The 288358-nt window shown below is 41.1% G+C and overlaps 5 protein-coding genes across 10 annotated transcripts; 3 read left to right on the top strand and 2 right to left on the bottom strand.

Annotated features, from left to right (window-relative positions):
- Nucleotides 1-20922: 20922 nt before the first annotated feature.
- On the bottom strand, nt 20923-26517 carry LOC116877342 (vegetative cell wall protein gp1). Its single transcript, XM_032874016.1, has 3 exons — nt 26410-26517; nt 22443-22578; nt 20923-21637 (listed from the first exon to the last, which is right to left on the bottom strand). Exons 2-3 carry the CDS (start codon nt 22536-22538, stop codon nt 21134-21136), a joined length of 600 nt encoding a protein of 199 aa, XP_032729907.1. The 5' UTR covers nt 22539-22578; nt 26410-26517; the 3' UTR covers nt 20923-21133.
- A 7722-nt stretch (nt 26518-34239) lies between these two features.
- On the top strand, nt 34240-59712 carry RUBCNL (rubicon like autophagy enhancer). 2 transcript variants are annotated; one of them, XM_032874014.1, is made up of 13 exons: nt 34240-34826; nt 37679-37761; nt 38247-38457; nt 41790-41891; nt 42379-42439; nt 43044-43176; nt 44301-44446; nt 46405-46469; nt 52648-52886; nt 53831-53892; nt 56561-56714; nt 57373-57463; nt 58741-59712. In XM_032874014.1, exons 1-13 carry the CDS (start codon nt 34322-34324, stop codon nt 58851-58853), a joined length of 1965 nt encoding a protein of 654 aa, XP_032729905.1. In that variant the 5' UTR covers nt 34240-34321; the 3' UTR covers nt 58854-59712. The 2 variants fall into 2 exon arrangements, with proteins under 2 accessions (XP_032729905.1, XP_032729906.1); XM_032874015.1 differs by lacking the exon at nt 58741-59712 and adding an exon at nt 57638-57902 and having other exon boundaries at nt 57373-57494.
- A 29794-nt stretch (nt 59713-89506) lies between these two features.
- Nucleotides 89507-130246, bottom strand: LRRC63 (leucine rich repeat containing 63). 2 transcript variants are annotated; one of them, XM_032874011.1, is made up of 10 exons: nt 130042-130246; nt 129086-129331; nt 119723-120391; nt 119179-119247; nt 115818-115978; nt 98849-98947; nt 98472-98608; nt 95610-95693; nt 92560-92799; nt 89507-90379 (listed from the first exon to the last, which is right to left on the bottom strand). In XM_032874011.1, the coding sequence occupies exons 2-10, from the start codon at nt 129168-129170 to the stop codon at nt 90160-90162; spliced, it is 1764 nt and encodes a 587-aa protein (XP_032729902.1). In that variant the 5' UTR covers nt 129171-129331; nt 130042-130246; the 3' UTR covers nt 89507-90159. The 2 variants fall into 2 exon arrangements, with proteins under 2 accessions (XP_032729902.1, XP_032729904.1); XM_032874013.1 differs by lacking the exon at nt 130042-130246 and adding an exon at nt 129996-130010.
- A 194-nt stretch (nt 130247-130440) lies between these two features.
- LCP1 (lymphocyte cytosolic protein 1) lies at nt 130441-212195 on the top strand. Of its 3 annotated transcripts, XR_004384613.1 has the most exons (17): nt 158320-158467; nt 179227-179313; nt 179888-180051; nt 180220-180349; nt 181829-181961; nt 184626-184707; nt 187870-188035; nt 189329-189471; nt 192334-192429; nt 194173-194368; nt 196465-196543; nt 197111-197225; nt 198125-198258; nt 204405-204528; nt 207511-207635; nt 207787-207866; nt 210440-210544. XR_004384613.1 is itself a non-coding variant. In XM_032874010.1 (16 exons), the coding sequence occupies exons 2-16, from the start codon at nt 179250-179252 to the stop codon at nt 210570-210572; spliced, it is 1884 nt and encodes a 627-aa protein (XP_032729901.1). In that variant the 5' UTR covers nt 130441-130461; nt 179227-179249; the 3' UTR covers nt 210573-212195. The 3 variants fall into 3 exon arrangements, 2 of the variants coding, with proteins under 2 accessions (XP_032729901.1, XP_032729900.1); XM_032874010.1 differs by lacking the exons at nt 158320-158467; nt 207787-207866 and adding an exon at nt 130441-130461 and having other exon boundaries at nt 210440-212195; XM_032874009.1 differs by lacking the exon at nt 207787-207866 and having other exon boundaries at nt 158321-158467; nt 210440-212195.
- A 16721-nt stretch (nt 212196-228916) lies between these two features.
- Nucleotides 228917-287965, top strand: CPB2 (carboxypeptidase B2). 2 transcript variants are annotated; one of them, XM_032874007.1, is made up of 11 exons: nt 228919-229119; nt 253311-253386; nt 255689-255813; nt 257312-257420; nt 261466-261567; nt 264037-264141; nt 271630-271740; nt 274442-274535; nt 279478-279680; nt 283468-283555; nt 287616-287965. In XM_032874007.1, exons 1-11 carry the CDS (start codon nt 229046-229048, stop codon nt 287798-287800), a joined length of 1272 nt encoding a protein of 423 aa, XP_032729898.1. In that variant the 5' UTR covers nt 228919-229045; the 3' UTR covers nt 287801-287965. The 2 variants fall into 2 exon arrangements, with proteins under 2 accessions (XP_032729899.1, XP_032729898.1); XM_032874008.1 differs by lacking the exons at nt 253311-253386; nt 255689-255813 and having other exon boundaries at nt 228917-229119.
- Nucleotides 287966-288358: the final 393 nt, after the last annotated feature.

Genomic DNA, 288358 nt, shown 5'->3' with positions numbered 1-288358 from the left:
TTCTGGCCCTGGCTCTGACTTGCACACACAGTGTGGGTTTAGACAAGGAACTGCACAGACCTGATCAGCCTAGGCTTGACTTCAGCTCAACCCAGACCCACGCAAAAGAATGACCAGCACTGGAAATGGGGACTACATGGGGAAATATGTGGCACTATATGGGCAAATAGGAAGACTTTCTTTCTTATGACTTAGATATCTTTAAAGATTTTATTTATTTATTTGTCAGAGACAGAGGGAGAGAGAGTGAGCAAGCACAGGCAGACAGAGAGGCAGGCAGAGGCAGAGGGAGAAGCAGGCTCCCTGCAGAACAAGGAGCCCAATGTGGGACTCGATCCCAGGATGCTGGGATCATGACCTGAGCCGAAGGCAGCTACTTAACCAACTGAGCCACCCAGGCGTCCCTGACTTAGATATCTTTAAAAGATAATCAATTTGGGGGCGCCTGGGGAGCTCATTTGGTTAAGCTGCTGACTCTTGATTTTGGCTCAGGTTATGATCTCAGGGTTGTGGGATGGAACCGTGCAGGGAGCCCTGGTTCTATGCTCAGCTGGGAATCCAATTCTGGATTCTCTCTCTCCTTCTCCCTCTGCCCTGTCCCCACCAAAATAAATAAATAAATCTTAAAGATAAATAAATAAACAATCAGTTGTTTAAAGCAAAGCCAGGACTTCACTAAATATTCATATTGTCTATTTAATTTTCATAATCACTGTATTTGAAGTATAGTCTTATCATGTACACTTTAAAGATGAGCAGACTAAGGCTTAGTGACCAGAGGTATTTTGCCCAAGGTCAAATAAACACATCCCTTATACTCTCTTGCTTTATGTCAATGACATAGTGCACAGTTTCATTGCAAAAAGTAGGCAGAAGAGGGGGAAATGTATTGAGTAATTGCTATATTTAGCTGCTTGAACAAATGCCTCTTTGTTTAAAAAAAAAAGACAGTTATTGGGACACATTACCATGTTACTCATAAATCTAAATATGAAAGTCTATAAAAAAGAATCATGTCTGATTCACAGAGAAGGAAATGCCCTGAGAGCCAATGGATCACGATAAGGACCAGTTGGCTTTATGAGAATTTACATGGCTAGCAACTGTCTTTTGATGGCAATAATGAGGGGAGAGAACAACACTATAAAGGAATCTTTGTGTTTTAAACAGATTAGGTTGTTTATAATTTCCATTTGGATTAGAAAAAAAATGGATACAGGATAAGTAACATCTGTCCCTCTCCCCCCACCAAGTAGAATGTTATTCAAGGAAAAGGATACATTAAAAAGAACACTCATTTTAAATCTATCCAGTAAGTTTGACCATTCAAATCTGTAGGATGGGACCTGAACATTTTAAGCAGTGCACATGTTCATGAAACAATGTATAGATTTTCTCCTGCTTCAATAGTATCAATGAGAACCAGGGAAAATTGCGTGTGTGTGTGTGTGTGTGTGTGTGTGTGTGTGTGTGTGTGTGTTGTGTAGCCCTGGTGCAGCAACCAACTAACCGAAGTTTGTTTGAAAAAACTAACATTTGTTAGGTTCCTATAATGTATCTAGAAATGTACTACAAATATTCTTAAATATTTACATATTATCTATAATTCAGTGGTTTCTGAGAAATACCAATTTTGGTCATTCAGATGGCTAAATCGATTTCTTAGATATATTTGGTCTTCATCTATAATCCCTGAAAATGCTTCTGAGCCATAAACGTGAAATGGGAGCGTTGTTATTAATGAAGGTGACTATTGGACCCACCCAAGGGTGGGGGGCCTGGTTGCCAGGAAGACCAACCATGGGATTAAAGGTTTGGAACTTTTAGTCCCACCCCTGGACCTCAGAGTCAGAGAGGGGAGAGGGGCAGGAGGTTAAATGAGCCAGTGGCCAATGACTTAGTCAATCATGATTATGTAATGAAGCCTCCATTAAAAACTCAAATTGGGCAGTTTTCTGGTCTTTTTCAGATATTTCCTACACTTGGGAAACCAGAATGTTTCTTCGGGCTACCAAACCAGCCCCCAGACTCCATGAGGACTGAGTTCCTTTGTGCAGGACAATCACTGTGTGCATCTGTTCCTCTGTTCATCTGTAGCCTTATCCTATCCTTTCACAAACCGGTAAACATAAGTAAGCGTTTCCCTGAGTTCTGTGAGCTGCTCTAGCACGTTAATCCAACCTAAGGAAGATGTCTTTGGATCCTCCAGCCTGTAAGCAGCTGATCAGAAACACAGGGAGCAGCCTCGGGCTTGAGATTGGCATGTGAAGTTGGGGAGAGAGGGGCTGGGCCGTCTTGTGGGACTGAGCCCTTAACCTGTGGAATGTGATGCTATCTCCGGGTGGATAGTATCAGAATTGAGTGAAATTCTTGGATCCCCTGATGGTGTCCCAGAATTTCTTGGTGTTGCATGTGGGGAAACCTGCCCCCAGGTTGAAATCAGCCTTAGGAACTCTAAAAGATTATCTCATTTAATCTTCATAAAAACCTATGTAATAGGTGTTACTATCCTTTTTTACAGATATGGAAAAAAGTTATAATGAGATTATAAGCACTAGTAATAAATAATAATCTAAGTATTTATTATATAAATTGTACTAAACATCAGATTGCCTATTTTAATCTTCATAATCACTCTATTGAAGTAGATACTCTTATCATGCAGCACACTTTACAGTTAAGCACACTGAAGCTTAGAGAGCTTAAATGTCTTGCCTGATGTCATATAAACACTCAACATTGACACTATCTATTGTTTTGTTTCCTTGACAGAGTACAAACGTTAGTCCCCATTAATTCCTAGCCTATCTCTAAGAGATACATACCAATACCAAAGATACATTTCAGCAAGGTACTTTTTCATTTATGATAACCAGTAAAAGGCTGGCATAAAGAAGATCCCATGTCTTCACTCCCGAATCTCAGTCTACTAGGGGGGTGCCTCCTTCTCCTTAGTTTCCATGATGGGACATAAGCTAGTTTGGAACCCTCAGAAATTAGATGCTGGGCGCCAGGAAGAATCTGATTGAACGTGAAGTGCTTGGGGGATGGTCCCTAAAGAACAGGAGTGTAAGGCAAAATCAGAACTTAGTTCCACTGCCCAAGAGAGCTATGATCATCACACCAGTAGGTACCTTCTCCATGCCAGACCCCGTGCTGAGATCTGGATGTCTATCCTGTGTGCTGCGTGTCGTAAGCCCTGTGTGTTACTCACAAAGAAGGGAACTAAGGCTCAAGAGGCATCTGGCTCAAGGCATGCAGCTGGTAAGTGGCGAAGAGACAGGAGCCTGGAGATGTCACTAAACATAGCTCTGCGGTGTTTCAGGAAACTAAGCGGAAGGAAGGCTGCGGGCTGAGGAAGAGAAACTGGCTTTATCTACCAGCCCTGTTTCAGCTTGTTTTACTGTTAACTGGAAAAGATTTAGGAGGGAACCAAAAACAATGAAAAGAAGACCTGGGAAAGAAAGCAAAATGGATTAGATGTTAGGAAGAAGAAAAGTCGATGAATCAAATGTGTTACATAAATTGGTAGCTTGGAAAAAAACAGTTCAAGTAATATGTAAACTAAGAATCCTGGTGTCTGGGGCTTTCAGAAATTCTCTACCTTATCATCCTCTTTTCTAACAGTTTAATCCCATGGGCAACTGCACAAATGATGTTCTCACATTTTATTCAAAGACTTTCCTAGCACTACAAACCTTTGATGTCAGTAAGCTTGTTACCAACTTTGACTATGAATTGCTTGCTTAAAAAAGTTTGAGGGGCACCTGGGTGGCTCAGTCCCTTAAGCGTTTGCCTTTGTTCAGATCATGACCCCCAGGGGCCTGGGATCAAGACCTGTGATGGGCTCCCTGCTCAGCGGGGAGTCTGCTTCTCCCTCTCCCTCTGCCCACCACCCCCGCCCCTGTGGGTGCGTGTGCATGCGTGTGCGCCTGCTCTCTCTCTCTCTCTCTCTCTCGCACAGTCCTCTCTCAAATAAATACATAAATAATCTTAAAAACAAAAAAACAAAAGGTTTGAGAAAGAGATGATCACTCCTGTGGGTGTGAGGGTCACATGACCCAAAATGATGCCCACGGATTCATCAGGAGCTCTCTGTACCAATACTCCGTTTTCTTTCTGGGCTGCTTTTTAGTGGGATTCTAAAAGCGCGACTGAGGCCTCTCTTTTTGTTCTCTCTTAGAAATCATTAGTTGGGAAAGGACTGGTATTTTGCAATTGCAAATGTCTCCGCAAAATGAATGGGAAATTTAAGACTTTGTGAGTATTTGGATGGCGCTGAGTCGTCATTCACGACACATTATAAATCTCAACTAAATAGAAACTGTAGCTACTATAAGAGACATGGCTAAATTGTAGGTATTATTGAGTATATTACTTCAAATACCAGTTTTATCTTTTATGGTTAGTGCTTCCTATGTCGTGATTAAGTAATCTTAATTAACCTCTAAGTCACAAAGGTATGCTCTTATGTGTGTCTTAAAGTGGATTTCTACTGTTCCACCTTAAGGTCTGTTCACCTTAAAGTCTGTGATCCTTCTCAAGTTAATTTTTGTGTATTGTGTGAAGTAAAGGTTCAGGTTTAGTTATATCCCACACGGTATCAAACTGCCCACGCACCAGTTACACGAAAGGGTCATCTTTCCCCCACTGAACTTCAGTGGCCGCTTTGTTGCCAATCAAGGGGCCAAGTGGCCATGTGCATCTGAGTCTGTTCAAACTCTCTTCTGTTCTATTGATCTATCAGTCAATGAAAGTCTTGAGCATTAGTTAGTGCATTATACTGTCTTTCTGAGGTTGGAAGGAAGAGAAGTAAGTTTAATGCAGCTTAATAGAGTAAATTATAAAACCATACATTGGATGCTTCCTCTGTACTGCACTTTATGCTCAGGACTTTATACTTATCATGTCACTTATACTATGCAGTGGCATGCGGCTATGCTATATTGATGAAACAAAGGCTTGACAACTCCTGTGTTTCTCTCTGCAATATCAATTTAAATGGACCTAATTTATTTCTCTGCAACTTTCCTTCACCTCTCTAAATCATCCAAACCAAGGCACGATGGTCCTTTTTGAAGAATCAAATGTTCTTGGCTTGATGTTGACCTCGAGAAATGGAGAGGTCAGTCCTGCTCAAGACATTGGGAAAAAGGAACTTCAAAGCTTCTTTGTAAATAAGTGCACATGGAGAGCAGGACGAGACAGGGAGTTCTGAGCTGAAAGTGCAGTGAGTCTGAGTAATGGGAGTAATGGTCCAGAACAAGCAAAGGGCTCAGAAAGAATGACGAAGAATGTTGTCACAATGTTCTCTGCTCAGGCTATTAGGTCGCCCCAGGAAAACACAGAGCTATTTGAAGATGGAAAAGAGCTTGGTGTGCGCCTTCCAGCCACTCCCTTGCCTTTTTCCAGGCTCTGAAAAAAACTCCATGGTGAATGCTTACAAGTAATTCTGTTCAGATTTGCTACTCAAAGTGTTGTCCGCAGCTCAGCAGTCCTCGTAGCACCTCAGAGCTTGTTGTAGCATCTGGGGCTCAGCCTGAGAACTACTGGGTTAGACTCTGCCATTTTTCAACACTCAAGGGGATTCCATGCACATGAAAGTTGGACAAGTTAAGACATTAATATCAGCAAGGAAGGAAAATGCAAACATCCCCAAGGTTCCCAACCTGATCATGTCCCATTGTTCAGAACCCTGTTCTGAAAGCCCTCAGGCTAAGGCTCTAACACCTTAATGTGGCTTTAGACTCTCACCTCCAGCCTCTTCCCCTCCCTCTTCCCTCTTGTGTTCCCTGCCAAGATCAACCTAGAGCAGTGACAGGAAACTCCTAGGCTTTCTTTTTCTTCTTTGGGTTGCACCTATTTCTGCTCACTGAAACAGGACTGTCTTAAAGCCAAAGAAACACAGCATGGGTTGGGAACAATGACCATAAGAAAAGAGGCCCCATGGCCCAGAGGAGCCCAGTGAACGTGCATATGGCTAGGTCAGTGCATCAGCTCTGTTCGCGGCTGAATTCAAGAAGCAGAGGCCTCCCCGGGAGGACTCTTAAGTCAGCAACTTTCAACTAATGACATTGTTCAAGGGACCTTTTTGTTTACACTGGGTTTGATTCTCTGACAGAAGCTCCAACTCCAACAGGACTCTTGGGAGCCCTTTTTAATAGGCCAACTGTTGTAATGATTCATTGAAACACTCTACTTGTCTCTCCTGCAAACAGGCCTAGTGTTGCATGTTGTACGAGATATGGGTGTCAGCTGTGTTGACAAGAATGTCACAGGCTCTCTCACCAGCCAGCCTGAAGAGCTTCCTCACACCGCAGAGTAGAAATGAAGCTTCCTTTTGTGAGGGAAGTCACTACTGTCTGCTAAGACTGATGTTGATTTTTAAATTGAATCTACATTTTCTCTGGAAGCAGAAGAGAGAACCAGGTATTATTTTCACAAATTTCTCTGTTACTTCAAGTTGGTATAATTTAACTACCAATTTCTTGATAGCAGGGGCATTCATTCACAACTAGCTAGAAAAAGAGAGAAAGATGGTTACCCTTGAAATTCCAGGCAATCCAAGATACACCAATCATGGCTCACAGATTCTATATTTTGTCAAAATTTATTTATTCAGCAGATATTTTTAAGAGCTTCTATTATGTTCAAAGCACTTTAATGATTAGAGAGAAAAAATTAAGATATTTCCAATGGAATCCAGGAAACCACTTGGTTTACTGCCTTGCTGCGCCAAAAACTGCATTTCATCAGTGCAACCAAAATCACTCAGTCTCTTGGGGTCTGTAACTTAAAACAACACAAATTTATTATCATGCAGTTCTGGAGGTCAAAAGCCTAAAATGGGTCTCACGGAGTAAAAATCAAGGTGTCAGGAAAGCTGTGTTCCTTCTGGAGGCTGGCTCTATGGAAGAATCTATTTCCTTGCCTGTTCCAGCTTCTAGAGACTGCCTTCATTCTTTGGCTCCTGGCCTGTTTTCATCTTCAAAGCCAAAAATGGCTGGCTGGATCTCTGTCCCGTTGCATCACTCGGACTCTCCTGCCTCTCTTGTTTCCTTACAAGCACCCTTGTGATTACACTGGGCCATGTGATTGGTTCGGGATAATCTCATCTCGAAGTCAGTTGATCAGCGACCTTAATTCTCTCTGCAACCTACATTCCCCTGATGCCATGTAACATGACATAAAAGGTTCTGGGGATAAGGATGTGGATGTCTTTGAGGGACAATTATTCTCCTTTTTACAACTTGCTGGAGTTGATTTAATATTAAAATTAGTGATCAAATTCACTGGAGATTACTACGTAAGGAGGAATGATCATTTATTACTATTTACTATGACAAATTTAACTTTGGGGGAATCGAGTAGGTGGGAATGCCCATGATGTCTCGTCAGCATCTTCCTTGCCTGTAGACAAATTGATACAGAAAATCTACTTTTAAATAGAAGCCAGCATGAAGGGCATGAAATTAGAGCATCAAATCAAGTTGAATGGCTTAATGGCTGCTGGTTGGTATTCACTTTACTGGCACATTAAAAGACTGTAACTTAATGTGGCAAAATAATTGATTAAGGACTTTATTTGTATTTTGTTGTTTGTGATAATTTCTTGGAAAATGCACTTGTTTTATTCTTTATGCTTTGCAGAAAAATCCAAATGATCAAGACCACAGTTCTCCCATCTCCCTGAAGGAGGTCAGTAGGCCTTTAAGTACCTCAGGGTATAATTAGGAGATTTTGTTTTTAACTTAATTGTGATTGTGTGTTATGGCAAGCAGAGAGGCAGAGGGTATCTGAGTTGGAAGTGGCTTCTTCAAAGAGAAGAGTGTATTAGTTTTAAATGGGAAAGGCAAAGAGGGTCTGTGAGAGAGGGACAGACTCTCTGAAGGGGCAGCATTTGAATGCTGAGTGACTGAATCCCTAAGAGCCTGGCAAAGGATCTTCATACCCATACTTGACATACAGGGATGGGACTGTTCAAATCAGTAGTTTTCAAAAATGAGAATCTCTGCAGTGACCCTGATGGAAGAAACCAGAAATGTTTCCTCAGATGTTACCTAGGTACCTGAGCTCTTGAAAAATTCTAAGGTGGGGTTGAGGATCTCCAGCACACGGCAGATTTTTCTTGCTACTTTTTCAAGTAGGGATACAGAGCCAACTTAATTTGATTTGGAAAAAATTTTAGTTAAACAAGGTAACTTGTTTTGGTATCCAAGTTATAGAGAAATATTTCTACCAGCCACATGGGATTTAATCTAGGTGTTTCAGCCTTTCCTTATCAAACATTCCATGTGGAAGTGATCTTAGGAATTGTCTAAACATGGCTAGAAGGCTACCAGAAAGGCTAATGAAATGTCACGCAAGAAACACAGAAGTATCAGGTCAGTGCTGAGAGGTCAATGTGAAAAATATAAGCCATATAAATATGGCTTGGGGTATAAAAGTAGGAAAATATGAAGGATGTTCCCAGAGCAATTGGTGACCATTGAGGGTCTTAGGGTAATTGAGGCACGAGTAAGAGAAGAGACTGTAAATTGGGTTCAGATCACCGTAGAGAACACTTTAAATGTCGACTAAGAAACCGAATGTCGGAAGCTTCAAGTGTTCCCAAACATGAGATAATCTTAGCCTGATGTCTTTCTCTTCTGTGGGGTGGCATTCAAATCACACCCCACAAGCTACACGAGCAGTTAACAAATACATGGAACACCAGAAACATGTGAAGCACAGGACCAGGCCCGTGGAAGGGGGTTGTGGGGGAGGAAGTTCAGAATGGACAAAGGTCCTCCTGGGTCCACAATCTAGAGTGCAAGGCAGATTATAAACAACTTAATATTTTTGTTCTAGAGGGGGAAGAGCAAGATGGCGGAAGAGTAGGAGACCGAAATATCATCAGGTCCCAGGAGCTAGATAGTTATCAAAACATTCTGAACACCTACAAACTCAACAGGAGATCAAAGAGAAGAAATGCAGCAATTCTAGGAACAGAAAATTGACCACTTTCCAGAAGGTAGAATGTGTGGAGAAGTGAATCCAAGGCAATGTATGTAAAGAGAGACCACAGGAGTAAGGGCTGGCTCCTGACAAGTGAGAAAGCAGCGGAGCACAAAATTGGAACTTTTAGAAGTCTGCTCCACTGACAGACATTGCTCCAGAGGCTAAGTGGGAGGGTGGAGTCCCCGAAGGGACAGTGTGGTCTCAGGATCGCTGGGGTCACAGAAGGACCAGGGGTGTCTGAGTGTGTCAGAGCCCCCTGGTATTGGAGTGGGGAAGCTGACCACAGAGACAGAGCTGAGCAGTGGGCTCTCAGCTTGGAGTTACCTTAAACCACTGTGACCTGAGGCACAGTCGGCCACTACTCTTCCATCAGGGACCCCACAAGTAGCAGATCCAGGGAGACTCACCTTTCTCCTCTGGGAGGAGCGGCACAGGAGCAGACTGCAGGAATCGGCTGGGTTTGGAGACTCCAAAGGGGGCTGTGTGCCAGGGATAGAAATGCTCGGTCACAGGCCAGGTGAGCATGGAGCGTGGCTGGAAACCAGGGAGAGGGGAGGGATTGACTGCTTTTCTCTGAGGGCACACTGAGGAGTGGGGCCCTGGGCTCTCAGCTCCTACAGGGCCGGAGATTAGGAGGCTGCCATTTTCATTTCCGTCTTCCAGAGCTCTATGGAAAGTGTTCAGGGAACAAAAGCTCCTGAGAACGAACCCAAGCAGATTACTTAGCCAGGCCCCGAGCAAGGGCAGTGTAATTCCGCCTCCCACAAAAACATTTGAGAATCACTGCAACAGGCCCCTCCCCCAGAAGATCAGGAAGAACATCCAGCCAAGACCAAGATCACTAATTAATGAGAACTGCGGAACTCCAGAGCTAGGGGAAAGCAACACATAGAATTCATGGCTTTTTCCCCATGATTCTTTAGTCTTTCAAAGGTAAATTTTTTAAATATTATTTTTTAATTCTATTTTTAAACTTTCCCTCTTTCCTATTTTAACCTTTTTAAACTATTTTATCATACCTTTTTAAAAATATTTTTTAAATTGTCATTGCTATAGTCATATTCTATCCCTTCATTGTATTTAACCTTATTTTTTGTATACATATAGGGGTTTTTTTTCCTTTAAAATTTTGGGATACAATTTCTTCTAATAGATCAAAATACGCCTGAAATCTAGCACATGGCTTTTTTCTAGTCTCCAGCCTGATCACATTCTTTCCTCTTTTTTTTTTTCTTTTTCCAACCAACTTCTTATCTTATTAATTCCTTTTTTAGAATCTTTTAAAATTTTCATCTTTACAGTCATATTCCATCAATGTATTGTGTTTGCCCTTATTTTTGTGTATATATACAAGTTTTTCTTTCTTTAAAATTTTGGGAAGTAGCTTCTTTTAACAGACCAAAATACACCCCAAATCAAGTGTGTGGCTCTGTTCTATTCACCAGTTAAAAATATATATATATATTCTTTTTTTCACCCTTTTTCTCCCCCTGGTTTTGGCTCATTTCTGATTTGGTTAGTGAATATTTTTCTGGGGTCATTGCTACCCTTTTAGTATTTTGTTCTCTCATTCATCTGTTCCTATCTGGATAAAATGACAGGGTGGAAAAACTCACCTCAAAAAAAAAAAAAAAAAGAACAAGAGGCAGTACTGACAGCTAGGGACCTAACTAATACAGACATTAGTAATATGTCAGAACTAAAGTTCAGAATGATGATTATCAAGGTGCTAGCTGGGCTCAAAAAAAAGCATGGAAGATACTAGAGAATCCCTTTCTGGAGAAATAAAAGAACGAAATCTAACAAAGTTGAAATCAAAAAGGCTATTAATGAGATGCAATAAAAAATGGAGGCTATGACTGCTACGATAATGAGGTAGAAGAGAGAATTAGTGATATAGAAGAACAAATGATGGAGAATAAAGCTGAGCAACAGAGAGACAAACAACTACTGGACCACAAGGGGAGAATTCGAGAGATAAGTAATACCATAAGATGAAACAGTATTAGACTAATTGGGATCTCAGAAGAAGAAGAAAGAGAGAGAGGGGCAGAAGGTATATTGGAGCAAATTATAGCAGAGAATTCACTAATTTGGCGAAGGGAACAAGCATCAAAATCCAGGAGGCAAGGAGAAAACTCTTAATCAATAAAAATAGGTCCATGCTCCGTCATCTAAGAGTAAAACTTACAAGTCTCAGAGACAAAGAGAAAATCCTGAAAGCAGCTCAGGACAAGAAGTCTGTAACATACAATGGTAGAAATATTAGATTGGCAACAGACCTATCCACAGAGAGCTGGCAGGCCAGAAAGGACTGGCATGATATATTCAGAGCACTAAATGAGAAAAATATGCAGCCAAGAATACTATATTCAGCTAGGCTGTCATTGAAAATAGAAGGAGAGATAAAAAGTTTCCAGGACAAATAAAAACTTAAAGAATTTGTAAACACCAAACCAGACTAATAGGAAATATTGAAAGGGGTCCTCTAAGCAAAGAGAGACCCTAAATAAACAGACCAGAAAGGAACAGATACAATGTACAGTAACAATCACTTTACAGGCAATACAATGGCACTAAAGTCATATCTTCCAATAGTTACCCTGAATGTAAATGGGCTAAATGCCCCAGTCAAAGGACACAGGATATCAGATGGATGAGAAAAGAAGATCCATTGATATGCTGTCGGCAAGAAACTAATTTTAGACCCAAAGACACCTCCATATTTAAAGTGAGGGGGTGGAAAACAATTTACCATGCTAAATGGACATCAAATGGAAGCTGCAGTGGCAATCCTTATATCAGATAAACTAGATTTTAAGCCAAAGCCTTTAATAAGAGATGACTATACCATACTTAAAGGGTCTGTCCAACAAGAAGATCTGGCAATTTTAAATATCTATGCCCTAACATGGGAGCAGTCAATTATATAAACCAGCTAATACAAAATCAAAGAAACACATCTATAATAATAAATAACAGTAGGGGTCTTTAACACCCCCCACCGACTGAAATGGACAGATTATCTGAGCAAAAGATCGGAAAGGAAATAAAGGCTTTAAATGACACACTGGACCAGATAGACACAGATATATTCAGAACATCCCATCCCAAAGCAATAGAATACACATTCTTCTCTAGTGTACATGGAACATTCTGCAGAATAGATCACATCCTGGGTCACAAATCAGGTCTTAACCAGTACCAAAATATTGGGATCATTCCTGGTATTTTTTTCAGACCACAATGCGTTGAAACTAGAACTCAGTCACAAGAGGAGAGTTGGAGAGAACTAAAATACATGGAGGCTAAAGAGCATCCTACTAAAGGATGAATGGATCAACCAGGAAATTAAAGAAGAATTGAAAAAATTCACGGAAACAAATGAAAATGAAAACACAACTGTTCAAAGTCTTTGGGACAACAGCAAAGGGAGTCCTCAGAGGAAAGTATATAGCAATCAAGACTTTCTCAAGAAACAAAAAAGGTCTCAAGTACACAACCTAACCCTACACCTGAAGGAGCTAGAGAAAGAAGAGCAAAGAAAACCTAAACCCAGCAGGAGAAGAGAAATAATAAAGATCAGAGCAGAAATCAATGAAATAGAAACAAACAAACAAAAAAAAGTAGAACAAATCAATGAAAGTAGGAGCTGGTTCTTTGAAAGAATTAATAAGATTGATAAACCCCTGGCCAGACTTATCTAAAAGAAAAGAGAAAGAACCCAAATAAATAAAATCATGAATGAAAGAGGGGGGATCACAACCAACACCAAAGAAATACAAACAATTATAAGAACATATTAGGAGCAACTATGCACCAGCAAATTTGACAATCTGGAAGAAATGGATGCATTCCTAGAGACATATAAACTACCAACACTGAACCAGAAAGAAATAAAAAACCTGAACAGACCCATAACCAGTAAGGAGATTGAAGCAGTCATCAAAAAGTTCACAGAAAACAGGAGCCCAGGGCCAGACGGCTTCCCAGGGGAATTCTACCAAACATTTAAAGAAGAATGAATACCTACTCTCCTGAAACTGTTCCAAAAAAACAGAAAGGGAAGGAGAACTTCCAAACTCATTTTATGAGGCCAGCATTACCTTGATCCCCAAACTAGATAAAGACCCCATCAAAAAGGAAAATTTCAGACCAATATCCTTCATGAACATGGATGCAAAAATTCTCACCAAAATACTAGTGAATAGGACCCAACAGTACATTAAAAGATTATTCACCACGACCAAGTGGGATTTATTCCTGGGCTGCAAGGTTGGTTCAACATCTGCAAATCAATCAATGTGATACAATACATTAATAAAAGAAAGAACAAGAACCATAGGATACTCTCAATAGATGCTGAAAAAGTATTTGACAAAGTACAGCATACTTTCTTCATCAAAACTCTTCACAGTATAGGGATATAGGTACATTCTTCATTATCATAAAACCATTTATGAAAAACCCACAACTAATATCACTCTCAATTGGGAAAAACTGAGAGCTTTTCCCCTAAGGTCAGCAACATGGCAGGGATGTCCACTATCACCACTGCTATTCAACATAGTACTAGAAGTCCTATCTTCAGCAATCAGACAACAAAAAGAAATAAAAAGCATCTGAATCAGCAAAGAAGTCAAACTCTCACTATTTGCAGATGATATGATACTTCATGTGGAAAACCCAAAAGACTCCATGCCAAAACTGCTAGAACTCATACGGGAATTCAATGAAGTGTCAGGATATAAAATCAATGTACAGAAATCAGTTGCATTTCTATACACCAACAGCAAGACAGAAGAAAGAAATTAAGAAGTCGATCCCATTTACAACTGCATCCAAAACCATAAGATACCTAGCAATAAACCTAACCAAAGAGGCAAAGAATCTGTGCTCAGAAAACTATAAAGTATTCATGAAAGAAATGGAGGAAGATGCAAAGAAATGGAAAAACGTTCCATGCTCATGGATTGGAAGAACAAATATTGTGAAAATGTCTATGCCACCGAAAGCAATCCACATATTTAATGCAATCCCTATCAAAATACCACCAATTTTTTTCAAAGAAATGGAACAAATAATCGTAAACTTTATATGGAACCAGAAAAGACACCGAATAGTCAGAGAAATGTTGAGAAAGAAAACTAAAGTTGGAGGCATCACATTCCAGACTTTGAGCTATATTACAAAGCTGTCCTCATCAAGACAGTATGGTACTGGCATAAAAACAGACACATAGATCAATGAAACAGAATAGAGAGCCCAGAAATGGACCCTCAACTCTATGGTTAACTAACCTTCGACAAAGCAGGAAAGAATGTCCGATGGAAAAAAGACAGTCTCTTCAAGAAATGGTGCTGGGAAAATTGGACAGCCACATCCAGAAGAATGAAACTGGATCATTTCCTCATACCACACACAAATATAGACTCAAAATGGATGAAAAACCTCTATGTGAGACAGAAATCCATCAAAATCCTTGAGGAGAACACAGGCAGCAACTTCTTCGACCTTAGCTGCAGCAACTTCTTCCTAGATACATTGCCAAAGGCAAGGGACGCAAGGGTAAAAATGAACTATTGGGACTTATAAAGATCAAAAGCTTTTGCACAGCAAACAGTCAACAAAACCAAAAGACCACTGACAGGATGGGAGAAGATATTTGCAAATGACATATCAGATAAAGGGCTAGTATCCAAAATCTATAAAGAACTTATCAAACTCAACACCCAAAGAACAAATAATCCAATCAAGAAATGGGCAGAAGACATGAACAGACATTTCTGTAAAGAAGACATCCAGATGGCTAACAGACATATGAGTAAGTGCTCAGCACCACTCAGCAGAAGGGAAATACACAACAAAACCACAGTGAGATACCACCTCACATCAGTCAGAATGGCTGAAATTTATGTCAGGAAATGACAGATGTTGGCAAGGATGCAGAGAAAGGGGAACCCTCCTACACTGTTGGTGGGAATGCAAGCTGGTGCAGCCAGTCTGGAAACAGTATGGAGGTTCCTCAGAGTTGAAAATAGATCTACCCTATGACCCAGCAATCACACTACTGGGTATTTACCCTAAAGATACAAATGTAGCAATCCAAAGAGGCACATGCACCCGAATGTTTATAGCGGCAATGTCCACAAGAGCCAAACTATGGAAAGAACCTAGATGTCCATCAACAGAAGAATGGATAAAGAACATGTGGTATATATATATATATATGTGTGTGTGTATACACACACACACACACACACACACACACACACACTGTAATACTATGCAGCCATCAAAACCCCAAAATCTTGCCATATACGATGACGTGGATGGAACTAGAGGGTATTATGTTAAGTGAAATAAGTCAGTCAGAGAAAGACAGTTATCATATGATCTGTCTGATACAAGCAATTTGAGAGGCAGGGTGGGGATGATGGGGAGTAGGGATGGAAAAAGTGAAACAAGATGGGATCAGAAGGGAGACAAACTATAAGAGACTCTTAATCCCAGGAAACAAACTGAGGGTTGCTGGGGGGTTGGAGGGAGGGATAGGGTGGCTGAGTTATGGACATTGGAGAGGTATGTGCTATGGTGAGTGCTGTAAATTATGTAAGCCTGATGATTCACAGACCTGTACTCCTGAAGCAAATAATACATTATATGTTAATAAAAAATATTTTTTAGCTCTAACAGCAGATTGTTGTGTACCATTGCACTCATGCAAGACCCCAAGTTTTTTTGCATACCATGTTTCTTGTGAAAATAGACCACAGGACAGGTGAACCTTCTGGTTCTACTGGCCCAGCTAAGGCCATCTTCAAAGAAGAAAAGTGAGAATTGTGTACTGGGGAGAGGAGGAGGAGGAGGACAAGGGACAAGGTTTACTGATTATCTGTCCAGCCAAGAGCACATGCATTTCATCTTGTCATTTCCACTAGAACAGGCTGACCTTGGGGGTCAGGGTGTGCCTGAGGCAGTGAGGTTGTGTGTGTCTGGTATTCCTGGTTGGCTGGAAGCAACAACATTGTCCCCCAAGTCCACAGTCCTTTTACTTGTTACAAAAGGAAGAACAGGACTGAAATGGAATCGCTTGCCCCCACAAGAGGAAGAAAATGAACCAAGACTTCATTATGGTTTCGGCTCTGCCTGGGAAGGTGTCCTTCAACTGGTCAATCTGGAAGGAACTGAGCAGGGCTAGTGAGAGTAGTCTACATGAGAAGTCCCTGCCTTCTTCCCAGAGGAAAGTGATCTTGCTGCAAATAAGCCTTTCTTTGCCTTTGACTTCCTTGTCCCATGCTGTTCTGCCTTTAAAAACCTAATTTCATCCAGGCTCAGAGCTCCCTTCTGTTTGCAGGAGAGGCTGCTGCCCGATTCGCGAATCATTGAATCAACTAAATTAGATCTTAAAATGTACTCGGTTAAATTTAGTTTGTTGTTGTTGTTTTTTTTTAAACCCGTGTCAGCTTCCTTTCTCTCTGAAAGGTAAGGAGCCTCTTGCAGGAGGTGGCATTTCTGAATATGCCCTCCGCAGACCCCAAGGTACCTTCCACCAGCAGAAGCAAGTAGTAAAATGGCAGGATTACTCTTCCTTCTCAAGGAGGAGTGCAAACAACTCCAAAGCTAGGCCCTGCCACCCCTAAGGGAAAGCAAAAATGAGGCGAGACAAAACAGGCAGAAGACATGAATCGATGTTTCTGCAAGAAGACATCCAAATGGCCAACAGAGATACATGAAAAAGTGCTCAACATCACCAAGCATCAGGGAAATACGCATCAAAACCACAGTGAGAAACCACCTTACCCCAGTCAGAATGGCTAAAATTAACAAGTCAGGAAACGACAGGTGTTGGCGAGGATGCGGAGAAAGGGGAACCCTCCTCCACAGCTGGTGGGAATGCAAGCTGGTGCAGCCACTCTGGAAAACAGCATGGAAGTTCCTCAAAAAGATGAAAATAGAGCTACCCTATGGCCAGCAATTGCACTACTGGGTATTTACCCTAAAGGTACAAATGTAGTGATCTGAAGAGGCTCGTGCACCCGAATGTTTATAGCAGCAATGTCCACAATAGCCAAACTACGGAAAGAACCTAGATGTCCATCAACAGATGAATGGATAAAGAAGATGTGGTATGTAATACAACGGAATATTATGCAGTCATCAAAAAAACCCCGAAATCTTGCCATTTGCAACAATATGAATGGAACTAGAGGGTATTATGCTAAGTGAAATAAGTCAATCAGAGAAAGACAGTTAACATATGATCTCACTGATATGAGGAATTGGAGAAACAAGACACAGGATCATAGGGAAAGAGAGGGGAAAATGAAATAAGATGAAACCAGAGAGGGAGACAAACTATAAGAGACTCAATCTCAGGAAACAAACTCAGGGTTGCTGGGGAGTGGGAGGGAGGGATAGGGTGGTTGGGTTATGGACATTGGGGAGGGTGCTATGGTGAGTGCTGTGAATTGTGTAAGACTAATGAATCACAGACCTGTACCCCTGAAGCAAATAATACATTATACGTCAATTTAAAAAAATAATGAGTTTCCATGGGCAGAACCCATCTCTTAGCACATTGCTTTCACTTGGGCTTTTACTCCAAAGAAGTATTACATCATGATAATAGATCTTAAATACATATATATAATATATATATACTTATATATAATATGTATTTTTACTATAACACATATTATACTTAGAATACACATTACATATATATAACATTATAATACATATATTTTCAATATATATTTACATGCATGCACACATACATATATAGTTTATTATGGTAAAATATACAGAGCATAAAGTTTACTGTTTCAACTACTTGTAGGTATACACTTCAGTGCCATTAAGTCCATTTACAAATATGTGCAACCGTCACCACTATCCATCTCCAGAACTTTCTTCTCATCCCAAACAGAAAGTGCACCCATAAAACACTAATTCCTCATTTCTCCTCCTCCAGTCCCTAGTACCCTCTATTTTATTTTCGGCCTCAAAGAATTTGCCTGTTTAGGTTCCTCATGTACGTGTCATCACACGAATTTGTCCTCTTGTGGATAGCAGATGTTTCCGACAGACAGAAAGGAGGAAAAGAAAGTGAGATAAGCCAAATGCAGCTTACCTTGGGTCTTTTACTCCCTGTTGCATGTGTTGACTTCCCTGTCACTGCGGGATCATCCTTCCTTCCCTGAATGTCCATCGTTGTGGTATCACTAGGCTCCTCTCCAGAGCTGATTATGCCACTCATCTTGTTTCCCTCCTGTTTTGCCCAGAGACTGGTTTCTCCTTTGCTGACTTCATTAGCTGAGCTGAAAAACAGGGATGCATCCCCACTCATGGCACAAATCATGGATAGTGGTGATGGTTGCACATTATTGCAAACAGACTTAATGGCACTGAATTGTATACCTACAAGTAGTTGAAACAGATAGTATGCTCTTGTGAGGTCTGGCTGGGTTGGGGCAGGCAACTGCCAGGCTTCTAGTCTCCTATGAGGCTGTCTTGGCCACAGTGGAGCCTTGTGTGTGACCAATGGGTACTGGGAACAATCCTGACCAGCTGAAGTGGTGAGTTGTTCCTAAGGCTTTCACTGCCCTTGGGCCCTGGGGAGTGGAGCATCCTGTGACCTGGAAGATGAAGTTCCCCATGAAAATGAAAACCAGCCTCTGCTTTTCCAGAATGGTTTTTGGCTAGTACTTATCAGTAACTTTCTCAGAATCGAACAATTGGCTAGGCAGTCTTGGAAAGCCCATCCTCAGCATTTAATACTTGGGAAATTCTACTTCCAGAATTCTAATCCTAGAGGTTTCCAGTAGGTTTTTAGTGTTTCTTATTTGAAAAGAAATCTGTCCTTGAGCTTTCTTTCTAATTGTAGAGACACTCTTCCAGGAGATGCGCCTCCTTATCTGTGACTGGTGAATGTGTATGTCCAAATTTATAGGATGTCCGCATAACAGGCCGTAGGCCAGCCTACTCACCTATTGGTGAAGATGATGTTAAAGTGACTTCAAAAGGAACTGACCAAATATTACCATCTTGGTCTAAATTCCTCTAGTGCCATTACAAGAACGCTTTTCTTGTCTTGGACTTGTCCAGGCTACCACTTAGTACAGTTTGCTTTTTGTATTTTGACTTTTTCTTGACCAGTAGACTGACTGATTTACTTTGCATAACATTCTTTCTCTCCTCTTCCTCTTGATCCCTCTCCTTTTTTATATATTCCTGGGAAAGCTTTTGCTTTGCCCCTTGATTTCATTATTTTTCTGTGTCTTGCTAGTAACATAGTGGAAAATGGACACAGGGTTTGGTGTTAGAGACACTGGTCTTTATTTACTTTTTTTCAAAGATTTTATTTATTTATTTGACAGAGATCACAAGAAGGCAGAGAAGCAGGCAAAGAGAGAGGAGGAAGCAGGCTCCCCGCTGAGCAGAGAGCCCGGTGTGGGGCTCTATCCCAGCACCCTGAGATGAAGACCTGAGCCGAAGGCAGAGGCTTTAACCCACTGAGCCACCCAGGCGCCCTGAGACACTGATCTTTAAAGTCTGACTGTGCTTTACTGGCTGTGTGACCTTGGGGAAGTAACTTAACCTCTTTACGACATAGATTTCTCCTTTGTGAAATAGAAGAAGATGATTTGTTATTTGCAGGAATGTTGATAGGATAACTCAAAATAATTTGTAAAAGTATCTGGTACATAGGAGAGCTGCACTCATTGACAACCCTCCATCCTTTCACCTCTTTCCTTCCTCCTCTTCCTTCCTCCCTTCCTCTCTTCCTTCCTCCCTTCCTCTCTTCCTTCCTCTCTTCCTTCCTCCCTTCCTCTCTTCCTTTCTCCCTTCCTCTCTTGCTTCCTCCCTCCCTTCCTTCCTTCCAGTTTAATGTAAGCCCTTCCCAGTCTGCCTTCAGCCTATCTGAATTCCTGAGACAGAACCCCCCAAATCCACAGTCCTTTCAGGTCCAAACAACTCTGGTCTCCAAACAGCCAGTGGTCAGCAAAGGTGGGGTGGTTGACAGCTAGTTTATCAACTGGCTTTGATACTGGATCCCAATGTCTTCTGAGAGAGCAGAGACTGCCTGGAGCTGTCCCTTAGCCACTCCATCTAGGCTGTGCCAGGGAGGGGGTGTTCCAGAGAACCTTCCAGCACATAAAGGACAACACACCTGTGACTTGGTTCCACAACCTAGAAGTGACACAGGACAAAGCCAAGCAACTAAGGCGGGTACGATGCGGTTGGTTTTACCCCCGCAGAAGGTATTCTTTTAAGTAATCCCAGACAAACTCACCTACCTGTTGTTATGGGGATAGGCAACTCTGAGATTCCTTCCCCAAGAGAGACTGGGGCGCTGCTGGAGTGCGTCCAAGCTCCCTAGGGGCGAAGGGACGTCGTGCACTCTGCCCTAGGAAACTAAGTCAAGGCTTCGGTTTCTAATGGTGGAAACTTTGTTTTGGTTGGCAGCTTCTCCCCAGCATCCACCTGGATCTGGATTCGACCCCCGCAGCATAGCTGTGATGGGACAGCAAACCCTCGCCTCAAGAATACAAGGTGATGATGGGGTGGGACGAATTCCAGTAAAGTCCTCGGAGTGGGACTCCCCGTGGAGCAGCCAGCTGAGGTCACGCTCGGGTTAAGTTTTAGGCCCCCGCGGGGGCGCGCAGAGTTCTATGCAGACAAATCCCAGTGACTCAGGAGGACCGTTCCCCATTTCAGGCAGTTGCACGGATGCTAAAACCGCCGCTTGGGGCGTCTGGGGCCCGGAATTCGTCGTCCTCCAGGTCTGCGTTTTCCTCCCGTGTTTCAGCCCCCGACAGCACGACTGCGTCTGGGTCCCCAGCGAAGGCAGGGCCTGATTTCGGGGAAGACCCCGGGGAGAGGGGAGCCCGGCTGCTCCCGGCTGTCCCAGCCCGCGGTCACCGAGGGCTCGGAGGTGGGCGCCGGGGACACGGGCGCGGGGGCTGGAGCAGTGCGGGGGCCCCAGCTCGTGCCGGCTCGCGTCCTCCGCGTCTCCCAGCAAGCGGCAGGCTCGGGAGCGGCGCTTCGCTTACCCCAGGGGCCTTCTCAGATTGCGGCGGCAGCCCGGGATTTTGGCGGGGGGTGGGGTGGTGGTGGCGTGGCAGCGTCAGGGCGCCGCTTCCCCCTCCGCGCGCCCTCTTTCCGCCGCGGCGGCGCGCGCTGACCTGGCACGCCGATCCGCGCGAGCTGGAGCCCACGCGCCGCGCTCACCTGGCGAGCTGGGGTGAGGCAGCGGCCCCGGCCCGGGGCGCAACGGGAGCCCGGGGTGGGGGCACGCCGGCGAGGGGAGGCTGTCGGAGCGGGGCGGGGTACGAGGGGAGCCCGAGGCAGGGGCACGCCGGCGGGGCGAGGCTGCTGGAGAAGTGAGGTGGCGCGAGGGGCTCGGGAGAGGCTTTGCGCGAGTCGGGGGGGGCCCTGCCTGGGCAGGGTAGTGCAGAGGCCCCTGGGGGAAACGTAGGAAGGGGCTCCTCTGCGCGGGGTGGCGGGTTTTTATGGAACTCACTTGCAAAAGGGAGGGACCGTGAGCTCGGCTTGGATCCGGAAGGCTCGGGAGCGGGACCTTCAGGCACTTTATCGCTTGGCGACTTTCAGAGAGCACAGAGCCTGCACCCTGCGTGGACCCAGGCTCTGTGTTCCCAGCGCGTTGGCTTTTCTCGGTTACCCAAAAGCGCGCACACAGATGGCGAAGGCCCGCGGAGGAGCTCCTCCCCAACACACCCAAACCTAGGGTTAGCTGGTGGCAAAAGCCAAACTTTTTGCTACTTCTCCGAGCTGGGTGAGAGCGGGAGAACGCGGCATATTGGGTGGTCGAGCGCCCATGTCAAGTCCACCTGCTGAGATTGCAGCGGGAAAAGCGGAATTGCTGCATTTCACCCCCGCCCCCTCCAGCCTAGCTGTCGCTGCGCGGTGAGGTTTGCTACCCCCACCTCCTGCGACTACTGATGCTGTCAGCTTGGAGAACGTGGAGAACCTTCGGAAGAAGGGTTGTTCGGCCCTAAATGGAAATTAAGACTAGCAGGAAGGGGCATATTCCAGAACTGTGCTTACTACGTGATTGCCGTGGAACTTGGAAGGATGTTTGAATTGCAGATGGGGTGGGAAAGTTCAGAGGGCTGAGGGTCAGCAAATTCAAGTTTCCTATACTCTGTCCTCAGGCCGAATAGCAGTGAGGTTTTGGCAAGTCAAGAAACCTCCTGGAATCTGTTTGCCTGTGTGAGAAGAGCGATAATCCCTGCCCTACCACATTGGATGATTTGTAAAGAGGGAGGGGAATGTTTTGAGAAGTATGTAGAGTGGTTTCTGTAAATGACGGTTATCACCGCATTGCTCCCCACACTTCCCTCCTGGCCGCCGGCAGAACCTCATTTGGAGGGGACTTAAGGCCGCGGGAAGTGCAGGCAAATTTTCCTGCTTACCTGTCCAAAATGTCGGGATGCGTCTGTTTCTCCGTGTGTTGTAGTAGTTCTTCTTCCCAGCACGACTACCTGACACTGCGCATCACAGTGTGACATCAGGAGACAGGAACTTTGCTTTCCTCCTCTTCTTTAGGGCCTGAGGGAGAGGCTAAGAAAGTTGAGGAAAATTGGTAGTGACCAGTGGGAGGTGGGGGGAGGGTTAGATTTGATTTGCCATGCTCTTCCTGAGAACATTTAACTCTGAAAACCTTCGCTTTCTGAAGTTGGAGTTCTTGTTTTCTGATACGGGAAGACTCTGTCAGGGCAGAGGATAAATATGCAAAAATCAGCATTTCAATTCAAATGATCTTTAGAGGAAGATTAGTAAAGAGCTAGAGAAAAGAGTACAGTTGCTTGCTCGCAGGTTTTCTCCACCCCTCTGCGGCACACAAATAATAGCATTGCCAAATTTAAATAGTTTCCCTTGTTACTAAATTTAGATCCATATTTCTGATATGGAAAGGAAAAGATTCACAGGGTTGGTTGTGTTACCGTTAGAATTTAAGCAGTTCCTTTTAAATAAGCATGTCCAATCTTCTAGCCATTATAAACGTGAGCAATACTAATGCCTCTGTGTTTTATTGTATGTATCTTTTCTAAAAAGATAAATAAGGTAAGCTTGTCAAGGTCACCAAGCTCTCTGATTGGTTTTTCGTTTTAATTAAAAGTAGTTGAGAGGTGACTCATTTACGAAGTGGGGTAATAAAACTAGGTCTCCTTAGTTGTGCTGTGGTGAACTGAACTGGAAGTTTTTCTAAAATAACACTAATGGTGTTGAATATTGTGTGCCGGATTGAGAATTCATTTAGTTCTCACAACAGTCCTTAAAGAAACTGAAGCACAGAGAGGTTAAATGCCTTATCCAAGGTCACACAGCTAGTAAGGAGTTTCTCAGGTTGGCATAAAAATTACATTTGATTGGGACCCTGGTGTTTTTTCCTTAACTTCTGCACTGTGTTTTATCCCACACATACAGCAGCATGAGGGGGAGATTGGGGGCTCTGGAGCCGGGTTCCACGTCCTAGGGCTGAGCTTGCTGTTGAATTGCTGTGTGGGCTTCACATTACTTCCTTTCTCTGGGCCCCAGTTTTCTCATCCACAAAATAATCTCAATCCTATTGAATATTGAACGGAGGCTGTAGTTCTCACTGGAACATGAAGTGTGAACTGTGAAAGAGAAACATTTCCAGTATGTAACAAACTGCAGAAATGATTCCTAAAAGTCTAGTCTTCACTTCCAGTATGTAAAAGGAAGTTTCAGAGACAAGTGTTTTTGCTGTTTTCAACATAGGCTGGAACATGACAAAGGGGAAAAAGCCAAAATAATCTACACACTTCAATGTGATCTGCCCAACAATTAATATGTGGAAATTATTTAAAAAAAATACTTTAGTTCTGTTCTTGGATCCTTAGTTTTACACTTAAAGAGGTAAGTGTAAATTAGACCTCAAAGTTTTTTTGGGCAGGTCACCCATGACCAGCAGATGCTTTCGTCTTGTTGATTTCAGGAGCTAAAGACCAGAGGTTGGGGTGGCCTTAAACTCTTCCACATTCTTTTATTTCAGCAACTTGTAGTGGGTCAGAAAACAACTGTGCAGGAAATACATGTAATGTACTTCCTTATTCTCTCTTTATTTGGCGATTATTCTTAGAAACTAGCTTGAGGATGGCCATTTTAAATATGATGGGTCAGGAGAGTTGAACTTCCGTTTATGCACATTTTGAGGGTATTTTAAGCAATATGGCTCAATTGTCTAATCATTTCAACTGTCCTACGACATATATAAAATGGTTTTTTTTTGTTGTTGTTGGTTTTGGTTTTGGTCTCATTCTTAGTTTAAACTCTTGGTCCCTGTGGGGATTGGGGCCCAGGGAGGTATAAGCATGCCCATGTCACTGACATTGCCAGCAGCCCCTTCGTGCTTGATAAATTTTGATATTCTGGAGAGATGTTTGGATCCATGAGATTTAAAGGTCTTTCCCTCATCCCTGCACTGTTGCAGGTAAGAATGTGAACTTGGAAGCAAGACTGCCTGGGTGTGAAATGCTCCAGTTTCAAGCTATGCCTCGGGTCCTAGTGTTGTTATAGCTACCTCATAGATTGTTAGAAGGATCAAGTATGTGTGTGTGTAGAAAAGTCTAGAACAGGGCCAGTCCCATAGTAAATGCCGTGTAAGTGTTAGTTAGGAACTGATGATGATGGCTAAGATAATAGAAGACGAGTGCTCTGGGGCAAAAAAAATAAATAAATAAAAATAAAAAATAGGGCAGTAAACCAGGATAGTGTATATTTTAGGGATGAAGTTTTAAAAAGGGTGATGAGGAAAGTCGCATTCCAAAGGCAAATTTGAATAAAGAAGTGAGTGCAAGTAGAAGCGTATAGGGGGATGCAGGGGTGCAGAAGTGTATAGAGGTGTAGGAATGTAGAGGTAATAGAGAAGTAGGTCAGAGAGGTAACTCAAGGTTACATGGACAGATACAGCAATGTTGAAGTTTTTTCTTTTTTTTTAATTTAAAACTTTTTTGTTTTTAATTTTTTAAATTAAAATTCAGTTAATTAACATATAATGTATTATTGGTTTCACAGGTAGAGGTCAGTGATTCATTAGTCTTATGTAATACCCAGTGCTCATTACTTCATGTGCCCTCCTTAATATCCGTCACCCAAGCCCCTCCCCTCCAGCAACTCTCAGTTTGTTCCAGTTTGTTCCCCATGACTAAGAGTCTCTTAGGGCTCATCTCCCTCTCTGGTTTCATCTTGTTTTATTTTTTCCTCTCTTCCCCTATGATCCTTTGTTTTGTTTCTTAAATTTCACATATGAGTGAGGTCATATCATTGTCTTTCTCTGATTGACTTATTTCACTTAGCATAATACCTTCTAGTTCCACCCACATCATTGCAAATGACAACATGTCATTTTTGATGGCTGCTTAATATTCCATTATATATCTATACAACTTCTTTATCGATTCATCTGTTGATGGAATTTTTCTTTTTTTTTAAAGATTTTATTTATTTATTTGACACACAAAGAGATAGAGAGAGAGAGAGAGCACAAGCAGGGGGAGCAGCAGGCAGGCAGAGGGGGAAGCAGGTGCCCTGTTGAGGAAGGAGTCAGATGTGGGGTTCAATCCCAGGACCCTGGGATCATGACCTGAGATGAAGGCAGCTGCTTAACCAACTGAGAAACCCAGGCGCCCCTTTAATTTGTTTTTTTTTAACTTTTTTTTTTTTTTTTTTGAGAGAGAGGGCATACACATGTGCAAGACGGGGTGGGGGATGGGCAGAAGGAGAGAGAGAAGCTCAAGCAGACTCCAGGCCCAGTGTGGAACCCTACCAGGGTCTTGATCTCACAACCCTGGGCTCCATCTCACAAAGCTGGGATCAAGATCTGAACCAAAATCAAGAGTTAGATGCTTAACTGACTAAGCCACCCCGACACCCCTGTTTTTGTTCTTGTTTTTTAGCTTTTACCTAGGGAGTTTGCTTATGGAAAATTTCAAACTAGAAGTAAAGGGATCAGTACATGTACACTTCTCCCATTTTCAACAATTCTTGACATGGCCAATTGGGTTTCACCCATAACTTCTGCTGGCACTTCCCACTGGATTATTTCAAAGCAGATGTCAGAAATTCTATCAATGATTTTTACATACGTCTGTATATACTTCTCAAGGATAGGCACTTAATCACACAGAAGCACAATACTTGGGGCGCCTGGGTGGCTCAGTGGGTTAAGCCTCTGCCTTCGGCTCATGTTATGATCTCAGGGTCCTGGAATCGAGTCCCACATCAGGCTCTCCTGCTCAGTGGGGACCCTGCCCACCCCCACCCCCCCCCGCTGGCCTCTCTGCCTATTTGTGATCTCTGTCAAATAAATAAATAAAATCTTTTGAAAAAATTAAAAACAGAAGCACAATACTTAACTGTGTTGATTTTGTTTCCCATCTGTAAGTTGGGACCAGCAGAACCTCCCTCTCAGTGCTAGTTTCAAGATGGGGATGTCGATGTCTGGACCATTGTGTAGGGTCCAGCGACCGGTGCCCCATTGCTGGTTGCCGTCACGTTCATGATATCATCTTTACCAGCCATTGGTTTTTGTTTTTTTCTCTTTTCTTTTTCCAGATAGGTCAGTGGAGGCAATTTCACTTCTACTTCCCCTTTCCTCTCTGTACCTAGTTTAGGCACCCATATTCTGTATTCCCTTTATCTATGCTCTATTTTTCCCTTCACTTGCAGTGCCTGTGTTTGCAGCCTGACTTACAGTCAGTTGCCCTCTGAGCCCCCGAGCCCATGCCATACCAGTGCTCTCTAGGCTTCCTAGATCTTTTTAGAAGGGAGATGGGAACTTCTTCCCACTTCATTTTTTTGGACAGCATTATTGAGATGGAGCTAGAGTTCACATAACATACAATTCACCCATTTTTAAAGTGTACAGTTCAGGGGCGCTGGGCTGGCTCGGTTGGTTAAGCATCCAACTCTTGGTTTCAGCTCAGGTTGTGACCTCAGGGTCATGGAATCGAGCCCCGCCTCGGGTTCCATGCTCAGCTTGGCATCTGCTTGGTATTTGCTCCCTCTTCCTCTGCCTTCCCCCTCTCAAACAAATAAATATATCTCTAAAAAATGCCACTTATAAAGTGTACAGTTCAGTGGTTTTAGTATATTCACAGATATGTGTCATCATTGCCACAGTAAATTTTAGAACATTTAGAGCCTCAAAAATGTACCCTGTACCCTTTAGTTATCACTCTTTATGTTCTCATTCCCTCCTTCCTCCACTAATCTATGTTCTGTCTCTATGGATTTACTTATACTTGACATTTCATTAAAAAGAAGTATCTATCAATATGAAATATCTTTCGTGACTGGCTGTTTCACTTTGTATAACGTTTTCAGGGCTCACCCATGCTGCGGCACGTCTCAGTGTATCACTTCTTACTGTGGCCGGATAGTACTGCATTGTCTGGTGGTCACACACTTTGCTTACCCCTCTGTCAGTTGATGGACATTGGGGTAGTTTCCACTTTTTGGCTATTGTGAATTATGCTCCCATTCACATTTGTGCACAAGTGCCTGTGTGAACATCTGCTTTCATTTTCTTGGTCATGTACCCAGGAGAGGAATTGCTAGGTCAAATAGTAACTGTATGTTGAACCATTTGGGGAACTGCCAGACTGTTTTCTGACATGGCTCCCTATTTTATTTTGCCCAAACTTGGGAGACTTGCCATCATTTAAGGGTAGGTGCCTACACTTACTGTGTGTGAATGTTTGTATTAATATTTTTATAAGTCTTATTCAGTTGTCTAATATTCATGGATAGATAATTTTTTTTGTTTATCATTGTTTTTTATATAGAAGGTTTTAACTAAACCATTATTTGTATGGTGGTAGGTACCTTTAGGATACAAGATGATTTATTGGAAGAAAGAACAAAATTCTATTTTCATGAATTTTTAAGTTACATGATATATTAGAATAGCTGTGCACATATAAGGTTTATAAATAAATAGTTCCATACTGGAGATGTAGGTACAATAATTTTGTTTGTTTGTTTTTTATAAATAGATATAATCATAAAACTCCAGGCATGGTGTTCTAAAAACATGGAAGCAAGTATAGTGGCGTGGTTCTTAATCCTTCATTTTGTGACAGATCTCATGGGAAAATTCTTAAAATTACTTTGCCAGTGAAATTGCAAACATCCTAATTTGAGCCCATATGGCACATGTAAATATCACTGGAAGGAGCTTTGGATCTGGTCAGACTTTTGGTTTTTTGTTCTATGTCTGGTAGTTATTCATGGTAAGGCTTTGGGCAAGTCCCCTAACGTTCTTTATTTCAGTTCCCAAATCAGCATAGTAAAACCTGAGATAATTCGTGTTATCGTCACGTAGAATGAGAGTGGTTAAGTGTGACATACACAGACACAGGAAGTTAGTCATTTGTGTATCTTGGGCAACCTTGCAGTTTTCTTAGGCAAAATATCTATGTTCCTTGGTCTTTGCCTTTGTTGGGTCTTCCCCTTCTCACCCCACCCATTTGTCATAATTGCTTTCTGTCCTTCCCTGGTGTTCTTTTGACAGCAGACTTTCAAAATTAAGGGTCATTGTTGAAGGTCAGTTTGGTCAGGTTGGAGTCCCTGGGATGCCACTGCCACTGTTGCAATATAGCTCTGTCACCTTCCGGGCGCTCTTCATGTTAGAACACAGAGTTCGTCATGTGTCATTCAGTGGCGGTAACCTTGTAGCTGTCGGAAAATGGCGGTTTGCTCTGATTCCTGGCCGCTTTGTGGAAGCCGTGGAGTCGCTTGACTGGGCATCTTAATGGTTTCTGTTTGGTAAATGATAGTGTGAGTCTGTTTAAAGTCTAAGCTTGCAGGGAAGTAGGTCAGGAAAGAGGAAGAGGACCAGGGAACTGTGTTAACCTCAAACAGCTTACACGCTGACTGTTCACTTGCATTTGTTTATTATTGAGCCTGCTCGGTAAGCCACCATAAAATCGGCATAAATGAATCTTACCTTTCACCTCCACTCTTATTTGTGATTTCTAGTCTCTAACTTCCTTTATTCCAAGGGTTGACAGGAATTTTAGGTCATGATCTCCAATTTCTTCTAATGATGGACATATATTCTTGACTTTCTTTCTTGGGCAACAGAAACAACCAACAGAACCATACTTAGGTAGTGTTTGTTCATTCATTCATTCTTTTTTTTTTTTTTTTTTTGAATTTATTTATTTATTTATTTGACAGACAGAGTTCACAAGTACTCAGAGAGGCAGGTGGAGGGGGGAGGGGGGAAGCAGGTTCCCGGCTGAGCAGAGAGCCCTATGTGGGGCTCAATCCCAGGACCCTGCGATCATGACCCAAGCCGAAGGCAGAGGCTTTAACCCACTGAGCCACCCAGGCGCCCCTCATTCATTCCTTCATTCATTTTATTCACACTCAAAGAATATATTTGCTGAGCACCTATGATGTGCCCCTGTTCTAGCTTCTGGGAACAAAATAGTGTCCCAAGTACAATTTTTTTAAACAGTTACCCTCAGAGATTTTACATTCTAGCAGGTGTCAGTCTTTGAGATTGAATGAAACGGGGAGTCATGCTAAGGAGTAAGAAGAAAACTAGAGGTGGGTAGGGGGAGAGGAATTACTGGCTGGGACAGTGGCCATGACTTACATGGGGGGCCATGGAGGCGTTGCTGAGAAGGCAGCATTTAAGATGAGTCTTTAATGCTCCCAGTAAGTATTCAGTCCGTAGTTAGTGCTCAGGCAGAGAAAATCTAAAATCCTAAATCTGACATGCTCATGTATATTCATCCGATTGTTAGGGGTCCTAGCAGCTAAGAGCTGCTCTTCTGCCATCAAAGTGCTGGCCGGTTAGGGTCTGAAAGACTTTTGTGAGGTCACTATAGAGGTCATGGTGGTTTCTGCCCAACTGAGTCATCCATCCCTTTTGCAAAAGTGGCATCTTTGCAGTCAACCCTGGGGCTCTGAGTTTGCCCTCATGATACAGTCATTCTCAGCAGAACCACTGATCTTGAGGGGCAGAGAATCACCCAGAATGACTGGACAGGGAAGTCTCTCTCTTGTCTAGGACCTCTGCTGCTGCACGTATGTTAACTAGTAATCTGGCCCGTGCTCTACCTCAACAGGAAAATCTCAATAGAAATGGCGGTAAGCTTCGCGCTCTGAATTCTCCTCCTTTAAAATCTTTTTGAAAATTGATTTTATCTTTGTACCTAAGCCTCTCTGATTCAAAAACCCCATTTGTGACAGTCGGAAGCATTTCGGGAAGACGCCAACCATTGTTTGGGCCCATATTACCTACTGCCTGTCAGCACTGAAATGTGTGAATGTTTGGGTTTAGTCACCGTCTCCCCTCTAACCAGAACATAAATGACTGGAGGAATCATGGAGCTTATTTTACTCCAGTGCTTCCAGAACAAAAACAATGCCAGCCATGTAGTAGGTGCTCAGTAATTATTTGTTTAATCGAATAATTGACAAACCACAAGCAAGGTGACAACGAGCAGCACAATGATATAATGGTATCTCACCAAAGATCAAGCAGTGGAGATGTTGACCTCTGGGACTAGGGCCTGGACTTTGTTTCTAATCATTGCCCTCTCCTGTGGCCATCTTCCTCCCAGAGAAACTCGTGCTCCTTAATGAGTGTCCAACCCGGCTTGTCATCCTCTCGAGAAGCCAACATCTGCTGGGTGTTTGTGTGAAACAAAAGCATCTTTCTAGAAGGAAGTGGAGCAAGTACCTGCTTCTGAAATTATTTTTGAAAAGAAAGTCTGTTGTGCTCCATTTTGTGCCGTTAAGTCAATTCCACATCTGGGAGGCTCAGAATTAGCATCACCTTTTTTGAACTATTACCTTTAGTCTATTTATAAAAAAACAACAACAACCCAGGGATCACTGCTACTTATCATTAGTTGGAGGCTATGCATTCACTTCTGTAATTGTCTCCCACACACAAGGACAGCTATGACGTGGAGAGAACGGGGCGTAAAACACAACTTCTAGCTTCATTCTCTTGGAAATACATTATCAGGAGCTATGGACTCAGAACTAAAATCGGAACTTGTAAAGAGAAGAGAACTAGTGAGAGAAAATCAACAAAAAGCAACACAGACAAATATGTTCATTGCTATATGTTTTATAATAGTGAAAAACCAAAAATAAATTTCTGTCAGTAGGAGTCTGGCTCAGTAAATCTGGATACATTTATACTATAGAAAGTGGTAAGATAGTTAAGATAAGCACTCTCAAGACCTTGTTGAGAGAAAAAGAAGGTTGTAGATTCTGTACAGGATGAGCCCTTGTGTATGGGTCCCATCTTCTGACCTGTCCTATGTATGTTAATTCATAGGAAGAGGTTGGAAGTGGTTACCAGTGTCCTTTCTGGGAATGAGGTGGAATTGGTGGGTTTGGGCCCATGGGCGTGCTTCACTCATTCTAGGCTTCTGTGTGGGGGGCATTCCATGAAAACACAGTCATGATTCTCATTTGTAATGTTGAAGCCCAAAATTATTGGAGAGGAAAAGACGGGTGATGAAGAGAAATTGGGGCAGTGGGTGAGATTTGAGGTTTGGGGAAGGAAGACAAAGCGCTCGAGATGAATTCCGACAGTCGCCACCAGAGCCCATGATACTTGGTGAGGGGTGATTTGGAGCTTATGTAGTATTGTGCCGTATTATGTGTATCCTGTCTATGTGTATGTGTCACTTTGAAAGGTTTGACCTAGAACAGAAGTCAAGAAAACCCAAGGAATTGTGGTACAGCTTTCCCATGTACCTTCTTTTGGTCTATTTGTAAGTGTTGGGTGAGAAAAATGTCCTATCATTAGAAACACGGATTCACTTCTATCCTTGTACTGATAATTCTGCCACGGTAACAGAACAGGTGTGTCTACCACAGAAGTCCTCTCTCCAGCTCATGATATTATTTCCAGTTTGTTGGATTTTCTTCTTCAGTCCGGAAGTGTGTTGAGTGCCCATAGAGAGCTCTGTGCCTGGTGCAGAACAGACAAGGTCCCTGCTCTCATGGAGCTTATAGGGAGGGGGCAGAGGGGAATGACAGTGAGGAGCTAAAAATATGTCAGGAAGTGAGACGACTATGATGGAAATTAAGCAAGGTGATGTGATAGGGAGTAACTGGGGAACTACTTTAAGAGAGGTAGTTAGGAAAGACTTTTTTGAGGAAGTAATTTATAAACCAATACGTGCAACAAGACTGAAAGGAGTCAGATGTGTGATCAGTTGTGGAAGAGCGGTCCAGGTAGAGGGACTAGAACAGCACCATTAGGATGGGCAAGAGCCCGTGGGACATGAGTTTGCTGCGTGGTTGGGACTTATCGTGGATAGACAGAAATAAGTGAGAGTGGTCTGCAGGACAGGATCATGTCATGCCTTAAGGACAAGGTAAGAATTTTGGATTTTATTACAGATTCTATAGGATCTATCAAGGGCCAGATGGATGACTAGGGGACTGACATCTTATGTAGGCTTTAAAAGATCTCTACATACCTCTTGATTGTAAGTTGAAAAAAAATAGAAACAGGGAGACCCACTGGTCAGATGGAAGGAGACCCAAGTGGGAGAAGATGGTGACTTAGATGAGGGCGGTAGCTATGGATATGAACTTGCTAATGGATGAAAGAGGAAGAGTTAGGGAAAGATAGGATCAGGGATCACTTCCAGATTTTGGGCCTCAGCAATTGGGAGGTATGTTTCCTGAGATGGGAAGACCAGGGAGGAGCAGATTTGGAGGAAACTAGCATCTTTTTGAATGTGTTAGTTTGCCATGTCCCCTGGATGGATGTTGGATAGGCATAAGATATGCTAGCCCGTGGTCCCAGGGGAGGTCAGGAGCAGGGATCCAGGTGGGAGCCATCTGCATACATAACGCTAGTTTTTAAAGCCCTGAAACTGACTCCAAAGTTTCAGTCACCACCTTGCACCCCTGTTCTCCACCCTTCCTTTAAGCTAAGCTCACTTAAGCCAACTGCTTCCATCTCTAGGCCTTCCCCTTGCTGACTTCGATTTTGCTGTTACGATTACTTGAGCCTCATAGAGTGAAGGACAGTGGGAGCGGTAGAAGGACACATGCTGGGCCTGTGATTACGGTGACCAGAGTGCTTCTCTTTGGAGTAGCTCTCGACATTTTAATCATGGCTGTATTTACTGGAGCCAAACAGCGAGCTTAAGAGTGAGCCAACTGGGATGCCTGGGGGGCTCAGTAGGTTAGGCTGCCAACTCTTGATTTCGGCTCTGGTCATGATCTCAGGTTGTGAGATCAAGCCCTGCATCAGGCTCCACACTGGGAATGGAGCCTGTTTAAGATTCTCTCTCCCTCACCCTGTGTTCCCCTTCCTTCTCTCTCTCTCCTCCACCCACTAAAAAAAAGAAAAGAAAAAAGATAGATTCTAGATTCACAGTGTGTTCTTTAGATATTATAAGCGAATCACAAATTTCTACTGAGATTATAATTCAGTATTATAATCCAAGTTACATAAAACAAAGTTTTTAGTGCTAGGGGTTCTCTTCAATTTAACATACCACTTGTCTACTTTGTTGTAATATAATCACAGACTAAATAAAAACAAGAAACTAAGAAACTATGAAAATGTGTCTTTACTTCCCCATGGTATTCCCATTTGGGGTTTGACATTTAATTTTATTGGAATAATGCACAGCTGTCTTACACTTTTATCTGTTTTATCACCAGTATGTATATATGCCTTTATCCTTATGTAAAACAATCTTTGATTATCTTTATGCCTTGAAAACCCTTTCTTGTCCTAACATCATGCTTCTTTTTTTTTAAAAAAAGATTTATTTATTAATTTATTTGACAGAGAGAGAGAGAGCGCAAGTAGGCAGAGAGAGAAGGGGAAGCAGGCTCCCTGCTGAGCGGAGAGCCCGATGCGGGGCTTGATCCTAGGACCCTGAGATCATGACCTGAGCCCAAGGCAGAGGCTTAACCCACTGAGTCACCCAGGTGCCCCCCGACATTGTGCTTCTTGTGTCTGCTACTAGTTGTATTGCTAATTTACTTATTTCTTTATTTATGTGTTTGTTTAGTTATTTCTAATAAATCCAAGGGGAATTGACTGTATTATACAGGGTGAAGTACAAACTTACTAATGTTTTGTTTCTTCTCCAAAGATTTTGGAGTTTAAAATACGACTGTGCTCTTACTTATCTTGAATGATTTTTGCTTGTTGCAGATAGGCTGTCTGCCCCCCACCCCCCAACAACTGGCATTCGGGTGAGTTCAAGGCCCTAATCCAGTAGTAAAGTGGAACTCACACCACCCTGAGCTTGGAAAGATGGTGTCACAGTCTACAGGCCGACACAATTCTCCAGTGGACTCATGGGACAGGGACAACAATGACCCTGGCGACATTGATGTTTCCCCCAGCCTCCTGGACACTGACCAGCCTCCTTGCCACTCAGACGTCAGATTCATGAGGCACAAAGCTGCCTGGATTAACTCCCAGTGTGAGCAGCAACAGTCTCAGGATTCGTCCCCTCGGGTGCCAACAGTGAGGAAGAGTGGGAACCACTTTGGAGGGGACACAGCCTTGCCCCTCAACCCCTCACCATTGTTTCTCGGGGACTCCATGGTGGAGACATCACTGTCAAAGGATACCGCAGACTCTGCCCAGGGCTCAGGGGACAAGAGCAGCGACCTTTCTTTTACCTCAACAGAAGAGCAGGCGGTGTTCCTAGGACACTCTCCTCAGATGTCTTTGTTCACAAGCTCCTCTCCTTGTCCTGAAGTGGACCGTGCTTTTCTGCAGCCTTCCCAACTGACAGCTTCTGTGGATGAAGGTAACCCCCTTCAGGAATTTACCTCATTCCTGTCTGTTGCCATGCCGGCCTTGCTTGGTCTAAAGCTCGTCTGATAGTCTTTGTCATGAGAAAAAAGTCATGGTTTTCCACTTTGCTCAGAGGCTGGCTCATTAGCTCATTTAATATTGTCTCCAGCCCAGCTGTCCGGATGGTCACAATGGGTAAAATCAGGTATTTCCGTTCTCCTTCGATAGCAAGGGGGTGCCATCTTTGCTCGGCTTAGTTGATAATAATCAGTGCTAGCTGCCATCTTTGAGCTGATGTGTGCTTCCAGGAGCTTCTGGCCCATGCAGTTGTCTGAAAAAGAATATTGGAGGCGCTCTCAATTCAGCGTGGTGGGGTGGGGTGGGGGGGGTGGGGAGTGTTTCCAGACAGAGTGGGTTCCGTTTCACATGGGTACTTTCCTAGGAGATGCACTTGCTGCCTCACCTCTATTTACCTTAATGGAGTGTGACTAGAAAATAGTAAGATTTAAAAATGGTAATAACAAGTCCCCCAAAGACTTTACAAAAGGTTTTTGTTTTTGTTTTTTAATTAAAGCCAGGGTTCTCATTGCTCTGAAGTAACTCACACATTCTTAAAAAACTGGAATTCCTAAAATAAGATAATGCCTGCAAAATGCCACTCAAGAGTCAATAAGTTATCTATTACTGTGCTCATTTGTGGCATTCTGATTTTTAAGAAAATATTCATTACATTATATTCACACTGCGTCGATCTGCATTTCTCTCAGAATCCTAGTTCAAATAGTTGATGAAGTTTTTTTCTTTCAAAACAGTTTGAAAGCTGCCCGCCTGCCTGTGTGTGTGTGTCCGTATGTGTGTACATATGTGGGTAATTTATTTATTTCTTACCAGCAAGAACCAGCCCTCCCCCTTCCCGAAAATATGCGGTTTATTTGTTCTATTGGAAAAACTTTTGGAAAAGTCAAAGATGATGATATTCTTTAACATATTATTCATAGCTTAAGCATAGCAGATTTTGGACAATCTTAAAATGGGCTAGTTTTGAAATAAGAACCAAATTTGGGCAAAATGACACACTCTACAGCAAGTGGTTCTGCAATTTAAAATTATCCTGTAGCGTTGTCTTTCTCCCAGAAAGAAAACAGTTGCCCCAGCCCCTTTTGTCCCAAGACAATAATCTCCAGCAATTTTTGTAAGTACTTTTAAAAGCCACTGCATCTTAAACTTGGTAGGAGGATGCTGCTTATGGAATTAAAAAAAAAAAAAAAAAAAGAAGTCCCCAGCCATCTGGTCTCTTTGCTGTGGGACTGCAATGCAAAGACAAGGCATTTGCAACTAAGACACAGAATTTTCCCTGTGACTGCTTCGTCACAACTGACAGCAGCACACTCTTCCTTTTCTAGATAATATGGTAGAGGAAGACCCACCCGCCCACTCCCCCAGCCTAGCATTTCCTGAGGCTCCAAGAAACCAATCCTCAGTTCCTTTTGTTTGCAGGGCGCATTCACATTCCTGGCCTCCTTCAATCTCCTAATAGCTACCTCTCCTAGTGCAAGAAATGAGTGTATTTTAACACAGAGGCCAGCTGGTGTAGAGAGAGCTAGAACTGGAATCCGCAGCTTGATTTTCTTCTGTCCCGTTTCTTCCTCAGGGTCCAAAAACTATGACCTATGGGCCAGCTCCTTCTGGCCTCCTGATTTTACAAATCAAGTGCACCGTGTGTTGCTGATAACGCCCTCCTCTCCCCAGTGGCGGAACTGCGTAGTTGCAACAGACAGTCCTTAGAGCCTATAATACCTACTCCCTAGTCCTTTTCAGAAAAAGCTGGCCCACCCCAAATGGATTCTGGAGCTAACCGATTCAGAGTTCTCCGTGGAACAGTCGCTTTCTTGAAGCAGAGGCAGGGGAGCGGGCAATTCTGCTAGCGTCTCTCTTTGTCACCCTGAGAGCTATCTAGTCTTGAAGCCATCTGTGGCATTTTGGCTCATTTAGCAGGTTGGAACAACTCAGCTCTTGGGGCCCTTGTAGAAAAGTTTTGCCTTAAATGTTGCAAGAAGGAATCACATGACAGGAATCATTCCATTTTGATGGTGTTTGCTGCCAATAATGGAGCGGCTCCGGGGGGCAGAATGGATAAGTCAGCTGCATCTGTCCTCCGCAGTTTCTTCTGGTTTTTGGCTGCGGGAAGACCATTTCAGAGAAGCAATGCTGGCCTTTTTCAGATAGATTTGTCTCTGTAAACAAGAAGTTTTGGGTCAGTCACAGTGCATGGGAGAAGAGACCCCATAATTCCTAGGGCCCTGCTTCTAGACTGTTCCTTCTCACCCTTCTCCATCTCCCTTAGGTAGTTTCCACGATCTTCTCTTTCTAACCTCTTCGCCTCATTGGTCTCCTCCATCCAGGGGTTCTCCCATTCCTTCTCTGAGGAGTCCTCCCAAGTTGCTCCAATAGGCTCTTGTAGAAATGATCCCCATTAACGCAATCTCTGCAAAGCCTCCCACCAGAAGTTCCTGTCTTCTTCCGGCATCCTAATTTATTCTGGGATTGTGCTAAATAATAAAAAAATATATTTTAAGGCCACTGCCTAGCATCATTTTGTTTTCTTTTTTTTTTAATATTTTATTTATTTATTTGACAGAGATCACAAGTAGGCAGAGAGGCAGGTAGGCATGGGTGGGGGGGGAAGCAGGCTCCCTGCTGAGCAGAGAGCCCGATCTGGGGCTCGATCCCAGAACCCTGAGATTGTGACCTGAGCCCAGGGCAGAGGCTTAACCAACTGAGCCACCCAGGTGCCCCTCATTTTGTTTTCTTAGGGAATCTTTGAACTTCTTTTTCTCCATTTTTAATAACTTGCTGCATTGGCAGGTGCTGTTCAAGTCAGCAGAAGAACCACTTCTTTGAATTCCTTCTCTCCGGAGGCATTCCTGCTCCCTGTCGATGTCGAAAAGGTGAATACAGCTTCTTTTTTTTCCCTTTTCTAAAACCACAGAGAGTGTTCATTCCTTAGATGGTGCTGTTGTGATTTAAATCTGGAAACTTCCCTTGGTGAAGCTTGGCAGATTGGTTTCATTTCAGCCTCTGGCAGGCGCGCTGAGCTAAGAAGGGCTCTGAGTCAGTGCCTGTGCTCAGCTGGGAAATTTTCCATGACAGATGCCTGAGGTCTACCCTTGGGCCACCACCAACCCAGGGTCTTAGATCACAAGAAATTCAGCTTGGGGTATCTGTTGGTCTCAGTGGGCTAAATTTTATGTGTCTGGAAGATAGGGGCTCTACTTCATAGAATGACCTGTGTTCCCTGAGTTAAGTGAACATTTATATTTCTGTGCATTAACTCCACTTAAATACAGCTTCTTGATTTTTCAATCCAGTATACCCTCAATGAAAAACAGTCAATTATGCTTATATTTTACCTGATACTTTTTCCCCCCTGCAGGAAAATGCCCACTTCTATGTTGCAGATATGATTATAGCAGCAATGGAGAAAATTAAGTGTACGATCCTAAGCCAACAGCACACAGAGCCCTGGGGTGTGGAAGAAGCCAGTGGGGTGCTCGGGAATGACCAAGCTGACTCCGAAGTCACGTTTTATACCAACACAAAGCAAGAATCTGGGTCTTCCAATTCTTCTGACAGCGGCTATGAAGGCAAGTAGGGCACATCAGAGAGACTTTATGCTGTGTTCTCCATTCATGTCTCTTTTCCTGTCACATCCTAAAGTAGATCTTCAGATTCTTTGCCACAACTTTCTAAAACTTCCTGAATAAAACCAGCTGCATAGCTCACCCCAGTCTTACAGGACCCCAGATCCACATTCCCAGGAGGAGCCCCCAAGGGGGCCTGCTTTGATTGGGTGTCCCCAACTGGTCAGCCACCCTTGGCCAGGGAAGTGAAGGAACGTGATCAGACCATCATCCCCTCTGAGGCCACCAGTGGGGAGAAAAGAAATGATTCCTATATCAGTCCTATTTCTGTGCTTTATCTTTGACTCTTTCTTTTTTGTGTCTGTGTCTTGGCCCCATTTCTAGTGAGCAAATCAGCCCTGACTTCTCAGTAACGGTGGCATCCCCTCCATCTGTTCCCTGTCCACCTTTGACCTGGCCCATCACAGCAACCTCTGGTCAGTCATTCTGTAAGCCGTGCACTTAGGTCCTCAAGACACATTTACTGCCGTTAGTTTTCTCTTTACTTCCAGCCTTTTCCCACTCATCCATCCCACATGCATCTGTCTGCCTAGAACAACTTCTACTCCTCTAAAATGGCCCACTGGGTTTGTGCCAGATTTGATCCTGGGACTTTGAGCCTTGTGGGATGCAGCTTGCCAGCGGGCATCTCCTGATTTCCCTGTGTTGTACTGTGAGCTTTAGTTTTACGAGCCTGGTCAACTTGCCCGCAGACATTTCTCCCAAACCTCTGCCTCCCTCCCTTTGCTTTGGCTGGGCTCCCTGCAATGCTGGGTCCCCAGGAACATCACATTAGTTCCTTCACTCTTCCACTCTTCAAAAGCAGTCTCCACCACCACTGTGACAAGCTCCCAGATTTCATCCCAAGGCAAGAGCACCATTCATGTGGATGGAAGCATAAGTTGTGCTCCCGATTGCTCTGTGATTGTCCGAGTGCGTGCCTCCCTCCCTCCTGGAGTTGTGCAGCATGGAGCCCTCCCTTCTCAAGGCTGGGGTACACGCAGTTGTGTTTTCTCACAGCTATGCGTGTCAGTTTCTCAGTTCCCTTATGAGATTTTAAACTCTTTGATGCATTAGGATGTGTCTCATTTGAATTTGCTTCAGCCTAGTGCCTGGCTTAAAATAGTACTTTATAAATATTTGTTGAATGGCTGAGCATGAGCAGGGGGAGGGCCATAGGGAGAAGCAGGCTCCCTGCTGAGCAGGGAGCCCGACACTTGCTCAATCCTGGGACCCCAGGATCATGACCTGAGCCAAAAGCGGATGCTTAACCAATTGAGTCACCCAGGTGTCCCTGAATTTTTTTTAACATGAATATAAATATGTTAAATAAGATTTTAAAATATTTCTACCACCCCAATAAAAATATGTGTCTTTTATCACATATGTCTCTTGTGACCTTTCTGGTAGTAGATATTACTCCTTTGGGGTAGGTCGGCATACTTTAAGTTGCAGGTTGGTCTTGAGAACATTTGAAAACAAACAAAAAGAATAGAAAGTGTCAGCATTTGACTCACCTCGAGGGAGCAATGCTTCCTGGAACTTTTTTCTTTTTTTTTTTTTTTTATAATCAGTGAAATATATTTTTGTGTCTGTAACTGAGTTGCAGTGGGATTGTATGTTACTGTGGATTGTGGTCAAAAGAGGGTGGGGGAAACAGAAGTGGGTGAGGTTGCCCTGCCTTACCCAGGAGGAAACCAAAGCTGAGAAGCTGATTGTGCATGGTCACCTGGCTAGGGTGGGGCAGTGTTATTGGTTTTTAAAACAATTTTTTTTAAGATTTATTTATCTTAGAGAGAGAGTGCACACAAATGAGCAGGAGGGGCAGAGAGAGAGGGAGAGAGAATCCCAGGCAAACCCTGCACTGAGCACACGGAGCTGGGCAGGAGGCTTGATCCCAAGATCCTGAGGTCATGACCTGAGCTGAAACCAAGGGTCAAGTCAGACCTTAAGTGACTTGCAGCACCCAGGCAGCGTGGTTTTAAAAACTGGCCAGTTCCCTGTGAAACCCAGTCATGTAACTAACCTCTGCCTAACCTGCGGGCTAGAATATTTCCCTCAAGAACTGTGTCCATTTCTCTGTGCTTTTCTCTTATGTTTATTCAAGTGAGTACAGTTTCATAGTGATTATATACTTGTATTAATGCAATTCCATTAATAATATGATTATATTAACAGTATTTCCTATCCAGTTTTCCATGTTGCTAGAGTTTTCACATTTTTCCATGATGGTATTTCTTGATTTAGTAACATGATTTGCAAAATCAGTTTATTATTATTTGGCATTTTGATAGCTTTTAGTATTTTAATATTTTAAAGGCACTGCAGATAGCTCCTTCTGATCAAAGCCTGCCTTTTTAATCTTTTTTTTTTTCTTTTTAATGACATTCTTAGGATAATTCCACAGACTAGCATTCAGGGTCGAAAAACATGGACATATTTGTAGTAGTTTCCTTGGGTTGCATTAACAAAATACCACAAACTGGGTGGCTGAAACAACAGAAAATGTATTCTCTCTCCGTTATGGAGGACAGAAGTCAACAGTGAACTTGTTGGAATGATTGGCTCCTTCTGGAGGCTCTGAGGGAGAACCCGTTCCATGCCTCTCCCAGCTTCTAGTAGTTACTGCCAGTCCTTGATGTTCCTTGGCTTGTAGACACATGACCCCTGTCTCTGCCTCTGTCTGTACATGACCTTCTCTGGCTATCAGTGTCTGTGCCCAGATTTCCCTCTTTATAATATAACCAGTCATATTGGATTTTGAGCTCACTCCAATCCAGTATGGCCTCAGCTTGACTTGATCACATCGAATTCCTAAAGACCCTAATTCCAAATAAGGTCACATTCACAGGTCATTATCTTGGGGTCCCAGGATCGAGCAAGTGTTGGGTTCAAGTTCTAGGTGGATATATATTTTGGCGGGGGATGCTCCTCAACCCAGTACAATATTTAGGTCGCTTCTACTCTTTGCCTCACTGTGAAGTTGATTTTTGTCCTCTTTCATTTTTTTAAAACTTTGTATTTTAGAAATTTTCAAACACACATTAAAGTAGGCAGCTGACTCTTATGAACCCCTCATCGTCACAGATTCTCCTCCCTCTGTTTCACTCAGTCACAGTGAATGGACCAACAGTACAAAAATAGCTCCCTGCGATTTTTAGTTCTTAAAGCTGGATTTTTAAACTCTTTTAATGTAAACTCTTGGCCCATTTTTATTCCCTGGTTTCTAGTTAGTTGGCTGTGACAGTTTTTCTTGTTTTTCTTTTTGGTGAAAGCCCCTTCATTTCTTTTTCTAGGTTATGCTGTGTTACAGGGCAGCCCAGTGGCCGGGACACCTACTCACTCTGATGTGCTGAAAGAAGCCTGTAAATGTGACTTTGACGACTTTGTTATTATAGGTAAGATTTGGAAACTCACCAGCGATGACTCGTAATTTCCTTCCCCTCAACACATACTGACATGCATCCCATGTGATACCACGTTATAATGGCTTTCAAAGAAACTTCTCCCAAGATCAGATTATGTCAGATTAAAAAAATAATAATAGTAATAATAATTAGATGTTCTTATTTCACATGTCTTGATAATCAATCTCTCATCTCACTTGTAGAATTGAATGTAAAAGCAGATACTCATTATAGTCAGATCTGTTTGGCCTCTCAATTAAATTCTGGTGGAATTTCAGGAGACTGGATTTTGAAATCCCATCTTTGGTCATTAGCTGTAGTCTCATAATAGAAACCCAGAGAACATGAAGAATGGAGATGCTGAATAACGAGACCTTTCTGAGAGGCAGGGATTTATTTTTGTGTTCTTATAAAATTAAGTATGAGTAAGTAAAACAGACCGAAAGACTTTAATACCCTTTCTTTTATTTACTTGCAGAACTTGGTGAGTTTAGCAATATCACAGAAACCTGTGGGTGTTCCTGCAGCTCCTCGAAGAGGTAGGTCTCGTCCGTGTCCACCTGCACCTAGATCCCTGGGCCATTACCACTGAGGCATTGTGAAGGCCAAGCCTCTGATATCTCCAACCAAGTTCTGCCAGTTCCAGGGACAGAGATTACTACTTGACAATGAAACAATCACCACTAAGTTTTCTATAGAGCTTTCTATAGTCTTTTATTTTTTTTAATAGAGTGTTTAAAGGCCTTTGTATACATTCTCATTTAATCAGCCTGGGTAGGATTTTTTTTTACCCCATTTTCATAAATAGGGAAACTGAGACTCAGGCTAAATGTGCCTCAGGACACAATGCTGTTTGATGAGCTGTGAGACAGGACTTGAACTCAGGTCTTCGAACTCCAAATCCAGTGCTTTTTTTTTTTTTACCACATTTCCCAGTCTTGGTCCCCTCCATAAATAAAAGCTGCTGTTTTGAGCGTGGAGGAACTGTGTTGCGTAAGACAATCAGTGGGTGGCTGGGGCATGTTCCCTCCTGTGACACCTCTTCTGAGTTTTTGGAGGGGGAAGGATGGTTGAAAACATGAAGATCTACAGCATACTCCTCATCAATATCGTTTTCCACTTTTTGCATCTCTTACCTTTCAGTGTCATTTACGAGCCAGACTTCAATTCTGCTGAGCTAATAGCCAAGGAGCTGTACCGAGCATTCCAGAAGAGCTGGCTGTTGTCGGACGTTAATCAGCAGCCTGCAGGTCCTCCAAATGCAGCTGGCTCGGTAGTAAGTATCCAAATAAACTGGCCTTGCATTGAGAGTTCCTCAATTCTCATCTTGCTTGCTGTTCACTTCAGGCATTTATGCCTTCCTTGCGTGGTCCCTGGAGTGTTTCCCGAGTGTTGATTATGGGCCAGAGAATTCAGCATTTCACATTTTCATCCTTATCTGTATCCTCTTAAGTCGATGCCGTTGTTATGTTTAAAGTGTTAGTTCCCGCCCCTTGGCCGGCCTGGTCAGCGGAAGAGCAGGAGTCACGTCCAGTCTGGTCCCGTGTGGACACACCGGCCTCTGACTGCCCTCAGCCCATTGCGGGGAGAGAACTTTGCGGCAGAGCTAACACAGGGGTGGGAATAAAGCAGTCTGCGTATGCAGAGGAGGGGAGCTTCATTTTATCAGGGGACTCGGGAAGGCCAACTGGACATCTCCGAACTTGAGAGTGGTAGCAGGTAGAAACACGTGGCACAGGGCAGCTGGAGCAAAAGTGACAGGGGCGGGTGCGCATGGTATGTTTACTGAGCAGGGTGGCCTGGTGTGGTTGGATAACACGTGTTTGTGTGTGTGTGTGTGTGTGTGCTCGTGTGTGTGTTGGGGAGGGCGGAGTTGGTCTTCCTTGGAAATTAGGTTTGAAGGATAGGGCCAAATTGTGGAGGACACAGAATGCTACTTTGAATGTTAATTGCAAACAGGAAAGTGGAATGGCTCAGAGGGGAGCCACTGGACATTTTTAAGCTGGGGAATGGCCGTTAAAGAGCTGTTTTGGGGGAAGTCTGACAACAGCTGGGGGTTCTGTTGGGCAGCACGTGGTAGCCTATGGACTAAGAGCAGTAAGGCTTCTGCTGCGAATAAAAGCATTCTGGGTCACAGCGACCTACTTACAGAAACTTGAAGTCTGAAAACAAATGAACTCCCCAAAATACTAAGAAAAGTGATCTCAGCTGGCTGGCGTTTCAAGCAAGACTTCTACAGATGGTGTTAGATACTGGGAGGGCTTCTTTCGTTCAGTTGAAAGCAGTTCTAATTTTTCATGGCATATTTTAATCTGGAAACACATTTGAATATTCTTTTTCTTTCTGTTCCAGAAATATGCTTGTTTGGGTTGCTCTGAAATCCTCTTCTGTGTTATGCAGGTAGTGAATGAAGAGCGCATCCGGAAAGACTTTGAATCCAGTGTGGACGTCGTTCAGGAAATCACCCTTAAGTCGAGGATCCGAGGGGCTGAAGACTGGGAGCCCCCCAGATTTCAAATCGTAGTTAATGTTCACCCACCACTCAAGTAAGTCTGGGTTGCTGTGAGGGCTTCCAGTCCAGGTAACAAGGTGTGATAGGTCCTCTCTTTGTGGAAGCAGGGGAAGGGAAGAAAATTACACACCGAGGGATGAAGGAAAATTTGTTGTAGGAAAAGGAAAGTTGGGCATATTTTTCTGAATTAGCGTCCAAGCAACTTGTTTATCATGGGTTTTGTGGCGGGGGGGTGCTAAGTAAGTTTGACAAATTTAACCATGTCCTTTATTATGTATGTTACACAGCAATTAAAAATTACATAGGTTTAAAGGGGATTTTTTAAAAGATTTTATTTATTTATCAGTTAGAGATCACAGGTAGGCAGAGAGACAGGCAGAGAGAGGGGGAAGCAGGCTCCCTGCTGAGCAGAGAGCCCAATGCGGGGCTCTATCCCAGGATCCTGGGATCATGACCTGAGCTGAAGTTAGAGGCTTAACCCACTAAGCCACCCAGGCGCCCCTAAAGGGGATTTTTTTAAAGTGGCTAATATTGAACCTTAAAAATCATACACAATATCTTTAAAAGATTGCTCTATTTCTCAGGCCAACGTGAAATAAAAATAAATGGATAATTTTCTTTTAAAGGGAAAATCTTACCTTGAGGAGGGCTGTAGTTAAGAAATGCAACAGAGTGGGGCACCTGGGTGGCTCAGTGGGTTAAAGCCTCCTCCTTTGGCTCAGGTCATGATCTCAGGGTCCTGGGATAGAGCCCTGCATCAGGCTCTCTGCTCAGTGGGAAGCCTGCCTCCTCCTCCTCTCTCTCTCTGCCTACTTGTGATCTCTGTCAAATAAATAAATAAAATCTTAAAAAAAAAAAAAGAAATGCAACAGGATGCGTATAAAAATGTCTTTGTTCTCTAAGAAGTAGTAAAATCCTAAAAGACAAAATGACAAAAGAGGGTACAAAAGAAAAAAAGAAATAAACTCATTTTTACAAGTGTCTATGTATAAATAAAATACATAATAATTGAGGGTAATAGTTTTATTTGTTTCTGAGAGGATATGACATTGTAAGGGGACATTTTAACCACCTACAGTTTCTCTATTCCTCTTGGCTTGTATTTAACGTGTTCCCAAACTGCAGCTTAAGGAAGGGACTGGGGGAGGGTCTTGCCAGTGGCCCATGGAAGTGCCCTAATAGGCTCTGTCTTGTATTTTTTCTGTTTGAGAGAATGCCAAGAAGGTGTCTGGAGTGCTTGGGCAGAAGAGCTCCTTCTCCTGGCTTGGGGAGGGGTCACTCTCCTCAGCAAGGGTTGTCTTTTCTCTAAAATGTCCCTACGTCCTCTCTAAGGCACATGGTTAGGGTTCTGCACATTTTTACCTTGGCCCATTTTTGCTGACCCTAAACTGTAATAAAATTTTACAACTTCCTTCGTATTTCCAAATCACATATGGAGTTGTAGCGTCAAGAGTTCAGTAGAAGACACTGCAGTAGAAGGTCGCTCTCCAGAAATGTCTGATACTTAGGTCTTATGTGACCTCTTATTCATCCACGTTTTTTTTGGTCCCTGTGTGAACTTCCCAGGTGCATCACCTCTTGGTGTTTCATCTCCCTGAACTTTCTCCCTTGAGTTACATGTCTCCAGTTCTCACCGGTGGAGGTCCTGTGCATGCACAGTGAGCCGTCTCCAAAGATGCCACGGTGAATAGTCATGATACTGACCTGTAGTCTGGTGATAGTAGGGGCTTTTAAAAGACCTAGAGATCTCAATAAATAAATAAATAAATAAATAAATAAATCTAACTAACTAAATAATGATAAAATAAACGACCCAGAAATCTCAACTAGAAAACTCGACTGAAGAATGCTATTTTTTTCCCAAATGAAAAAATGACAAAATTAAGGCCTCGAGCCCAGAAAAGCACCCTGATGTCAGTTTCTTGTCCAGTCAGTGAAAAATGCTCCATTGGCTATTTCTGAATTGTAACTGTGCTCCTTTTCTGTGTGCAGGAAGGAACTCGTGGTAGCAACCCAGAATTTTTTGTGTGCTGGCTGTGGAACTCCAATAGAACCTAGTAAGTGTGGGCATTGGGTTACCCGTTGAGGACGCAATGACAGGGCCAAGAATGGCAAAGTTGGAGAGTGCGCTGTTTTTGTGAGAAATGCCTTGGGTGGAGTTGTTACAGGAACTTCAGCTGCTGCCTTCTCTTTCCTGAAGAGGCCATCGTGACCTATAAGGCTATGTGGCTGGCCTGTTACCTTATCTCCTGGTTCTCTCGCCCATGAGCCCTCAGTTCCAGCCACATGGCCTCCCTGCTGGTCCTTGAAGGAGGCAGGCTCATGCCTGACTTAGGGACTTGCATTTCTGGTTTTCTCTCCCGAGGATGACATCCCTATGGCTGGTTCCCTCACTTCCTGCACACCTTCACTCGACGTGAGGAGATGTTCTCTGGCCACCCTGTTGAAGATGCCAACATTGCCACACTCCTGGCCACAAAGATGTGTACACTTTACTCTCCCTACTTATTTTTTATTCTAGTACTTACCTTCCTAAAATGCTCTTTGAGATTTTACGGATTTTGATAATCGTTGGTCTGCGTCCCCGTCTCGATTCTAAGTTCCATCAGGACAGACGTGTTTTCTGTTTTGTTCATTGCTTTGATCCCCTGCTCCTACAAGAGCACCTGGCACACAGTTGTTCCTCAAAACGTATTTGTTGAGTGCCTGAATGGCTTGTATCAAAGAGCTGGCCAAAGCCCTCTGAGAGGGTTTGGGGAGGTGGCTTGAGGGATCATTCCTGGGCCAGCTGGGGGCCTAGAAAGTCAGACTTCTTCTAGTCAGAAATTCAAATTGCCCACTGAAGACTGCCAGTCACGTATTCTGCTTGTGAGGGTATCCACAGGTCTGGTGTGTAAAAGGCTGGGGATAGGAGCTTTGCTGGAAAGGGTTCCTTTGGCCTTTGATAGGAAGTCTTGGAAGGAAAAAGACTTTGAGGACCTCCACCTCAGGAAACAAAAATAGAACACAGAAATCTGTCTGGGATTCCTTCTACAATATTGAATGACAGTGCCCGCCCTTCATCACAGTTGTAACTGGTTTCCTTGAAAGGGAGGACTCATCCTCCCAACTAGTCTAGTAGAAATCATGTCTGTTTGGTTAACCCCTATATCCTGGTGCCTCATTATGGAGTGCATGATTGAGTGTATGAGTCAGAAACTATGAACACATGGTGGTGATTCTGCCAACTTTTAAACAATCTCTCTAAGTTCGTTCAACTACGGAGATGTAGGCCTGCACTGGTCACGTGAACGTGGTCCTTCCCTCATGAAGCTCACTTCCAAGAAGGCAGAGGCATCAGCCAAGTGAACAGCAAGAACGATGCTTGCAATGAAAGAGAAAGTCAAGAGTGCTGTGGGACTTACTTCATGGGAACTGAATCTGGGCTTGAGGGGCTGGCAGGGAGAAGTTCTGTAGGAAAGTGATTGTCCCAGGAAGTGTGTGTGTGTGTGTGTGTGTTGCAGGCATAAGGGTCACCCTGAGCAAAGGACCTTTAGCAACTGCCGGGAAGTCCTGCGTGAGTGGAGAGTAGTATGGAGAGAAGAAAGCTGCTCACAGGTGCCCAGGGCATAGACGGCGGATGTGCTTTCAGGCACGGAGACGATTTGAACTTTTCCTGTGAACTTCCTATATAGTTCTTAGGATATATTTTGACTTCTTAAAACTTTTTAAAAAGATTTTGTTTATTTGTTTGAGAGAGAGAGAGCAAGTACAAGCAGGGGGGAGAGGCAGAGAGAGAGAGAAGCAGATTCCCTGCCTAGCAGGGAACCTGAAGCAGAGCTCCATCCCAGGATCCTAAGATCCATGACCTGAGCCAAAGGGAGATGCTTAACCGACTGAGCCCCCCAGATGCCCCTTGAGTTTTTACTTTAAGATATTTTTGAACTTCCGGAAGAGTTGCAAAAATGGTATTCTATATTCCTTTCATCCAGCTTCCCCTCACATTAGCATCTTAAAATAATCAGGTATGATTACCAACTGAGGGCTTCGCGTTGGTACGTCCCATTCGCTCAGGCACAGACTGATTCAGATCTCACCCATGACCTTGATCTGCCCCCAGGTCCAGTCCAGAGCTGCACATGGCATGTAGTTGTCTGGTCTCCTTGGACTCCTCCAATCTCACACATGTTGAACCATTTGAAAAGTATGCAGACAACATGACATCTTACCCTTTAATATTCTAGCACGTTCTAAAAATAAGGATGATGAACAGTTAGCACACCAAAGGAAATTAGTAACAATTCTCTAATACTCTCTCGTACTAGTCCATATTTGTTTGTTGTTCTCACGATGTCATTTTGTAGCCAATTTTTCCATCCAGCTTCTAACCAAGTTTCAGACACTGCATTTAGTCATTATTTCTCTTTAGCCACCTCTATTCTAGAACTCCACTGTCCAGCATGGTAGCCACTCCCTCGTGTGGCTATTTAAGATTTAATTTAAGTTAATTGAAGTTAAAAATCCAGTTCCTCAGGGCACCTGGGTGGCTCAGTCAGTTAACCGTCGGCCTTCGGCTCAGGTCATGATCCCAGGATTCTGGGATCGAGTCCCACGTTGGGCTCTCTGATCAGCAGGGAGCCTGCTTCTCCCTCTGCCTGCCACTCCACCTGCTTGTGCTTTCTCCCTCTCTGTGTCAAGTAAACAAAGTCTTTAACAAAAAGATCCAGTTCCTCAGACACACTAGCTACATTTCAAGTGCTCAGTAGCCACATGTGGCTTGTAGCTACTACATTGGACGGCACAGGCTTAGAAGAGTTCCCTCCGCCCAGAAAGTTCTCTTGGACAACACTGGTCTAGAATTTGTCCTTCCTGTCTTTTTTTTTTTTTTCTCCTGTGGCATTGACTTTTCCTCCAATGAGAACAGTTGTGGTTTAGAGCAGGGCTTCTTGACTTCAGTACCACTGACTCTGTTGAAGGGCTGTCCTATACATTCTAGGACGTTCAAAAGCATCACTAGATGCTACTGGTGGCTCCCCAGTTATGACAACTGGAAATATCTCCAGATATTTCCACATATTCTTAGGGAATCACCCCTGGTCGAGAACACCTGGTTTTGGATGCGTTGTTTAGCTCTGCTTTAATTAAAGGACTGAAGAAACTGAAAGAGAGAGACATCACTTATTCTGTATCGATAGTATAGTACTTAGTAGAGAGTCGATGAAATTTGATGAATGAATGACCGGACATTGAAATTTTAGGATTGTAGATTTTAGGAAAAGAAGAATTACATCAGGAAAATTTATTGGTCCCATCTGTCCCCCTTTCTCCTCCCATCCTGCTAAGTTTGATCAGAAATGTAGAGTGGAAGCATACCTTCCTTTCTGCCCATTTTATATAAAATGTATCAAGGCCCTGTCACAAGCCAAAAAATATTCATCATCGGACAAATCAGAAATCGTAATCCAGGGTAGGAAATAGACATATACAACTGATTGCTCAAGATTTGAAATTGAAGAACTCAGCCATAAACATCAAGCATTTAAAGAGTTCTTAACAAGAATTTGTCAACCCTAGTTGTGTGTCTTTATAATTGAACCTGGTTGTTTATGATTCTGTATTTGCAGATTTACCTACTGGATAAAATTTATTGGTGGTCACAGAATTACTCATGGTGTTTTCACAGTCATACCCAGATATGCACAAAGCACCAAAAATTTGAGTTGCCTGAAATTTGAGTTGCCCGATGCACATGTTTCCAGCTGAAGGCAGTGCTCTGCCTTCTGGTTTTCTCTCTCATACTGTGAACAAGGCCTTCTCATGGTTTATTGAGTGCCTTTTTTTATTTGTATAGCTTTGCATTTTTTGTTGATGAGTTAGCTATTTAAAATATCCCCCACGTATGGTACTGAAGTGCTTCTAAGCACGAGAAGGATATGATTTGCTTTATGGAAAATATACACGCATTAGATAAGCTTCATTCAGGCATGAGTTACAGATAGTGCTGTTGGCCCTGAGCAAGGATATAACAAAAATATAACAAAATAATATATTTTTCGCAATGTATATATAAGGTTGTTACTGTTGGTTTAGCGTTGATAATATATATAATGCTGTTAAAAATAAATTATAACAAAATACATTAGACATGGTGTTTTTAAACAGAAAACACACATAAAGCAGGGTTATATATTGACCGGTTGGTGAAAATGGTACCAGAGGGTCACAGAAGCCTAAACCTGTTTTTCCCTCAGGAGCATACATACCTGTTTTGACAAATTCGGTGTTCATGGCACCTTTACAGAACATAAACTATTGTAAATAGTAAGAATCAATGGGTGTGACTGGGGTCTGAGGGATAATCTGGGCAAGCGCAAAGGTGTTAGCTCCTTGCCCTTTCTTTCCGTTTCATGCGGCAGAGGGTGAGGGGGCTGTGATGGCCAAAAGCTGGAGCTTCAGGCCAGACGTGGGTGGGAACCCCACTAGCCTGCTCCCCGAGTGTCTCTTCATTCCCTGTCTGGGCTCTCATCAGTGAAATGGGATGTAATAGCCCCTGCCTCTTACAGGTTCGAGCAGAGAATGACACAGTGTAGGTGAGAATTTTAACCAGAGCGTAACACAGTCGGTGCTCAGTAAGGGATAGTTCCCGCAGTCACTCGGGCCTTGTTTATTGATTGATTGATTAGTTTTATATTTTATTTTATTTTATTTTTGTAAACATATGTACAGAAGCATATATGAAAGCTCTCGTCATTCAAGTAATGTCTCCTTTCATTAAAATACAAGCGACCTTGTTTATTCTGGAAGCCGGGGCAAAGAAACTAGATTTAGAATCTTCAGTGTACCAGGTGCTGTGGTAGCTGCTTTGCCACCCATCCTTTCATTTAATCTGATGATGATGATATCATCCTCGCCCATCTTAGACTCCAAGGTTGAGGGCGGGACACTGGGGAGACTTAACTGAATTGCTGTCTTCTTCTTAAACTGGGTGGCAGGTACACAGGGACTTGATGCATTTGTCCCTACACCTTTTGCTTGCCAATATATTTTGTTAGATATATTTCAGAAAGCAATGAGTGCTCATTTGAGCAAATTAAAAAATGCAAAAGAATGAAAAATCCTTTCTCCTGCCCTCTGGAAGTGTTCACTTTTGGCTTTTTGGTGGGGATCCTCTTGGACTGTGTATGTGTGTTTTTAGAAGCCAAATCACGATCGCAGTATGAGTATCTGGAACTGGATGTCCACTGCCCACACTCATCCACGCATTTGTGGGCTCTCTGTCATTTCATTGTTGAGAGTGCCTGTCTAGCCGGGTGCTTCTTAATGTACGTTCAGATTGCTGTAACGTACTGTAATGAGCACCTGTGTCTCCACATGTGCATGTTAGCATTTCTGTCTGGTGTCACCAAAGCAGGAGTCCCGGTACACATCAGAGTTAAAGTATATCATGGAAATGTCCTCCTAGAAAGTCCCCTCAGGTCAGCCCTGAGAGTGAGTGTCCACCCCTCTGCCCCTTGCTGGCCCTGGGTTCCTCTACCTCTGTGACGGTCTCTTGCAAAACCAAGCGTTCACTCTTTCAACATGCACGTCCTTGTTGCTGAGATCATTTCTCGGGTCATTCCCGGTCAGCTGCACTCCCTGTTTCCATGTATCGTCTATTCCTGTCCTTGGTGCATCTCTGTAATGTTGTTTGCCCTGGGTTTATCCAGGACGTCTTTGGGGTGCTGCTCCCTAAGGTGTCCAAAGCATGCCTGACGATTTACCAAGCACTTTCCATAGGTGTGATAGCCCATAACCTGGTCCTGAGCTGCTTTTTATAGCTTCAGGATAGCTAGCCTAAAAGGGTTCAACCAGCCCTCAGGCTCCCGGCGGGCTGGAGGCAGAGGGTAGACTCCCACCGATTTCTGGACTCTAAACCTCGTGTGTTCTTTTGCCTACACTGCCGTTTACAATGCCTGTCTTCCAAATTCAGGAGTATTTGGGGCGGCTTTCTCTTTTTCTGACACCTGTTTTTGGAAAGCAGCGCTCCTGAATGGCCATATAATACACAGCCTCCTGCCCCTGCCGGAGCTTTCTCAGAGGCTGTGAGGGCGAGTACGGTGTTAGCAGCACAAACCCCGCCATCTGGGTCTTGAACCTCACAGGAATGGGAAGTGGTGGAGGGAGAGGATGGGGGGTGGGGTGGCAGCGCCGAGGGCAGTGGGTTTGCCATTCGCCAGCCGAGGTGAGGCCTGCTCACCCTCCCGTGGGCTCTTGCAGAGTTTGTGAAGCGGCTCCGGTACTGCGACTACCTGGGCAAGTACTTCTGTGACTGCTGCCACGTCTACGCAGAGAGCTGCATCCCTGCACGGATCCTGACCACGTGGGACTTCAGGAAGTACTACGTCAGCAATTTCTCCAAACGGCTGCTGGACGGTCTGGGGCCCCAGCCCGTTTTCAATTTGCTGAGCATTGGCCACGGCCTGTACGCCAAGGTCAAGGAACTGGACAGAGCGAGGGTGAGCACCGGCTTCGGTGGTGGGGGGGGGGGAGGCGGGGCCGCTGGCGCCAAGGGACCTGCGGCCGCCAGTGCACCTTGCAACCTTGCACCGTCTCAGAGGACACAGCTGGACCCTCCAAAGGGCGGGTTTACTGCCAGCCGCTGGAGCTTTAGCTTCCAAGGTCTGGTACCAAATTCCCTATGTAGGCATCGTTTTGCATTTATCACATAGATTTTGACATTTATTATTAGTTTTTAAAATAAAATTATGTTTAAGGTGTAGAGCATGATAATTTGATGTTCAACAAGTGAAATAATTACTGGTCAAGCTAATTAGCATCTCCATCTCCACAGTTAGGGTGTGTGTGTGTCTATGTGTGTGTCTGTGTGTGTTGGGAGCACCTGAAATGTACTCTCTTAGCAAGTTTCCAGTGTTCAATACAGTATTATTAACTATAGTCTTCATACCATCTATTAGACCTGTAGACTTATTCATCCTACGTAACTGCACCTTTGTTCCCTTTGGCCAGCTTCTCCCCATTTGCCCCACCTCCCTGTCTCCCTGTTCAACTCTCTGCTTCCGTGTTTTTGACTTTTTTAAGATTTCACGTGTAAGTGAGACCATGCAGTTTGTTTTTTTTCCTGTGTCTGTCTGATTTCACTTAGCACGATGCCCTCCAGTTTTATCCATGTAGCCACAAAAGGCAGGATCTCCATCTTTCACACACAGTTTTGTGTTTTCCTCAAAGAAGGTCCCCAACGGTTGTGTAAGCCTCAGGCTTCACACAACTTGGGTTTCTACTGGACTCTGTCATGAACCGCTGCTCTATAGACTGTTTGCTCCAAAGGCTTGTCTTAGAGTTGTAGCATTTCGAAGTTAGAACTAACATTTAAATTTGATTTGTACATTTTCTGCGTCATTGATCACATTAACTTCTCCCCCCGTTTGGCTTCTCACATTAGGAAACCCGGGAACAACTTTTTCATATCAAGAAGCTGTTGAAGACCTGCAGGTTTGCTGAAAGGTACTGATGTTGGCTGGGCCAGGCCACGCCTGAGGTTGGGAGGGCTGGGAGCCTCTGCATACCTACACACACTCAGTCCCTTGGGTGCCACCTGCTCCCAGCTCCTCCAATCCACAGGGCCCCTTAGCACAGCAACTCCCTCGGGCCTCTTCTTGATGATCCAGATCCTATCGTTGAAGTTGCTGAATCTTCTGGCTCACTAGTAATGAACTTAACATGTTAGAGGAATCGCCAAAACAAGGATGAAATAACTCCAGCTGGGGGCCTTACTATGATTACTGTTGTTATTTTAAGTTGTGACCAAACACGCATAACAAAATGTACCATCTTAACCATTTTAAGTGTACAATTCAGTGGCATTAAGTACATTCACATTCTTTTCCAACTGTCACCACCATCCATCCACAGAATTTTTTTCTCTTGCAAAACTGAAACTCTGTATCCATTTAGCAATAACTCTCTCCTCCCTCGCTCCTCCTGCCCCTGGCAACCACCATTCTCCTTACCATCTCTATGGACTCACTCCTCAGGGTGACTCCTGGAAGTGTAGCCACAGAGTATTTGTGCTTTTGTGACTGGCTTATGGCACTCAACATAATTTCCTGGAGGTACGCCCATGTTGTAGCATGGGTCAGAAGTTCCTTCCTTTTTTAGGGCTGAAAAATATTCCATTATATGTACCTACCGCATTTTGTTTACCCGTTCAGCCTCTTTGGGTTGCTTTCACCTTTTAGCTGTTGTGACTAGAGGTGCTCTGAGCAGGGGTGTATCGATGGCTTTTTTAAAAAATCCCTGATGGAGGGCGTGTCAAACCGTCATTGCTGTTTAGTACTTTATAGTATCATGTGGTGTTAATTTCGGTATGGTTCTCTTACTGGTAGATTTTTAATCTAATAGATTTTAATATCTTTATATTAAAATAGATTTTAATATCTCTATAGATACTATACTATCTCTATACTCTATAGAGTATAGTATACTATACTCTATAGATAGTAAACTAGATAGATTTTAATACCTCATAGATACTTGGATTTTTAATACCATTTGTTATTTAAAAGTCTGGGCTTTAGGTGAATCTCTGTGCACATCCATAATATGTCCTTAGAATAAACTTCTAGCGGTGGAATTTTGGGGAGCCATGGCATAAAGGTATAGGCATGAATTCAATGACAGAGATATAATTTTTTAAGTGAGAAAAGAGGTTACTTAAGGGGTTAAAATTATTTGTTATAATAGACAGGATCATAGTTTTTAAAAAATTGTTTCATTTTATTATTTAAGATTTTATTTATTTATTTATTTGCCAGAGAGAGAGAGAGCACACAAGTAGGGGGAACAGCAGGCAGAGGGAGAAACAGGCTCCCCACATCAAACCCGATGTGGGACTCGACCCCAGGACCCTGGGGTCATGACCTGAGCAGAAGAAGGTAGATGCTTACCCGACTGAGACACCGAGGCGTCCCCAAAAAATCGTTTTTTTTTCAAGCTGCTTTCAGTTTCTGATCTTTAATGATAATGTAATATATCTTTAATGATAATGTATTGCCTTTAAATTAAATTTCTTGGGGAGGAGCACGTCTCCTGTAGTTATTTGGCCTTAAGCTCTACCTCATGGCAGTGGTGTGACAGGTTAACTATGTCTCAGGCTGTCCGTTTTCTTGCCTGTAACATATAACAATACCCATAATTATTACTGTCTACCAAAATTTCTTGAGTATCCATTCTGTGCTTCAGATAAAAAGTCCATGGGACTCATGTTACATCCAGGGAGAAAGCACAAACCTCTTATTGCCAGACCATGTGTTAGACACACAGAAGAGGCAATAGTTAGGTCCTACGGGGCGGGGCAGGGAGGAGGGCCACAGAGCTTCCCGGAGAAAAAGCAGAGTTTAAAGAGCAAATCAGACTGAAGAAGAAGTGTCAGGGGTCCCCCTCCGAAGAAGCAGTGTGAGCAAGCATCTCAGGCTGGATGGAGAATTTAGCACGGATTGGCCTGTTGGAATGCCAAGTCCAGCATAGGCAGTGGCTGGCTCGGGAATGAGTGCATAGCGCCACTAACAGATTTAGGGAATTCAGGAGGAGATAAGTAGGGGTTGGAGAAAGATGCAATCCATATGTGACTGCCCTTCGGACACACAGGTGGCTACGATGAGCTCACAGTTGGATGCTTGGGTCTTGGGCTCCTTGCTGGACTCCTAGCTGGGGAAGTCACATACCTGCCTATGAGCAGTGATCCTCCTGCTGGCGGGACAACAGTCAACAGGCAGATGGACTTGAAATTGAGCTGGAATGAATGAGGTCGTCTTTTTTTTTTTTTTCTTAAATCTCAGAACATGTTTTTAAGACTTGAAAAATAAATGTGTAAGCTGTCTTTTGCTGAGTCTCTCCATGGGCAGGCTGCAAGAGATGTTTTTCTGCTGGCTCAGCTTTTTGAAATCCACTTTTAGGAAATTTTAGGTTTCTGGCTTCCAAACAAACTTGCAGAATGTCAGACGGTGAGCCAGGTTCACTTGCTCTTGGGCTTTCTTTTTTTTTTTTTTTTGAACTGAGTTAAAAAAATAATCAGGTGTGAGTGCCAGAGAAAACCCCCACCTGCTCGGCCTCCTTGTGTCACAGCCTCTGTGTGGGTGGCTGTCCGAACTCCTCTTTGTTTCCTCCCCGGCAGTGCGCTGAAGGAGTTTGAGCAGGTGCCGAGGCATCTGACTGATGAGCTCCACCTGTTCTCCCTGGAGGACCTGGTCAGGGTCAAGAAACGGCTGCTGGTGCCCTTGCTCAAGGACATTCTAAAAGCTTCCCTCGCGCATGTGGCCGGCTGTGAGGTAAGGCTCCCCTGGGACAGGTGTGTCCCTGAGCTGTCCCTTACCCTTCAGGGCCTGGGATGGGTGTTCTGCACCTTACCTCATTTAACCACCACCGACTGTGAGGGAAGTGCGGGGAACACTATTTCCAGATGAGAGAAATGAGGTTCGGAGCTATTTGGTAACAGCCAAGATCATTGTGCTGGCCCCCCGCAGGGCTGGGAATGCAAGCGTGGGCCAGTCGACTTCTTCGACTTCTTCGTGTCAGGGCCAAGCCCTGCTGGGGGCCTTGCCTAACTCCCATCTGCCCGGAAGCGCCAAGGACAGCCATGTGGACTCAGGATCCCGGGGACTAGGAGCTGTGTATCTGCATGAACTCAAAAATTGTAGAACAGCCCTCAGAAATAAGAGTAGATCATCTGAAGGCCCATGTATAAAGTCATGATCTTTCCCTGGCATCTCAAACTAAATCTCTCCATGCAAAACAGAGGTACACGTACCATTCGCATCCGTTTACTCTACTCTAGCGAGATCTAGCATCCCGGTCCTTCTAGAGGCTGGGATGCCAGACACTTAACGACAGAGGTTTATAAAGTTCTGTGAAAGTAGTCACTTGGCTTCTCCATCAAAAGAATCGTTGCCAAGGAGGATTTTAACTTTTTGGCCCCTTCTCTTACAGCTGTGTCAAGGAAAGGGCTTCATTTGTGAATTTTGCCAGAGTACAGCCGTCATCTTCCCCTTTCAGACTGAGACGTGTAGAAGATGTGCAGGTATCTTAATAACTTCAGAATGCATGCTTAATAACGGTTAATTAATAATAAATAATTAATAATAAATTAATTATTATTTATAAATTATATAATTATTTTATTTTCTTTATTTATTATTAATTAATAATTTATATAATTATTTTATTATATTATATAAATTAATAAATAATTAATTAATAGCTTAATAACGGAAACGCACAATGAGCTTAATAGCAGCTTAATCACTTAAGCACATTGTTGTTGGAAGTATAATGGTGCTAGTGCATGCGTGTATGTAGGGTGGGACCTCATGGAGTTTTGGGTGTGTGGGGAAGAGAATTTGGGTGAGGCGGGGATGACGGGGGACATCTCCCCATACAGGAGGGAAGAGTGGTCCCCCTTTTGCCTATGGCCCAGTTCCCTCCCACCAGGGCAAGCCGTAGCCACTGCCCCAGTTTTAGAATTGTCCCTGGCCCCTCTTGCTCTCCAAGGGCAGTTTGAGTCGTCATCACGGAGACCATGTAGCCCAAAAAACCTAACACGTTTACTACCTGGCTCTTCACAGCAGAGATGCTCAGACCTTGTTAGATTGTCTGTATGGATGCTTGAGGAAATCCCGTGACCTCTCAGCTGTTTCTTGGGTGAGATCTGACCGTGCATTCTGCCTTTACCCTTGATAAGAGCCATTCCTCCCCTTTACCACTCCAGCACCAACTCCCCGAACCCCTTAGGCAGGATCGCAGGAGAGGCTCCCCAGCAGAGAAACTCCAAAGCATGGATCTGTGTGCAGAGAGCTAACTGGGGTGTGATGTCAGGCTCAACACCCATCAGGATGTGAAGTCAGCAGGACTCGGCAGAGGAGGAGGCGAGCTGTGGTGTGGTAGCAGTGGAGGGTCAGCATGTCTCACAGGGCGCTCTGAAGCAGGATGGCTTGCATGTTGTCACATACTGGGGACAGGGGCCAGGGGCCAGGCAAAAACCTTTAAACAGTGTGTTGACCAATCACCCGATGTAGGCCAGTGCCAGGCAAGGGAGATGACCTCGAGGGAGGGAGGCAGGTCTCTCCAGTTCCGGCATTTGCAGTTAGGGCTGCCTCCTGAGCTGTCAGTCACCAACACTCACCATGTTCATGGCACACTGGGGACTTTAGAACCTGTCCGTTCCAACCCGCCTCATTTCTTGTTGGACGACTGGTTTCTGGACCCAGACCATGTCTCTCCCCAGGGTGGGGATGAGCATTTGTACGTATGTGAGAAGACAAGATAGGCTGCTCGCTGATGGCTGTCCTCCTGCTCTAGGGTGCAGAGCGTGCTTTCACAAGCAGTGTTTCCGGTCCTCCGAGTGCCCCCGGTGTGCGCGGATCACAGCTCGGAGGAGACTTTGGCAAAGTTTACCTTCTGCAGCAACGTGATGCTCGAGTATTGTGGAAAAGACTGTTCAACATGCCTTAGAACACCGATTCCTGTCTATCATTGATCAGACTGTTGCAGATGTTGAGTACTGTATATTAAGGGAAAAAAGTAGCCAATATTATTTTTTATTATATATATTTAATGTTTTAAAAAGAATGCACTTTTTTTGGTTATTAAGCATAGGTTTGTTACTGGTGGTTTTGTTTACAAATGTTCAGTGTTCTTGCTGCTGCTGGTTTTTTTTTATGAGTTTTTTTGATACTTCTTCAATTGTATTTGAGTGGTTGTATGTAGCTGATATTGGAGCCTATTTTTGTATGAATTGTAACTGACAAGACAAATGACTCCGTTTGTCTTTCTCTCAAGCCTGTTTTGTGAAACGGATTGGTACTCTCAGTGAACAAAAATGCAGTCAACCATCTGTCTACTCCCCGGTTTTTTCTGACTTAAGTGCCGTTTCGTAATTATATCCGTTTTGTAATCATGTTATAGATTTTCCTTGCTCCAGGGTGGGTAGAGAGAGTACACATTACTTCTGCAGGTGCACCCATTTCAAGACGAGCTGCAGTTGCTCAGCGGTGCCCGGAGCTGCTGTCAGAAGCAGGTGCATCTACGCCACGCCCTTAGAGACACACAGACCTGCGCGGCGCTTGTCATCTCTCTTCCGAACACTGAGTCAGGGATGCGAGGCTGGGTAGAACTTCGTCCCTGCCCTTTAGGATTTTGTCTCATCCGTATAAAACTGAACATAAGGTATTTACAGACTTAAATCGTGGGAAACTACTGTTAATGAACAATGTGATTTTAGTAATAATAAAATCATAGACATCAATTAAAAAGGCGAGGCAAATCGCTAAACTGTTACGAATTTATTTTTCCTATATTCTTTTATTTATATGCTTTCTTGAGACACGCGAGTCTGTTTTTGTTTGTTTGTTTGTTTCCCTTCTACCTCCTGTATACTCTCACCTACTTGAGAGGGGTCCTGGGTCCGGGTCCCTTTCCGGCACATCTTTGCCCAAACCCCATCCAGTCGTGTGTGTGTGTGTGTGTGTGTGTGTGTGTGTGTATTGTATTCAGTAGGATAATATCGAGCAAATGAAAGAAATGAGTGTGTCTACCAATCCCACCAATCTCATCCTGTCACTTGTTTTCATATCCTAGATGCACCTGGGACTGTGCTCTCATTTAGTGTTTAAGCCAGGCCTCTCTCTCTCTCTTTTTAAGATTTTATTTATTTATTTGAAAGAGAGAGCACAAGCAGGGGGAGTGGCAGAGAGAGAGAGAGAGAGAGAGAGAGGGAGAAGCAGGCTCCCCACTGAGCAGGGAGCCTGATGCAAGGCTCGATCCTAGGACCCTGAGATCATGACCTGAGCCGAAGGCAGACGCTTAACCACCTGAGCCACTCAGTCAACCCAAGCCAGGTCTCTTTCAAATAGAAATTTAGGTACATGGGATAAGATAAATAAGATCAAACTTAAAGCAGTGTTTTATTCCTACCTGTAGCTTATATTCATTCCTTCTTAGGAATCAAGAGTCAGAGTGCTCTGTTAATAATCCTTATACCATCTCTATGAGTTTGTGGCAGCGTCTTCATTTCACAAGCAAGACAACAGGCTGAGAGAAGAGAAATGACCTAAGTCCCCAGAGGTGGTGTACGGGAGAGCTAGCTTTGGCATTTGAGTCCGCCTGCCTCCAAAGCCCACATTCCTAGCCCCTACCCACGTGGTACCGTTTTGAGATAATAGAAGCAAAACCAATCCGAGCTTGTAAGTGCTGGTCAAACCTTAGCGAGCGCCATGGGGCTGAGGGCTTTCTCACTCGTGCTCTTGTGTTGATTTGAGGAACATTCTGCAGTTTCCTCACTACCCGAAGGGCTGTGTGTCCAGGCTGCTGTGTTCGCCAGGCACCGGAATGTGGACATGTGGGAGACACATCTCTGATGTTGAGGAAGGAGGAGTGCCCAGCAGCTGCCAGGAAGTGATGCCTTTGATTTTTTATTTTGAGGAAGAATGAGGCAGTATGAATAGCCACTCTGTGGGTTTGGCTGAGACTCAGTCCCTCTCTACTGTGGTCACAGATGTTTCTTCCCAGTGAGGTGCCCGTTAGAACCCAGAAGTGGCCTCAGGGCATGTGCAGCAGCCTGTGGGGAAGTGATCAGTTGTGACATACATTGTCCTTTAATGGGCCTGACTCACTGCCCTGGTTTTTCCGTGCAACTCCTCCCTGGCTGCCAGAGGAAGATGAAGACTTGGTCTTTCTCATCAGACTCGTACCTGCTGTGAGGTAGCAAGTTGCTGTGCTGTGATCCCAATGATCGGTTTTAACTTTACACTGATCTCTTGGAAAATTCCAGTAACATATCCTTTATAGTCATGATTCTCAGCTGCAGGAGGGAGTTATACTGAGGGATATGGAGCGAGGAGGAGTGAGAAGGAGGAGTGAGACATCTCAGAGATATTCTAGTGGGTTGACTTGGTGAGAATTAAGGGATGGATTCCCAGATCTGCCGCTTTGTATTCGTGGGACTCTGCAAGCTCCTTAAACGCTCCGTGCGCTCCCGCCTCTGTAAAATGGGGGGTAATGAGCATATGCAGTTGCTGTGAGGATTGGATGTGGAAATGAAGCACGCAGCAGAGGGCCTCTTACAAGCAATTATTAAGTGGTAATAATCAGGTCAAGACAAATTAAAAACGGAGTTATACCAACTATTTTCTGTGTCTCTCTGAGTAAATTACTCTGTGTCTCCGTTTAATATCCGGATTAGAACGATATCTATTATTGTGGGTTGAATTGTGTCCCCCTGTCCCCCCCCCCCCCCCAAAAAAAGTTGAAGTTTCACTTCAGGTACGTTTGAATGTGGCCTTATTTGGAAATAGGTCGTTGATGATGTGATTAAGATGAGGTCATGCTGGATTGGGGCGAATCTTGATCTAATGACTGGTGTTCTTATAAGAAAAGGGAAATCTGGACGGAGATACCGACACGGAAGCCCCAGGGTTAGAATGCCTGCCATGGGGCCATGCGTCTAGAAGCCAAGGAACATGGAGGCCTGCAGGCAAGCAGCAGACCCTAGAAGGGAGGCATGGAACAGATTCTCCCTCAAAGCCTCAAGAAGGAACCCCACCCTGCAGACATCTTGACTTCGGACTTCTAACTTCCAGAATGGTGAAAGAATAAATGCCTGTTGTCTTAACCACTCGATTTGTGGTCATTTGTTGCCACAGCCCTGGGAGACAAATGCACCAACATTTGGGGGCATCAGGAGGGCTAGATGACGAGTGAGCGTCACAGTTTCTGATGTCCTCCAGGTCTCCATCTCTTCCCTTCAGACGTCAAGACTCAGAGAATGGAGTCTGAACGGTAACAATGGCATGGAAACTATAGCATCTCTCGACCTGTGGGTGTCTGTACGGATAGAGATACCCACGCACATGGCAATGGGGACCAAGCACCGCCATCACCTCTCCTACTCCGATCCTTGAGAACTGGAGAGAACCACTGACCTCAGGTGCCCGGGGATAGCCATGAGCTTCGAAGGTGCTGGTTTGAATCGTCGTGGGGTTGGCTGGGGGAAGTGGCTCTTACCTCACATTAGCAAATGAATCTGTCTTGATTTTTGGATTTCACAGAAATCAGAATATACCTTCAGACCCATCTCGAGGGGGCATTGATGGCAAGTGTTCAAAAGGCCCTCCTTTCCCTCGTTGCCTACACAGGCTGGAGGGGCACTGGCGCTCGCAGCTGGCCACACTCATGGGGTCTGCATGTAATGGGGACGGGGTCTAGCAGCCCTGCCCTATCCCAGGTCTCTGTGGAGGACCTCAGAGGGGGAAAGAGACTGTCAAATAGAAGACGTTGTGGTGTCCTGTGGAGTAACTGGTTGGGGACAAAGGGGGTCACTTCCATAGCTCTTTGCTGTAGCTGCTTAGAAAGTCAGCCTAAGGCTCCAACTTCAGATCAAGTCTGAGGCATCACTGGGACACCCGTGAGGCAGGGGAGAAGATCTATGTTGCTGTGGAGAAAGATCCATTACAAAGACCATGAAGGAGATAAGCAGAACGTGTGTCAAATTATTAACTGGAGTAGCCCAGAGGCAGTGTGATAGACAAGCACCGAACTGAGGGATTTGGCTGGGGAGGAAGCCAGAAAGGTTAGCAGGACCCAGAACGTGAAGCCTAGAGAACATGGAGCCTAGTGAATATGGCAGGCTTTGGATTCTGAAGGAGGCAGGGAAGCTTTGAAGGATTTTGAGAGAGGCTCACAACTCACCCTATACTCAGGAATGTAATGCTGGGTCAGGGTTGAGGATGGATGGGAGCCGGGAATTAGAGGCTGACCAGCAGAGAAGGTGAGGCTTGGAACCCGGGCTGCCATGGAAGAAACGGGAAAGGAAAGAGGCTCGAAAAGGCAGAGGGAGAACTGGCAGGAAGGTAATGAGGCCCTCCTTCTCAGGCATAGAATTCGGAGGACCCTGAAAACTCAAGATTCAAGAGAAATCATGTTTTGTGCAATATTTTTAGAAATTAATGTCAAAAAATTAATGTTGAATAAAATATCAACATTTCAAATAAAGACAGGATCTTACCGTGCCCGGGCTCACCTCGGCCCCACGCATCTGCCCGAACCCCAGCCCGGGGTGGGGGGGTGGTGGAGGGACACAGGAGACCCTGTGGCCACCGGCAATATGTTGAGAACTGAGGCGGCTGGGCAGGAGGTAGGAGGGGAAAGGCCCCACTAACCTTTGCAGAGCCCATGCCAGAAAGCAAATGCAGGCCCTCATACCAGATACTTAAATATGTAAAAATTATACTAGATTTATTTTATCCTCCTACCGCGATGCATAGCTCTTCATCAGGACCCAGGAAGACAGGTTTGAATTGAGAACCTCCGACTCTTTGGTGCCCTGCTCTGGAACTCGAGGACTTAGGCTAGCTGAGGCCTGGCATCCTTCCCTTCCTGCCTCTGGCTCCATCCCACTGGCTGCTGCTCCCTGGTCTTGGTGGGGGCAGCACAGTCCACCTTCAAGAGACTGGACCAAGGGCAAGGTCCAGACTGTCTACTGTAAGTGGTCTGGGGCAACAGGACAGGCAATCCCGGGGTGCACAGAACACCCGATCTAAGCACAGTGACCCCAGGTGGGGGGAAGGTGGGGCAAGATGAGGGGGAGGGGCAGCCCTGGGACCTAGAAGCCTGGAGGCACAAGCAGAGGCCTGGAAAGTGTGGAGGAAAGTGCAGAATTCCTCTAAGCTCTGTGCCTAATTTCTTGGATTCTTAGTCCTCTTGACTAAGAGCTGCCCCTAAGTGCGGAAGCAGAAGAGACGGCTTTTCTCAGTTTTACGCTGAGGTTTCCCATTTGTGTTTACAACCTACCTGCTGTGACACCCATCACGAAAGCCCTAGATTAGTTTCTGGTGAAGTGAAAAGGGCCGTTTCTCCTTTCACACCAGCTGGGAAACTTGCTTATCTAAAGACAGAGATCCTTCAATGTTCATTTTAAGGAAGCGAGCTTATGAAGGATGTTGACAAAGGAGACACTGTAATTCTTGATTTCATCCTCTTTTGGAGATGACCGGAGAAGGCTCATGACCTAGGCGTTCTCTGTGCCGTGTTGGGCTGATGTCTAACCAACAGAGACCTGTGGCAGGCCTGAGATCCCAGTTCCTCCCAGTCATGTCTGCAAGGTTCTTCCACCCGGGGTGTGGGTGGGGTGGGAGGGGGCAATTCGTGGAGACATTAGATCACCAGCCCCGGGGTCCAGAGTACCCCTGTGCTCTAGCTTGCCACTCACAGACTTTGCCACCACCCCAGGCAGGGATAGAGAAGCTTCTAGTTGCTCATTTGAGGAGAGTCCCCTTCTGCCACCTCCCCACCCATATTACATTGATCCTATCCTCAGTCCCATTCACTTGAGCGAACTGCAATGTTAAAGACAAAATAACGAAGCCAGGCAGTAGGTCATTTCCTGAGGATGTACTATTGCCATAAAGATGCCTTTGGCAAAAGGCTTGACTATGGATCTGAAGTCTTTCTGCTGTACTCTGCTTCTTACGGATTCCACAAGTGTCAAACAAGAGCACGTTGCCTTACCACTGAAGGTGGAAGGCTCTGGGGGACAGCTTCTCTATCAGTAGCCAACAAGAAATGGCTTATTCGCGTGGTGGTGTGTTTGTGGGGGTGGGGGGTGGACACAAGCCAATCTCGGCCACTTCTAATGATTCCCCTGGGCTTCCCAGCTAAGTGAACTTAAGCTAACTGGTGATGCCTTTTCTCAGCCTTGTACCAGCTTCAGAGCTGGGGGGCAGGTGAAGACTGCAAACAGAAATTCTTTACGCTCATGGCTCTATTTGTGTCAACGGTCCCAAAGCCTGTGCTGTCCGGTAAAAAGAAGGAAATTAACATTTATCACATATCGCTTATGTAGTAGAGACTGAGGTTTTTTGTGTGTGTTTTTGTTTTTGTTTTTTAAAGATTTCATTTATTTATTTGAGATAGCAAGAGCAGGAACATAAGCAGGGGGAGTGGGAGAGAGAGAAGCAGGGTTCCCGCCAACGCGGGGCTTGATCTCAGGACCCTGGGATCATGACCTGAGCCGAAGGCATACTGAGTAGGCACCAACTCAGCCCAGGGGGAGATGGGCTGAGACTGAAATCTCCTCTCTCTCTCCTCTTTATTTCCCCAACTGTTAAATTGTTTAGGAAGGACGGGGGAAATCATCCATTTGTCCAGCAGGTGGCAGCATTGCCTTCAGTTCCACCCATCCGGCTCCTCAAGCAAAGAAGCACGCCCATCAGCGCCACAAAACCCCGCTGTTCCCAGCTCACGCTGCTGTCGGCGGGGCGCGAGAAGCAGCTCATCAGTCTTTATCACGGTCTAAAACACCACCCTTTAGGAAGACGGTTGATCAGATTCTGCTTTAACTATGTCATTCTCCCATAAGGCCTTTTTAAAAGGAAGAGTTGGTTTTTCCTGTCTTTCCAGTCACTAAAATCACACACTGTGCCCTAGGCAGTTCCCTGACAAGCCCATAGGGTCTGTATCCCTTTCACTGCGGGGCTCTCAGGGCTGTGTTGTCAGGCATGGGGGGCAGAGGGGCTTGGTAGCCCCGAATTTGAGAGCCTCCCGATCCAGACCACTTGGATTTCAAAGCTGGTTGTTACCCTCACCTGGTCTGTGACCTTGTGCAACTCTTGCATTTTAGTTTTCTCATCTGTAAATGGCACAATAACCGTGCCTCCATGGGAGGTTGTGGAGATGAAAGGGTAAAGCCTGCAGGGCAGTGCCAGCCCTGTGGCAAGCGCAGGAGGGGTGATGGCTAACATTGTCAACACTGTGTGTGCACTTGGTGGGTGAGAACAGCTTTGCAGAGCACAGAGTGCTTATCGCCCCAGGCCAGAAGCAACTGGCCCCAGACTATCTCCTTAGTCTTCCAAGTTTAGTGTCGAGGTGGTTGAAACCCAAAGCTGCAATGGACTGAGAAAGGCATAAGGTGTGTCCCTGCTTCTACAATGATCATAGGCAAGCCTAAGCAGAGGCAGGGTGGGTACTAAATTTGTACCTAGCCCAACTTCCCCCCTCCTGTGGGTCCTTCTGACCTTAAGATTTGGCCTCTGCTTGAACACTCTAGAAAGCACAGCATTTGGTCTCTAAGACTCTATCTGACCCCTATCATTTACACCCCTGATCCTAATTCCACCTCACATCCACCTAATTAATGGAAATCTGTCCCCATTCCAAGGGTTCTTCAGGGAAAAGAGACACAAGAGGTCAACTTTGGTCCCCACTACTACCATTTTCGGGAAATCCTTAAGCAAAGGGGACTTTGGGGAAATTCATTAAGAAAAAGGGATTCTCTCTGAACTTAGCCTCCTGGTGCTTTTGTTGGAAAACAGAAATTCATTACAGTATGACCTTGACCGCAGGATCAGCCATGAGCTGGTCTTTCTTTTGACGAGTGTCTAAGTGCCTGGGTCCATGAACTGCCTCAATAGGAGGAAAAAACATGGTTAGAGAATTTGAGTATCTGTGGAACAGCAGCAGGGACCAAGACAGGGCTTTGAGGGGCTGAGTGAGGCCTGCCCCCATATCCTACCCTCAGCCCCCATTGTCAGAGTCACCCAAGGGTGACTAGGATAGGGTTGAAACCCATATGGAAATGCATCACTCAAGTTATATAACTGATGTGAGCAAGTCACCTCACCTCCCTGGGTCTTCATGTCCTCTCCTACAGGTGAGCCTAGTGAATGGAAGCGGTGTTTCCAGAAGTGAGTTTCCTGCAACATTAGTCCTTTGAGTTGCTCTGTGAAGAAAAGAATTCTGTGGCCTAAATTGGGGGATTCACCAGGTGCGTTTTTGCTGCTCACGTGACATTTGGCAATGTTTGGAGCCATTTGGGGTGGTCACGATGTGGGGGTAGGGGAGATGTTACAGGTGTAGAGACCAGAGATGCTGCTAAACATCATAGGAAAGTTACCACAGCAATGAACTACCTTCCCAAAGTGTTCTGAGGTGGAGGAACAAAGGAGAAACTAATGAGTGGGGGATATATGTGGGAATATATGTGCCATATTCTATCACTTTCCTTCTCATTCTATCTCATTCTTTCTTCCACATTAGCATAATAAATGCAGGGAGATGTGTCACCATAAATTTCCTTTAAGTGGGTATTTGTCGAACTGGTTTGATCTTGGAACACTCTGTCTCTCCACCCCCACCAACATACACTCACAGCCTTAGTATCCTTCAGTGAAACTGCCTCTAGACAGTGGGCCATTTGGGGAAATGCTGGCTACGTGATCCCTAAAGTTGTTTTCTGTTGTAAAAACCATTTAAAGACATTGTCCAGGATGCCTGGGTGGCTCAGTAGTTTAAGCATCTGCCTTCAGCTGGAGTCATGACGTCAGGGTCCGGGCTCCTTGCTCAGCAGTGAGTCTGCTTCTTCCTCTCCCTCTGTGATCTCTCTTGCCTTTCACTCTCTTTCTCTCTCTCAGAAAAATAAATAAAATCTTAAAAAAAAAAAATGAAGACATTTTCCTCTGATGAGGCAGCATAATGCTGGGTTCTGAAGAAAGCTTGGAATCCCGCTGCCTGGGTTGGTGCTGGGGGTCTGGGAGGACTTTGGACAAAGTGACTTCGAAAAAGACGGAAGTAGCACCGCTCACTGCATAGGGCGGCCGGAAGGGTGGTGGGAGGCCATACGTGCAGTTTGCTGGTCAGCATCCAAGCCCTCCAACCAATGTCAATCATTATTATTTAAGCGTTTTGGTGTTATTTTGATTTTGTCATTTCCTGATAATGCAATTTCCCAGCTATGTTAGGTAGGGGTCAGATCTGCCCACAAGAGGGCACCAGCAACACAGCCTTGACCAGAGAGTTTGTCAAATATCCTTGGAAGGCCAGGCCGCTCTGGGGTCTCCTAGGTCTGACTTCTCAAGAGCCACAGAACCACAGAGTGCAGAGCTGGAAGAGACCCTGTGGAGGATATAATCCAATTATCAGATTTTGCAACTTTAAGCCACAAGGGTGGTTAAAGGAGGAGCCCATGAGTGTGACTTAGGAAACCAACGTAGTCACAGGAAAATCAACTTCAGGTACATTCTCTGTGGACTTGGATGGCAGGACAGAAACTCTGTTTTTCTGGAAGCCAGGAAGACATCAGCTGGGTTCACAGCAATGCCAGGCTGAAAGGAAGAGAAGCCATTGCTATAGTCCAGGGGCCGGAGAGGAGACCCTATGCCTTTGGAGCACCTGAGGGAAGAGCGGGGCTGCTGGTACAAAACTCCTCCACCTTTTTTTTTTTTTTTTGGAAGCAGTTTGGGTTTCTATAGTTTTCTGCAACTAAATTGCTTAATGAAGACAACAAGGAAGTTCTGAAGGCCCTATCAGATGACGAAGGCAACACTGAAGGCGTGTGTTTAAGGAGTGAAATTCATTGCAAGCGAGCCTGCAGGGATGCGTGAGTGTTGAGAGGAGCAGGAGATGCTCCTCCTTCTCTTCCTTCCCCTCCTCCCCCTTCTCCTCCTCCTCTCCCTCTTCTCCCACCCCTCCCCCCTCCTTTTCATCTTTCTCTTTCTTCGCTTGCTTTCTCTTCCTTCTTAGCTCTAACAGTAAAACCCTATTTATTTTGCAATAGTTTCAAGAATTACAGAAGTTGCAAAGACAGTACAAAGAATTCCCATTCTCCCTTGCCTAGCTTCCCCAAATGTTGGCATTCTACCAACACTTCTTGGAGACGCTGGTGAATAATTGCAGAAATGATGCCCTTTTACCTCCAAGCTTTGCCATGGATAGTTTCAAAAAAAAAAAAAAGAAAATTAAAAAATAAGGACATTCTCTTACATAATGAGAGGTCAGTGATGAAAAATCAGAAAAAGAATATTGATATATGGTGCTCTCCTCTCAAAAACCTACAAACCGTATTCAAAATTTGCCACTGGTATTCTAGCATTTATTTGTCACATCCCTTCATCTCCTTCAGTTTGGGTCAGTTCTCCCTTGACCTTGACAGTCTGCTTCTTCTGTAGAATGTTCCTGCGTCTGAGTTTGTTTTCTCTCAGGCGCCATCACGTTCTGCGTTGGGGCAGGAATGAGGATATGAGCGTCTCAGTTGGGGGCAGGAAGTGAGGATGTGAGCGTCTCAGTCAGGGAGACCCTAGCCCTCCTTTCTCTCCTGCCGGGAAGACTCAGCCTAGCACTTTGCTGGAGCATAAGCTGGGCTTCCTGGAAGAATCAGCCCTTGAAATAAGTTGTGAAGAATAAGAAAAAGCTTTGAGATAAAGACTGAGGGGAAGTAATTCTGGAGGGAGGAAACAGCTTGCCCACTTGGGGGTGAGAAAGTGTATTGCGTTCAGGAGCTGCTGGTCATCTCCTGTGGGCTCTGCAGAAGTCTGCCCACGGCACCATCGCTCACCTCTGGGCTCTATCCCCCCACCCCCACCTCGAGGTCACCACCCCTGCTGCACAGGGGTTCCCAGCCATCCTTCCCATGCTTGGAAGAGTCGCTGCCATATCCAGAGGGCGGTTGGCCAACCCCACAGCCACTGGGCTCCAGGAGCAGTGCTCTCCCTCAGCTGCTGCCTCCAGAGCTCCCTCAGGGTAGCCCAGTGACTCAACATTTTTGTCCTTCCTCTCTCCTCTGTGGTTGCCCGGCTTGACACCTCTCTCAGCAGTGGGGGATGGAGGGAGGCAGAGCACCCCTGACTTAGGACAGGTATCCCCCGCCCCCAACCCCGGGGGGATTCTGACACAACCCTCCCCCCACGCGGTGAAGGAGCACCCCCGCCCCAGCCCGGGGCCCACTGCAGGTCTTTCCAACTGCGTTCCCACTCCTTTGCCCCCCAGAGGTGCTCCCCGACCAGCCCGGCCCCCCTCACACAGACCTCTGAGAGCTTCCAAGTCCCTCCCTCCTCTATAGGGTCTGGCCACCAGGCTCCCCGCTCCCCTCCCTGGGCCCCTGCTCCAGCTCGCTGCCTGGCCTGGCTGGACCCCTGCACCCGAGGCCCTGTGCCCTGTAGGCACTCAGCACGCTGTGTCAGGGAGCAGACCCAGGAGGGCATGGCTGCATGGACTCAACAGGGAGACATCAGCCTCCTTCCCAGAAAGGGCAGGACTGGGATTCAGGCCGCCTCTCCTCCCCTCCTGGGACCTCTTTGCCCCAAACCAGGAAGCATGTGTGGCCTTTTGCCCCTCCCACTGCCCCATCCCACCACCCCGAGGCTTTCCCGTGGGCCTTTGCCAGGAGCTAAGGCCATGAGGGCAGGGACTGTGTTGATCCCAGGATCTGGAAGATACGGCTGCTCAAGAAATACTTGTTGAAAGATTTTATAAAAGAGAGAGAAAGAGAGAGAGAGACCTCACCACCTCAGCACCTCACACTTCCAGGCTCTGCTCACCCGTGCTCTCCTCTGCCTGCTGCCACTTCCACCTCTTCCCTTCTCCTCTTTCCTGGAAAATTCCCACTCAGCCTTCAGAACCCAGTAGAAGAACGTTCCTTCTCTGGCTGCTAGAGAATGGTAAAGAGCTGCTAGAGAATGGATTTGGAGACACGTGGGCCTGGGTTCAAATCCTGCCTCTCTTAATTTATCAAGTGAATAATCTTGGGCCAATATTTAACCTCTCTGACGCCTCATCTCTCTCTACCTTGCCCCCAAGGGCTGTGCTGCAGCCACACGGGCCTCCTCTCATACCATGGAAAACACCTAGCTTTTCCCACTTTAAAGCCTTTGTGTTTGCCTCTGTCTACAATATCTTCCCGCTTTTTGTATTTAACTAAAAGCAATTTTTGATGGATACATGCAATATTGTAAAATATATAGGATGTTTACAGGAAAACAACATCCCTTATATTCATGTACCCACCAGTCATCCATCATTTACTGTCAGCTCTGGGAGATCGTCCTTGATCCCAGCCCTTGTCCTCCCCACTCTGAGATAAATGCTTGCTTGAATTTTGTATGGAGTATGCTCTTGCTTTTCTTTTTTTTAAGATTTTTTAAAAAATTTATTTATTTGACAAACAGAGATGACAAGGAGGCAGAGTTAGGCAGAGAGAGAGGGGGAAGCAGGCTCCCTGCTGAGCAGAAAGCCTGATGCAGGGTTGATGCAGGGCTCCATCCCAGCACCCTGGGATCATGACCTGAGCCAAAGGCAGAGGCTATAACCCACTGAGCCACCCAGGCATCCCTGCTCTTGCTTTTCTTTACGGTTTGTTTGCTTGTATGTCTAAGCAATACAGGGTTTAGATTGCATGTTAACGAAATCATATTACTTTGGCCATTTGTTTTTTTTCACTCTGTTCTATGTTGCTGAAGTTTATCATGATGTTGAACGAGGCTGTAATGCATTCCTTCTTGCTGCTATATAGCATTTTATTTCATTAAAATATCAAGATCTCATTAAAATATCAATTTTATATCCTACCATTGGTGGACCTTTGGGCCTATCCCACTTTTTGCTATTACAACAAAACTCCAAAGTTTCTCGGACATACCTCCTAATACACAGGTAAAAACTTCTCTGCAGTATATACTTAGGTGTGGACTAGTAGTTTCTGGGAAATAATTATGTTTTTTTTTAAGATTTTATTTATTTATTTGACAGAGATTACAAGTAGGCAAGAGAGGCAGGCACGGAGAGAGAGGAGGAAGCAGGGTCTCTGCGGAGCAGAGAGCCCGATGTGGGGCTCGATCCCAGGACCCTGGGATCATGACCCGAGCCGAAAGCAGAGACTTTAACCCACTGAGCCACCCAGGCACCCCTAGGATATAATTATGTTAACATTTTCTAGGTAACACATCATTGTTTTCAGAGTGGTTGTACCAATGTTCACCCTCTCCAACAGCAAATAAAAATTCCTGTTCCTCTATATCATTGCCAATATCTGGCAGCACTAACTTCTAACCTAACTTATTGCCATTCTGACAGGTGTAAAACGATAGCTCATTACATTTTTAATTTGCACTTTGCAGGTTACTTGCCCTGATCTCTGCAGACTGGTTCCCTCTTGTCACTCAAATTTGAGCTTAAAGGACCACCACCTAGCAACACCTTTGTCACTCAACTACACCTTATTTTAATTCTTACTATCTGATATTTTCTTTTCCTTCTTTTTAAAAAATATGTTTCTTGGTGTTTTTTATTCCTTCCGACCCAGGGCTTGTATACTGTAGCCGCCTAATAAATTTACTGAATATTTGTTAAATGAATGAATGGGCTAACTTCAATTCTGTTCAGATCAGTACTTGCTGGTTAATGGTGCGACCTCTCTTTGTGTTGGCTTCATGTCTCTCTTTCGTATCGCTTTCAGTCTCCTCTCATACCTTCTCCACTGTCTTTCTCCCCATTACTGTCCACTTTTCTCTTTGTTCTCCTTCTCGGCTAAATTCTTTCTTCTTGACAAGTTCTCTCTCTTGCTTCCACACTTGTTGCAGGTTTTCAACCTTCAGGAGACCTTACTCACATCTTTCAAAACCAACTTCTCCTGTACCCAGCTCCTTCCCACCCTGTTTGACATCTACTCAGGCAATAGTCAGTCAGAAGCAGTCTGGATTCTGGAAGGCAAAGAAGGTAAGAGCAGACAAAGCCATCATTCATTCAAGTCATCTGCAGAGAACCCAGAGAAAGAGCTCTGTGGGTCCGTGTCCTTTGTTAGAGGTGATTTACTCTAGAAGCAAAAGTTACATACTGTCTGGAGCTCATTTCCACTTTAGCCTTCTCTCATATATGCTGTCAAATTTCACAACACTGGTATTGCAATAGCAGGAAATGAGGGTAAATGTACCTGAAAGATACAGCCATCTATCACCCAACAAACTTTTAAAGACAAATGAGAAGGGAAAATTACCTCCGAGTAGTAGAAGTGATCTCAACTTTTTGTGTGTGATAATTTTCTGAAATATACTACCAAGTAACTTCTGTATTTAAAATTCACTAGGACACAAATTCAGCTTTCACCATATACTTCAAGTGTTGTTCTAAAAAGCAACTACTGAATGCTGTCTACGCATGACAGTTCAACAGCATACTCCTATCCCCTTCTCTCCCAGAATCCTATTAAAATGACTGTAAAGGAAGTAAGAAAATACAAAAAATATCCTAAGAGGAGTGAGTGAATTGGATAAGAAACAGCATCAGAGGAAAGACACTTCAACAGAATTTTGGTTGCTAGAGGATTTGTGACTAAGGTTGGTGGCTGGTGAGAGGAACACTGATGGGAAGTCAGGGGTTCCTTTTTAGACCCACAGAAAGGCGCTGCAAAAATGTGAAGTGCCATGAGGCAAAGGACTGAGAACAAAGAATTTCGGGGAAATCTGTCAGGAGCCATTAGACACCCTCCCCTATCCTCGTGAGGTTGGGCAACTTATCTTCTTACTGGACTGAGAGACTGGAGGCTTGCTCTCATTGACTGGAGGCTTATTTTTTTTCAGAAATTAAACTTAAGAAACTTGGGAGATCACAGTGAAGGGGTGTAAGGAGAGATGGGAGGCAAGCTGAAGACAAGGGGATTAAGGGAAAGTCTGCCCATGGAATTGTATGCTCTCCACTCCCTCCTCACACTCTGCTTTCCAGAAGTTGGCAGCCAGGCTTACAGTCCTCCCTGTCCCTGAGGAGAAGATCGGAGGATTCTTCACTGGAGTCTCCCAGTGAACCTATAGGAAAGATCCCAGGTGCTGCCATTGGAGGGTCCTCCAATGAAAAAGCAAACTTGCCGATGATCTCACTGGGGTGAGACCCCCAAATACCACAGCTGAGCTTCCTGCTCAACCATGAATGAATGGGCAACGCTGTCAGCCATTTCTGAGTAGCTTCCAGAATGAAAGAGATGAGAGAGAAAGAGAGAGGGGACATTGAGGAAAGAGATTATGCTGAAAATAGGAAAATACAACTTAAAAAAAATCAATATTCTGCAGTGAAGGAGGAAGGATGAGGTTATAAAGGGGGTTCCGAGAGGCAATGCATTTTATGTCATAAAATGACAGAGTTATAACACACCTTGCACCCATATCAGTTCCTTGGTTTTGAAACTCTTTATAAGTATGAAAGATGTGACCATAGGGGGAAACTAGGCAAAGGGGTAAGGGGTGCTTGGGACCTCCCTGTATTGTCTTTGGAACTTCCTGCCAATTCTAGAATTATTTCAGAACAAAAAGTTAAAAAACTAGTATAGGCAATGAGTTAAGAGAGAATATTGCATCCAAAACAAGAATGAGATACTATAAAAGAAAGCAAAGGAAGAAACATTTCTTTGAGGTTAAAAATGGTACTTTTCCAACAAAATTAAAAGACTGCAAGATAATATTGACAAGATCTCATGTAAAATAGAAATGAAATTACAGCAGTGGAAAACACAGGAGAAAAATAAGGGCAATAGATCTGTCTAGAATGTCTAATATGACTTTCATACAGGAGAAGACAGAAAACAGGAGGAGGAATTAGTGAAACGAGATAAAGCAATGCAATGAGATAAGCTCTTGGAACCGAAGGACTGGGTTCCGGGTGACAGGGTTCTCTGACTGCCCCATACAACAACTGAAGAAAGAGTCACACCAAAACTCGTGATTATGTAGTTGCACAACGCAAGAGATAAAGATTCTAAAGGCTTCTGGTGAGGGAGGAGGAGAGAGAGAGAGAGAGAGAGAAAAGGCAACAACAAACAGCCTGCAAAGGCTCATGAGTCAGACCAGCATCATACTACCGACCAGCCACACCAGAGGCAGTAGACAAGGCAAGGAGCCATGCTGAGGGACTGTACTCTTCTACCCTGAATTCTATAAGCTACAAACATTGAGGTTAGAACAAAAGCATTCTTAAAGCCCTCAAAAGAACTGTCTTATTTTTATACTTTCCAAGGAAACTACCAGAGTCCATGGTCCATCAAAACAAAGGAATAAAGCATGAAAGAGGAAGATGCAGGTCCAGAAAAGAGAAGATTGAACACAGGAGAATGGCAAACAGGAAGTCCCGACATGGTGGTCAACAAAAATGGCGGGTTGAGACACAGCAAGCACGGGCGGGAGACAGGCCCACTTGGAGCAGGAGAACAGGGCTCCAGGGAGAAACACTAAAAGTAGTTGATTGGTCTGGTGCCTAGAAAATGTTACTGAAGAGCCCATCAAAATAAAATGGGACATTTGGAACACTTAGCCATCCATCAAGTAGACCTGTTTCTGCAACATAGTTTCACCAGTACCGTTAGTCAGTTTTGGAATTTTAGAGCTAGAAGGTGTCTTGGACATCAAACAGTTCAAATCTTTGGTTTAACAGTCGAGGATCCAGAGTACCCGTGTGTTTTAGCACACTGCCCAGCTCTGCAGTGGCTGTAATGCAGACATTACATGAAGTAGAGGCCGATTGTCCTGACTCTTTGTCATGGCTAGTATTCCTTGAAATGCCTGAACGAAGATGAATTTTCTCTGAGAATCCTGCTGAAGAATCTTTAGGCTCCTTGTGGTGTAGAGATTCAGTAGAGGGCCCAGGCTGCCTGCTGGGGAGGAACACAGCGTGGATGAGCACAGGCTTCCAGAACAGATCTGGGTCACGTTCCAGCTCTATCTCTTACTAGCATAATATCTTTGGAAAAAGTACAAAGTACTTAAATTCTCAAAGTCTCTTGGTAAACATTCCATTTCCAAGGTTGCTAGGAGGATTAGAGATACATAACTGGACTCTCTGGTGTTCCCATTTTTTTCTGGCAGAATAATGGTCCCCCAGAAATGTCTCCCTTTGATTTCCTGGAACCAGCGACTATGTGATGTCACCTGGCAATGGGGCAGTTAAGATTTCAGAGGAAATTAAGGTTGCTAATCAGTTGATCTCAGGGAGATAATCCTGCATTATCTGGATGGCCCAGTATAAACACAAGGGACATTATGTTCTTATGTCCTTATCTTCCTTAGAAGAAGGACATAGAAGAGGAAGAATCAGAGAGACGGCAATGTGAACATCACTGAGCCTGCCACTGCTGGTTTTGAAAACGGAAGAGTAGGGCCACGAACAAGGAATGTAGGCAGCCTCTGGAAGCCGGGAAAGACAAGAAAATGGACTCATCCCTAGAGCCAAAAGAAGGAAAACACCTTTTCTGACACCTTGACATCAACCCAGTAAAAACCATTTTAGACTTCAGAACTCCAGAACACGAAGATAATACAATTACATTGTTTTAAGCCACTGACCCATGGTAATCTGTTACAGCAGTTATTACAGCAGCTATAGGAAATGAACAGACCTTTCATCTGAACATTGTTCCTGCTCACCAGAGTGATCTCTGTCTACGTCATCGTCATCGGCTTTTGGATGATGTAGATTTTTGGAGGACACTCCTCGTCATGGTATTCTTTAGCAGAATCTGCTCTTGACACAAGCCAACCCAAGCAGAAAGGCTGCTTCTTTGGAGGGTGTAGCTTCTATCTTGCTGCTTCTCATTCCTTTTAGCTACTTGGATTAGCACTGAATCAAAGCAATGGTTTACATTTGGGACCCATCATACTCGAGAATGAAAATGTACTCTGAAATAGCTGGCAATCTGATATTTTTTTTCTCGTGCCTGATCAGACATTCTGGTTAGAGCTGCCATCTTTCCAGAAAGTGCTGCCCTCTTGCAAGGTGTCAGATGTTATTTGCCCGGAAAGGGTTGAGAGAGAGACAACAATGAGCTTCCGTGGTGACTGGTGGTGGTGGCAGACGGTTTGTGGTCTCTGCCCCTTGCAACACCCATCATCCTGTTTGACACAACCTTTGATGCAGTGTGAAAGCCACTGTAGCAGGAGCGAGTGCCTCCGTTTGACCCACTTCCCTTGTACCCAAGTATAGCTGTTGGGATTTGCAGGTTTGCCAAGCATGTGTTCATTAAGTTACATATGATTCTCAGTACGTGGAGAAACCATGACATGACCATTGCCAGTGATGAGTTTATTGAAGGAGAGAAAGCAGAGCAAGGCTCTGCCTAGTTTCTGGGAGGCTCTCAGTGCCTGCAGGTTTCCAGTCACGTGGGTCAGCGCTCTCAACTTCCCCTCCGGGGCTGCTGGTGCTGATGTGGGCCCTGACCTGGGCTCTCCAGATGGGGGACACAGAGCAAACTTCCTCCCCGTTCCTCAGAGTAAACAAGCTGTTCCTACTTCTGGAACGAGCTGTGGAAGCGTGGGTTACTTTTAGCTTCTCCTTTTTCTAAATTGTTCCTTTCCTTTTAAAAACGAAAATAGCTAAGGCTGGCTCCGGCTGGCTCCTGGTAGAAGAGTGAAGCATTTCATCATTTTCGTTGAGGATTTCTGTCACGTTGGCTCTCAGCAAAATTCAGAAGGATCACAAAGTCAAACTACTCGAGAATAGGGAATTTCAAATAAAGACCATTGAAATAACCACAAGAGGGGACTGTTTCCCTCTACTGACTGATTAAATATTTCAAGAGACATTCCTCACTGTGTTGGTGAGTGTGTGGTGTGTACACAGGTGGGAGGTACAGATTTTCCAGAAAGCAAATAGGCTTTCTGTATCAGGAGCCTTGAGCATGTCCACGTTTGGAAGCCTGAAAGTATACTGTTCAGGAACCAACCCTTTAAAACTCAGGCTTTTTGTTTCCTCACCTGTAAAAGCAAGCTATTAAGAGAATCTGTGGAGTGATGTGAGAAACAAAATCATGGAGAACTGTTGCACAATGTGTACATGGCAATCATGAGGCATCATAAGCGATGAAAAAAAGACTGTTTCCAGATAAAAATTACTGCAACATGGCAGCAGAGAAATTTCAGGCACCGATCGTGCCCTGTGCTTGAGCAAGGCTAAAAAACACCTTAGAAAGAGAGCTTTGGCTCACCCACTTCCCATTCAGCTCTTGAAATAGATCTCTTAAGATGTCTCAAAGTTATGTAAATTGGAGATCTTGATTTAATTCAGACATAGTGTCATAAAGAAGGGGTAAGGACTTAGTTGACATAAGAAAACTGCACATATGATTTTTATGGGATACTTCCGTGCCAACTTAGTGTTCTCTTAAGGGAACATTCTGGTGAGCACTCTGTTCCTGGAATTGCGTGTTTAGCGTGGGCTTACCAACCTTTCTCAGCAGACACTGCTTTAGAGCTAGGTCTATTTGAAGATTTTCGAAGAGCTTTGAAGACGGAACTTTCTGGGCCCCTGGGGGAAAGGGGATCCAGATTGGCTTTGGCTGCGAACTGTGGGTTGTGGTTTAGATAAGGAAATCATGTTCTCTAATGAAAAGGAAAGAGAATGTAGCTGTTTGGGAGGGTGTTAAAGATGGTGTGTCCCAGGAACTCACAGAGAATAGAGAAAAGAGAGCTCTCACGGTTATGGGATGAAGAGAGTGGTCAGAATGGGGAGGAGAGACTGTCGGGGGCAGGGGTGAGAGGAAGGTCGGGAGGAGTAGACTGGTAGGTCTGTGCCGGGTCCCTCATGGGTACCCAGAAGCCACCTTGAACGGTGTCTTCATCACTGACCACCCAGCCTTCGCTCATGTGGAGGCCACAATCCCCTCCATCTCTGGGCCGCACTTGCCCGGTGCCATACCAGCTGCCAGACTAACAGGAGTGACGCCTAGCAATGACACAGGCCTGGTTCTGTCCCACCGCCCTGTGCAGACACCTCCCCATAACATCCCAGGCTACCTGTAAACCCAAAAGAAGCGTCAGAGAAGCTCCGTGTCCTGTGCTCAGGCAGGGGTCCTGCCAAACAGAGCAAGATCTAGACCCCCAGGCTGAGAGAGTGCCTAATGGCATGCCTGTTACCTTTACAATATAATAATATTTTCCTACTTCTTTTAAGTTTGTTTGTCTTTACACAGGAAATACTATCTGCTGTGTCCCCTGAGAACTGGGAAGGGCTGTAATTCTACTTGCTCAGTCAAAGGGGGGAGGGGCGAGCAAGGAGCTGGATCCAATAGTCTTGATAACAGACACCCTCTATTATTCTAATGGAATGAACGGAGTTGGAATCCAAATCCAGGGACAGTGGAGGGCTCCTTGAGCTTTGCCAAAAAGGAATACAGTAGATCATTTTGGGTCTCTTTTTTGGCGTATTGCCAAATAGAAGGGGAAATGAAATTAGAAAGTTTCAGTTAAGGCAATGCTTTCTATGATGGATGATGTTACAAAGAAATGCCCTTGTCTGGATGCTGTTTTAAGGACTGTCTGTTATCATGCTTTCTGGGCCAAGAGAAGCCTCAGTTAAGGTCAATTAGAAATCTGGTGTCCGAGCAAATATTTCCCAATTACATAATGACTTTTTGTGACTGTCTCTGTAGTTGTCCTAGGTATTATGGAGACTATTGATCTGGTTGCTGAGCCAAATTTTGCATTACTATAAATGACTTGGGTAATTCTTACTTTTTAGTGCCTCACTTTTCCAATTAAAAGTGCATGGCAGAAGCAAGAGTGACTCAGGGACCAAAAAATGCAATTAATGTGCATCTCTTTTTAGTACAAAAATGTATACTACCCCTAAGCTATGGGAAACCCAGCTAGAGAAAAGTAAAGGAAACACATCAAGTTATTATTTCTATAGTTCTGAGTAAGCCCATTATTCTCATCAAACTTTAAAAAAAATTATAAGTACCTTGGCTGAGTTCCTGAGGAATAGGCCCATTTGCCCCCAAAAAGATCACCTTAAGAGAAATCTAGTTATAGTCCTATTCTGGGCATATCCCTGGATTCTGCAGAATTTCTAAACATCAGCTTTGTGTATTTGAAACATACTGAAAATGTAACTGGTTCAGATTTTCCTAGTGATGAAACATATCCAGGGAGTTGATGTGGAAATGTTGAGGAGGGTCAGACATTTCAAACTTGATGTGACACTTTGAGGACAATGACCCCTCTTCTCACGTTCCAGGTTGTCAGGAAACATCCTTTCCAATTTTCAGAAGAAGCTGGGACAGGGACGCCTGGGTGGCTCAGTTGGTTGAGCCGCTGCCTTCGGCTCAGGTCATGATCCCAGGGTCCTGGAATCGAGTCCCGCGTCGGGCTCCTTGCTCAGTGGAGAGCCTGCTTCTCTCTCTGCTTCTGCCTGCTGCTTTGCCTGCTTGTGTTCTCCCTCTCTCTCTCTCTCTCTCTCTATGACAAATAAAAAAATAAAAAAAATCTTAAAAAAAAAAAAAAAAGCTGGGACAGAAATGGTCTCCACAGGGGCAGGTAGTTCCAGTGCCCTGGACTCAAGCACTGCCTGTGGGCCATGAGGGGCCGGAGGGTGAAGCTGGTGTGGCTGCTTCTCTGAGCAAGTGAGACCCGATGAAGAGGAGATGGAAGCAGCTGGTGGCAGCACGGAGTCACTTGGCCCGCTCTTTCTTTCTTTCTTTCTTTCTTTCTTTCTTTCTTTCTTTCTTTCTTTCTTTCTTCTTTCTTTCTTTCAAAAATACATTTCTTTCTTTTTAAAAAAATTTTTCTTTCTTTTTTTAAAAAAGATTTTATTTATTTATTTGAGAGAGAATAAGAGAGAGAGCGAGCACGGGTGAGGGGGGGAGGGTCAGAGGGACGAGCAGACTCCCTGCTGAGCAGGAAGCCTGATGTGGGGCTGGATCCCAGGACTCCAGGATCACGACCTGAGCCAAAGGTAGACGCTTAACTGACTGAACCACCCAGGCACCCCCATAACTTGACTCTTTCTTTCCCCAGCCCTTTATGACCTCTTCCAAGGAAGGTTCTTTCTTGCCTCTGCATGAAATCTCTGGTAGATGCCACAAGTCCCTCCTGCCCTTTTGGGTCAGAAAAACAGCATCGTGGTAGCAGCAAAGCATCTAGTCCAGTGTGACAATCACACGGGAAGCTCTTAAGCAAGTGAGAAGAGCATTGGCTCAGGCCTGAAACCCACAGTGGGGGAAGGGCCCCACTGACAGTGCTGGTCACCCCCTACCCCCTGGCTGCCTTCCCCCAGCGAGCTCTCCCATCACTCAGTGGCAATTTCTGACCCTTTCCGCAAGGGGTAGAAAGAAGAGGACACAGTCTTTGTCACTGGCCCTGTCCTGATCAGGCATTGTGCCTTCTGGCCTTGGTGGATGCTCAAAGTAAACACTGTCTGGGGCAGTTTTGTGGCTTTCTTGGAGAATCCCCCAGTCAGTAGGACTCTGCCACTGCAGCTGGAACTAGCTGTCACAAAACCGGTTTTGTTTGGTTTTTAAAAATTTTACTTCTTTGACAGGGAGAGACGGAGAGAGTGCACAAGCAGGGGGTGGGGAGGGCAGCAAAGGGAGAGGGAGATGCAGGCTCCCCACTGAGCAGGGAGCCTGATGTGATGGATGTGATGCAGGACTCGATCCCAGGACCTTGGGATCACCAACTGAGCCCAAGGCAGATGCTCAACCACTGAGCCACCCAGGCGCCCCAAAATTAGTTTTGTCCACCTCCTTTCCTAGCACTTTGATTTGGAATATTCCGTATGATACCTCAATTTGGAAACTTAACATTTGAGCATTTAAAAATGGAAACAGCAAGAGTCTAGTTTTAGCCTCCTGTGACAGTGGCTAACCAGCACCAAACAATAACACAGCAATGGAAGAAGAAGTGATAGCAAATACATGTATGAAATGCTACCATGTCGACAAAGAGAAGCCCCGTCTGGTGAATTATTTGAATAAGGATTCAGAGGAGGAAAAGGGTCAGAGCCTAAGGGTGGCTTAGCTGTGTCTACGCCAAGCAGGGACTATGGTGAGGTGGGGCCAGGCATTTCTATCCCAGTAGATGTTGGGCACTCAATAACAGAGCAGATCTGACATGCTTGCATGCTGTTCCTAGGTTTTCTTGGTTTGCTGGTTTTAGAAGACTTTGTTTTTACTTTTTAGAGGTACACACGGGTACAAAAAAGAAAATAATTTGACCTGAAGTGGTTGATTTCTTCCTTGCCCATAGGTCATATAGACCCGTGTCTGACGAGGTTGGGCATCCAACTCTTGGTTTTGGCTCAGGTCATGATCTTGGGGTCTTAAGATGGAGCCCCACATCGGCTTCCATGCTCTGTCAGCAGTCTGCTTAAGACTCTCCCTTGCTGGGGTGCCTGGGTGGCTCAGTGGGTTAAGCCTTTGCCTTCGGCTCAGGTCATGATCTCAGGGTCCTGGGATCGAGCCCCGCATCGGGCTCTCTGCTCAGCAGGGAGCCTGCTTCCTCCTCTCTCTCTGCCTGCCTCTCTGCCTACTTGTGATCTCTCTCTCTCTGTCAAATAGATAAATAAAATCTTTAAAAAAAAAAAAAAAGACTCTCCCTTGCTATCCCTCTGCCCCTCCCCCCTCTAAAATTAAAATAAACAAATCTTAAAAAAAAAAAAAAGTTAATAGCAGCTTGAAAGGAAAAAGAAAGGAGTTAAAAACACATTACTCCAGTAGAGGGAGTATATGACTCCTTCCTGATGCAGTGGATTGGAGTGTATTACAAGCTAGATTTGTTAAGATTAAGTTTGGCTAGAGAGAACAGAAAAGCCTGAAGTATTGGTGGTTGGTAGCTAAAACAAGGTAGAAATTGGGTTCTTTTCACGTATAAGGTGGGCACACGAGTCTGGGTTATGGTGTCACGAAGGACCGAGGCTCCTACTTTCTATTTTCAAGGTCTCCTCGTGGCCCAAAATGGCTACTGGAACTCCAGCCATCCTGTCTGCATTCTAGGCTGGAGGAAAGGGGAAAGATCAAAGGGCAAAAAGGATCTTCTCTCAAATCCACCTGTTCCCTTTAACCGGCCTTCCTGGTATCCTGCTATTGCTTTCACTGGCATTTCATCACCATAAGTTAGTGGCTGCATCTAGCTTCAAGAGAGCCTGGGAAACATAGTATTTTTATATTGTGAGGCAGTCATGCCTAATTAAAAGTCAGGATTTTATTAAGGAGGAAAAAGAAAAAGGAAATGTGCTGGGTAATCCATCTTCCATGGCACACAGGTAATACTAAAAGCACGATGGCTTTAAATCCCTCCTTTCCTTCAGTATGTGAAAGTGCTTAGCAAAATATAAAATATTTAGGCAATGTAATCTGCTTTACAATGAATTGTATGTAAGAGTCTGAAGTGATGGCAAGACAGTCCACTATTTGCTGAGAGATTAAGTAAGCAAATTAGGAGTATTCAAATCTTAGTGTCTTTTTCTCCTAAAGTCATCTGAGAAAATACTGACCTGCCACTTACTCTAAAACAAACAAACCAAACAACAAAAAAACTGTCTTAGAAAAAAAAAATCCACGAATCAACTCAAAAGTATGTATATGTCTGTTTTTATAAAATAGGTATATTTCTGAGGAGCGGAATATTAAATCACATTTAGAGCTATTTATTTTTAAAGATTTTCTTTATTTATCTGAGAGAGAGAGAGAGAGGAGAGCACAAGTGGTGGCAGGGCAGCATGGGGAGAGAGGAGGGAGAGGAGGAAGAGAGGCAGAGGGAAAAGCAGACTCCCTACTGAGTAGGGAGCCAATGTGGGACTTGACCCCAGGACTCTGAGATCATGACCTGAACTGAAGGCAGATGCTTAACCAACAGAGCCACTCAGGAGCCCCTAAAGCTGACAATTTAAAAGTGTCATGTAAAGATTTATTTTATGAAACGAAGAATCCTTTTATAGAGAGAATAATCACCCTTGTTTTTTTGGACAGATCTAGATTTTTAAAAAGTGACATTGACATAAAATAACCTCAACTTCACTTTAGTGTCTGGAAGAGAACAGAATATGAATTAAAACCAATATGCAGTTTAAAAATATCATATCAGTTCTATAAAACTGGTTTTTTTTCTATGACACAGTTATAGCCTTGGTGAATTAAATGAAGTTGAGATTTTTTTCAAAACTTCTTCCTCCCCTGAAATGGAAATCAAGGGAATCATTCCAGAGGCTCCCCTTCTCCTTCATGCCCAACATCCTTTCTGCCAATTTTACCTTCTAAATATTTCTGGAAAATTTTCCTCCCTACTACTACTGTCCTGCCTGGTTGGAAACCCCAGCATCTTCTCTGAATTTTCCAATCTATTTAAAATACACATTTGATCATGTTATTCTTCCGTTAAAATCTTCAATGACTCTTCAGCAGTTAATAACACTTCTTAGCGCGTCATGTGAGAGCCTCATGACCCATCCAGTTTATTTCTCTAGCCTTAAGCCTCATCTCCCAAAATTCGCTGCTGTAAACTTGACAACATGAACCCTGCTCACTTGGCTTGACAAATATGCCCTCACGAAAGCTTCCTTGATCTCTGTAAGTGGCTCTGTGATGCTTCACTGCATTCCCACCACGCTCACATCTCTATCATAGAACATTCCACATGATACTAGATCCAAAGAACCTATATTTCATCGTTCCTGGCATCTAGTAGGTGCTCAATAAATCACTGGTGAATTGAACTCAACTAAAAAAAAAAAAAAAAAAAGATCTCCAGGGAGCACTAGTTTCTAAGTTTTACTCAAATAGTGCTGATGTGATTATTATTTTTCTTTCTTCCACCGCAAAACAAAGCATCTTCAGGTCTCCCCAGAGGTATGCAGCAGAAGGGCCCTTGGGCCTCTCACATGTATGTCCTCCAACTACCATTTTCTGATCAAACATACAGCATTTCTTATTGGTGAAAAACAGGAATTCCTGATGTGTTGGAAAAGAGTGGCTAGATCGTCAAAATGGGTTGGCATTGTTGATTTGTGCAGTTATGGATTTCTGAGATTAATTGCATTTGGAACAGTGGCATTGTTTGCTAGCCAAAGGAATCCTATTTAAAGATTAGAAGTGCTTACCTAAGCACAACTTGGGAAAAATAGAAAAAAAGAATCAATTTTGCCATTAATCTCTACATCCTCCCCCCCTCCGCTTAATTGCGATGCAAACAAAACAAAAATCAGAGATCTTGAACTGATATTCAATCCATTGGAAATGTCCTTGTGCTGATAATTTAAAAAGAGGAGAAATTGGAGAAATAGTTGTTTAAAATCTATATAAAAAGACAAACCATAATGCCTTTGAAGGCAGCCATCATGGTATAGAACAAGGGAGAATTGGGTTGAGGCTGGGAAAATACACATTCTGACACTAAAGATATGAGCTACCCTTTTCAGAGCCCTGGCTCGGGGCCAAGTCCTGCACTAGGTACCTTGTCAGTCAGTCCCATAATGCACCGAGGAGCTTCAGGCACATGATTCCATCTCTGCTTTCCTTGACCTTACTGGAAGTAAGGACCCTGAGTCTGGGAGTTTGGTAGGAACAGCGCATTCCCAGAGAGTGGTGGGCCCATAAAAGAATCCAGTCACCACTTCGAAACAGGACATTCCTTTGCCTTCCTGAGCAATCAACTCTGAGATCTCAGGCCCTGACCCCAGAATCTGAAGGTGGGGGACCCCCTCAGGACTCCCCCCAGCAGGACCACCTGGAAAGCTCACTGTAGCTGCACCAGCCTAGGCTGGGGAATGCTCTGGGCTGCCTTGGCTGAGGTTAGCGCATTTCCACCCCTGGCATCTCTGGCAGACAGTGACACCATCGAGTGTCTTCAAATTGTCACTTATGGTGTGTTGTTGGAGGGGCAGTTCCTGGGAAAGAGATTGTCAAGGGTACAGGCTCAGGAGGTGTGACGTCGGGTGTGTGAAAATAAAGCATTTCCTCTGTGGATTAAGGTGCTGCTTAAACAAGGACACCAATATGTGACCTCTGAGCACCCGGGGCCCAGAACATGGCACGTACTTCCGCCTCCTTAGGTTCCAAGCAGAAAAAGACAATCCCCAGCACAGGGGCCTGTAGAGACCCTGCTGGCCCACCCCCAACCCCTGCCTTCTGCCCCAGCCAACTAAGCATGTGGATTCCACAGAGAGAACTGAGGACAAAGCAGAGAGCAACCAGAGCTGGCATCCAATTTTCCTGAGCAAGGTAGAGTCCTCCTCAGAGCTACACGGATCAAACCTTTGAGCTTAAAAATTCTACTTTTTAAATAAGTACATAAACAACAATATTCATGATCATTGCTCCCAAAAAGAGGCCAGCGTTTTGTCATAAACAATGTAGAATATATATATAATATAGAAAATATATATATTACATATATAATATAGAAAAAAATCTCCCAATAGCTGAATTAATATCATTACCATTATTAGTCCATAAATTAAGTCATACAGTGTGTGTTCTATATCATGTGGTTTTCAGTTTCCTTCAGTTGCTAACAAAAATCCAAAGTACTTTATTTGGTGAAAGGGAGGAAGATAATACAAAGTAATTTTAAAGATTTTAATAAGTATTATATAAAAATAAAGGTATAAGAATAGCGAAAATGTATTGAACAGGGGAGCCTGGGTGTCTCAGCTGGTTGAGCGTTTGACTCTCCATTTGGTTCAGGTTGTGATCTGAGGGTCGTGGGATCGAGCCTCACTTTGGGCTCCACACTCAGCTCGGAATCAGCTTGGGATTCTCTCTCTCCCTCTCCCTCTGCTCCTCCCCTGACTCACTCTTGCTCTCTTTCTCTCAAGTAGATAAATATATCTTTGGGGGGGAAAAAGTACTGAACAAAAATAGCAATGAGTGGGAACTTGAATAAGATATATTAAGATGTAGTTTCAGTTAAAATAATTAAAACAATATGGTGTTGGCATCACATAGACAAGTTAATGGAATAGAGTAGAAAGTAAAAAAGAAACAGAAATAGACCTAATTATCTCAGAATTCAGTGCGTCATAAAGGTGGCATTTCGAGTTGGTAGGGTAAAGCTTCAGTAGGAAATGAACAGGAAGGGGCACAATGTCCCAGCATTCTAGAAAGACTTAAATTTGGATCCACACCTCATGTTCCATACTAAAGTAATTTTGAGGTGCACCAGTATTAAAATGTAAAATAAGTAAACTACAGATAGATATTTCTGTAATTTGGGGAGAAAGACAGACAGACTTGCTAAGCTTAGCAATAAAAGATAACAACGTAAGGGAATAGATTGATTTTGACCAACATCCATCTGCCCATTTTAGGGAAAACTCCAGGCCCCGGTAACCACTGTTCTAGTCCCTACTTCTGTGACCTTGACCTTTTCAGACCCTGCATATATGAGAGATCAGGCAGTATTTTTCATTCTGTGTCTGGCTTATTTCACTTAGCATAACGTCCTCCAGGCTTATCCATGATTTTTATAAACTAAAATTTAACATCTTCATGTCAAAAAACTCCCCACTTTGAATAAAAATAATCCCGAAGTGGTCCTATAACAGCAAGTGCGTGTGTGAGTGTGCATCACATAGAAGAGGGCTGGAGAAACTTCCCTCAATTTTCAGTCCCAGAACTCTTTCTTGGAGAGAATCTGACTCATGTGTTTTGGGAAGAGGGAATTCCTCCTTTCCCAGTTCCAGAGATGGGCATGTGACTCAGTCCTGGCCAATCAGAGCATTCCATCCATGAAGCTACAACGTTGTGTTCATATATGAACATGTGAACCAAGTCGAGCCAAAGAAAATCATCCCTAATGTGTTTCAGTGTAATGATTGGGCTTAGATAGTGCACTTTTCTCTAAGGTTCCTGACATTCCAGAACATGAACCTGGAATCATCCGTGGCCATCCTTGCTATCTGGAAATGAGGCAAGCTTAAAAGTGTTGCTCAGAGATAGATGATAGCTAGATAGATAGGCAGAAAAACAGATACTGCCTTCACAACCGTCTGAGTTCCTGAATTGGCTGTGCCTGAAGACACACACACAAACAAATACGGTTACATTTCCTTAGAGTGGGTTTTTGTCATTTACAATCACGACTTTCCTGTTGGTCAGTTATATGTATTACAGGTATTTTCCCATGAGCTGCTTGTCTTTTGACCTTATGTATGAGGATCTTGGCTGTCCAGGAATTTTAAAAATTTTTACATATTGAATCTGTTCATCCTTTCTTTCCGGCTGCATTTCCTGATTAAAAAAGTCCTTCTCATTCTAATTATTTAAGACCCTATTTATCTATTTATATTTTCAATTTAAACCTTGAGGAATCTAGAAATTGTTGTGTATGGTGTGAGGCAGATAATTCCCTCTTTAATAAAAGAGTAATATCGGGCATCTGGGTGGATAGGCGGTTAAGGGACAGCCTCTTGATTTGGACTTGGGTCATGATCTCAGGGTCCTGAGGTCAAGCCCTGGGTCAGGCTCTGCACTCAGGTGAGAGTCTGCGTGAGATTCTCCTCCTCTGCCCCTTCGCCTGCTCATGCTCTTGCTCTCTCTCTAAAATAAATACATATTTTTAAAAAGGCAATATATAAATGTGCACATAGACAATATACATGTCGAGATGGTTATCTCTGGTTTTCATTGAGTGACATTCCAAGGAGAACTTTGTTTTCTTCTTAGGTTTAGTTCTGTTTTCAAATGTTTGTGTAATTAATATGTTTTAGATCACTTAGATTCAAGGTTTACACCAACCATGAGGAAATAACGAGATTTTTTTTTTCGTATTTGTTCAAATGTCTAGGTATATTCATTTTTCTGCAGCATCTCTAAGATACTGTAATTTCCTTTGAAAACTGTTCTTTCTTCCCTATCTTAATTTGTTTTATTTCCTATCTCAATATCACATCACCTTGTTATTCAAAGCAAAAATCAACATTTTTAAAATTAAAAAATAATTCTTCCTCCAACAACCATTTCAGAGACAAAGGTGAGTATGAATAGGCTACATGCCAGTAGGATGTAATCTTATTTTTTATCTTGTTTTAGAAGTATGGATATACTGCATTTTAATATATGTATTTGTTATTATGCTATAAATATCTCGTCTGGATTACTTGCATGATATGGTAGTTACTTCTATATAAAGAATTTTATTCTTTTGCTGGTGAATATGGTACATACTTCTCAAACAACATTTTCTTATTTCTGTTTAAAATCAAACTGAGTCTCAAGGAGGAGAGTATGAGTACCCCAATTTATTGAAATCAACAGTCAGAAAAAAATTTGTCTGGTTTATTTTGTCTTTGATTTAAATAGTACTAAATGAAACACACACACAAACACACCTGACATAATGTGTATTTTCTGACATTCTCTAAAGATAAGATATATATACAAATTTCAATCATTTGATTTTATCAAGTTTTGTCATTAGCAATGACATTTTGGATTTAAGTGTATTTAAAAAAATATACCAAATATGAAACAATTCTGTGCTACTCTAAAATGTCTTTGTTTGCATATCAAAAGACTTTTACTTTTCTCTTACCAAACACTAATTCTTAAAGCCTCAAGTTCTACTGTATTTGTATGTTGCTCTGCAATGTAATTTTGTAAGTTTTACTTTATTTTTTTGCCAGGCTCTCATTGAAGGCCTGTTGAATGCTGGCAGCGGTCTATGGAGTCAGGCTTTGTGAGATGAGGGTCAGGATAACTGAGAGATTGTACCAGTTTTCTAAGAGCCTGGGTAATGAATTCAAACAACTAAATATAGGACTGGAATGAATCTTTTATTCCCTAAAACAATCCACAATTGAGATGGTTGGCACTGGATGGATTTCCACAGAAATTCACAAAGAGAACTTGGGTACATGACTTTGAACTCATCTGAGACAGGAGCCCCACTGATGACTTTGAAATGCCATCTTATCACTTGGAATGGATGCATGAAAGTGCCAGTTGTAATGTAAATCCTTTTTTTGCAAAGTTTTCCATCATTTCTCATTCGACAGCAAATGTGCTCTAAAAGAAATTTTCTAGATTTCCGCTGAAATCCAAAGACCTTTTACTTATCCTTCTTAAGTAATCATTCTGCAACCATTCCCCAACAGTCGCAAACTTCCTAAGGAGCTGAGATTACAAAGAGGAGCCACAGAAGAAAGAAGCTGTACTCTCAAAGAAGTTAATTACTATAGACATAAACTCTAATGGCTTTTAAAGTGGGATTCCTAAATCATTGCCTGACTTATCAACTCAGAATTTAGAGTTATTTTTCCACTAGGAATACTACTTGAAATAAAACTGCGTTCCTTTACTTCTCTATAGCAGGAAGAAGAACACACAAGAAACAAAATAGGAAGGTGTGTTGTTCCAAAACCGTCATAGGATCGGATGACTCGAAAACCTTCACCGAACATGGGACCTTGACACCATTCACACCTAGATGTGCTGCAAGGGAAGACACATCAAGTCAATATTTAGTAAATCTCTATGGAAGAAAAGATTATTGTGCTTGATGTTATGTGAGACTCACAGTAGTGTAAAATAGGGCCTTTGTCATTATTGATCTTACCTTCTAATTGAGGAGCTAAGACATACATAAGTAAAAAGTAAATGATAAAAAATAAAGTGGATAAATGTATATAAAACAATCTTGGTTTTCTAAAACAAAAAGTATAGATGCATAGCAGAAAACACTCTTAAGAATAGATTCCAAGTAGAAAACAGTAATTATTCTTGGTCAGTGTGATCACAGGAAATTTTATGTGCCTTTGTAATCTTTTTCTGTATTTTCCAAACTTTCCATAATAATTATGCCTTATTTTATAGTTCAAAATAATGATACTATTTAAAAAAAAATAAAGGGACTATATCATAGCTTTGTACAGGATTAGTGTCTGTATATATTTTTAAAGGCTCCTGAATCAGTTAAAAAAAAAAAAAAAGACATCAACACCATTAGTCCACTGACATTAGCACATGAACAGACTATTCACAGAAGAAGAAACTTGAATGTCTAGAGAACATTGAGAAGGGGAGCTTCTCAATCTCAGTAATCAGAGAGGACAGGTACCATTTCATAATCATCAGATGGGCAAAATGGAAAAGTCTGACAGTACGACATTTGGTGAGGATGGGAATCATCAGGAACACTCAGACTTTCTTGGTGGTGTAGAAATTGGTATAATTTGCCAATTTTAGATTTAAACAATAAAACTTAATATAAAAATGTATACATATTAAAGTCTATGTATAAAATCTCAAAAGTGATTTAACGAAATGTCTTGGACAACTTTTTATTGCAATGCATTTTGTTTTGCTTCATAGTAATAGCATCATAATATTCCATAATGTCGATACACCATAATTTATTTTACCACTTTTTAATTGATGCACACTGACGCTGCAGTTATCATCCCTAGTCCTAACTTTGTGTTCACGTGTAACTATTTCTATGAGATGGATTCTGACGATTTACATTTCTGTTTCAAGGGGTAAGTAGGATACTGTCCAGTTGCCTTCCACAAAGCTTTTGCCAATTTACAGCACTACTACTGGTATATAGTGATCCAGATTTGGGGCATCCAACGACAAAGTTTAAGGTCAATCTTTTTCTTTTTTTTTTTTTTTTAAGTTTTTGTTCACTTATTTGACAGACAGAGACCACAAGTAGGCAGAGACAGATGAGGGGAAAGCAGGCTCCCTGCTGAGGAGAGAGCCCAATGTGGGGCTTCATCCCAGGACCCTGAGATCGTGACCTGAGCCGAAGGCAGCAGCTTAACCAACTGAGCCACCCAGGCGCCCCTAAGGTCAATCTTTTTAATCTTAATAAAACAAGTAAAATATCTGTTGTTGCCATTGATGTTGCAGTTCCTTGATTACTAGTAAGATTTAACATGCTTCAGGTCCTGGGCCCTTTTCTATTGGTAGATTATTAATCACATTTTCAATTTCTTTGATGATTACTATCTGTTTAGGCTTCCTGCCTTTTATGGAGTCAATACTGGTAATTTATACACTGCTGGGAAATTTACTTAGGCAGACAACAAAGATTTGTTAAATCAATAATATAAGGACTGGTGAGTGTAAGAATAGTTTTATACCATCGGAAGAAAATACGAGAGAAGCTGAGTGGACTCCTAGTGCACGGGCTTTAGAAACCCTGGTCCTGAGATTAGGCAATGATTCTCACACTGGCCATTAATCCCTGAGGAGGAGAAAATGCTCTAGATAAGGTGGCTCTCTTCCTGGTCTCTTACAAAGTGTTTCCCTGCATAGTCTGCCGGGGACCAAAGAACCCTTTTTTGGAAGAAACCACTTCTGTGTCCTTAGTAATTCACAGGAAAGATTAAAATCACACCGTATAGATGTGGCCGGCCACGCCTCAGCAATTTGTAACTCACACTGGAATTAATTCTCAGTTAAACTTGAGAATATTAGGAAACGGGCTGAATTCAGACTTCATTATTACTCTGAAGAGACAGAAGGAGAAATTTAAAGAATTCTATGTATGTTCGAGGCTGCGATATGGATGTATTAATAGTAGAACTGTCATCTGGCCTCTAAGGAACAACATTTTAAATGCTTAAAGGTGTATTTTCATTAAAAGGGTGTCAGAATCTGCTCACCATTTGAGTAGCTTTAGAATTTCCGCTGGGATCACATTATAATATTCACGTAGATTATTTTTTAAAAAGAAAAAAGAAGCAATTTGAGTAAGGGATGGTGGGCTATTCAAAGAATTCTCCTTCCAAAACATAGGATGAGTGAAAGTATTCTCAAAGAGGATTTTTTTCAGGTTAAGCTTCAAAATTGCAGATGGAAAAGTTGTCAGTTCATTCCCATCGACATTCAGTTTTTCAAGTGATCTGCAAATAAAGGAAACCAAATTTAAAAGGTATTTATGCAATTTATAATACCAAAGTAAAATTTTTTGTCCCTGTGTTCCTGCAAATTGGCATTAAAGGTAGTAGCAATAACGTCCAAGTGCTTAAGTATTTTCTTAGAACCGGAGAATTACAAAGCAAATGACACGGTTTGTTATTATGCCGATCAGTGCATTTGTGTGAATAGCAGAGTTAAAGCATGTACTTTGGGTCTCTGCAACATACCATTATGGAAAAAGAAAAATACTAGTATAGTATAATGATAGAATATATTTTCATAGACAAACTGAACACCAGTACACATTTTTTCCTTCAAGTCTAATCAAAACAGTGGAATTACCATTAGCAAAAAATATCATGTGTTATATTGCAGCTTTGATTTTTCATCACCTGAATCCCCTTGGTTTTTACTGTGCCATTTGTTTCTGATAACAGTGATTCCTTTGTTCGAAGAGAACATTACTGATTTTCTCATTTTATACTACCTGCCTTGATGGTGGTTTTTTTTGTGTTGTTTTTGTTTTGTGTGTGGGTGTGTGGGTGTTTTTTTGTGCTTTTTTTTTTTCAGTTACACATCTTTCTACTTAGTGCTGGAGACAGACAGAAAAGTATCTGTTTATGAGGGACACATAAAAACAAATCAAAGGCTAGTCCAACTTGCTGGGAGTGAAAAAGGATGACATGCGGACTGTAGGTCAAAATTTGCTGGGAACTCTAGGTTCTCATGTGCAGTGTAGTTTCCTCCTCACACAATTTAAATTCTTTGGTGGGATTTGAAACAATGGGGCTAGGAACATGGCCCCTCACCCGTCTTCATCCACAGCCACAGTCTGACTACTGCACTTGTCATAGTCTGGAAAAGGGAAGCAAAACCCCAGGCTTTACTGTGGTCCCAAAGGAGAGAGCTGGCATGGTCACTCTGCTCCCTCTAGGGAGCCTTAGGGCCAGCAGCAGAGAGCCCAAAGGACAGCCAAAATAAGTGTGGTGGACTCTAGGGAGATGTCAGTGGGGTTCCCCAAATACCCTTGGCGGAGGCTGCCCCTTCCTGAGTTGCTTTATCTCAGAGGCTTCAGCAGTCTGGGCTCATCCTTCCTCTGGATGAGGTCTGAGGAGTTTGCTAGGCTCAGCAGTCTCTAAAGCTGGAAGAGCTCCACCAGCGACAGCCTTAGCAGCTGAGCATCTGAGCATCGCCGGGAGCAGAGAAACTTCCTCCCGTTAGGTCACTGACGCTCTCTGAATGGTGCTCTTGTGACTGCCTTTGGTCCTGAGCAGACGGCAGAGCAGCCAAAAGAGAAAAACTGACAAACACACAGAGCGGTGCTCTTGAGGCAGTCGTGCTCTGGGAGGCAGAGAAATTGGGGTGGAAGCAGGAGAAACACTTAATAAAATTCACACACACACACACACACACACACTCACACCCAAGGCAAATAGGAAAAGAAAAAAGTGAATAAACAGTAAATGCAAAGTAAAATGGAAGAAAAAAACTGAATATATCGGCCATAACAAAGGTGAAGAGGTTGAATTCCCCTATTAAAATATAAAGATTGTCACATGGGAAATTAAATAATTGGTACAAATATTAGAAAACAAAGACAAAATCATCTCACTTTACTGTAGATAAGACTATGCTCCTGGAAACCCAAACGAAATCTAGTCAAACTGAGCCAGAATGAAGATAATTTGGGTTATATCGCTTAATTTTAAATTCATGTAAGGAAGGACATAGCTTTTCTCTATTCTGTATGGGCAACAGTTGGCTAGAAATGAAAATTATAGAAAATGTTGCATTCATAATAACAACACAATTATAGAATACTTAGAGAAGGTTAGTAATAAAGATAAAGGACTTAATGTGAAGGGAGTCATAAATCTTTTAAAAGATTTTATTTATTTATTTTAGAGAGAGTGGGGGGCGGGGGTGGAAGGGGCAGAGAAGGAGGGAGAGGGAGAGGGAAAGAATCTCAAGCAGACTCTGTGCAGAGCCTGATTTGGGTCAGGATGTGGGGCTCAATCTCACAACTCTGAAACCATGACTTGAGCTGAAAACAAGAGTCAACCTCTAGGCACCCCAAGTCATAAATTCCTATGAAGGACATAAAATAAGATCTGAACAAATGAAAAAATATGCTCTGTTTTAGGATGAAAATATTTATTAACATCAGAAATGTAAATTCTTCGAAACCTGTATGTAAACTCAAGACAATTCCAATTGAAATCTCAATTTTGTGTTTATTTTTTGGGGGGGTAGAGGGGCTTGGAAGTATATTAAATGCTCTTAAAACTCATGATCTAAAGAGCTAGTTAAAAGGCTATTATTGAAAAACAATCTCCCTCCTAATTATTAAAAATTATTCTAAAGTCATAATCAAAAGAGTATAATCAAAGGAGTACTGATCTGTAAGGACAGAGATGAACTTCAGATGTGAGATTTTAAAAATCAATGTGAGAAAGAATCAGGGCTTCGTATTAGGCTTACACTGTTATATGTATTTCCTTATCCTGAAGAAATAAAACTGATAAGAACTATAGGCGTACATCCAGAAAAATGGACAAAATGAAGTATGTCATTCTATTAAGAAGCCATCAGTACAACTTTTAAATAATTACTGAAAATGTTATGTCTTAAAAATGCCAGTCATTCAAGTTACGTTTTCATAAATGTGATGTTTCATATATTATGTTTTGTGGCTATTAAATGTATGAACGAACTCCGTTTTCTCCAACACAGTCATCACCAAATATGTCCTGACAGGACATATGGCTTTGTGTACTTACAACTTTCAGAATACCTGAGTTTCTGGATTTCATTAGGAATGGAAGCAATACCATTGTAGGAAATATCAAGTTCCTCAAGATGGGACAAAAGAAATAACCTTAGAAAGAGAAAATGGAATTAAAAATGATTACCTGCTTGTCATTACTAGGCATGAATAAAGAATTAAATACTTGAGCAAAGAGGTAGAAATATGGAGAAACTACATTTTCCTACAATCTTGAAATTTATGGACTTGTTTTCATTATAGGTGGCTTAATGACAATCGAAGTTCCTAAAATGATTCTTCTACCCTTTAAGACGGCTTTGAAATGTTTGGAGCAGATAAAGCCCCATTCAGAAAAAGCCTGAGAAATTTCTAAAACATTTAGAGAGAGTCTTTTCTTGGTTGCTATATTTGTTTCCTAGGGCTGATGTAACCAATGACCACAAGCCAGGTGGCTTAGAGCCACGGACACTTATTCCCTCACAGTTCTGGAGGCCGGAAGTCCAAAATCAAGGTTTTAGTGGTGTTAGTGGAGTCGGTTCTTTCTGGAGTCTGTCCGGGCCCTCCAGTGAGGCTCTGGGATAAAAAAGACAAGAAACAGAAAAAAAAGGGGGGAAAAACCCCCAAAAACAAACAAACAAAAAAAAAAACAAGGCAAGGAGAGAGACACATTCTGGTGATGTCTTTATCTCTTAAATGAACAAAAAAATCCCGTGTTTTTCATGAACAAATGCTATCCTAAAGCTTTGGGAAAAAGAAGAAACCTTTTGGATTTTTTAAGTGATCTATTGTCTTTATTTTACAAGAAAACTAAATAGACCTTTTCGTGGTCACAAAACTTCAAACATTTCATCTGAGAGCATTGAGTATACCTTTCCATAGTATAATCAAGGGCATAACTGTAACTGTAGAGGGCCTATCTGTAAGGGGCATAGCTAAGATGAGGACCCAGTTCTTTGTGCCTCCAGAACCTGGGCTTTGGTATCTGCATTTGCATAGCTTATGCCCCAAGCAGCTCAGGGCAAAAATAGTAGCAACAAAAACTTAGGCCTCAGTTGACTTTGTGCTGTCGATCTCCCCTTAATATGCATACATAAACCATGTTATTTGATTAAAAAATATATATACTGCTTCAGAGGGGCCTGGGTGACTCAGCTGGTTGAGTGTCTGCCTCTGGCTCAGGGCGTGATCCTAGTGTTCTGGGATCGAGCCCTGTCTCAGGCTCCCTGCTCTACAGGGAACCTGCTTCTCCCCTCCTGCTCCCCCTGCCTGAGCTCTCTCTTTCTGTCAAGTAAATAAATAAAATCTTGAAAAAAAAATATATATACTGCTTTATTTTAGGAACTCTAATATTTTTTAGAAATAGCTCCTTAAACCTTTTTGAGTGTAACCAATAGTTAACCAATAGTTCAAACTAATTTGCTTAATCTCTAAATAGTGAGCAATGTTGACTCTGTAGCTATGAACAAGTTGTAGTTGCTTTAGGAATTTTTACATTTTGTTTAAATGACATAGAGTTATTAGAGGTCATAATTACAATTTTACAGATTATTAAATATAAATTTTATTTAGATGTACATATTCATATATGCATATATACATATATATGGGTCTCTATATGCATACATATATGTAGCTGTGTGTGTATATGTGTATATATACACAGGGTTATGTGCGGTGTATATTTACAAATATATATATATATATATATACACACATATACACACACACACACATACACACACAGAAAAATATAGATACATGTGTACACACAGATTAGTAGACACACATGTATTACTTAGCTCTGTTCCCAGGGTGTCTAGAAACAATGTTATCCCAGTAGCACTGGGACTTCTAGCACCCAGATCTCGGTTTTAAATACCATCTGCCAATAAAAAGGAAGCTGAGTTTGCTTAGAGAAACAGCTGCTTCTAGAATCAAGGCAGGGAAAATACAATTTATATTACTGTTGAAAAAATAGATGATTTAAATAGAAATAAAATACACACAATGCAATATTCTTACTTTTAGTGTTGATTTGTTATACATGTATTATGTGTAACGTGAAATGCGTTTATATACAGGAATGGTATAAGTTTTACATGCTTTTTCATTCTTTTAAATGACTGAATAGTTTTACAGTTTATTAATGCAGAATTTTTTGGATTGATAAATATAAACAATGCCAGGTGAACAACTTAATAAATGAATTTTGATGCATTTCCTTAATTTTGGTGAGAATCTTCTTTACAAAATGTTCAACTGTATAAGAGTCCTTGTCCCTTTGCCCTTAACCCACATCCAATTTGTTTAACTGAAAGATATATGTCATTTTGCATTTGGCTAAGGTTTTGGTTTAAGAATTAAATAATCACCAGTCCAGAAGTCTGGAAAAATTCCATCTCTTTTATACCCAAATATCAACATTCTTATTAAAGGATGATACATATCATATTGGCTAATTTCTTGATTTATAGATTAGGAAATTGAGACCAAGAAGGTTAAGTGATTCCCCAGCTAAAACAGATCATTATCCATTTTGAAGTTAAAAGTCTAGATTTCCTAATTCCATATGCAGTGTCCTTTCCAAATGCACAAAGGCTATCAAGAGATCAGTGCAAGTTTCTCACTCGAGCCTTTTTCTGTAATTGGTGTTCACTTAATCCATACTCAAATAATGGATCTCTAGATGAGCATTCACTAGCCCCTCACTAGCTGCCATCTGTGTAGCTGCTAGGATTGCTTTTAACACAATGATAAGATGCAAGTCAGCTAACTGGAAGAGAACGGGAATCATTCAGTTGCTAGCTGCTTTCAAAAGGGAAATTGATCTCTTTCTAAATTATAAGCTCTTTATTTTCTGTGCTCATACTCTCAAGCCATTGACCTTACCCAGGTGGAAGAGTAGTAATCAAATTAAAGGCAATGCTGAAAACTCTAAGGAGCTTAAGTTGCTGAATTTCAGAAGAGATTTCTTTGATAGGATTATTTCTTAGTAATAGTATTTGTAAATTTTTAAGACAAAGTATCTGAGGAACAGAAAAGAGAAACAAACATGAGTAGAATGATCAAGTATCACAGATCTCTACTTGGTACATTTTATAAACCCTTTGAACTAATGTAGTAGAATCAACAAATGAACATTGATTGGCTGTATCACCTGTCTATTTTTTTGCTCTTTTCCAGGGTATCATAAATGTCTATTTTTTATTATAATTATTATTAATAAGAAATTAGTGCAATATACACAATGATAAAAATGGACTCACTTCTGTGGGGAAGTAACTGATGTCATTGAAGGATAAGTTAAGATATACCAATTGGGAGGCCAAAATCGTTAAGTCTGGACAATTTGTGATAAAAAAGCCCTAAAAGAAAGTGACAAGTGATAAGAGGTTAATTAACAATGCACAAAATATTTTATACCAAAGAAAAATAAATGAGCACATAACTGAGTGACAGTGCTTGACACAGTACACTAACAAGGCTATACTCATCTTCCATTCATTTGTTAGTCTGCCATAATAATAATTCCCTAAATATGGAAAGGATAGAAATCAAATAGAAGCTCTGTTAAGTATTCATGTTTATAAGAAGTTTGGTGTTAGATGTGTGACAGGAATTATTTCGATTAACGGCAAACAAACATTTAGAGTATCCATTGTGTGCTGAAATGTAAGTAAGTACATTTTATATTTAATTATCTCTTTTATCTTATTTTTTCTTGTTTCTACCTCTTTTTCTGTTATCATTCCATTAATCCAATGTCTATCTAAAACTTCTTGTTTAAATATGTCAATTCTGATTGAGGAAAACTGTGTGCTGCTGTGAACTAAATGTTTGCGCTACCCACAAACCTTTATGTTAAAGTCCCAAACCCCAATGTGATGGCATTTAGAGGTGAGGCCTTTGTGAGGTAATTAGGGTTAGATGGGGTCTTAAGGGTGGAGCCCTTATAATGGGATTAGTGCCCATATAAGAAGAAGAAGGGGCCAGAGCTCTCTTTTTCCACCAGGTAAGGATATAGGAAGAAAGTAGGTGTGAGCAAGAGATCTCTAACCAGGAGACAAATCAGCTGACCCCCCTCAATGTTGGACTCCAGGGCTGCCAGAACTGTGAGAAATTAATGATATTTTGTCATACAAGTCAGAACTGATTAAGACATGTTTGGTGTCCTCAGTATCTTTAACACTCCAGGATAATTGAAACATTTGTTTCTTAAGGGTCATAGGATCAGTAGTGGTCAACGGAATGGACCAAGGGATACCATTGTTGGATGATCAGACCTCAGCTTATAGAAAAGGGGGATCGTTGCAGGGGCATTAGACTATGCCACATATCATGTGAGAATGAAAGGCTCATGGCTAAAGAACCTTAAAGTTGAGTACTGGTATCAAGACTGACCTTTTACTGAAGTATTACTATTTGTAAATGTGTATATAGACAAAAGTAGGTGGTCTTTTTTTCCTGTCATAAACACTTTTCTCTGCAGAACTGGTGCTGTACTTACAGAGCAGATATGTGTTTATCATAGCCTCTAATCATTTCACTTAGTGTGCTCAGACAACTAGAAGCCTTTACATTTCCTTCTGCCTGGAAATTTCTTCCCTCATGTCATCCCATGAACTATATAGTCTCACCTCATCAGTGGCCAGCACAGAGTCCGCTGTCTACTCATATGTCATCTGGCCAGAGAGGCCTTCCTAACCAACCTATGACAGATAGCAACCTCTCAAACCAGTGCTCCAGCGATGATTCCCTGTCTCTGTCACTTGCCTTATTTTTCTTCATAGTTCTTATAATCATAGGATAGACTATGTACAAATATATGTCTGATCTCACCCCACTAAACTTTAATAAGCTCTATGAAACAGGGATTCTCTTCTGTTTTGCACACTGATATATAGTTAAAATACATAGTTTACCACTGGCACATGGGGGTTCTTAATAAATATTGACTGAATGAGTGAATATCCGGAACCTTCATGTTGCCTCATGTAATCCCCAGGACCATCACTAGGAGGCTGGTCCACCACAGGTACCCTGGATCTCTCTTTTACCATCCCATCATAAAACCCGTTTGCTGTGGTTATAATGCAAAGGCTGTGTGGAACTAAGCCTTAGAGGAGTGTGGTCCAAGATGGCGGAGGAGTAGGAGACCTCGATTTCATCTGGTGCCAGGAGTTCAGCTAGATAGCTATCAAACCACTCTGAACACCCATGAACTCAACAGGAGATCAAAGAAAAGAATAACAACAACCTTAGGAACAGAAAAGCGACCACTTTCTGCAAGGTAGGACACGTGGAGAAGTGAATGGAGGCGATATATGGGAAGAGAGACCTTGGGGGGAGGGGCCGGCTCCAGGCAAGCCGTGCAGCAACGGAGCACAAAATCGGAACTTTTAGAAGTCTGCTTCCCTGAGGGACGTTGCTCCAGAGGCTAAGCGGGGAGTGGAGCCCTCATGGGGACAGTGTGGTCTCAGGACCCTTGAGGTTGCAGAAAGAGCAGGGCCGTCTGAGGGTGGCAGAGCTCCCAGATATGGGGTGGAGAAGCTGGCCACAGAGACAGAGCCAAGGAGTGGGCTTTCAGCTCAGAGTTACCTTAAACCATGATCCGAGGCACAGTTGGGCCACTGCTTTTAGAGGAGGGGTTCAACAAGTGAAAGAACTGGGGAAACTCCCTTTCTTACCCCCAGGAGGAGTGGCTTCGGAGCGCACTGCAGGAATTGGCTAGGTTTGGAACCTCCAAACAGGGCCATGCGCCTGAGATGGAAACACTCGGTCGCAGGCCGGGTGAGCACGGAGCATAGCTGGGGACCAGGGGATGGGAGTGACTGACTGCTTTTCTCCGAGGGTGCACTGAGGAGTGGGGCCCCAAGCTCTTGGCTCCTCCTGGCCGGAGACTAGGAGGCTGCCATTTTCATTCCCGTACTCCAAAGCTCTATGGAAAGTGTTCAGGGAACAAAAGCTCCCAAGACCAAAACCTTTGAGCAGATTGCTTACCCTGGCCTCTGGCAAGGGCGGTGCAATTCTGCCTTGGGCAAAGACATTTGAGAATCACTGCAACAGGCCCCTTCCCCAGCGTTCAGCAAGAACATCCAGCCAAGACCAAGTTTACTGATCAATGAACTTGATCAGTGCTAGGGGAATACAGCACATAGAATTCATAGCTTTTTCCCCATGATGCTTTAGTCTTTCAACTTTAATTTTAAATTTTTCCTTATTTTTCTGTTTCTTTTTTTGAAATTTTCTTCTTTCCTTTTTCAACCAACTTCTTATCTCATCAATTCTTTTTTTAGAATCTCTTTTAATTTTCATCTTTACTATCTTTACTATTATCTCATTTTTACTATCTTTACTATTCTATCCCTTCATTGTATTTAACTTTATTTATTTATTTAACCTTATTGTATTTAACCTTATTTTTTTGTATATATATACGTTTTTCTTTCTTTAAAATTTTGGGTTGCTGTTTCTTCTAACAGACCAAAATACACCCCAAATCTAGTGTATGGCTCTGTTCTATTCACCAGCCTGATCATATTCTTTTTTTTTTTTTTTTTCTTTTCCCCCCAGTTTTGGGTCTCCTTTGATTGTTTAGTGTATATTTCTATGGGGTCATTGTTACCCTTTTAGCATTTTGTTCTCTCATTCATCTATTCTTCTCTGGACAAAATGGGAAAACTCACCTCAAAAAAAAAAAAGAGCAAGAGGCAGTACTGATTGCCAGGGGCCTAGTCAATATGGACACTAGTAAGATGTTAGATCTAGAGTTCAGAATGACAATTATAAAGATATGAGCTGGTCTTGAAAAAAGCATAGAAGACACTAGAGAATTCCTTTCTGGAGAAGTAAAATCTAACCAAGTCGAAATCAGAAAGGCTATTAATGAGGGGCAATCAAAAAGGAGGCTCTAACTGCTAGGATAAATGAGGCAGAAGAGAGAATAACTGATATAGAAGACTAAATGATGGAGAATAAAGAAGCTGAGCAAAGATAAACAGCTACTGGATGACGAGGGGAGAATTCGAGAGATAAGTGAGACCATAAGATGAAACAATATTAGAATAATTACAATCCTGGAAGAAGAAGAAAGAGAAAGAGGGGCAGAAGGTATATTGGAGCAAATTACGGTGTAGAACTTCCACAATGTGGGGGAAGAAACAGGAATCAAAATTTAGGAGGCACAGAGAACCCCCCTCAAAATCAATAAAAATAGGTCCCCCCCATCATCTAATAGTAAATCAAGTCTTAGAGACAAAGAGAAAATCCTGAAAGCAGCTCAGCACAAGAGGTCTGTAGCCTACAAAGGTAGAAACGTTAGATTGGCAGCAGACCTATCCACAGAGACCTGGAAGGCCAGAAAGGATTGGCATGATATATTCAGAGCACCAAATGAGAAAAGTATGCAGCCAAGAATATTATATTCAGCTAGGCTGTCACTAAAAATAAGAGGAGGATAAAAAGCTTCTAGGACAGACAAAAACTAAAAGAATTTCCAAACACCAAACCAGCCTTACAGGAAATATTGAAAGGGTTAGCTAAGCAAAGAGAGAGCCTAAAAGTAACAGACCAGAAAGGAACAGAGACAATATACAGAAACAGTCACCTTATAGGTAATACAATGGCACTGAAGTCATATCTCTCAATAGTTACCCTGAATATAAATGGGATATATGCCCCAATCAAAAGACACAGGTTATCAGAATGGATAAAAAAACAAGACCCATTGATATGCTGTCTGCAAAAAAACTCATTTTAGACCCTGGGGCGCCTGGGTGGCTGGGTGGGTTAAAGCCTCTGCCTTCAGCTCAGGTCATGGTCTCAGGGTCCTGGGATCGAGCCCCGCATTGGTCTCTCTGCTCAGCAGGGAGCCTGCTTTTCTGTCTCTCTCAGTCTGCCTCTCTGCCTACTTGTGATCTCTCTCTCCATCAAATAAATAAATAAAAATCTTTTAAAAACTCATTTTAGACCCAAAGAAACCACCAGATTTAAAGTGAGAGGGTGGAAAACCACTTACCATGCTAAGGGAGATCAAAAGAAAGCTAGGGTGACAAACTTTATATCAAATTAGGTTTTAAACCAAAGATTATAAAAAGAGATGAGGAAGGACACTATATCATACTTAAAGAGTCTATCCAACAAGAAGATCTAACAATTTAAAATATCTATGCCCCTAACATGGGAGCAGCCAAGTATACAAGCCAATTAATTAAAAAAAGAAAAAATCAAAGAAACACATGAACAATACAATAGTAATAGGGAACTTTAACATCTCCTTCACTGAAATGGACAGATCATCTAAGCAAAAGATCAACACACTGGACTCACTGGACCAGATGAATATCACAGATATATTCAGAACATTCGATCCCAAAACAACAGAATACACATTCTTCTCTAGTGTATATGGAACATTATCCAGAATAGATCACATCCTGCGTCATAAATCAGGTCTCAACTGGTACCAAAAATTGGGATCATTCCCTGCATATTTTCAGACCACAATGCTTTGGAACTCAAACTCAATAACAACAGGAAAGGTGGAAAGAACACAAATACATTGAGTCTAAAGAGCATCCTAGTAAAGAATAAATGTGTCAACCAGGAAATTAAAGGAGAATTTTAAAAATTCATGGAAACAAATGAAAACAAAAACACAACTATTCAAAATACATGGGATGCAGCAAAAGCAGTCCTAAGAGGAAAATATATAGCAATACAAGATTTTCTCAAGAAACAAGGAAGGTCTCAAATATACAACCTAAACCTACACCTAAAGGACCTGGAGAAAGAAGAGCAAATAAAGCTTAAACCCAGCAGGAGAAGAGAAATAATAAAGATCAGAGCAGCCATCAAAAATATGAAATCTTGCCATTTGCAACAATGTGGATGGAACTAAAGGGTATTATGCTAAGTGAAATGAGACAATCAGAGAAAGACAATTATATGATCTTGCTGATATGTGGAATTTGAGAAATAAGGCAAAGGATCATTGGGGAAGAGAGGAAAAAATGAAACAAGACAAAACCAGAGTGTGAGATAAACTAAGAGACTCTTAATCTCAGAAAACAAACTGAGGGTGCTGGAGTGGAAGTGGGTGGAAAGGATGGGGCATCTAGATGATGGATATTGGGGAGGGTTTGTGTTATGGTGAGCGGTGTGTATTGTGTAAGACCAATGAATCACAGACCTATACCCCTGAAACAAGTAATACATTATATGTTAATAATAAAAAACAAAGTTAAATTAAATTACTTCAAAAAAAGGGGAAAAAAGGTACTAAGCACTAAGAATGTGGAGGCCTTCCCAATCTCTTGAACTGCTCTAGCAAGCATTAAGTTCTTATATCTTGGGTCTGTATTAGATTAATCAGTACACTTGTTTTGTATAAGTTTTTGCTCATAGAAAGTCTACTTCTTTTAATAAGGCCCTGAACTAGATCAGGAATTATGACCTTTAATTCATTTAGATCACCCACAGAGCTCAAGATTCTACTCTGGAGTCTAATATTTTTTTAAAATAATATTAATGGCTGTGGAAATAAAGTTTTTCTTCACTAGTTCCACCCAACTCTTTAAAAGCTACATTCGTTCTCCATCTAAAGCAAGGATTAGCAAACTACACTCAGCCACCTGTTTTTCTAAGTTAAGGTTTTACTGGAACATAGCCATGCTCATAAGTTTAAGTATTGTATATAGCTGCTTTTGCATTATATAACAGAGTTGAGTGACAGAGACCATGCAAATCTCAAAGCCTATGATTTTTAATCCAGCCCTTTGCAGAAAAACTCACCAACCTCTGATTTAAAGTAATTCATTCCTGGGGTATCTGGGTGACTCAGTTAAGCATCCTACTTTTGATCTCAGCTCAGGTGTTGATATCAGGGTTGTGAATTCAAGCCCCATGTAATGAATGAATGAATGAATGAATGAATGAAGAAATAAATGAATAAATGAATAAATAAAGTAATTAACTTCAAAGGGCACTCTATTGACTGGCTCAGTCAGTAGAGTATGTGACTCTTGATCTCAGGATTGTTAAGTTCAAGACCCATGTTAGCTGTGCAGATTACTTAAAAACAAAATCTTAAAAAAATAAAAGCAGTTCACTATAAAACCAGATAATCTGTTCACTTATCCTAATGGTTAGTGACCTTATTTCAAACCAACCTTCTCACTAAAACCAAGAAGGTAAACAAACACAACACAATAAATGTTTGGAGAATTACCAAGGTAGCTAGGTCTTAATAAGCCAAACTTCTAGAAAGAAGAGAATCTCCGGATAGTAGACAGAACACTCAACACTACTTTTCTCCCTACATCATTTGCCTAATCAAAAGCTGTGGACAAGCTAAGTTGAGCAGAATTATAGCCAGTCTAATGGGGCCAGAGAGATGAAAATTGGAATTCACGGCTTACCGAGGACAAGGGGGTCTCAGACTTGGTATGAAAGGGCGGAAAGGCTACAGCCCTAGGAGTAAAAGCTAACCGGAAATCTATATAAAGATTGAAGCTTAGATCAAAATAAAGCATTTTGAGGCTTCTGGTCCAAGATGGTGACATAGAGAGACCCTGAACTCACCTTCTCCATGCATTTGCCCCTCCTACATCTATTTACAGAGCAATTCCTCCTGAAGAAGAACTGAGAGCTGGCTGAATGGCTTCTGCACAACAAAAGATAGAGAAACCCTGCAGAGAACATCAGAAGAGATGGAAACACGGTAAGGCAGGGAGCCCCCACCCCCACCCCAAACGCTTCCTCTGGAACTGCAGCAAGGAGGGACAGTACTGAGGGACCAGTACCAGATTCATCTACCCTGAGGCACAGAGAAAAAGCCATGGTTTCAAAGAGCAACTAGAATATAAGAGATGCAGCCCTAGAACCCTGCCAAATGGTAGGGGAGCTGCTGGAACTCTATGGACCGGAGGGGCTGGTGAACACCACGTTTAACATTTCCTCACCACGGACAGAGCAGACAGGAGCAGGCTCTGGGCACCAGAGTGAGTCTGCTTGTCTCAGTGAGCCTTGGTCCCCTAGCCCACGCCAGCTCTAACCACCCCACTAAGGCAGCCGCAAGATGGTGCAAACTGGGACGCTCCTAGTCAATACTCACTACAGCTCCAGCCATCAAGGCAAGGTGGTGGTGCGGGTGCGAACCACCCCAGAACACTCCAGGCCTGACCCCCTTTGTCTCCAGATGGCTTGTTAGGGCGCCCCTAGTGGAGTGCTCTAGGACTTCCTGGCTCATGCCTGTTTGGCCCCAGCAGCCCCACCAGGGTATTCCCTATGCAAAATATCCCAAGGAACCCCCAGCGTGCCCCCTGCCTCAGCTCCAGCCACCCCCTTAGCACCCCCTGCACAGAGCACCCCAGTACACCCTGGTCTGTGCCCCGTCTCAGTTCCAGCCACCCTATCAGAGTGACCCTGAGCTGAGCATGCTAGGACCACTTGGCTTGCACCCACTTCAGCTCCAGCTGTCCCATCAGAGAACCCTCTGCACAAAGAGTCCTAGGACCACCCCAGCCCATACCCACTTCCGCTCCAGCCATCCCACCAGGGTAGCCCCAGCTCAGAGGGCTCTGGGATCCCCAGCCCATACCAGCCACAGCGAAAGACTGGTAAATGTCAAAAGGACACAGAAACCAACTTGAATGGCTTTTACTAATGAAATCTAGAACAACTTAAGAATAAAAATCAGTAACAGTATAACAGATTATACTCACCACATGAAACAAATTGAACATTTGATGAGAAATAGGATTATTTGCATAGTTTTTACATATTAAGTGCAAAGGGGAAGAAAGAGTAACAGTGGAGAAGCTCTGAAGATACCACTTTAAACAAGTAATCTAAGTAAACCCTGTTAGTAATAGGATAAATTGAAATCATGTACCATATGATAAGATAAAATTAAAGAAAAAATTTTGAGATATTAATGCCAACATTGAATGACCTATATCTAATCACTGGAAAATATAAGAAAAACCCACAGTAATGCACATTTTGCAAAATAACTTGCCTGTAATTTTTAAGTTTCAAAGTCATGAAAGTCAAAGAAAGCTGGAAACATATCAGCTTGAAAGAAACTGAAACAACTGTATTCAGCTTGTGACCCTGGATTAGATCCCTTTGTGATAAAGAACATTATGGGGTAAATTAGCAAACTTCAACTGGGATCTCTTGGTTGAATAGAGTAATGAATCAATATTAATTTCCTGATTTTGAAGGCTGCCCCATGGTTACGTAGGAGAATGCCCTTGCTTATAGGGAATATGTACTTAAGTATTCCGGGGTAATGAAGTACTTCTGCGGGCTTCCTTTGTACTTTTCTTGCAACACCTCTGTAATTTTTAAATCATTTCAAAATTAAAATATTCAAAAATACGACATTTTGAACATTGGGAGATATAGTTAAAGTTATGATTACAGAAAAATTTGGAGTCTTAAATACAAAAACAAGAAAAGGAAAGGCTGAAAATCAGCCTTTTCATAGGAAGCCCACATTCATATAAAGAAGTTAGAAAAAGGACGGCAAATAAATCCTTCCAAAAGAAGAAAGATATTAATAATAAAGATAAGAGCAAAAATTAATAAAATAAAAACCAGAATGGTAAGAATCAGCAAATCAAAAAGCTCACCACATGAAAAACAAATAAGGGAATACTACCAGAGTTTGTTTTTGTTTTTTTTTAACTGACCCCCTCCTGAGTTTTTAATTTTAGTCATTCTATAGAATATGCTGTGCAATCTGACTGTGGTTTCAATTTGTCATCCTTGATGAGCAATGACGAGAACATTTTCATGTTATGGTTGGCCCTTAGTATATCATCCTTTGTAAAGATCTGTCAAAGTCTTTTGTCCTTTCTCTTTTTCTTTTGTGTGTGTATGTGTGTGTGTGTGTGTGTGTGTGGCAGAATTCTAGACGACCTCTGTGACTTTGACCCTGGTGATAGTCCTATGTCAGTTTTTAAACTTTTGACTTTGTTTCCAGCAACCACGCTAAATTTACTTATTAGTAGGATTGTTTTGAGATTCCTTAAGATTCACTATATAAACGGTTGTGTTGTATGCCAATGAAGATAGTTTTACTTCTTCCTAATCTTTCTTATCTTATGTAAGTGGCTAAAATCATCATTACAATGTAGGATAAAAGTGAAGGAAAAAATTTTCTTGCCTTGCACCTATCTTAGGGAGAAAGTATTCAATCCTTACTGATTATATATGGTGTTGGTGGCAGAGTTTTCATAGATACTGTTTATTTAATTATGAAAGGTTTCCTTTAACCCTAGTTTACTTAGAGGTATATTTGTTTTCTTTCATCTTTTTAAAAAAAGATTTTATTTATTTGAGAGAGAAAGAGAGAAAGAACACAAGCCGGGGAGGCACAGAAGGAGAGGCAGAAGCAGGCTCCTTTGTGAGCTGGGAGCCCCAACAAGAGGCTCCTACCCAAGACCCCAGGATCATGACCTAAGCCGAAGTCAGATGCTTAACCAACTGAGCTACCCAGGAGCCCCTTTCTTTCATCTTAAATGGATGTTGAATGTTATCAAGTTTTTGCATTTATTGAGATGATATTGTTGAAAATCTTTTCTTGCAAAAGCTTCATTTAGTCATGATACATTATCCTTCACTTTTAATTTTTGATATTGCTGAATTTGATTTGCTAATATTTTCTTGAGAAGTTTTGCACTTAATTTATGAAAAATAGTGGTCTATAATTTTCCTTTCTTATAATATCCTTGTCTGGCCTTGGTGTGGAAGTTATATAGGCATCATAAAATGAGTTCATATAAACTAGTGTTATTTCATCCTTAAATATTTGATAGACTCACCGGGGAAGTCCTATGTGCCTAGAACTTTCTTTGTGTAAAGGCTCTTACCTAAAATCTTAATTAGATTTTGTTACAGGCACAAAACTATACTGGTGTTCTATTTCTTGTTGTACCTGTTTTATCAGGTTGTGTTTTCCAAGGAATTTTTCCATTTCATCACAGCTGTGCCACTTACTGGGAAAAGGTTGTTCTTAGTGTTTTGTGATCTTCTATTTTGATGTCTATGAGACATGTGGTGATGTCCCCTTTTTTAAAATTTTGATTTGATATTTAGAGTTTTCTTTTGTTTTTCCTTAATCAATCATATTATGGATTTAGAAATTTTATTAATCCTTTCAAAAAACTAAGTCTTATCAAATGCCTTTTCTGCATCAATTAAGATGATTATGTTTTTTCCCTTTATGAATATTGTATTTTTATGTATAATAATATATATATATACATATTATGTTTAATGTGTATTGATTTTCTTTTTGAATCATCCTTTTATTTCAAGAATAAATGTCCCTTTGTTATTACATATAATCCTTTTAATTTTTTGGATTCAGTTTGCTAGTATTTTGCTGAGGATTTTTATCCATATTCATAAGGGGTGTTGATTGTGGTTTTCTTTGGTGTCTTTTGTTCCTTTGGCATCTAGGTTATACTGACAACACAGAATGTGTTAGAGATTGTGATGTTCTTTTTTTTTTTAAGATTTTATTTATTTATTTGTCAGAGAGAGAGAGAGAGTACAAGCAGGCAGAGTGGCAGGCAGAGGCAGAGGGAGAAGCAGGCTCCCTGCTGAGCAAGGAGCCTGATACAGGACTCGATCCCAGGACCCTGGGATCATGACACAAGCCGAAGGCAGTCGCTTAACTGACTGAGCCACCCAGACATTCCGAGATTGTGACATTCTAATTCAAAAGAATATGTATTTGGTCACTCAGATGACCAAAATATATCTCTCATGTATATTTGGTTTTCATTCGAAGTTCCTGACTCACAGGTCTCCAAATTCTTGAAATTTTTGGAATCATAAGAGCAGTGGGAACATCTTTTGTTATATTTGATCCTTTTTCCTCAGTTCCTGAAATCACTTCAGAGCCATAAAGGTGAAATGCATAACAAGTCCCTTTCCACAACTGGATTTATGTTAATAAGGTGACTTTTGGAAAGCACTGAAGGATAGAGGCTGGTTTCTAGGGAACCAACTATGTGATTAGAGAATTGGCACTTTCTGCCTCACTAGCTCCCTTCCTCCAGAGAGGGGAAAGGCTTGGATATTGAGTTCAATCACCGAAGGCCAATGGTTTAATCAATTATGCCTATGTAATAAAGCCTTCATAAAACCCAAGAGGACAGGGTTTGGAGAGTGTCCAGGTTGGTAAATATGTGGAGATTTGGGGAGAGTTGTGCCTGGAGAGGGCATGGAATCTCTATATCTGTTAGGGTCTGTTATGAAAGGAACAAAACTGAGATAAGGTGAAAGTTATTTAAAGCTTTATTTTATGACAAGTATTAGAAGTCAGGCTGATCAGCCAGGGGAACGAGACTGAGACAAGGTGAAAGTTATACAAAGCTCTATTTTATGCCAAGCATTAGAAGTCAGGCTGACCGGCCAGGGCTGCCTCCGAAGAGAGCAACCGCTCCCAGCCTCACAGACTAACTTTTATAGAGCAAAATCCTGGCCACACATAGGTGGCCAAGGAGATTGTAACATTGTATAGTCATGTTAGGCCACATGCAGGTAGCCAATTGAATTACAATTGAACTAACCTATTACTCTGGTCAGAATTGGCGCTCAAGTTTGGTGCCCAAAAGGCGGGGTTTACATTCTTTGGTGGTTAGGGAGATAGTATGTGCGCTTTACTGATTGGATGTTTTCACCTGGCCTGACTGGTCCTTGTATTCTGGGCTCTGTTATCAGGAACTGGCTGACCTGGTCTTGTATTCTGGGCTCTGTTATTAGGAACTGGCCGACCATATTTTACTGGTTTCCCAGACTTGCATCTAAGTAAGTTTCTCTGGGTGGCGGGGGGGCGCAGGGTCAGTTTAAGTTTTACTGCACAAACAACAAAATGGCTTTGAACCAAGATGGAGTCGCTCTGGCTAAATAGGCCCTTACACTATCCTTTTTCCATATTCTGTCCTCTGTATCTCTACATCTGACTGTTGACTCTTATCCTTTAATTCCTTTAATATCCTTTATAATAAACCAGTTATCTAGTAAGTAAATGGGATTCCTGAGTTTTGTGAGCCACTCCAGCCAATTAATTGAACCGAAGCAATGGTTCTTGGGAACCTCTAATTTATAGCCAGTTGGTCAGCGTTTAGGTACCAACCTGGGCTTGTGATTGTCATTGTGAGTTGGAAGGCAGTCTTGAGGGACTGAGCATTTTACCTATGGAATCTGGTGTTAGCTCTAAGTAGCGTCAAAATTGAGTTGAATTGTAGGCACCCAAATGGTGTCTAAGAATTGCTTGGTGGTGTCGGGGAACTACTCCCGCCACCATGGTGGAACTGGGTTCAGAATACCATTAGAGGTATTCCCTCCGCTTTTATTATTTTTTTTAAGACGATTTTGAGAGGTATAGGTATTCATTTTTCTTTAACTGTTTTGCAGAATGCATCCATGTAGCCTTGTGGTCCTGGGCTTTTCTTCGTGGGAGGCTTTTGATATTTATTCAATCTCTTTATTCATTATAAGTCTACTCAGATTTCTTTTTGTTGTTGAGTCAGTTTTGGTAATTTGTGCTTTTCTAAAACATTTTGCCATTTCATCTAAGATATTTAATTTGTTGGCACACAATTGTTCATAGTATTCTGTTATAACCCCTTTTATTTCTATAAGGCCAGTAGTAATGTCTTCATTTTCATTTCTGGTTTTAGTTATTTGCTTTCTCTCTCTCTTTTTTTTTTTTCTTAGTTTAGCTAAAGATTTGTCAATTTCATTGATCCTTTTAAAGAACTAACTTTTGATTTTGTTAATTCTACTGCTTTTCTTTTCTTTCTTTTTTTTTTTTTTTTAAAGATTTTATTTATTTATTTGACAGACAGAGATCACAAGTAAGCAGAGAGGCAGGCAGAAAGAGAGGGAGGAAGCAGGCTCCCTGCGGAGCAGAGACCCTGATGCAGGGCTTGATCCCAGGACCCTAAGACCAGGTCCTGAGCTGAAGGCAGAGGCTTTAACCCACTGAGCCACCCAGGTGCCCCAATTCTACTGCTTTTCTGTCTCTATTTCATTAATCTCTGTTGTAATCTTTCTTATTTCCTTCTTGCTGCTAGTTTAAGGTTTATTTTGCTCTTTTGTTCAAGTTCTTCAGTTCTATTTTGCTCTTCAAGTTCAAGGTTATTGATTTGAGATTTTTCTTCTCCACATTCCCCTTTACCCACATTCCCCTGGTCCCCAACGTCAACATTCCATACACCAGTATGATGTATTTGTTATAATCAATAAACTAACATTAACACACACCATTATCAACCCAAGTCCATGATTCACATCAGAGTTCAAACTTTGTGTTGAATGTTCAATGGGTTTTGACAAATGTATAATGAAATATATCCACTAGCACAGTGCCACACAAAAAAATTTCACAGTCCCCAAAATCCCCTATACCCCTCCTGCTCATTCTTCCCTCCCTCCTCCACCATCCCTGGCAACCACTGTTTATTTTTACTGTCTTTATAATTTTGCCTTTCCCAAAATGTTTTTCATTGTTGTTCTTTAATTATTGCCTTTTTGGAGCTTAATTATTTTGTGATCTGCCATATTGATTTTCTTCTCATTCTCTTTTGTATATATTTTAAAGATAGTTCCTTAGTAGTTGTTACCATGGGAATTACAGTTGGCATCTTTAATTTTTAACAATCTAGTTTGGATTGATATCAAGTTAATTTCAATAGCATGTAAAATCTTTGTTCCTATACAACTCCATCCCTGCCCTACTTTATGACATATTGTCAAAAGTGACATCTTTATACATTGTATGTCCATTAACAGAGATTTATAATTATTATTTTATGTATTTATCTTTAAATCACATAAGGAATAAAAAGAAGTGCTGCAAACCAAAAATAGAATAATACTGAGTTTTACATTTACCTGTGTAGTTACCTTTACCAGATTCCTTTATTTCTTTTTAAGGTTTTGAGTTGCTGTCTAATGTCTTTTCATTGCACCCTGAAGAACTCCCTGAGCTTTTGGTTACCTTAGAACATCTTAATTTCTCATTTGTTTTTCAAAAGACAGTTTTGCTGGATATAGGATTCTTGGCTGAGAAATTGCTTTTCTTTCATCACTTTAAAAATGTCATCCCATTCCTTTCTGTCTTCTATGGTTTCTGAAGACAAACTGGCTATTAATTTTTAGGATGCCTTATGCATGACAAATCATTCCTCTCTTGCTGTTCTCAAGATTTTTCTCTAGTTTTTGACAATTTGATTATAATGTGTCTCATTGTGAATCTCTTTGTGTTTACCCTTCTTGGAATTTGTTAAGCTTCTTGGATCTGTAGATTTGTAGCTTTAATCAAATTTGGGAAGGTTTTGGCCATTATTTCTTCAAATGTTCTTTCTGCTCTCTTCTTTCTCCTCTTCTTCTAGGACTTTCATTACCTCTATTTGGTTCACTTGATGGTATCTGGTCTCTTAGCCTCTATTCATTTTTTTTTCTTCTTCTTTTCCTTCTTTCCCTTCCCTTTGTTCTTCCCCTCCCCCCCTCCTTTTTCTCCTTCTTATCCTTCTTCCCCTTCTCCTCCTTCTTCATCCTCTTCTTCTGTTCCTCATACTGGATGATTTCAATTGACTTATCTTCCAGTTCTGTGATTCTTTCTTTTGCCTGCTCAATTCTACTATTGAAAACTTCCAATGTTTTGGTTATTATATTTTTCAGCTCTTTTTGTTTCTTCTTTATAATTTTGTTTTCTTTTTTCTTAAAAAGATTTTATTTATTTATTTGCTGGGGCCAGGGTGGGGTGGTGAGGGGAGAGAGCATGAGCCGGGGGAGCAGCAGAGGAAGAGAAAGAAACAGGTTCCCTGCTAAGCAGGGAGCCCGGTGTGGGGCTTGATCTCAGGACCCTAGGATCATGACCTGAGCCGAAGGCAGACGCTTAATGACTGAGCCACCCAGGCACGCCTCCCCATTATAATTTCTATCTCTTTTTTGATAAATCTCTGCTCACACATCGTTCTTCCTCTTCTTCATTTTTTAGCTACTTCAGCATATTTAAGACAGTTGAATTGAAGGTTTTTTCTAGCAAGTCCAATGTCTGTGCTTCCTCAGAGACAGAGTCTATTAATTTCTACAATGACTAGGCCATATCGTTTCTTCACATGTTACACATATTTTGTTGAAAACTAAATACTTTCAATATTATAATGTGGTAACTCCAAAAACTATATTATCCCCCTTCTCAGTGTTTATTTTTGTTGCTTGCTGTGGGCTGTTGCTGTTGGTTTAGTGATTTTTCTAAATCGTTTTTGTTGTCTTTACATTCTCACATGTTGTCTTTGAAATCTGTGCTCCTTTAGCTTGTGTTCAGTCAGTGTTTTGAAAGAGTCCTGTAAAACAGGACTGGGAGGAGAGAGAATAATATTTCTTCTGGTCTTTTCAGATTGGCTCTATTGAGGGGCACCCTTTCAATGGTTAGCTAGACCATTAAAAGGTGGTGAAAGCTTGGAGTCTTCTTGGGCCTTTTCTGAGAATGCATCCTGTGCTGGCCATGCACCTAGCTTTTTAAATCCCCCAGTATGCAGAGGCATTTTTGAATCCCTAATTTCCCCCAAGAAACTCTTATAGCTTTTCCTATTTTTGCAATTTTTCTGTGAGTTTGAATTTATTTCAAAACAAAATTTAAAATAAAAAAGCATAGATTTTGAGGTCAAAGAGGCCTGCCTTCAAACCCAAGCTCTACTACTTGTTTGCTGTGTAGTCTTTCACGAGCTATTTTCATTGGGCTTCAGTGCTTCTATCTGCACAATGAAGATTATAATACCTATTTTAAGAGTAACATTTTCTTTGCACATAGTGGGTGCTTAATAAGTGGTAAGTAACTATTATTATTGCTATTCATCATACCAGGTTCACGTTCAGCAAAAAGTCAGCCTATTTCTAGATTTGGCACAGGGGCCAAAGATTTCTGATAGCTTTAAAATATAATAATTCTGAATCCTACTTTTCTTATCATGCTAGATAATGAAAAAACACTATAATTGCTTTGGATCTTAACATTTTAAGAAACTGGAAGGAAGGCAAACTAAGACATAGGTTTAGAGATAAATCTGAATGTGTTCCTGGAGAATCTCTATTGCAACAGGAAAGATCCCTTCAATAACATGGAAATTAACCTAAATTAAGAAACCTAAAGTAAAAATAATAGGTAATACAAAAAGAAGTTGCCATTAAAACAATCTAGCATACCTTAAGATTAAGTGCATTTCTTCCATATATTTGACAGTTTACTACGGCAAGGTTGGTCATGGCTATTATTGTTTCATATCGTGTTGCACTGATAGTCTTAAGACCTCCACCACGTATGAGATGTACCTGTGGTTCCTCTTGTTTTCTAGATTTAACAATACCTAAGTAAATAGAAGAAAACATGAGACTCAACTGTGTTAGCACTTAGAATGAAAGTTAAAAAGTATTGATGATATGATAACAGTGAATCATCATAAATAGGTTAGCTGTGTAAATCCTCTGGAAAAGATTCCTCATAATGTCCCCCCACCCTATCTCACCTTGTTGCTAAACTAGGTGTTGTTGTTGCTGTTGTTGTTGTGTGTGTGTTTTCCACATATTAGATAGTACAATTGCCTTTCAAAAAGACAACCATATGCTTATAAATTTCTATCTAGATAAGTTAAATTCCACCAATCTCAGTCTTTTTGTGTTGTATGTAAAAATATATTTTTTAAATTTTATTAATTTACATAAGGAGCTTCTTGCTTCATAAAACTAATAAAGGACATCATATAATCTAAGTCAGATAGAGATCACCTCCTAAGGAACAACCTTGCTTTTTCTCCTAATACCATCTTGATGCGTTTTTCAAGTGCATATATAATTCAGCTTCCTTCTCTCAGTTTGAAGACCCCATACAAGAAGAAAAATCCAAACAACTCAGAAGTTAGCCAAACAGAGATCATCTAAATTTACTTTATCATGACCCTTGTGGGCTTCACTTTCTATCAAAAATGTCCTATCCAAGTATGCACCTAAGTGCAGCAGGAAAATGTTGTGAAATTTTGTAATATAAATTTTATATTCATAGCCATTCTTGCTGCATTATTTGCAGCAACATATTTTACAACCTCAGTAATTCTTATGCCATTGCTTCAACAAAAGGAAATAATGCATCTTAGACTAGAGAAAACAGTGTTCAGTTTCTATTTATAAAATGGGCCCTGTGTGCCCATTTCAGATCAATATGTGTAAAAGTTAACTGCAGCAGAAAGATGTGTGATATGATAGAGTCCTTGTCTTGGGAGAAAGTGGAGCAAGAAGGAAAGGAAAGTGAGTTAAGACCTAAGTCTGTGGCCTGCTCCCAGTTCACCTATCCTCATGGACTAAGTCCAAGCCATTGGTTTTTGAGTGGAAATGAAGGAAATGGAGATGGAGAGATTAAGTATAAATTCCCTGATGGATCTCTGAAGGATCTGAAGACCATTAAACTCACACCTGAAACTTTTCAAAGAAGGAACCACCAGAGTGGGACAATCTCAACAAATCAGAAGTAGCAGCATGACTTGTTTCAGCTTGTGATGTGGAGGAGACTGAGAAGTTAACTGATGTCACAGATAATGGTACAGAATTATTGGGAGGGATAACATGCTCAGAGAGTCCTATGGTTGCTATAATTAACAATACTGTCCTGTATATTTGAAATCTTAAAAATTCTCATAACAAGAAAAATGTAGGGTGATAGATATTACTTTCTTGTGGTAATCATTTCACAATAAGTAAATTAAACTAGGAAAAAAGAGAAAGTTCTATAGTTGGAATGTTCTATGTTTAATCATTAATTGAATCATTAATTTGTTATATTATTTTTTCTGTTCCAGAATTTTGACTCTTGGTTTTAAAAACAAAAATTCTAGTTCTCTAGTAAAATTCTCCAACTATTCTTTTTTTTTTTTTTTAAGATTTTATTTATTTATTTGACAGAGAGAGACACAGTGAGAGAAGGAACACAAGCAGGGGGAGTGGGAGAGGGAGAAGCAGAAGCAGGCTTCCTGCTGAGCAGAGACTCATGTGGGGCTCGATCCCAGGACCCTGGGATCATGACCAGAGCTGAAGGCAGATGCTTAACAACTGAACCACCACCCAAGTGCCCCTATTCTTTATTTTCTTAAACATAGTAGTCACAATTATTTTAAAATCCCCATTTGAAAACTTCAGTATCTGATTCTATGGGTCTGTTTCTATTATCTGTTTCTTTCTACTGATTCACTTTATCCTGTTTTTAGGATGTCTTGTGATTCTTTTAAGTTTAATGCTAGACATTGTGGATGAAAATTTTAAAGGATCAGGTTAATGCAACATCTCTCCAACAAGTGTTAAATTTTCTTTGATTAGGCAAAAAGTATCACTTTGATTCATTAAGGCTTGGTTTTGAGCTTTGTTAGGGATAATCTACTTTAGTTTTGTGCCTTTTTCTAAAACATCATCCTTATACCTAAACACATGGGTCCTCTGGGTCTTCAACTAAAAGCTCAGTGTATTTACAAGACCCCTACATTTTGGCAGAGCTTTAATTCCAATAATTGCCTTCCATGCTACTATGAAAATATATGTTCACTTCCTTTGCATCTCACTGATATTTCCTGCTGTATTTCTTAGAGTTTTATCCTGCACATGCACAGATTAGAAATGAGCAGATATGTATGCAGATATTTGGATTCACTTCTCTCCTCTCTGAGATTTTGCATCAAGCCCCAGCTATACTGACAGCTCTGAAGTCTGATGGCTATCTCCTCAACTCGGTTATACTCCCCCTTTCTACTTGTGCTCTATTCTCTAACACCACAAACGGCCTCAGGCAAAAGGCAAGGTAAATGGAGAGCTGATTTACAAGCTTCCCTTATTTCAAAGATTGTAGCCACTCACATCAGGCCTACAATGGTTACTTTCCAATACCTTCAATAGCGTTTTTCTATATTTTGGGCAGCTTTAATAGTTGATTTTGGTGGATTTGTCCAATACAAGCTACTCAACTGTAGACAGACCAAAAGTCTTCAAGTTATTTTAAAATCTGTATCTGATAATTCTAACACCTGGCTCTCCTGTGGGTATGTTTTCACTATTTACTTTTTTGCTAGTTCACATTAATTTTGTCTCTCTGTGTGCCTCACAATTATGAATTGCTTACTACACACGGTATTTGTGAAATTATTTGTAAAAATAATGTGAGTCTAGGATGATATAATTTTCTTTAAAGATTATTTTTCATTTGTTTTTGCTGGACAACTAAAGCCAAAGCACTTAGAACAGTGACTGGCATGTGGAAAGTAGTTAATTTTCATTATTTCATGTTTACCTGCCCCACCCAGATTAAGGATCTTTTCTATGTTCCCAACACCAGTCCAGTTTGGTTTAAAGTCAATATAAAAAAAAAAAAATAGTTGCTAAGTAAATGGCCTGAAGAGCTGAGTTGAGCTCTAAAAATGTGGTGAGACATATATATGAATCACACACACATACACTGACACACAAAGTCATGAATATTTTTATAGAGAGATAAACTTATATGCAGTTTTTTAAAGAATGATATAGCATTTACCTTCAGGTAGGTTTGGTGTGCTTTGTCTCGGAGTACTTTCTACCTTTTCAGATTCTGCTACCTGAGTTTCTAGAAAAAAGAAAAAAATGAACCAACTTTTGGATTCCTGTGAAAATTTGTGTTAAGGGTATTGTGATTTCATTATAATTATTCATCTTTTAATGAATTTGTATTATACATGGAAATGTGTCCATGAAGGCATCCATCAGCATGGGCATTCTGCTTCTGGAGTTCATCTAGATTACCATCTGAATGATTGTTTATTCCCACTGCTCTTTTATATTGACTTTTCTGATCCTTTGAATGTCCTCATCTGGTTCCCACTACCACCATCGAGGTAAAGCACGTGGTTTGACCTTGGGAGACCTCCAAAGTCAGTATTTCTGCTACTGCATTCTGGCTCATATATTGAATGTATGAGCCAAAAGTGATCCCATCATCCAAACTGCAAACACAAGGGATAACCACACTGTGCTTTCATGCCATCTCTCTCCCTTGCTCTACTTGACCTCATTATCACAAACCATGTTCAGAATGCATTTACCTAACAAAGACTGTCTTCGAGGTTTTCTTGGCAAAACTGGTGTTGGTATGGAGATGGGACCTGGAAAATGAGTAATACTTAGTACCACAGCAGTATCTTGTTTTAAATGTTTAGCCCACCATCTTCTTCCTTTAACACAACTAGGTCTTGCTATAGGGCTTGGCACAGTTGCTCTTGCACCTATCAGAGGTTGCCTAAAAGTGTAGGTAGATGCAGATAGAACTTCCTTGGGTTTGGGAGAAATAGCTGGGGAAGTAGTACTTGGAAGTCTGGAGAACTCTGAGGAGAAAATCACAATGTCTTTGAACACGTCACCAAAATAAATATTTTTTATTTTTGATGCTTTTTCTTTTGATTTTCTTGACCTTTTCATTTGTCTTATTTCTTTCCCAAAAACACGACTTGAGGCCGAATGACAGGTTGGAAAAAATAAGGAACCAGTAGCAGTCTCTGGAATGTGCCAATACACATTCTTAGAAGTTTTTCTGGGTATTGAAATAGTAGTCACTCTTTCTTGTATATAATGATCAAGAAAGAGATTTTGGATATTGACAAGGGTTTGTGGTTGACTTCTTGAAACATCAGGAAAACTAGTTTTCTTTCTTTCAGTTGAAGTGGTTTCATCTTGAATGAACGTTACATGTTTTGGCTCAGTTTTACCAGTCTTGGCTAAACCAGAAAGAAAAGAAAACACAATTAGTTTATATTTATCAAGGTATCAGGGACAAAACTATTAATGTGTTAGCATTCATAGCTTTTCTTTATTTACTCACCCCTCTTTCGCCTTCTAAAATTTTCCGTATATGTTTGCTCAGCTATCAGGACTTTTGTTTAGCTGACTGGGGTAAAGCTTGAGTTATCAACTGGGAAGTGGAAATACTAAATTGTATTAGGTTTAGAAAGGGTAGGGAGAAACTCTTGGAAGAACAGAATTGATAGAATAATAGGACATAAAGGGAGGTGGGTTTGTTTGTTTGTTTGTTTTGTTTTGTTTTGTTTTTGAGCAGTTACTACTAAAACTGAAGTATGGGTGGGCAAAAATGATTTGGATGAAGTTTTGCTATTTATCTATCTCTTCCTCATTTGAAACTTCTTCAAGCAAAGACATTTCTTTTCAATGCCAAATGGCAGACCAATGTCCAAACACTATAACATCCTGATATTGGCTACAACGTACTACAAGTTCAGTTAGGTTACAATGGTAAATGTTCTTTTCTCTCTTAGGTCCAGAAAATGCACTGTGCCTGCATTCTTCAGTACCTCACTACACAAATATGCTTTCTCTCTCCTTTGTGACTGAATGTGAAATGACTTTTCTTCCATTGTCTCAGTTGAGTACAATAAATGATGAGGACCTCTACATTAAGGCAAGACTTGGAAAGAGATGGCCAAAACAAGTCCAACTCTCACCCTTTTAAGAGATGGCTGGAGACTGGCCTGAATTCAGAGAGAGGAATTCTTCTGAATAGCACTATTGGGGTGGTATGTGTTTTCCTGAACTTCCCCTCCCTGAGGAGGATGGATTAGGATGATTTTTTCCCCCACCTCAAGCCATGTGAGGGGAATTCTCAGAGAAGCATTTATAGAAAAAGAGGAGTGTATGCCACAAGGAGAATAAAACATCTTACCACTCCCCTACTGGCACCCCCCACTAATACAGAGTAGCAAAAAAAATATTAGTCCTTCCAGGGCTGTGTTCCAGTTGGAGCAAGGCAAGAGCGTCCTTGAAACTACTTGATCTGTATCTCGTGGCATTTCAGGGGGTGCTGAGACTGATGTGTGATTCTTACCTTCATTCCTTAACTCTTCCCCACCCCTAACCCCACCTATGCAGGAGCAGAAACTATCAGTTGTGGAAAAGAAGTAAAGAACAAGATGGAAGAACTTATTATGACCCTGTTTCCTTTGACTTGTCTACAAATTAGCAGACCTAGTCTGAGCTGGGAGAAGGGGCAAGGTTTGAGTACATGCTTGTTAAAAGTAATGATTTAGGTTGAACTATTTGTTTAATATCTGAAAATGAAACCAGGCTCATAGAGGACAGTGATGAGAAAATCCTGGGAAGAGAGATCGGTGCCATGTGAGTGTGAAGGGCAGTAGGAGGAGGAGAAGAATGTTTCCTTCCTCCTTATATAAAACTAATAAAAACTAGCTCATTCAATAAAATGGTTATACCACTATCTTCACCTTTTTTTCCCTCTCTCCCATATTAAAACAAACATGGTAACACAAGCAAAATCCTCAACCAACTCCAGACCTCTACCATCATCTCACCATAGTTATCCTTCCCTTCAATGGCAAACTGAAGTAATTTACACTCCGTTTCATGTCTTTTCTTCTCCTCTCTGTTGTTTCACTTTATTTAATCTAACTTTTAATTAAATTAAAGGACTTTATTTTTAGAACAGTTTTAGATTAAAAAAGAAAAACTTGAGCAAGAAGACAATACCCATACATTCCCCTCCCTTGCACACAGTTTTATCTGTTATTAACATCTTGCATTAATGTAGTACATTTATTATAATTGATGAACGAATGTTGACATACAATTAATTAGAGTCCATAGTTTACATTAGGGTTCATTCTCTGTGTTGTTCAGTTCCATGAATTTTGACAAATGCGTCATGTCATGCATTCACTATTACAATACCCTAAAAAATAATTGCACGACTTTAAAATTCCCTGTGCTTCACCTGTTCAACACTTCTCCTCTCCCTGAACAAACTTCTGGCAACCACTTATATATTTTTTTATTGTGTTATTATTTTGCCTTTTGGATACTTCTGAAAATTCATGTTGAGGGTGGTATGATAGTTATTAGTCTTTTAATGAATTCGTATCATTCACGGAAATGCGCCCGTGAAGGCATCCATCAGCATTGGCATTCTGCTTCTAGAGTTCATCTAGATTCTCCTCTGAATGATTGACTAGGGTACCTAGTCTTCTCCTTTTCTAGTTTCCCAAGGTAAAAGCTTAGAGTATTTGTTTTAGATTAATCTTCTTCTCCTAATATATGCATTCAAGGCTCTACATACTCTCTAAGCCCTACTTTTGCTATGTGCCACACATTTTGATAGGTTGTATTTTTATTTTCATTTAGTTCAAACAATTTTAAAATATCTCTGTGACTTCTTTGACCCATGTCCTAGCTAAGTGTGTTGTATAATCTCCAAATATTTTGGGACTTCTACATATCTTTCGGTTATTGATTTTTAGTTTAACTCTATTGTGTTCTGAGAGCAAATAGTGTACAATATCTGTTCTTTGGAAGTGTGTTTTATGGCCCAGAATGTGGTCTAGCTTGATGAGTGTCTTATAGGAGTTTGGGAAGATGTTTTCTGCTGTTGTTAGATGAAGACAATTGGATCCTATTGATTGTTGGTACTATTCGGTTCAACTATATCCTTACTAGTTTTCCACCTGCAATCTATTAATTACTGATAAGGAATGTGGAACTCTTATACTATAATAGTGGAGTTATCTATTTCTCCTAACAATTCTAGCAGTTTTTGCCTCAGATATTTTAACTCTCTCTTTTGGGTACATGTCAAAGATTATTATGTCTTCTTAAAGAATTGACCCTTTTATAATTAAGTATTGCCTCTATTTATCCCAAATAATTTTTATTGTTCTGAATGTGCTCTGTCTGAAATTAATATAGCTTTTTCAGCTTTTTTTAAAATTAGCATTAGTACAGTATGTCTTTCTTTGCACCTTTACTTTTAACCTAAAGGAAGTTATACTTAAAGTAAGTTTCTTAGAGACAACATAGAGTTGGGTCTTGTTTATCTGCTGTAACAGTTTGTCTTTTAATTGGTATACTTAGACCATTAATTTGTAATGAATTATGGATATTATTGGCTTAATGTCTGCCACATTTATAAAGTTTTCCATTCTTTACTATTGTTTTGCTGCTGCTGCTGCATTTTTTTAATCTTCCCATCCTTTTCTTCTTTTTCTGGTTTCAACTGAGCATTTTATGATTCAGTTTCTCAGTTTCTCTCTTAGCATATCAATTGGACTTCTTTTAAAAAAAACTAAGTGGTTTCCCTGAAGTTTGTGATATACACTGATAATTCATCTGATTCTACTTTCTTTTATTTTTAGTTGATATATACTTTATTGATTGGTATTCGTACTTTAAATTTCAGCTATCTTGATACGCAAAAAACCCAAGACAACCTAAGTTTGATGTGCTGCATTTAGAAAGGATATTTAATTTATAATAAAAGTTTCTTTTATTGTCCTTTCAGAGTGTCCTCCCATTTACTTTTCAAACCATTATGACTTGGAACTTTTCCCACCTCTACTACCAAAGCTGTTATCACAAAGTTATTAATGTCTGGTTGCTAAACCTAATGGATACACATTATTACTATTTGACCTCTTTTTAGCATTTGATACTTTAATCTACTCTCTACTCCATGAAATTCGCTCTTTCCTTGGCTCTCATGAGGACACCATCATTTCTCCATTAATGCCACCTGGCTATTCATCTTTCTCTAGACAAATTTTTCTTTCTCAGATTACCATTTAGTATTCCCAAAAGTTCTATCATTATCCCTCTGACTTTATCTGACTTTAACTAATTTTCCATATACAGTAATTCTAAGTCTGGGTCTGGAAGCCCTAAGCACCTCAAACGTCTCATGTCTATTCATCAACAGTTTCTGATCTTCTTTATCTCATCGAGGTACATCTGTTATCTCGTTACACACATGTGCATACACACACACCACACACACACACTGGAATCCTGGATTCTTGAATTCCTCTTGTAATTAGCTTCCTCTAGCTGCTGTAACAAATTACCACAAACTTGGTGGCTTAAAGCAACAGAAATCTACTCTCTCACACTTCTGGAGGCCAGAAGCCAAAATTATACCACTGAGCCAAAAATCCAGGTGTCAGCATGGCCGTGTTCTCTCTGGATTCTCTTATGGAGAATCCATTCCTTGCCTCTTCCAGCTTCTGGTGGCTGCTAGCACTCTGTGGCTTGTGGTCACACCATGCTTATCCTCAAGGCCAGCATCTTCAAATCTCTCTTTGCTCCATCTTCATATCATCTTCTCCTGTGTATGCGTAATCTATCTCTGCCTCTCTCTTATATGGATACACGTGATTGCATTTTGGGCCCACCTGGATAATCTAAAATAATCTTTCATCACAAGATCCTTAACTTGATTCTATCTGTAACCCCATATAACTTTTTTTTTTTCCAAATAAGATAACTGTAGAGATTAGGATATTGTTATCTTCTTATGGGGTTACTTTTCAGTCCACATACTTCCAATTCCTCAGTCCTCACATATAACACACCCAGTGAATCACCTCCGGGCTATACTCAAATTATATATGTCAGCTCCAAAGCTTCTAATTCTCTACTTCTTTTCCTCCCCCACTCCACTCCCCTCTCCTTTTCTATCAGGAGAATCAAAGAGGAAGTGAGCTATTGTTCTGAAGGATTCATGTCCCATGTCCTCTGTTTTACAGTGGAGAAAAGGATTGAAAAATCATTGACCTAATTAAGTTCTGCTGTTTCAGAATAGAAAGATAAGACCCACCCACTGAATGACTTCCCAAAGCCATGCATCATATCAGTGTTGGAACTAAGACCAGCACTCAGATCCCTGGACTCCCACTCTAGGGCCTTTTGCACTTTCCAAGTTGCTGTAAGTCAGTAAACAATTGCAGGCCGAGTAAGAAGTATTACAAGTAGTGTAATGTCTCACAACTACACAATGATTTTAAAGTTTATGAAGTGCCTTCACACAGGGTCTTGCATTTTAAACTTCTTCTCTTGCAGTTAAGTGATATTTTTTTAAAAACCCAGATTTTCCCTTCTAATTTTCACTTCCATCATCCTACTTGACATCAATTTAACTTCAACCTTGATTTTCTGACATAGCCTGATAACATTTCCATCAAATTATCTGAGTCTTATCAGTGATAACTCAGATTCCTTAGTTTGGTGAATAAAACCTATGTGAATTGGATCCACTTCACCTAACCTTGCTGGGTAATGACTCATTAACTTCCAGTGGAAACCTCTGGATACTCTAATTATTACTGACAACCACAAAGCCCACCCTACTCATGTGTAATTTCATTTCTTAGGTTGATCACACCGTGTGGAATACCTTCTCTTATGAACCAACTGAAATCATTTTCTTCTTTCAAAGTCTACATTAAGCCTTATTCAATCCATTTTTCCTGATTAATATAGCCCACACTTAACCGTTTTCATTCATTATATAAACATTTAGCACATGCCATGTGCCCAGCTGCACACAGTGCTGAGGGTACAACCACCTAGCACAGACCTTACTACCAGCAAACACCTCACAAATTAGTATAGAAATTAGTCAGGTAAACAGTTACACTAGAGGGGGCACCTGAACGGCTCAGCAGGTTAAGCATCTGCCTTTGGCTCAGGTCATGATCCCAGAGTCCTTGGATTAAGTCCCACATCTGGTTCCCTGCTCAGTGGGCAGTCTGCTTCTTCCTCTTCCTCTGCCCCTCCCCCTGCTTGTGTGCTCTCTCTCTCAAATAAATAAATAAAATCTAAACAACAACAACAACAACAAATCAAACCGAACCAACCAACCAACCAAACAAACAAAACCAAAAGAGTTACACCAGAGAATAAGTCCTTGGTGGGGTAATGGTAGAAAACTACGTGAGCATAAAGGAAGGTACTCTGACTCGAGGAGGGAAGAGATGCTTAGGGAAATCCTCCCAGTGAAGATGCTATCTGTCTTTTCAATTCTGTACTTCCCAAGTTTTTGATACATTTCCCCATGATTTCTTTTTTTTTTTCCTAACATATTAAATTTCTACTTTTCTAAAAGACTCCTCTGCCATCAGAAACTATACAGATCTCCTCTATAAAACATATTTCATTCCACTTCTACTAATTCCTCAAGTCTTAGTTCAAGCCCCATTCCTGCCCCTGTACTCTCTCCTATCTATGAACTACTATCTGTACCATTAATTGGGCATAAATTCTATGCTGCCTTATACTGTTATTTAAGGTTCTGATTTTATGTGTAACTCATCTTTAAAACTTGATTAAAGGTCTTGAAATGTCCTAAAAGACTTGTACCAGATCATTCAGGTTATTAATTCCCTACAGTATCTAGAATCATATGCAAATTATAGATATTTATTTCAGGGTTTTATTTCAAATGTGTTGAATATTCATTTTTATAAACTGTACTTGAGTCATTTTAAGTATTAATGAACAAATATTTTAAACACCTATTACATGCAAAGTCCTCCACCAAAAGCCTTCAGAAACATGGGATTAGTAACAGCCAAGGTCATAGAACCTCTGAGTTGACAAAAAACAGTAGAGGCCCCCCCCACCCCCCAAAAAGAATTAGTCAGTCCTGTACTCAGCAGATAAACTTCAACTAAAAGATGAATGAAAAAACTACAACAAAAGAATTGGTGGTGAGCAGTAAATCCACATAACTGTGTGGGTATTATTTTTATAGAACAGATTGTAAATGTAGAAATGTAGAACACCTAAAGAAATGTAGAAAGAACATAACAAAAGTTGAAAGGGACAGTGGGATAGGAGATTGGAGGTAGTATAAGCATGTTGATTTATACATCTTTAATAGCCTCATTCAAAGGTAGTAATTTAACATTGTAAATCAAGTTACGGACTAGACATATTTTAACAGTATAAATGTTGACACTAAAATAAGGAAATATGTTATAAAATAATGAACACAATCAATGAAAATCAGGTGGTTGAGGAGACTGAAAAGGGGAAAGAAGTGGAAATATGCTACTTTTATCATTGCTGTAAGTAAGGAGTCAATATACCTCACACGGAAGTACAGGATTATGGGTATATTATGTAAAGTGATAGTTATTCAAGTGGCTTGTCTTCACCTCATAGCACTTATCACAGGGTAATTTTACATTTACTTACATGATTATTTGATGCAACCAGAGGGTAATCAATGAAGAGGATGGACAGTGTCTCTTTTGCTCACTATTACACCCTCAATTCCTAGCACTGTGCTCAAAAGTATGGTCAATTCTTGTTATTTACGACTGTTCTGTTCTATAAAAATTTCAGTGAACACTGAATTATCCAACACTGAGCCGTTGCTTCTAGGAAAAATCCAGTGTCAGGTTCTTCTAGGTCTCTGCTCTCAACAGTATCAGCAACCAATCACTACACAATCTTCTTTTATACGTGTTTCTATTTAAAGACACTTTAAAGATTTTATTTATTTATTTTTGACAGAGAGAGAGAGAGAGAGAGAGAGAGCAAGAGAGGGAATACAAGCAGGGGAGTGGGAGAGGAAGAAGCAGGCCTCCCGCTGAGCAAGGAGCCTGATGCGGGGCTTGATCCCAGGAACCCGGGATCATGACCTGAACCGAAGGCAGATGCTTAACCACTGAGCCACCCAGGCGCCCCTAAAGACACTTTAATATATATTGTTGATTCATTAATATTGAACAGACAGCCAACAACACTGCAACTCATGCCTGAAAGCAGCTTAGCCAACATATATGTTTTTTGTCTGTAAGGCACAGGCCTTCTTCGTGCTTAGGAACACAAGACAGCACTATGCCCCAAGGGGCTCTTTTAGACAGCAAAATCACCAACAAAAAGCACAAAAATTTTAAAAACAGGCACTGAGAAAAGACTGAAAACAGACTGAGCAAGGGGCTGTTGTTTACAGTATGAGAGCTGAAATAAGAAGGCAGAGCGTATCCCTTGTTGGATGTCCACTGGGAGCGTGTGTTTTCACCATCCTGGTCATAAGGACCAAGAGTCGCCCTATATACTGCTCTCCTGCATACAGTTCACCTATTATAAAAGGAGAAAGAGCTCTCTCTACAGCTCTGAAGTATTCTGCATATCATTGAGTTAAAAAGACAAACTATAGGAGCACCTGGGTGGCTCAGTTGTTTGGGTACCTGCCTTTGGCTCAGGTCGTGATCTCAAGGTTGTAGGATCTAGTCCCCTGTCAAGGCTCCTTGCTCAGCAGGGAGCCTGCTTCTCCCTCCATCTCTCCTTGCTTGTGCTCTCTCTCCCTCTTTCTCTCTCTGACAAATAAATAAAATTACAAAATGGTGAAGTATAGCACAGGGTACTGCTTTGGGGGTCAGAAATAATTTTAGCAGTTAGGTAAATTTGCACCTATGGAATCCACGAACAATGAGGATCAACTGTAATTGTAGAATTGAACTGGATGTTATCATCTCACAACAAACATTTGTAAGTTACTGGTTATTAGTGGGTGTCTCTTATTATTGTGATTCTGAACTGTGCAGGTTAAGGAATTTCTATGAAAACTAAATAAACTTAATAACATGTCTGACTAATACACATACCTGTATGGACTTTCTTCTTACTTAAAGGCAGCTTAGGGAATTTTGGAGGTAAAGGTCTTCGAAGTAGTTGTGGGTGCTCTTGCATTTTAATGAACAATAAGCACTGTTTTTCACAGCTATTAATTGAGAGTTGCAAACGTTTTGATTATGCTTGAACTGTTGCTGAAAAATCATTCATTACAGTCTAGATTACATCTTAGTGAAAATCATTCTGTGCTAATATTGTACTGAGTCCAAGCAGAATTCCTATAGAAGAGAGGATAAGAAAGAAAATTCTTTAAAACTTCTAGAAAGAATCTAGATAAAATTTAGGTTTACAATTCACACAGAATCTTAACATACATATACTATTACCAATCAGGATCATTCTAAAATTTCCCATGTTAGCAAAAATATTCAGTCTGCCAGTATTATATCATCTAGTAAATACTGATTTTCCAGAGCAGTAGAAACAACACTCATTTTTTTCCTCTACCTTCAAAATGTTATCACTTCACATATTTGGAAAAAGATTTGGTCAAAAAGATAAGGAAGTCCCTCCATGACAGCCTCTTAAAACCCACAATACCTAACCATTCACAAATAAGTTGTTTTCTTTCTGTAATAATGACTTGTTATAAACTGCAACCACTACTAGTTGGGTTATACTATTTAATCAAAAAATAAGATGATCTTCAATCTAATTAGATTTTCCAGGATCTCTATTCCAATTAGTACTATTTAGAAATGATGCCAGAAGATGGACCCCCAAAACATGACCTTAGATTTCAGGGCAGCATCAAAGTGCCTGACCCATCACTCTTCCGTTGACAGTCCAGAAGGGAATGCTTTGGAGCTGCATAAATGGGCCGTTTTATCCCTAATAGATAACTTTGCACACAAGGGCTCAAGGTATTATCCCTGTTAGTACGTCCACTCGATGCTGGTAATTTTCCTTCCATATTATCGGAGAATACCGGTCCATCCTTTAAGGCAATCAGCTGCTTCTCAAAATAACTGGCTTTTCCTCTTTCCTCTTTGCCTCGGAATTTAGGCAGCAAGGTAATGGTCAATGGAGGTGGCGGGTCTTCCCGCGGGAAGCACCTAGGTTACCCTCGTCCCCTGGCAAAGCGGACAGAGGCCAAGGCGACTGGCCCTATCAACCGGAAGCGATAATACCGCCCTGGCCGCGGGACTCTCAGGCGCTAGAGAGGAGGGCGGGGCCGGGCGGGGCCGGGCGGGGCGCGTGCCCGAGGAGCCTCGGGGAGCGGGTCCCGCCCCTCGGCTCGGCTCCGCGCGCGCGGAGCCCACTGGCCTTTCTCGGCCACGGCGTCCGGCTGCCGGGAGGCTGCGCGCGGTGGGGGCTGGAGGAGAAGTCCGCTCCGTGTGCACCTGCTGTACGGAACCCCGTGGTGACAATCGTTATTACTATTTTCATTCTTAATGACAATGACCACTCTTACTTATTTACTCTTCTGGATTACACGATTTATCTAGGGGCTGGGCTGGCCGTCTTTAATGCTGCCCTTGGGAGCAGCCGGGTCCCGTTGCTGATTTTGTAGTACCCCCCCCCCCCCCCCCCGAAAAGCGAACGCTCTTGTTTTCTTTCTGTTCATTTCATGCAAATTGTTTTCTCTTTCTGATCCTTTCAAGTTCCTGGATGAAGAGAAACTGAGTAGCAATAGGGACAAGAAGGGTCCAAACGGGTTTTAAAAGAACCCCGTTTCTCACTGTTAACCGTGATGTGATTATCATAGTATGGCTTGTCTCCTCTGTCATGTGTTGATAAACCTGGACATACAGTGGTCGGTACATCGTCTGTGTTTGCATGTGTGTGCGTGTGTCTCTGAAGATTTGAGGGAGAACGAGTGTGAGAGAGAACTCATCAGGTAGGTGTGTAAATCCCAGCCCAGAAAGTAAAGCAGATGGAGCTTCCTCCCAGTCTCATTTTTCCCCCTTAAGTGCAAGTGTAGGAACTTGAGGAACAGGTGTTGGAAGATGAGAGACTTCTGCATAAATCTGCCCAGCTTTGGGGATCTTTTAAGATTTAGTCCCTAACCAAGTCTTCCTTTTTTTCTCCTTAGGAGCAAGCTTATATTTTAAAGCAGTGAATGAAAAAAAGTGGAAAAGTAAAAAAAGTAATTCATCAGACTATGGGAAATAGCAGCTTGTTTTTCTTTAGAGTATTATTAGCACGTGGTTTCTTTTTCCTTGTGGGATTACTGAGTCCCAATGAGACTGTGGCGGCTGGCGTGGATTTATACCACTTTTGCCCATGTCTACTCCGTAGTTTGATTAGCCTCTCAGAAAAACAAAGTTGACAGTAATAGGCAGATATGATTGCTAGGTTTTGTCTCAAATAATATTTGTTGTGCTTATTTTGTAAGCATGAAAAGTGTTTATGTTTTTAGGCATAAAAATGTATATTTTGCATACTTAATCTGTGTTTCAATATTTAAATTGAGTCAGGTTCTTGTGTTCTCAAAATTTGTTGGAACCATGAGAACTACTGAGATGTACTTTTACTGAACAATGCTTGGCCTTTAAAATTTTTGCTTAGTGACTCATAGTCACAATCAAGGCAATGTCCTTATCAATAATTTAAGGAAAAAAATGCTTTGTCATATATGAAATCAGGTACCAGACTTCATTTCCTGCAGATATCTTCTAGCAAGTATCTACAGACAGAACCTTGGGCTGTTTAATATGGAAACAATGTACAAATGTAGACTGGATTTAGAAAACACAAATCACATTCAATTTGGATTATTTTAGTATTTTTATTTCACTTATTAATTTTTTTTTTTTTTACTATTTTTGAAAATGTTACTACCTAATTTTTTTTTTTCCTTTAAAAAAAAAAAGCACACATGTCTCTTTAAGGACTAAAGCTCCATCTTTGACTTTAAGGGTCTGTTTTACCTGTTGTACAGTATGGTCAGCCTATTTATTTGTCCCATTAGCTTTGCAGTTTTGGCAGAACCGTGTGATGAAGCTTGTGAAACTAAACCACAACACTTTGGCTCTTTTAGCATATTGTATTAAGGAAGCCAGAGCAATGGTGAGCCAAGGTTATACACATCCTGTGTTTTTGTGCTTTTTTTTTAATGTTGCTAAAAATGAGATAAAAGCTAAAGCAACCTTAGGCACCCCGAAGTTAATGCTATTGATTTTTCTAATGCTTGGGGAATACTTGGGGAATCTCAGATTTGCCTGTTAGGTGAGAGGACACAGCTCTGCTAGAAAGGTGTAGAAATTGTTGCTAGAAATCTTTACTATTTTCGATATACCTCTCTCCTCTTTCCTTTTAAACATAACAGGTTTACTGAATTGTTTCATTAGTGTAGATTTAATCTAACATTTTACCATGTGGAAATAACTGCAGTAATTTGTATTTTTATGCTCATATTAGTTTTTTTGGAGGTTCTTTTTAAAAATGAAGAGTTATTTTTGTGTGCATGTTGGTTAAACTGTTGAGTCCCTACAGTAACCCAGGGCACCACAGCACTTTTGAGAAAGAGGTATTTACTTGGTCTGAATTCATTCAATTCTATATACAGTACCAGGAAACGTCTTACTCTTCACCAGTCACAGTGGCTTAAATTTATAGATTTTTTTTGTGTGTTTTCATGCTACATAAAGAACAGTTTTATATTTTTCTTAAATGTTAATAAAGATATTTTGAAGCTGCTTTTCTTTTTATCTCTCATATCTGAAAGCTTCATTTCTGTTCTTAATTATTTTAATTATTTCTGGCCCGTTATTTAGTTACTTCTTTTTGTCTTTCAGGATGGTAGTTATTTCCTTTCCTTTGTTTGAAGTAGAGATTCATCCCGAGATTCATTTAAAAAAAAATTTACTAAGGAAATGATTTAAAAATTGTTAATAAGAAAATATCATGCAACCTGCATCATAGAATTAAAAAAAAATCTCAAAAAAAAACTTAAAAAAAAATCCTAAACATAATGAAAGGACAGTGTCTGTTTTTAAAAGCATATTCATGGATTTACTCATTCATTCCAAAGAGATTTATTGGAAACCTACTATGCATAAGATACTTTGCAGGTGCTAAACTGTAAGCTTTATTAAACAACTTATAATGATTCATTTGAGAATATATAATTTTAGACAGTGAAATGAAATTTTAAATCATTTTGAAAGGCTTTACTTATCTATTAAGTACTTGAGGTTTTTAAAATTTTTTTAACTTTTTTTCGTTTTGTTGTTTGGGTAGAATAGTGTTATTTATTTACACTACCCCGAATACTTGAAAATAGTTGGGTATTTCCTTTGCTTCAGTGATGGTTTTAGACTGCTTATCTGCACCCGGGAGATATTAGATATCTATGTATATTGTGTGACTGTATCCTTCACCAAAAAAAGGTAAAAAAAAAATATTTGTTTCCTTTATGTTAGGTTGACTAAGCAACCTTGCCTTTGGTGCTGTGAATGATGAAATGTCAATGTTGGTTACTTACTCTGTGGGAAGGCACTGTTCTTAGCTTTGATTTTGTTTTATCTTACTCCAGAATTATCATGCTAATTGCACATTCTCATATCCGCATCAAATTTCAATCAAAGGCCAGGTAACATAGCTCAGCTCCTCAGGGTTCAAATCCCTGGCTGCCCTTTCTTAGTTCTCTGCCCTTGGGCCAGCTGCTGAGCCTAAGCCCCTTTGGTTTCCTCACCTGTGAACCTGGGGTAAAATGGGACCTAAGTCAGGGTATTGTGAAGATCTAAAGCAATAATCTGTGTCTAGGACTTAGTTTTGTGCTACATACAATGAGTCCTCATTAGATGCTAATTGTTAGGAAACAAATGGCCCAGGTGTCCTGTCTGCATTGTCCCTGCTTTATGTGATAATAGTTGATGATTGGTGAATCCTGGGCATTTAGTCATAAAATATAGCACCTAGTTGGCTACCATTTCAGGCATGGCAGAGAACCACCTGCTGCTCTCACATTGTAAAACAGATGTGTGCTGTAGGCTGGTTCCTCCGTTCTGTCACATAGATCTTATGCCCCTCTGGGCTACAGAAGACCTGTGGGACAGCTTGTACCTGAAAGTGTCCAAGTCAGTGATGTAAGAAGACCTCGATTCGTCCTCCACGTGAGTCGAGTCTAGGAGCTGCTGTCCCCATTGATTGCATTGGACCATATCCATGGGGAATCTCAACCAGTGACCCAAGGATGAAAGCCGACCTGTTGTCAGCATCCTCTGGGCCCGCTAGCTGGTGAGCCTAACAGTGGTGGAAAAGGCAAAAGGGCTACAATGTGACCCTCCTTTGAATGGCTAGAGGGAAAGGTGTTCCAAAAGCACAGAATCCTTCCCAGGTGTTTTCTCAGGTGCATGTTCATCTACTGAGACTTTGGAACTAGCAGAGATCTGATCCTAAATCTTTAAGAAATATGTGCCGTGCCCATAAAGTATATGAGTCCCATGCCCCCCGTTCAGTCCTCAAAAAAGTCATGTAGTATTTAGAACCAAAGGTGAGTCGAAATGCTTTGCAATGACACTGTTCCCTCTAAGGCGCAAAGCAATTTATGACGTTAAACATTGTGATGACACTCTTCATTCTAAGATGCATAGCAGTTTATGACCTTAAACAGTAACCATGGTGCCTTTGCTCCTCAAACCTATCTTTCTGGTTTCTGCCCACAACCCTGACTAAGCGCATGCTTTACCTTCCGTGTAACAAGGCTAAAATGGTGCGGGGGGACCAGGATAGGGAAGAGCACAGATTGCCTGGACATGTGATGTGTGCATCATACTCTCTGTGTTGGTGAGGAACTTGCATTTCTTCCACCTTAGCTGGACATGTAGAACGCTGGCACACTGTCTCAGCATCACTCCGTGGGTCTAGCACATTCTTGACAGCCCTTCAGGATTTACAACAATCTCAATCCCTCACCCTTATGTTTCGATGTCAGAGATTTTATCAGGGTTGAGATAAGGAAGTTCCAGACGTTGCCTCTCTCCTCACCCTGTCCCAGGCAGTGACCCGCCTTGATGAAAATGGAGAAAATGGCTTCATTTCCTCCGCCAGGTATGCCAGGTGAAGTAATACGGTCCAAAAGAAGGAGATGTGGTGTCCAGCTCTAGTCAGGGGCCATGGGGAAGACAGATTGTGGTTCTTTACTCTTCCCTCCCCTGCAGTTCCAAGCAGAACACCCACACTTTTATCTGTTTGATCTATTAATATGGTTCTGCTTAAGACTTGCTTTAACGAAAAAGTTCTGTAACTACCAGAGATTTGCATGCAAACCAGCAATCAACATGAGACTTAGTCTGTGCTCCTACTTCTCTTTGGATGGTACCTTGCTCTGGGCCATGGGACCTTTGCATGCCATTGCTAGTGTGGGTCCCTTCCTTGTACTCAGGAACCCCAACACCCCTTCACTTAGCAACCTACCCAGAATCAGACCCATAAGGAGATACCTGGAGTCATCACTTCTTTCAGCTAGAGCTAAAGAAACCAGAACATTCCCTCCTTCCTGCTCCTTTCCCCAATCCCAGACTCTTGGCATTAAAAAGGATTGCTTTCAGTGGATCTGTAACTTGGTATATCACTTTACCCAAGTGATCCTACTTGGGAGGAAAAAAAAAAAGCATCTCATCCTGCATACTCTCTCTGGTTATTCTCAGTACATAGTTGCAAAACACTTGGTGTCCCCAGTGCAGGTAAAAGGGAGATGGCACCAATGGGCTCAGTGAGCAGCTTGAAGTGATTGATGACAGGGATTGAAAGTTGATCCATTAATGTAACAATTCTGGCTTGTCACCATTTGTTTAGTAGAGATTATTTAGTTAGGAACCAGAAGGGCCGGTTTTGCTAATCCACTGTAAAATGAGCTGTGATGAATTATAGCAGTGTGCTTTGTAGATCCACACCTGAGGACTAGACTTGGCCCGGTGTTTCTTGATATGTATATCTCACTTATTGATCCTTATTTTCAAGGAGAAAAAGACATTTCGAAAATGAAGCATTTTCCATAAGGTGTAGAAATTTCGAGCTTCAAATGCTGCAAGGACATCCTATAGTAGTGGAGGTGTGGATTTTAAGAGCCCAGAATTTTCCATGAGTTTTTGACATGAGCTGGCTGGAGGATAAAAGAATCACACACGGGAAGGGCTCAGGCTAAAATGGAGGGAAGGACTTTACTGCCTGCTTGACCTCTAGACCTCTCTCAAATGACCTCTGTCCTTCTGAAACATCCACACAAAGGCAAACGGGCACCATTCTAGTAAGAAGAATAAGTGAGGGAACAATAGCACGTACATACCGGCCAAATAGTAGCCCTCAGATGGCAATGCACCATGTGGCTGGCACAGCCCTCCACCATCACTCAGTCCCTGGCTTGCAGCCTGGGAAAGGTAACACCTGGCCCTGCCCAGTCGTTCCACCTGGCACGGTGGGACAAGGAGACGCCCAACCCTAAGGGTAAGGGATGTGCTTCCCTTTCCAGCAAGACCACCAGCAGCGGTGACCCCAGGGGGCTGACTGGGACTGGAAATGGAGAGAGACCTGGAGTGTTCCAGGGGCGCCAGGAGGTCCAGGTGCAACCTGCTCAGGACCCAAGGCTGGAGAAGCCTAGCCTCTCCATGGGGAGAGGCACTGGGGACACAAAGCCAAGAGGCCAGGGAGCATCCGCTGTGTCAGAGGACCAGGCCCAGCAACGCTGCTGAGGGGCAGAGGGCAGGAGGGTGAGGAGGTGATGGGGGTGGGAGTCCCAGGGGCAGGGAGGAGAAGGACATTGCCATTCCCCAGGAATGTCTGTCTCTTGGGAGCCTGGGCTGACATTGCCATTCCCCAGGAAGGTCTGTCTCTTGGGAGCCTGGGCTGAGCCCAGGAGAACATGGGGTCACCATATCAAGCTGACAGGCACCTTTCTTCCAGGTACCACATAGCACCTGTCTGAAATACAAGGGACAGACTTTGGATGGGGTTGGGGTACAGCACAGGAGGTTGGTACCAGAGAGTTCATGCAGCCTTAATGAGAGAGAAGATCAAGACCCTGTCTCTTGACACCGTACATGCCCTTTATAGCAGGTTTATACTGTTTTTTTTTAAAGATTTTATTTATTTATTTGAGAGAAAGAGAGCCTGAGAAGGGGGAGGGGCAGAGGGAGAAGCAGGCCCCCCTCAGAGCAGGGAGCCTGAGGCCAGACTCTGATTCTGGGACTCCAGGATCACGACCGGGGCTGATGACAGTCGCTTAACCAACTGAGCCACCCAGGCAATGGGTATGTTTCCTGAGTGTGTGATCATGAAGTTTATGTAAGAAGTATCATTACTGAGTCACTCCAGGACAGCTCTAGCTTGAATCGCCGAAGGAAGATCCAAGAGAGTTGTTGGGGTTGTCTGTGTTTTCCAATTTGTTTCTCAGGCTGAACTGGGACTCAGAGTACTGTGTCACCTCAGGTGGCTAACTTTTGTGAAGCTCAGTTTCCTCACCTTGAAGACTCTTTCCATATTCCTGCTCTATGGTTCTATTACTGATTTCTATTCATGAGCTATTATTGATCACTAACCGTAAGTGTAGCCCACTAATTATTGAATAGCTTGACATTTCCCACATAAACCAGTCTTGGAGTAAGAATGTCTATAAATCTACTTGACTTTCTAGTACTAGACTGGGTGATTTTATTTGCTATAAAATAATATCTGTTAAGCTTGGTGGATGTTAACACTGAGTTTGGTATTTCCTCAATTTAATGAACAAAAATGTATGTGTTTTATGAGTTTTGATCAGCTCCTCCTTCAACTTTCATATTTTTAATTGAGTGTTTCAATATCAAAGTCATTAATGCTTCTTGGGAAAAAAATAATAGAAAAGTATAGGATGTAAATGTCTTCTACCCTAAACCATTATATTTATTATATAATATAATTAATATATATTAATATAGAACATATAGTTAATGTATACAATTTCATATATATTAAATAATTTATAATATATAACTATATATAATTTTTAATTAAGGAGATTACATTGCCTATATTTTTTGGTGACTCAATTTTTTTTTAAGGATTTTATTTATTTATTTGACAGACAGAGATCACAAGTAGGCAGAGAGGCAGGCAGAGAGAGAGAGAGAGAGGAGGAAGCAGGCTCCCTGCAGAGCAGAGAGCCCGATGTGGGGCTCCATCCCAGGACCCTGGGATCATGACCTGAGCTGAAGGCAGAGGCTTTAACCCACTGAGCCACCCAGGCGCCTCAGGTGACTTGATTTTTTTCATTTGTTTTATCTTAGACATTCTGTGGGACCATATTTATAGACCCACTTTATTGTTTCCAATCCAGCCTTTGCTTGTACAGGTTCCAGAACCTTGCTTTTTCAATCTGCCCAGGTGTTGTTAAGAAATACTGAACTAGGGGTCATGAAACTAGTACATGTTTATTGTAGGAAAATCAATTATACAAATAAACAAAAGAAGAAAGAAAAACTTCCTGTAATCCTTTTAGTATAGAGATAACTATTATTAATATTTTGATATAATATATATAACTAAAACATTTTATATATATACACATATACATATGTACACATATGTGTTTTAATTTAAAAATATTGTATCATTGCTATTTTATAGCTTTGTTGTTTCTTTCAAAAATATAAGAATTTTTTTCCATGTGGCATAAGCATTCTATTTATTTATTTTTTAAAGATTTTATTTATTTATTTGAGATGAGAGATCATGAGTGGGGGCTTGGGGGTGAAGACAGAGGGAAAGGGGGAGAAATAAGTAGATTCCTCTGCTGAGTGTACAGCCCGACATTGAGCTGGATCCCAGGACCCTGAGATCATGATCTGAGCTGAAGTCAGATACTTAACTGTCTGAGCCACTAAAGTACCCTTGGCATAAACATTTTAAAGCTTTTTGATAAAATGCCCCCTATTTGTCTTCTAGAAATCCTGATTTAAGTTCCCACCAGCTGTGTGTGTTTATTTCCCTTCAGGGAGCTAACTCATCCTGGGAATTAATCATTTTTTAATCTTATTCTGATAGGTAGAAAATAACATGTTATTTTAATTTGTGTTTGATTATTAATGAGCTTAAACATCTTATTCCTCTGTTTATTACCAAATATGATCTATTATAAATGATTTATCCTAGTCTCTTGCCTATTTTTACATTGTAGTATTTATTGTTCCCTCCTAATGATTTTTGAGGGATATTTGTATATTTTGGATACGTAATATACCCAGTTTGCCTACTTTGGCTATTTAAGATAAGAGGTAAAATGGTTACATATTTGGGTCCTTAAGCCAAACATACATGGTTTGAGTCCTGGCCTTACCATTTACTAGTTATATGATTTTGGTCAAATTGCTCAACCCTTTAAGCCTTAATATCTACATCTGCAAAATTGGGATAGTAATGGCACCTACCCCATAAAGAGCTGTGAAAATTCAACGAGAATGTCCCTAAAGAGCTTTACCATGGTGCCTGGAGTATTGAGCATGCTCAGTCAACTTTTTATTTTTCTCAGTGAAAATTCAGAACCTAATAGTAGAAAGGAAATGTCACACCATGACCATTATTATTATAATTGTATGGGAGAGTGACTTTGTCACTAAATTATACTAAAATGGAACTTGTGCTCTTAAAAAATAATCCATATATAGGTATTTATTTATACATATATCATATGAACAGTCATAAAGGTATTTTACATATATACATACATATGTATTTATAGATGTATATATGTGTATGTCTATATATGTATGTTATATGAACAGTCATAAGGTTACTTTATACTTGAGCATGTGTAGTTTGTTTAATTGGTTAGAAATCAGTGCTAGGAATTACAGTTGTTACATAGCTGCCAGTGCTGAGGTGGACAGCCTCCTACCCATCCCAAATGCATAGAAATATCAGATAAAATATGTAGCTGAGGGGTGCCTGGACGGCTCAGTCAGTTGGGCATCTGCCTTTGGCTCAGGTCATGATCCCAGGATCCTGGGATTGAGTCTCCTATTGGGTTCCCTGCTCTCTCTCTCCCCAACTTCTGCTCACTTGCTCACTCTCTCAAATAAATAATATCTTTTAAAAAAAAAATAGCAGAGATGAGCAGAAAGGGAAATAAATCCTCTTGTTGGAAAGAAAAAGAACTCAGTGGCAGTGAAGTCAGGTCAGGATGAAGCCACGGCAGTCCACAGACTTGTCTAATTTGGACATGGGCTTTTAGAGCCAGGCACTGGGTTTGTACCACATACATGGGGAGTGGGGAAGACTCTCTAGTCTGTAGCGGGAAGAGAACTGAAACAAAATACCCTGCATAGTGTTGAGAGCCTCAACTGTGGTCCTGTCCCTGAAAATAGAAAATCTGCACCCTGGCCAGGAAAGTAGAGGAGCAAGGGAGTTTTCTGGGACCTCTAATAAGAGCACTGATCTCTCTCCTGGAGGCTCCACCCTCATGACCTAATCCCCTCCCATAGGCCCCATCTCCCAGTATCATCACTCTGGGAATTAGATTTGTACATACAAAATCTGAGGGCACATAGACATTCAGGCTATGGCAGCAGGTGTCCTAGTTTGACTATAGAAGAAGCTGGTTAGAGAAGGCTGCCAACGTACGTCTGAGAAGGGACTCAGATTGTCAGGATCTGGAACAGTAGAGAGCCCCTGAAGGATCTGGAGCGGGGCGTCTCCAGGATCTGCATTAAGAGATAAGTCTGAAACTGACACCAAGTTACTCTCTTAATTTCCAAGGGCTAGTGAGAAGAGAACCAGCTCCAAATAAATCATGAGTTCGGGCAACATGAAAGCCAAATGATGTCTGGGCTGCTGTAGTTCAAAAGCAAGGGCAGAAGTGAAGCATTGATCTCCTGAAGAACACAGTGGGTAGCACGGGCAGGGAACAGAATAACCTGTGCTGGTGGGGACAGACATCCTGCTCTCCAGGCAGCAGGTGATTTAATTCCGGAAAATCGCCGCTCTCCTCATTCAAAGACATACCTCGATTTTGTGGTTTTTGTTTTGAATTTAATTTTTAGGCTAACTTTTGATTTATAGGTAGGATCTAAATGCATTGGCAGTTTATCTAAGTGCACTAGCAGTTTTATGCTTGCTTATTGTAATAGAAATAGTTAACGACAACTCTGGAAGTCTGTGATCATTTTCCCAGATATTTATTCATGTTAGAGAAATTCTGGTCCAGTTGATGTCCCTCATTTCACAGTTACAGTTAAGATATAAAATGGGGCGCGGGGGTGGCTCAGTGGGTTAAAGCCTCTGCCTTCGGCTCAGGTCATGATCTCAGGATCCTGGGATCAAGCCCCGCATCAGGCTCTCTGCTCAGCAGGGAGCCTGCTTCCTCCTCTCTCTCTGCCTGCCTCTCTGCCTACTTGTGATCTCTGTCTCTGTCAAATAAATAAATAAAATTTAAAAAAATAGCTTAAAAAAAAAGATATAAACTGAAGCCTAGGAAGGTGACTTGTAATAACAGTAGCTATAATAAAAATCCTTTCGGTATGAATGTTGGCACTTTTTGGGCATATGCTGTGTATTGGTCATTATGCTAAGTGCTCCCCATGCTGCTTCTCAGTGTATGCCTTGGAATGATTCTAGGATGTGGATGCTGTTTACTTTTCTTATGTTGATGAAGAAACAGGCTTCCAGGAATTAAGAAGCTCATGCAAACTTACAAAGATCATCAACCCAGGAACCAGGTTTGGGATCTAAGCCTTGGTAACTCCAGAGCACATGCTCTTAACTGTTTTGCTCTAGTGGCTTGACCTGGCCAAACAGGTGGAAACTCGGGTATATTTAAATGTAGGATTTCCTGATTTGTGTTGGATATTTTCTACCTCACCTCAGGCCTCCATTTCTTTGAAAGCAGGTAGCTGAAATCACCAAGTAGTTCAAGATCTCACTGCAAGAAAAATGTTCCATTAGGCACATCTACTATATCAGAAGTTCAGAATGTTTAGTCACTTTTTAAATTTCACTTGAGAAAACCTTTGACTTTTCGTGGAGTCCCTAGGATATTTTAATTAGGTATTTGGTACATCTTTTATTTTCTCTATTTGTTTATTATTTCCCTTATATTTTCCCCAGGTGTTCAGGTTTGGGGACCAGATATTGGTCCCATAAATAGTTGTTGGTACTTGTACACTTGTATATACTCTAGAGGGACAAAAAATTGAAGAGGTCTTTTCCAGAAGTACGCACAAGTACTTCCACAAAACCTGGGTATAAATTAATCAGTGCTGTAAAACTTTAAAATTAGGGCTACTTTTCTCCTTTGAAATCAAACATCCTCTTCTATAATTGATTGCTTGGTCTAGATTGAAAATCTATTGAAGCAGTTAACCTTTCTGTTTGATAATATTGTTAGCTGTTTTAGGTTATACCTTAGCTAAGGTACTCACTTGATAGACCACAATATTAATGTTAAATCCGTTCTCTACCTACTCAGTACCTGCACCAGTGGAGATGAATAGGGAGGGAGAAAAACCATGCAGAATGCTTTACATTCACGATCACTTAATTATTCATTACAAAGGGGAAAAAACACTAGCTTTACAGTGGAGGACCATGGCAGACCTCAGGTGCCCCATGATATAATGCACTAAAAAGGACACATCACTTATGTGACATTCCTGCCCAAAGTGTAGGCCTGATTTAATTGTGAGGAGACAGATAAGCCCAATGAGAGACATTCTATGACTAGCTTTTTCCAAAATGTCCAGGTGTTGAAAGACAAACTGAGGAAGTACCTCAGGTTATAGGGGACTAAGGAGACATCACAACTAAATGGACTATGGGATCGTGGATTGGGTCCTACTCCAGAAAAAGAACACTAATAAGACAATGTGCTAAATTTTAAAAAGGTCTGTAGTTTAGTTAATAGTGGTGGATCGAAGCTAATTTCCTGAAGTTGCCAGTTGTACCATGGTTATATAAGATGTTAACATTTTAGGAGGTGGGGGAAAGGGCATACAGGAATTCCTAGAACACTTTTTGCTCCTTTTTTGTAATTCTGAAATGATTTCAAAATGAAACATTAACTAATAAAAGGAAAAATATTTTTTTTAAGTGTAATCACTAGCTATTAATGTTGCTTAGGCCCCACACCAAATTCCCCTCAAGCAGCCTCTCTTCCAAACCCCTAGCCCACTGTTTTACACTCTCCTTTCTTTATAGCCCTTCCATAGCTCCTTCTGCAAACTCATTCATTGTGGAAATAGAGATAGTCAGAAAATTTTGCACAGGTCCGCCTCCCAGCACCTGTGACCATCTACTCTGCTTTCTCTCCTGTCTTCACGGATGAGCTGTCTCTGCTCCTTGACCAGGCCAAGCCCCCCACTTGTTTACTAAAGCTCATCCCTTCTTATCTTTTCAAGACATTTGCTCCATCAAATCTTCCCTCTATCTCTTGCATGATTTTTTTCCTCTTTCTCTGATGGGTAATTAATTCCCAGAATCATAGAAACTTACTGTTATTTTTTTCCCACCTTAAAAAAGACACTTGAGGGACACCTGGGTAGCTCAGCTGGTTGTGTCTGATTCGTGGTTTCAGCTCAGGTCATGAGCTCAGGGTCCTGAGATCGAGCCCCATACCAGGGACTCCATACTCATCATGGAGTCTGCTTGTCCCTCTTCCTCTGTGCACTCTCTCTTTCTCTCTGATAAATAAAATCTTAAAAAAAAAAAAAAAAGACACTTGAGCCCATACCCCCTTGAACCAGCTTCCACATTTCTTTTCTTCCCTTTACAACAGATCTTTTAAAATGTGTTTATAGTTTCTGTTTCCAATGTCTTCCCTCCCATTCTTTTGGGAAAAGAGTCCAATGGGACTTTGGCCCCACATCTCCACCAAACTGTCCTTACATGATTACTGATGGCCTCCATGTTTCAGTGGGCAGTTCTCTAGCCTTACCTTACATGACCAGCAGCAGCTTTTCAGAGATTGGTCCCTCTTCCCAACTTGAAATCTATCTTTAGTAGACCTCTAAGTCATCACAGGCACCTGTTCTATTTCCTATCTCTCTGAGCATTCCTTCTTAGTATACTCCGCTGGTCCCTCTTCATTTTCCTAACCTTTTATGTTGGAGTGCCTCAAAGCTCAGAGCTTGGACCTCTTCTCTTCCTTATCTATATTTGTTCTCTAGGTGATCTCATCCAATCACACAGCTTTAAATACAATCGATGACTTCAAATTTAACCCCACAGTGTGGGTCTCCAGATACAATAGGCCGCTGCCTGCTCAATTCTCCTAAGTGGGTCCCAGATAGGCACAACAAGTCTAAAACAGCTTGTGCTGGTCTCCACCTTCAAGCCTATTCTCATCTAGTCTTTCCACATGGGCTAAAGCAGACATCATTCTCTACCACTGGCTCAGGCCTAAGGCCTTGAATTCATCCTTGACTCTTCACTTTCTTAAATGCTGCAAAGAATCTGTCAGTAAATTCTTCCAGCCCTACTGTCAAAATATACACAGAATCAGGTGACTTCTTACTGTCTTCACTGCTGAGACCTTTGTCCAAGCCATGCCTGTCTCACAGATACTTGCAACAGCCTCCCACTGATTTTACTGCACCCAGCTTTCTCTCCTTTGGTTCAATCAGGAGACTTCCTTCCCTGCAATTACTTCTTACATCCCTTATGATAATAGTCAACACCCTGTGCGAGCAGGTCACTCTGACCTCATCTGCTCCTCCTCCTCTCCATCTTTGCTCATCACATTGGCCTTGCATACAGGAGGTGCACCTTTCCCTTAGGACCTTTGCACTTTTTCCTTCTGCCTGGAATCTTCTTATTCCAGAATCTGCAGGGCTTACTTCCACTCCTCACCTTCAGCATCCATGTCTCTCCTATTTCAGCTCAAATGTCACTTTCTCAGTAAGACCTTGCCTGGTAACCTTATTTAGAATTTCAAATCCATATCACCCTTCTCTGCCTAAAGGAAACACACACACACACACACACACACACACACACACAATTCTATTCCCCCTCCCTTATTTCATTTTTTCTTCCTAAGATTTATCACTGTCTAGTATATTATATACTTTGTTATCTTGTCTATTGTCTGCGTCTCCCAGCAAGTATGTAAACTACAACAGGTCAGGAACTTTTGTCTGATTCATGCATGACTGTATCTCCAGTGCCTCTGATAGTACCCAGCACATAGAAAGTGCTCAATAAATATTTGTTTAAAAAAATGAGTGAATGGATACATAAGTCTGCACTAGAACCTCAAATTTTGGTACAATGGGCTTTGAACCAATGGACTGTTCCATGCCTTGCAAAAGCCTTCAGCAGCAATTTACAATGGCACGTTAATTCCTCACATTCCCAATCTTCTTTGGATTAATGCTAGGCATCCAGTATTAACCACACCAAGGATTTTCCCCTCGTCTCCAGCTGGTGATGATGCCAACAATGATAATAACATAGGTCAAGCTCATTTCAATACCTTGCATAATTTGTTACCAAACTCTCAGTATCATTTTTACTGTCAAACCATTTGTCCCATATGTACAGTAATAGTCACCATTTTCTCACCATTCTTAAGTCTTTCAGTTGTCTCTCTCTTCACTTCCATTATAACTGGATACCTCCTCTGTCAGGTTGTTTCAACATTCTTGAGTCCTTGCACCAGTTACACATGAGAAGGTTAATCATGTTGATGACTCTCCCATAGCTTCCTTGTTTCTGTATAAACATAGCAAACCCACCATAGCCCAGAGGCTGTAAGTTAGGGACGTAAAATTTAATTTTTAAAAGTTCATTAATGATATTTTATTATTTTTTAAGATTTTATTTATTTATTTGACAGAGAGAGAGAACAAAAGCAAGGGAAGTGGGAGAGGGAGCAGCAGGCTTCCCACTGAGCAGGGAGACTGCGATGTGGGGCTCGATCCCAGGACCCTGGGATCATGACCAGAGCTGTAGGCAGACGTCTAAGATACCTGAAGGCAGGCATCTCCATTGACAATATTTTAAAAATCAGATAATTTCACATAAAAATTCAGACTTCTGGTTTCTCTTGAGCAATCAAGTTGGTATTCTTTCTGCTACTACCTATGGACAACGCTTCTATTTTTCCAGCGGGTGTCAGTTTCTGTCACTTATACCCAGCCCACGTCACTCCAGTTAAGCACCTGCCTGGTCCCTGTAGGTGTTTGAGATTGACTCAAACCACAGGCAGGAAAATGACTTAGATGAAAACAACCCTGTGTTCCCATGAATGCCACCTACTAGGGTGGGCAGAGTTGGCACACTTATTCTGAAGCCTTGTTTTCCTGAACACTTAGAAAATTAAAGTTTTTAAATTCAGTAGTTTCAGTAAATCTACTACCAACAGCGATTTTGGAGAGTTTCTGCTTCATTCATTCTAGGGCCATTTTTTTAAAAATTATTATTCTTCATTTAAAAATATATTTTTTGTTTATCTTTCATTTATCCTTCATTTCTTTTGATTCAAACAAGGAAGGACAGGGATGCCTGGGTGGCTCAGTTCGTTGAGTGTCTGCCTTCAGCTCAGGTCATGATCTTGGGGTCCTGGGACTGAGCCCCACATCAGGCTCCCTGCTCAGCCGGAAGCCTGCTTCTCCCTCTTCCTCTGCCTCTCCCCCTGCTTGTGCTGTCTCTCTCTCTCTCTGTCAAATAAATAAATAAATAAATAAATATTATCTTTTAAAAGAATAAATAAACAGGAAAGGACAATGAGAAAGGAGATGAGATGACAAAGGATCCTTCCCCTTCCCATTTCTCATTCCTCTGACTGGAGTTTGTCAAATACTAGGAAGCCTTTGAAGGCTAAACCCTCACGGTGTAGACAGCTGACACCGCCCACTGGAGAGGTGGCAGGAACCACTCAACTACTCAGGTTAGAATGTGTGACAACTTGGGCATATTTTGTTGCATTTTCTGGCTACTATCTAATTCATCTAAAAGAAGACCTCTGTTTGCTGGTTAGTAAGCAGTCAGCCTTCATCTGTAAAAAGTTTGTACCCAAAGGACAATGAGAAAAGCAAGTGAATTAAATGTCACTGAGGTTTAATCCTGTTTACTTTGGATTGGAAGCAAAAAGGCAGGATGCAAAATGTCAGGAGGTAGGCTATGAACTCTGTAGGAATAGAGGATGTGACTGTTTTATCCACCACTGTAGTCTCAGTGTCTTGTAAAAAGTAGCATGAATGAGGAAAATAGTGAATGAATTTGGATGTTGTGATGATGCAGGTAGAAACAAGTTTTGAGATTTTCTGGGCACTTCCAGGGTCTTGATGATGGAAGGAGATCTTACACATTATTGTAAATGGAAAGAGATTATTGATATTCTTGTTGGGTCCAAGAGACTTCATTTTGAACCATTTCCTTTCCCTGAATAGGATTTTTCTCAAAATGGACAGAATTTAAAGTGTACATACCTTCTCCTTTATTGACACTTAACATTTACTAGGACAGAAAAATAAGAATAAAATATAGTCATCTATTATCTAATACAATCTAAAAAAATCTGAAATCTAATTAATATTATCTAAGCATATTCCATTACATGCCAAAAAATTAATCAAATTGGCCTTTCTTCTTTCTCCCCTCTTGATGTTGGAGGTGAGTCCTTGAACGTCCGCTCCTTTGCTTCTCAGTGCTTCTTCCTGGAGAGCTGACCCTGACTCGAAGCTTTAATTCTCTCCATGCTGATGAGGCTCAGATCTGTGTCTTCTGCCTTGACTTAGCCCCAGAGCTCCATTACATAGCTTGCGTTTTGCACCGGTGAGCAATCCTGAGCATTTTCAATGTTGCCTTAATGCCACTGTGATCCAATGGATTCCCCCCACGCCTTCCTAAAATGTCACACTTCGACCCAGGACATCCCTCTTCCCTGAATTCCCTAGCTGTTTGACCTCGAAGTCATTCTTGCCTCATTTTCTCATTCGTCCTCTGCACATACCCTCAGAAACAGTCTTGTGTATGTCTCTTGCTTCTGCTGTCCATTGCTGCCACTCCGGCTGGCAGCTGCTGCCCCCTCCCTCCGTGGTTGCCATTGCCTCGTAACCCTTCTCCTTTTTCCCTGTCACCGTCCACCCCATTCCATCTGTCTGCCCCCAGACTGATCTAATGCAGCCCATCTCATTGTCTTACTCTTTAGCACTTATGTTTCCTGTGATTCTCTTTACCTTTGTTTGTTTTGTGTCTTAGACACAGTACAGTCTTCATTAAACACAGTAAATACTTACTTCATAAAGGAGTGACTGAAATATGGAAACTGTGTCATATGAGTTCACTGAAGCTACTCTGTTTGGCTGACTCTGCAGAGAATTAGCAGCTGATTCATATTTCTATTTAAGGAATGGAGAACTTGACCAGAAATATTTTCATATTGCAGCTGCAGATACACAGTAGAAACAACAACTTTTCTTCTGGGCCTCAGTTTGCTTACCTTAAAATGGAATAAATGCCACTCACATTATGGGGTTGCTGAAAGTATTGCATGTGATGTGCCTCAGTGCTGGGCACTGGTGGATGCGAAAGAAATTCCAGTTGAACTGTAATAAAAAAAAAGATTGTTGGAATGAATGAACTTGACTTGACATAATGACGTATTTCAGTATTTTCTGTAGATCACAACTTGCACACTTGGATTCAAGGGAAATTTGGCACTAGCTAGGACCACTGTGTTAGCTGGTTAGCATGCCTTCTCTCATTTATTCTTCAAGGTAGTTCTGTGACATAGCTAGTATTGTCTCCAGTTGACATGCAAGTTCAGCCAAGTACAGGCGAAGCGCCTGGCGCAAGATCTGACATTTGCAGGGATCAGAATTTGTTGCTAAGATTGCAGATTTCAGGTCTTTTGCTTTTCCTGTGCACCGTGCTCCTCAAATATTCTTCTTACTAGTTTTTTCGGTTTTTATTTATTTTAGTTTTGCGTGGCTCATAACTTTCCATTGTAGTGCTTGATTCACACATTCTTTTTCTTCTATTCTTTTTTTTTTTTTAAAGATCTAATTTCTTTATTTGAGAGAGAGGGAGAGAAAAAACAAGAGAGAGGGAGCATGAGAGAGGAGAAGTCAGAAGGAGAAGCAGATTCCCCACTGAGCAGAGAGCCCCAAGCGGGACTCAATCCTGGGACTCAATCCCGGGACTCCAGGAACGTGACCTGAGCCGAAGGCAGTCGCCATCCAACTGAGCCACCCAGGCTCCCCTCTTCTATTATTTTCTATACGCTTATTTAAAAAGCTTTGTCCTTGTGTTTGTGTTCTTGGTGGCTAGAAATGCCTCAAACCCTCAGCAGCCGAAGCCTATCTGTTTACAAAAGTGAGGAAATATTGTCTTTCCAGCCTAGGAAGCTGAAGGTAAGTGGCCTACCTTCCTTTCAGCCTGCATCTGTTTTAATGACTCTGCTAGTGCAAATGGGTTGTAAAAGGCCAGTGAATAGCTACAGTGTTGTTATAAACTAAAGTTATGCAAAGTCTCTACTTTTGAAATGGTCATCGCCTGCACTGTTGGCTAGTTTCAACTTTTTAAATTTTTTAATACTTAAAAATAGTGCAGGGACAACATTTTTATGTACTTGATGTTTTATGAAAATCAAATTCGCAGCAAGGAACAGCCCACTTCCTTTTATACTCTACCTGGCAATAGTAGCCATAATTAGCTTTCATTGCACTGTGATCAGAAAGGGGTAATAAAATTAGCGTTAAATATATGTAAAAATCAGTCTTTATAGGGCAGCTGCATATATAAATTCTCTGGAAGACCCCTCATGCTTAGTGAATTTTAGATACATATTTAAAAATTCTAATTACTTTTGTTCTTTGGTTTAACTTTTAAATCCCACATTGTTTATGGAATCCATTTACCTCCTCAACTAATTAAATATTTATTGGATTTGTACTACGAGCAATGAATTGTATGAGGTTCTCGGAGAGGGTGCATTTCCTATACTCCAAAAGCTGACATTTCAGTTGGGTGAGGCACGGAATGTTCCTGCACAGTTTGTATGTGCTGGTCTCTCCACCTGAAACATCCTTCATCGCTCTCTTTCCCCTGCTTGACCTGGCCAGCTTCCACACACTTTTGGAGTCCCAGCTACACGTCTTCTAAGACACCTTCCTGCCTGCAGCCCCTCCCCATGTCACCGGCACCCTGGGCATCTCTCCCCACAGCGGTTACCACACGGCATTATAATTGTTAGGATGTTTAGTAACCTTCCAGATTGTGAAATCCTTGAGTGTATGAGAGGAGTCTTTTGGTTTAGTTTTCTAAGGGCCGGACACATAGTATGGTCCTCATAAGAGCTTGATGAATGAATAGAGATGCTACCAGCACGTGCAGACATACGGACATAGAAATTAATGGACAAAGGAAGATAGCATGCAACAAATGTCAAGAACGGCTTTGTAGACTGTACTATAGGTGGTAGCAGGAGAATGAAAAATAAACTGGTGGTCAAGGAAGGATTCTTGAGCAAGGCCTGCTTTGTGGACATGTGACCCATGCCACACAGGGGGTTCTGCTCAGAAGGGCTCCACGCTTGGCTTAATGTTCTGTTGTTAGCATCTAAAAATTCTTAATCACTTTTGAACACAGAGCCCCATGTTTTCATTTTGCACTGGGGCCCACAAGTTATGTAGCCAGTCTTGTTCTTGGTTCTCAGAGACTGATTCAGATTTACAGAAATGCAGACTGGGCGAGTGGGCAGGGAGAGAGAGCGCAGGAATCTGAGAGGCATAAGAGAAATGTGCTGGGCAAGTCCCACAGTTAACAGACCAGCTCGAGAGCACCAGGGGCTTATGCAAGTAGTAGGAGGCTTGAAAGATAGATGAGGCAGCATTTGAACATTACCGTAGAAGTGATAGGTAATCTCAGATGATTAATGAGCAGGAGAGTGAGGGGAGGGACGTGCAGCTTGATGAAGAAGAGTGTGATGGGGAGGTGTGGGATGTATTAAGGAGAAGTGAGGGGGCGCCTGGGTGGCTCAGTGGGTTAAGCATCCGACTCTTGGTTTCAGCTCAGGTCTTGATCTCAGGGTTGTGAGATGGAGCCCTGTGTTGGGCTCTTCACTCAGCCTGGAGTCTGTTTAAGATTCTCTCTCCCTCTGCCTCTGCCCCTTCCCCCCACTCTTGCATGCTCTCTCTCTGTAAAAAACAAAAAGTAGCATGAGGTAGGAAGTGGTGAATCAGGAAGCTGACCCAAAGTGCTGGGGTATGGTGGTAAGGGCTTAAATAAGGTAGAAGAGGCACGGAAAGCACAAAATTGGGAACGACTATCAGGTAAAAAGAGATGAAACTTTGGCCACATGTAAGAAGGAGGAAAAAGTAGGAGTAAATAGGATTCTGGACTGTCCTGCGTCAGTGATGCACTCCTGGCTGAGCTAAGGAAGTAAGGGATGAGGTGCCCAGTGGCTTATTTGTCAGAGGAAGAATGAATTCAGTTTTAGATCATTGGATGCTAGTGGGATTTCAATATAGAATTGCTCATTTTACAATTATGTGTAAATCATTGTTCAGGGAAAAGAGAGTTTGAAAATGGAAAGGAGGATGACCAGTGTCCAAGTCAAATGTTGCCTAAGGCAATACATGAACACTAAATACAGTCCAGTAGGGCACGGTTTTAGAACCAGCATGAGATGAGCAGCCCAGTAAAGACCATGTGGGAGTTAGGAAATGAGGTCATCCTTGACTGCTTTTTCTCCTCTATTCAGTCTCTTTCTTCCTCTGCATTTAGTCGGCTCCTTCTGGTCCTTTCTGCTCACCAGGTTACCAAGCATCCCTGGAATCTGCCCACCTCTCTCTGTCCCACCACCACTTGTCCTCACCCTTCACGGAGCTGGAGGCAAAGGCCTCTGGAGTGGTGAGCTCTTTACCTTCTCCATCCCTGCTCCTTCTCCTTGGAGGTGGGGAGGTTTTCCTAAAACATGGGTCTGATTATGTCATTTTCTTGTTAGGACGCTGCTAAGAATTGTGTCCTCCCCAAAAGATATGGAAGTCCTAAACCCCAGTGCTTATGAGTGGGGCCTTATTTAGATACTGGGTATTTGTAGATGATGACATTAAGATGAGGTCAGAAGGGTGGGCCTTAACCCCATGTGACTGTCTCCTTATAGAAAGGGGAAGTTTGGCATAATGAAGACCTGGGTGATGCCTTTGTAAGAAAGGATTACCAGCAAACCACCAGAAAGTTGGAGAGACATGGGACAGATGTCCCTCACAGCCCTCAGAAGGAACCAACCCCACTGGCACCTTGATTTCAGACTTTTAGTCCCCAGAACCATGAGACAAATATCTATTATTGTAAACCACCCAGTGTGTGGTTAGTACTTTGTTACAGCTGCCCTAGGAGACTAGGAGAGGCTTTTAAATAACTCCCCATTCCTTTCCGGGTAAAGATCAAACTCCCTAACACAGCTTCGAAGACCCACCATGATCTGGTCTCTGCTGGTTTCCCCAGCCGTGTCTCTTTCTTTGCACCCTGCCCCATCCCTACCCCCTTGCATTCTTCCCAGCAGGAAGAATGCCCTTGTGGCCAAAGTCCATTTCTGCCTTTTCCTTCCATCTCCTCCCTCCAGTCAGCTGAGTCCTCTTCATTTTATTCAACAAACATTTTCAAAATGTCAGATAGAGTGTTTAGAAGCTAATAAAGTAGGCACAGCCGTTGGCCTCATGGGCTTCCTAGTCTAGTAGGAGAGCCCAGTATCAAATGAGGTAAGAGTCGACAGGAGACGTGAGTAGAATGTTGGAAGCCATAAAATAGAAGGACTGTGAAAAGTACTTAAGCTCGCACAACAGAGCTGGACCGTAGCCTGTAATGAGAGCTGCCAACAAGAAGCATCTCAGACCACACCACGGACCCAGCAAAGCTCCAAACCCTGAGGCATCACATACCTTTGAAGGTCTCTGTGCGAGAAGGAGCTGGAAAACAGGAGGATTGGTAGACTGTTTATACCAGGAGCAGTGCGACCGTCCTCATCATCCTCCCGGCCCCACCTTGCTATAAAAGAAAAAGGATGATTCAGAGAAAAAGAAAGAGCCCTTGGCTATTAAGAAGAAGAAGAAATAAAATGTTCAGTGGAAATTTTGAAGAAAAAGTTGAAATACTTCCCTGACAGTAAAATAGAAAGGCCGAGAGACAGAAAATAGAAGGAAGAAAGATAAAATGAAAGGATTAAGGCAGGTAGCCCAACATCCAAATAAATCTAATCCCGAAGAAAGAGAACACACACACACACACACACACACACACACACACAAAAACAGAGAAAAGGGAGAGAGAGAGAGAGAGAGAGAGAAAACTTCCCAAAACTGAAATATTTGAATTTCCACAGTAAGCAATCACAGAGTGCCTAGCACACAGTGGCTGAAAAATACACACTCTAAAGCATATCATAAAATTTCAGAATGTCAGGCATAAAATAAAAATCCCAAATATTTCCAGAAAGAAAAAAAATAACATGCAAGGGACCTTAAATCAGGATAATATCAGATACTGGAACAATTCCATCAGAATTCTGAGAGAGAATGATTTCCAGTGTGGCCTTCCAAGAATGAGACTAGACTATACAGGTTTTCAGCTATAAAGCGTCTCAAGAAATTTATGTCCCATGTAATCTTAGGAATCTGCTAGAGGATGTACTTAGTAAAACAAGGAAGTAGATCAAGAAGATGGAAGGTGTGTGGTATAGACACAGGAGATTCAGCCCAGAGGGAGAGAAGGGGATTCCCAGGGTGATGACAGAGGGAAGCTTCTGGATGGCACCTGGGCAGCAGGAGTAGACAGGAAGACAGACAACACTATAAAACACCTCTCCAAAAGGAAAAAAAGAGAAACAGATTCATCTCCTGATTTTTTAAATTGTATTTGAGCTCCGTCAGAGAGTTTGGTAAAGAATTAGTAATATTAATATCATACTCCCGAACATCACCTTTTTTACAAAAACAAACCTAGGTTTATAGGTCAGCTGGGATGGCTCTGCTTCAGAATGTGAGTCAGCTGGATTCGCCCTGGGCTGTGGGTTGGGTTTGGGTTCACCTCAAGCACCTCCTCATTCCACATAAACAAAGGTGTTTTTTCTTCACAGTAAATGTCCTATGCGCAGGAGACCAGGTCAGATCACGAAAGTGTATTCAAGACCTTGGTTTGTGTCTTGTCTGATAGCATTCGAATGCTCTGTTCCCAGCAAGTTACGTGAAATAAGCCTGGGTGGGTTTACCCTACTTACTTTACCGACCCTAGTGGGAGGTCCTGAAAAGTTTCACAGCAAAGATGTCAGGGTAGAATTCCACAGCAAAGAGGTAGTAAAGAATTGGAAACTATACTGAAAAAAAAAAAAAAAAAAAAAAGAAAGAGAAAGGAAGGAAACACAAAAATGATACCAAATTGAAAGGGCCATTGTGAGGAATGAATGAAATAATATAGGTGCAGAGTCTAGTCCAGAGACAGGTATAAATATTAAAAGATGAGTCAACACTTCTGTACCCCTTAATTATGTGCCAGGCACTCTACTGTGTTCTCTACATCTCTCCATTTAACTGAACCTTCACAACAATTGTATAAAGTAGATGCTATTCTTATCCCCATTTTCTAGAAAAGGAAACTGAGGCCAATGAAATGAGTGATTTGCCCAAGGCCACATGACAAATACAGCTGTAGAGCTGGGGTCCCGTGCCAGACAAGCAGCTCACCGTCTTATCTCTTAACCACACATACAGGGGGCACTTGGGCGGCTCAGGTCATGATCCCAGAGTCCTGGGATCAAGCCCCGAATTGGGCTTTCTGCTCGGCGGGGAGCCTGCTTCCTCCTCTTTCTCTGCCTACCTCTCTGCCTGCTTGTGATCTCTCTTTATCAAATAAATAAATAAAATCTTTAAAAAAAACCAAAACACGCATACCACTGCTCTCCATGCGCCTTCCAGACCCCAAATCTGGATTAGTGCTGTGTGTTCCCAGGGGCACTTCGCTTTTCAACTCATCGTTCTGAGTACCACTTGGCTTTTCCTGTGTCCTTGACTACAGGGGACATTCTAGAGAGGAGGAATTGTGCCCATCTTATTTCCTTTGCTTTCCTACCCATCAGAGATGGGGGGGGTTGGGTTACAACAGAATGAAGCAGAGGTGTTCTTCCTTTTGTACAGATCCCACACTGCACGAAGGGGAAGTGAAGGGAGTGTAAGAGATCAAAGACACCAGAAAAATAGCAGTCGTTGATGGAGAAATGTATTTAAGAAAACAGAAGATACAAGATTAGGATTAAAATGAACTTTGATATAAGATTAGGATTAAAATGACTTTGAGAAGACACAAGAACACCTCCTCCTTTAAAGATTCAAAGAGGAAGAAAAGGTGGATCTTGTGAGAGCCCAGAGGAGGCTGGATGAGGATGCTTGGGCCGGATGACGTGGATCATCTCAGCAAATAAGGGGTGGGAGAGGATGCAGGAGGATGGAGTGAGAGATTGAGGCAACAGGAGAGGTGCGGAACAAACGTCTAGCTTTGGGGGTCTGTGATCTCTTTAATATTACGATAAGTAATATGAGGAACCCAGGAAGAACACACACACCCAAGATTAGGCATCTAATTTTAGAGGTCGAGAGACACCCCAGTTGGTAATGCTTGCTCTCAGGAACTAATGAAATTGAATAAAAGTACTTCTGAGCAGTAATTTGATGGCACGCAGCCTGAATTCTAAGTCTGTATTTCTGTGACTTGTGCTGATGCGGAATTAGGCGCAGAATTAGGGACTGAGGCCCTAGGCTTCTGAGCAGCCCAGGGGTGGGGGGAGTAGGGGAGGGCAGTAGGGGTAGAAGGAAGGCAGTGAAGAGGTGGCGGAGGTGGCAGTAGAGGCTTGTGGAGGGTGGAGGGTGGGAGAGGTCCTCTCTGGGTGTCAGCCGTCAGAGGTACGTGGTCTGTAGAGTACAGAAAAATAATTGTAAAACCAAAAGTCAGTTTTCTGCCTACTAACATGATGCACAAGCAGTTCTCAACCCCGACGGTGATAAAATCTGGCCCTCTGAACAAGCCTTGATCTGAGACCTAAACAACGGCCAGTATCTGGGGAGACAGATGCTGCTGGGAGGCAGATAAAAAGATTCTGACAGAGGGAGTAGTCCAGGATGTGGGTGAGGTGCCGGTGGGTGGCCTAGCTGGAGCCGAAGCGGAGTTGGTGCTCAAGGAGAAGAAACCTCCTTCAGCCAGGTGATAAAGTGACACGGTTCCATGGCTTTCATCTTCTAGAAGCTAGATGTTTTCTGGAATCCTGAATCCTTCTGACGGCTCGTCATCACCCCACGTGTTTCACCTTCTTCCTGTGTCAGCTCTGCTCACATCTGCACCTGCTTCAGTGTTCCACGGCCCTTTCTACCTCTTTCCCTACTAGGTGGCACTCATTTATTACATGGTTTTCTTCCCTATTAGACTGTGTGCTCCTGAGAGCAGTGACTGTACCGTATTCATCTCTGAATCACCAGAGCCTACAAACAGGCCCCTTATGCTCATTGAACGAAGACACAAATAGATCTTGTGCTTCCTCACAAATTCCTCACATCTCCGATGACCAGACACCAATAGATACGGGATGGGGCTGCTCCTTCTCCCAGGTAAATGCAATCAGTCTCTTGGCCACTTTGTAGTGTGACCGGGTACCGTCATAATGATGTATGGGTGTTTTTTTGGTGTCCCAAAAGAATTCAGGTGCTTCTGGAAACACAGCTGCATTCTCTTAGTTGGGAGTAATTGTGCAATGGAGAAAACAGGGTCTGATGCACCCTCTCAGTCTTCCTTGGGAGTCACCAGAGGGCTGATAGTTCTCTGGAGGTGAACCACTTCCAGAATGGACCAAATCTCCACTGTCTCTTCCATTATACTGTCCACCTCTTTTTTTTTTTTTTTTTAAAGATTTTTTTTTTTTTTTTTTAATTTGACAGATCACAAGTAGGCAGAGGCAGGCAGAGAGAGACAGGAGGAGGAGGCAGGCTCCCTGCTGAGCAGAGAGCCTGATGCGGGACTCGATCCCAGGACCCTGAGATCATGACCTGAGCCGAAGGCAGAGGCTTTAACCACTGAGCCACCCAGGCGCCCCTACTGTCCACCTCTTCATCAAGATGGCCTCCGTGTGGTTCTGACCAAGAAGCTGACATACCATGAGCTAATGATGTAGATAAATCAGAAATATCTTGGTTTAACATTTGAGGTCAGGAGCAGGAACTTTCTAGAGGAGAAATCAAAGAAGCAAAAGAAGTGTAAGGGCAGCTCCCCAACCAGAGTACCCATTGGTGGGGGTTCCAGGACCCCCGTAGCTACAGAAGCCTATAGAATGATCAAGAACAATCAAGTTATCATCAGATTAAAACACAGCCATAATCCTCATTCCTCAGTAGCTGACCACTGGAGCCACACAGTGTTTGGGGGCGATCTGGAGATTACGCTTAATGTATAGTTAATGTGATTTGGGCACTAACACAACCTTCACAGCCTCCGTAAGGCCACGGGCACTTGAGCACTTGACTTTTGAAAATGGGAATTCACCCTCAAGACCAGCATCCAGGGTTTAGACATAGAGTAGAGGTGGTTTTTTTTTTTTTTTTAATTCTCTTGCTCATTTTATAAAATGTGCATTCAAAAAATAAATCTGGTCTGTATGAAGGAAGCTAGCTAACTACCCATTTAACTCTAGCAGCTGCCTGTATGACCCGCCGGTGCTCTTTATAGGAAACGTCTGAATAATTGAAATCTTTAATTGGGTTAAAGAGATCCCTACCACATAGATGTTCTATAAATAAAAGAATGAGTAAATAATATCGTGGCCTTTCTTCCCTTCCCCTTAAAGAGACCATTTTGGTTTTTTTGCTCCAATAAGATCATTGTCCAGGGACACTGAAGTGAGGTTAGGTTTCGGCTGGGGCGGGGCTTTCCCAAGGAAATCCCTTGTAGTTTGCTTCAGGTGTACCTGCCGCCTTTCCCTCTGGCTACCTCACGAAAAACCAACCATTTGTTTGTCTTTGCTGTTAGTAGCCAGGCACCTGGGCTTTGTGTTTGCAGCCCAGGTCAGAGCAAGAAGTAAAGGCAGCAGGCTGACCTTGCCTCGTTATCTGAAATCAGACAGGTTTAAGTAGCCCAGGGAGCCTAAGCGACAGCTAGAGAAGAAAGGGAAGGAGAGAGAAATGCTTTATAAAGAGGAAGTGGTAAGAAAGTTCTGAATTTCAGCGTGACCTGTTCTGTCAGGTGATTCCTGTGGGGGAGGAGACATGAAAGGAAAAAAAAAAAGTTAGGTAAAATGTCCTTATAAAGACAAAATCTATTTCTTTCCCGGCTGATGATTTGTCCTTCTAGTCACTTCCTGCCTTGTGACTGCACACCCGGGTTTGACAAAGTTGTTCTGCAGATCAGAAAGAAAGGGGTTTCTGGTCACACGCCAGTACCACTGAGGACAGTTTTTCTACAAGGTAAATTTTCTTCATGTCTTTTTCTCGTTTCTAAGTGCTTACGATGTTCTGCTCATTGGGTGGCTCTGTTTCTGTGGATTGTGGGTTCTGCCTTCAGGGGACAGAGGTCCGGGCACCTGTCACTCAAGCCCTCTGTGAGCCTTGCCATGGTTTAACTGTCCCACCAAACTACAGTTCAGAGAGGGGCTCCTCAGTTCTCTGGGGTGGCTTCTTCTCCACTTACCCAATGACTCCTTTTTCCCCCCCTTTTTAAACCGAACCATGTTCTGATTTATTTCTCTCGGTCCCTTTCAGGGAGGCAATTTACTGTGATTTTATCTGCCTTAAAATGTTTTCAGGAAAGTGCATATTGATCATTTAGATTGTGCTGCTCATTGGCCTAGTGGGAATAATTTAATTTTAGCTCCTGTGGTTCTGTTTTTCTAAAAAGTTGCTTTGCAGTACTTGAGTGGATATATTCACATCTTGAGTCACACGTTACCGAGTGTGTTACTGGGTATTTGAGTGATTTTTGGCGCCAACGGTTTTTCATGGGTGTGTTTAATAACCACAAGGCATCTCAGGGGCCTCTCCTTCATTTATTTTGTAAAAATAAAAGCAATTTGCTTGCTTAATTGTACTGTTTTTTACAGAATTGGCTGAACTATTGGGTAGGCTTATGACCAAACAAATGACTGATAAAAAACAGAAATCCTGATAGAGTTGATAGGGGATAGTCACTCCAGAAGCTCTGTTAAAATTATAGGCCTTGGGTCTTGTAACATCAACCTTCATTTAATTATCCTTATCCAATAGGTATTAAGAACCGTAGACAGAGGATAAACATAAAAAGCCATTTGGGCTGGAAATGGATTAATTTAGCAGGAGGCTTATCAAAACCCATTTTTTTTTTCAGTAGAGCAACTTGTGTTCTAAAGTTATTTCCTGAGGACAACTTAAAAAAGAAAAACCATCTCAGTTGACAATGGTGGTTTAATCGCCATGTCTTCATTTTAAACTTACATAAATTGATCATAAACTGGTTCTTATTAAATAAACATTTTCAAAGAACATCTGCACAGGCAGATTTGAATGGAATTAGTTGTGTGCCCATAAATGTGAATTTCTGAAAGTTGCAAAATGTGGCTATCCATATTGTTTTACACATCTTTCCTGAATGGTTTCACACTAGTAAGCATGTGGAAATGGGGGAGGAGGATCTGCATCCCAGAAAACAACAAATTAAAAAAAAAAAAGCTCTGTCTTATTTCCAGTAAAACTATTAGTGAGAACAAAATAAATTAGAATGTAAAGGTGTATCAGTATTTTCCTTACTTTGTGAGGAAGTAAAACAGAATGTGATAAGTTAATTCAAAATAGAAAAAAGTCTCTTGATTTAAATCAAGTTTAGAGTGTTAAAAGTGTCAACCAGATATGTTATAAAATCCCCATTTCTCTTCATTCCAGCTAACCCCTAGTAACTTAGGGAAAAATCTTCTGGGTCTTGTCCTTTGAACAAACACTGCTATGGTGGGACCTTTCATTCGCTATCTCAGGGATGATTTCATTGTCACATTTAAAATTTTGTCTCCTTTAGTTTATAATGGGGAGTATGCCTGAAACAATCAGTAATTTGGCAAACAATTTCAGTATTTAAATCTCATTTCTAATTCTTTTGCCTATCCCTTTGAAGAAGGGGAGGAGGCCAGCAAGTGAAATCTCATTCAAATATTACCTACTTAGAGAAGACAAGTAATAATAATATTATTATAATATTTATATGTCCTTACAATGTGAAGCCACTCTTTATGCATCATCTCATGTAATTCTCTCTACTGCTCTTAGACCTGAGGAGTGGACTCAGCGTGGAAGAAACTGGCCAAAGGTCACTGGGCATTTGGAGGGTTGAGAGATGGTAGATAGCCAGGATTGTCGGCTCCATATTGCTTCTCTATAAGCAGCTGTCTATTCTAGATCCCCTCTTCCACACCAGCATATTTTTCCCACATGTAGATCATTATAGACTTTTATTTCAGAAGCTGACTGGAGAGATCTTGGTGCTCACAATTTTAAGGGAGGGAGGAGGAGAGACGAGAGAGAGAGCGAAAGAAAAGAGGAAAAAAATTTGCAATAAATCCAGAAGCGTTTTTATTTTTATAAGTAGGAGTTATCGTTGTGGGTTTCATGTAATAATAGAATAAAGAAGCATTCTCTTTTAATTTATAATTTTACTAAAGAATTGTGTGCCTTCACCAACTTGCCTCAACCACTTCCCCAACCTTATTTCTTGTCACTTCCTTCTGCTCTGGCTCTCCCCCATCCTCTCTTGGCGATGTTCTGGGTACACAAGACCACAAGCCGCCAGAAAGTTCCAAGCTCTTTCACTTTTTTTGCTCCAACTGTTGCTCCAATTGCTTTATTTGTAAAACTTACGGTCAGTTTTCCAGCCTCACTTCAAGAAGCGTGTCCTTTTTGAAGTTTTCCCTACTGGACCCTTCCCCCGTCTCCCTTGCCCCCACTAACAGTTTCTCCTGTGTGTGCCTGCTTAGGGCTTTGATCTTAGAGTAAGTATAGCAGTAATCATACTGTTGTTTGCTGACAGCCTGAGCTCCTTCTCTTGCTCTCCTAGCTCATGGGAGGTGCCTAATGACACTGACTGAATTGAAAAGTTGTCACAAGTATTTTCTGTCAGCTCCTTAGATATGCACGGAAGTCTTTTCTCTGACTTCACCTCTTAATATTTACTGAGATCCCCCAGTGACTGCTGTGAAAAAAGCTACAATAATCATACAATATTTTGTATTCTACCATGCTTCCTCTTTGCCAAAACACTATTCTTTATTTTAGCCTCAAAGCACTAACTATCGAGTTCAGGATATTTAAGAAATTGTCTAATGACCACAACAAACAGACAAAATTATGATTTTCATTCTTTGAGCTAAAACTTAACTACTCTTAGCAAAACTATTGCACTGACAGTGGGCTTCTTTGATGACCGGAAACCCATTAACTTTTGCTTAATTACTTTGGATTATTCTAGAAAGTTCTCAAGTCAACTTCTTGTTATTTACAAAATAAAGACCTTTTATGTATACAGGAGAAAAGGCAAACAAATTTTTATATTAAGGTGAAATAAAATTAAGAAACTTGCTCATGAGATTATATTAATGAAGGGTCACAATTTATAAAGTAAGATTGTAAAAGTACTGGATTTTATGACTAATAGCAGATTTTATAACAGAGTGACATTATTTATATTAGTCTCATGGTCTCTTTAGGGTTTTTTTTCAGCTGGTTTCCCAACCTCAGAAATCAACTGAAATAAGGCTATGCATCTTCCCATTGAACCCCACAGGCATAAAAATTAGAATTAGAGCCCCACCAAAATATAAAACTAACCATCGTCAACCGATTCTAAGAGTTTCAAGTTTCCCTGTTTTGCCATGTGGCAATTCACTTAAATCAAAAAAGTGTTCATGTTTCGGGCCACCTGGGTGACTCAGTGCATTAAGCGTACAACTCTTGATTTCAGCTGAGGTTGTGATCGCAAGGTCATGGGTTTGAGCCCCATCAGGCTCCCTGCTCACTGGAAAGTCGACTTGGGATTCTCTCTCTCCCTCTCCCCGCCGCACTCACTCTCTCTTTAAAATAAATAACTAAATGTTTAAAAAAAAAAAAGTTTAAAGCTTTAAGTTAAAAAAAACAAAAAAAAATTTCACACTGTTTCCATTCTGAAGTTCTGAGAAGTTGCCACCACATTCTAGGGGCGTCTCCCTCAAGCTGCCCAGATGGCATCTCCTTTGGCTTTCCTCGGTTCCCTCCTGAATCAACTTCCTTAAACTATCAGACTGTCCCCATTGTTTTGGTTTGCCAGGTTTGGTGATTACAGCAGTCTTCCCTGTAATTTCATCATCTCTCTATTTTGTAAGACACAGCGAGTAGCAGAGGGGGGGAATGGAAGAATTTCAATTTCTCACCCTAATAATAATAATAGCTGACACTTACCTATTACTCACTTCGGACTGAGTATTTTCCTAAGTGTTTTTAACCATATTGATGCATTTAGTCATCACTACAATCTTATGAGGTGGTTAGGGTGTTATCTTCATATCTGAAGACAAGTTAATGCATTCAAATATTTTATTACTTTAATTTTCCACAGCTGAATCCGTTCTGTATAACTGCTAGGTTCCAAGAGAAGTAATATTCTCCTGGAATAAACAGACAGTGACCATGGGGCTTATTTGTACCTAAGCTCTTGAGTTGAGCTCAAATAATCATAATCTATCCCAAATAAGTGCATTTATATTATAATTACATTTATCAAACAGACTTCTTCTTTGTCCGTCATCATCATCAGTATTTACCCCGCACCTCTGTGCACTTGACTAAGTATTTAGTTTTTACCAATTTACAGATCTATGCATGGGTCACAAAACATGACTTCTACCTCAAAATCTTTGAAAAGTTCCCCATCTTTGAAGGTTGGAATAATACTTTCAGTCAAATGGTCTTCACATTTTCTGATTGTTGTGACCGATAGACACAAATAAATAATTTAATATTTATGCTGATGCCCATATACCCATATTTATACAGTATTGGCCAAATACAGGTGTCCTACAAACTGTGAAAGAATGAAAGAGTGTTTTAATTGTGGGTTGAAAATAGAGGGGGAAATGTGACTCACTTTTAAAGTTAAAATAAGTTTTGGTGAACTTCAGAGCCACACTTATGCGTCAGGCCCATTTGTAAGTTAAAAGGAGGCTTGTTTCTCAAATATGGTCATTCGTTTTTGTCTGGGGGGGAAATGTTAAACTGAGCAACTAGCAAAGCCACAGTCCTGTGGTTGCAGTCTTGATTCTTGTTTTAGTCCAGCACCAATTGTATGACAGATGGACATTCTCTGTCTTCTCTCTCTCTCTCTCTCTGTCACACACTTATACACACACCTTCCTGAGTGGCTGAGCTGAAGTGGAAAAGAGATTATGTTCTCCACAGGCAGAAAAGCTAAGACACCAAATTCTACAAGCAAATGAATTATGCATGTGAATTGCAATCTCCTGGATAATTTGTTTTCCTTTTTTTCTCTGGTTGTACTTTCAAGAGGGAAGTGAATTAATGGAATAATTACTTTGCGTTTAAACAACAGCCTGCGTTTTGATCCCCCTGTTGGGTCATCAGCACCCAGATTTATGCAAGCTATGTATCCAAATATATGAATTTAAGAGGTGCACAGATGTATTTGTATAAAATTTACATATTCCTTTTGCCATTTCTCAGGCAAAATTTAGAATTCAGCTTGCGTCTTTGTTAACCTCTGGTGTAACATTTTAAAACGTGGGTCCTCTACACCTCCTTGACATCATCAGCTCAGGTTATTTTCACCACAAGGGTCCCTAAGGAGAAATCCAGGTGACATGTGCAAAGTGAAACTACAAACACAACGAGCGACATCTATGGTGCTGGCTTTACTGCGCACCTCCTTCTTCATATTAGTAATGGGAAACAAACTTTCTCTGTTGTATCCAGTGCTTTATAAACATTAAAAAAATTTACCCTTTGGAAAGATAGAATACTATGGTCACCTTGCAGACATTTTTCAGATTTTCCCCTTCCCTCATTGTCTTTCAGATTAAGATTTTTTTTTTTTTCATCAAAATATCCTTGACTCTTTGTTTCTTGCCAGTGACCACAGAGAAAGGCAATTACAATACTTCATCTGTTTGGTGATCCTATAGACTATATATAGTATATATTGTGTTTAACATTGTATCTAATGTTAGCTTTTTAAACTTTGGGAGTAGGACTGTCCTTTCTCTGCATAAAACATGGTATTGGTATACAGAGGGAGAGCAAATTTGGATTCACTTTCTAGCCTTGTACTAAGTGTGGAGCCTGAGCAAGTCTCCATTTCTTCATCTGTAAAATGGGGGAAAGTACCATTTCCTTGGTCTGTTCTTGGGTTCATTTTCCTCTTCCTCTTCCCCCACCAACAGCCACTGTGCACACTTCACTCTACTATACACCTCACTACGGATTGACCAGGCCCTTGCTATTTTGGTAGGCGCCGTGCTAAACCCTTGACATATATTTACTCTTCCATTTTCACACCAAAGCCAGATAAGGTCAACGTGGTCCTATTCTTATAACAGATGATCGAACTGAGGTTTGGGGAAGGGTACATCTGAGGTCCCAGAGCCAGTGTGTGCCAGAGCCAAGATTTACACCCTGCCTCTTTCCCATTTTATAGTCACAGTTTCTTGAAGGTATTTTAAAATTTTGACAAATGAAATGTTATCACAAATCCCGTTGTCAGTTGGTATTGGTAAGTATTTGCCAACCAAACTGTGGCTTCCAACAGAGTGAAGATAAGTATAGCCCATTAAATTAATACAAATTTCCTGCCTTTGTGTATCTGTTAGTCCTCATTTTGTTTTTTATGAGAATGAGCTTGTTGTTAGAGGTTCTAGAACAACTACCCCATGGAGTCTATAGAAAATGAGGTCATATTATTAAGAACTATTAAGTCACTGCTAATATACAAATGTGGGCTGCACATTGTCTTGGTAGTTTTCCAGCTCCAACAGTAATAGAGGAAATGCCTGGAGAACCAGGGAGCAGGGAGAAGTAGGGTCCAGGATGACGGAATCAGTCGCCAGGCACTGGTGCAGCCCTGAGACCGAGGAGATAGGCCGATGGTCCATAGTCTCATTTCTTTTTGTGACTCATGGTGGATGTGGTCAGGCTTTTAAAGTTGCTGTACATTTTCCTCCTTTGGCCACACTTCCTCAACTGTTAGTAGGTACTTTCCATCATTAGTATTTCAGGCGAGGCTAAGCCCAGAGCCTCTTGACAAGTCAACCTGAGATCAGCCAGTATCAGTGCCACCAGCTTCTCGTCTGTGGCATCCATCACTCCTGCAATGCCTTTTGAAACTGTCTTCAAAGACTCTGGATGAGAAATGTCGTAAAAGAGCCCAAAGAAGCCAAGCTAAGGACAGTTGAAGATAGAACATAGATGTGAAATCTAGATTTATACACACACACACACACACACACACAGAGCATACATACAGTTAAATGTGGATTTTAGGTGGTGACTATATAATATTTTATACAATTTATAGTGGAAGTTGAGTTTGTTCCCCACGATAATTCTATGAAAGTTCTTTTTTTTAATTTTCCCCTTCATTTCTTGACTCCTTCCTTCCTTCCTTCACCAAGCACTGTTGTATACAATTTAAACCCTTTGTCTCATTGAATTCTAACACAGCCCTATGGAGTGAGCCCTGTAAATTGCATTACTAATGTCCCTTTTTTACATATGAACTTATGAAGAAACTGAGGCTCAGAAAACTTAAGGAACATGTACAGAAACACATAGCAAGAAGCAGTTGCATAGAAACTCATCATTTTTTCACCATACCACGCTGCTTCCTATTTATTATAGATATACAAATATACATATAATTTCCCAAAGGAAGGCAAGATCACTAGCACTTGTTCTTTCTTTTTTCTTCCTTCCTTCCTTCCTTTCTTCCTTTCCTTCTTTCTTTCTTTCTAATTACACTATGTTAGTCACCATACAGTGCATCATTAGTTTTTGATGTAGTGTTCCATGATTCATTGTTTGCGTATAACACCCAGTGCTCCATGCAATATGTGCCCTCCTTAATACCCATCCATGGGCTAATCCATTCCCCCATCTGATCATTAGCATTTGGATGAGGTTTAGGGGATGCCTGACATGTCTTTTTGCTGGCTTGGACGGGGTAGCAATGGGAGAAGCTGTAAACTATGGAGCCCAGGCCATTCTTGAAAGGAGTGGAAGAAGAACCTCTTCCCACTTTCCTCTCCATCTACCTCCCTAAGCTATAAAGCACATTTCATGGACTTTGCATCTCAACAGGTTTGTTTTTATTTGTTTGTTTTTACTCTGTTAGGTAGTTTAAATGTGAATGGACTTCTGTTTTTCCCATATCATGGCTAGACCAAACAAACTAGCCTTCTCCAGGCTCTACTTCTCCTTTCAGACCAATCACTGACTCACTGTGAGACTCTGGGGAGCAACTTCACTTTTCTGGGCCCCCATTTCCCATTTTGTAACATGTCCAGTTCCTTCCTCACTCTGTAGGGCTGTATTTTTTAGATGGGAGATGGTGATATGAGGAGAAAGCTATGTCCATACAAAAGGCAGAAATGGCTTCTAGGTGCAATCATTTTATTGCCTGAGGAGGTTGGGGAGTGTCTTACCTAGAGGACGTGCTGTAAGCATTGTGACTGAAGATAGCAAGGAGAGCCCAGACCACCAAGGTTTTTCTTCTAGAAATAAGAGGAAGGCAGCAATGCTAGCACTTCCCCAAATTCTTCTGGGAGCTGCCCTCAGGGCCAGTCATGCCAAACCCCCAACAGCTTCCTTGGCAATCTTCTCAGGCTTGTCTCCTCACTTTGCGGGACTGTTTTCTCTTATACGGTAGTCCCCCCTTTCCCATGGTTTCGCGTCCACAGTTTCAGTTACCAAAACGTCGTCCTTCGGACGTGTTTTCAGTAGGTCAAAGGTCAACAGTGGCCTACTAGTTGTCTATCACTGTGCCTCCGTCATTCACCTCACTTCATCTCACCACACAGGCATTTTATCATCACACATCTTCACAAGAAGGGTGAGTACAGTGCAATAAGAAATCCTGAGAGAGAGACCACACTCACATCTGTTTTATTGCAGAGTATTAGAATTGTTCTCTTAGCTACTATTGCCAGTCTCTTACTGTGCCTGCGTTGTAAATTAAACTTTATCATAGTTGTGTATATATAAAGGAAAACATAGTGGAATACATACAAATACATAGTATTTGTAGGGTTTGGTACTATCTGTGGTCTCAGGCATCCACTCAGGATCTGGGAACGTCTACCCCACAGATAGGGGGGTACCACTGTATGAAGAAACAGAGGGCCCTTTTCCATTCTGTCTTTTTGGAAAATTCCAACTAGTTCTTTAAGATGTAACTCAATGAAGGTCAGTATCACCGCCTTTGGATAGCTTTCCCTTCTCTTCTGGGACAGAGTTAAGTGCTTCCCTCTCCCGGCTCCCATAGCACCATGATCATAACCCCTTGGAGTGTGGAGGTCAGGCTGGCCTCTGAGATGCACTGGCTTCTTCTTTCACAGGACAGGTTGTCATGTAAGAGCAGGGATTTCCCCCTCTTCATCTTTGCATCTCCAGCACCTAGAAGGAGGCCAGCGCTTTACGAAATGTGATTGGGTGACAGGTGTGGAGCCTCTAACAAAGATCAGCCCTCGTGCACCAGAGGCAGGAGGCACGGGCAGGGAAAGGCAAGATCCCCCTCGAGATGTTTTCTCGCTCTTAACTCTTCCCTCAAGATGGTGAGGAATTGCAGAGAAGAAACATTTAGAACATCTCAAAAGAGCCCAGGAAGAGCCCCAGCCATAGGTAAAATCTTGCAAAGGGTGTGTGTCCTTCATTTACACAAGGTCAGAGCTGCATAACCCCAAAGGAGAGCAGAGAACCTTAAGGTGCAGAAATCCAGTGGTCACGGGCACAAGGAAAGGTGCCTCCAGTAAGACCTACACAGTGTTGGCCTGCAGTGTGGGGCAGTGTCTGTGCTGTCCCCTGCCCCCCGGGTTCTGGAGTAAGCGTAAGGCTTCCCTAGTCATAGCAAGCTAACCCTGAGCCCATTATTAAAATCTCAGTTCCCTCATCTACAAAGAGGAAATCACAATAATGCTCCATAGGATTGTGGCTAATGTTAAATGTGATAATGCGTATAAAACACTTAGCATTGACTAACCATTCACTGAACATTGGCTGGCCTTCCCATTTGTCCTTTAGCTCTTGTTGTCTCTGACTCCAACATAGATGGAGAGAACATTCTATGAAGAGAATAAGGATTAATCATCCTGTATGAATATGAAAAAAGGCTCCTCATCTGTGGAAATCCAGGTCAATGTCACTTTTTGCGGGGGCCGTGCTTGGCTCTCCAGGGGAGAGCTCTTCTCCCCCTTCCTGTGGATCTAAATTTCCCTTCATATTCTAGTGACTGGAATCCATCCTCCATACTAAATAGGCTGGGGCCACATCTAATCCTTGTGTTGCCAACATCTAACCCAGGACTTGCACAGAGCAGGTATTTGGCAAATATTTATTGAAAGAGGAAATGTAGAGACATATTTTCATAGTCCAGATTATTCCATGCAAGTTACATCCAGGGGACCTCTAGCACCCGTTCCTCACTGTTTCCTGGGTGCTCCTGGCTCCTGGACTTGGAGCCGCCCGGCTGCTCTGCCCCTCCTTTAGCTCACAGCTGTGTCTCCGTAGGACTCCTGTCAAAGTCGGACACTGTACTTAGAGACCCACTGCCAAACATCACAGGCAGCCAGCAGGGTTTCCAGAGACAGCTTGAAGGATCCCCAGGCCCAGGCTTTGCTACCACACAAGCAGAAACCTGCTGGCAACTGGCCGGGCTGGGCCAGGGAGACTTCCGGAGCCGGTTAGAAGACTGCCTAGGGACACTAGCCTCTCTTCACCCCTATAGCAACTCAGCAAGGTCATTCTTCCAGCAAAATGGTTTCACAAAATTTGAAACGTTCGCTCGCTTGCTCTAGGCCTTTGTCCCTTTCCACGGGAGGGATATTTTTAGCATGTGCCCAAGAATATTATCGCTAAACTCTTCAAAGGAGGTAAGAGTAGACTTCTCAAGCCCTGTATGATGTCAGTTAATGGGTTTGTTCGTTCACCTGGTTACCTGCCAGGTGACAGCTCCATGAGGTGACTTCTGGTCTAGATGTCCAGCAGTGATCTCACAGTCTGCTGAAAGAGTGGATGTGGACCCAGAAGCCACATGCTCAGGTCAGGACCAGAGCTGAGGGTAGGAAAAGCTCACTGATCCCCACCTGATAGCCAGAAGAACAGAGTTTCTGAAACCATGCAGATGTTTCTAGAAGTCTGAGGGTGTCATTTTAGTTTTTATCTGTGAATTTGGCATTTTATCTTTTGAACATTGTGCCTCAGGGTGAGTTGTTTTAATGGGGTTTGCTTTTTTTGGTTACAAAGGAAAATCAGAGGACCTCAATGCAAAGTCAAGAAAAAAAAAAACACCCAGGAGAAGTCATTTACCTAGGCTTGGTCATTTTAACCTAGAAGATGCCAATAGTACGTGTAATAGGATTTAGCACCTGTTGTTTGTAGCCTAGGACCCTAGGACCTTTGTGACCTGACAGTATCTTCTCAATACCTAGAGAAGTTTGTTTTTTTTTTTTCCATTAAGTTCTTCATTAAGTTCTTCTTCATGTACAGGAAACACATGAAATTATATTTATTAAATATTTGAAATCATGGGGGAATTACACTTACTGTATATTGAGCAGGTCTTACTTCAAGAACAGCATGACCTCTTGAGTTTGAAAACTTATGACGGAAAGAGGAAAAGGAAGGAGGCCCAGACTCCAATCCGAGTGCCCTCTGTGGCAGGAAGAGGGTGGCCAGATAGATTATCTCTATGGTCCCTTCTCCTCTACATTCTATGACTCTGTTCTTCTTCTTTTTTTTTTTAAAGATATTATTTATTTATTTGACAGAGAGAGAGATAGCGGGAGAGGGAACACAAGCAGGGGGACTGGGAGAGGAAGAGGCAGGTTTCCTGCTGAGCAGGGAGCCCGATGCAGGACCCTGGAATCATGACCTGAGCCGAAGGCAGAGACACTTTAGAACTGAGCCACCCAGGCGCTCCTGACTCTGTTATTCTTATGTCGTCATTTAAGGAAGTTGCCATAGACCCAGAATATAGCAAAGAAAACTATTAAAGGTTTGGAAGAGAAGTCCCCAAAAACAGGTTAAAATAATTTAAAAAAAAAAAAAAGGCTTGGTGGCGATCACTTAAGGCATGTGACAGAATTTTTATGAATTGAGCCGCTTCTGTAATTCCCTCTGAGAATAGCCCAAGAGAGAGCAAGTTTTCATCGTATCAGAAAAGATTTAGGTTACAGGTAGGGATATGAGACACCAGAGAGGTGATAGGGTTTCCTTATTTGGATATTTTTAAGAAAATAGTAGGTGGCTGTCTTTCTGGGACAGTTTGCATACAGCCTTGCCTAGAAACTGGGAGTGAACTGGATCAGCATGTCTTAAGCTGTTCACAGATTTGACATCTCAGAAAGCAGGTCCCACGTGCTGCTTTGGTAACTTCCCTGCTCTGTGTTGAGCCACCAAGCAGGGGGTGTCTGCCTTGGTCAGTGAGGAGAATGCATGAGGACAGAAATTTACCTGCTGCTGAGGTAAGGTCAGGAGCCGGGAGGGGCTGGGAGATGCTGGATCCTTTTCAGAGGCTGTGCCTCCCTGAGAAGGCCCATCGGGGTGACTGCCACGGCTCCTGATGGCCCCTGTCCCTATTTCTAGGCCCATTTGAAATACACCTTCTCTGGGCTCTAACTTGTGCACACACTTACCAGCTAGTGAGTAGACTTGGAACTTTTTAACACGGAAGGGATTTCATCTCCCAATTTATAGTTGAGGAAACAGAGGTCCAAGGAGGCAAATTGGAGCCCAACAGTCCTCAGACAGTATGCTAGGTCTCCCAGGCCCCAACGTGGGGCTCTGTGTCCCAATTCTGCTCGGTTATTTCGGTTAAGGTTTCCTTGGAGATGTACATGTGTATAAATTATCTGGCTACCTTTTTGCATGGCTGATTTAGATGTTTGCTCTTTTTACTTTTTGGTAAGTTTCTTTGCTAATTTCTTACTCTTGGTAATCTTTTTTCCTCTCACAGCCCTGTTTCATTTGTCTGTTTTTGATCTTCAAAACTTTTTGCATTGTGTTAACCATCTTGCATTAAGTGAACTAAAATCTGTGCATCGCATTTGAAACCTGACATTTAACTGTGGGCTTCTTGAAGCCCGAGGCTTTGCAACCCCTGTGCTTGTAGTCCAGCTATTAGAGTGGTGCTTTGCACCTAGTCTTGTAGAGGATGAGAAAGAATGAATGACTGAACAATGAATGAATGGTGTCTGATATTGAGGTAATTGAATAGTAGGTAATCTGCTAGTCCGTAATAATGTTTAGCATTTTGAAACGATCCAAGGATACCCTGATGTTTCTGTAGGGAAGAGTCTGGATCTCAAAGTCTTCTGCAAAGAATGCAGAATGAAGGGTAGCTGCAGATTTTCAAGATGTTAACCCCAGAGGCGTCATTGTCTATAGCCTAGGGAAGGAGAGAGATGACAAAGCATTGAGGGCTTCCATACCTACAAGCCTGGGTATCCCCTCTGCTTGCAAGACGTTTGCTCTGTGTCACATCCATAATGGCTCTGAGCAACTCGGTAGAAAACAGGTGGCATTAGGGGTATGCTGGCGCGGGGGAGGGGGTGGGGGGGGGGAGATGGGAACTCCATGGTTGGTGACTGAGCCGAGTTCTGTGTGCTATGCTTTGTACAGCTTCCAAAGCCCCTCAACCGTGATCAGACCACAGAGGCTCCCAGAACGGCATGTTCACTCGGTTTGGAGTAACCTTGCCTTCTGGCTTCCCGGGAGAGTTTACAGGCCCGAGATAGCCAGAGAAGAGAGCAGCCAAGTCTGTGGCCCTGCCTCACTCCTTCCTGGTCTGTGCCGCCCACCCCCCACCCGCACACACTCCTTCCTGGACCTTTACCTCCAGTGCTACAGAGACTTGAGTTCTGGGCTCTGGAGCAGCCCTTGGGGAAATCAGTGTATCTGCAGGGAGAAAAAAGACCATCCAAAGAAGATTTTTGACTCGACAGAAGAATTCATAAGAGCTCCTTTAAATGGTCACCTATATTTGAGGCTCTTCATCATGATTTGGCTCTTAAAAACAAAGTCATTTTTAAAAAATATTTTCAGACTCCTCCTTTATGTAAAACTTTGGAATATCTGTATCCATAGAGGAATAGTATCCCAAGAAGATACAGTAAATTACTGGTGGGTAGGTCCCCTGCAGTGGGCAACTTTGTAACACGAAGGGGACCAAATGACCTGAAGCAAAGCTTCTCCCTTGTCTCACAGTTTATCATGATGGCTTCTTAAAAACTTAGGGGCATTTTATTTTGCTTCGGATTCCTGTGTATTTTATGTTCCTCTTCTTCAGGCAGCGTGGTCTAGCACTAAGATTGCAGTATTAATGATGTTCTCGATTACATGTTTTGGATTATTGACCGAACGTTCGCAAGTTGTATAGTTTTCTCCTCTCTGCGTATTGAAATTATTGAGGTAGAGCTAGGAATCTGGGTCCTGAGTTTCCAGTTTTACTTTACCCAGTGTGTCAAGTTGCAGGAAAAGTAGGACACATTCAAAAGAGTCCCAGGCAGTGTGATGCCAGGTTACAGATGCCTTCCTGATCCTCACAGTTATATAACTGGGCATCAGTATATCGAACCAAAATACTGACCAGCTCACCACTACCCCCTCTAGGAAAGGAATCTAGCCCGTGAGCATCTCACTCTGGGCAAGTCACCTTTTCCGTCCGTTCTGCTGTTTTTCGTTATCACTTAGGAAACCCCTCAGAGAAAATTTAGCTTACATTTTTGCATTTATTTTTAGAGAATGTATTTCCTTCTGTAAATTCCATAGCACTGTGTTCTCTAGTAACCTCCTGCAAATAGTTTCTGTATCCCAACTTTAGGGAAGTTGAGTCAGGTGCTTTTATTCTAAGTGGCCATTATCAGAAATTCTCTTTCACTATTGATCTGGAAACTACCAGCCTCCTCTAAGCTAAGACTCAAAACTCACCAACCTAAGGAAGTGAGCAGGTTTTGTGGCTTTGGCAATTTGGAGGATTATTTTGTTTTCTTAAGACTTTAGAAATAATTTCATAAAAATGAACAACCAGTACTTTCTTTGGCCAAATGTTGAGATTTTATAGGTATTGATTTAATTTAAGTGAATTGAATAAATTTAAGTGCTTACAGGAAAACTAGCAGCCAAATGTGACTTAGATGAATGGTTTGAGTCCGTCCCCTTAGATTCATGATTTGGCAGTGATTCAAAAACAGGGTTCCAAAATTCACCACTGATTTGCAAGAGACATTAATAAGGAATAAAGAATATGCAATGGAATATTAGTCAGCCACCAAAAGGAGGAAGTCCTACCATTTATGAGAACATGGATCGACCTCAAAGGCTTTACGCTAAATGAAATAAGTCAGACAGACAAAGACGAATACTGTCTGATCTCACTTACATGTGGAATCTAAAAAATAAAAAAGAAACAAAATAGCTGAAACTAAATTTATGGAAGAAGAAATCAGACTTGTGGTTACTAGAAGTAGGTGGTAGGGGAGGGGAAATTGGAGAAAGGCGGTCAAAACGTATGAACTTCCAGTCACAAGAGAAACAGTTCCTAGGGTTGCGAAGTACACAGCTAGCACTGTTGTGTGGTAGCCAGGACAACTGCGGAGAGTAGATCCCAAGAAGAAAAATTTTTCCCTTTATTCTTTTCTTCTTTCTTTTCCTTTTATTGTATCTGTATGAGAAAATGGATGTTAGGGGAACTTCTTCTGATCATATGTAAATCAAACTATCATGCAATATGCCGTACACTGACACAGTGAGGCATGTCAATAATTTCTCTGTAAAACTGGAAAAAACAAAATGGAGCCTCAGTTAACGCAGGAGCGGCAGCGTGGAACCAGGAAGGAACATGCCTTCCTTGGCCACTTCCTTCAGGCTTCAAAGGGCTCAGCTCATCACATCAGGGCAGCGAGCTTGCTAGAGGCTGCCTCCCACGTGCCAGTAATTTGCAAACCGAAACCCTAACTTAGTATCCTTATGAATCTGACTACCCTGATTATAACCCTAACCTTCAAATGTGCCTGAAGTGGGCTTTTTTTTTTTTTTCCAGGCAAATACGTTAGTAGACTGTGTAAAGTACCTAATCTTTGATTCTAACCCCAGGGATATTCTTCTTAGAAACATTCTGATGTGCATGTTTTTAATTCCCTCCTCTTCCTGCTTCTCTGTTTTGTGAACGTGCTGTGATTTGCACGTTCAGTTCAATTAGTTCAAGGGTCTCTTCTCAGTCACGGACCTTGATGGCCCTCTTAAGGGTATCTCCATCCTCTTCCTGTTCTGCTCACCAGCAACTACATTTAAAACTCCAGCCTTGCTTTGAGAACACGTGCATAGACAAAGCATTTCATCTCATCAAAACTTTGGTTTTCTTATCTATAAAATGAAGGAGTCATAATAAATTATTTCATAGGTTCCTTCTGCCTGTAGAAGTTAACATGTGTTTCCAGGACTTTCTGTTTGTTCTGATAGTAAATGAGACCCTCTTATAGCATAGCTATTCATGCTTGTGCCCAAAACAACATAGTAGCACATTAACTTGGGCTGTTGACTAGTCCTTCTCCAGCTCATCTTTTTAAAGTTTGTATGTATGTGTGTATTTATTTACTGATTTAAGAGTGCCAGGGAAAGGGGGAAGGAGAGAAGGTCAAGCAGACTCCCCACTAAGCATGGAGCCCCGATGCATGGGGCTCGACACAGGGCTCCATCTCACACGAGCTCTGAGATCACGACCTGAGCCGAAACCAAGAGTCAGATGCTTAACTAACTGAGCCACTCAGGCCCCCCATCCAATTCACCTTTTCAAATAAATTTTCCTTTAGCTTTTTAATTACTGAAGGATTTTGGATTTTTGAAATGTGATGGCCGTCTCTCTATATGGCTTTTCCAAGTTGATCTTCCCCATTTATAAATCTCTCAGAAAGATACAGTTCTCCAGATGCTTGGGTTTTTCGTCTTGACCTACTTGCTGTGGTTTAAAAATCACGTGGCTTTAAAGTAATGCTTTTTTACCTCCCTTTCTAGGTCTTTAATTTGAATGGGCCATGCATTTTCTATGCTAAAACATTTCTTCTACTTTTTCATTGCAGCATGATCTTCAGATTTTCCTTCTCGCTTAATAATATAACTCTTTCATTTCTTCTTTGGCCCTGCTCTTGATCCTTAAAATGCCATCTTCTTTTTACCTTTACTTGTGTTTTTCACCAGTCTCTTACCATGCTTTACAACCTCAAACTCTATGTCGAATGATAGGGCTAAGTTTAGGCTCAGAGATCCCATTCAGTCTCCTTACCTTTAACATTGCTTCATGTTTCCAGGGTAACTAGGTCAGTGTAGATGTCCCATGCCTGAAATGAGGAGTAGCACCTGGCTTGTAGTAGACATTCAGAAAGTATTTGTAAATGAGTGAGTGTCTCTCATGAACATCCATGAACCAAGAAGTGATAAGACACTTAATAACCAAGAAAGGCCAGCCGACTTAGGGCTTTAGACCAGATTTTGTCAAAGATCTTGCTAAAATAGGATGGAGGAGAGCCTTCTCTTCATGACTACAGGGAATATTTGTAAAGGCATAAGGGAGAACCTGGCCAAATTAGTCACAAGGATTTAGTAAAGGGTAAAAAGTTAACGTGCTATGTTCTTAACCCAGAAGCCTTGTTTTCCTAACATGTGAAAGCATGATCTTCCTAAGCTAGAAGGTTCTCTGTTATAGATTTTTAAAATCTCCCAGGAAATATACATATTAGACAGCTAATGAATAATTGCTGGGTGAACAAATGAGTGGACGAAATGAATGTCTAACACAAGTGTGAAGGCATTGAACCTGAACAGATAGCACAAGTGAAGAGAAAACACTTGAGAATTGGAATCCTGGCTACCCACCTCCCTGGCGTGTGATCTGAGATACGTGTCCTAACTTCTCTGAGCATCTGTTTCCTGTTCTACAAAATGGGACTATGTATATTTATGCCATCAGATTTCATTGAGGGACATTGTAACAAACACAAAGCTGTCTTTACTGCATCCCACAGGTGTCCTCTCCTTGAGGCCTGGGTGAAGGGATTGCCATCAGACCTCAGTTCTGTGGCCCTAAAAAAATTGGTTTGTTTGGCTTATAGTGATAGAGTAAATTCTGTAACTAATGACATTTTCCTTTTTGCATTAGCTTCTGGAGAACTTGGAGCTAGATTTTCAGCTTCTTTCTAGCAAAATGTTCAGCCTTAACTCTGAATTTGGAGGAGTAAAGCTCCTCCCTGCCATTATCTTATTTTTGCCCATACTTATTTCTTCTTAACAATTGAACGATTTTGGGGTGCCTGGATGTCTCAGTCAGTTAAGCATCTGCCTTCAGCTCAGATCATGATCCCAGGGTCCTGGAATGGAGCCTGGCATCAGGGGATCCCTGCTCAGTGGGGAGTCTGTTTCTCCCTCTCCCTCTACCCCTCCCTCCTACTCATGCTCTCTCTCTTACTCTCTTTCTCTCTCAAATAAAATATTTTTTAAAAAGTTATATCAAAAAACAAAAAATATTGTATTATTTTATTCATTTAATTCTTAGGTTTGGATGTAATTTTGTAACCTGACTCAAATTGTTTTAGGGATAGGGCTTGGTGGGGGGGGGAGGTGGAGGATGGATGGGAGGAGAGATTGAAAAAAGAAAAAAAGGAGGAGGGAGACAGAGAAAGGCAGACAAAAAAAGGAAAGGGAGTGAAGATGGCAAGAAGTCAGCTAGCATTGCCTGTCCCCGAGGGACCCCGTGCTGTGTAACTGATGTTTGCTTGTGCCCTTAAGTTCTACACAGGTTTACCTTCAGAAAACCCAGGGAAACTTTTTATTTTTTTTTAATATTTTTATTATTTATTTTTTTTAAAAGATTTTATTTATTTGACACAGAGAGATCACAAGTAGGCAGAGAGGCAGGCAAAGAGGGAGAGAGGAGGAAGCAGGCTCTCTGCTGAGCAGAGAGCCCAATGTGGACCCCAATCCCAGGACCCTGAGATCATGACCTGAGCTGAAGGCAGAGGCTTAACCCACTGAGCCACCCAGGTGCCCCCCAGGGAAACTTTTTAGATACATAAGGTAAATAATAAAATTTTTATGGATAATAAAACATATTTGTAGAGGAGTTGAAATAGCAACAGTATCTAATTCTCTGACTTTCAAATCCTGTTTCCTTGGGTTCCCACAAGTACATACGGTGACAAGAAGAGGGCTAAGTGGCAGCAAGGGGACATTTGGGATTTTTCAACCAAAGCCTCTCAGAGTTGTTCTTTTTCACTTGTTCACTTTTATCTACATTTAAAGCTTCTGTTAAAAAAGGATTTGGGGGAAATAAAAGTTTGAAGCCTCTGATAAAGGTACATGACAGAATAGTTTGTGGATAATAGATGTGGATTTGCAAAATTGAGCATAAGGCATTCTTGGCCTCTAGGTTTAAGTGTTAAAACTGTTGTTTTCTGTGGTTGTTGGTTGCCACTGAGAACAAGCACAACACTAGAAAATGCTGTGACTGTACAGAAAAGGAAATTCGTTTAAAACAATATCCTGCAACAAACGTAAGATGGTTTTAAAAATCAGTAACTTCACTAAAATGTTCAAATTATAATTCCATGTAAAAAATACCCCATCATCCACACTCCCACCCCACTCACTCATCCTCTCCCCACCAGGAAATCCTGTAAACTTTAGCAGAACTCCGATTTGAAATATCTGGTGGGAATTAGCCAGGGGCATGGGGAATATAATCCATGCTCTGTTTCATTCTTTTTCTACCCACTAGGGGGCAGCAATAAAGCGCAGGGAAAGCAGAGTAACTCTAGCACTAGCATTAACTTTTCTCAGCAAGACTAGCCTTTCTGAAAAAAGAACACCTAAAAAGTCCCTCAGATTCCCATATATGAATTATTAGAGGGTCAGGTTCCCTTCCTCCTTTTCTAAATATTTAGAGAACTTGGAAAACTCCCTTCGAAGTTATAAAAGTTAGCTGTTGGCTTGGCTCAACATACTTATTTTCAATGTGAACATGACGCCGCCTCTAAAAAAGACATTTATGTAAAAGTTAAGTGTTACAGTTGTGTATTACCATGTAACACACTATTCTAAGATTTGGTGACTTAAAGCAGCAATCATTTATTCTGTTGACTGGGCACTCCTAGATAATTTTTCTGCCCCATGTCATTTGACTGGGACTGTGGACATCCAGGGTCTCAAATCAGGTGGAACATCTAAAATGACCCACTCCAGGGATGCCTGGGTGGCTCAGTTGGTTAAGCATCCGCCTTCGGCTCAGGTCATGATCCCAGGGTCCTGGGGTCGAGTCCCATATCGGGCTCCTTGCTCAGTGGGAAGCCTGTTTCTTCCTCTGCCTCTGCCTGCCACTCCCCTACTTGTGCTCACTCGCTCTCTCTCTCCCTCTCTCTTACAAATAAATAAAATCTTCAAAAGATAAAATAAAATAAACTGACCTACTCTGGGGCATGGCACTTGATGCTGGCTGTCAGCCGGGAGCCCAGCAGGGACCAAATCACCGAGCCATTGGCTTCTTCATGTGGCTTGCACATCTCATAGCTTGGCACTTGGTTTCCAAGAGAGAACATCCTAAGAATGGACATTCCAAAAGGAAGGAGCCAGAAGTTTCCAGTCCCAGACATGGCTTCTGCTGCCTTCTCAGTGGTCAAAGCAGACACAGGATCAGCCCAGATTCAAGGGGAGAGAAATCAGTTTCAGCTCCTGACGTGAGGAGCAGTCTGTATACACAGGGAGAGGAGAAAGTGGTGAGAGGCAATTGGAGACCACCACATGGAGGGTTGAAAATAAGGCGATTTCTTACTTATTGGAAAGATAGTTATAAATCATGAGGGATGCAGAGGGGTATTTCTTCATTTAATAAGTGGAGATTGCTGCTTAACGTGGTACTTTAAGAATTAAGATGCACAGAAGTCATTCCTTTTGTTCTTTTCCTTCTGCAGATCTGTTCCCTCAAGCAATAAAAATGGCCAGAGGATCAGTGTCCGACGAAGAAATGTTGGAGCTCAGAGAGGCTTTTGCCAAAGTTGGTGAGTAGACCAGGCAGCTCACATCCCATAATTCTCCTCTTTACTGAGTGGCTTCAGGAGAGAGTCGATGAAATGGTAACATAAGCAAAATGGTACACGTGGAAAGAATACAGTGGTATTGGCCAGAGGAGCTGGGGGAACTTAATTTTGAAAGGTCTACTTTAAGAAAATTACTTTCTTTATCAAAACATGGAATGGACCCCTTGACACCTACAGCTTTTCTCCTGTTTTTATCTTGTCTGCTTTCTTTGGTTTCCTCTGTTTTTCTACTATTCCATAGTTTTTCTTTGTATCTCTAAGCTTGTGATTTATTTTCCCGTCTGTTCCTATGAAAGTCTCTTTGGATTCTGCTTCCAGAACCTCTGTTGTGACATGATGACTCATGGAAGTTGAAAGTAACATGAATGCCCCTCTCTCATAGAAACTCATGAGACTTAGCTCTTGCCTGGGGTCAGGCTGTGGCCGCTGAATGATTGCCTCTCCAGCACACTCCCCTCCCATCTCACCTTTCCCTCACCTCTTCATCCTGGTACCCGAATTGCCCTGAAACTTCAGGTGGTCGCTTGCCTTGCAGATACCGACGGCAACGGGTACATCAGCTTCAATGAGCTGAATGACTTGTTCAAGGCTGCTTGCTTGCCCCTGCCTGGGTACAGAGTGAGAGAAATCACAGAAAACCTGATGGCGACAGGTGACCTAGACCAGGATGGGAGGATCAGCTTTGATGAGTTCATCAAGGTGAGTACAATGCAGAATACCAGGAGATACATTTGACACCTGGGACTTCCACTGGAAAAATATCCAGAAATACATTCCCACCCTCCTTGCTTCAACGTTACGTGTTCTTTGCTTTATGGCTTTCTTGACCACAGATTGGGTTTCTAAAGGTACATTACATTTTGGCAGGTTTTTCATGGCCTAAAAAGCACAGAGGTTGCCAAGACCTTTAGAAAGGCGATCAACAAGAAGGAAGGGATCTGTGCAATCGGTGGCACGTCGGAGCAGTCTAGTGTCGGCACCCAGCACTCCTATTCAGGTAGGCCGTCCCCGTGGGTGCAGAAGTGGGGTGGGTGCTGGCATGAGGGGAGACTGGCAGGGTAGTAGGAAGGGGAGCCATATGGAAAGGATCTTTGCCTTCCGGGGTTACAGAGTCTGAACCTGGTTTTCATACCTAAGGGGTACAAAGAAGCCAACGCAAGTTTATTGACTACTGCCTGTTGTCCTGTGGTTGGTGGGTCAGTTCCAGGGACATAATGGAGGAAGAGCAATCCTAACTCTAGGCAGAGTCCAATACCAAATAATCTCAATAAAATTAAAAAAAAAATACATGAAGGCTGCCAGAATTCCTTTGTCAATGTCAGGCATAAAATGAACTGCTTAGGTTTCTATGTCCTCCAAACCTTGTCATTCTTCTCAGTGCCTGCTGTCTGGTCCCCAAAAATTGTGTTTTCACTGATCTGGAAGGAAGTTGTATATTTCTGCTTAAGGCTGCCATCCAACAGCCTTAATGGAAACTCAAAGTTCAAACGGGATGGTCATCCAACAAATCCCAAGCTGAGTTCTTCAAAACATTAGCTGATCTTAAAGATAAGTTCATGGTTAAGGACGGTCTGTAATTGCGGAGACAGCGTTTAACCTTTGACTTTCGAAGACAGAAATTATATGAATATACATGATGAATCTTCAAGACAGTGATGCGCTGTGCAGTGCTTCCCAAACTTTTGTGACTCAGGATTCTTCTGAGGGATGCTGCTGTTTTCAGTGACACACAATTTGGGAGACATGGTGCTGGGCTGTAAGGCATAACTTGAGGTTTTAGTTAAACTTCCAAAATCAACTTCTGGCGGCTTTACTGAGAGGAAAGAAAGTTTATAGGACAAAAGATTGTATTTCATAGCAATTTCACTCTAATTGTATAAAGAAACTCAGAGATATTATAGGAATTATCTGTGATTATCCCTCATTTAAATTGGCTGGGCGATCGGCAGCCTGAGTTTTATCCTATAAGCATGAGATCACATTCATATTTAAATTGTATCTACAGGGGTGCCTGTGTCGTTCTGAGGGTTAAGCCTCTGCCTTCAGCTCAGGTCATGATCTCAGGAGCCCCGGGCATCCAGCTCTCTGCTCAGCAGGGAGCCTGCTTTCCCCTCTCTGCCTGCCTCTCTGCCTACTTGTGATCTCTCTCCTGTGTCAAATAAATAAATAAAATCTTTTTTAAAAATTGTATCTGCATATAAATAAAATATATCTTTATTACTTATATATGTAGTTTTATATGATAGTTATGTATGATATATATAATTTCTCAATCTGCCTGCCATATATTTTATGACTTGGAATGAGCAGAGATTCTGTGCCTATTCCCCAAGTCCTCTGAGATTTTTTAATGTCAAAAAATAGAAGATGATAGGATAAGGGACCAGGTAATATCTCAATGTCTCTCCATGTGTGTAATTGTGTTTGTGTCAGATTTTCACTTTGCAGGTAAGTCATTTTTATCATTTACTTGCAGAGGAAGAGAAGTACGCCTTCGTCAACTGGATCAACAAAGCCCTGGAGAACGACCCCGACTGTCGGCATGTTATTCCGATGAATCCGAACACAAATGATCTCTTCAGTGCCGTTGGGGATGGCATTGTCCTTTGGTAAATAATGCTTCCTTCTTGGTTTTCTAAAGATGTTCCTGGAATTTTCGGGAATACCAATGATTCGTTGGGTTTATCCTAGACCAGCTTCCTTTGGTGCTCAGGGGGACCCAAAATGCTTTCTGGACTTTTACTTGGCAGGTCCTTGGAAAGCAAACTAATTTCAAAAGCAGCTTATAATGAGAAACATAAAACTGTTATTACTTGGTTGGAGGAGAGGGATGGGCAGCATAGAGACAAATATGTACAGATAATGAGTCAATGATATAAGGCCCAAAGCAATTATTTTTGAAATTATATGCCACTTGGCTTCATCTGAACATGACCTACCTCAGAAAATAGATAGATTGATGACAGCACCATGATCACTGAAGAAATCCAATGCAAGTCCTTAAGCAAAGGGACTTTTGAGGGGTTCATAAAAACATGCAATGCAAATGCTGGGACCCCTGGAAAAAGAGGAATGTTTTCAGTTTGTGGAAGACCTCAACACACACACGGTCATGACAGTGTCTTTGAAATGCTTCTGTAGCTCTGGCTTTAGCAGCTTCTGATACCACTGTCACACATGCTGTTAGTGAAAAGGCTTGAAATGCCTGGTCTCGGATGGGCACAGGAATTGAAGGGAAGGATGGATGGACAAGACTTAGAACCCCATCTTCCCTGCTCTGAGTAGAACAGCTCTGCTTTTGGTATTTTACTTATTAGAGTGCACCCTGAGATTTCATTTTAAAAACTTTCAACTGCCAAAAAGGAAAAAAAAAAAAAAGACATAAAGGAATGTAGCCTCAGGATCAAGTTCTAATTCCTTAGGTTGGCATCCAATGCACTCCATCATCTTCCCTCAATACCCTTCTAGTTTTATCTCCAAGGACCAGCCATGACTCAGGTACCCAGCCCAGGCTACTGAGTGAATTGCTCTGTGAATAATGAAGACATCTGCAACCATACTTACTCTCCCCCATACCCATCCTGCTCATAACTGCAACTATAGCTTTGCCTTTTATTTTTTTTTTTAAAGATTTTATTTATTTATTTGACAGACAGAGATCACAAGTAGACAGAGAGGCAGGCAGGGGTCGGGGAGGGGGAAGCAGGCTCCCTGCTGAGCAGAGAGCCCAATGCGGGGCTCGATCCCAGGTCCCTGGGATCACGACCTGAGCCGAAGGCAGAGGCTTAACCCACTGAGCCACCCAGGTGCCCCTGCCTTTTATTTTTAAGAATACCCTTCTGCATCTTCTTCTCCTATGGAAATCCTTTGACCCTAATAGTTTCTGGTCTATTCCAGTCCCCCAGGGGTCTTTCCCATCACTGGATTCTCAAAGCACATATCCGTAGTACTCTGGAAGCCATTATAATGCTCTTCTGTTGGATCCTTAGGTAACTTTTCATGTCCATACATTTTGTCTCTATAATTGCACTGTCAGCTTTTCAAGAGCAAGGTTACCTTCGACTTGCTAAAGTCACCCCTCCCTCCTGCCATCTCCCATGGCTTCTATTTCACCAACAGTTTCAGATTTTTTAAATAATGACTTAAGAGTTTGTTTTGCCTGAATTGCAATAAAGTGTCTTTTATTTAAATATATGTATATATACACACACACACTACAAAGTTATAGAAATGCATCTTTAAAGAACACCAAAGAAAAGGTAGTTGCTTAAAAAATTGTGAGGAAAAAATGTTAATGCTGATTTCTTATTAAAAACAAGTAGCCAGGGTACCTGTGTGGTTCTGTTGGATAACCGACTGCCTTCTGTTCAGGTCACGATCCTGGGGTCACAGGATCGAGCCCCACACTGGGCTCCCTGCTCAGCGGGGAGTCTGCTTTTCCCTGTGACCCTCCTTCCTCTCATGTCTCTTTCTGTCTTTCAAATAAATAAATAAAATCTTTAAACAAAAAACAAACAACCACAGTCAAGTTTACTATTCTTTGAATTTGTTGTGGGTTCTTTGGATTTGCTTTTTCAACTTCCTTTCTTTAAATAAGATGGAGATGACCTAAGGAAATTTATTTTTGATGTCCCAGGAGGTTACACCAATGCTAAATGAGTGAAAGTAGTTTTTTATAAATAAAAATTTCTTACTTTAGACATTTGATCAATGTATTAGACACTTACGTGGGTGGTACTTCCCAAGTACGGATACAACAGTGACTACAGCAGGATATAAAATATTTTATCATCCACTTGGTTAACAGTATAGAGTTCCACCAGGTGTCAGAGAGAAATTTAGACATTATATCAGCTCAGAAGTATGCAGGTAGTCATTTATATTAGAATATATATAGTCATTTATATACAATTTTCACAGCTGAGAAAGTAAAATACTTATGGAGGATTTGCCTTGGTTTTCTACCCAGAGTTTCCTAATATGCTACGGACACCAGGATGATTTTGCAGCCTCTTACATGCATGAATAAAGCGGGGTCTTTATTTCCTGCCTCAATATATTAGTGTGATTTCAGTAACATTGACATTTCCCATAGAGAGTATGAATCTCATCAAAATTGCATAACTGATGTTTTATCTAAACACTGGATCACACAGATTATATTGCAGCCTTATTCGTTGATGGTATTGCTAGAATTTAAATTCAGTGTCACTGGACTCTGTTATTCCAAGGCCAGCTTTCTTTAATTTAATTGTTTCTCCCCCCCCCCCTAGTAAAATGATCAACCTGTCAGTGCCGGACACAATTGATGAAAGGACAATCAACAAAAAGAAACTCACCCCCTTCACCATTCAGGTATGCCTTCTCTCTGTTACTAAGCTATAAGAGTGTGCTTGGAATGAATGAGCCCCAGAAAGGGGGAGCCAGTCTTCCCCAGGTGCTCGGACATTAATCCCAAACTCGGCTCTGCGGCCAGTGATTCGTCCGTCATGACTCATGGGAACAGAGGGAGACAGTTGTATCTTTAATTAATAGAACAGGGGACCTGGGCTGGGGAATGTTGGTGGGATGTTAGTAGTTGGGGGGCATTCTTTGTTTGTTTTGGCCACTTATGAATAAAATTCATGTTGGCTAAAGTTTTAATTCCACCTTCCCTAGCGATTTATCTTCGAGCTGATGCCAAATCTACAGCGTGTTAGCTGAAAAGATAAGCCTCTCTAAGAAGTGAGGGGGTGACAAACAGGGAGACCTCTAGGAGCCCACGGTGGTACTGGCCACAGCCACCAGTGTGATAAATATAACTGGGTTTTATGCCTTCAGTTTGTTGACTAACTGGAACAGTAACCAGTAGTAAGTAAGCTGTATTTCTGTGCAATGTTCTAGTGTTTCAACACTATTGTAATTCCCTTGTTCAGAAAGCATGTCTCACTCCTTAAATCACGAACAATATATTATGCTGTTTGGTTGTAAGCAGTGCTGTGTACTTTTAAAATGGAAGTGGTAACCAAAGTGAGAACAATGATTAAACCTATATGAATGCACTTCATGTTAAATTTCATCTTGATGTCAAGTTTTAGTATTGGCCATAAATAGGAATGAGATTTTTCATTCATCATTTGAGCTCTACATGGGCAAAACCCACTTTTCTTTTCTTTTCTATTTTTTTTAAGATTTTATTTATTTATTTGGCAGAGAGATCACAAGTAGGCAGAGAGGCAGGCAGAGAAAGAGGGGGAAGCAGGCTCCCTGCTGAGCAGAGAACCCTATGAGGGGCTCGATCCCAGGACCCTGAGATCATGACCTGAGCTGAAGACAGAGACTTAACCCACTGAGCCACTCAGCCACCCCAATGCCACTTTTCTTTTATTTATCTATTTATTTATTTATTTATATTTTAAAAATTTCTTTTCAGTGTTCCAGAATTCATTGTTTATGTACCACACCCAGTGCTCCATGTAATTCGTGCCCTCCATAATATCCACCACCAGGCTCCCCCAACCTCCCACCCCCCGGCCCTCCAAAACCCTCAGATTGTTTTTCAGAGTCCATAGTCTCTCATGGTTTGTCTCCCCATCCAATTTCCCCCAACTCCCCAACTCCCTTCTTCTCTCCATCTCCCCATGTCCTCTGTGTATTTCTTATGCTCCACAAATAAGCAAAACCATATGACTCTCTCTGCTTGACTTATTTCACTCAGCATAATCTCTTCCAGTCCTGTCCATGTTGATACAAAAGTTGGGTATTCATCCTTTCTGATGTAGGCATAATACTCCATAGTATATATGGACAACATCTTCCTTATCCATTCGTCCATTGAAGGACATCTTGGTTCTTTCCACAGTTTGGCGACTGTGGCCATTGCTGCTATGAACACTGGGGTACAGATGGCCCTTCTTTTCTCTACATCTGTATCTTTGGGGTAAATACCCAGAAGTGCAATTGTAGGGTCATAGGGTAGCTCTATTTTTAATTTCTTAAGGAATCTCCACACTGTTTTCCAAAGTGGTTGTACCAACTTGCATTCTCACCAACAGTGTAAGAGGGTTCCCCTTTCTCCACATCCTCTCCAACACACGTTGTTTACTGTCTTGTTAATTTTGGCCATTCTAACTGGTGTAAGGTGGTATCTCGATGTGGTTTTGATTTGAATCTCCCTGATGGCTAGTGATGATGAACATTTTTTCATGTGTCTGTTAGCCATTTATATGTTCTTTGGAGAAGTGTCTGTTCATGTCTTCTGCCCATTTTTTGACATGATTATCTGTTTTGTGTGTGTTGAGTTTGAGGAATTCTTTATAGATCTCAGATATCAGCCCTTTGTCTGTTTTGTCGTTTATGAATATCTTCTCCCATTCCATGAGTTGCCTCTTTGTTTTGTTGACTGTTTCCTTTGCTATGCAGAAGATTTTGATCTTGATGAAGTCCCAAAAATTCATTTTCGCTTTTGTTTCCTTTGCCTTTGGAGATATATCTTGAAAGAAGTTGCTGTGGCTGTTATCGAAGAGGTTACTGCCTATATTCTCCTCTATGATTCTGATGGATCCCTGCCTCATGTTGAGGTCTTTTATCCATTTTGAGTTTATCTTTGTGTATGGTGCAAGAGAATTGTTGAGTTTCATTCTTCTACACATAGATATCCAATTTTCCCAGCACCACTTATTAAAGAGACTGTCTTTTTTCCACTGTATATTTTTTTCCTGCCAAGACCACTTTTCTGATAGTTCCCTTTCCAATTCACTAGTGGCCTGGTTTTATTTTTAATTTGTCATAAAAGCAACTTCTATACATCACTGCCTCTAATATCTTCTCCTGTCTGGACCCAAGAACAGTGTACAGATTCTAGACTAAAAATGTCATTGATTCTATTCCAATTGTGTATGAGTTATATACACATTATATACACTGTTGTTAGTTATAAGAACATGTAGTCTACATGTGTGTGTGCCTGTTTGTGTGTGTGTATGAATAGGTGTGTTTATTCTTCAGGTCCCTAGATATCATGGATACTCAATAAATTGTCTCAGTAAAAAGCACTCTTATCTTTTCTAGGAATTTGATTTGTATCTTTTTCACTCTCTTAATACCCAATCTGAAAGTCAAAAAGCTGTTTTGTTATTCTTTTTTGTGACTGTGATTTGCATTGACAGTTGCGCTGTTAATGATAGCCAATGACAAGACAGTGACTACTCTCAAAGGTGCCCCTTTATGTCTGGCCCATGGGGACATTGAGGGCATAGGCTCCATCACAGGGCAAAATGGAAAACTGTAACCCTCATTAGTTTCATCTGGGCCACGCTGGGCTTTCGACTCAGGGTGCCGGTTTGATCGAAGAGGCATATACCCAGATTTTTTTCTTTCAGTTGTTACTTACCGCTTTTTCTCAGTGTGAAAATTTAGTCAAGACCATGCCTCTAGACCTGTGAACTTTCCAGAAGCAAGGCATTGTTGTCATCCAGGAATCCTTAATTTGACATCTGCAAAGTCAAAATCAACATTTGTACACTTTTTCTCCCTCAGGAGAATTTGAACCTGGCTCTGAATTCCGCCTCAGCCATTGGATGCCATGTGGTTAACATCGGGGCTGAGGACTTAAAGGAGGGGAAGCCTTACCTGGTCCTGGGACTTTTGTGGCAAGTCATCAAGATTGGATTGTTTGCTGACATCGAACTCAGTAGAAATGAAGGTATGCACAAAGTCGCAGATGTTAAGAGTAGCCTGGCTTTTTATTAATGCATGGGCTGGGGGCTGTAGGGGGAAGATGTCAGGAAACGTTGAGCTCAGAATCTTCAACTTTTGAAAACTACAGTTGCATCACATCCCTTGCATTAATGTAACAGTTTCTATCCACACTGACCAGACTTTTTAAAATGACAGAGCAAAAGCTTTTTAAGACCACAGACTAATGTTTGTTTAGAACCTATCTATCTAGGCTCTATCAGCAAGAGCTTTTCTGGGTTCACTTGACCTCTAGATACTTTGTAAAAAATAGACTCATTCTAACTCATATTTGATGAAGCAGTTCACAGTGCTAGCTCCAGGTTAGGAGAGAGTTGTTCTATTTCCTACTGAGACTATGGAAGATTATATGTACGGTTTCAGAGTTCGCAACTAATTATTGTAGCTGCCAATCTTATTCTGTCTGCTCTCTGCATCCCATCTGCATTTGAACAGTTGCAGCCCATTGTTTAGGCAAAAGGAGTAGATCATGATAAGAATCATATAAAAAACAGAGTTACCTTTTAGCTTTCCAGGACAGAGCCCACCAATATGCAATTTGTAGCCAAATTCTGATCTTTAGTTATACACACTTTTTAATTTATATCTCCAAATCATAATAACAGGTGAAGAACCCTGGGTTGCCATTTTTAAACCAATATATATTAAACATAATATAGAGGAGAAAAAGCAAATAGGAAACTTAGAACCCACGAGAAAGAAAATTGATTTACAAATTATAGCCTCGACTCAATTTAAACCTTCTAGCTGAGCAAAACGTATTTATTTAGCTGGGGAAAATAGAGGAAAGAGTTGATTATACTTTTTGAAATGTTGTAATTATGCAAGTAAGCATTTGAAATATAAAACACCTATGGGAACAGACAAGAAGACAATTGTCATTATTACAAAATTGATCTCTTAAAAGCAGAACTGTTGTCATATGGTGAAAAGTGGTCTGACAGACCCAGCGGAATGTTCTGACCCTGACGGTCTTGGTTATTTCTGTGGCTCTGGCGAGGTCTGCTTGGGCATAGCACTGAGATTTACTAGTGACTTGTCTTCCCCACCTGAAAAATGAGGATAATAGATAAGGGAATGATAATAAAGTGTTTGTTCCATGGGAAGGGCTATAAGTACCCTCACCCCAGAGAAATAACATCTGCTGTGTCAGCTTTCCAACGGAGCCCAATTGAAGTTCTAACTAATCCCTTCAAATATCCCCTGTATTTATTTTTCTTCGGCTTTTGTCCTTCTTCAGCCCTGATTGCTCTTTTGAGAGAAGGGGAGAGTCTGGAGGATTTGATGAAGCTGTCCCCCGAGGAGCTCCTACTGAGGTGGGCTAATTACCACCTGGAGAACGCAGGCTGCGGCAAAATCAGCAACTTCAGCACCGACATCAAGGTAGGAGGAGTGTGCTTGGAGCAGGAGATGGGGAATTGGGGCATTCCTGGAGAAAACCCAGAGACTCAGCTCCGTCACTTCAGAAGCTCTAGAGTTCGTTAGAGGGTGGCTGGGGCTGTGGGAGCAGCTTGGGCCTCCCAGGACTTCCCATGCAGCTCCGCCTGGGGGCCCCATGGCGACCTGACCTCGGCACCAAAGGGAGGTGGGCCTCCCTGGACTCACAGCTTTGGCAAGTAGAGGGAGGAAGGGCGAGAGTCAGACTGCTTCTCAAGGAAGAGAGTATGCGTAGGACGGGGATGTCCTGATTTTATCAAAAATCAGGGAGCGTCTGCTGGGAGCATCAGATGGGAATCCTTTAAAAAAAAATTAAATGAGGGGGCGCCTGAGTGGCTCAGTGGGTTAAGCTGCTGCCTTCGGCTCAGGTCATGATCTCAGGGTCCTGGGATCGAGCCCCGCATCGGGATCTCTGCTCAGCAGGGAGCCTGCTTCCTCCTCTCTCTCTGCTTGCCTCTCTGCCTGCTTGTGATCTCTCTCTGTCAAATAAATGAAATAAAATCTTAAAAAAAAAAATTAAATGAGGATTCCTCTTCTAATGACCCTAAGAATATCAAACATGGTGTCTAGTGCCTACCAGGCCCTGTTCTACCTACTTTCCACGTGTATGGGCTCATTTAATCCTAACACAAAACCTTTGAGATAAAGATGGTTGTTTTCTCATTTTGCAGATAAGGAAACTGAGGTAGAAGAGAACTTAAGTAATTTGTTCAGGTTCGCACAGCTGGGGAGCGGGGTCAGAATTCAAGCCCAGCCATTAGCCGCCAAGGTCCCCTGTACTTGGGCACCATACATAGTGCTTCTGTGAAACAGCTGGCGAATTTCTTGAAAGGTTTTCCTCTGTAGAAAGCAGAGTTGTCTTTGAAAGTTAATGACTCTGGAAACTCTCTGCAGTGAGAATGTCCCCCAGGGCAAGCAGAAGGGCAGGCAGTCCTACAGCAGAGACCCAAGGTGTGGAAAGGCTGAGGGAAGCATGCCCTGTGGTTTTCCAGTTGGTGAAATTCCCATGTCAAGGTGAAAGACAGCTGTTGGCACTAAGGACAGATGGGCCAAGACAGAAGGAGCTTAAGGAATGGTATGAGATGCTGGGAGGCAGCAGGAGAAAAACATTTCAGGCTCCACTTTCTTGAAAGTTAAAGAAATCTTCTCCAAAGAGAAAGAGTCCAGGAAAGGTCACATGACTCACCAAGAGTCTCCCATGTTTCTGTTCCTTTGACAGCTTTCCCTTGCTGTGGACTCAGTGGCCGCTGGGCATGGTGCTAGTTAGACAGAAGCTTCCAGATGGAACGTCCCCCATTCCTTAGCACCTAAGCTAATAAGGCCAAATGCATTTTTCTAACTACGCCACTTTCACTGGTTATTGAGGGCGTAGCACCACCCACCAAACAGGGATTAACAGGAGCCAGACAGCAGCGTTATCTTCCTTGGTGTCCAGCCCTTAAGCTCTGCACCTGTTTCAGCCAAAATTTTCAAACTTTTCAGCCAAAATTAGGCTGCTTCATCTGAGCCATACGTTTGCCCGATTTCTCTTCACTAAAAAGCTGTGTTCCTTAGAATAATAACCATGGGCACTGACAAGCTGAGCGGAGACTGGGGTGGTGGCTGTCACCAGGGGGCAGGTGCATGTGCCCAAGGTCAGCACTGTGATGTGTGTCTGAACATCTGGCAGCTTTGGGAGGCGCAATGAAATCAACCAAGTCAGCAAACTTGGGGAGAACACCCACCCTGCAGCAAGTGAGAAGGGTCTATTAGGGTCAGAGAAAATGACAGGAGACTTAGCAAAAAGCTAACCAGATGTAACATGTGGCAGGCAGATTTGATTTGTGCCCAACACCTGCACAGAACTTTCACTGACTTCAAAATAGCTACGGCGAAAAGTAAGAGAAGGGGAGGGTGAAAGGGAGGGATAAAAATCAGTTTCCCCAGGTGCAACAACATGGCAGGCTTTCTCTTGTTCTAATGTCTCTAATGTCGCAAGTGGGGAGCCTACCTCTGCTGTCCCCGGGCCCCACCCAGTTTTAAAAACAAAAAGAACAAGAGCTGATTTTTCAGTCTTTAAGAGAAATTAAGATGATTTTAAATTTTTTAAATAAATTGCCTGATGATCTGTATTGAATGAGCATGAACTTATAATTCTAAGACTAGGATTCTACGAAATCTTTTCGTCAATAACCATATTTGTAAATCTAGGAAAATGTGAGAATTCAATAACTGTATCCAATCTGCTGTCATCAAATTTAACCATTTTTTCCCAACTTCTTGATAAACATTAAATGTGCTTGTCATCTTAATATCTCCTATTACATAAAGATTGCTTGTTACTGCTTCAACCTTCTGTCTTTGAAATCCTTATTTTTCTTTTGCTGATTGTCCATATAAATGTATTTTTAAACTCTGCTTTAAACTTCTGCTTCCTTTTTCTGTCACTTTTTTTTTAATTAAACCTTAGCTGACTGACTTCTACAGCAATATAAAGGTATACATATTTTCCTATATATAATTTAATACCTACAAATAAATTATTTTTCTCCCCTAAGAACAACAGAATAGCATTTGCTTCTTTGGGTTGCTTTTTGTGTATCTCCTATATTTGTTATGTTACTTCGAAAAAGAAAGTCCAGGATGATATGTCAACAGAGAAATAGAAAATTCAAATTAGCGAATGCTTCCAGCTTTGTTAATTAAGTTGCATTCTTGAATGACAGTCAAATAAGAAATATAATATGTTTGCTTTTGGGAAATTATAGTTGTGCTAAGTGTGTGATTAGCTGTGCTATTCTGAAATTGTAATTTCTTAATTTCTCATAGGACTCAAAAGCTTATTACCACCTGCTTGAGCAGGTGGCTCCAAAAGGAGATGAAGAAGGTATCCCTGCGGTTGTTATTGACATGTCAGGACTAAGGGTAAGGCCGTGTCCCAAGTTGTGTTTAGAGAATGTGATGCTATCCTTGTGTTGGCAGTTCCGTGGCCCTGCATGACCCTGACTGGGATTTCCAGGAGTGCCTGTGTCTGCTTAAAGCCCTGTTAAAACTGTTAACAACTGTTCATGGTTTGGGATTTTAACTGTGGGAAAGTACATCTGAAAATAGTCAGGAAAGAAAGAAACTAATACTGTTCAAGTGCCACACACCATGGTAGGCACATCTGTATGTCTCATCATTTAAGAGACACAAGGACACCAAGAGGTATTATTATGTTTATTTTTAGGTGCCTGAATATTATTTCTGGAAATCAGTGGGATATTTTTACAAATAAATTCTCATTTTATCAAGAAAAAGCTGAGTCTCAGACGGATTACTTAGTATGATATATTATTGGAAGGTATTTTGAACCAAGGCTGGAGTCCTTCTCCTCTGGTAATGACAAGGAGACAACACCCCCACCTGCTGGTACCGTGTGCCAGGCACTACGCTAGGCACTTTGCATACACGGCCTCTAACTGTCGCAAATATCACTAAGCTAAGTGTTAATACCAGTTTGATAGTTGAGAAGGCTGAAGGTTAGAGAAGGTAGTAGTCATCTCGTGACCACAGAGCCAAGGCGTAGAAAGGATTTAAACCCAGGATGGCTCCAACTTTCACCCAGCCACAACCTACATCACCACATCATTGTGGGGGGCGGGTAATAGGAGGAAAGCACTAGGTAGGATTGTGTGAGTTCTTAGAAGTGTCTGGTTTGAGAGTTCTTAAAGACCGCACAACACGGTTCTGAATGTTCAAACTGGTTTTGCCACCACTCATACTCACCTCGAGAGTATTATCCAGTCTTAAGCCTCGTTTAGAGTTAAATCCAATGTTAACATTAAAGTCAACTCATTCCCAAATGACAAGCTCATGAAATGTGTAATGTGCAGTGGTATCTAGTAAAGCATTATATTAATAAACAATTAAAAATTCTGTTTCCCGAAACTTGGTGGGCTCACAGACTCCTAAACGTTTTAAGAACGGTGGACCACCTTTCAACAAAACTTTATGTTCGGGTAGGAGTCTACTTACCCGATGACTGGAGATTCCCTAGAACTATTTGAATAGACTGTTAACGTATCAAGCCCCCGGTCTGAAGTCTGCAAAAGCCAAATGCTGCTATAGATTCATCACTGACCATGTGTAGCTCGACTAACTGATCACATTCATTGTTTGAGTCGCACGCACAACAGCTCCGTGTGGGAAAGGTGGCTCTATGAATCAGAAGTTCGTACTGAGAGGTGGGAATATCTCTGATGAACTGACAATAGGAGTGTTATTTATGACAATAAGCAGATACTTTTGGTAGCTGAAATCACACAGAATCTGTGAGCAAATAATAAAAGGGAAGTTTCATCGTTGAAAATAATTAAGATCTGCTTAAATGAGAAACTTCTATATAGAATCTACTGAATCTCTTTAAGAACAGGACAACCAAGCCTTCATCTGACCTGGTTCTGTATAGGGAGAGACAAGAGACTCGATGTCTCAATTTCTGAGATACCTTTTACTTGCTGATTTCAGTTCAGGCAAATAGGAGTAATCATATGCCATGATCAAGTGTCGATCTGAGGTTAAACACCAAGAGTGCCTGTAAGATTCCCATTTCTTGTTCATGTTCTCCTACCTCCTTTCTGCATGGACAGCCTTGACCCAACCTTGAACTGGCCTTTTCCCTTGCAGGAGAAGGATGACATCCAGAGGGCAGAATGCATGCTGCAGCAGGCAGAGAGGCTGGGCTGCCGGCAGTTTGTCACAGCCACAGATGTCGTCCGAGGGAACCCCAAGTTGAACTTGGCTTTCATTGCCAACCTCTTTAACAGATACCCTGCCCTGCACAAACCCGAAAACCAGGACATCGACTGGGGGGCTCTTGAAGGTAACTGGAAACCTGTTGCTTAGAAGTTCGGGAAAACATTCACCATTCCAATTCAAGGGCGGTTTGAAATTACCTGCTAAGCAAATATAAGCCCCTTACACGTTGGGGAAGATGTGCAAACAGGTCATCAATTCTCTGATATATAACCAAGAGAATAAATAGATTAATCAAGTCAATTACAGCCAAGCAGGAGTAATCAAATACTGTTATATCGCATCCATTAGGCATAAGCTTCATCCATTATCAGAATTAAAAGTTTTAGGGAAGACGATGCATTTAATTATCGGGTGGAAATAAATCCCGAGTTCCAAAAACCTAATTTATGTACTTAATGGACTAAGTGTTAATTCCTCATGCAAGAGACTGCAGCCACTTGTCACCTAAAAATATTTAACTTAATGCTAAGAGGTGCTTAGTGAGGTTTTTGTTCTGTTTCTTTGATTTGGATTTGGGAGGTGGGGTGGGACGGAGTTCAGTTTTGAGGCAAGATCCCTCACTGCTGTGTTTTGGGGGTTAGAGCCCTAACATCAGATTAAAAGGGTGTAGCTATCGTCAGGTTCTTCTTTTATTCTACGAAATTTTTTTATAATGTAGAGAAAAAAAAAAAAAAAAAAAAAAGACAAAATTAATACAAAATGAATATCACTAAAGAAAGGAAATCCAGATTTGAAGTTTTGATTGTTCTCTTTTTTTTTCTGCAATGCTTTACCCGAGCTGGAAGTGTAAAAGTCAATCCATATTCCAACAGTGCTGCATTTGTATCATTTGATAAATTGTGGTCAGGGGTCCAGGCATTTTGTTGACTACCAAGTATATACATCAAGCCCTCTAATCACCCACTTCCAGCTGCCTCTAGAGCATCCCCATTTGGTTCCTTTGCTATCGCTGGAAATTCAGCATCTACAAAACAGAATTGATCATTTCTCCTCCCTGCGGTGCCTTTCTGCCCTCCCTGCCTCCCACCCATGTCCTTTAGAAACTCTCCATCTTCATTAATCATACCACTTTGTTTTTCTTCAGTCACCAAAACCCTGGGTCCCACTTTGATATTTTCTTCTTCTCCATCCCAGAGTCTACTGATTAGTAAATACTAGTAGTTCTTCCTGCAGAATGGCTTTTAGATCTTTATTTTTTTTTCTTACTGCTTTCTGGACTCTTATTAAATCAGACACCAACCATTTCAATAGGTCTTGGGGGCCTGTTCCTCCATTTATCAACCATTTGAGTGTGCCGATGTGTGGGTAGCACACACCATCCCCTCTGTGTGTTTAATTTAAATGCGCATTGCCTGTCAGCAATGTTACACGCTGCTTCCAGGCACATCTCACTACCGCCTTCATTGTATCTCTGCCTTGCTCAAGAATTTATTGTCATTATTAAAAAAAGAACCTGTAATGACTGGCATTGTCTAAAATATCAACCCAAGTCTGGTGGTTGGCATTCAGAGAACCCCAATTCTGGTTGTAGCTACCAGGCAGCCTTATCTCCACATATCACACAGATCCTTGAAAAATGAGTTCCTAATGGTTTTAATACAGACCTTGCCTGTGGCTCCCTTTATGCTCCCTGTGTTTGCTGTCTTCTCTTCCCGCCGCTTCCTATTCCCTCAAATCCTCTCCTCTTTCCTCCTCCTGGCCCAGGTTTTCTCAGCCCTATATATAAGGTAGGGCTCAAACTCCACTCACTCCCAAACTGTTCTCTCTCCTATTTCAACTCAAATAGCAAATAAGTTTACCTCATATTTACCTCATACCACCTCAAACCCCGGGGCTTGCGTGATCTCGCTTCGATGCCTAAAAGTCTGGTTTTCCTGGAAAGAATGTAACGTTTTGGGGGCCAGCTCTGAACTGCTTCCCCACACAGGAGCCTGTGTCCTACTAATAGATGCTATAGAAACATTCACTGAATTGAACTAGAGAAGAAAAAAGGAACACAGAATAACAATCTTCATCCAAATCCATTAAGGTTTATTGAATTAAGGCTTTTTTTTTTCATTCTAGGTTCAATTTTTACTATAGCCTCATTAGTTAAACGTTGATCATAAAAAAGGCATATTTTCTAAGGGTCTGAAAGATAATGGGTCTTCATTAATTTAGGTGAGACGAGAGAAGAGCGGACATTTAGGAACTGGATGAACTCCTTGGGCGTTAACCCTCGAGTCAATCACTTGTACAGGTAAGAGGGCGTGGGGACTCACATTTAACAGAGACACCGAGACTTTGGAAGATTCCCCAGGATTTCAAGTATCTCTGTTGTGGGCAATTCTCTTCACAAATGTGTGCACCTTGATGAGATGGGGGCTACTGCCAAATTGAGCTGAGAGACTCGCTTCCACACACCACCCTTGCTCTGTGGTCAGTACACAATCCTAACCCAGCAAAAGGACAGATTTCCTACACCTCGTAACCCTGCAGCCTGCTCCTTAGCAGGCAAAACAAAAAATGTTGAGTTTACGGTGACGTGTCTCCTATGCCATTCGTTGGAGCCATGTTTCTTTTCCTGGAGGCAGCGAGCTCAGGCCCCCAGGGCACAGGTAGTCATCCTGGGAGAGACCTTGCATAAGTTTCTTCGGTTTCTCCGAGTCAGAGTTTCTTCACCTCTAAAGATGCAGCTACTAATACCAGTTCTGTCGGGTTGTTACAAACATTCCTTGTGCCAATATAGAAGGAAGGGCCTGCCCATGGTAGGCCTTTAATCAGTGGTGGCTGTCTGAGAATTCTTTTTGTGTTTGTTTTTGTCCAGTGACTTATCGGATGCCCTGGTCATCTTCCAGCTCTATGAAAAGATTAAAGTCCCTGTTGATTGGAATAGAGTAAATAAACCACCATACCCCAAACTGGGAGGCAACATGAAGAAGGTAAACAGTGACTCTCCAGATGTTCCCACAGGCAGGGGAAGTCACAGGCGTGCGAGCGCACCCCGTGAATACTTTATTAGGAGGCCAGACCTAGATAAGTAATGTTTATCCAGGGATTAAATTATAGCACAGCAATCAGAAGCCTGAACGGTTTCGTTAAAGTGAGTCCATTATTTCAGTTGATTACTTATTTATAATTCCATGTTGGATATCTTTAAACATTATGATGTAAAAATTCTAATTAAGATAATTAGAGCAAGCGGAGCTACAGGGTCGCTCTTCCACCAGCAGGATGCTTATTCTAATTTCCTTAAGAATTAGAGCTTGGGACTGACAGTTTGACTTGTACCAATAGTTTGTCTAATGTCAACACAGTGGGAACACATTGTTTTGTAAAACAGCGATGGGGTGGGTACATGTATTTCTCACCATTCCTTGTCTCTTTGGCTCTGAATGATCCAAGCGTTGCCGCGGGAATACTTCCCTGTCCCACATGTCAGCCCATTATGTGCAGGTAGGATGGAGAATCCAGATTTTCCATGACAATCTCCATGCCTTCAGCTGTTTTAGGAATGTCATGGATGGGTCACCAAGCATGGCCCTCTATTTCTGGAGTGTGATATAGCAATGACAGTGTTCATAATAATGAATTCATTTTGGTTTTGCACTTAGAGTACACTATGAATATGTTTTGGTGGAAGTAAGGGGTTCTATTAAAAAAAAAAGGTGGGAAATTCTTTGACTAGTTTAGAAATGTAGCATTGCAAAATCAGGCAAGACTTGAGAGATGATTCAGTCTGACAATATTTATTTCATTTCGTGTCTTTATTTTTATTATCTTATATTTCTCATCGTAGAGGTGATGATATTAGAATGTTTTCCTTCTTGCTCATTAACAGCTTGAAAATTGTAACTATGCGGTGGAACTGGGGAAGAATCAAGCTAAGTTCTCCCTGGTTGGCATCGGGGGACAAGATCTCAACGAAGGAAACCGCACTCTAACATTAGCCTTGATTTGGCAGTTAATGAGAAGGTAACGTAGCCCAGGGAAATGACTTTTTATTGAGTGTATTATTGATGACCTGGAAAGATACTAGCAAATATTCAGGAATGCGATTTAAACCAGTGGAACGATATTTTAAGCTAAACTTAAAAACAAAGGAGTGGTTTCTTTTTTTTTTTTAGTTTTCCTGGGGTTTTTTGTTTTGTTTTATTTTTTTATTTTTTTTTCCTTTCAGGTCCTTAAGTTTTCTTTCAGTTATTTTGAAACTTTTCTATTAGATTTCTAAACATTTTAGATGGTTTTGTCCTCTTAATGTATCACTTCTGTTTTCATTGTGTTGTGACCCTTTTTATTCCTGATAATATTTTCTCTGAAATCTACTTCTTTGATGTTAATATAGCCACTCCAGCTTTATCTTGATGAATTCTAACATGACATATCTTTTTCCAACATTCCATTTTTAGATATGTGTAAGTAACAGTCAATTATCTTTTAAAGAATCTTTCCAAATAAGGAGAAAATGTGCTGTATGTGCTATACTTATCCATTTGCCATATTTGGTGCTTACCTTTCCATGTCATAGATCCAGATTCCCATCTGATACCATTTGCCTTCTATCTGAAATATTTCTAACAGTGTAGATCTGCTGGGGAGGAAGCATTTCAGCTTTGAGTTGTCTGAAAAAGTCATTGTTTCCAGTAATAAATCTGCTGTTATTCTTAACTTCATTCCTTGGTATATAATGTCTTTTTTCTCTGGCTTATTTTCAGATTTTCTGTTTATCACTGTTTTTAAGCAAGTGGATTATAATGAACTTTGGTCTTTCTCATGCTTGAGATTTGTTGAACATCTTGAATCTGCGGGTTTGTAGTGTTCATCAAATGTGGAAAAGGTGTGGTCCTTTTTTCCTCAAATATATTCCCTATACCACCCACCCCAGTTTGTTTTGGAGGGACTCCAGGTATGCACTACACACCTATTTGGCCATTTTGAAGTTGTCCTAGGTTCACTGACACTATTCAGTTTTCCCCTCTCTCATTTTTCCTCTCTGTGTTTCATTTGGGATAATTTCTATTGCTTTGTCTTCAAGGTCACTAATCTCTTCTTCTGGATTGTCTAATCTTACATTCACCCCATCCAATGTATCTATATTTTTTATCTCAGAGATTATAGTTTTCATGCATAAAAATTTGAGTTGGGTCTTTTTCAGCGTCTCTAGTATCTCTTTCCTCCACCTGCTTGAACACACTGAACATAATTATAGTCGCTGTTATTTCTTGGTCTGTTTCTTATTGACTTTTATCCTCACTATGGGTTATATTTTGCCACTTCTTTGTACCACTTCTTTTGTATTGTATGTGAGGCATTGTGAATTTCACCTTGCTGCATGCTGATATTTCTCTATTCCTTTAAATATTCTCAAATTTTTTCCTGGGATGCAGTTAAGATACTTAAACACAGTCTGCTCCTTTTGGGGCTTTTTTAAAAGTTTAATTAGGCTTGAGCTAGTTTTGTCTCTCTGTACTGAGATAATCTCTGCTGAGTACTGAACTTGATGCTCTAGGTATCATGAGGTTTTTCCGCTCTGACTGGTGGGAACCAAATTATTCCCAGTGCTGTGTGCTTTCTTAGAATCATTCTGTCCATTCTTTTCTGACTGTTCTTGTTCTAGTCTCTAGTACTTTGCTCACACACGTGCACTGAGTAATACTCAGCTAAAGACTTATGGCAAACCCTCTGAAGATGTCTGGAGCATTCTTTCTAGATGACTCTTTCCTCTCCAGGCAGCTCTTTCCTCTCTGGTATTCTGCCCCACGAATTTCAGGCTCCTTGGTTTCCTTGAGTTCTCAGTCCTGTCCTCTCAACTCAGGGGGACTGCTCTGCTCTGTTTGGGTTCTCCTTCTCTCTGCACTGCAGCCTGGAAACTCTTCACACAATAAGCTGGGATAATCTTAGGGCTCAGCAGGCTTGCCTTCCTTCTTTCAGGGACCACTGTTTTATGCTTACTTTGTCCAGTGTCTCTGAGCACCACTGCTTCATATGTTCTTCATTGTGTTTGGGTGCTTAAGGCAGAAGAGGAAGGCTGGTCCCTATTACTGCACCATGGCTAGAAACAGAATTTCCTGCTAGTTCTTCACGAGATAATTTTAGTTACCTTGTAGAGTTGAATACGGACTTGACTAATGTGAGAACCATGTGGCAATGTTATTTGAACAAGGTAGAATGTAATATATAAATAGAAAATATAAGAAAAGTAAATGATTTTTGGTGCAAAAGCATGAGCTTGGGAAGAATTTAAGATAACAAACCTTTAAGTGTAAAATAGTTTATTTTTAAATGCTTCACTCTTTCCCCCATCCTGGTGGCCTTGACCAGGCAGAAATCTTACAACCCTTTATTAGAACCTATGTTACTATGACTTAATTCACTTACTACCTGGAAGGAAGTTCCAGAAACCACATGTCACATTACATGATATCTCATAAGTGAGTGGCAAAGACAAGGTGTGTAGTGTCTCTAGGCACTAGCTTTAATCCTAACCCACTGTCTCTAGGCCCTGATATTCACAATGGCCTTCAAAGTAAGTATGTCAGTGTTTCCAGGTGATGGGATGCAATCAGAAGTGATCATAATGGAGTTCGCTACCTGATTCACACTGGCTTTACCAAGTATAGCACTCTACTACCCACCTCTAAACCGGGGTCTCCTTTAAGTTTAAAGGCAGATTCACAAGGCTCTTCTGGCACAGAAAACTCCAACGCTAAAGAAACCTCAGCTCAATCTAGAATCATCTAGAATGTCCCTGAACGTCCCTAAGAGCAGCTGTACCAGGGTATTTCCAGAAACATGTGTGACCTCTTCTCTATTGTCTTTCATGTGTGTGTTTAATTCTTAATAGGCTGACTTGGCTACTGATTTCTTTAAAAAACAAACAAATCTTTTCAGTTGCAATGGTTAAGTTGACTTTTGGGTTTGAATATGATGTAAGCTTTGATGTTTTCTCTTTTAATGATTAAAAAAAAAAAAAAAAACCTCCAGCCAACTCTATGCCGCTTTGAATTTACTAATACCTGAAAATCACCTTGTAATATCATCTTTGTTCCATTTATCTTATAGAAACAGGGCCTGATGTTGTACTCGATGGCTGGTGTATATACCATAAAGTCTAGACTGCAGCTGCTGTCCCCAGCTGGCTAATAAGTCACATTTCTCATGAGTGCTTACTCAAGAATGGTACATATAAGAAATGGACAGAGAAATATATTACTCTTGAAGGTGATGGAATGACTGATAATTATGGAAATGCCACCAGAGGGGACCTTTTTTTTCTCTGTGTTCCACACATTAACAAATCTATTAAATTTAGAGCTAGTTCTAGCTGGAATTTATTTCATTGGATTGCACAGATGTGCTAATTTGGTCATTTATCTGGACAATAAATGGCATGTCATTTTCCCCTCTAAGAACAAATGAGAGACGCGTGCCTAAACCTCCCTTTCCCCTTCACGAGCCTGGAAATTGTTTTCAGATTAGAAAGCTGGCAAATAGCATCTGTATAAATTTGGAGACAAAAGCTGGAAGCAAGGAAGCTGCCAGCAGCCAGCCATGTCAGACTCCAGCGAATGAACAAAGATGCAGGAGGATGAGGAATTCACCACAGATCTAACAGGCTGTGGACGGTGAATTTGGGATAGGTCCTTGTAAAACAAAACAGCACAGTTTGTCCCTCTGGGTCAAATGTTAAATAAATCAAACAAGCCCTGGAAGGCAGGAAGGCAAGCAAGTTAACAATCGCAGCCCCTCCTGCGGCAGCACGCGTGCATTCCCCATCCATCCTCTTTTGTTGAATCAGGCACCAGCTAAAGCTGGGCTCGAGACACCCTTTCCCTGTGACAGACGGCTTCTCAGCACAACGCAGTGTGCAAGCACCAGGGATGCTATGCTGGGATCCTCTCTGGAGGTTAATAAAAGCACTGTAGCTCCAAAACACGTTTGATGGTATGGAGCAATTATCTCACAAGGAAAATCCTAGGTAGACATGGGCCAAATTGATTTGTGTTTAAAATTTTGAATCTACGGCGAGTGCTCCCTGGACTGTCCGGAGTTGAGATTCCAGTGTCATTCTATCCTTTCTTCCTTTTGTTTTTACCATTGTGCTTAGAGGTGGGGATAGGATTCCGTTTAAACTGTCGCACCTCCCTTGAGGTGGGGGAAGGGCAATTGTGTACTCCCCAGAACTCTGTTGCCACCATGAGGGGCCGTTCTCAGACCCCCAAATGCAGCCAGCTGCCTCCATGATTTTCTGTATGTCTCTCAGTTTGCCTGTTGCTCGGTGCCTTTTTGTTGGCACCGAAAGACTTTTGTATCGAGGTGAGCCTGTCTGTACCGGTTTCTTCCCTAGCTTCTGTCCACTTGGGAGTATTGTCAGGGAGGAAGAATTTCCTCTGCCTTTCAGGGTCCTTCTTTCCAGAATAAGAATCAAATTGGCCTGAGACAATTTAATAGGAGAAAATCAAATTTAATTTTGTATGAATGGGAATCCACACAGACTTAGAAATTCCAAAGATGGGCAGGCCAAATGAAGTTGTATAGCATTCTGAACTAAGGAGAAGGCGTAGGGATCTGGGACTTCAAAAGAAAGGAATGCAATTCAGGAAGATGAAAAGACTAAATGTTTGGTAAACGGATGTTTGGTGGGCTACTCGGAAACACGGAGATATAGAGGACTTCGATCAAACGGGCCTTGCTAGGTTCCTCCCTATCTGCCACACCTTGTTCATAGTATCATGCAATTTTCTATGTTGATAGCTCTCTTCCTGGACCAGGTCTTTCTTCCAAATTCTTTTCAGCAGATCTGGAGGGAGGCAAAGAGCTTTTCCTAAATCTGCTGTGTTTTGATTGCTTTTAACTCAAAATAATCTTTATGCCCTTGGACCCTACCTGTCAACAAAGCAGTATGGGCGTCCTGACAAAGGGAAGTGAGAATTCACCTCTGAGACAAGAGGAGCCTCTAGCAGATCAAACTCCATTTTGCCCCACGAGGTGGTATGCAGACAGGATGGATGAAACTTGAGCTCACCTGCCTTTTCTTACCACGCTCCCCAGGCGGAAATGCTTCATTGTTATGGTAAACACTCATAACTCAATACCCATGCTATCAGGAAAGTATCAGGAAACAGGAAGCCAGTGATGCCATAAAATATCATCTCTATGAACCGATCAAAACTAGGGCCTTTTTCCAGGATACGATTATTTGGAAAATCTGCCTGAGCCTTATCCCGTTCAAATCCGTTAATTCCTTAACCTTTGGTCTCGTGTCTGGGCCCAGACTGAGCATTTCTCATCTTGACTCTCTCCTTGCTTTCCCTGGGAAAGAGTCGTTCTGTTTGTTGCACCTACCACTCGACTCTTTCACTTACTGGAGCTTGAAGTGTCTTTTAAAGCTTTTCCCGAAAAACCCAATTCTCGTAACAGTATGCATCTAAGGTGATTCTTATGCTCAGACTAAAGATTAACTGTGGTCTGTGTGTTCCTAATATTTCTACTTGGATAAGAAGGAAACTCTTTAATATTTTTCCTTCATTATGCTGGCTGGCCCCTTGGGTTTTTCTAACATTGACTTGTCCCTCCATTTTCATGGTTTCCTTTTTTTTTTTTTTAAAGATTTTATTTATTTATTTGACAGAGAGAGATCACAAGTAGACAGAAAGGCAGGCAGAGAGAGAGGGGAAAGCAGGCTCCCCGCCGAGCAGAGAGCCCGATGTGGGGCTCGATCCCAGGACCCTGAGATCATGACCTGAGCCAAAGGCAGAGGCTTAACCCACTGAGCCACCAGGTGCCCTCATGGTTCCTTTAAGAAAAGTGTCACTGGTTTGAATCCTTTGCTTTGCTTTCCTTTCCCTCTGTTCTGTTTTCCCTTCCTATCCAGAGCAATGACAGTGCTAGAAGGAGGTATTCTGCATCTCAGGATAATAACCACAAAGCTACATTTTAAATTATATTCTAAAAGGAAATAATGTTTTTATTTTACTTTATTTTTCCTGTAAACATAATGGTGTCCAGGCTATCTTCTGAGGCGTACCTAGGAAGAAAAGAACACTTCTACTCTGGCTGCTTTCTGTGTTATTGAATTCCTTAGCGAGTTTTCTCTAGAAATCATTCTTGATTTTGTTCAGGTACACGCTGAATATTCTTGAAGAAATTGGAGGCGGGCAGAAGGTCAATGATGACATTATTGTCAACTGGGTGAATGAAACATTGAAAGAAGCGGCAAAAAGTTCATCCATCTCTAGTTTCAAGGTAAAAGTCTTAGGTCTCTTGCTCACGGCCATCTGAGCTATGTGTTTATCTTTATTGTTTTCCCTCTATTTTAAAGTGACTTCAGTGTGAGGTGTCTGAGGCTTTCCCTCCAATTTTGATTTTGCTTGAATGATCCATTATTGTTTTGGTGGTCACAGGCTATTTCATTGACAAATTTCTTGTCACTTTCTCCTGTAATAATTAATTTTATTTTTAAATAATTTTTTAAAAAGATTTTATTTATTTATTTGAGAGAGAGACAGTGAGAGAGAGCATGAGAGGGGCGAAGGTCAGAGGAAGAAGCAGACTCCCCGTGGAGCTGCGAGTCTGATGTAAGACTTGATCCTGAGACTCTGGGATCATAACCTTAAGCCGAAGGTGGACCTTAGCCGAAGGCAGTCGCTCAACCAACTGAGCCACCCAGGCACCCATGTAATAATTAATTTAAAAAACCCATCATTTTAAACACATTGTTTTAGGCATTTTTCTTCCAAAGTAACATAAAATACAATAATATTGTTTAAATGCACACAGCTTCATGATTCAGATTATTATCCTAATGATGGTGGAATATGAAAATGCTAAAAGTTCTCCCATGTGGTGTTTTTAGGGGAAAAGCAGTTGTGTACATGTATCCAAATCCCATTTTTATTAAAAACAGCATTATACTTTATTAAATTTCTTAACTCATCTTTCATACATTAGCTGGATCCTTCCTCCAGGGACTTGCATACTAGATTCATAATGTCTATGCTGTCTTAACTAGGGTTTGTTTTTGTTTTTGTTTTTTGGTTTAAAGGTCAGGAATTAGGGGAAGGGACCCCTTCAGAGTTTGTATTAACATGATTGCTGAGGCAGTTTGTCATGATACAGACTTCTGCTTCAAAATCAAGAAAAAAATCAAGAAAAAAAATGAAAATTTCGCCCCACCAGAAAGAGTAGACAGTATTTCTGAGTTGTGCTGCACCAGGAACATCCTCCCTGTGAGCTCATCACAGGTAAAGGCCACCTTTGTCTCTCCTCCAGCTAACCCTTCAGTCTGGAGAGCTGAGCAGATACAGGAACAGAGGCTGGTGAGAGGCTTAAGCAAGTTCTTCCAAAAAAAAAAAAAAAAAAAGATTTGGAAGGGCAGGCTTTGTTATAGAGACTGGACTCTACTGTTGTAGCAAGGAAGCAGCTGTAGAAAATATATAAATGAATGGGCATGGTTGTGTTCCAATAAAACTTTATTTATAAAAGCAGACAAAGGGCCAAATCTGGGAACACTCACAATAGGGAATGCACCCTGAGCCACAGGGGCTCCTTGCTTGTCATGCCTCTTGTCATCTCTCAGATGTTGTGAAGGAAGCTTTAGTGTTCACCTCACTTTAGAGGCGAGGACACTGGAGCTACAGTGGCTGAGGGTACAGCTACTAATTGTAGGAGGTGATCCGTCAGTGAGCAGAAAGCGCCTTTACCTGCGAGGTGAGGCTCCAGAGCAGCATGCAGCCATAGGCCACTGAACCATTACTGTGCAGCCATCGGGCTGATAGCCCAGGGGCGTGCAGCCTCTCCACAAAACAGCTGTCACTGCTGCCCATGAGGTCGCACTGTGGCTTCGGCGGGGTTCTCATGAGGACTCACTCTTGAGAAGGTCTGACAGCTCTTTTACTCCTTGTGTCGCTCGGGGCTCATTTTTTCCTGTCTTCTCACAAAGTCATTATAGAATTGATTAAACACACGCACACACACACACACAAAAGAAAAACGTCAACTTAGCCCCACATTCCTTTTAAGTGAAATCCTAGAAAGAAAATAGTGAACACAGTTCACTCTTGAGTAGCCATTTTGGAACGAGCCCTGGTCCCCTCCTCATCTATGAGTGCTGCCAGTTGCCAGCCAGCTCCGCCTGTCAGCGCTTGGACAAGACTGTGGGAAGAAAGGAGGAAAGGAAGCCAAACTCAGATTCCTCCATTTGGTTTCCCTCGTGGCTCTTCAAAAGAGACAGAAACTCAGGCTAATGTTGGAAATTGGATTATGATTACGTATCGATTTTATTTTGTAAGAGTCCTCACGTTACTGAGGAGTAAATAAAAATGGACCCACCATATTTTTTAAAATATCATTCCTCTTCTCCAGAGGACCGATGCTAGAGACCTAGCATCTTGCAGGGGTGCTGTAGCTTGTTCCTTGCTGAGAATGCATTCTGATTTGGACCCTCAAGGTGTGCGGTGTATGGATTTGACTCTGCTCAGAGGGCCACGTGCCATCGCTTCTCCATGCGTGCACTCACAGGTGCCCGGGGAAGGGGAGAGCACATGGGCGCCCTCACAGCTCTGGGTGTGAACACGAAAATGCTTACAAAGCCAAAGAAAGAGCCTGGGATCTTAAGTCAGAGTATCTAGGTTCAAATGCAGCTCTGCCGCTTACCAGTAAGTCACTGAAGCTCAGAAACTCCCTTTATTCACTGTGCATTGATGCCTAGACCTGAGGCTGGTGGTGACAAGTGAGGCAACCTAAAGGCAACCTACAAGAAGTTCTGGGCAAGCTGGGAGGCCCCGGCAGGTGCTAGTTACTATTGTTGCATTTACTCATGCATCTGCTGGAACCCCCTCCTTGGACCTACAGACTCCGTTCTTTCCCTGAGGTCTCCAAGAAGGGAGCATCTGCCAAAACTCCTGTCCAGCTGGGTCCTCGTCATGATCCCTGCCGGTCAGCTCCGGGATGGCCTGCAAACTCCCTTCCATTCACTGTGTGAGAACGACTCCCTGCCTGTTGGCAGACAATGGGTTTCCTCCACTTCCAGAGGCACTGGGAAGTCGGGGACACCCCTACCTACAGAAAGGACAGTTGACTTGAAAGCCCATGTGGAATGCTGTGGCATTTCCCAAACTAGGCTGTGTATCTTTTGTGTGTAAGAGGAGAGAACCACCCACTTCCCTTGAGCGGAACACAAGTAAGTTGGGGAGATACTGATGAAACCAACTCTTTCTCTCTGTGCAGGACCCAAAGATTAGCACAAGTCTGCCTGTTCTGGATCTCATTGATGCCATTCAACCAGGTTCCATCAACTATGACCTTCTGAAGACGGAAAACCTGAATGATGAAGAGAAACTCAACAATGCCAAGTACGTTAATAAACTCGAGGCGGGGGAGGGGAGGACCCAACTGGCAATGATAGCTATAAAGTCTATTTATTGTTTGTGCCTTTTGGGCAGTTTATTGCACTATTTGCTTTTTCTTCTCATTACTTACTGTGTCCCATCATCATTACTTTAGATATTGTACAATAGCAGTTTAAGACTCCTAGTGTTAGAATGGGAGCAAGATAAAGGACAACAAGAATATTCTTCCAATTGGTAAGCAAGCCTCTAGTTTCATAAAACCCACTTCCTAATTGTAATTGATCAGAGACTTCCTAAATAAAGTACGTGCCAGGCCCAAATATAAACACACCCCATTTGTGACTATCCGTAGATACGACCTAGCAGGACTGGGGTTCAAGACCAGAGTCTTTACCAGCTGGGGAGCAGCTGCTTGAGGGGGGCTTTACCGTATAGAGTGAGGGGTAGCAGATTATAGTCTGTGAGCCAAAATTGGATGGTTGTCTGCTTTTGTAAATAAAGTTTTATTGGCATAGCCATGCCTCTTCATTTACATATGTTCTCTAGCTGCTTCCCTGCTAGAAGGGCAGAGTTGAGTAGCGGTGACAAAGCCCACAAAACCTAAAATATTGGCTACCTATTTTTTTTTAATGGAAATTTTGCTGACCCATACTCCAGAGTGGTGCCTTTCTCAGAGCCGGTTGTATTATTTCCTAGGGTTGTCATAACCAAATACCACAACCAGGGCAACTTAAAGAAACAGAAATGTCTTCTCTCACAGTTGTGGAGGCTGTTAGCGTGAGATTGAGAAGTTGGCAGGGTTGGTGGCTTCTGCGGCTATGAGGGAGAATCTCTCCCTTGCCTCTCTCCTGGCTTCTGCTGATGGCCCGCAGTCCTTGGCTTATAGATAGATCACTCCAGTCTCTGCCTCTGTCTTCACATGACCTCCCCTATGTGTCTGTGACTTTACATGGCTGTCTCCCTTCTGTGTGTGTGTCTGGGTCTCTTCAGGCACTAGTCATATTGGATGAGGGCCCCACCCCACTCCAGCATGGCCTCATCTTAACTAATTACACCTGAAATAACTTCCTTTCCAAAGAAGGCCGTAATCTGAGTTACTAGAAGGATAGGGCTTCCATATATCTTTTTTTTTTTTTTTTGGGGGGGGAACACAATTCAATCCATCAGAAAGTTCCAGAATTAACAAGTTGAATAGTGCCCAGCAGCCCTATATATATATATATAGCCCTATAAAAGGCTATATATATATATATATATATATATATATATAATCTCAACAGTATTCTTTCTGTTCCTAATTTGGGAAATTCAGGGGCCTGTGTTCCTTGTATGCTGGAATTATGAATGGTAACTACAACAGAAGGATGGGATAGATGAGGGACACAGGGTGCTATGGAAGAGACAGGAAGGGAAACGAAGATCATCAGAGCAAGTAACATCTAAGATGAGATGTATTGAAAGGACAATAAGAAGGAGGGTAGGGGTAGACAGGTGAAGGAGGGAGAAAGAATACTGCAGATAGAGGAAAGAATACATATGAAAACCTAGAAATTAAAACAAAATAAAAAAAGTGGGCCTAGTTGTTCAAGGAGAATGTGATTAGGTTTAAAGAACTTGAAGTTCTTAAGTTAGTTTATAGAGCCCAAAACCTTACAGTTACTAAGTGGTTCAGCTGAGGTCCAGAGTCTGATATCAGAGCTCCCCGCCCCCCCAAGCACTCGTCTCTACAGGCATGATCCAAAATTCCTTTGAAAAATGGGTAAAAGAGATTATACAGAATGCTAAAAATGGTTCTGTTTTGGTGGCAAGGTTTGCATGATTTTCTTGAAGCTCTTGTTTCTAATTTTTCAACAACTTCCCTCTATATTTTATAATAGGAAAGTACATTTTTGTTTCATTAATAATCAATATAGAGGAAGTGATTGAGAAATGGTCAAGGAGAAAGAATGAGGACTATGCCTGCCTGATGCTTTTCATTTAATATGATCAGTAGAGAAAGAATAAAGTTAGTTTACAGAGCAGAGAGAATAATGGGGCCTTAGATAGAATGGGGAATCTCTAGAGTAGTCCTTATAAGAGGTTGCTAGATAATAAATGAGGTGAATAAAAGAATTGCCAGGTAGTAATGTGGGCTTATTTGAAAATAGATTACAACTCATAAAAATTATCTTCCTATAATTAAAAAGTGAGCAAAATGTTCCAATGGAGCTATAATAATCTTATGTGGAAAATGTGTAATATAAAACTCTGGCTATACTAGTATTATAGTAACGTAAATAAATACATGCCTATGTGGGCAAAGACTGGAATGGAACAAGGAATAAAACTGATGTGTGAGGTTGAAGTATGACCGATGCATCTCCCCATTTTACTTCCTTGTAAAAATATTTCTGCAGGGGAAATGGAGTCTGCCAACCTTTCCCAGCGCACATTCTTGTTCAGTTCTATGATATTTTCTGCCGCTCTGCAGCCCAAGAGAATACTCATGGTGAAGGAATCAAAAGTGGCAAGAGCTCAGGGGATCTCTAAGAACAGATAATACATTTGTAATCATCTTGGGTCTAGACAGCAAGTCTGATAAGAGTCAGAGACTTTGTTGGGCCAAGATTTGCTCACAAAAATGGAAGGACGCCATGACGGACTCCAAGTATCCCAAGAATGAGTTCTGCAGAGGATCTGGGATATAGTATGTGGTGTGTGGTACGTGGTATGTCGTATGTGGGATGACAATGAGTACGGTCCTGAGGGGTCCCCTTCACATTGTGTTGCTCAGGCTCCCCTCATTCTTCCTCTTTCCTCCTTTTTAGATATGCCATCTCTATGGCCCGAAAAATTGGCGCCAGAGTGTATGCTCTTCCAGAAGATCTGGTCGAAGTGAACCCCAAAATGGTCATGACGGTGTTTGCTTGCCTCATGGGGAAAGGAATGAAGAGGGTGTAGATCCCAGTGGGGAGGCCACATGCGCATTCCTGATTGCTCAACATGGGGTACCTACAGGAAGCATGGGGACGAGTCAAAGCCATTCCAAAGTGTTCAACTTGGTGACGTTATCCAGGATTCCAGAAAGTATATGTTTGTTCAGCCAGGTTGCTTCTCCTGTATTTAACAAAAATGCTTCATTCTTTGCAAACAAAAAAAACAAAATCCAATCTCTTACAAATCTTTTTTATTGTTGAATTTATTGCTGCCTTGAAAATCTAGAGAAGAAAAAAACTTATCTTCCAGGCACCTTCCTGCTTTTGCCATTAGTCAAGTATAGAAGCTGCACTGTTATTAATAATATTTCAAACTGGCTTAATTTGGCTGCCTTTTTTGTTCAAGGTGAGAGCCAGGAGAGGGGAAATCATCCAACCAGTCCTAAAGCCTATTTCTGGCAGCCAGCATTTGATCTGTTACAAGCCTCTCCTTCTGTTCCCCATCCCCTACACTCTGCCTTCCGTAGCTCTGCTCTACATGCTCTCAGAACTGTGCCTTCTTCTGTGGCCCACCTCTGCTGCCCATTCTTGTATCTGGGCCCTTTGGAGCATCTGACATATCAGTCAGGCTGTTGGGGTCCCAACAGTCTGGTGATTTGCAGAAGTAGGACATCATCAGAGCCTCTCCTCAGAACTAGCATCCCAAATGTCATCAGTTGTGGTTTTATCGGCCAACAGGAAGCCTCTGTTTTTTAACTCTAGGATTTGGGTTGAGACCTGGTCTAACATCTTGCATATGATGTCCTCAGATTCTTAACTGGGCAGCTTACATCCAAGGAGGGTGTAATTGAGCATTGTACCACCAGGGGACAGTGTGGAGCCGCAGCAAAGCATCCAGCCTTCCTGGTACTGGCTCTCCACGCATTTAGCCCTGCCTGTTAGTTCTCCTTGTTGTGGTCTGGCTAACTTATCTGGTGACTGGAAGCAATTCGGCTCTGCTTTCATTTGCTGTTAGATCTTAGTACCTCTGATTGCTGCAAGGCCATATTATCAATGTTTACTTTTTTGGTAGTGTAGAAGCTTTTTGCCACCCCCGCAAGCTCAAGGGGCAATATGTGCCAATGAAAAGCGCGCCCCATCCCACCCCTTATCCCCCACACAATACAGTCATATCCATATGACATTTAAATAATTTTGAAACAAAACCAGAGGAGCAGTGTGAATCTGAACCGCCCTAATTGATGATACAATTTCCGTGAAAACCTACGGAAGGCTAGGAAGTGACAGAGCACTGTGAACCAACACTAGACTCCCTCCGTCCCGGTAAAAGGGCTCATCCACGAGGTATCCTCTTCAGGAATGGCATGTAATGGAACTTAGCCATTTTGCAAAGCAATTGAAATGCCTTGCCCTGGATCTGTTCCTCCGCAGCACGTGCGAGAAGCCAATCTGTGGCCTCTCCTAGCCCATAATCTGTATTTCTGCCACATCTGAATACAAAGTGGTTGGCTTCATCTTAGACTGAACTTAATGTAGCCTCAGATCATTCTCCCCCACCTGCCTCCAGGAAGACTGTTACTGCCTTAATGGGAAATGAAGATAAAAGAATGCTCAAGATCTCTCCAAATAAAATGTTCCCTTTATGAGATGTCTCTGGATGTTTCCTTTTGAAAGTTCCATTAGAATGTAGCATGACTTATTAATTACATCATTCAGCCAACACACACTGAACGTCTAATATGTGGTAGGCATTGGGCAAGGTTTTAGAAATACCCTTCTAAGTAAGACCAGCACTGTGCTCGGCTGACCAGGTTCAATAAATTCTCAGGTGTGTTGAGTGATAGAACGGCAGGGCGAGCTTGTAATGGAGAAAACAGTCTAAAGAAAAACCAAAGAGTAAGCTGGTGTTAGACACATTGAGCCCAGTCATGAACAAAAACCAGATGTGGGGATTGGTGCAAGATGGCTTCTAGAGAGATTGCAGAAGGAATCCTTTTGGCTGACAGGAACTGATGTCCGCTCTCCAGCCTGGCTGGGCGGGGCATGGTGAGGGAGGAGCATCGGGGGCGGATGCTGAGGAATTTCGCACCTGCAGGCTTTCTCTGAGGTGGGCTGCTGTGATGGAGAAGCATCTGTTTGGTTACCTCCTCACCAGCAGAGGATCCACACCCACACGGTTGTTAGGACGCTGGGTTTTTGTGATCCCGCCATGAGTCCCAGCTTCACCAGCAGCTTCTTTCTGGAAGTGGCTCTTTCCTAGCCTGAACATTCCTGCAGCTTCCACACGTAGGAGGTAACTGCCTTTTCTACCGACCAAGAGGCTACAAATCTTAAATGTTCCTTTTTGTGCAAGACTGCACTGATACATCACCTGACCAGTATGGGAGAGCACCAAAAGGTACTCTCAAGGAAAGAAAACTGACTCTTGGAGAAGAGAAGGCTAATGGAATATAGCAATCTAATCATGATGATTTTTCTAAATTTAGAAGTTTGTTACATTTTAAATAGTCAATCCAAGTATGGCATCAGAAATTCAAATTGTACCAAAGGGGCTACAGGGACTAGACCACCTTCCCACCTTTGTGTAGAGAGATAGGCTTTGAAGCCACCTCATATCACATCACTGTGAGCCCATTGTTAAGTCACTGTGAACTTGCACTTGGCCACATTGGAGGTATTTACACCATAGCTGTGATCAAACTCTACACATAGGGTTCTTTTCCTTATCCCCCGAGAGGTGGTTTATCAACCCACCACTCCCCCTGCCCCATCCCCAGGAGCCCTCCTGGTCAGCAGCCACTGCTACTAATTCCTTTTGTATCTTTCTAGAAATATTTTATGCATATAATACACATACACACACACTTTTTTTTGAAATTACAAATGTTAGCATTCCATACCCATCATTCTGCATCTCACTTTTTTCACTTAACACTGTATCTTGGTGAATATTCCAGGTTGGTATGTGTAGACCTGTATTTTATTATCTAGGTACAGTATTTTTTTATCTAGGTATCCCAAACTGCAGTTAGTCAGGGGTTTACAGATAGATATTTAGGCTGTTTGTTTGCATCAGCAAACAAGGTCACAGGGTATAAGACTTTATCTACTTCTTGTGCACAGAATGTTTATTTTAACTTGGCAGATATCTATCAATTTCTGCTCTGTCAAAGTTACTAACATCAGATGGTAAAAACATAGATCCTTAAGTTCCTTCAAATTATTTGACAAAACAGACCCTCGAGCTGATGCCAACTTCTCCATTTTATGCCGATAGAAGCCCTGTTGATCCAACAAGGAGATAATGGACATACATATACATGCACATGCGATACATAACAAAAAATCAGAATGTGATAAATGCTATAATAAATTCATGAATAAAGTATGGGGAAATTTTCAGGGGAAAATTAATTCTGGATGAAGGGTTACCAAAGTTGGCAGAAGAACTGAGCTCCACCGAATGTGAAGGCGGGAACCATGCTTTACACATGTTGAAATCTCCTACAATGTCAAGGGCTTTTCTAGATATTTAATAACGTTTTAAATATTACTAAACATAAGAAAGGTAATAAATGTTTTAAAAATTGTTTCGTTTTAAACATAAATAAGTGTTTCCTGACCAGGAGAGATGCCAGAGAGAGGAGGGGAAAATGTGGCGAAACAGACTTACCTACCGAGATTTTGGAATGGAAGGGGTTCCTGTGTGTCTGGAAGTTATGACATTTGAGTCTGTCTGATGCAATATGTTGGACTAGCTGAGCTTTTAAAGTCTCGGCCAACTGAGCAATTTTATCCACCTACACAGACACACTATCTAGTCTGTTTCTGGAAGCAGAACCATGGTCTTGATTATAAAAACTACATAGACTCAACCTGCTGTACACCAGCCCGACTAGGACAGATGCTTGATGCATGACAGATATTTCCTTGGATGGTTTCTGTTCCAACCTTCTTTACAGTTACTCTGCCTGTTGTCACACAGCAGCTGCTGAGATATGATGGACTTTTGTTCTCTGTCTACCCCAGTGACCCAATACACTTGGATTAAATGCTGGCAGCACTCTCTGTGAACTTGACATCTTGCCCAGCATGTCCTTGCAAGCTTCATGATCCAAAAACCAGAGCTGATGCTCAGGACAAGTTAGCATTGACTGATCCTCTTGTGAAATCTAGTTACTTTGACAGTTTCCTAATAAAATTCCAGCGATAAAGGCAGCTGTCAAAGACTACACTTTACTCAGTGTTGTGTCTCCCTGTTTCTGGAAAAGTTTACCAACTGAGTTTGTGCATGAGTGACCCCTCAAAAAAATCAAAAAGGAAAAAAAACTGTGTTAATGTTTTCTCATTTCTGAAGTCTGCATATATTTAATACCCACCTTTGTCAAGCACAAAAATAGGTAATTTAGTCAATACCTACTATCTCCACATTAACAACTCAGGCAGATTGAAAAAATGGCAATAATTTTTGTTAACAGGTATGCCAAAATTGGGGATTTCCATTTAAATCGATATTTTAGTTAAGAGAGCTATCATACATCATTTTTGGAATAGGAGCATTTAGAGGATTAGAATGCATGCAAATATTTAATTATAAAGCTATGCGTAATACTCAAAGATAAATTTAAAATGGTTGAACAACCTAAATGTGACACAGAAATCTTCACACAGGCAGCAACCTCTTCGACCTCAGCTGCAACAACATCTTGCTGGGAAATAAAAGCAAAAATGACCTATTGAGACATCATCAAGATAAAAAGCATTTGCACAACAAAGGAAACAGTCAATAAGACTAAAAGGCAACCAACAGAATGGGAGAAGATATGACATATCATATAAAGGGCTAGTATCCAAGATCTATAAAGAGCTTACTAACTCAACACCCCAAAAAAATAATCCAGTCAAGAAATGGGCAGAAGACACGTGCAGGTATTTCTCAGAAGAAGACATCCAGATGGCCAACAGACACATGAAAAAAATGCTCCACATCACTCGGCATCAGAGAAATACAAACCAAAATCACAATGAGTTATCACCTCACACCAGTCAGAATGGCTAAAATTAACAAGACAGGAAACAATAAATGTTGGCCAGAATGTGGAGAAAGGGGAACCCTACTACATTGTTGGTGGGAATGCAAGCTGGTGCAGGCACTCTGAAAAAGAGCATGGAGGTTCCTCAAGAAGTTTAAAATAGAGCTACCCTTTGACCCAGCAATGGCACTACTGGGCATTTACTCTGAAGATACAAATGTAGTGACCCGAAGGGGCATGTGCACCCATATGTTTATAGCAGCAATGTCTACAATAGCCAAACTATGAAAAGAACCTAAATGTCCATCGACAGATGAGTAGATAAAGAAGATGTGGTATATTTATACAATGGAATATTATGCAGCCATCAGAAAGGATGAATACTTACCATTTACATCAATGGGATGGAACTGGAGGGTATTATGCTGAGCAAAATAAGTCAATCAGAGAAAGACAATTATATGGTTTCACAAACAGTGCCGAGGATCATAGGAGAAGGGAGGGAAAACTGAATGGGAAGTCATCAAAGAGAGAGACAAACCATGAGAGACTCTCAATGCTAGGAAATAAAATGAAGGTTGCTGGGGTGGGGGGGTGGCAATTGGGTGATGGGCATTAAGGAGGGCTCACGATGTAATGAGCACTGGCTGTTGTATACAACTGATGAATTACTGAACTCTACATCTGAAACTAATGATGTACTATATGTTGTTGGCCAATTGAATTTAAATTAAAAAATAATAAAGCCATGAGTAGTATAATGTAAAAGTTGATAATTTGGCAGGTATTCCTGGATTTAGCTATCTCAAGGACCCAATGATGAGTCCCAAGTAATCAAACTTCCTTGCTCAAAGGGTAGTGCTCAGGTCAGGGTGACCTGGACACTGGTTAGCCCTTGCCACAGACCTATTAAATCAGAATATGCATTTTAATAAGATTCCCAGTTAATTCATGTGCACATTAAAGTTTGAGAAACATTGTCCTAAAAGATTAGAAGCCCCCTTAAAAGACCTATAGTTGCTAGGTACTTAATTCAACCAGCTTCAAAATAAATTAGACACTAGACATTAGACATTTGGGACACTTAGGAATCTCCTGGGGATCTTGTTAAAACACAAATCTCCCAGATCCCACTACAGATTCAGTGCCTTTAGAGCTCGTGGGCCTGGGAGTTTGCATTCTCCACTAAATACCCTAGAGAGTCCATGACTCACAAACCACACCTGGAGAAGCACTGGTCCAAGGAAGCTGTTCCCAACCCTGGCTGCACATTGAAATTACTTTGGGGGCTTTAAAAAATAATTGTTTATATATGCCCTATACCCCTATACCCCTCCCTCCAATATTCTGATATAATTGATGTGATGATACAGCCTGGGCAGCCAGATATTTGAAAGATCTCCGGATTACTCCTCTATGGAGTCAAGTATGAGAAACACAGGTCTGTAGCCTGGTGTACTCTTCAAAGGGCAGGGGTGGATGAAGCACATTAGAAAGTGGGGAGACCAATACAAGGCTAGGTCCCAGGGCCCTGAGATCATGACCTGAGCCAAAGGCAGATACTTAACCGATTGAGCCACCCAGGCACCCCAAGGGATGATGATTTAAAAAGAGGGAATGAAGGGATGGAAATTTCCAAGGACAAACCTTGCTCTGTTCACAATTTAGCCATCCAGACAATACACATTTGCCTGTCTGGGTGCCAAGTAAGCCCCTCAGTGCCCCAGGTTTCAGGCTCTTGCTAGCCAAAGCAAGGGAACTGGAACCTGAGGTAGAGTTCTCCGCCTTCCCAACTCAAATCCCCCTCTTCATCGGCCTTGGAGATGGCATCACCCTTTCTCCCCTGCAGAAAGGTTTGGCCAGATATGCCAAATCTTTGTGCAAATTATAAAAATTGCTTCACTCTTCATGAATAAACATGAGAGATAATGTGTGGAGAGAAAAAACATTTATCAATTAAGTGTCTTCAAAACCTCCCAAGATTATGGGGCTTTAATGGCTGAATGATTTTGAAAGGAAAACTTGTAAATTGAACTGCACCTGAACTCATAACAAAAAGCCATTAAATTAATTGACTCTCTTAGTGCTTACCCAACAATAAGGCCGAGCTGTATATCCAAGTGAGGCCAGCTGAGATCTCTGTGGCATTTACCCTGATCCTCAGGCTGCTCCCGATGAGAGAAAGACAAAGCAGACCATCCTCACAAGGGAAATTATCTTCTTATGCAGTCTTAACAAAGGCTGAGGGGTAAGGCTATTGAAGAAGCACTTGCCATATTATTTTTGCCAGCTAATGTTCCAAAATGACTGGAGAACAAAGGTATAAATCAGATGCACCCCAGGGGACATGATTCAATTAAATAGATCCCCTAGAACTAGATTGCCTTCTGGGGAGGCAACTCATCTCCTAACTCTCTGCGAGCATCAGAGGAAAGGGATGAGCTGTACCCAAGGTCACAATGAGCTAGATAAAGCCCCGGGCAGAGAACATGTTGATTCCCTACCAGTCCCCTTCCTGGTTTATCTTTTTAATGTAAGTGGGACATTTCGAGCACCTGTTTTTGCCTGTTGCTTTCACATGTTATCCTAGTGAATCCTTACAACAGCCCTCTGATGTAAGTTATTATTAATCTCATTTTTCAGAAGGGGAAACTGCACCTCTGAGAGTCTAAGAGATTCACCTGTGAGCTAAGTGTGGAGTTCATCTGATCAAACTTTGTGTTCTTTTCATTCTTCACAAGAGGTGCCAAGGTCAGAAATCTCAAGGAGAGATGCAGAATGAGAACTTGCCTCCAATTTTTTCTTTTTTCTTTCCTTCTTTCCTTCCTCCCTTCCTTCTTCCCTCCCACTTTTCCTCCATCCTCCTTCCTTCCTTCCTTCCTTCCTTCCTTCCTTCCTTCTTTTTCTTCACAAAATAAGCCCAACTTTTCAGTGTAAAGTTTGAGGAATTTTGGCTGTAAACAATTGTGCAACTACCACCACAGTCAAAATGCAGAATCTTCCCACCACTCCAAAAAAAAAAAAATGCTCCTGTACCTCTCTGCAAGTTGATCCCTTCCTCTCCAGCCCCAACCCCTGACAACAACAACCCTATTTTCTGTCTCTGTAGTTTTGCCTTTTATAGTGTGTCATATGGACAGGATCATACACTATCAATCTTGTAGTAACTTCCAGTTTTACTTGACATGATGCTTTTGAGATTTATTCATCTTGTTGCACGATCAGTAGTCTCTTCTTTGATACTGCTGAGGAGCATTTCTCTGTGTGGATGTACCACAATTTGTTTATTCAGTCCCCAGTTGATGGACATTGGATTGTTCTCTTTTTTCCCCCTTTCTTTCTTTCTTTCTATTATGAATAAAACTGCTAGAAACACTCAACTTTTTGATTATTCTGCTGCTGTGAATATTCAGGTCTTTGCATAGCCATTGTTTTCCTTTCACTTGGATAAATACCCAGGAGTTGAATTTCTGGGACATATACAGTAAGTATGTTTAACTTTATAAAAAATAGTCAAACATTTTCAAAATGGCTATACCATTTTGCATTTCCAAAAGCAATGTGTGAGTGTTTAAGGTGTTCCACATCCTCACTAATGCTTCATAGTGTTCACCTTTTTCATTAAGCCATACCAGAGGTGAGTAGTGACATATCATTGTGGTTTTAATTTGCATTTCCTCAATAACTAATGGTGTTGAGTGTGTGATTACTGGCCATTTGTATATTTGGGAAAGTGTCTATATAATCTGCCTTTTGAAAATTTTTTTTTATCTTACTCTTGATTTGCAGGTGTTCTTTATATATGTTTGAATCAAATCCCTTATACCCAGTATGTTTTGAAAATATTTTCTCTCAGTTCATAGCTTGTCCTTTCATTTTGTTGAAAGTGTCTTTTGAAAAACAAATGCTTTTAATATTGATGAAGTCCAGTTTTTCATTTTCTTTTGCTATTTGTGTTTTTTTATGCTCTAAAAAATCTTTGCCTGACTCAAGTTCTTTGGGTTCAGCCATAAGAAGCCCCCCACAGGAAAGCAAAGTAAAGGAGGAAAGTGAGGTCAGAATTATTTTTCTTCTAGCTCCTTCCCTGCAAGATTAGGAAAAACTGGTTGAATCTCTCAAGGAGAAGTCACAGTTCCTGTCTGTGAGCCTTCTGCCTATGGCTCTATTTCCAGGTTCTTATCCTTTCACTGCCTTGTTGTTACTTGTCTTGGTGTACTCAATGATCTTTTGTAATTTCCCTATATCCCACTGACATCAGTGTAAATAATACTTTTATTAAACTGCCCACAAATTAACCGAATTGAGTGTACCATCTTGCAATATTCACCAGGAAGTCTTCTTGGGTTCCACAAAACATTCAGACTCACAAAACCTTCACCAGCCTCCTTCAGCACCATTCACTCAGAGATGTATAAGCTAGAAACCAAAGCTTGACACAAGGCAATGTCAGGAGTTCCTCTTGCAGGAGTCCCTAAAACAATCCACACAGATTGCCAGTCTCCCCAATGACATTTCAGTGTGAAGGAATGAGATTTACATTGGGCAGGTGTAAGAATCACCTTGGCTTAGAAGCCCCATGCCCCCAGTAGCCAATCTTCTATAACTGGGTTCCTGTAGAGACATGCCCAGATACAAAAGTCACCACATTCAGAGAAGCCTAAGGCTGTGATGTCCCGATCAGCTCATTTATGGTCTCCCCTAGCCCAGATACAATTTCCCCTGCAAGGGTTATTTCCATAATACCATAAACAATAACACCTTAAACTTAGTTGACATGTTACCTTCATCAAGTTCTTAGGGGAACAGATAAGTGAAAGTCACATTTTCATGCAGAAACATCTGTTCCCTACTGGATCACAGGCTATACATTCTCTGTATCTCCTTTGGTGTATTTAAACTATCTTGGAAAAATGGTAGTATGCTAAAATCTGCTCTATGTTTTTATGCATTTGTGCTTGTATTTCTATCACATTTTGTTTTATATTTTATTGGTTTTTTTCAACTCATAATATTTAATGACTGTTATATATTAGCTATACCTGTTATCAATTCCAACTGATCTTTGTTCTCTTTATGCTTTTGTGTTGATTGAACTTGCTTTCTTTGATCTGAACACTACCAACTTTAAAAAATTAATAGACTATCTCACCAAAATACTAGCCAATAGGATTCAACAGTACATTAAAGGGATTATTCACCATGACAAGTGGGATTTATTCCTGGGCTGCAAGGTTGGTTCAACATCCGCAAATCAATCAATGTGATACAACACATTAATAAAAGAAAGAACAAGAACCATATGATACTCTCCATAGATGCTGAAAAAGCATTTGACAAAGTACAGCATCCCTTCCTGACCAAAACTCTTCAAAGTGTAGGGATAGAGGGCACATACCTCAATATTATCAAAGCCATCTATGAAAAACCCATCGCAAATATCATTCTCAATGGAGAAAAACTGAAAGCATTTCCGCTAAGGTCAGGAACACGGCAGGGATGTCCGTTATCACCACTGCTATTCAACATAATACTAGAAGTCCTAGCCTCAGCAATCAGACAACAAAAAGAAATTAAAAGCATCCAAATCGGCAAAGAAGAAGTCAAACTATCACTCTTCGCAGATGATATGATACTATATGTGGAAAAGCCAAAAGACTCCACTCCAAAACTGCTAGAACTGGTACAGGAATTCAGTAAAGTGTCAGGATATAAAATCAATGCACAGAAATCAGTTGCATTTCTCTACACCAACAACAAGACAGAAGAAAGAGAAATTAAGGAGTCAATCCCATTTACAATTGCACCCAAAACTATAAGATACCTAGGAATAAACCTAACCAAAGAGACGAAGAATCTATACACAGAAAACTATAAAGTACTCATGAAAGAAATTGAGAAAGACACAAAGAAATGGAAAAATGTTCCATGCTCTTGGATTGGAAGAATAAATATTGTGAAAATGTCTATGCTACCTAAAGCAATCTACACATTTAATGCAATTCCTATCAAAGTACCATCCATTTTTTTCAAAGAAATGGAACAAATAATCCTAAAATTTATATGGAACCAGAAAAGACCACGAATAGCCAAAGGAATATTGAAAAAGAAAGCCAAAGTTGGTGGGATCACAATTCCAGACTTCAAGCTCTACTACAAAGCTGTCATCATCAAGACAGCATGGTACTGGCACAAAAACAGACACATAGATCAATGGAACAGAATAGAGAGCCCAGAAATAGACCCTCAACTCTATGATCAACTAATCTTCGACAAAGCAGGAAAGAATGTCCAATGGAAAAAAGACAGCCTCTTCAATAAATGGTGTTGGGAAAATTGGACAGCCACATGCAGAAAAATGAAATTGGATCATTTCCTTACACCACACACGAAAATAGACTCAAAATGGATGAAGGACCTCAATGTGAGAAAGGAATCCATCAAAATCCTTGAGGAGAACAGAGGCAGCAACCTCTTCGACCTCAGCCGCAGCAACATCTTCCTAGGAACATCGCCAAAGGCAAGGGAAGCAAGGGCAAAAATGAACTATTGGGATTTTATCAAGATCAAAAGCTTTTGCACAGCAAAGGAAACAGTTAACAAAACCAAAAGACAACTGACAGAATGGGAGAAGATATTTGCAAACGACATATCAGATAAAGGGCTAGTGTCCAGAATCTATAAAGAACTTAGCAAACTCAACACCCAAAGAACAAATAATCCCATCAAGAAATGGGCAGAAGACATGAACAGACATTTCTGCAAAGAAGACATCCAGATGGCCAACAGACACATGAAAAAGTGTTCCATATCACTCGGCATCAGGAAAATACAAATCAAAACCACAATGAGATACCACCTCACACCAGTCAGAATGGCTAAAATTAATAAGTCAGGAAATGACAGATGCTGGCGAGGATGTGGAGAAAGGGGAACCCTCCTACACTGTTGGTGGGAATGCAAGCTGGTGCAACCACTCTGGAAAACAGCATGGAGGTTCCTCAAAATGTTGAAAATAGAACTACCCTATGACACAGCAATTGCACTGCTGGGTATTTACCCTAAAGATACAAACGTAGTGATCGGAAGGGGCACATGCACCCGAATGTTTATAGCAGCAATGTCTACAATAGCCAAACTATGGAAAGAACCTAGATGTCCATCAACAGACGAATGGATAAAGAAGATGTGATATATATACACAATGGAATACTATGCAGCCATCAAAAGAAATGAAATCTTGCCATTTGCGACGACGTGGATGGAACTAGAGGGTATCATGCTTAGCGAAATAAGTCAATCGGAGAAAGACAACTATCATATGATCTCCCGGATATGAGGGAGAGGAGATGCAACATGGGGGGTTAAGGGGGTAGGAGAAGAGTAAATGAAGCAAGATGGGATTGGGAGGGAGATAAACCATAAGTGACTCTTAATCTCACAAAACAAACTGAGGGTTGCTGGGGGGAGGGGGTTTGGGGGGTAGGGTTATAATGGACATTGGGGAGGGTATGTGCTATGATGAGTGCAGGAAGTGTGTAAACCTGGCGATTCACAGACCTGTACCCCTGGGGGGGGGAAAATATATTATATGTTTATAAAAAATAAAATTAAAAAAAAATTTAATAAAAAAAATTAATAGACTATTGTTTTAGAGAAGTTTTAAATTTATAGAAAAGTAGATCAGAAAATACAGAATTCCCACAGTTGCCCTCATTATTTCCATCATTGTGGAGTTTGATTTGTTACAATTGATTAATCAATATTGATACATTATTAACTAAAATCTATTGTTTACATTAGGGCTTACTCTTTGTGTTGTACCTTCTATGGATTTAACCAAATATGATGACATGTGTCCCTCATTATAGGGTCATACAGAAGAGTTTCAGTGCCATAAAAACCCTCTGTGTTCCACTTATGTATCCTTCTTTCCTCCCCTCAACCCGGTGCAACCACAGATCTTACTGTCTCCAGCTTGGCCTCTTCCAGAATGTCATATACAATGCAGCCTTTTCAGATTGGCTTCTTTCACTTAGCAACATGCTTTTAAATTTCCTCCATGTTTTTGTGTGGCTTGATAGCTCATTACTTTTTATTGCTCCATGCTAGCTTTTGTTTCTGTTTTGTTGATGTCTCATTCTACATACCTCTTATCTTTAGCTTTTATAAATCATCTTATTTTAGGTGTAAACCTATAAAAAGTGCAGACTGGCCACCTGCTACTAGGGGGAGAGGCAGGAGACCTGAGAGCTTTCTCCTATGCTGCTGAAGGCTGAGGGCAGAGAGGAAAGTTGAGGGCAGATCCTGAGGCAATCAGACCCCAATCCCTGCAAAAGAGAAGGACCTGCTCCTGTTTTTAAGTACTTTGAGACTGTGATAATAACATCTAATGAGAATAACAGCAAAGCCTAAACCCGGTCCACTGCAGCCTAGATTGGCTCAATCTTTTACACTAGTGGCCTGACAAGGAAGATATATGACCATTCTGAGCATAAATACTATTTACTTTTAGTCCATACTATCATTTTATACATAATATCTCAGATTCAATTTAAAAAAAACTGTAAGTGAAAAAGCAAGAGCATGTGACCTAACTTTAAGAGAGGAAATGGTTTTAAAAAAAAAAAAAAAGATACAGAAATTGCTGTGCATGAGCAGCAGTGAAAAGAAAATTCAAAAAAAAATCTGAATACAAGTGTCAGATATGAAAAACATGATATGGAAATGAAGAATTATTTCAATGGACTTATCAGCAAACTTCAATAGCAGGGAAATGAAGAAGTGAACTAGAAAGTATAACAGCCAAAGCACAAAGAGAAAAAGAATAGCTAAGAAAGAAAACACAGAACTTTTCTAGTTATTTTTGCTGTTTAAAAAAAATACTGTGAACTTAATGGTTTAGGTTCACACTTCCACAATCAACTGACTTTATGTAAAAAAAAGAAAAACTGACAAAGTGATTCCACAGGGAAAAGAAAGTCTTTAGGAAGTGGTGTGAGAAAAACTGGATGCCATAAGAACTAAAGAACCTCAATTCCTGCCTCATACCACACACAAAAATTAATTTGAGGTGGATTCTAAGCCTGAAAGTAAAGACCAAAACTATAAAGTTTCAAAAACAGTTTGAGGACTTTGAATTAGTCAAAATTTCTTGAACAAGACACAGAAGTACCAATCACCAAAGCAAATTGATAAATTGGACTGAACCAAAATTAAAAATGTCTGCTCTTCAAAAGACACCAATAAGAAGACAGTGATCCACCAAAGGGCAAACAACATTCACAAAACATATATCTGACCAAGTAGCTATATCCAGAGTATATAAAGAAGTCATACAAGTTAGGATAAAAAGTTATGACAAAAAAAGGAACAACTGAATTTTCCAAAATGGTCAAAAGACTCTAACAGATACTTCCCAGAGGAAGATATATTAATAATATTTCTATCCAACAAAGACTAATGTCTAGAATGTCAAACAGTATGACTAAAAATCAAGCAAACGATCTGAACACACACACACACAAACACACACACGTACATGCGCACAGCCAAGAAGCAAAGAAAATGTTCTCAACATCATTAGTCATCATAGAAGTGTAAATTAGGGACATCTGGGTGGCCCAGTCAGTTAAGTGTCTGCCTTCAGCTCAGGTCATGATCTCAGGGTCTTGGGATGGAGCCCCATATCCCGCCCCTGCTCAGCAGGGAGCCTTCTTCTCCCTCTTCCTTTGTCCCTACCCCCACCCACCCCTGCCAGTGCTTATGCTCACGCTCTCTCTCAAACAAATAAATAAATAAAATCTTAAAAAAAAAAAAATGCTGAGCAAAATAAACATGACACAAAGGAGTACGTGCTCTAAGCCATAGACTAGATGTTTATGTCCTCCCCATCCCTCACACATATGTTGAAGCTTAATCCCCAGTATGCCAGTGTTTATATGGAGCTTCTGGGAGGTGATTAGATCGTAATGGTGGATCTCTCATGAATGGGATTAGTGCCCTTATAAAATAGACCCATCGAGCTCTCTCACTTTCTGCCATGAGCTTTCTCACTTTCTGCCATGTGGGAATATGGCAAGAAGGCAGCCATCTATGAACAAGGGTGTGGATTCTCACCAGACACTGAATCTGTGCCCTGATCTTGGACTTTCCACTTTCCAGAACTGTAAGATATAAATGTTTGTTGTTTAAGCTATTTAGTCTATGGTATTCTGGCTGTAACAGCCTGAACTGACTAGGACAATATATGATTTCATGTAGTTCTAAAATAAGTAAAATTAATCTATGGTGATAAAATCAGAACAGAGGCTGCTAGAATAAAGGGGAAAATGATTGGGAGGGATATGAAAGAACTTTTCTGGAATGATGGAAATCTTCTATACTCGAGAGAGGTGTGGGTTACTCAAGTATATGTGTTTTTCAAGACTAATTTACTCAAACACTTAAATCTGTGCATTTTAATATATGTACCTCGGTTTTAAAAAGATAGTGCCACTGCTGCTTAGGACTGGTTTATAAGCATCTACTGGTTTGTAGGAGACAGAGGAGTAACTAAGCTAGGAGTGACTAAGCCGGTAACTAAGTTAAGTCATCTTTACTGGTGACTAGATCTTTGAAAGCCATGACATTATCATGGTGTAGAAAAAACAAAAGCTAGTTTAAGACAGTGTTCTGGATTGGAAACCCAGGGGCTGCTTGGACGCTTGTGGAGAATGGAGAAAAGTAAGCATAGAAGGTGAAAGGCAGGAAAGGAAAACAAAAGACTTCAAAATGAGCCTGCAAACTAAGGTTCCAAATTACAGAAGAAATCAAATGCTAAGAGAGGCAGTCAACAAAATCAATACTCAGAGCATGAATTCATCTCAAATACAACTAATCCTTTAGCTCAAGTCTAACACAGACTTTATAAGAAGTATCCTAAGTATTGTCAGCAAGAGCTCGGAAGGAACCATACCTATTAAAAATTAAACAACAAAATGCTTTAAAATGATATTTAAAAATACTGATACAAAAGCAGAATGGGGGTGTCTGGGTGGTTCAGTGGGTTAAGCAGCTGACTTTGGCTCAGGTCCTGGGATTGAGCTCCCCAACAGGCTCTGCACTCAGTGGGGAGTCTTCTTCTCCTTCTCCCTCTCTCTCTGCTCCTCCCTGAACGTATGATTTCATTCTCTTCCTCTTGCTAATAAATAAAATCTTTTAAAAGATAAAAATGGATAAATGTGAAAAAAGCAACTGTAAAAGTTGGAAAAGATTTGTAAAGTTATTTTAAAAAAAACACACAATTACAAGACATCCTGAACTCTGCTCTTATTTTAGATGCTTGTGTTCAATTCCAAGGCATCTTACTATTTCTCAGTCACAATTTCTCCAATAAAATTTTTTGATGGATTAAAAAAAAAACCCACTGGTCAGTTGACTATGTAGTCTAAACTAAACACAAAGAATGAATTTGTGAATTTGAAGATGGTCCTGAGAAATTCTTGCCCAGGATTCAGCATACAGAGACACAGACTATGATTTTTAAAAACATGAAAAGACAGTTACAAGACATGGAAGGTAGATCAAGGAACTCCAAAGGGAGCCCCTAAAAAGCACTAGCAGATAATAGCTGAAGAAATAATAAAATGGTTTTCCCAGGTTGAAGAAATATCTAAATCCTCGGATCAAAATCACATTCCCTGTACCGAGCTAGATAATAAAAAATAAATTCACATCTCGACAAGAGTAATGGAGCTGAAGAGGATTAAAGATAAAGATAATCCTTAATCCCTTAAAAGTCATCTATTAGGAAGAACAGCTGATCTGTAGGGGAACAAGACATGACAGCAGATTCCTACCTTACCGCAGTAGATGCCAAAAGACAACGGAAGAACTATCACTAGAAGGTCACATTTGGCTAAACTAGTCTTTGGAAGTGAGGGCAGAATGAAATTCTGGTCCAACAGATGGAGCGCAAGAGAATCTACCACCAACAGATCTTCACTAAAGCAACTTTTCAAAGACTGCTTCAGCAAGAAGAAATGTAAACCCGAGAGGAGACAGGATAAAACTAAATAGGGAGCACCAAAATGGATAAAATTTGTTAGTAAACTGCCACTGTTGATTGTTATTTTAAAGTTACTTTTTGTGTTTTAAAAAAAACAAGGTAAAAGCTCTTGGGTTAGTTTTTCCTCACTCCCCTCAGTGTAGTTATGTCACTCATTAAAAACATGTGTTTTTGCTTGTATTCATTTTATTTACTTGTTGGTTTTGAGTAAGTGAAAAAAATACTGTGGTTCTAAAATTCTGTGGTATTTTTGAATTCTGAAGTATTCAAAAATATTTACTCAAAAAAGCATCCCTCCTCCCATCTCGTCTACCCTGTTCTTATTCCTTCATCTTTTCCACTCAGTTTTTCTACCTACCTGCTGTAGGTAACCACAGTCTAATGGATTTCTGGTCTAGTCTTCCCATGTATCTTTCTCTAAAAGTGGTCAGATACATGTGTATATCCATTTTCTTCTTCCTTCCTATATAAGAGGTAGTTTCAGTGGTGCCACCTTCATCCATTAAGTATGTTTTAATAGCTTTAAATCACAGAGAGAAAAGTTTGAAATCTCAATCCTTTCCTTCTCAGAAGCCTGTTGTGGGAAGTTTGTTTTATTTTGCAGATTTGCCTGCCCTGTCCTCAAGAACATTCTAATTCACTGACCAGTGGGAATTTGGAGATAATACCTGGGCTTCACCCACTTACAGAGGTAAGCTGTAGCCTCATACAAGACAAAATGTTGTAAGTCAGATGCTACCTTCAGAATGACATGTGATGAGCTTTGATTTAGATAATGGCTCTTATGGTGACCTTTCCTAAATAAACATGATTCAAAGCAAGCTGATTTTTTTTTTCTTTTGACCAGAGAACTCTCTAGGACATAATATTCCTATTCTCCTATAGGTGGGCCCATCACCTCATATGAACAAAGAAAATTTTCTTTGAATGGAGATACTATAATCCTCCATACAAGCTCTTCTTCTCAGCCTTGTAAGAGCCACAAAGCTGAGAAACTCACCTTCTGTGTCTTCATCTGAATTTGAAAATGTTGAAAAAGTTGAAAAAGACAGAGACAAGGGAAGACCTCTTTCTACTCCACGGGAGACCTCCCACAGCATGGGTTACAGCCATGAATCAATACTCTAGGGCTATTTTTCTTCAAAAAAAACAGACACATTTCTGCAACATTACTATACTTTTATTCTCGATCTAATCTTCCCTGAGGAGTTAAATATCTTCTAGAGAGTCGAACGTAAGAACAACTCTCATCGTACTTTATTTTTTAAGGGTGAAAATAGAAGCTGAGTCAATTGATCACAGAAATGAGAGGGAACATGCCATTATATTTTAACCAGTGTGTAAAGAAGGCTCTTATGTAACCAGTCATCCTGGCCCTTCTCTCCAGAGAATTTTGTTTTTCAGCTAATTGCTGTTGGGATGAAGCTTTATAGCTTTGGAGTCCTCGTAGCCATCTTCCTCTTGTGTGAGCAGCATGTCTTCGCTTTTCAGAGGTAACCTAATAGAACCTTAAATAGTGGGCGGCCATTTTCCTCACTTGTTTGCTCCACATGGAATCTAGTCAGTGCACTAACCTGGGGAGCAAAATGTTAAATGTTTGAAGGTCAGCTCTTTCAGAAACTTTCCATGTTGCCCTGAAAAATAGTACATTTCAGTGTAATAAGGCTCTCACTAGATTCAGGGTCTTTTTTTTTTTTTTTTTTTCTTTTCTGTCTCTACTTTTATTACTGAGAGAAAGCTGGATGATATGTGTATTCAGTGGCTAGGAAGATTAAAGAAACGGAAGCTTTTATAAAAATAATTATTTATACTCTAACACATCATTTACATTTTGGTCATTTACATTTTTTGGTCTTCATACACAAAATATATTAACTGGGTAATTTGTATTAACTATGAGTAACTGAATATTTTCCTCTTGTACATAGAACAGAGGAAGGAGAGGAAGGATAAGGTATGAAATAGGAGGTTTAGGTTATGCATGGGTTTTCACAAGAGATAAGAAAAGAAGAAGACTTATGTTATAAGGAACACATATATGAACATATCTAATTCTTATTCTGCTTAGTTGAGTGATTCCCTAGAGAGTTCTTACTATAAACTACTTAGAAGAGTACAAATGAATCTTGTCTTCTAACATATATAATATATGGTAAATATCCCCAGCTATGTGTAATACTGTGATGTATTTACTAGTGAACTCGTAGACTTTTAAAATTGGTATTATTTCATTTGGAATTATCTTTTTTTTTTCCTTTGTTTTGCTTCTGTCGTTCTTTTCTTTTCCAATTACCTCTAAGACAAAAGCCTCTCCCAATTTAGTGAATAGTAAAGAGTGAAAAAATCAACGAGGGACAGGAAAATTCTCTCAGAAATACTTATCTCGGGGCTGGGTGGCTCAGTCGATTAAGTGTCTGCCTTCGGCTCAGGTCATGATCCTGGGGTCTTGAGATCAAGCCCTGTGTGGGGCTCTCTGCTCAGCAGGGAGCCTGCTTCTCCCTCTCCCTCTGTTCCTCCCCCCCCCCCCTTGTTTGAACAAATTCGAAAAATCAGAAAAAAAAAAAAAAAAAAAACTTTTCTGAGTCAGAAAGAGACATGGGATAGCATTTAAGAAAACAGAGCTTGACTTGAGAGCCTGATGCTGTGTTTGTACATCATCACTGGGTTTTTTTGTTCAATATGATTGTCAAGTGTCATTCAGTGAGGTCCATCACCAAATAATGATTGTTATTGAATCGACATGGGAGTCAGATTGCTGGAGTAACTGGTGACCTATATCTCTATGTGTTATCAATAAATAAGATGCCTATAATTTCTAAGGTCCTTGCCAGTTCTAATGTCCCATAACTTGGTGATTGGCTTTAATTAAAGGTAGGGAAGAAGGAAGGAGGAAATCTGGTATCAACACGTCAGGCTGGGAATGGTAGACACTGGCAGTATCGTCCACAGAGAGGGGAAAGGGAAGGAACTCATGATTATTTAGCACCATGTGTTGCCTCACGCACTGGGCCAGGCACTTAGTAATGCCATCTCTTTAAATGCCTACAATCCTACACCCTAGGAATCTTGATGGCGACATCTTACAGAGAAGGAAACTGAGCCCTATAGGAAGGATAAATCATTTGTCCCAAACCAAACAGTAAGGGTAGAGTTTATATTCAAACCCATGTTCGCCTCATTTCAACTTGCTTCCCTGAAATGCATTGCCTGTAAAATCTGGGAATTAGGAAGAGAGCTCATCTGATGGAGGTAGGATTTAGTCATGGTGAGTCTGCAGAGAAGACAGGCCATCCAGAGTGCAGCCTGGGAGAGGGCCGGGCTGGAAGTTCAGTGTCAAGGGCCTTACCTGGCAGCGGGTCTTTGGTGGCGTGGCTCTGCCCCTTGGCAGTTGGTTGCTGTAGAGCCTGGAGGGCTCACCCACACACCACCGCCTGGATCATATCATGAACTGAACTCCTAGATAAGACGATCCTTAGCAAGATACTTCAAAAGCTATACCATGTCGCTTCAAAATGAGGAAGCATGTAACAGTTTAGTGAACTAAATATGCAAATAAAGGACTTACACACACACACACGCACACACACACACAAATAGCAAAGAAATGAATGAGAATATTTCTTCAGGCACGGCTTTTCTTACTGTTCTTGCTTCAGCGTATATTTTGGAGTCTGATCGATACCTATGCTTGAAGGGGGAAATAAGAATAGGGCTGTAATTTAACCAATCACATGGTATTGAAAATATTGTCTGTGTGTATTGGGGAAGGGAAACTTGCCGCTCTGTGGGCAGATATATACCTGATTTCTCCGTCCAATGCCTCCACTAGAAAAAACATTCCAAACTCTTCTTTCTGTGAGTACAAATAATTTTTTTTAACCAACTGATTCTGAGCTCTGCTTTTCCAGGAACAGCCCATTACTGAAGCTAAACGGGAAACCTAATTTCATTCAGGGTGAGAGACTGATGAATTATTTCTGGGGGCAAGAATACAATCACTCCTAAAAAGAGCTTATGGGCTGGCTTTTCCCTAAAGCTGTTCTCTGTTACTGTTTTCTTGTCGTGATCATTTTCCTAACAACACTTTTTCTTCAGGCGATCTCTTACTGGCTGATTTGTAGATGCATTTTGAGATGTCTCATCCCTGAAATGCCCCCACCCGAGAACGAAAAAAGTTTTAAAGGCATTAATACCATATGCCAAAGAGAAAAGCAGCCAAACAAACAAACACCAAAACATTGTCTCCGTAGTCACTTGCTGTTCAAAGCCAAACTGTAAAGGGCAAAAATAAAACCCTAGCAAGAACCTTGTCAACAAAGACATTCATTGTATTGGGCTCTGATGAGCTAAGGGCAGCCTGTCAGCGGAGGCAATTTATTTGAAATAGGAAATTGGGGGAAAGTACGGAAAGAAGGAAAAAGAATCAGGAGAATGGTTGAGGAGAGAGGGCTTCTGAATTATTAATAGACCACAGAACTTGATCCTTCTGTCAACTTCATATACTATCTGCCACTGGAGACCCGTTTATCGTCTTTCCCTTAGCTCCCCCTGATATATTATTTTCATCTTAAAGAACAGGGCACTGGTGGTCCTAAAACGTCGTGATGCATAAAACAAAATTGCAACCTCGGGCGCTCTTCCACTGTTCAGAGGCATCTCACCAGCTTTTCAAATTCAAAAATAATCTTGCAGAACTATGGCAAATGTGAGCCTCCTCCTGTAAACATAGCAGGGGACAGAGCTTGATGAAAATCTTCATATTCTTAGAGGGGAAGTGACAGAGGAAATGTTCTCTGGTATTAAAATCTCCAGATCTGGAAATAGCCCCAGAGCTGCCTCTTTGAAACTCAGTTTATTTTTTTGTGTAAAATGACCTGTTATTTCACTGTGCTTACACTTTTCCCTATTCGTTATTTGGTGCAAGACTTTTTTTTTTTTTTTTAAATTTTCAGCGGGCTATTTGTTAAATCCTCTACCACTATCACTTCAAAAGTGATAGTGATGCAATCAGAGATGCAATCAAAACATTTCTTTAGGGATGCCTGGGTGGCTCAGTCATTAAGCGTCTGCCTTCGACTCAGGTCATGATCCCAGTGTCCTGGGATGGAGCCCCACATGAAGCCCCCCATGGGGCTCCCTGCTCAGCAGGAAGCCTGCTTCTCCCTCTCCCTCTCCCACTCCCCCTGCTTGTGTTCCTTCTCTCTCTGTCTCTGTCAAAGAAATAAATAAAATCTTCAAAAATTAAAAAAAAATTAAATTCAATTAAAAAAAACATTTCTTTATTTTCTCGTCTCCCTTTGCCCCATTGTGTTCCATGTGGTGGAGTAATCTTTCTCTACTCCTACATGGAAAGTGTACAGATTCTGACTTTTTAGTCCACTCTTAAGTAACTGATAATTTTAGGGTCCTGTTAACATGCAAACAATCTCAATTTAGAAACTAAGTATCGGGTCCATTCAAGGTTTATTCAAAGGTCAGTCTTTACAGGAAAACAACCCCTCACCCCCTCTCCATACACACACCTTACTCTTCTTCTTTTTGCCTTTTTCTTGGGTTTTAACTTCTTAGGAATTTTTCAGATTCCTTTGCTGAGGAATTCTCCAGACCAGGGATAGATGCATCTCTCACTAGGTAGCCCATTGTGATTCTATGTTTCACCCCTAGGGATCTTACATTCACCCCCACATTCTTACCCCTGTAGGTGGCGCTATCTGACACCATCTGAGTTATAACTACGTGCCCATGAAATATTTCTTCTTTTGATTTTAATTACTGTCCATCCAACTGGGGACCAGCCACATACATGGTTAGCTTCCTTGGGAACAAGCCAGGAACAAACCAGGCACCAGTCCTTGTGTCTCTCAACTTGAGGAAACATGTTCAGACTCTCCATTAGCCTCCTTGGAAGTCTTCCCTACTAGCTAGAGATGAGGGAAGTCACACCCCCAAATTCCATCCCCTTCAGGAGAAACGGTACTGACAGAAATGTAATAACTTGCTCCAAAGAAATGTTGACTCAAATCTTCTCTCTTTCTCCACTCTGACCACTAGCTTCTTTCTGATGAAGTAAGGAGGTATTGAGTCAGGAAACTGAATTTCAGAAACTAAGTTCTACGTAAGGTGACCTGACTGACCCTCATCCCATTTCCTGGTTCTATTGTATTGGTGCTTGGGCCAAGCAGATGGAAACAGGAAGATCCAGCTCACCACAGCTGGAACCCGGATACATTAATATATTTTATGGTGCATTTTTACCCTCCTAATTTTAGTCCTCCCCATTTCCCAATTTACTTTTCTATATTTCCTGAAATTTTTTCTCCTTAAGAAAGAGGCCCCATTGGGATTGGGATGCCTGGGTGGCTCAGTTGGTTAAGCCGGTGCCTTTGGCTCAGGCCATGATCCCAGGGTCCTGGGATCAAGTCCTGAATCCGGCTCCTTGCTCCTCAGGGAGCCTGCTTCTTCTCTCTTCTCTTCTCACTCTGCATGCTGCTTATGTGTGCTCTCTCTCTCTGACAAATAAATAAATGAAATCTTTTTATAAAAAGAAAGAGACCCATTGGGATAACACATTTTTTCTTTTTTTTCTCTTTTCTGTTGACTAAATTCAGTCAAATACATTAGAAAAATGCCCTTATCTTCTAGTCAACACAATCCTTCCCTTATGTGGGATTGAAATTTAGCCTATTTGAATAACGGAGAGCTCATTACTATGTAAAAGGCATCCCATTTTGTTGTTAGCTTAAGCTGTTAGGAAGTTCACTCTCAAATTATGATTTACTTATATGAGTCGCCACTTCTTTATATTTCATACCAAAAGAGAGCTCGGACTTCTTCACTCTTTGGCTCAAATTCCCCAGATGGGGCCCAATGACTTTATAAATTAGGGCCACAATCCTGACCCCAGTTTCTGAGATCCTCTGTGGTCAGGTCCCGCCTCACCCATTCATCCTGGTTTTATTTCCTGGTTCAGCCCGGCAGAAACCCCATATTCCTGCCCACCCAGATCACTTGCTCCACTTTTGCTTTTCCACTGATGTATCAGAGCCAGTTTTTTCTCCAATTCATTTGCCAAATTTCTACTTATCTCAGTCTAATGGTGTAACTTCCCCCTTCACTTACCAGATCCTGACCATCTCAGAAGTCCGGCTCAAAGTGTCTCTATTCTCTGATGGCTTCAGCCCCAAATAACTTCTGACTCTGTATTCTTATAACAGAGAATACAAACTCATAAAGCACTTTACATGTTTTATCCCAGATAGTAGATCTTTGTATTTGTTGTCAGTTAGTTTCCCCAGGAAGCTGTCTCTGAGATAGAGATTTGCATTTAGGAAGTCTCCTGGAAAGCGATCTTGGGAGCAACAGTGGTGCAGGGATGAAAGAAAGAGAACTGGGATGAGGAGAAACTGAAAAACAATGCAGTCACATGAAGCCCTGGGATCCCTAAAGCCAGTTGTCCTTGCAGGGTTGTCCCAAGCTGGGGTATTTATGAGTCATTGGAGGTGGGCTATACCTGGGAGGAGGCATGACCTTGGCAACATGTCTTTCTTCGGTCAAGGAAAATTCCTGGAAAGGGACTTGAGTGACAGCAGCCAACACTCGCAGAATCTGGGAAAATGAGCATTCATTCCTGGTTGGGGACCTGGGAAGCGCAGCATAGCATCTCCTATAGTCCTGCCCTTGTGCCACTCAGATCGATCTGCTTCCAAAGCAAGCTTTGGGAGCAGCTCCTCTGGATTCTGGTTGCTCTATTTTGCTGGAGGAAATACACAAGAGGAACATCAGTGGGATTAACCACAGCCCACCACAGCTATACCTAGTCTTGAGTTGATAACCAATACTCATTTTTTTCCTTTTCTCCGATCCATTCTGTTTCCCTTTCACCAGCACTTACCATGGTCTAGGTGACTTATCTGGTGAGATGACCCAGCCCCTTGACCTTCAAGGGTCTGAGCCTCTATTCACCATGTCCTTTTGGACCTTGACTGTTGCATCTGTCCATATACAACAAAATTGGACAAGGGAGTTTTACAGAATGCCTAAGTTTATCATCTGTGTACCAGATGTATTCTTCCCTGCCAGCTTAACTGTGTGAATGCAGCCCTCAGCATCCTCCTGATGATCGAGGTCACCTACCCCTTCCCGCATAACTCCTCTCCTTCCTGATAATCTTTAGGGCCGAGGAATCTGAAATGACTGGGTAGCAGCAACAGCTGTCAGTTTAATAAGACTCTTGCCATGACTTTTGTGGGAGATTTTCTCTTCTGGGAAGCAGATCTTTTAAATTTATAGAGACATAGTTGTAGTTTGCAAGTACGAATCCCCCTTATTCACTGGTGGTGAATAAAGCCGCTTCAACTTGGTGCCTAGAACCAGGTGTTCTAACTTGTGGGGACACTGCACCATATAATGATTATTGATTTAAAACTGCATCCTGGAACACGTTGCCCCTTTCCAAGCTAGCACCTCAGCTAATCCATTCTTATTTCTGTATGAGTCTAGCAGCTTCTGCATGATGTGGTATGTAATATGCCCAGTGGATCCCACGGTAATGCGCCCATTCTGTACCTCCCTTGTTGTAAAGCGGATCCCTTAATCAGATACAGTGTTAGGTGGGATCCTTTGTGGATCACACACTATATGGTAACATCCTTGTATGGTAACATTAGTTGAGGCCCTGCAGGTAAAAGAGGCAAATCCAGACCCAGAATGGAAAGAACCCAAAGTAGGCAATTTCTCACCAAGTGGTTGCTTGGTTTCTTCGTGGAATGGTGCTGATTTGAGGGCTTGGTTTTGGTTTCTGTTGCTGTCAAGCTGGACATTTGCCAGCAACAGGTGCTCTATCGACCTTGGTGAGTAGCAACCCATCCTGTCGGCCATGCAAAACTTCATCCTTGCCATCAAGGCTATTCTTTCATGTGCCTTAGTGCCAACCCTGGGGTGACTGTTGACAGAAGCTGGCTGACATCAACTGACTAATCATTTTGTTTACATAGTTACATAGTTTGCCTATTGTTTGGTGGGTGTTCTCTGTTAGGTGTTACAAAGATCTCCACACTTTGTTCCCACTTCCTTACTCCTCCAAGAAGCAAACACCAAGATGGAATTAGACGTACAAGAAATGTATTCAGAAAAATGCTGGAGAGGAATAAATGAGGAAGGGACAAGAAGAGGCTCTCGGGAAAGACATACTGCAATGCTGGTGTAATCCCTGTGGAGGAAGAAGGAAAGGAAGGAAGGTGGAATACAGAAGGTCTTAGATTGTAGTGCAATTCTAAGAAAACTTTTGCGAAGTTGATATGATAGTTCTTGAGCTAATGTCATCTATCAGAAGAGCCCCTCCCCCGCCACCCATCTTTCAGTAATGAGCCTGTCTTGGTATCCCTACCATGCTCAGTTATTAGCTGGAAGCAGCTAGTGAAAAATAAGGCCTTAGCATTAACATAGGGACAGAACTCAAGCACAGTAGCTGGGACCTTCCATCAATTACACATCTTTGAGTTGGAGGTCTTAGAGATGTGTTCTCATGGCTACTGCTCCATTAGCTGATCCACATGTAGCATGTGTCAGTATGAGTTGAGAGGAAGGGCCACCTGCTCATGCACCTCACTTGTGTCCCCAGATCCTACCTGTGCCTGATCCCATATGTATCCGTTCTGTCTAATGATGGATTTCTGGTTGGCCTGCCCAACCTCAATACATGACAAGTGTGTGAGTTACCTATTGCTACTCTAACAGATTAACACAAATCAGAGTCTTAAAACTGCACAAATGTATTATCTTACATTTCCATTGTTTAGATATTAAAAATGGGTCTCACTGGGCTGAAATCAAAGTGTTGGCCACCATTCTGTTTCTTCTCTAGGGGTTTTGAGGGGAAAATCTGCATCCTTGCTTTTTCCATTTCTAGAGGCTACACTCATTCCTTGGCTTATAACCCCAAACTTTTCTCTTCGAAGCCAGAAAAGGCAGGTTGAATCCTTCTTGCACTGGATCACTCTGAACTATTCTTAGACCACATCTCCCTTTGCATCACTCTCTGTCTCCCTTCTCCACTTTTGAGAATATTTGAAAGATCACTGTGCTTATCCAGATAATCCAACATAATTATGCCATCTCAAAATACTTAGCTATATTTGCAAAGTCACTTTTACGGTGTAAGACAACAGGTTCACAGGTTCTAGGGATTAGGACATGGGCATTTTAGGGGGCCATCCATCTTCCTACCATAGTGAATATGATAAAACCCAGCTCATGATGGGTGAGACTGGCTCTATGACTACTTGTTACCCATGGCCAGGCATTCCATTTCTACCAGGGCCCAACAGCATGTCAAAAACTGTTTTTTGCAAGGTGTATAGTTCTTCTTTGCAGATGTCATGGCCTTGCTGTACGTATCTACATTGTGATTCTCCTGTTGGGACATGCCAAAACCTCTAAGTGGCATCTTTTCCCACCACAGACATTTCTAATCCTTTATGGCCTGCCCAGGCCATATGGCCCAATGACAGGGGCTCTTGAACAACAGCCTGAACCTTTCTGTTCTGGGCCTCTCCATCACAGAGATGATAGTCTTTCCTGTCACCCAATAAATGGGTTGAAGCAGTATTCCAAATGAGGTATATCCCAAACCCAAGAGACTCACCAGAAACTATGTTCCTTTCTTCATCAGGAGAGATATAAATTCTGTCCTTAATTTGGAGTGAATTTCCCAACCTATCCCAGATCTCTAGACCTTTAAAATTTCCCTAGTATGACAGTCCCCTGAATCTTTATAGTATTAGCATCCCCCCAAACACACACACACACACACTCACAACCTTGGGAGCACATGTGCCTCTAACACACCTGGCATTTCTTGCTCACCTGATCCAAGATTCATGTGATATCCTTGATATCATAACTTGGGATATCCAGACAGGCTAGTTAGCGGAAAAACTAAGTCAAGCTGAAGCAAGATTCCCACTGTGTACTGGTGATTGTACCAAGTAGATTGTTTGTGGTTCTTTTTTCTGATACAGGCAGCCTGCTCAACAGCTGAATACTGTATACCTAAGACTCTGCCCAGCCAAGATACCACACTGAGCAAAGTGGCTCCAATTTGTCCCTATTTGGTAGAATCTGGATTGTATACTGTCATCCACTAGGACCCATATGGTTTTTGTGAAAGCCAGACTAATGAATTTAAAGTGGATTTGTGGAAACCACCATCCTTGCATCTTTTGGTCTTTAAGGGTGACAATAATATCTGCCATTTCTCTCAGAATGCTTCTTTGGTTTGTTTGGGTTTTTTGGCTTCTCCTGGGTGAGGGTGAAGTCTGGCTGACCTGTTGGCTTTTCCGACCATTATAGCTCTTACTTTACAGGAAAGGAACTGACATGGGGGTTCTACCAATTACCCTGTGTGTCCATCTCAGTTTTACGTTTGGGGACCAGGGAAATGATCATAGGGGTGGGGGAGATTCATAGACCCAGTACCTCCACCAAGAGCTGGACCTACACTAGGATTCCAGACCTCCAGGTGTCAATGTCAGCCTGGATCTTGCATCCAAAAGACCTCAAAATGATTGAGTATTTCCCTTTCTGCAGTGTGCAGAGTTCCTGAGTCCATTTTCATAGGTTTCTTTGGGAAGGAACCGGAGGAAGTCATTATCATATACCCTTTCTATACTGTTGCAGGGTCTTTCCTTGTGGGAATTTGCCTCCCCACTTCAGGAAAGAGATTCTGAGCCTAAGAACTAGGTCTAAGAAGCTACATCTGGAAACTGGGCAATGCATTGTGACTCTTGGTGGGGATAGCTGTCCTTAGCTTTTCTCATATTCATCCTTGATTTATTTCGATTGTAAAGATTGAGCAATACTTTTGTTGGCTGCCATTTATCTTGCCCTTGAGAATTCTATGTTCTCTTAACTAACTCTAAGCTTTCCATGGGTCATTTTCTTCTGGGCCCAACTTGTCAAGTATGGTTAAACACTGCCACCTGGCTTCTATTGTGTAACAATTCATCACCCCCATTGCTACCGGGGAGCTCAGTCTTATAATGTCATCTCTTACATTCAGCCCTCAGAATCTACTCCCACCTCACCTCCTACCCCCAACCCCCAAGGTTAAGTCATGACATAATCTGACTGCACAAGGGCTGAGTATGTTAATAAAGGAGAGGGACTATATCCTTAAAGAGGTGTACTTGTCCAAGATACAGGGTTTGACATTCTAGTTAGATCCTTGGGAGGTGGTGCTAATTGGTGCCAGGATGTTTTTTGGAAGCTTAGAGAAAACAGTGGCCTACATTTAGTGACCTAGAAATGTCAGAGCTATTATGGCAGATGAAAGAAAAAATTTTTAGAAATTCCTAGAACAGGACATACTTGAATGAAAATATTATGAAAGACTAGAAAACTCATTATATTCCCCTGATGGGTTCAGAGAACATTTGAAAACAACAAGGAATGTTCTAGCAAAAGGGTCCTCAGCAGTATAAGATGCTTGGCAGTGGCTTTTTCACAGAGTAACTTTGTAATAGTTTTTCCCCCTGATTAAAGAAAATAAGCGTTCTTCTTGGTTAATCAGTAATAGGGAAAGGCATAAAATTGGGGAGAGAAACACTGAAATTTCATCACCCTGAGGAAATGTCATTAACATTTTGGTGATCATTCTTTCCCGTGTTTCTCTATACATTTATATACACCCTTGTGTAATTTTACATTCGTCAAATATCGGATCTTCTATTGGAACTATAGAGTCCTTTCTTTTAAAAAACAATCTTATTTCCTCCCCCACTTCTCTCACCTACCCAGTCTTTTAACGGCCATCCCTCACCACCCAAATCGATGTTAACTATGTGCTGCTTATTCATTCATCACTTTTCTCCTGCCTTCAACACATGACTTTCCTTTTTCTTTATTATTTATTTTTTTCACTAAAATGGGGTAATATTTTATAGACTTCTTCATATCTTGCTTCTTTCTCTTAGAACATCATGTAAATCTCTGGCAAGTTAACTGTTACAAATCTAACTCATTCTTTATAATGGCTACAAAGCATTTCGGAATGTGCAGACATTACCATTATTCAATAATTCTGTTACTGAGAAGCGTTTATGTGGTTTCTGGGTATTGTTACCATGAATGATCCTGCAGTAACTACCCTTGGACATATTTCCTTAAGCGCTGGTTGAATAACGTACACTGAAACTATACCAGGGATTGACATAAAATTTCCTAGTATCTTTTTTTTCTGTGAGCCAGTCTTTCCCTTTTCAGAAAATCAAGACTCCATAGGCTTATTTCCAGAATTTAAATCTTTTAATCAGGATTTCTAAAATAAAACCACCCCCCAGTCTGCTGTCAAAGTTATTCTCATAAATCACAAGTGATGTCCTTTTCCTAACTCCTAACTGCCTACAAGACAAAGACCAGATTTCTCAATGTGCATTCAAAATCTTCTCTAGAGGAGAACCAATTAATTTCTGTTTAGCTACTATCTCCCACTTGGCAACAACAGACAGTTTGCTATTTCCCCAACAGTGCCTTTTTGTCTCCTGCCACAGGGTCTTTCCATACTCTAATTTACCCAATCATCTCTTCCATAAATCTTTTGCTAATAATGACAAGCATAAGTTGTCATAACCTCTTCTGTATTTCCAGAGCTCTTGTTATATTTTTTAAATAAAAAATTTATTTGGAATATTTTTAGATTTACAGAAAAGTTGCAGGAAATTACAGAGAGTTCCTGAATAGTCTTCACTCAGTTTCCCCTACTGTTAGTGTCTTACATTACCATGTTATATTTGTCAAAACTAAAAATCCAACATTATTAACACTATTACTATTACCTAAACTCCAGACTTTATTGGATTTCATCAGTTTTTCCACTAATGTCCTTTTTCTGTTTCAGGATCTAATCTAGAATACAATGTTGTATCTGGTCATCATGTTGCTGATACTCAATTTATTAAATATATAGATAGACAGAGAGAGTCCAGTTTTTTATTTATTTCTGACAGGGGAGTAAACCTAGTTCTTGTTTCTCCATCTTGACTAAAAGCAAAGTCAAAGATTTTTTTTTTGTTTTTTCCTTTTTGTTTTGTTTTGTTTTGAGAGAGAGAGAGCATGAGCAGGGAAATGAGGAGCAGAGAGAGAGGGAGGGAGAGCGAGAATCTCGAGCAGGCTCCATGCCCAATGCAGAGCCTGATGTGGGATAGATCCCACAACCCTGAGATCATGACCTGAGGTGAAATCAAGAGTCAGACACTCTAACTGAGCCACCTGGTCACCCCAAAGTCTAAGGTTAGTTTTATTTATTTTAATTTTTTAAAAAGACTTCATTTATTTATTTGAGAGAGAGAGAAAACATGAGCAGGGGGAGGGGCAGTGGAAGAGGGAGAAGCAGACTCCCAGCTGAGCAGGGAACCTAATGCGAGGCTCTGTCCCAGGACCCTGAGATCATGATGTAAGCCCAAGGCAGACACTTAACTTACTGAGCCACCCAGGCACCTGTTAAGATTCGTTTTAAATAAAGAACAAAATATTTTCTTTGTGATTAAAATAATATTTGTCCCACATTTCAAGGATAATATTTGTCTAAAAAGAAAAAATTCTTTAAGTTAAAAATGGGCCCCCTCTGGCAAATGCCACCAATATAGCTTAATTTTAATTCAAATAAAATAGTTACTTAGAGGTATACTAGAAATTTGAGAATGCCATCGCTGTTAACAGATTCCACATATATCTGCAATTCCTCACCTTACTGCTTCCATTCTCTATTACCCAAATCTCCCTCACTTGCAAAAGTGGATAGAGAGCTGCATGTATGAAAAAATTAAGAAATTCTTTCCCTTTTGATTAGGTGGTATATAAAAATAAAGTCAATCTACATTGATTCACACCAATCTATTGCCTTGGCTTTCCAAGAATTGCTAAGCATCCTCTATGGCCCTAGCAAGCATTATAAGGTAGAAAGAAATATGATAAAGGGAAAGTGAGAAAACAAATTAAACCAGGTGTCTTAAAACTTAAAAAACTTAAAAAAGAATCTATTGATGTAATTCATCACATTAAGAGATGAAACTAGAAAACTAGAAAATCATAAAAATATATGATTAAGTCTACATCCATTCCTTATAAAAACTCATAGCAGAGTAGAAGGAAACTTCTTCACCCTGATAAAAAGCACCTACAAACCCTGCCACAAGCATTCTAATGGTGAAACATTACAAAAGTTTTTTAAAAATTATGCATCATGCATTTTATTTCCACTTCTTTTCAACACTATACTGCAGGTCCTAGTCAATACAGTCAGGCAAGAAAAAAATTCCACAAGCTTTGAAATGAAAGAACCAAATTTAGTATGAGCAATTGTAATGATTTTTGGCAAAGAAAAACAACAACAACAAATTATCTACATTAAAATGATCAAAACTTCCAAGGGACCTGGATAGAAAATAAATATCTAAAAATTTATTTCGTTTCTATACCTCAACAAGAAAGAACTAAGAGATGGAATACTAAAAACTACCATTTATAAAAGAAAAAAGAGATTTGCTAGAATATAAAAATATGCAATATTTTTATAGATAAAATTATAAAATTTTTTGAAGGTTATTAAAGAATGCCTAAACCAGAACACAAATCTATTGTATTAATGATAAGGATACTCAGAATCAGAATGTCAAATCTCCCAAATTATTGATTTATAATAATATTAATCAAAATCCAAACTTTTTTCATGGAACAATAACAAGCTGATTTTTTTTTAAACTCAAATTCAATTATTAACATATAACATATTATTTGTTTCAGGGGTACAGGTCTGTGATTCATCAATCTTACACAATATTCAGTGCTCACCACAATACATACCTTTCCCAATGTCCATCACCCAGCCACCGTATCCCCTACACCCCTCCCCTCCAGCAAACCTCAGTTTGTCTCCTAAGATTGAGAGACTCTTATGGTTTGTCTTCTCTGGTTTCATCTTGTCTCATTTTTTTCCTCTCTGATTTTAAAAATTTACTTGGAAAAGCAAAATATCAAACCAAGAAAATCTCTAAAAAGAACTAGACAAGGGGGAGGGGAAGCAGGAGTTTATCCTGTAGGTTGTTAAGTTTTAATATGAAGCTACAATCACACAGATGAATGGTTTCAGCCCAAAGATAGACAAGTAAATCCATGGAACATAAAAAGATCCAAGAAATAGGGGCACCTGGGTGGCTCAGCCATTAGGCATCTGCCTTCGGTTCAGGTCATAATCCCAGGGTCCTGAGATCGAGGCCCACATCGGGGTCCCTGCTCAGTGGGGAGCCTGCTTCTCCCTCTTCCACTCCTTCTGCTTGGGTTCCCTTTCTCACTGTGTCTCTATCAAATAAATAAATAAAATATGTTTAAAAAGAAAGAAGAAAAAGATCCAAGAAATAGACCACTCCACATCAGTAAGGGTAATCCTTGATTATCCTATATAACTAATGTGCCCTATATAACTAACTTGCCACAACAGAGGTTTCTTTCTCACTTGTATCACCAATTAATGAACCCATCTGGCTTTCTCTCACCCTCTCCTCCAAGCTGGAAATCTGGGCTGCTTCCCTACTGCAACATCTTGGGGTTCTTTGCTTCTAGTCTCAGGGTAAGAGAGCACATAGCACATAAAGACCCCCACCTGCTCTTAACTGTGCACGTCACTCCCTCCCACATTTCCATTGTTAAGAACTCAGGCACATGGTCTCAACACAACTGCATGGAAGGCTAGGAAATGTGGTTTCTTTGTGTATCCCCAGAAACAAAAAAATGATGTGATGAACTAGCATTGTTTCTGCCAAAGAGTATGAAAACTTATACATGACAGAACTGGCATAGCTGATCCCTGGGGAAAGTATTAATGATTAATAAATGAGTCTAAGAAGGAAAAAAGGAACTCAATTCCCTCTTTACACTACACACAAACAGATAATTTTCAAACGGATTTAAAAACTTAAATAAGAAAGACAAAAGAAAAAACTAGAAGACAACCTACTGAATGGGAGAAGATATTTGCAAAAGACATATCTGATAAAGGTTTACTATCAGAAATATATGAAGAACTTATACAACAGAACACCAAAAAATAGAAACCCAAACAAATCCCCAAATCCAACTAAAAATGGGCAGAAGACATGAACAGACATTTCTCCAAAGAAGACATGCAGATGGCTGACAGACACATTAAAAAATGCTCAACATCACTCATCATCAGGGAAATGCAAATCAAAACCACAATGAGATATCACCTCACACCTATCAGAGTGGTTAAAATAAAAACCAAAAACAGTAAGTGTTGGCAAGGATATGGTAAAAAAGGAACACTCATGTGCTGTTGGTGGGAATGTAAACTGGTACAGCCACTGTGGAAAACAGTATAGAGATTCCTCAAAAAATTAAAAATAAAATTACCATATGCTCCAGTAATTCCACTATGTATTTACCCAAAGAATATGAAAACACCAATTTGAAAAGATGTACACACCCTTATGTTTATTGCAGCATTATTTACAATAGCCAAATTATGAAAGCAGCCCAAGTATCCCTCAATAGATAAACAGATAAAGATACAGTATATACCTATATGCTATATATGGAATATAATGTACAATGAAATATTATTTTTTATAATTTTTATTGTGTTATATTAGTCACCTTACAGTATATCATTAGTTTTTGATATAGTGTTCTGTGATTCATTGTTTGCGTATAACATCCAGTGCTCCATGCAATACGTGCCCTCCTTAATACTCGGTTCACCCATTCCCCCACTCCTCTCTCCTTTAAAACCTTCAGTTTGATTCCTGGAGTCCATAGTGTTTCATGGTTTGTCTCCCCCTCTGATTTCCCCACTTTCAGTTTTCCCTTCCTTCTTCTAACGTCCTCCATGCTCTTTTTATGTTCCACAAATAAGTGAAACCATATGATAGTTGCACTTATTTCACTTAGCATGATATCCTCCAGTTCCATCCATGTTGATGCAAAGGTATTCATCCTTTATGATGGCTGAGTAATATTTCATTGTATATACATCTTTATCCATTCATCTCTTGAAGGGCATCTTGGCTCCTTCCACAGTTTGGCTATTGTGTACATTGATGTTATTGGGGTGCATATGACCTTTCTTTTCACTACATCTGTATCTTTAGGGTAAAAACCCAGTAGTACAATTTTGTTGGGTCATAGGATAATTCTATTTTTAACTTTTTGAGGAACCTCCACACTATTTCCCAAAGTGGCTGTACAAACTTGCATTCCCACCAACAGTGTAAGAGGATTCCCCTTTCTCCATAAAGTTTTTTTTTTAAGAGTTTATTTATTTATTTGACAGAGAGAGAGCACAAGCAGAAGGATTGGCAAGCAGAGGGAGAGGGAGAAGCAGGCTCCCCACAGTGCAGGGGGAGCACAATATTGTCCTCAATCCCAGGACCCCAGGATCCCAGGATCATGACTTGAGCCGAAGGCAGTTGCTCAGCCAACTGAGACACCCAGGCGCCTTCTTCATAACTTCTTGAAAATTTGTTGTTTCTTTTCTTTTTTTTTTTGCCATTCTAACTGGTATAAGGTAGTATCTCATTGTGGTTTTGATTTGATTTCCCTGATGGCTCATGATGTTGAACATTTTTTCATGTGTCTGTTAGCCATTTGTATGTCTTCTTTAGAGAAGTGTCTGTTCATGTCTTCTGCCCATTTTTTTTTTTGACTCGATTATCTGTTTTTTGGGCATTGAGTTTGAGAAGTTCTTGATAGATCTTGGATACCAGCCCTTTACCTGAGTGTCATTTGCAAATATCTTCTCCGTTCTGCAGGTTGTCTCTTTGTTTTGTTGACTATTTCCTATGCTGTGCAGAAGCTTTTTATCTTGATGAAGTTCCAAAAGTTCATTTTCACTTTTGTTTCCCTTGCCTTTGGAAACGTGTCTTGAAAGAAGTTACTATGGCCAATGTCGAAGAGGTTACTGGCTTTGTTCTCCTCCAGGACTTTGATGGATTCCTGTCTCACACTGAGGTCTTTCATCCATTTAGAGTTTATCTTTGGGTATGGTGTAAGCGAATGGCTGAGTTTCATTCCTCTGTACATAGTTGCCAAATTTTCCCAGCACCATTTATTATTATTATTATATTATTATTTTTTTTTCCATTGGATATTCTTCCCTGCCTTGTCCAAGATTAGTTGACCATAGAGTCGAGGGTCCAAACCTGGGCTCTCTATTCTGTTCCACGGATCTATGTGTCTGTTTTTGTGCCAATACCATGCTGTCTTAGTGATCACAGCTTTGTAATAAAGCTTGAAATCAGGCAATGTGATGCCCTCAGCTTTGTTTTTCTTTTTCAATATTCCCTTGGTGATTCAGGGTCTTTACTGGTTCCATACAAATTTTAGGACTGGTTTGTGCCAGCACTTTGAAAAATATCATTGGTATTTTGATTGGGATGGTGGTGAAAGCATAGATTGCTCTGGGCAACACAGACATTTTAACAATGTTTATTCTTCTGATCCATGAGTGTGGAATGTTTTCCCATCTTTTTGTGTCTTCTTCAATTTCTTTCATAAGTTTTCTGTAGTTTCTTGAGTATAGATCCTTCCCCTCTTTAATTAGGTTTATTCCAAGGTATCTTATGGTTTCTAGTATTATAAATGGAATTGTAAATGGAATTTGTAAATGGAATCGATTTCCTAATTTCTCTTTCTACAGTTACATTGTTAGTGTATAGGAAAGTAACTGATTTCTGTGCATTGATTGTGTATCTACCACATTACTGAATTGCTGTATGAGTTCTAATAATTTAGAGTTTGCAGTCTTTTGGGTTTCCCACATAAAGTATCATGTCATCTGTGAAGAGAGAGAGTTTGACTTCTTCTTGGCCCATTTGAATATCTTTTATTTCTTCTGTTGTCTAATTACTGTTGCTAGGACTTCTACTACAACGTTGAACAACAGTGGCAAGAGTGAGCATCCTTGTCATGTTCTTGATCTGGAGAGAAAGACTCTCAGCTTTCCCCCATTGAGAATGATATTTGCTATGGGCTTTTCTTAGATGGTTTTTATGAAATTGAGGAATGTTTCCTCTATCCCTACACTCTGAAGAGTTTTAATCAGGAAAAGATGCTGTAGTTTGTCAAATGCTTTTTCTGCATCAATTGAGAGAACCGTGTGGTTCTTGTCTCTTCTCTCATTTATATAATCTATCACATTGATTGATTTGTGAATGTTGAACCACCCTTGCATCCCAGGAATAAATCCCACTTGGTCGTGCTGGATAATCTTTTAATGTACTGTTGGATCCTCTTAGCTAGGATCTTGTTGAGAATTTTGGCATTCATATTCATCAAGGATATTGTCCTATAATTCTCCTTGATGGGGTCTTTGCCTGGTTCTCAGATCAAGGTAATGCTGGGCTCCTAGAATGAGTTTGGAAGTTTTCCTTTGGTTTCTATTTTTTGAAACAGCTTCAGGAGAATAGGTATTATTTCTTTGAATGTTTGGTAGAATTCCCCAGGGAATCCTCAGGCCCTGGACTCTTGGTTTTTGGGAGGTTTTTGATCACCGCTTCAGTCTTGTTACTGGTTATTGGTCTATTCAGGTTGTCAATTTCTTCCTGTTTCAGTCTTGGTAGTTTATATGTTTCCAGGAAGGCACCGATTTCTTCCACTTTGCTTAATTTATTGGCATACAGTTGTTGATAATAATTTCTAATAATTGTTTCTATTTCCTTGGTGTTAGTCATGATCTCTCCTCTTTTATTCAAGATTTTATTAATTTGGGTCCTTTTTCTTTTCTTTTGGGTAAGTCTGGCCAGTGGTTTATCAATCTTATTTATTCTATCAAAAATCAGCTTCTAGTTTCTTTGATCTGCTCTACTGTATATCTGATTTCTAGTTCATTGATCTCTACTCTAATCATAATTATTTCTCTTCTTATATGTGGCTGATGCTTTATTTGTTGTTCTTTCTCCAGTTCTTTAAGGTATAAAGCTAATTTGTGTATTTTGGATTTTTCTATTTTTTTGAGTGAGGCTTGGATGGCTGAGTATTTCCCCCTTAGGACTGCCTTTGCAGTTTCCCATAGGTTTTGGACCAATGTGTTTTTGTTCTCATTGGTTTCCATGAATTAAGTTCTTCTTTGTTTGTTTTTTTCTTTTAAAGATTTTATTTACTTATTTGAGAGAGTGAGAGAGAACATGAGAGGGGAGAATGTCAGAAGGAGAAGCAGACTCCCCTGGAGCTGGGAGCCCAGTGCGGAACTCGATCCCAGGACTCTGGGATCATGACCAGAGCCAAAGGCAGTTGCTTAGCCAACTGAGCCACCCGGGTGCCCTTAAGTTCTTCTTTGATTTCCTGGTTGACCCAAACATTCTTAAGCAGGATGGTCTTTAGCTTCCCAGTGTTTGAATTCCTTCCAATTTTTTCTTGTGATTGAGTTCTAGTTTCAAAGCATTATGGTCTGAGAATATACAAGGAAAAATCTCAATCTGTTGGTATCAATAGTGACCAGATTTGTGACCCAGCATGTGGTCTATTCTGGAGAATGTTCCATGTGCACTCAAGAAGAATGAATTCTGTTGTTTTATATCTGTGAGGTCCATCGGATCCAGTGTGTCATTCAAAGCTCTTTTTCTTTGTTGATTTTCTGCGTAGATGATCTGTCAATTGCTGAGAGTGGAGTGTTGAGGTCTTGTACTATTAACATATTATTATCAATATGTCTCTTTATTTTGGTTAACAGTTGGCTTATGTAGTTGGCTGCTCCCATGTTGGGGGCATAGATATTTACAATTGTGAGATCCTCTTGTTGGATAGACTCTTTAAGCATGATATAGTGTCCTTCTGCATCTCTAACTATAGTCTTTAGCTTAAAATCTAATTTGTTTGATATAAGAATTATTACCCCAGCTTTCTTTTGAGGTCCATTGGCATGAAAAATGGTTCTCCATCCCTTCAATTTCAGTCTGGATGTATATTTAGGTTCAAAATGTGTCTGTTATAGACAGCATATGGATGGGTCATGTCTTTTTATCCAATCTGCAACCTTGTGCCTTTTCATGGGAGCCTTTAGGCCTTTCACGTTGAGAGTGATTATTGAAAGATACGATTTTATTGTCATCATGTTGCCTGTGAAGTCTTTGTTTCTATAGATTGTCTCTGTAAGTTTCTGCTCTATATCACTCTTGGGGTCTTTCTCCTTTTATAGAACCCCCTTAATATTTCTTGCAGGGCCGGCTTGATGGTCACATATTCTTTCAGCTCCTGCTGGTCTTGGAAGCTCCTTATCTCTCCATCTGTTTTGAATGACAGCCTTGCTGAATAAAGTATCCTTGGCAACATAGTCTCTTCATTTAGTGCCCTGAATATGTCTTGCCTGCCCTTTCTGGCTTGCCAGGTCTCAGTGGGCAGGTCTGACATTAATCTGACGTTCCTCCCTCTGTACATAAGAAATCTCTTCCCCCTTGCCACTTTCAAGATTGTTTCCTTAGATCTAAGATTAACAAATTTTACTGTTATATGTCATGGCATCAGTCTGTTCTCATTGATCTTAGGAGGGGTCCTCTCTGCCTCTTAGACATGAAGGCTTGTTTCCTTCCCCAGATTAAGGAAGTTCTTAGCTATGATTTGCTCAAATATATTTCTAGACCTCTCTCTCTCTTCACCCCCTCAGGGATCCCCAAAATTCTGATATTGGAACATTTCAGTAAGTCATTAAGATTCCTTGGGTTTTAATTTATTTTTTCCCATGCTGCCTCAATTTCCTTCTTTTCTATCATCTTATCCTCTATCTCACTAATTAATTCTTCTGCCTCATTTACTCTGAGAGTATGCAGCTTAGACTGCATTTCATTCATAACATTTTTAAGTTTGGCCTGATTGGATCTCATTTCTGCCCTTAGAGATTCTATACTGTCATTAATGTTTTTCTCAATAATGTTTTCTTCTCTGGTTCTTTCCCCTTTTGGGGGTTCCACTCTTAGTCATTCTGTTGAGGGGTGGTTGAGGGAATGTACAGAGTCCAAATTATTGACCACAACCCAAGCAAGATGCACCTCTTTTACAGGGACCTTAGGACTGTTGGCCTCTTGTTATTCCAGCCTATCCTGTGGGGGAGGGGCCTGCTACACTGTTTGGGCAGAGTTGCCCTGGCCCCTGTGTGAGAGTGGGGGGGAGGGTTCAGTGAAATCTGGTTTTCTGGGGCTTTTGTTTTCTGGCAGCTTTCCCTGGCAGCTTTGGACATCTCTTCTGAGACCCAGAGCAGAAGTGACTATATCCAAACCTCTGTCTCAGAACAGAGAGATTGCAGTCTGTTCTTCACTGAGTCTCCAGGCCACACTGTCTCTGTTTCTGTCTGTGCTGCTAAAAACTGCAGAATCCTGGGTTGTGTGCCCCACAGCAGCACTCCCAGCCCTTGCTCATCTCTGCCTTTTGTACTTTTAAAACTGCAAGCTGCCCTGGTTTGCATGCATGCCCCTGCAGCTCCACATTTCAGTCAGGGGGCTGCCCTTAAGTCCTTTCCCCACCATGACTCACCTCCGAGTCTGTGCCCATTCCCCAGTGCAGGAGGTTTTTGCACTCCAGGGCAAGATTCCAGAGACTCCCTCCCCTGTCCATTTATCTTCTGATATCTGCCCACAGAATCACAGCTCGCTGCTTCATACCTTGAGATCAACTGCAGAAGATATTGTTTGAAGAGATCCAGATATATCTTCTTACATCTCAGGCTGATTTCATGGGTGTTCAGAATGGTCTGGAAGATATCCAGCTCAATTCAGGGGACCAGTTGAAATAAGGTCCCCTACTCCTCCTCCATCTTTTCTCCCTTCCAGGATGTGTCTACAATGGAATATTATTTAGAATATTATAAAATAAGAATATAATCTTGCCATTTGCAACAACATGGGTGGATCTATAGAGTATAATGCTAAGTGAAACAAGTCAATCAGAAAGACAAATACCATAGATTTCACTCACATGTAGAACTTACAAAAACAAATGAACAAAGGAAGACAAGAGAGAGAACAAGAAAAAACAAGAAACAGACTCTTAACTATAGAGAATAAACCGATGGTTATCAGAGGAGAGTTGGGATAGGGAATGGGTGAAAGAGATGAAGTGAATTGAGAGTAAATTTATCATGGTGAGCACTGAGTAATGTATAGAATTTTTGAATCACTATATTATACACTGAAACTAATACACTATATGTTAACTATATTAGAATTCAAATTAAAAAAAGAAGAAAGGCAAAAGAAATGTAAGAAATTATCTTTAAGACCTAGGGATTGGGAAAAAGTTCATAACACACTGTAAAAAAACAAACCTGGAAGGAAATGATGGATAAAAATACATCATAAAGAAAGAAAAAAGAAAAACAAACTGGTACAAGATATTTTCAGTACATTTAACTGACAACCAGTCAGTATTTCAATTACAAAAAGAAATTCTACTAGTCAATTGTCACAAAAATAATTGAATGAAATAACTATACTATATTAGTAAGTCAGAAAATTAAAACAAAAAGTGCAAGAAGATTCCATTTCAATTCAACCATTCAACTAGAAAAATTAAAGTCATCAAGTGTTAGCAAGGAGGAAAAGTTATAGGAAATCATTTCCCCTATTGGTGAAAATACAAACCGGTACAAAAAGTTTGAGAAGTAATTTGGTACTGTTTTATGAAATTACAATGTATCTAGCCCCCAAGAAATAGCAATTCAACTTATAGACAAATTCCAGCACATGTGGACCATGGCTACATTCTTCAATACAGATAAACTTGAAAATACAATGTTACATGAGAAAAATAAGATACAGAAGGATACATATAGTACACCATTTTTACAGAGTTAAATCAAGCAAATCTAAGGGTATCTTAAGACTCTACCTATTCAAGAATCCCTGCACGTATTTAAGAATCCATACTATTGAGGAGAAGTAAGGGAATCAGCAAAGTGAAAATTTAAGGTAGTTACCCTTATGGATGTGGCAGGGAAATAGAGTAGGAACAAGGCCACATAGAGCTTCAAGGACACCCAAAAACATTGGATTTCTTAAGTGGCATAATGAGTTCCCAGGCACTCATTTTATTATGTAATCAGTGAATGTTCATGTAAATATTCCCTTATGCGTTAAATATTTGATTTTTTAATATTTTTAAAAAAGATTTTATTTATTTATTTGACAGAGAGAGAGAGACAGAGAGAGAAAGACAGTGAGAGAGGGAACACAAGCAGGAGAAGTAGGAGAGGGAGAACCAGGCTTCCTGCCACAGGGAGCCCAATGTGAGGCTTGATCCCAGGAGATCAGGAAGCCACAGGGAGCCCAATGTGGGGCTCGATCCAAGGAGATCATGACCCAGGCCGAAGGCAGACACTTAATGACTGAGCCACCCGGGTGCCCTTAAATATTTAATTTTTAAAATTAAAACACACCCAGGCTTGTACACACACACAAGAAAGAAGTAAGTATTCCCATTCAAGAGAGTTATTGATTTGGCAGCTGCTCAGGAACAGAAAGGATGGGCAAGTATTTGTTCTCCTTTTAACACTTTGTCTGTAGCAAGATCCTCTTTTACCATTTAAAATTTGTTTCCTTCGCAATTACCTCAAAGCCCCTCCCAGTATAATTTATCTCATTTTCACTTTTTTTATTTAACATCAAAATTCTGTCTTATTTTTTCCCAGTGGCCAGGTTTTATCTGCTCTTCCTAAAACTTCCAGGCAAGTTCAGATTCTACAGAATCTTACTACAACATATGAGGTAATTTCTCCCTCATTTATCTTTACAGGTGACCCTTGAATAACACTGGTTTGAACTGCAGGGATCCACTTACACACAGATTTTTTTTTTTTAGAAATACAGTATAGTACTGTAAATGTGTTTCCCATATGATTTTCTTAATAACATTTTCTTTTCCCTAGTTTAGTTTATTATAAGAATACAGTATATAATACATACAACACATGAAATACATGTTCATCAGCTATTTATGTTATCAGTAAGGCTCCAATTAACAGTGGGCTATTTGTAGTTAAGTTTTGGGGAAGTCAAAGGTTATATGCAGATTTTCAACTGCATGGGAGTCGACACCCTAACCCCCACAGTCTTCAAAGATTAACTGTATATTAGCTTCACTAGATGTAAATTTCGTGTACCGTGTTCTCTTCTATGTTGTCTGATTCACATAGTTGGTATAAACCCCTCTTTCTTTTTTTCTTTTTTGGGATAGAGACAGAGCAAGCAGGGCAGAGGGGCAGAGGAAAAGACGGAGAGAGACAGAATTTTAAGCAGGATCCACACCCAGCATGGAGAGTGACACAAGGCTCAATCTCACGACCCTGAGATTGTGACCTGACCTGAAGTCAAGAGTTGGACCTTCAACCAACTGAGCCACCCAGCCACCTTTCAACCCCTCTTCTGAAAGCCTTCTTCCCCTTTATATCATCCATGATTTTGTTGGTCACTAAAATCAGAACTTCATCTTTGCTATTGGCTTTTCAACCAATTTCATAACAGTATTTTGGGAATAAAAGTCTGTACTTACAAAGATGTTGTGATTACAGAAGTCCACTAGAACTTTGCTTATAAAACAATGGTTTGTAAAAGGAATAAGTATCAAAACCACAAGGGAACCCTTATTAAAATCTTCATCCCTGGGTCCCAAACCCCAGAATGCTTAAGGTGGAGAAAGCTAAGACCATGGTAGAAAACTGATGGCTCCCTATTTGCCAGCGAAGTTTCTCCAAGAAGCAGACACCAAGACCAGATTAAAGATGCCAGGGAAGGACTAGGGGGGATGCTCGTGATGGAAGAAGAGGAGGAAGCCGGAGATAGCAATGGGCAATTTCAGACCATGACACAGCTCTGACTCTTGTGCAGAAATGGAGACTCTTTAGACTGAGGGCAGTTCTGATGAAGCTTTGGCTAGACCAGCGGGGCGTCCTCAAGCTAAGGTCACCTGGAGGAGGAAAACCAGATCTTGCAGAAATGGTCTGCAAGAATCCACCCTTGGTGCAACATCAGTGGCTGGCTGCAGCCTGGGAGCAGCCCAGCCCCTGTCTCCAGTGGATCAAGATGGGCAGGGGCTGTGAAAGGAATTCAGCTATCCTCCTCTCCACAGAACTGAGGGGCGTGTTCAAGGTCACCACATGATGGCCAGAGGAAAGCCGCAGAGATTTAGAATTTTAGTTCTTGTTCTGCCCTTTCCTACATGTATGATTTTTTTAAAGATTTTATTTATTTATTTGAGAAAGAGAGAGAGACAGAGTGAGAGAGAGCATGAGAGGGGAGGTCAGAGGGAGAAGCAGACTCCCCATGGAGCTGGGAACTCGATGCGGGACTCATCCCAGGACTCTGGGATCATGACCTGAGCCAAAGGCAGTTGCTCAACCAACTGAGCACCCTACATGTATGATTTTAGACAAGTAAGCTATATGAGCATTAATTTCTTCACTCTTTCCAATGAAATGATAACAATGAAAATACTAACAATTGCTGAGCCCATAGCAAAGTGTAATTATAACAGTCAAAGGAAATGAGTATAAAAGGGCTCAGGAAAAGCACAGTAAAATAGAAAAACAATGTAAATATTATTGGAAGGCATTGCCCAAAGTCCATAATCAGATGAAAGATAAGGAATACTGACAGGTTAATAATATCAGGGACATGGACTTTTTATTAAAGAAGATCAACACATGATTACTATGATTAACCTTCTCTCTAGACAGAATTTCATTTCTCCTTTACACGTCTGACATACACAGCCAGCTATATAGTTGGGTCATAAATATGTTCATTCACTCATTTATTCAATATTCAAGTATCTATTGAGAGCCCTATATGTCCCAGGCTCTCTTTAGCAACTGGGGTTGCAGAGAAGAAGTCAAACAAGCCCCCAACAAGATAAATGTTTCCACTGCCTCATGTGCGAATGGTGACGGGTGACCAGTGGCCAAGAAATGTCTTTTTCATTTCTCCTATCAACACACTCTTATGGCTTTAGCTATGGATCAGAACTGTGAATGACCTTTTTGTTTTCCCTTTTCCCCCTTTGAAAATTCAGATTGTTCTCTGGCAGCCAGTAACAGCTGATTTAATTAAGAAGCAGAAAGAAGTCCATTTTTTTGTGAATGCGTCTGACGTAAACCATGTGAAAGCCCATTTACATGACAGCACAATCCAGTTCAGGTAGGCGGCATTCAATATTTACTGAGTAGCCTTTATAAGCACCTATGATGCATTTTATTAGCAGACGGTATGATATCTTCCAAGAAAAATAAACACTTATATTGAACACGGCAACATGGAAATCTCTGAAGTGGACTGGTGAGTAGGCCCCCGTGGCTAGCTCTGTGACCTTGGACAAGTGGCTTAATCTCACAGGAAAATGCCTCAGACGCAGGGATCTGGGGAGCCCCTTCGAGTTCCTCCTTGTTCCTTCCTTCCTGTGGTCCCTCTACTCTGTGCCTAGACCTGGGAAGCAAAATGGTCATTCACCTTAGCAGGTGTTCTCGTATCTCTTGAAAAACTAGGTGCTAAAGGGGATTTGGCTTCCTCCCTTGCTTCACAAGATCAGGTGACATTTCTGAATGTCTGGCCCTAAACGAAACATTGTATCAGAGGCAATTTCTTTTCAGACTCCGTGTCCCCTTCCTCTTGGATTCTCCTGTCCAGGGTCTCCTTCCTGCATCCACAGCCCAAGAGCCAGTCTTCCTTCTGCTACGCTAGTACTTCCTGGAGGCCATGCTCTTTTCTGTGTATCGACAGGCAGTCTTTGGATAATCCACTATGATAATTACTAATAATATGTTTTGTGTGTTTACTGCCTTCCAGGGACTGTGCTGAACCTCCCTATACATTGCTTCATTTAACTCTTATTTAACTCTGTGAGAGAGATACTATCCTCATTATGCAAATGGAAAAATATTTCGTATTCACAAAGGAATTTTGCAAGATCATACCACATAGAACATAGCAGAGCTAAGGGTTGAACTCAGACTCTTCTGATGTCAAAGCCTTGGCTTTTATCTCTTGGCTTAAAAAAAAAAAAAGGAAAATGATATTAAAATGATAGCTAACTTTCAAACTGTTCATCCCAAGTGAAGGAAAAGCTTAATTCAGTTAAAATGTTTGCCTAGTTAACAAGGTGGTACTTCTCAAGAAACTTAAACAAGGTGACTTTCCGGTATTATTCCTTTCCCTGTGCTTTGATTTTTCTAGAGATTTGACCATCTTTGGCTATGCAGAACATCTGGTTTAGGCTAATGGTTGTCACAATGAAAAACAAAAATAAAAGGCTTTCTGCTTCTCCTTGGTCCTTAACTGAAAACAGAATAGTAACCAATGTTACTCTGGATTTAAGAAAGTTGTCCATTAACCTGTATGTTAAAGACACTGATAAATCACAATCGAGGAATGTTGGTAATGGTATGGAAAGGGTGAGCTTCTGGAAGCCATAAAAACATACCACATAGGATCTGCTTTCTCTCCAACACCCATGTGGGCATAATCAAGAAGTTTTGTGGATTTCAGCTTAGTACAATATTCTGGGTTATTGTTTGCACCTTGGTGACTTTTGCTTGTTAGATATCTCCATGATTTTCCCCTGTGCTCACCTGTTGTGCCTGCAGTGGGCAGGGAAAATAAGAGTCCTGTTTGGAAATCAGCTCTCCTGTTTTGTCCCCAGCATCTTGGTGGAAGAAGTGAAAGATCTTATCCAACAGCAAACTCTCAATGACACAATCACCCCCCGGACCTTTTCCTCATATTATGAACATTATCACCCATTAAATGAGGTAAGTCATTACATTTCTCTCCAAAATTACTACTTTCATTTAATTAGCATTGCCATTTCAACCATGGGATATTATTAAAGAAACATAATTAGTGGAAGAGGGTTAAAAAAAAAATCGTGATTAGGTTGATTATATGGTGGTAACTTATCCTCTCGTAGATGTCTTCCCTGAGAAGATTGTATCATATTTTGTAAACTGCCTCTAAGCAGGCTGTTTGCCCACAGCTGGGAGTATTTCTGTTCTGAGTAATACTGCATGCTAAGTAATAACAGGAAATAAAATTAAGACCTTCTTATTGAAACTGCTACAAAAAAATTAACAATCCAATTAATCATGTCTCTTTGGACCATTACCCTGATTGTAACTCTTAGGGAATAATGGCAACATTATCTCACCGAATTAAAGGAATTTATTCACTTACATTTAGTATACTGTAAACAAGTGCATTTTATTCCCCTTAGGAGGAATCTATTTAAACTAATAATAACAACAACAACAACAACAACACCTGTATTTCAATCATTCACCACCTGTATTTTAATCAAAAAGTTGACTCTTTTTTTTTTTTTTTTCTATCAGTACTTACAGGTTCCAATTTTTCTAGAGGGAACCTGAGAAAGATGCTGGGGCTCAGTTGACTGAAGTAAGCTTTCATGTAATCCTCTAAGAATCATATCCCCATATTTGTTAGTTGAAAGGGTCAACTCTTTGGAGGACTTCCTTTTTTATATAGTTTGCTCCAAGTAATAAAAATCCCTTGATACCTTTTTTCTTTCATAGGAGCATGCTGCTCTATTGCTTAATATAAGTATTTTTATCATCTTTGGCTAGGTGCCCAGAAACTGTTAAGTACCATATCCATGTTTTTAAGACATCTAAGACTTAAGAAATAAGAAACAATTTTCTGTTTAATCTTCAAAAGCATCTGTTCCTTTCCAGTTAGTTAAACCAGAACTCAGCCTGCTTCTAGAATCAATGTGCCTGGCTGATTGATGGGGAGCTTAAAATTGCATCCCCTTCCTTTATCTCCCCTCTCTTGTCTCTATTTGGCCAAGACCTCTTCCCTCCAGCGTCCATCATCAGCTCTGCAGAAGCAAACTTGATGTCAGCGGTTGCAAAGCTTGGTCAGCGTGATTTGCAAAATGGAGAAGATAAATACGTCATAGCTGTCTTGAATTGGATGGGGAGGGAGGAATGTCTTAAGAAGAAGTATTTTTAAGTAGTTTTAAAATATTTTTTAATTCGTTAGAAGAAGGTTACTTTTTCTTATCTTGTCTCCAGGAAAGACATGGGGGGTGGGAGGGGGAAGAAACAACTGTGTTAGTCAGCCATAACAAAGTGCCACAGACTGGGTCACTTAGACCCCAGAAATGTACTCTCTCACAGTTCTGGAGGCTGGAAGTGCACGGTCAAGTTGTCAGCAGGATTGGTTTCTCCTGAAGTGTCTTTTCCTTGACTTGGAGATGGCTGTCTTCTCACTGTGTCCTCACGTGCTCTTCTCTCCGTATGTACCTCCCTGGTTTTTCTGTGTATGTTTATGTCCTAATCTCCATGTCTTATGAGGACACCAGTCAGGTTGGATTAAGGCCGACACTAACAGCCTCATTTTAATTTAATTACCTCTTTAAAGGCCCTATCTTCAAATACAGTCACATTCTAAGCCACAGGGAGTTAGAGATCCAATATGTGAATTTGGAGGGGAACACAGTTCCATTTGTAACAATGACATTGCAGAACACATTTTGCACCTCTCCTCCCTCCCGCCCTCAGTCCTTAGGGTTCATAGGAATGTTGGCCATCTTGTGCTCAGGAAATTCCACCAAGTCCTTCTTTCCCCTTCAGTACTGATCGTTCCTTCAGCCCTCACCACAAGGTCACCTGGTAGGTTGGAGGGGTTCTTTTGTCATTGATTCTTGCTAGGAAATCATTTTTTTTTCTTTTCAGCGTAACAGTATTCATTGTTTTTGCACCACACCCAGTGCTCCATGCAGTCCGTGCCCTCTCTAATACCCACCACCTGGTTCCCCCAACCTCCCACCCCCCGCCCCTTCAAAACCCTCAGATTGTTTTTCAGAGTCCATAGTCTGTCATGGTTCACCTCCCCTTCCAATTTCCCCCAACTCCCTTCTCCTCTCTATCTCCCCTTGTCCTCCATGCTATTTGTTATGCTCCACAAATAAGTGAAACCATATGATAATTGACTCTCTCTGCTTGACTTATTTCACTCAGCATAATCTCTTCCAGTCCTGTCCATGTTGCTACAAAAGTTGGGTATTCATCCTTTCTGATGGAGGCATAATACTCCATAGTGTATACGGACCACATCTTCCTTATCCATTCATCCGTTGAAGGGCATCTTGGTTATTTCCACAGTTTGGCGACCGTGGCCATTGCTGCTATAAACATTGGGGTACAGATGGCCCTTCTTTTCACTACATCTGTATCTTTGGGGTAAATACACAGTAGTGCAATTGCAGGGTCATAGGGAAGCTCTATTTTTAATTTCTTGAGGAATCTCCACACTGTTTTCCAAATTGGCTGCACCAACTTGCATTCCCACCAACAGTGTAAGAGGGTTCCCCTTTCTCCACATCCTCTCCAACACATGTTTCCTGTCTTGCTAATTTTGGCCATTTTAACTGGTGTAAGGTGGTATCTCAATGTGGTTTTAATTTGAATCTCCCTGATGGCTAGTGATGATGAACATTTTTTCATGTGTCTGATAGCCATTTGTATGTCTTGCTAGGAAATCTTAATCCATGGTAGGGAGAAAAACAAATGGCAAAAAAAAAAAAATACTTCTTAAAACAAATGGCAAAAGAAGAGTATTATTCAAAGGATGTTACCTTCATTAACCCAGATTAGATTGTGAAATGAATCAAGCTTTCTGTAAGGCTGCCTTCATCCAACACAGCCTCCATAGTTTCAGGAAACCCCCTGAACCAGTGATACTGTGACACAAAATATTTTCATGTAGTAGTTCTTTCAGAAGCACTCATGTCTTAGAAGAGTAGCACAGTAAACAAAGCCCCAATGAGGAAACATCTGATAGCTAGACACCCAACACCTCAGACACTGGCAGCATTAGTATTTGGTGACAGGTAGGCCTTTCAAGAACATCTTAATTCCCAGCACTGGACAACCACTCACCCTAGTGATATTACTCTAAGAGCATCCATGGGCAAATGGTGCCCCAGTTCCCATCAGCTAGGATTGCAGTTTGAAATTACCTCTTGTTAAGGTCCCAGAGATGAGGCCAAAGACTGGTCATTTCCATTTCAGAAGGTATAAAAGTACAAAGGTGGCCCCTGAGAAGTTGGTCTTCATTAAAACATGACTGAATTTCATCATTCAAATTGTGCTTTGAAGTGGACACTAGCCTAAAGTCAGGGCCAGAAGGTTTTGGGTTTTTTCCTTCCACTGTAGTCTTCACAGAATCACCAGTACCACTAGACTTCCAGCCAGGAGAAAAGTTCTGAATCAAACTTCTCAGAGAAAGAGAGAATTTTTCCTCCAGATTGTCCTCATCTTTGCATCCTCTCACTTTACACAACTTGTTGTGAGTATTCCAGTCTCTAGTGGGAACAATAGCACTGCTATTTATCCTGCACAAAGACAGTGCCCAGGACTTCCTTGGGTTACCCTTGAAAGTAAATATTTTAAAAAAAAGTCCTATAGAAATGTGAACTCATGAATGAATGGTAAAGAAGATTGTACACACAGAGACAGGGATTCGATGTGCTAAGCCTTTAAAAATAACTTTCAGGAGATCTATTCTAAAAATTAATTTTTCCTGCTTTGTCCTAAGTTTTTTAGTGCTTTTCTACTCTTCCTTTAAACCTTGATACCTTTGAAAATTTTAATTTTATTGATTTTCCTAAACAGCAGAAGAAATACCAGGCTGTATTTCCTTTGATTCCTCCCTCTTTCTTTATACAAAGGTTTTAAAGGGATCGCCTTACCTTGCAGAAGTTGTCTGCTTCCTTTGCCCAGGGAAATGCTTTGAACTTGCTCTGTGACTAACTGCTGGTTTCTGTTTTGATAGATCTATTTTTGGATGGAAATCATAACTGAGAACTATCCTGATATGGTTGAAAAAATCCACATTGGATCCTCATACGAGAAGTACCCACTGTATATTTTAAAGGTGTGTTGTGGGGAGAGTCACTCATCTCTCAACTTTGGAGAATATATTAATTTTCCACTGCTGCTTGTTATAACTGGGATTTTTTTTCTTTGAGCTTTAGAAATATCTGTATTACAAGTGTTCCTCAATGTTAATATCCAGCTATTTGGGGATTGGTTATTACCTTTACATTCTTTCTTTCACTGATGCAGTGCTGGTGTGAGAATAGAAATCCTATTTTGGGGATCTACGCTGTCTCTGTCTCTATCTATGGGACATAGATAAGCCATTTAACTTTCCTGAGCTTTGTTGGCTCCCCTCATAAAAGGAGGGGAGTCATTTGGATTATTTTTCAAGTACCTTATTTATTTACACCCACCACTACCACCTCTGACTGGCTTACCTGGGAGGCAGGGGGAATGGAGAGAAATCTGTTGTCAGACAAACACTGATACTGATCTAGTTTTTGGAACCAAAGAAACAGCTGAGCAACGAAACCCAGGGGGAAAAAAGGAACCGTGGCAGTAGGATTAATATGAAAGCTTCTGCTCCAATCCCTGTCCATTTGTTTTGTTTTGTTTTGTTTTGTTTTGTTTTGTTTTGTTTTGTTTTAGTTGAATAAATTAGCCTTTGTAAAAGTCTGTGAATATGGCCAAAGAAAGAATTTTTGGGAGCCATGAAACCATGCTAATTCCTGCTGTTAATTTCTAATTCTGCATTTCTTTTTTTTAGCAGTTCCCCGCCCCCCCCAAATAATTAGAAAGCAGTTCTAGGAAAAACGTAAGCATCAGAAAAATACATTTGATTTAATAACATTTAATTTACATATAGTTTCCCAACTTCACCTATCTAAATTGTGAGAGGTGGGAGTCTTTAGTCATCCAAAGATAAGATTTTGAGTCAGGGTTCCTGGGTTCTCATCTGTTTTGTTAAGAACCTGCAGTGCAAACTCAAGGTAGACATATGAAACATCAGGTCCTCTTGACAGCTGAGTTGGTCCATCAAAGTAACTCCATGCAGTTGTGGTCTACCCATCTATGGAATTTGCATTCGGCACTATTGTGTATACTCTTCAGCACTTGTGTTTCTGGAACCCAGATTCACACATTAGAAGATCATGCTTCTTGCATGACTTTGTACCAGTCTTACTTGACCAAGGACGTGCATATGATGGGAGTCTCTGGGGTTCCTTCATTTTCCAGTGTCAGGATCAGTGCCAAGAGAGTTTGCTTGGCACTGTTAGACAGAAAATTGAGTCAGGCAACTCGTCCAGACAACTCAAGACTTTTTTTTTTTTTTTAATTGCATAGATTCAATCAGCCAGATAGTTCTTCTCTGTGCACTATTTCATTCTTGGAAGCCAATGCCCTTTGACTTTCTCTGTTGCTTTCTTACTGGATTATCACTAGCTCCAGGTTAGTTAAGAAAAAACTTGCCTGAGTGCTGCGGAATGGCAATAAACATTTAACTCTCTCCTTTTCTTTTTTTTTTTTTAAGATTTTATTTATTTATTTGACAGACAGAGATCACAAGCAGGCAGATAGGAAGGCAGAGAGAAAGGGGGAAGCAGGCTCCCTGCCGAGCAAAGATCCTGATGCGGGGCTCGATCCCAGGACCCTGAGATCATGACCCGAGCCAAAGGCAGAGGCTCAACCCACCGAGCCACCCAGGTGCCCCTAACTCTCTCCTTTTCTTATTTTGGAATTTCAACTCCACGTATTTGTTTAATTTTGTAACACTCAGCTCCCACCCTTCCATACCCTCATTGTGTTGAAACTAATTTTTAAAAGCATATGAACCATTTTGTGTGGAGATTTTCTTGAGAACACTTCTGAAGACACCAAAGTCTATCACTGAGGACAGATTGGGAATTCTTATTCCAGAATGGCAACTTGCACTAGCTCCCCATACCATGAATCAGAACAAGGCCTCTGTCTCCGGGCCTGGTGGTAATACGTTTCTGTGAACTTAGATGTGTGCTTCATTTTGTGTGAGATGGGGGTAATAGTCTGTACATAAAAAGTATGCACCCTGGGGAAAATGGTAAAGGAGTCCAAGTTTCTCTTCAGCATCACTGGCTTCCCTTCCCAAACCTTTCTTTATTTCCGTCTCCTATAGAAAGCTGCCCATACTACATGTACCTATTTACCTCATGGAAGTGTCAAAATACAGCTGAAGTTCTAGTACTCTGGTCTTTATTTCTACACTTCCACGTGCAGCTCTGGGATGACTAAGTAATTGTGGAAGAGCAAGAGGGCCCTAAATCAAAAGTTCTGAGTGCAAACGTCAGTCCCGACTCTCACCAGCTATGTGACATTAACTAGTATCCTTTAATCTCACCACCCTTTAATGTCCCCAGGAAACCCTCAAAGGAATGCAGAGAATAATGTGTGTTTCACAGATTTGTTGCAAGAATTAAATATAAGCACTGTATAAATGGGAGTATTATCCTGAAGCTTCTTGTTATTGTTGTTGGTTTTCTTTGGGCAGGTTTCTAGAAAAGAACGAACAGCCAAAAATGCCATATGGATCGACTGTGGAATCCATGCCAGAGAATGGATCTCTCCTGCTTTCTGCTTGTGGTTCATAGACCACGTAAGTACTTCCATTCTCTTCCGCCAGAGTTTCTCAATGCACGGCCTAAGACGACATGTGCAGAATCAACTGGACTGTTTATTAAATGCATTTTCCCAGGTTGTGTTCTAGAATTCTCAACTTAAACTCTCTTGTGGTGAGATTTGGTAATCTACAATTTTCACAATCTACCCAGATGACTTGGTATACACTAAGTTTGAGACATAATTTTAAGCACTTAAATCACCCTAGAGATTGCCCACCTTTTCCTTCCTACATTTCAGGCTAAGGCTAACTGCTGGAAAATAATCAAGAAATATTTCGCAATAGTAATGTGTTTACTAAGGACCATAGTCTGCCCTTGGAAATTGAACAAAAAGTATAACATTACAGAGAAGATCATATATTCTAATATATTATAATGGGGGATTTTGTCCCTGAAGAAGGCCTTGGCAGCAAAAAAATCCATAGATAAGACCAAGAGTATGGCATAACAATAAAAATTATAATGACTATAAACCTCTATAATAAATGAAAACATAAAAATTCTGCTTCACTTCCTATAAAATGTTCTCTCTATTGATTTATGCAAAGAGCCTCTACTACTGGAAGAATAACTTAAAGTATGTGTCCTTCTGATAATGGTTCTGGTCCCTGTATTCACAGGTATACAACTACACAAAATAGATTTGTTCTTAATAATTAAAAGATAGTCACTTAGATTGATCTGTCTTAACAAATGAGGTACATCAAAAGTAAAAACATTTCTGCCTTTGCTGGGTCTGGTCAAATACAACATCTTTGTCTACCTTCTCCTGCCTTACCATCTGCTCTTCCCGCTGATGGGAGCTGCAGCAATCCTGAGCCTTCTGCAAAGTTCCCAGCCATCATCAGTACTACCTTGACCAAATGAGGCTAGCTCTCAAATGACTAGATCCTTAATACAGCCCAGACATTTGAGGATCCTTCCTCAATTTGGGTAGTTTTATTCATTTTGGGTAATGAATGGAGTACCAGTTAGCGGAGAAAGAAAGGTGCAAAGCAAGCAAGAAAGAACACTTCTTTTTCATTCCATCACTGAGCCTGGAAAGGGCCAAAAAGAGATTCTAATTCATTTTGACTCTAATTCCTATTGGTGGAGTTGTCCTTACTTGCCATCCTTCTAAAACTGACACCTCTTCTCTCCTATTACACATACTCTCCTCTACCCTGCCTGCTTGCTGAATTTTTGTAAGATTAAATTATTTATCTCACAAATATTTATAAATTGCCTATGAGTTTCCAGACTCTGGAGATACCATGGGAAAGGAGATACAGCCCCAAAACCTTACCATCAAGTATTTTGCCCCAACAATAGGAGTCTGATTTTTGTAGCCCAAAGCAACACAGTCAATAAACTCTTTTTAATGGACATTTAAGAATGTCCTTGCCTGCTTACAAATAATTTAATCATTTTTCATAATGATTCAAACAAAGGAAAAGGAAATCCAAGATTTTTTAAAATTGCGATTCAAACAGAAGGAAAAATAAAAGATTTTAGCTTTATAAATTTTGTGTGGATGGATTTTATATTTAAAAAGTAAAGAACCCAAAGATGAAGCCTTAGCTTTTAAAACTCTGTAAAGAAAACCTACACCATTCCTGTGTTTCTCCTTTCCTCTTGTACAACAACCATTCACACAACACTTCTAACTCCAGGTACATGGGTACTTTCCCCACACCACGCGATTCTATAACACCTGCTGTATGTCCTACAATTTAACTTAATTCTGACACTACCTACATGCAGACTGAGTCAGATCCCAGTGGGTAAGGGCTCAGTCCCACAAGACTGCCCCTCTCACACTTCAGCTGCCAGTTCAAAGTCCAGGCTGTTCTCTGTGCTTCGGACTAATCAGCTACAAATCAGAGGTTCCCACGACCTCCTCCTAGGTTTGATTAATTTGCTAGAGCAGGTCAAAGAACTCAGAGAAACAGTTTACTTACTGTTTACTGGTTTGTTGTGAAAAGGATACAATTAAAAGATACAGATGAACATCTAGGGGGAAGAGATGTCTAAGGAAAGGTGTGTGGGAAGGGACATGGAGCTTCCCTGCCCTCCCCAGCTGGGCCACTCTCCTAGCCACTCTACACGTTCACTAACCCAGAAGCCGCCCCGAGCCCCATACCTTTAGGATTTTTAAAGAGGCTTTATCATGTAGGCACGATGGATCATTAACTCAATTTCTAACCTCTTTCCCCTTCCTGGAAGATAGGTTTGGGGCTGAAAGTTCCAAGATCCTGGCTTGGTTTTTCTGTTGACCAGCCTCCTTCCAGGAACCCACCAAGAGTCACCACATAGAACAAAGGACTTTGTTATCACCCAGGAAATTCAAAGGGATTTAAAAGTCCTATGTCAGGAACCCAGGTCAAAGACCAAATACTAAACCAAAAGATGCCTTTGTTGCTCTTATCATTTAGGAAATTACAAGACCTGTGCCAGGAACAGAGGGCATGTGGGGCAGAGACCAACATATACACATATTTCTATCTCACAGTCTCTCACTCTTCTCCAACTCTATATGGTACGGTCTCAGCTTAGGGGAAACCCGTTACTCTACACTTTGGGGACCCTGAGGTCAGTCATTTCTTTCTATGCCTCTCATTCATCCTGTGGAGGCCAAATGAAGATCCCTTATACTAATGTGAAGGCAGGAGCTGAGGCTGACTTGTGCATGATTGCATCACTAGGACCAAACTCAGCACGGGGTCTGGCACATCATTGGAGCCCAAGCAGCACGTGTTGGGCATCACACCTTGTTCAGTACTTTGTCTGCCAACTGGCTTTTCTCAGTGCCAACCTCCCTCTGGACCTCTGACCTGGAGAACTCTCATGTAGCTGCTCACAAAGTTGGCACCCTGCAACTTCAGAACCTCCACAGAATTCCTGCAGCTGCCCTTCACCTTAGCTGACATGTGACTTGTGAAGGACACGGCTTCACAGAAACTCCTTCAGGGAAAGAGGCTGCTTTTTCCTATCTCCATATGCTAAGGGGCCAGAGGAGTAGATCAATGTTCTCCTGTCCTAATACAGGTATCCCCTACTTTCCAAAAGCTCACATGACGCCACTTCACTTTTACAAAAGACTTACATTCATATGGGAATGACTTTCTTCATAAAAACAAACAAAAAAATGTCCTTCAGGTTTCTTTCAGTCAGCAAAAATAGGTACTAATGTAAAAGTGTTTGGAAAGTGGTGGACACTTTTCATTTTACACCATTTTAGCATATGGAAAGGTTTCATAGGCACGGTCTACTTTCAGAGAGTGTGGGAAACCTGTTCTGCTGTTGCCTTTTTACCTAAATTCCTGATCTGATCTGGCTGAACCACCCTTGTCTTTTCTTTTTACTGTCCTCTAATGGTCTCCAGATAATTCCCTGGAACTTGGCTCATGTTTTTTTATTCCTCTCCAATTCTTGCCCTTATTTGGAGTGAATTCGAAGTCTGTATGTCAATCTATCAATGTCCATCTATCTCAGCAACTTGAACTTCACATCCACAAACCTAACCTCAACTCTGCTTTAGTAAATTTCCCCCATGGCCATCCTCTGTATCTCAAAAATAATTCTTTCCCTGACATCTGGATCCAGAATATGGCCAAGGACAGTAACCAGGAATGATAGGAGGAGCCACTTAAGAGTCTGACCACTTAATTTCCTCTCCTCCTACTCTGTCATTCCTCACACCTGTTCATCACCCATTCACCCATATCCTGACTGTCTTGTCCCTTTGATGTGCTCTTCAGGAGTTCTAACCCCAAACACCCCGCAGAATTAACTGTCCTTCTTCTGGGCCATCTTGTACATCTTATTTTATTATCATATTTTATAACATTGACTTTTTGCTCTTTCATTTCAAATGTAACATTTTTACCAGCTTGTTAAGAACAAAGATCATCTCTAAAGTCAGTTTTTGGTGTTGTTACCCATAACTCAGTACATTGTTTGGTCCATAGAATCAACATTCAACATTGTCTTGTTATATTTAAAATTTAAATTAATGCTTCAACTTTAAGCTCAAATACAACTCTGGAGTCCAGAGAGTATCTATCATTGTGCTAAATGCTTTATTGTCATCGTAGGAAAACTTGGACTTACAGCCCTTTGCAGTATTTCTAGTGGTAGAGGGAGTAATGCTTTATTTTAAAATCCTTCATTTGTAGCACCTTATATGCCTTTTTTTACTACTTTATTCTGTCAAATGGCTATTGGTTAATTTGTTGGTAGGTGTTGCTGTTGTTATTGTTGTTTCAGGCCATGATAAAGAAAAAGCTTTGGTGCACCCCAGGAAAAGATTGGATAGTAATTATCTGCCGCAGGTCGGGCTGCTAGGAATCAGACACGCCTTTATCTCCCATCCCCTAATTTCTCACTCTTGTGCAATCCTCCCTCCAGTCTCATCTTTCTTCCCTTGTTTTTATTACTAGGACAGCAATTTCAGCTATGTTACTTGTTGGTAAATCATTCCTTCAACAAATATTTATTTGTGTGCTGGCATAATTGTTACCATTTGCATGTCGGGCATAATTTCTTCAGCCACTTACTTCATTAAGGGTGATATAAAACCATGACTGTAAACATATTTATAAAATACCACAAAAACTCATTGGATAACACATGTTTGGAGAGCACCAAGATATACAAATCACAAATTAATGGGGAAAGAATTATTAGATTCATAAGTATGTTCAAGTTTGGTTGAAATTATTATTTAAAAAAAAATGTCCTTAAAAAACAGGTGATATACCAAGTCAGAATTATAAGGTTTATAAGATCTTAGAGGTTGTACTACTCCACTGATATGATTATATATCTAGATTGTATGTTTTTGAAGTATAAATGGCTGGATAAATATCAAGTCTGAAAATGTCTTAATGAGTAATAACATTATTCACAAAGTTATTGAGAACATTTCTTGCATTTCTCTGTATCTATGTAACTCTGCCCTTAATCTGCACAATGCATGGAAAAGAACACAGATTTGCCCAATTACCAAGTACCCAATCTTACCCTTAGCCTATCAGGAAAGTACCCTAAGTCCTGAGGATGCTATATTTACCTAGCTGATCCATTCAGGTCACTGTCCCATTTGAGTCCATGTCTCCTCTTACAGAAGAGCATTGAGAAGTCCCCTCAATGCACAATTTCCCTCTGTCTTTCTTTTTTTCTAAGCCTCTCTATTGAGGTCCTGGCTTAATCCTATTTCTCTTCAGATCACCAATTCCTCTTATTCTGGACCCTCACCTTCTTTAAATGCACCCAAACAAGCCCACCACTAGTCCAGATGGTGTCTTTGTGAGGGATCAAGAAAGACACCCTTTCCTGGAATAACTAGATATCTACCTGCAAAAGAATGAACTTGGACCCCTACTTCATACCATGTACAAATATTAACTCAAAATGGGTCAGAGGCCTAAATTTAAAAACTAAAATTATAAAATTTTCAGAAGAAAACTTAGAAGCAATAAATCTTTGTGACTTTAGGAAATTATTTGTTAGATATGACACCAAAACCACAAGCAACAACAACAAAAGAGATAAAAAGAGCTTTACCGAATTAAAAACATTAATGCTTTCCAAAGGATGTGATCAAGATAGTGAAAGGATAACCCACAGAGTGGGGGAAAATTTATATGTTAAGGGACTTTTATCCAAAACATATGAAGAACTTTTACAGATAAACAATAGAATGACAATCCAATTTTGGATTGAGCAAAATATCTGAAACGAACAAGTCTCCAGAGAAGATAGACAAATGACCAATAAGTACATGAAAAGATGTTCAACATCATCAGTCATTAGAGAAATATTTGCAAATCTAACCACAAGAGTTACCACTTCAGACCCACTGGGATAACTAAAATTTAAAAAGGATAGTAACAAGTGTTTGATAAGGACATGGAAAAATTGGAAAGCTCATCTGTTGCTGTTGGGATTGTAAAATAGTTCAGCCATGATTTTACAGTTTGGCAATTCCTTGAAAGGTTAAGCATAGAATTACAATATGATTCAGCAATTCCACTACTAGGTCTACACCCAAGGAAAGGAGACACATTTTTTTACAAATGTCCATGACATCATTATTCATAATCAAAAAGTATGCCCATCAATTTATCAGTAGAGAGAATAAATTAGTATATCCTTATAATTAAATATCATTCAGCAAGGAAAAGGAATGAAATGCTGACCCTTGCTACAAAATGGTTGAATCTTGCAAACATTATTCTAAGGGATAGAAGCCAGATATAAAAGGCCACATATTTTATGATTCCATTTGTATGAAATATCTAGAATGGGTAAATCCACAGAGACTGAAAGTTGATTAGTAATTGTCAGGGGTGAATGTGGGGATAGGTGGAAGGGGAATAACTCTTAATGGATAAGGATTTGGGTCAGAGGGATGATGAAGATGTTTTGAAGTCAGATAGTGGTGATGGTTGCCCAACTCTGTGAAAATACTAAAAAAAAAATTCACTGAACTCTATACTTTAGAATGGCGCATTTCCTTTTATGTGCATTGTATCTTAATAGAGCTGTTAAAGAAAAAGGGGGCACCTGGATGGCTCAGTTGGTTAAGTGTCTGACTCTTGATATCAACTCAGGTCTTGATCTCAAGGTTGTAAGTTCGAGCCCCGCATTGGGCTCCGCAAGAAATTCTTGTTCGGCTCTGACAGATGATCCACATTAGCTCTGGAATTTCTTATCCAAAAAGCAGGATTCCAAACAGAAGGGGTGAGTGAGGGTTGGAATGTATGTTTCATAGATTTGTTGAGGGCACCTGGCTCAGTTGGTTAAGCCTCTGCCTTCAGCTCAGGTCAGGATCCTGGCGTCCTGGGATCGAGTCCCACATGGGGAATCCCTGCTCAGCAGGGAGTCTGCTTCTCCCACTGACCTCTCTCCTCTCATGCGCACTCTCTCTCTCATTCTCTCTCCCTCCCTCTCAAATAAATAAAATCTTTAAAAACAAAAAGACAAGAAAACAGATTTGTTGAAAGAATTAAAATTTAAAATTTAGCTCCCCCGGTTATAAGGACAATGTAGAAACTGTCTAGTCATATCTGGGCATAGACAAGGTTAGTTTAAACTCTGATCAATATGGATTATTGAAAAAGGAGTGGGATTGTACCTAGGTTTTATTTCTTTAAATCCCTGAAGTGAGCTGTATTGCTTTAGTAAGGAATTCTTTTTTTTTCTTGAAGAAAATTTTAGAAAACATATGGTTCTGTTTTCTGCCTTCGTTAAAAAAGAAGACCATTTGTTCCATGTCCAAGGCATTTGCCAACATATGCCAAGAGAGTGCCCTAAGTTCAGACTTTTGAAGGGAATTAATACTCTTACTGAAAGTTAAATACACAAACCTAAACATTCCAAATGACTTCTTAAAAAAAAGTAAAACACATAAAAGAAACAGACTAAGTTTAGAAGGACTTAAAAGAGATATTATTAAACACACTTGGTGTAATTTGTAGGTAACTCAGTCAAAAGGGAAAAAAACGCCATACACTTATCTTCTGAGGCACGTGGATTTCTATGTGATGCCAGTAGTTAACGTGGATGGTTATGACTTCACATGGAAAAAGGTAAGTGAAGGCAAAGAAAACAAAATATGCCCTATTTGGGGATACAGGACGTGCAGGCTAAATTCTTCACAGAATCTTGGATCTTGGCACAATGGCTTTATTTAAAAAAAAATATATATATATATGTATATACATATATATATATAAATTCTTATTATGGAAAAGTTCAAACATATGAATGGTAATTATTTCACAGTAATCTCCTTTTTACCCATGACACAACTTCATCAATCAATTTTTGGCCAGGGGCTCCTGGGTGGTATAGTTGGTTAAGGGGCTGACTCTTGGTTTGATTTCAGATTCTCATCTCAGGGTCATGAGATCGAGCCAAGCTTCAGACTCTGCGTTCAGTGTGGGTCTGCTTAAGACTCTCCCTCTGCTCCTCTACCTGTGTATGCTCTCTCTCTCTCATATAAATGAATGAATGAATGAATGAATGAATGAATCTTTTAAAAAATGAAATAATCAACTCATGGCCAAAGTTTTCCCTCATGCATCTCCAAACCAATTCTATCTCATTATATTACTTTGAAGCTAACCTCAGACACCATATCATTTCATCAATAAATTTTGAGGATGCATCTCTGAAAGAGATCTTTTAAAAAAAAATCATACAATTGTACCTAAAAATTAATAATACTTAATATTATGATGTCCAATTGATATTTAAATTTGTAATTGTTTCATAATTTAAAAAATTGTTTTGTTTGATTCAGAATTCAATTAAAGCCAATATATTGTGATTTGTTTAGATGTCTTTTAATTCTATTTTAATCCATAGATTCTCTCTCTCTATCTCTCTCTTTCTCTCTCTCAAATTTTTTCTTCGCAATTTATTCATTGAAGAGAAGGTTTCCCATTGTCTGGATTTGCTAATTGCATTGCCATGTTGAAATTTCACATTCCTCTGTCTTCTGCATTTTCTAAGACTTGAAATTTGGATTGTAGAGGATAAACCAGATTCAGGTTTAACTTTTTTGGCAGGATTACTTCAGTGTGATTCTGTGTTCTATATAATGTCTGATTGTATCTCCTTTTGTGATGTTAGCTGCCATCAATACACAATGCCTAGATCCATCCATTCTTATTAGGAATCCTTTGAATAGCATTTTGATTAATAAAATCATAAATTGCAAGTTTTAGAAAAACATCCTAACTGCACTTGCATTCTGGTAGAATTTCACTAACTGATATGTGAATTTAAGCCTTAGGATGCTCTAATTTAGTGATGAGCATCTAAGTGTAAGTTTCCCAGTCAATCTCATCTATATTGGAAACCACTATCAATAGAATTTCTAGCCTATCAACATCATGATTCAGGAAAATTACTCAAGCAATGTAAGTACAGTTCTTTCTAATGTAATGAGGAGCACATAAAACATAATTCAGCTTATATAAGCTCAGAAAAACCTCCTTGAGCAGCACATGTAAGCACCAGGAAGAATAACAGAGTGATTGGAAACAGAATTTGAAAACAGGATTGAACAGAAATTGTTTTATGGAAGAGGTAATTTTTGCAGAAGAAATGGGAATGGTGAAGGGGATTGGCTGAAAAAGTTATCCTAAGTGAAAGGAATACTATGACTATAAGTTTGTAGGGAGGAGTGGGAAAATCCTGAACTAAATAAATGAGAAATCCCTTTCATAGCACCTAACACAAATTTGTGTCCTGTAAATGAGCATATGGAGGCATCTGTGTGGTTCAGTCAGTTAAGCATCTGACTCTTGATTTCAGCTCAGGTCATGATCTCAGTGTCATGAGGTCAAGCCGCACTCCTGGCTCCCTGCTCAGTGGGGAATCTGCTTGAGATTCTCTCTCTTTCCCTCTGCCTCTCCCTTTTCCATTCCCTCTCAAATAAATAAATAGTCACATTCACAGATTGATATTACAATAGATTTATTCTTTCACTAAATCATGGTAGAATTCAGCCACCCTTTAGGTATTGCCACTCCCCCATTGTCCTTTGTATCTTAACACTGCCAGTTAGTCCCTGTGGTTTAAGAACCAAATTTTTCCAGGACAATTCTTGCCACCAAATCACAGGCCAGAGGTTGTAAGCAGACTGGGAAGCTTTCCAGAAGGGCTGGTGAGAACAAGGAAAAGGTACTACATCATCCCAACCCCAGGATTTAAACGAAATCTGTGGAGCTATTTACTTAGTCAACTTTCCCAGTTTGCCCCAAGAATCCAATGGGGGAATTTGCTTTATGTTTACAAATGAGGTTTGAATCATTGTGATCAAAGGAACCATCAGGCTACAAGTATATTCACAGCTCCACCTCCTGAAACTTTTAAAGGAGTGAGTTGAATTCAATCTAAAGAGAGCATTGAAACTCATGACTCATGGTTTTAATTTTAGTTGAGACACAAAGTTATTTTACTTTTCTCAGAAGGAATTAAAATTAGAGCGAACAAGACTAAACAGCCTAGCAAAACCAAAAGAAATTTCTGTTGGTATAGGTCAAAACTGATCAAATATTACCATTTCATCTGGTTCAGACTGAAATGGTTTTGAATGAATGTAATTGAGACCTGGGTGGAAACAAGGGCTGTGAGAAAGGAATGCTGTGAAGATCGTGACAGGTGGGGTGATGGGTTTGCAGGAGAGACGCACAACCCTGACTACTTAGGTTTTAGAAGTCATGTCTCTGCTTGAACTATGAACATGGCCATCTGGTTATCAGTGTTTTGTTTATTTAGAATCGAATGTGGAGAAAGAACCGGTCCTTTCATGAAAATAATCGTTGCATTGGAACAGACCTGAATAGGAACTTTGCTTCCAAACACTGGTGTGGTAGGTTACTTGCTTCATTTCAAATAACACTTGTCATTAGGGTATCAAAGTAGAATTGGGGGTGGATACCTTTCCTTTTTAATTGTATAGGAAAATGTTCAACAGTATTCAAAAATATTTTCTTTGGTTTTTGCTATTTACTTAACATTTTTTTCTTTTATGAGTGTCATAAATGTATGTCTAGCACAGTGGGAGTTTATCATTCATTGATTTGAATGAGTTAAAGTACTCAGTGAACACTGATTAAGGCATTCAAGAATATTGTCTGCTCTCAGGGTGGTAGGTGAAGGTTTGCAGTCCCCCCATTTTATTTCATAGTTACTACATTTAAAAAACAACTACAAAACAAAACTAAACCTAATTATGATCTTGAATCATCTTTATTTTTATAAGTGGGTACATGTAACTCTGTGGGGACTCTAAGATATTGAAAGTGACTGAAGCCTCAAAAACTTGCTTCTAACCACTCCTTTGCCCTATACAATGCTATGTATGTGATTGTACGTATTCCCTTTTTTTTAAAAAAAAAAAAAAAAAAGAAGGGAAGCTTTGTGATTTTGAACATTTCCTTATTATCTCAGAGTCCACATGAAAACATAACAGCGTACTTACCTTATTTCCTTAATTCCTTCCTCCTCTAGGTTAGAAACTCCGTGAGGGACGGGACCATTATCCATAACCTAGTGCAATGCCTGACACAGGCAGGGTTCCCAGAAATTAATTAAATGCATATAGGAATGAATAGGTTCTAAGAGACCTGCAGATGTAATAAGCAAGCAGAGGAAAGAGCAGTTAATCCTGCCTCGGGCTCACTCCTTTTGTGATTAAGGGACTCACTTAGTGGTTTCTCCGTGAGAGCCATCCTTAAGATTGTCCAATAAAATTGCCCACTGAGACCCCAAGACAACACAGCAGTGATAACTGGGCAAGGAGTCAGAGAAGCAGCAGCAAATATAAAATAGGTCTAAACAGAGCTGATGCTTACTAAGTGCTGTGTTATTTACATATCTCCCCCTAGGTTTCATTATTCTCCTGGATGGAGAATCCCAGACACGGAATGTTAATCCCTTAATTGTTAATCCCTTAATCTGTGTTTAAGAGCACAGACCTAGGAAGTGACAGAGCTGGGATGTCAAACCAGGCTGACTGACTCCAAAGTTATTGCAATTCTTCTATGAGAATCCCTTTTATTATAAGTTCTCATCTAGAACTTATTTTATCTTCATGCTCTTTGGTGCTCTGTTTTATTTAATATTTTTTATAGTGAAGTTGTATTACCCAACTTAAATAGCCAAGATGTCAAATATATTCTTTTATTGCCATCAAGACATAAGGTAGGCCATCTGAAGCACAGCACTATCTTACTATCTATCACAAGAGTTAAAAACAGAAACTGAAGCAGCAAGCATATAGACAAAGGAGAGTGACAAATAAAACAAAAAGTAATTGTAAAGACTCTTTTTTTTTTTTTTGTCCAATACCCCAGTATCTCCTTAGTATTATGTAAGCAAGCCAGTGTGAAAGAATTAAATCTTTTATCCTCCTTGTCCCTGGAACTAGAACATGCCTTTATGATACTTTTTTTTAAAGAATCTAAAAGGACACTTTACTTATTAACAGGAATTGACATATCAAGCCTGTTTGTTTCATGTTCATTTTCCCTTTCTTCTGTATTAAAATTGTGTATGTGCATATGCTTGTGTGTGTGTGGTGAAAATGGGAATGGGTCTGAGGTTGTCTTAGACTGCTCAGGCTGCCATAACAAAATACTGTAGGCTGAGTGGCTTCAACAACAGAAGTTTATTTCTTGCAGATCTGAAGGTGGGAAGTTCAAGATAAAAGTGTCATCAGGATGGGTTTGTCCTAAGGCCTCTCTCCTTGGCTTGCCAATGGCCACCTTCTCACAGTGTCCTCACATGGCCTTTTCTCTGTGTACCCATCCCTGGTGTCTCTCTCTCAAAAGGACACAAGCCATATTAGATCAGGGTCCCACCCTTATGACTTCTTTAAACCTTAATGACCTCGTTAAAGGCCTGATCTCCAAACATAGTACATTGTGAGTTACGGCTTCAACATATGAATTTTGTGGGGGGAGGAAATCAGTTTATAACAGGGAGGATTTTGTGATGTTGTGGTCTCAAGCTTTCTGAGAGAGATTCACTTATTTTCTAAACTGTTAAATTAAACTGAAAAGTTTTAATAACCAGTGTACAGTGGAAAATCCTTTATTTCTTTTCTTATGAGACCATAGTGTCTTTTCATCATTTTTTATGGTGCTAAAATATATATAACATAAAATTTGTCATTTTAACCATTTTTAAGTGTGCAATTCAGTACATTGAGGCATTAAGTATATTCACAGTCTGGGAAACCATCACTAATATCAATTTCCAAAACTTCCCATCATCCCAAACTCTGTGACCATTAAGCAATGTCTCCTTATTCCTCCTATCTGTGCAGCCCCTGGTAGTTTCCACACTACTTTCTTTCTTTATAAATTTCCCTATATGAGGCCTATAGACCAGAGAATGCTTGAGCTTGAAGGAACCTGGTAGACTAAGTGTCTCTTAGTACAAAAAAAGCACCTTCAGTTGAGAAAGTTGAAGTAGCTTCCCAGATGAATATGCCTATTTCATGGCAAAGAAGATCTCAGATTCAAGTTTCCTGAATCTCTGGTACTTCCTACCAAAGTACTTGAAATCTCTAGAATGTCAGAATCTGAGGCTGCCCTCACTATCTGTGTCTATTATGGTCGTCACTAGTGGCTACTGAGCACTTGAAATGTGGCTTGTCTGAATTGGGATGTGCAGGGGGTATAAAATACACACCAGATTTCAAAGATTTGGCATGAGAAAAGTAACATAAAAAAGATCATGAGGGGCACTTGGGTGGCTCAGTGGGTTAAGCCTCTGCCTTCGGCTCAGGTCATGATCTCAGGGTCCTGGGATCGAGCCCTGCATCTGGCTCTCCGCTCAGTGGGGAGCCTCCTCCCCGACCCCGTCTGCCTCTCTGCCTACTTGTGATCTCTGTCAAATAAACAAAATCCTTATTAAAAAGTATATCATGAGTAATTTTTATATTGATTACATCTGAAATGATAGTACTTTGTACATATTTGTTAAATAAAGCATATTATTAAAATAAGTTCACCTATTTCTTTAAAAACAATGATTGATTGAAAACTTAAACTTGTGACTTGCTTCAAGTTTCTATGGAAGAGCTCTGGTCTGAGGATTCATGTTAGGGAACTACTGCTTCCTCCATCTCTTTCATGTCCTCCCCTATCCCTACTCCTAACATAATCTCTGTTCTTTAGAACTATATATCGGGAGGGGGAGGGCAAGAGTAATCAAAGAGAACAGAACTATCAAAATGATTCATCTGATCACATTATTGATTGAAAATTAATACAAAGGAAATATTAAGGCCCTGGGTGTTTAGCACAACATTTTCTTGCAGGGAAAAGAATATTTCAGAAATGTTAAGGCTGTTTCTATAGCAAACAAAATGAAGAAAGCAGAACAAGTTTAAGTAAGGCGGGCAGCTCCTGGAAGGTTAATAAAGCAGTGCATGGTACCTAAGGACAAGGATGCCGCCAGTCCTCAGAAACAACCTGGAACTAGGTGGGCTTCAGCACTGCAGTGCGCTCCATGAATCCACTGTGAAGCACACTGGATGTTTTTTTATTCCAGTCCAGATGTTGATGTTGATGATGATGATGATGTGTATGGTGGTGAAAAAGAGAACAAACAGTAGTCACTGAACACTTAGTATAGACAAGGTGCCATGCAAGGTATTTCATATGCATTAGCTCATTGAATCCTCATTAAATCCTCATTAAATATATAATTTTCCTATTTAGCAGATGAAAAAAATTAAGGTATAGATAGCTTTACAACAGTTTAACTTAAGGCCATATAGTTATTAAAAGCAGTGCCAAAATTAAATCAAGTTATTGGATGACTAACGAAATGCCTATGCTGCTTAGCTTCTTATAGTAAAGGGCCATTACTGCCCAAAATGTTCACTTTGCATCTCCTGGAATAGCAGTATTTCCTTCATAGAGTTGCATGAGGATTAAATGAGATATTGCATGGAAATCTTAGAGTTCATGTCAGCTGGTGATGTTATTGGTGTTGTCTTCTTTGTTCTAGAAAGCAGCTAGCTTGGCACCAGAATCTTCATCTCAATTTCAAGTTATCAGTGGAGGGATTCAGATTGACAAAACACAAGTTGAGGACCCAGTTCAGGATTAATCACTTGTGTAGGAGGGAATAATGTTTGGGGCCAGAGATGGCTCCCTGGGGCCCCAACCCTGTGCATTAAGGAAGAAAGGTGAGGTGCTAGGAGTCAGGCAACTATCTGAAGTGATGTATATTAGAATGTCTCAAAAGGATGAATAAATATGACACTGGCCCCCAATATCACCATCTTATTTTATTTACCAGACTTCTTTATTTAGCAAGTTAGAAGTAACACTGACGGCAGACTTCCGTATTCTGAATTCCCAAATGAGACTTTTCTTTTATGGGCTATATTGATTAGTAACTTTTAAACTACAAGAACCAGAAAAACCAAACTCACAAAGGATTAAAGAAAATAAGGTTTCTGAAAAATGGTATTTTTTTTTTCCTTTCACATAACCACATGTCTGGAGACAGGGCTGGCTGGCATCTCTAAGATTTCCTTAGCCACTTTCACAAGGAGTGCAAGATGGCTGCCCCAGGCATCAACTGTTGGGATGTTTGCTATGAGGGCCTATAAATATTTACTTCAAAAGAAATATAAATATGTTCTTTACAGAGTTTAATCCATTTCTCTAAAATCTGTTTTTCTGAAAATGTTGCACCATAGATGTTTGGAGAAGGCACTCTCAGGGAAATCACAAATTACAATAGCATAAGCATCCCCTCTAATCGCACTCTTACCAATTTCACTTCAGGGGAAGGTGCATCAAGTTTCTCATGCTCAGAAACCTACTGTGGCCTTTACCCTGAATCAGAACCAGAAGTGAAGGCAATGGCTAATTTCTTGAGAAAAAACATCAACCACATTAAGGCTTACATCAGTATGCATTCATACTCCCAGCACATAGTGTTTCCATATTCTTACAATCGAAGCAAAAGCAAAGACCATGAGGAACTGGTAAGTGCTACTTAATTATTTTTTCATTGGCATTTCAGAAATAAGATAATACCTAACTCAAGAATCAAAACCTGTGGGAAAAAATTTCTCCTTTGGAGGACAGTTGGGAAGGTGCTTTACATTTTGGTCTCACTCTGCTGAGAGTCACCTGGGTCAGGGTTCACTGAGGGAATGTAAAGAGCAGGTCCTACCCTGTGGATGTGAACTTTAGTCCAGCAGATGGGTCCCTAAGCAAATGTGAGACACATTGCTTGAAGGTCGGGCTGAACCATTCCACATGGAGCTGATCTACGTATAAAACCATTAAGTCAAGGATAAGAGTCTGTGAAATTGTGGGTCTACTTTATGGTAACTAGCTTTCTACAACAGCCTGACATAGATCATGTCCTGGTATAACACTCATCAATCTAATATCAATATCAGGAATTGTGTATACACTGACCTCCCTAACCTCTAGGGCTTTGGTCCTATTAAAAGCACTTCCAATGTCAACATTTTGGATGTGGTAGAAGATACAGGAAGTTCAAAGAGGACACAGATAATCTGCTAACTCCTCACTACTTTTTGATCCCACATGTTGTATGTTTGGGTTGATGACAAAAAAAATGCAAGGTTTCTTGATGAATTGTAGCTAGGATTGGCCAAATTCTTACCCCAGATACTTTACAGAGAATGGAAGGGTTAAGGTGACAGTCTGACTCTTGCCCAGTCTGATCTTTATGTAGTGGTTTGTTTCTTACTGATTCCTTTCGTTCTGGCTCTCTTTTTTCCCTTTCTTTCTCCTTTTAATTTTTATTTATTTGTTTATGTACTTTTTACTCCATGAATTATAAATTTTATAACTGGAAGTTTGCACCTCTTAATTCCCTTCACATATTTCTTATCCATCCTTCCAATGGGTCCCCCTCCCCAACCCCCCACAACCACCAGTTTCTTCTCTGTATTTATTATTTTCTGTATTTTTGTTTGTTATTCATTTGCTTTGTTTTTAGATTCCACATGTAAGTGAAATCATATGGTATTTGTCTTTCTCTAGCTTATTTCACTTAGCATAATACCCTCTAGGTCCATCCATGTTGTTGAGAATTGCAAGATCTCATGCTATTTTATGGCTGAATAATATTTCATTGCATATATATACACTCCACATCTTCTTTATCATTTGTCTATCAACAGATACTTAAGTTGTTTCCATAACTTGACTATTGTAAATAATACCGCGATAAGCAGAAGGGTCATATATATTTTCAAATGAGTGTTTGCATTTGCTCTGGGTAAATACCCAATGGTGGAATTACTGGATCACATGATATTTTTATTTTAATTTTTTGAAGAACCCCTGTACTGTTTTCCGTAGTGGTCACACAAATTTATATTCCTACCAAACAGTGCACAAGAGTTTCATTTCAAGCACACCCATACCAACACTTGTTATTTCTTGTATTTTTGGTAATAGCCATTCTGACAAGTATAAGACGATATCTCATTGTGGTTTTGATTTGCATTTCCCTGATGTTTGGTGATGTTGATCACCTTTTCATGTATCTGTTCGCTGCCTGTATGCCTTCTTTGGAAAAAAGTCTATTCAGGTTCTCTGCCTATTTTTTAGTTAGATTATTTGTGGATTTGGGTTTTGTTTTTGTTTTTATTGTTTGGTGTTGATGTGTATGTCCTGGTTCTCTTACAAGAATAAACTATAGCCATATTATGGGATAACAGTTGCTGATGACAAATATAAGGTTATTTGCATTTTCTGAAAATAGCTCATTTAGAACATAAACATACTTGGTACCTGCAATTCTTTCTTCTTCTCAAAGGGAAACTTTTAAGGAAAGCTCCCTTATTGGTGTTATCCTTGAAGAAAAGAGAGGCTATTTGTCCTGATTTGGAAATAGAATTAGTCTGATTTTCCTTATTTTGGGATTACTGTTATCACAAACAGTTGTTGAGAGTTATTTCGTGTAAAATATTGTGTTTGGTGGACATTAAAAGAAGCACTAGGTGCGATCCTGCCCCTCAAGAGAACATGAAATGGTTAGGGAGCTCAGCCCTTAGCAAATGTCACAAATAGTTATATTCTAAATGCTGTAACTACTAAATAAGCGGCACAGATGGTAGACCTCAATTCTGACTAGGATAGCAGGGGGTGGCCTTATTAACTGATTCAGAAGGAAATGCTAGAAAAGCCAGGGGATAAGGTCCTTGTCTGGAGGAATTTATCATATATTAAGGGGTGACATATTATAAAGAAAATGATAATAATAATAAAAGGCTATTGACATCAAAGAGCAGATCAATTTTCAGCCAGAAATAGAACAATAGGAATTCTAGAGGCAGACAGGGAAGGGAGCACATTGAAAGCTCAGGAAATGTCTTCCCCACAGGAAGTATGTTCAGGTGTGTGTGTGGTGGTGGGGAGGTGTTCAAGTGTATGGGGTGTGAAAGTGGAGGGTGACACCATCAGAAAGTAGATCTTGTCAGCTTGTTTGAATGTCAGAATGAATTTGTATTTTATTCTGTAGACAATGGGGTTTCATTAAAATTTTTTTGAACAAAGGAGTGCTACAATGTAATACGCGCTGATATTCCTCTGGGTTATTTGAGAGAGGGTCAGTGAATGCTAGCATCAACCTCATAAAAGATCTGGAAAAGCTAGAACCAAATGCAGTAGAATAAGGGATTTACTTATTAACCTACCCCGTAGTGGGCACATGATTCTTTTTACCTGATGAGTCTTTAGGAGTTTATCAGACATTTTACACAAGAAGACAATAGTCTGTGAGAAGGAAATGATCTACGCATTAGGTATATGTAGTATTTTGAGAAGCTACATTTAAAGTCTGGTGATAATTTTGGGGTTTTTAGGTGGCTCAGTTGGTTAAGTGTCCAACTCTTGATTTTGGCTTAGGTCATGATCTCAGGGTTGTCATACTGAGCCTACTGTCAAGCTCTACGCTTAGCATTGAGTCTGTTCCAGGATTCTCCTCCTCCCTCTGGTCCTCCTCTCCACCAAGTAAATTAATTAATTTAATTTAATTCTCTAAAAACATAAATAAAGTTTGGTGATAATTTTGTGTAGGAATAGGGTAACCCCAGGCTGATTGTCTTTGAAATACAGTTGTACTTCATTTTATATGATAAGTGGATTCCTGAAAACCAAAAAGTATGTGAGAACTATTTTTCCTTCAGGTTAAATTAAATTTTCAATGTGTTGGAAGGGTTTATGTTTAAAGCCACCCAATTGTGATTTCCATAAAGCAAAAAATATTTTTTTAAAGTTTATTTACTTCTATGTATAAATTTTTCATATGTACTGTCTTCTTTTAGTTCTATTGATCTATAATTGATGTGTAACATTGTATAAGTTTAAGGTGTACAATGTGATGACTTTATACACTTACACATTGTGAAATGGTTACCACAATAAAGTTAGTTAACACAGCCATCACCTTACATAATTACAACTTTTTCTTTTGTGGTGAGAACATTTAAAATCTACTCTCTTAGCAACTTTCACGTATATAAAATAGTGTTGTTAACTGTAGTCACTATGCCGTGTGTTAGATCCTCAAAACTCATTCATCTTATAAGTGGAAATTTATATCCCATAATCAACATCTCCACATTTCATTCACACCCCAAGCCCCTGGCAACCACGATTCTACTTTCTATTTCTTCCTATATACAGTTTGATTCAATTAATATATGATTGTTTTATTAAGAAACTCCTATCTGTCCTGCTTCAAAGCTGCACATTAACTGAAATTCCATATTCTATTGATTTCAGTCCCTAGTGGCCAGTGAAGCAGCCCGTGCTATTGAGAATATTGATAAAAATATCAGATATACTCATGGCAGTGGTTCAGAAACTTTCTGTAAGTATTTCTTTTTAAGGTCTTGGAGAATTGTAAGGTACTAAAGAAATCTATGTGTTTGGATTTTCTGTGTCAATTTATTTTTTCTAAATGGAATCTTTAAACAAGGTCACATGTAAAATAGTTGGATTATAACAATTAAGAATGGAAGCGTAGTAGCTATGAGACCACTGAACAGGACTATATTAATAAATGAGTACCCTCAAAAGAAGCCAAAATGATATTTAAGAAATCATGTTCATTGGTGCAGAGTAGAGATTATAGAATTGGCATCACACTGGGTGAGTGAAACAGGAAAGGTCATAAAGGGCCAAAAGAATGTGTGAGATGTCCAGGGCTCCCATGCAAAGTTGTGCAGGTTGAACACTATACAAATCTAGGGAACCCTTTTCACATTAGATGCTTTCTAATAACAGGCTGTGTCCACTAGAGCACACTATATAGTTAAATGTCCTTTTTTGTATGACACTGATGACAGGTTGTATGTGGTAAACTCTTAAGAAATATTTCTAGGGGCGCCGGGGTGGCTCAGTGGGTTAAAGCCTCTGCCTTTGGCTCAGGTCATGATCCCAGGGTCCTGGGATCGAGCCCCACATTGGGCTCTCTGCTCAGCAGGGAGCCTGCTTCCCCCTCTCTCTCTGCCTGCTCTCTGCCTACTCGTGATCTCTGTCTGTCAAATAAATAAATAAATAAATAAAATCTTTAAAAAAAAAGAAATATTTCTAAATTTAATTTCTGCTGGCAGATATTTATCGAGAGATTCTTTTTGCCCACATTGGGATGACAGACAATGATTTTTCTCTTTTGAAGCTAGAGGAGGAGATGGCAAAATAGGAACAGAAAATAAACATGTAACCAGGTGTCATCAAACTATGACCCATAGGCCAAATTCTGCCCACCACTTATTTTGCATAGCCTGTGAGATAAGAATGGTTTTTCCATTTTTAAAAGATTTATTTATTTATTTTAGAGAGAGAGAGTGAGTGAGCAAGAAAGCGTGCAAATGTGGGAGGCGGGGGAGGGAGACAGAGAATCCCAAGCAGACTCCATGCCTAGTGCAGAGCCTGATGAGGGGCTGGATCTCACAATTTTGAGATCATGACCTAAGCATAAATCATAAGTCTGATGCTTAACTGACTGAGGCACCCAGATACCTCAGTTTTTCCATTTTTTAAAAGGTTGAAAAAAAGATTTTGTGACATGTTAAAGTTATATGAAATTCTAATTTCGGTATCCAAAAATAAAGTTTTATTTGAACACAGCCATACCCATTTACTTAACGTATTGTCTATAAAAGCTTTCACAATTGTAGAGTCAAGTAATTGTGACATACTTTGTGGTCCACAAAGCCTAAAATACTTACTGTTTGGTCCTTTGGAGAAAAAGTTTGCCAATCTGGTGCAAACAATGAAGTAGTCAAATATAGTATAATCCCACTGAGAAGTGAAGAAAATAAAATAGGCTGAAGGGTTTGAAAATGACTACAGGAGAGAGAGGCTCCTTAGCTAAAGTGTCCTAGAAGGTAACACTTTTGGGAGACCTTCTTGATAAGTATCTGCCTGTTTAAACAGGGATGTAGGGGGGAAACCAGGGAGAGAAGATGGGTTGTGAGAAGCTCTTGAGACAATATTCAAAACCCCGTAGTTTTCTTTAACAGATGTGATCTACAGGAATATAAAAACACATTCATCTTAATAATCACATTCATATCGTTTTCAATAAGTTGTTTGAGCACTAGATGCCCTATTTGTAGGAAGTCCAGAATCTTCCTCTTCTTCCTTCTCAACAATCCCAAAATGTCTCTGAACAAAGTGGGGCCAGATTGATCTGCGTGGTATCTCAGTCTCCTGGTGTCATTGGCCCACTGCTGCCTTTGCTGACCCAGGTCCTTGCTCTGTCAGTGAGGGATCACACAGCTTCCTTTCACAATTCAGAGCTTTCTCGATTCTTATCCTCTTCTCTGCCATTGCTTCCCAAAGCATAACCGCAGTGTCTCAGAGTCTGGTGTGAAGAAATCAGTCCCTCTCTACACATTCATTCATTCATTCAGTTAGCATACATCTATGAGAATGTGTTCACGAGCATGAGAAGAAGAAGGAATGGAAGAAGGAATGCCAAATATTGATAGTGGTTGTCAGAAATATTTGCTGAATAACATATTGAACCCTTGGCTGGTGGATATTTTCAGTATTATAAACAATGCTTTGGTAAACACCTTTGTAGTTAATTCAAGTATAAGCATTAGAAGGAGGCAAAAGTGATCACTTTGCATATGAAATATATGATTACCTGGAAAACAGTAGAAATCAACCAAAAATATTATTAACAATCAAAAGTTGAGTAAGGTGGCTATGAAGTAAATATACAGAAATCTAAAGCTCTGTTATATACCAAAAATAATCAGGTAGATAATAAAGTGGAGAAAAGATCCTACTGCCCCTCTATATGTACATATGTACAAAGTGCACACACATATACATACAGATACATATATGTGGATTCCTTGTTAAATGTATGTATGTGTGTACACATACAAATCCATATATTTATATGAAAACCCTAGAAAATTTTATTGGTTTACATAAAGGAGGATAAATAAAAGGGGAAACCTACTACGTTTTTGAGTAAGAATGCAAAATAAAAATGTGTCAGTAGTGCTAAATTAGTCTGTATGTTTAATGCAATCCCAATGAACAATTAAGTGACTTTGAATTTTTTTTTGAAAGAATGAATTTGGTAGAAGAGCTTGTAAAATTTTTCTGAAAAATGAGACTAAGAGAGAATTTTCCCCAACCAGGTATTAAGGCACATTATAAACTTACAGTAAGTAAGACTGTGGACCTGAGCTGGGAAAAGACATACCAATAGGAGGGAATAGTGAGAACAGAAAGACATTTAAATATATAAGGGCACATATTATCTCATAAAAGAGGCAATTCTAAGAATGTTATTCAATTAATAGGGTTGGAAAACCTGACAACTTAGAAGAAATTAATTAATTTACTAACATATATTTCTCTAAAATAAATCAAAGATAGATAAAATATTTTAATATAAACACTCTGCCATAAAGCAAGCTGAAAGCTAAATAACCAAATAAGAAAACAAATTCACCTATTACACAAGGCTAATAACACTAATGTTGCTATTATAAAGAATCTGTAAAATCAAACGAGTAGAAAAATGAGCAAAGACAAAATGAGCAAAGACAAAAATTATAATGCTGGACAATAAATATACCAAATAAAATGTTTAACTCAGTGGTAATCAAATAAACAAGATTATTCAATAATATTTTCACCCATAAAATTGCCCAAAATACATAATTCCCTATGCATGGTATGAGAGGGTGAGATGGGCGTATTCATACACTGCTAGTACAGAGATGTAAGTTGGTTCAATTCTTCTGAAGGTTATTTGGGAACATGTAGCATAATTGTAAAAAGTACATACTGTTAGACAAGTGAATCTACTTCTAGGTAAGAACATTCTAAAGAAATGAAGAAGCAATTAGTGAAAACAAGAAAGTTCATTGTAAAGTTGTTTATATCAATTAGAAATTAGAAAAAAATAATCTAAAGGTCTCCAAGTTATTGGAGATTACCCCCAAGTTATTGGAGATAATTATTGAACTTAATTATACTTAATTATATCCAGCTTTACTATGTGCTATGAGATCATGAAAAATGATAATGTAGATTTGAAGTCATTGATACATAAAGCTGGTCAGATAGATTATGTTTAGAAGTATTTAAAACTGCATGTATAGGATGATCTTATTTAACACATTTGGAAAAAATCAAATATGTTAAAACATGCACTGAGGAGAAAGAAAGACTAAAATGTTAATGGTGATTATTACTCCTTGGCAGAAATATGGGTAATTTTTATTTTCTTCCTTAACCTGTTTTTCTTCCATCTCTACTTTCTACCAGAAACTTAGATTACTTAATAATCAGAAAAAATAAAGCTATTTTTATTTTTAGGGGAAAAAATCCATTTTGTTCATTAACTTGAGACATCTGGATTTCAAAAAGTAATTTATTTTTTCTTCTTGTAGACCTAGCCCCTGGAGGTTCAGATGACTGGATCTATGACTTAGGCATAAAATATTCGTTTACAATTGAACTTCGAGATAAAGGCAAATATGGATTCTTGTTGCCAGAACGTTACATCAGACCCACTTGCACAGAAGCTCTCGCCGCTATCTCTAAAATAGTTGAGCATGTCATCAAGAATGTTTAATTCCCTTGATTTTCTCGCTCTTCTCTCCTATTTTAATTTACTGATTCCTACAAGACCAAATCATTGTACCCATTCTTCTAAGATTTTATCAGTAGTTTTGAGAAAAGATTTTCCCATTCCTTGCTTTTGTCAAAGAACGAAATAAATGCTACCATAAATTAAGGCAGAAAAGGGCTCACATTTCTTTTTCCTTTTTAAAAAATTTGTACGGATTTTGATTTAGGATGTTTGACCACCCACCTCAAGCAATTTTAATAACCAGTTTCTTGCAGATCATTGGACCACAAAAGGAAAGGGGGTTAGAAGTACATTAAAGATTTCTGCTCCAAATTTTCAATGAACTGCTTGCGCCTTTAAAAACACAACCGTGTGTCCTTTGCTCCACAGTAATAAACGATGGCCCCAAAAGTAGAGGAGTGTCAAAAACGAGACAAACACCACCTGCCCGTGCGCAGGAAACCTTTTTGAGCAAATGAATGAACGACTGTAGTTATTTTCAACAACAAATGTGGCATTTACAACAGCTGTTTATTGTAAGAAACTATGTAATAAAAGGAG

The sequence above is a fragment of the Lontra canadensis genome, unplaced genomic scaffold (assembly GCF_010015895.1).
Source record: "Lontra canadensis isolate GAN:19392208 unplaced genomic scaffold, GSC_riverotter_1.0 scaffold51, whole genome shotgun sequence".
In the NCBI taxonomy this organism is placed as follows: Eukaryota; Metazoa; Chordata; class Mammalia; order Carnivora; family Mustelidae; genus Lontra; species Lontra canadensis.
Note: the sequence above shows the minus strand (reverse complement) of the source record. Positions and strands in the feature narration are given on the sequence as shown.

Excerpts from the sequence above, each read along its gene's own strand:
- LOC116877342 (XM_032874016.1), bottom strand. The coding sequence starts at position 22,538 with ATGTCACACTGTGATGCGCAGTGTCAGGTAGTCGTGCTGGGAAGAAGA. Across the intron at positions 21,638-22,442 it reads CATCCCGACATTTTGGACAG|GGTGCAGGCTCTGTGCTCTC; the intron begins GTAAGCAGGAAA and ends GGGTCCACGCAG.
- RUBCNL (XM_032874014.1), top strand. The coding sequence starts at position 34,322 with ATGGTGTCACAGTCTACAGGCCGACACAATTCTCCAGTGGACTCATGG. Across the intron at positions 34,827-37,678 it reads GACAGCTTCTGTGGATGAAG|GTGCTGTTCAAGTCAGCAGA; the intron begins GTAACCCCCTTC and ends CTGCATTGGCAG. Across the intron at positions 56,715-57,372 it reads CGCATGTGGCCGGCTGTGAG|CTGTGTCAAGGAAAGGGCTT; the intron begins GTAAGGCTCCCC and ends CTTCTCTTACAG.
- LRRC63 (XM_032874011.1), bottom strand. The coding sequence starts at position 129,170 with ATGCAAGAGCACCCACAACTACTTCGAAGACCTTTACCTCCAAAATTC. Across the intron at positions 115,979-119,178 it reads CACACCAAACCTACCTGAAG|GTATTGTTAAATCTAGAAAA; the intron begins GTAAATGCTATA and ends CTATTTACTTAG. Across the intron at positions 90,380-92,559 it reads ATTCTAAAGCTACTCAAATG|CACATCTAGGTGTGAATGGT; the intron begins GTGAGCAGATTC and ends CTTCCCTTGCAG.
- LCP1 (XM_032874009.1), top strand. The coding sequence starts at position 158,338 with ATGATTTGTCCTTCTAGTCACTTCCTGCCTTGTGACTGCACACCCGGG. Across the intron at positions 181,962-184,625 it reads GGGGATGGCATTGTCCTTTG|TAAAATGATCAACCTGTCAG; the intron begins GTAAATAATGCT and ends CCCCCCCCCTAG. Across the intron at positions 189,472-192,333 it reads ACTTCAGCACCGACATCAAG|GACTCAAAAGCTTATTACCA; the intron begins GTAGGAGGAGTG and ends AATTTCTCATAG.
- CPB2 (XM_032874007.1), top strand. The coding sequence starts at position 229,046 with ATGAAGCTTTATAGCTTTGGAGTCCTCGTAGCCATCTTCCTCTTGTGT. Across the intron at positions 229,120-253,310 it reads CATGTCTTCGCTTTTCAGAG|TGGCCAGGTTTTATCTGCTC; the intron begins GTAACCTAATAG and ends ATTTTTTCCCAG. Across the intron at positions 255,814-257,311 it reads GACAGCACAATCCAGTTCAG|CATCTTGGTGGAAGAAGTGA; the intron begins GTAGGCGGCATT and ends TTTTGTCCCCAG.